Source organism: Bufo bufo, chromosome 8 (assembly GCF_905171765.1).
Source record: "Bufo bufo chromosome 8, aBufBuf1.1, whole genome shotgun sequence".
Taxonomy (NCBI): domain Eukaryota; kingdom Metazoa; phylum Chordata; class Amphibia; order Anura; family Bufonidae; genus Bufo; species Bufo bufo.
In genome coordinates this window covers 32,744,013-33,032,370 of record NC_053396.1, presented here as the reverse complement: position 1 = coordinate 33,032,370, position 288,358 = coordinate 32,744,013, and the positions used below count along the sequence as shown (strand labels likewise).

Below are 288,358 nucleotides of genomic sequence, written 5' to 3'. Positions count from 1 at the left end.
GGAGCCGATCCTGGTGAGAGACGTCTGAGGGGCGGGGCTTCTCAGGAGAGGGGCGGGGCTTCATGTGGCCCAGATCTGGCAGGCTGCTGATACAGACCATGCGTAAAAATATGCACGAGTATTTTTCCAGGGAGTAAAATGGCCTGAACAGGCGTCTATGACGCTTGTACAGGCGTTATTGCGACCTCTGTCGGAGCCCATACATTTTAATACTGTCCAGAGACGGATCTCCGTACAGTATTAAACCAAAGTTATGAACTAAGCGACTTTAGATGTAACATCCGAAGCTCGCTTCTAGAGACATACCCCAAAAGACTTGCAGCTGTAATTGCTGGGAAAGGTGGTCCTACAAAGTATTGACACGGGGGGCTGAATACAAATGCACGCTTTCCAGATTTTTATTTATTAAAATTTTTAAAAACCATGTATCATTTTCTTTTCCCTTCACACATACGTGCTTCTTTGTGTTGGTCTATCACATAAAATCCCCCAAAAATCCCAAAGTATTCCTGTAGATTAAAGTTATCCCCTATCCAAACTATCAGATCGGTGGGGATCCTATCACAAAAAGGAGGGCCCCCCGTGTCCCCTGAAATGACCAGAGCGGCCGGTCGCACTCCATTCATTTCTATGGGAGTTCCGGAGATAGATGAGTACAGCGCTCCCATAGAAATTAATTTCATTTCAGAGGAGCAGCAGAGGGTACAGGGCCCCCATAGTTATCCTACGTTTACCTACCGGAATACCCCTTTAAGTTTGTGGGTGTAACGTGCAAAAACGCGGAAAAGTTCAAGGGGTATGAATACTTTTTCAAAGCACTGTACATCTGCTACCCGGAAACGATGAGGTAAGGCTGCATTAGACCTGCAGATTAAGCAGGCGATTGTCGGGAGGGAAGCCGGAAGCAGATCCCAATTAGATGGCACAATCTGCCGCTGGCAAACGATGATTTTTAATCCAGTTGAAAGATTTGCATTGCATTTGCTCGTTCATTGGGTACTCGGCGGCAGTATTACACTGCCAGATCAATACTACGAACGCTCGTTAGCGATGATCTGGCAGTCTAATACACCTTTTAGGCTGCATTCACCTCTCCGCAAACTTTCAGTAGAGAACAGCCTGCCGGCATTGGCGGTTTCAACAGATCACCGCCGGATCCCTATTGAGTATAATGGGATCCAGCCTCAGGATAAATGCTGGGTTTCGGCCGGACAAATACCGCTGCTGGATGAGACTGTCTGATCATCTCTAAAAGAGATGTGAACGCAGCCTTAGGGTTCATGCACGCGAACACGATTTGGTTCCACATAGGATCGGATGCGGACCCATTCACTTCAATGGGGACGTAAAAGATGCGATAAGCACTCTGTGTGCTGTCCGCATCCGTTGTTCCGTTCAGTGGAGCCGCAAAAAAAGAAAATGAAACGTGTCCTATTTTTGTCTGGATAAGCAATTCTATTATGGGCGACCCGTTCCGTAAATTGTAGAACGCGCACGGGCTGCATCTGTGGTTTGAGGATCTGCAATTTGCAAAGTGCAAAACACGGCTGGGTCGTGTGCATGAGCCCTTAATGTGCCGCATGAACGAGTGATCGGCAGCACACTAATACGGGCAAATTATCAGGAATGAGTGTTCGTGGTGATGTTCATTCACGATAATCTACCCAACAAACAGAATAATATAACTGAGGAAGGAATATATACGGATCACCTGCAGGGACAACCCGCTGCCAGTGCTGATGGACCCCCGCAGGCAACTACAATCCTGACAGAAAAACAGATCTTTCTTTAGCTCCAGGCTCCTCAGGGAAAACAGCAGGACCAAGCACTGCTGATAAGGCGATTATTTCATTGAGCCTTTAGAAGTGGGAGATGGTTTATCAAGGCTCATTAGCATAATGAACCAAACTGAGAGACAACAGCTGCTTTCCCAGGGGAAATTGCAGCATTAAAGGGGTTTTCCGAGACTTTAATACTGATGACCTACCCTCTGGATCTGATCAGTGGGGTCCGACACCCAGGACCCCCGACGATCAGCAGGAACCCTCTCACCAAGCACAGTGCCGTCCATTGTATAGTGGCTGTGTTTGGTATCGCAGCTCAGACCCATTCACTTCTATGGGGCTGAGCTGCGCCTAGGCCATGTGACCGATGAACATGTCATCACACGGCCTAGGAAAAGCTACGAGAAGGCCACGGCACTACTGCGAGCCCCACTGCCTTCTCAAGTAGCTGATCGGCGGGGGTCCGTCACAGATCAGATACTGATGACCTATCCAGAGGACAGATGATCACTAATAAAGTCTCGGAAAAGCCCTTAAATTGTCCTGTAATCTAAAAACTGCAACATGTGTGGATAGGGCTGTGCAAGACCTCATTTACATACTGCCGTAATATTGGCACAGATTGGAGGGCATGGTTCCAATTCATCCAAATTTGTTGCAAATTTTCCCACATTGCCAAATCCTAAAAAAGGGCAATGAATGGAGAGCTCTCTGAATCCATGCGAGGTACAGGGTGGTTCAAAATGTTATCAGAGATTATCATGTACTATATACTCACAATGAATGTGCAGACTCCATGGGAATAGAAACCCACATGTCCTTTTCTGACTAAGCCCTGTTCCACATCGGTGTTAGGGCTCATTCACATGACCGTATGAATGGGTCTGCATCCGTTCCCCAATTTTGCGGAACGGGTGCGGACCCATTCATTTCAATAGGGCCGCAAAAGATGCAGTTAGCACACTGTGTGCTGTCCGCATCCGTAGTTCAGTTCCGCGGCCCCCCAAAAAAAGATAGAGCATGTCCTATTCTTGTCCGCAATTGTGGACAAGAATAGGAATTTTCTATGATAGCTGCGGCCACGTGCGGAACGCACACAGGCCGGTCTCTGTATGAGCCCAGCAGCTACACCTGGGTTTTCCACGCACTAGGGGAAAGTGTACTGGAGTGGGGAGGAAATGGCACGTCCCACTACCAACACTTACATGCCATTCTCAAGAAATCCAGGCCCCAAAATTTTTAAAGGGGTAATGCAAGATTCACCACAATCCTGTGCAGCCAACACTTCCAGGATCATATGCATTGGGCACGTGATCCGAGCCTGGGGTTACAACCTACAGCACAAGCATGAGTCTAATTCTCTAACCAAAGTGCTTTCAAGAGATTCCGACTCACACATGTGCTGTGGGTTCTAAACCAGGTTGGGATCACTTGCCCAATGTACGGCATGTGATACTGAAAGAGGTGGCTGCACGGGATCGCGGCTCATCTCGGATAACCCCTTCAAAGAAAAGTGCCTCAGCAGATTTCCTGCATTCTATTACCTCAACCATCTGTGCATTCTGGGTTAGATATACAACCGCTCTAGTACTTTACCAGCCACTATATTACACATCATTCACATTTTGATTTCTGGGATCACAAAGCTGAGAACGCTACCCTAATTTCAATTACCTTTATTAGTACAAACCCATAAAACCACCTTATGGGAAGTTAAACAAGTGCTCCGTCCACAGGTCTGATCACCCAAGCATCATACTGTAGTGTGGGTGTACCCACCAACATCTAACCAGCCCGATCCTTTGTTCTCAAAGGTAAAAAGTCACCACTGGAGGAATCTGGCAGGGGTTTACTCCCATCTAGAGAACACAAGGATGATCGGCCAAGCAGAATGTGTACGGGAAGGGGGTTTGGAAGCTATCGACTGAATGATCATCTACTTTATGGCCACCTCTGACCGGCCAAAAAACAATATTTATGTCAGAAATCCGCTGAATCCCATTATAGTTAACGGGGATGTGGCTAGGCCAGATACGGTAACTTTGTGTAGTCTGTTCCTCTGCTGGAACCGACTACCTGAGCTTGTGCTGGAAATGTGAACATAGCCCAAGAATATACGAATTCTGCAGATTATTATTTCAGTTATGTGCAGGTGTGAAACAGGCCCCACTTGGTAATTCTAAGTTATTAGACGGATCCTCGTCTCATGCACACACAAACCAACGGATCCGCACAATATGGATGGCTCCCGAGCGCAATCTGCATTTTTCTCACTTCCATCACAATAAACGACTATTCTTGTCTGCAGTACGGACCAGAATAAGACATGTTCTGTAATCTGCAGAATAGACATAAGGATGCGGACAGCACACAAATGATATCCATGTACTGTGCTTTTTATTTTTTTTTGCAGACCCATACAAATCGGACCGGACCTGCGCATGAGCCTTTAGTCAAAGCATCCTCATTGGGACAGCCCAAAGACTTTACTGATTTCGGTGGACAGTATGTGAGGAATACACAGGCCATCGTTTCCTGTTCCATACACTTTGTCTCTGACGAAGGGCAATCACCCCGAAACCGCGGTCTAGAGGGGGATATCTGGTTTGGCTATATTCTCTTGTCAAATCCAAAGGCTTGTTGAAAAGTTGGATTTTGGCTCCAAGATGTGGTGCTAGCGAGATGGTCCTCTTCCTTGGCAAACAGGGTGGATAAAAATCAATGATTTTAAAAAATAAAAATCGGATTTTTGGGATTTAAATAGGATCTTTTTTTATATAAAATGCTTTTTGAGGAAAATATATTACCATTCAAAGGTGATTTTATCATGAAATAAAGATTAGTTTTTTAATTATGTAGAATAAGGCTGTATATATTTAATTTTTTTTAATAAATTCCATGTATCCATTTACAATGTCATGCTCTTCCAGAGGTTTTTGTAAGATTATTGGGCAGTTTCTCTGCCTACAAGATATTATCACAGATGGTTTACTTTTGCAGTTCTCAAAACTGAATTGGACTCAGCAGAGATCACAGGCCTCTTCTTCACAGCAAAAATGTTATAACATGAACAGAGTTGAGAAAAAGACCTTAATCCTAACTTCTACAAACCTATGAATGCAGAATCAACCTAATCAAACTAATATGAAAAGTTGTTATTCTAAAAATCTTCATCTACTTGCATATTATAAGTTATACCAGCAAGAATTAGTCTTTATGTAGAAAACTATGATTTAAATCAAGCCTTACTGACTAGTGATTTAAATTAGTTTGATTTAAATCAAATCCACCCTGTTGGCAGATACATCTTTGCATATATCATTCCCATGGAGCACTGCCAATAAGTCTCCATACAGTACTGGTCTCTTTAAAGGATAACTGTCACATTTAGACCCTAATTTCAATTCTCATATATGTAGTTACTAATAACATGATATTCCAGAATCAGTTACTATTAGACTGACTTACCCCATATTTAATAAGATTCAGCCCTTAGCCACCAGTCTGCATAAAACTGCAATTTCACTATTCAGTTAAGATGGCCGCCACTGCCCTCACCCTGAGGCTAATCCCGCCTGCCCTCACTAGCCAGTAACAATAGCCCCCCAAAAGTGTCAGTAACCAGAGCCCTCCCCCTAAAGGGTTAATCTCCTGCAGCGCAAAGGGGTCCTCTTACCACATGTTGCTTTCATTTATACACTGAGCAGACGGCAGATCTCCCTTCCCTGCTCTGCGCTGCTCCAACTCTGCATTCTCCAGCTCTGCTGAGTGAGGGAGCGTCTGCCAAGTGCAGGGACAGGGAGAAGTGCACACAGCCCAGGCACTGTTATCAGCTGCTGGGGAGGACCTGGCCTTAATCACTTACTTACAGTCCCTGGCTGTCAGTAATCTGACCTTGCACGCAGCCTGCTCGTCTGTCAACAGATAGAGTGGAAGTTTGACTTTTGGAATTCCCTTTTTACTTTTTCTCAGCAGAGCCTGTTCTGGAATGAGATGCATTTGCTCCACAGCGCCACTTCCGAACTGCTGCCTTGCAGGATCTGCAACAAGCTGAAAGGCTTGATGTGCTTTATTCGTGATGTGGTTGTATTACTGTAATAAGGGGTTGTCATCAATATCTGATTGGTAGGGGTCCGACACCCAGCACCGCGCCGATCTGATATTGATGACCTATGCTGAGGATGGGTCGTCAATATAAATCGCTGCACAACCCCTTTAAGTTCTCTTTCTCCAATGCGGTCCTATTATAGTTGTGTTAGCCCACAGAAATTGTAATATTTCTAATAAAAATTCTAATTTTAGGGGGAAAAAGTATCAACACCAGTTTAAAAATATAAAATACCAGCGATACACTTGAAATCAGCGCTATATACAGAAACCTATTTATACTGCACTGCTACGTGGCATAGAACGCAGGCAGTATACGTCTTTGCGCATAGTCATAGACGACTAAGCGTCCGATTGAAGTGTTCCTTCCTGACAGTCGGCTGCTCGTTCAGTGAAGACCACACATTTACATGCAGCGATCACCTCCACAGTATGAGGATGAGGGATCGCTATTGCTATTCCTCATACAGAATCATTGTTTCTAGGCAGGAGATCCCTGTTTAGACAGCACGTCTGCTGCGCAGAAGCTATGGTCGGTGGTGTCTGCACAAGCGACAGGGGTACCTGATAAATAAGGGTTTTGCTCATTCATCAGGTGATCAGCGGCACATTTAGACGGCCAGATGATAGGGAATGGTGGTTCCCTATAATCTGGAGGATTACTGGTGCGTTTAAATCGATTTTAAAGGGGTACCCCCATCTTAGACAATGGGGGCATATCGCTAGGATATGTCCCCATTGTCTGATAGGTGCTGGAACCCACTGCTAGGAGCCGCACCTATATCGAGAACGGAGCGGGGAAACTGGTGGTTGGAGGACCCTGGGCCACCACCAAGCGCTCTCCCCATAGAAATGAATGGGAGCGCACCTCGCATGAGTGGCCACCGCTCCCAATCACTTCTATGGGCACGGCGGAAATAGCAGCACTCAGCTATTTCATTGACCTCACAGAAATGAATGGAGGGCAGCTGTGCATGCGCAGTGCACCCTTCTCCACTTTCAGGACTCCATTTGTGGTGTAGGAGGTGGGACCTGCACCTATCAGACAATGGGGTTATATCCTAGCGATATACCCCTTTTAAGGGAAAACCCCTTTAAGGGGGAGTTTATCAAACCCTGCTATCCAGAATTCTAGCTTCAAAAAACTGTAAAAGTAGCGCTTTGAGACTTTTTGGGGTGTATCAGCACAAAAAGATTTGCCCCATTTAGTATTTTTACACCACTCAAGTCTTGGAAAGTAGGTGGGAAAGTGGCTGTGTTTAGATTGTCGAGCTGATTTACGCCAGATTTATTAACTCTGACTTTTAAAAAGTCATAAAAATTGTCGCAATCTTAGGCTGCTTTCACACTAACGTTTTAGCTGGATCCTGCAGGGTTCAGCAAAAACGCTTCCGTTACTGATAAAAAAAAACGTCTGCATCCGTTATGAACAGATCCGTTTGTATTATCTTTAACATAGCCAAGACGGATCCGTCATAAACTCCATTGAAAGTCAATGGAGGACGGATCCGTTTTCTATTGTGTCAGAGAAAACCGTCCCCGTTGACTTGCATTGTGGGTCATGACGGATCCGTTTTGCTCGGCATTCCAGGACGGAAAGCAAACCGCAGCATGCTGCTCTCCGGTATGAGAACGGAACGGAATGCATTTTGGAGCATTCGATTCTGTTCAGTTACGTTTTATCCCCATTGACAATGATCCCCTATGACAGATCTCAATACCGGAAAATATTAACGCTAGTGTGAAAGTAGCCTGACTGACTCCAATAAAGGGGTGGTGTAGGAAATGGAGAAATAACTCAAAACAGAAGTGTTAGACTTAATAAAGAGAGTCCGAATTTAAAAAGCACTGTGTGACGTACGAGAAATAAGATGAAAATTGCAGCAACGCAAAGACTTTAAAAACTCCTCTCATGATAAATGTCACCCCTGTCAAAGTCAAGTAAAAATATTAAACCTAAAAAATAAACTGTATAAAACAAAGGCTGCTCTCCTGATTTATCTCTCGTCAGTGTACGGTCCCTTGTAATTCAGTCCCATTCAATTGCTTTAGCTAATTGCTCCCGAATCTCTCCAAGTTCAAAAGTTCACCTTTTACGACGCCCACAAAGCTTTGCACACATTACCAATAAAAACATCTCCTTTACAAACAACCAGGGGAAAGTAGCTCAAATGAACAAGAAAAAAAAAAATGAAAAAAATCTGAATGGGATATCCCCTTGTGACAGAGTCCAGCAGGGCAGAACCGGTGACCTCATTATAAAAGGGACAGTCCTTTAATACCGGCAGAGCTTCCTGTGCAATGCCAGGAACACATGAATCACCCCCAGCGAGGATCAAACTTATCCCAACGTCTGAGAACGGGACAGCAGAAAAATCCAGATTAAAAAAAAATAAAGATATAAATAAATAATTAATTATTTAGAGTGGTGAAGATTTTTTGGTTTGTTTTTTAATTTAAAAAAAATATATAAATATTTATACAAATTCATATTAGATGACTAGGTATACAAAGTATAAAATTGAAAAACCTATTAGAGGAGTCAATCAATTTTCAGGCACAGGAATATTTCTTGTAAATTATTGCACCGTCCTGCTGAAAACAACGTTGATGAATTTATCCCTAATCTAAATCCTAACCCGATATCAAACTCTGCAATGCATCAAAGGCTGAAAATGTGGGCAGAGATCGCCATCTACAATCAGGGAAAAGCGTCCCAAAAATTCACAATTTTGACCGAGCCAATGATCACTCATAAAATCTTGAACATTCTATATACTAAGAGGTAAAAATAAATAAATAAATAAATGTAAAAATATAAAATAAATAGTGTTGAGCGAACTTGTGTTTTCCGGTTCGGCGTACAAGGTTCGGGTTCGAATAAGAATTTCGTTATGGATTCCGCTACCACGGACCAGAAGTTATAAAGGATGAAATAAAAAAATAAGGTCAAATTTAAATGAGGGAGCCTAAAAGCTGAGTTGTACTTGGCATACAGATAACCGGTGTGGTCAGAATCCTAAACTCCTATACAAACACTATGGACACACTATGAAATAAAAATGTTCACGTGTGCTCACTGGGGCTATTTAATTTATTATTATATTTATTTCTTGTATTAATGCATTTTTTTTATTATTGTATTTATTGTAATAAATTACAGTAAAATATAAAATAATTTTATTACATATTTATTTTAGTTTTTTTCATATTTATTGTATTCATTTGTTATATTTATTTTATTCATTTTAGAAATTTATTAATTAGTAATTTCATAAGTTATTTTATATTTAAATTTTTATTTAAAAAAATAAAACGATACAATAGTGAAATCCATGTTCAAGCCGTCCTCCAAAAGCCAATTCTAAATATGCCCAAACATAACGCACTCTACGCGCCAAGTACCTCCACCGCCCAACGGACAAATATTACTCCAACCCTGTTCTAAAATAACCGTAATTTCATTCATTTTTAACGTACATTTTCTTTTTTTTAATCCAAACTTTTTTACTTAACACATAAAAACAGTGTATAAAAAATAAAATAAAAGTGTACAGATCTAGAAATACAGCCCGGCACCGCGCCATGGCATCAGTAGTAGTCCTCCATATGTGCAGCAATTTTTTTACTTCATTTTCAACTACATCAATTAAAATTTTTTTGGCCCATGGGCTATTTAAAGTGATAGCACGCAAATGGCTGGACCGTCAGAGCGACGCCGGACCAGGGTGTAACTACTGGTATGAAGGACGGTGGGGATACAACGCACTATAATCAGGAAAAATTTAAATTAAGATTAAAATGAGAAAAAAAAAATCTAGATTTAAAGTACAGATAATTTTATAATGAGCTCTTCAGCCTGGCTGCCCAAACTTCGCCAGCTGCTGGCACCACTGCCCATTACCTCTCAGCATCACCTTGCCACACAATTGTCTCACCTCCGTGCAGCATCCTCTCCACCTCCATAAATGCCCTGTGCTGCCCCCCTCTCCACACCCACTTGTGCCTCTCACCATTGGCAGGCTGCAGCTCGGCTCCACTATTGTCCACATCCATGTCCCGCGGTGTGGAGGCTCCCGGGAACCTCGCTCAGCAGCAGCAGCTCAGCTGCTCCATCCTCCGGGTGCAGCCAGGCATCCCTGGCAGCTGGGGGCGTGGCTGGGTGATGTGACATCACTACGTCGAGCGTGAGGCGCGCAAGGCCCCTCGGGAATTGTAGTTTTGCGTTCTGTGCGCTGCTGAGGAGCTAATAACGTGGTCCTGAGAGTTATTACAGTGTGAAACAAACGATAGCAATCCCAGCTCAACAGGAAGCACGTAGGAAAATGTACAATATGTGTATTTTATAAAATGTTAACTATGTACGTTATTTTATATAGATTGTTACACATATGGCTATAAAGTCCCATATCCTTTAAGGTCAACCTGTCCTGTATCATTTAAATACATAATTTTTTATATAAACATTGGTATTTTATGTACTTAATTTATATCCATCTATCTATCTTATATCCATCTATCTATCTCTGTATCTATCATATATATATATATATATATATATATATATATATATTTATATATATATAATCTTATATCTATCTCTCTATCCATCTATCTATCTTATATCTTATATCTATCTCTGTATCTATCTATCTATCTATCTATCTATCTATCTATCTATCTATCTATCTATCTATCTATCTATCTCTGTATCTATCTCTCCTATCTATCTCTCTATATATCTATCTATCTATCATCTATCTATCTATCTATCTATCTATCTATCTATCTATCTATCTATCTATCTTCTATCTATCTCTTATCTATCTATCATGCGGCCCTCGATATCATTCTGTTTGGCCCCCAACCATCTGGTGACAGACATGTGTGTCTATGTCTTGTGGCTGCTCACATGTATATTTCATGTATTCTCCCCTTAGGGTCCATTCACATGTCCGTATGTGTTTTGCAGGCTCGCAAATTGCAGATGCGCAAAACACGGAGACCAGCAATGTGCGTTCCGCATTTTGCGGACCGCACATCGCCGACACTCTCATAGAAAATGCCTTTTCTTGTCCGCAATTGCAGACAAGAATAGGACATGTGCTATTTTTTTGCGGAACGGATGTGCGGATCCGCAAATGCGGACAGCACATTCCAGCCCCATTGAAAATGAATGGGTCCACACCTGTTCCGCAAAATTGCGGAACGGATGCGGACCCATTTTGCGGACGTGTGAATGGACCCTTAGATGGGAATCCTGGAGGTGTAACTAGACATTTATAGTATATACTGCACAGTGGCGTATCTATCACGAGGCAAACAAGGCATTTGCCTAGGGCGGCACTTGCCAATGGGGCGGCAAAATGCCTTGTTTGCCTCTGTCCCATCCGTCTTATATGTTGCCGCCGGTATACTCAGAAGATCCGATGGTATATTCAAACCCCCAGGCGTTCCCATGGTGACAGGGACGCTTGCCTGGGGGTTAGAATATACAGGGCCACGCCGCTCACAGGAGAACATTTATAAACTAAACAGTAACTTTAACTTTAATCATCGATGATCTCTTTACTGGATATCTTACTCTGTCTTAGCTCCGGTAACAGCAGGCAGTGCGGGTGGGCGGCGCTCACTCACTGACATCACGCGCCTGCGCCGCCTAGTGGAAGGAGCAGGCGCTTGACGTCAGTGAGTGAGTGCCGCCCGCTGTTACCAGAGCTAAGACAGAGTAAGATATCCAGTAAAGAGATTAGCAATGATTAAAGTTAATGATTAGTTTATAAATGTTCTCCTGTGAGCGTCGGGGAGGGGGATCTGTTGATGGCACTATTTAGGGAAGGGGGATCTTTGGATGGCACTGTTTAGGGGAGGGGGATCTGTGGATGGCACTGTTTAGGGGGAGATCTGTGGATGGCACTGTTTAGGGGAGGGGGATCTGTGGATGGCACTGTTTAGGGGGGAGATCTGTGGATGGCACTGTTTAGGGGAGGGGGATCTGTGGATGGCACTGTTTAGGGGAGGGGGATCTGTGGATGGCACTGTTTAGGGGAGGGGGATCTGTGGATGGCACTGTTTAGGGGAGGGGGATCTGTGGATGGCACTGTTTAGGGGAGGAGGATCTGTGGATGGCAATATTTAGGGGAGGGGGATCTGTGGATGTCACTGTTTAGGGGGGAGATCTGTCTATGGCACTGTTTAGGGGGGAGATCTGTGGATGGCACTGTTTAGGGGAGGGGGATCTGTGGATGGTACTGTTTAGGGGGGGATCTGTGGATGTCACTGTTTAGGGGAGGAGGATCTGTGGATGGCAATATTTAGGGGAGGGGGATCTGTGGATGGCACTGTTTAGGGGAGGGGGATCTGTGGATGGCACTGTTTAGGGGAGGGGGATCTGTGGATGGCACTGTTTAGGGGAGGGGGATCTGTGGATGGCACTGTTTAGGGGAGGAGGATCTGTGGATGGCAATATTTAGGGGAGGGGGATCTGTGGATGGCACTGTTTAGGGGAGGGGGATCTGTGGATGGCACTGTTTAGGGGAGGAGGATCTGTGGATGGCAATATTTAGGGGAGGGGGATCTGTGGATGGCACTGTTTAGGGGGGAGATCTGTGGATGGCAATATTTAGGGGAGGGGGATCTGTGGATGTCACTGTTTAGGGGGGAGATCTGTCTATGGCACTGTTTAGGGGGGAGATCTGTGGATGGCACTGTTTAGGGGAGGGGGATCTGTGGATGGTACTGTTTAGGGGGGGATCTGTGGATGTCACTGTTTAGGGGAGGAGGATCTGTGGATGGCAATATTTAGGGGAGGGGGATCTGTGGATGGCACTGTTTAGGGGGGAGATCTGTGGATGGCACTGTTTAGGGGAGGGGGATCTGTGGATGGTACTGTTTAGGGGGGGATCTGTGGATGTCACTGTTTAGGGGAGGAGGATCTGTGGATGGCACTGTTTAGGGGGGAGATCTGTGGATGGCACTGTTTAGGGGAGGGGGATCTGTGGATGTCACTATTTAGGGGGGAGATCTGTCTATGGCACTGTTTAGGGGGGAGATCTGTGGATGGCACATAGGAAGGAGTGGGGTTTAGAGAGAAAGGGGTTTGGCCTTGACAGGAAGGGGTGGGGTTTAGAGAGAAAGGGGGTTTGCCTTGACAGGAAGGGGTGGGGTTTAGAGAGGAAGGGGTTTGGCCTTGACAGGAAGGGGTGGGTCAAATGTATATTAGGGGGTGCCCGAGTTTAGTCTCGCCTAGGGCAGCACAAAACCAAGATACACCACTGATACTGCATGTACAATACGCTATAAATACAGTATTTCAGTCGGTAATACCCCTTTAACTTTTATTTTCGGCCCTTGGGATTCCTTCAGTCTGACAATGTGGCCCCCAACCAGAGAAGGTTGTGCACCCCTGATCTAATCTATCAAGAGGAAAGTTAAAGTAGCCCTGGAAAAAAAATTAAAAGTGGCCCCATGTGGTAAGCAGGTCCAAACTGATAGAAGGTTGGGCAACAGAAGTGATCAATACCATAGTGCAAAATACGTCCCATCAGATTCAGAACCATATATCACAGTGCAGCACTATATATTGCCCCAAAATCTGCCCCTTTGTGGTGTCCTTCAACAGATGCCATCTTCTGTCCTACTCCTCCAGTTGTCTCTGATTAAGATATGGAGTAGGGGGCTTAGGAGGTGAGGTGCGGCCACAGCAGCTGAATTCAGGAGGGCATTAATTACTGCTGAGAACTCATTATGTACCCGGCCAGTGGCAGAGAGGAGGACTTGGGTGGCCCCCGGGCATCAGCCCACAGGGAAATTTCCCTGTAAGGGCTATGGCCGATCCTCCCCTGTATCTATCTATCTATCATCTCTGTATCTATCTGTTGTTTTTTGGATATCTATCTATTATCTATCTATCTATCTATCTATCTATCTATCTATCTATCTTGTATCTATGTATTTATCTATCTATCTATCTATCTATCTATTCATCTATTTATCTATCTATCATCTATCTATCTATCTATCTATCTATCTATCCTTCTATCTATCTATCTATCTATCTATCTATCTATCTATCTATCTATCTATCTATCTAGTATCTATCCTATTATATATCTAGAAAATAAAAAAGGCAGCACTCCAGATTAGGCTGCTTTCACACTAGCGTTCGGGTGTCCGCTCGTGCGCACCGTTTGAAGGAGCTCACGAGCGGCCCCGAACGCATCCGTCTGGCCCCAATGCATTCTCAGTGGAGGCGGATCCACTGAGAATGCATCCGCCTGCCAGCGCTCAGCCTCCGCTCCGCTCAGTGAGCGGACACCTGAACGCTGCTTGCAGCGTTCGGGTGTCCGCCTGGCCGTGCGGAGGCGAGCGGATCCGTCCACACTTACAATGTAAGTCAATGGGGACGGATCCGCTTGAAGATGACACCATATGGCTCAATCTTCAAGCGGATCCGTTCCCCATTGACTTTCAATGTAAAGTCTGAACGGATCCGCTCAGACAACTTTCACACTTAGAAAATTTTCTAAGTTTTAATGCAGACGCATCCGTTCTGAACGGATGCGAACGTCTGCATTATAGGAGCGGATCCGTCTGATGAAACATCAGACGGATCCGCTCCGAACGCTAGTGTGAAAGTAGCCTTAGTGATGAAATGGTGGACGGTTATTCACCCATCTAGCAGCAATGTTTCAGCTCTCTCATTGGAGCCTTTGTCCAGCTGAGTAACATGTGCATAGTGACATACATAAATAGTGCAAGCAATTTACTAAATCACAAATCCATAATTAAGTAATAAAGTGCAAATGCATCAAGATATAGCAGCATTAAAAACATAATTCATCTGTGGCCATGATCATTCCTAAATGAATTGTGAACATCATCCAAGAAAGTGCAGAACGGGATCAACACAGTAATAATATCAATGTGAATACAGAATTGTCAATAAATATATAAGAAGTGCACAGTGGGAATCAATATCAAATTGATTGGATCAGTCACGTTGGATCGTGGAGACACAGTGGAGTCTGCTTGGTGTCCGGAAGAGCGGTCTGCGCATGCGCCGCTACGCGTGCTCTCGCGAGACACGAGACACAGTAAAGATGGCCGCTGACTAACTTTCGTATAGGGCGCATGCTCATGCCCACACAGGCCGGCAAGTTCCTTATACAGAATCGTAAAGACACAGTAGATGTGTTCAAAGCTCCACAGTATAAGCAGACAAAAGCCGATCCGCAAACGGAGAACCAGCGTTAGGTAGAATCAAGCCCCTTGCTAGTAATGCCATCAGAAAGGGGCTAGGTAATACCACAGGCTCAAAGGCCCGGATTCCTTTTGTGTCAGAGTTTAGTACTAATAATAACAAATTATTGACGAGAAATTTTGAGAATGATGAAGAATTTAAATCCCTGCCTCTATGTTCATACCGGAGAAATCGTAATTTGGGTGACAGACTTGTCAAGTCTGATATAGGTTCATCTAAGGGAACCTGTGAGACATATTTTGGATCCACCCGTAAGGGTTGTTTTCCATGCTACAACTGCGTTAATTGTACCCTTATGGTACAGGGTGACTCGTTTATTCACCCCCTTTCGGGCAAAATGATCAAAATCAAACAATATCCAACATGCGATTCGTCCCATGTTATTTATTTATTGACTTGTCCTTGTCACCTCCGGTATATAGGTGAAACCACTTGGGACTTAAAAACCCGACTCAACCAACATAGATATTCCATCAGGAAGCAAAAAATGGATCTTCCAGTATCAAAACACTCCACTGAGGCCAAACATTCAGAAAGGGATTTACGGTTTAGAATTTTGGAACAGATACCTTCTCTAAGACGAGGTGGTGATTGGACCAAATTATTGAAGAGAAGAGAACTTTTTGGGATTTACACACTAGAAACTCTGAAGCCACAGGGTCTAAATGTAGAATTTAGGGTCACCTAGTCACCAGTCATGCATGTGTTTTTTACTTGTGCCTTTTCGTGTGGAAAACAACATCTGCTATATGTCTTATCGTGTTCCTTTTTTTGTAGGACATCAATCATTGATTCTATTGTCAGGAATGGTCACGTTTGGTGAAGACTGGAGGGACCATGCAGGCGATCCGCTATTACAGTAGAAAGCAGTATATTTGTATTGTTGGGATGCCACTTTTATGGGAATCATGATCATGGACACCCCTGTCTCCGACTCAGTGCCTCCCTTGCCCCCAATGGGGCTTGGGTGACACTGTCTCGCGACGGGTTGGTCTGTCCACAATTTTAATAGCATATTACGTATTGCTCCGATTCAGTTCATCCGTGACTTTCCCCTGCATGGAGAGGGATCCAGGGTCACATTATTGTGATACCCTGATGCCCATCCCTATGGCTGTGGGATTATGACATGGAGCAGATATGCTGACAGGTCTGGGCAGGGAGGTATGTGCGGTTTGACACTCCGTGATGCCCCCCTGGCACAGACATTCCGGCACGGAGACTGGTGGTCGCCCACTTGTTCTCCGTTTGCGGATCGGCTTTTGTCTGCTTATACTGTGGAGCTTTGAACACATCTACTGTGTCCTTACGATTCTGTATAAGGAACTTGCCGGCCTGTATGGGCATGAGCATGCGCCCTATACGAAAGTTAGTCAGCGGCCATCTTTACTGTGGTTCCCACATCTCCTTACATTGTCACGTGTCTCGCGAGAGCACGCGCAGACCGCTCTTCCGGACGCCAAGCAGACTCCACTGTGTCTCCACGATCCAACGTGACTGATCCAATGTTTTTAAGGTTTTATTCAATTTGATATTGATTCCCACTGTGCACTTCTTATATATTTATTGACAATTCTGTATTCACATTGATATTATTACTGTGTTGATCCCGTTCTGCACTTTCTTGGATGATGTTCACAATTCATTTAGGAATGATCATGGCCACAGATGAATTATGTTTTTAATGCTGCTATATCTTGATGCATTTGCACTTTATTACTTAATTATGGATTTGTGATTTTATAAATTGCTTGCACTGTTTATGTATGTCACTATGCACATGTTACTCAGCTGGACAAAGGCTCCAATGAGAGAGCTGAAACGTTGCTGCTAGATGGGTGAATAACCGTCCACCATTTCATCACTAATCTGGAGTGCTGCCTTTTTTCTTTTCTATGCATTTGGGACCTCGGTCACAGGCCCCCACAAGGAATTGCACCCGCGTTTAATGTGTGCTGCTTTTTTCTTTTCTTTTTCTACACTGCTCAAAAAAATAAAGGGAACACTTAAACAACACAATGTAACTCCAAGTCAATCGCACTTCTGTGAAATAAAACTGTCCACTTAGGAAGCAACACTGAGTGACAATCAATTTCACATGCTGTTGTGCAAATGGGATAGACAACAGGTGGAAATTATAGGCAATTTGCAAGACACCCCTAATAAAGGAGTGGTACTGCAGGTGGTAACCACAGACCAGTTCTCAGTTCCTATGCTTCCTGGCTAAAGTTTTGGTCACTTTTGAATGCTGGCGGTGCTTTCACTTTAGTGGTAGCATGAGACGGAGTCTACAACCCACACAAGTGGCTCAGGTAGTGCAGCTTATCCAGTATGGCACATTAATGCGAGCTGTGGCAAGAAGGTTTGCTGTGTCTGTCAGCGTAGTGTCCAGAGCATGGAGGCGCTACCAGTAGACAGGCCAGTACGTCAGGAGACGTGGAGGAGGCCGTAGGAGGGCAACAACCCAGCAGCAGGACCGTTACCTCCGCCTTTGTGCAAAGAGGAACAGGAGGAGCACTGCCAGAACCCTGCAAAATGACCTCCAGCAGGCCACAAATGTGCATGTGTCTGCTCAAACGGTCAGAAACAGACTCCATGAGGGTGATATGAGGGCCCGACGTCCACAGGTGGGGGTTGTGCTTACAGCCCAACACCGTGCAGGACGTTTGGCATTTGCCAGAGAACATCAAGATTGGCAAATTCGCCACTGGCGCCCTGTGCTCTTCACAGATGAAAGCAGGTTCACACTGAGCACATGTGACAGACGTGACAGAGTCTTGAGACGCAGTGGAGAACGTTCTGCTGCCTGCAAAATCCTCCAGCATGACCGGTTTGGCATTGGGTCAGTAATGGTGTGGGGTGCCATTTCTTTGGATGGCCGCACAGCCCTCCATGTGCTCGCCAGAGGTAGCCTGACTGCCATTAGGTACCGAGATGAGATCCTCAGACCCCTTGTGAGACCATATGCTGGTGCGGTTGGCCCTGGGTTCCTCCTAATGCAAGACAATGCTAGACCTCATGTGGCTGGAGTGTGTCAGCAGTTTCTGAAAGACGAAGGCATTGATGCTATGGACTGGCCCGCCCGTTCCCCAGACCTGAATCCAATTGAGCACATCTGGGACATCATGTCTCGCTCTATCCACCAACGTCAAGTTGCACCACAGACCTTCCAGGAGTTGGCAGATGCTTTAGTCCAGGTCTGGGAGGAGACCCCTCAGGAGACCGTCCGCCACCTCATCAGGAGCATGCACAGGCGTTGTAGGGAGGTCATACAGGCACGTGGAGGCCGCACACACTACTGAGCCTCATTTTGACTTGTTTTAAGGACATTACATCAAAGTTGGATCAGCCTGTAGTGTGTTTTTCCACTTTAATTTTGAGTGACTCCAAATCCAGACCTCCATGGGTTGAAAAATTTGATTTCCATTTTTTTATTTTTGTGTGATTTTGTTGTCAGCATATTCAACTATGTAAAGAACAAAGTATTTCAGAAGAATAGGATGTGTTATTTTTGTGTTCCCTTTATTTTTTTGAGCAGTGTATTATATATCTATCTATCTATCTATATATCTAGCTATCTATCAATCTACTATCTATTATCTATCCTATTATCTATCTATCTATCTACCGTATCTAGTATCTATCTATCAATCAATCAATAAAGCTTTATTGGCAGGTCTAAAATGATACATTAGTATTGCCAAAGCATGTGGGAAATAGGGGGTTGAGAAATGGGGACACACCCGGGGTTGGTGTATAGGAGTCCGTGGCGTATCTCGATGAGGGGGAAGGGGTGCGGACACACCCCGGGTCAGGGTATCGGAGTCCATGGCATTTCAGTCTGTGGCAGGCACTTCTGTATTGTGCTGCTATGTCCACAGTGTTCTCTTCCTCTCCCAGCAGGATGGGCAGCTTCTCTTCCTCCTCCATGGAGCTGAAGTCTGGGAGTAGATCAGAGAGTCTCCTAAAGTGGATGTCCCTCACTGCTGGGTATTTGGGACAGTATATCATGAAGTGGGCCTCATCCTCCACCGCCTCCAGGTGGCAGTGCTGGCACAGTCTGCTTTCTCTAGGCATGTAGCTATGTTGATGCCGTCCGGATTCTATGGCCAGGCTGTGGGCGCTCAGTCTGTAGCGGCTCAGGATTTTCCAGTCTCTGGGGTTCCCTAGTTTCTCGAGATATGGGGCCAGTTTGTAGTCTCTCTGCAGGCTCTGGTACACCGTCAGCTTCTGGGATACTCTCACCTCCTTCCTCCATTCACTGACGTATTCCTCTTGTCTCTTGTTTACTGTGTTTCTGATCCTGGCTTTTGTGAGGTGGTGTGGGGTGATTATCTGGTCGGGTTAGGTTTCAGTAAGTTCATTTTGGGACTTTGCCTTGCCTGGGATCCCTTGGTGTAGCAAGGCTTTATGGTGATGGGAGCCTTCACTACTACCATGTAGATGTCCCCAGAATGATAGCGCCCTCTTCTGGATTGTAAAGTGTAGAGGGAATCTGCCCAGCTCCCCTCAACAGGCACTGTTAGAGGTGCTCCGATAGACCTGGAGGAGATGCTTACAGAATTCCAGGTGGAATATTTCTGTTGGGCTGGAATTCCATCTTGACCAGTCGGGGTACGTGTGAGGGCCCCAGACTTCACTGCCATACTGGAGGATTGGTGCAATGATGGAGTCAAAGATTTTAAGCCAGACCCTCACTGGTGCTTTGAGGTGGTACAGTCATCTTCTGATGTTGTAGAAGGTCTTGCATGCTTTGTCTTTCAGCTCCTCAATGACTGATTTGAAGCTCCCAGTTTGGTCAATTATCAGGCCCAGGTAGGTGATGGAATAACCTGGTCATTCAGTATGTTCAGGTAGTCAGCTGACCTCATTCTTGGAGCACATACTGTTGCTGAACCTAGACCTGACCAACTGCAGCAACCCCAGATCATAGCCCTGGCCCCACAGGCTTGTACAGTAGGCACTGGGCATCACTTCATTTGCCTCTCTTCTTACCCTGATGCGCCCATCACTCTGGAACAGGGTAAATCTTGACTCATCAGACCACATGACCTTCTTCCATTGCTCCAGAGTCAAATCTTTATGCTCCCTAGCCTTTTTTTCTGGTTTGCCTCACTGATTAGTGGTTTTCTTAAGGCTACACAGCTGTTCAGTCCCAATCCCTCGAGTTCACTTCGCATTGTGCGTGTGGAAATGCTCTTACTTTCACTATTAAACATAGCCCTGAGTTCTACTGTTGTTTTTCTTCTATTTGATTTCACTAAACGTTTAAGTGATCGCCGATCACGATCATTCAGGATTTTTTTCCCCGACACATTTCTTCCTCGAATACGATGGGTCCCCACTATCCTTCCAGTTTTTAACAATGAGTTGGACAGTTCTTAACCCAATTTTAGTCGTTTCTGCAATCTCCTTAGATGTTTTCTCTGCTTGATGCTTGCCAATGATTTGACCCTTCTCAAACAGACTAACATCTTTTCCACGACCACGAGATGCGTCTTTCGACATGGTTGTTTAAGAAATGAGAAGCAACTCATTGCACCAGTTGGGGTTAAATAACTTATTGCCAGCTGAAAGATAATCGCCCATGCGGTAATTATCTAATAGGAGGCTCATAACTATTTGCTTAGTTACATCCAGGTGGCGACTTTTTTTTGGACAGGCAGTGTATATTCCCAAAATTACAGAGCTGATACGACATGATGTTACTTATCCTAAGAATGTCCACTTTTAAAGGTAACCTAGCTGTCTACTAGGGTGTTAAATCAATAAGAGCAATTTCTTTGGAAAATGGTTTTACCAACTGTACAAAACCTTTGTCAGAATCCGCGTTTTATTTTTCTTTAAGCACAAGTGATTACACGGTTATTTTTTGTTCTTTGTATTTTGTGTTTTTCGATCTTTTACTTTAAGTTTGATATAGCTAAGTGAGCTCATCGCAAGTTTCATAATCGTATGCCATGCAATGAAAGAAGCACAGAACCATGGACTAAAACGCTTTTCTTTATTGGACTCTTATAACATACAAGAGGACAGTGTCCGGTCATTAAAGTCTTATACATTAAGATTGTCTATCATAACTGTAATCTATTGTTACGTTTCCATGTACCTGTGGTGTTTGTCACATTACACACCAAATGTTGTTTTCTATTTTGAAAAACCTAATAAAAAACTATTAAAGAGAAAACGGATCCGTCTCCCATTGACTTTCAATAGAGTTCATGACGGATCCGTCTTGGCAATGTTAAAGATAATACAACCAGATCCGTTCATGCAGGCGGTTGTATTATCAGTAATGGAAGGGTTTTTGCTGCACCCTGCCGGATCCAGCAAAACGCTAGCGTGAAAGTAGCCTTACAATCATTTATCCTATCTATCCAGTAGTTTTGTAGTAAGCTAATGCTGCTCTGCATGATATATATTTTTTTATGCACTTATATAGCGCTACTATACTCCGCGGCGCTTTACAGACATTAGCATCACACTGTCCCCAATGGGGCTCACAATCTAAGCCCCCTATCAGTATGTCTTTGGAGTGTGGGAGGAAACCGACGCAAACATGGGGAGAACATACAAACTCCATGCAGATGTTTTCCTTTATAGGATTCGAACCCAGGACCCCAGCGCTGCAAGGCACCAGTGCTAACCACTGAGCCCCCGTGCTGCCCCATATGATATGTAGAATTAAATGAATATAGTATTGTAAAATAGTCACCTCAGTTGCACCTTCGGCGCCAACTTTGCCAGATTTGTGCATTCCTCAATTTTTCAATATACATTGAGAGAATCGATTTGCCTATGATTCCCCGACATTCATTAAAAGAGAACCTTGAACGTGATAAAACTGATTTGCCCCAATGCATCCTAATGGCTACTGAATCACAGACCCAATTTCTAAAACTGGCATCAGGCGATTCAATCTCATCTCTGATTTTAAGTTTTTAAGAGTTTTTTTTTTTTTTTTTTTTACATCAATTCATTTAGTGAAAATGAATCAATATAAATGATCGATCTTCTCAAAAGAAGAAAAAACTGAAATCATGGTACTAAAAGATCTTCTGAAACTTTCTCATGTACTCCGTGGTTCAATTCCTCGCCAAAACTTCTGCTTGCTTTCATTGAATAGAAATATTTTTAATTTCATTGAGATCATCATGGTCACAGTTCAGTAAAGATGAGTGGCAGAAGAAGGAAAAGTGTACATCAATGGACACTAGTATTTCATAATTTATTAAAAAGTATTAAAAGTACAGTAATGGGGTTTACACTTATCCACAGGATAAATGATAAGTATCTGATTTCTGGGGATATAACTGCTGGGACCCCCATACCTTCCAACTTTATAAAAACCCAGGGAAGAACAATATCAGCTGCACTACAGTAATTTATTTTACCCTATGCCACTCCTCTAACTCTGCTCATTGTCTGTCTATACACACAGAGTCCTGCCCGATCCTATTTTAAGCCCCCCAGTAGTTATTTCCCCTTAGTGCCCCCACCCTATAGATATGCTCCCATTAGTGTCCACACACAGTAGGTAACCCCGCTTCCTTCCCAACAATCGCCTGCTTATCAGCAAAGGAGACCACAGCTATTAGATCCAGCAATCTCCTCCACAGCATGGGGAGGAGTGATCACTATACCATCGCTCGTCCCCATGCTGTCCAATAATTTGCCGGCGGCAGATCATGATTAGACACCCTGATCTGCTGCCGGCAAACAATACTTTTTAAACCTGTCAAAAGATTTGGATTGCATTTGCTCGTTCATCGGGTAATCGCCAGCAATATTACCCTGCCAGATCATCGCAACGCTTGTTAGCGATGATTGGCCTGACGATCGCCTGGTGTAATACAGGCTATAGTGCCCCCTTCACAATAGAATGCTCTCTTAGTTCCCTCCACACAGTAGTAATGCCCCTTAGTACCCTCACATTGTAGTTATACCCCCGTAGTGCCTCTTCACAATAGAATACACCCTTAGTGCTCACCAAACAGGAGCAATGCCCCTTAGTGCCCTCGCACAATCGTTATGCCCCCTTAGTGCCCCCCAGAGTAGTTATGTCCCCTTAGTGCCCATTCACAATAAAATACTCCCGTAGTGACCCCCAGAGGTGGGACCTGCACCTATCAGACAATGGGGGCATATCCTAGCGATATGCCCCCATTGTCTAAGATGGGATAACCCCTTTATTTACCGTACATGCATTTACAAAAATATTCAGATCCAGTACTGGTTTGGAAAACTGTAGAATATTTTTAAACATTTTTTCAGGATGAGAATTTCACTGTAGAAGGTTGGCACATCACCGCTCTATATTTCTATTGTTTGAGGTACAGAATAATGGAAATAACAGAAGTGCCAGTTAGGGCACATAACTGACCCAAACGGAACTGAACAGACTCCATTGGCTACAATGGAGTCAGTTCAGTTTCCGTTTGGTATCATGTTTTTTTACCGGACAAAAAAGTCTTGCATGCAGAACTTTATTGTCCGGTCTTTTTGATGGAATCTGCAACGGAGACCCTGATTGGAGCCTCCAACGCATATGTGAACTGCTGCTTTTGCCTTGTATGTAAACTTTCCTAATACTTAGCTAATTCTCTCAATGTGATATTGGAATATTCCTCTGACATATTAGGTATGCAGCTGCAGAATTCCCCGTAATCTGTGCTTTTTGTTTTTTCCCCTTCCATTTCCGTAGCAGCGGTGTGGGGTTTTGAGATGTTTTGATGGCCAGCCGACTACACAGAGGTATGTTCTGCTGCGGCTAATAGTGAATTTCACTCGGTAAAGCAGCACATGGGTTATAAAGTTCATCAACAGGATCTCATCAGAAAGACTGCAGGGGGTGGAAAAGCAAGGTCTGGTTTACATTTATCCGGCCAATCTCCTGCTTACCCTATATTGTCCTGTCGCTGGTGTGAAGTGAGTGAATTATGGCTATGGACAAAAGGTGAAGCCTGCGGATGTGAGGGAACCGAAAAAAAAAAGCTTATTAAAGCCTTTTTAACTGTGATTACTTTATCAAAATGATATCAAATGTGACTTACTTAGGTTTCAAAGAGTTGTCTTTATTTTCATGACTATGAAGGCATCAAAACTATGAATTAACACATGTGGAATTATATACATAAAAAACAAGTGTGAAACAACTGAAGATATGTCATATTCTAGGTTCTTCAAAGTAGCCACCTTTTGCTTTGATTACTGCTTTGCACACTCTTTGGCGTTCTCTTGATGAGCTTCAAGAGGTAGTCCCCTGGAATGGTCTTCCAACAGTCTTGAAGGAGTTCCCAGAGATGCTTAGCACTTGTTGGCCCTTTTGCCTTCACTCTGCGGTCCAGCTCACCCCAAACCATCTCGATTGGGTTCAGGTCCGGTGACTGTGGAGGCCAGGTCATCTCACTCTCCTTCATGGTCAAATAGCCCTTACTTTCAAAGTTTTCCCAATTTTTCAGCTGACTGACTGACCTTCATTTCTTAAAGTAATGATGGCCACTCGTTTTTCTTTACTTAGCTGCTTTTTTCTTGCCATAATACAAATTCTAACAGTCTATTCAGTAGGACTATCAGCTGTCTATCCACCTGACTTCTCCTCAACGCCACTGATGGTCCCAAACCCATTTATAAGGCAATAAATCCCACTTATTAAACCTGACAGGGCACACCTGTGAAGTGAAGACCATTTCAGGTGACTACCTCTTGAAGCTCATCAAGAGAATGCCAAGAGTGTGTAAAGCAGTAATCAAAGCAAAAGGTGGCTACTTTGAAGAACCTAGAATATGACATATTTTCAGTTGTTTCACTCTTGTTTGTTATGTATATAATTCCACATGTGTTAATTCATAGTTTTGATGCCTTCAGTGTGAATCTACAATTTTCATAGTCATGAAAATAAAGAAAACTCTTTGAATGAAAAGGTGTGTCCAAACTTTTGGTCTGTACTGTATATAAAACAAAAATAAAATTTTACAAGTCAAATAATTCCCTAGTAAATTGGCCTGCAGGCCTTGTGGAGGTGGCCGTCCCTCTTCATGTTCACGTCGGTGTATCTGGCCAGTATAAGAGCTGCTGGCTGCTGGCCAATCATGGCTGTACAGTGGTGGGGAAGTAACAGGGCATATGGACAGAGATGGATGAGGCCCAGGGGTGCTTACTGGAACCCATGGTGTTCCAATTACTCTCCATTTGTATTGCTCTATTATATGTACCAATTCTGCGGGGTCTTGAGGCCATGAGAAGATATCAAGGATCGTGTTCATGGTAGACATGAACCCGGCCCGACGCACTTCTGGCACACGAGAGAGGAATGGAGCCAGAGATCGGAGCATTAATTCCTCAGGGCTCTCTGATTGATTTCTATTTAGATAGTCTAGTACTCGACTATCTATGACAGCACGATTATCTGTTGGTGCTTGCACAGGTGGATTCCGGCCCCGGCGTCTTGGTGCTGAACAGATCTCTGCTGGTGTTTCCTCTGGACCACTTGATGTCTGAATTTGCTGTGACATCTCTGGTGGGTTTGTTGTGGCGTCATCCGGTGATTTCTGAGTCTCTATTTGGGTCTCATCTGAATCCACCGACACAGTTTGCTCCTCCAGATTATCAACAGTGCTGTAATAAAAATGTTAAAAATTACTGTTTTTGTCTAAATTTTCTATACACCTTTTTTTTGTTTTACCGCCAATTGGTTTTTGCAGGGTCTCTTTACTGAAAGAGTAGAGTTTTTATTGCTACCTTTTTTGGGAGATATAATTTTTGGCGCATTCATTATTAGACATCATTGGGCAAGGTGAAAAAAGATTTTTTTGTTTGGCTCAGTTTTTATATATTAATGTTTTAACCCAAGGGGTAAGGTGATGTGATATTTTTTTAGATCAGGTTTTCATGGACGCGGCGATACCTAATAAGTCTACTTATATTACCACAATGTGTATATATATAAAATGTATTGCCCTTTTTTTCAACATTTATTTCTGTCCCACAATTTGAACTTTGAAACTTCAACTTTTGGGGGTCTGAACTCCTTTTCAATGCATTACTAGACTTCTGTATTGTAATGCATTGCCTAATCCACTAACACAGGGATGGTCAAACTGCGGCTCTACAGCAGTTGAAAAACTACAATTCCCTCCATGCCCTGCTGTAGGCTGTTAACTGTAGACAGACTTTGCATGCTGGGAGTTGTAACAGCTGGCGAGACGCATTTTGCCCATCCCTGCTAACAGGTTGCCTAGAAAACCCAGCAAGGGCCTCGATGATGAATGGCAGGGAAATTACAAGTCAAATTGGTACACCATAGACTTTTTCCTGTGTGCAGGTGCACACAGAGAGGGCTCCGGGTGTCGCCTTTGGCAACCGTGCCATAGGTTCGCCCCAGTGTAATAATAGTACGTCACTTGTCAGTAAAAATAAAAATGTAATAATATATATTTACTCACGGCCGCAACTCCATGATATCTCTTAAGAACCGAAGCTGCTTGGTGTAAATGTAGGGACGTTTCTTTGCACCCGCGTCACCGCTACGTGAAGTTTTTCAACAACTCCCTTCTAAACTGATCACGGGTTCTGTTCCACCTTGTCTTTGCTACTTTTACTGTAAATGTTTTAAAAAATATATTTAGATTCTATTTTTGCAGTGCATTAGGGGGTGTCACATACTTTGGGGTGCACTTGGTGTTGTAACATACTTTGGAGTGCACTTGATGTTGTCATATACTTTGGGGTGCACTTGATGTTGTCAATAACTTTGCGGTGCACTGGGGGGCGTCACATACTTTGCGGTACATTGGGGGCGTATCATACTTTGGGGGGCACGTACTTTGGGGTGCACTTGGTGTTGTAACATTGTAGTGTCCCACTAGATAGGCGTGGGCACTACACAAGGGTCAATTGGTGTGTGCGTTACTCCTCCTCACAAGGGACAGGAATGTTATATTCAATTGTGCACCTTATGTATTTTATAATGTATTTTTGTATGCAATGTTTCCCTGTAATATGCAATAGCAGGCCTAGTTGGATGCAGTTAGTCATCCCAGACGTTAGAGGGAGTTAGAGAACCCCTAGTATAAAGATCCAGGCCCAGACAGGGAGAGAGGGTTCAAGGTCAGGAGTCTGCAGAGACAAGTTAGAAGGCGCAAGCCAGAGCCTTCTCCTGACATGCAACTAGACAGCCCAGGCTTCTAGTTGCTACCAGGAGGCTAGTAGAGGGATCCTAGCCTACCTGCTGATCAAGAGAGCCATGGTCAGCTCAGAAGATTTACCCCAGGGGAAGAGTTTGCCTCCTGGGAGAAAACCTGCAGTTCCCACCAAGTCAAGCAGAGTCCGCATGTCCAGCTAATACAAGTAAGCTGAAGGGCAGAAAGGGTAGTAATGTAAAGCAAGGATGAGTACCTGAGGAAGATTGTTACCAAGGATAAAAGCCAGCCTTGAGGTATCCGGGCCTTGGGATAAAAACCAGACAGGAGTTCGAAGGAACAGTGTACACTATCTCCGAGGAGACGGTACAGCCTGATTCTGAGTGTGTTGTTGTTTACCCTCTGAGTATCTTGCAAGGAAACAGTATACCTGCCATAATTGTGAAAACCTGCTTGCGAAGTGTACCTGATATGTGGAACTGAGTTAACATCCAACTGTATAAAGTTGAACTGATTACAGTAAAGCAAAGTTTGGTTCACCATACCATCTGTGTACCTCACTTATTAAGACCATCCATCGGTGTGCCACCGTTACAGGCACTGGCGTCACGAACCTTAAAGGGACCTTGCCCCAGGCACATAAAACACCTGCAACATCCAGGGCACCTCATCCACCACCAGGCCTGGTCCCTAAATACAGAGTGTGCCCCAGAGGACTCCTGTGCCAACCTCTCCTTCACTGCTGTACGCCTGCCCAGGGTTTCCCTCCAGAACTGTGAGTAACCCTCGCTTGCCGTTAACCGTGACCTCACAATCGCAATACCCTGCAGGTCTGGCGTGCTGCATAAATTGGCGTCACGAACAGGATACAGAACATTCCTGCACCATTGCGGATATAAAACTGTGTGCTGAAGATTAACTTAAAGTGACAAGCCCTAATTGTTTTATTGAAAATTGCTGGGCCCAAAAGACTGTCCTAAGTAGCGGTGTGAAAATAGTGTTTTCTGGACTATTTGCTGCTTGTTTAAGCCACCGCTTGCTGTCAGTGAATAGACAGCGTTTCTACTAAAGATGGCCGCTGAGGTTACTGCTGCGTCATCTTCATCCTGAATTGGCGGTAAAAGTTGGCGCCTTTTTGCTGAGAAGAGCGGGAAAAGGCTCAATATTGGTGCCACTGCCCTGTCTGGACATTTGCATGTCTGCAGAGATGGACTCCGCCTTCCCCATACTGGAGTACCTGGGGGGCGGCCTCCCAGTGCAATGGGAGGATCTGTCTGAACTTATTGGCGCCACCCTGTCGCTCTCCAGAGAAGGATCGAGCATGTTGCAGAGTGAAGACTGCTTTGCTGGGATGTCTGCGCCTGATTTGCTGGAAATGGATGATATTGGTGTAGAGCCAGAGGACGCTCCACCGGCCTACTCTCCGGGACCGGAGAGACCCGCCTGCCCGCCACTGGGGACGCAACCGGAGAATTACTATGGCTCCTGGAGGGACTTCTTTCAGCCCTCGTTCAAGTGGTCAGCACTAATGGCAGAGATCCGGGAGGCCGCCATAAAGAAAAATACCAAGACTAAGATATACTACGAAGAACTGGCAAAGACCGTTCACGAGCGACACACTAACGCCCAACCCCGCCTGGAAAGGAGAAAGGGGTTGGTTGTGTCCTTCGATAAGAACCGTGGCTACGGGTTCATACAAGACTATACTACCGGCAGAGACTTATACGTAAACCGGAGATCCGTCAAGCGGGGTTACCTCCCCGAGCATCTGCATAACCTCCGCGAGGGAGAGGAAGTGGAATTCACCCCTGCCGAGAGCCTGCGAGGCCCATATGCTACTGCCGTGACCCGTCCCAAGAAAGAACCGGAGGACTGGGAGGCAGATGAGGACTACTCTGGCTGCGAGTGCAAACCAGTGCGCTCTCCAGAACCGGCCCATCACGCATTCCAAGAGCGGGGCTCTTTCATTGGCCCTAACGTATTTTGGCAGCCAACCGTGTTAGAGAAATGGGGGAGTCCCTATCCATCCCCTGAGCTGCCTTGCCGGGAGAAAACAATCCAAGAGATGGAGAAGCTGAAAGGACTCCGCGTTACCCTGGATAATATCCGTAAGGGTAAGAGACCTGATGCGCCACCTGAGCCTGCAGCGGCCGCGTCCGATGCATCATATACTGTACCTGTGCCGGCGGCGACAGCGGAGGACAGCGATCCTGAGACCGAGAGCCTCGACGACCAGATCGTCCGTCTGGAGGAAAAGTTGCGGGAGTTACGCAAGATTGCCACCGCCAGGATCCAGACGCCGCCTAAGAAGGAAGAGGTAAGGGTGCCTGTCCCTACCAGCCGGCCACCTTCTGCTACCACAGCTGCGTCAAGGCTCCCAAGAAGGCCCTCTCACCCTGTGACTTGCTGCGCAGAGCCCACCGGACAGCTTGCGGCGGCGGTACCTAGGCAAGCACAACCTGCAATTGTTATCCCTGCACCGGTGCGGTCAGCAACTGTCATCATCCCTAGGCCTATAGGGCCAATACCTATTAGGGGTCCCTTTATGCTGCAGCGCCCCCTAACACCGTGTTGTGGGCACATCCGCCTGTGGAGGATTATTACCGGCCTCATTTGCCAGCAGAGCCAGGTGATTATGATATGCCCCTGTGAATTAGCCTGCTAGGCCGTTGATTTGTTTGCTTTGCCAAGGGATTACTTTTGAAAATTTAACCCTTTCAGGACAGGAGTCCTTTGTTTTGGTCCTTTGTTGCTGCTGCCAGTTACCCACGGCTCAGTGGTAGTGGGCACCCACTGAAATAAAAATGTCAGCAAAACCATTTTGTTTCCAGGACCTCCTGCCTGCTTCTACTCTACTACACACCAAGTTGTGCCTGTTCCTATGTTGCACCTTTAACCCTTTAACCCCCTTTTCAGGTTGATTAAGGGTATTACAGCACTTGTTTTTTATATTATGCCATTTGAAAAATGTGGGCTATTTTATGTGCTGTCATTTTATTGTGCAACCTAATTCTAAGGAAACGTGCCCAGTGATATACTCAAAAGTACCTGAGCCTCTGAGATTTTTGCTCTTTTAAAGAAATGTGCCCAGAGATGGACTCCACTGTAAGCGAGCCTCTGTGATTTGCTACCTTGCCTTGCTGGTGACAGACACTCACACTAAATAAGAAAGGAACCTGGGTACGGACTCATATTTGTTCCTTGAGCCTCCAAGAACTTTTAAATTGTTTACATTTTTCTGCTGTTCTATTAAGGACAATTTGCACATATGGACTATCCTGGTAATAATGCTACGCTGTGCCAGGTCAGCGCCCCTGTTCCCTCACACTATCCTGAGAGAAGAGAACGACGCCCCTTTTCACCGTTACTTGTTCCTAAGCCAGTGGAACTGCCTGATTTATGCATATAATGTGCTTCTGCAAATGTAGATGAAAATTTTCCTGCTTTGCGTTATTTTCTCTTTTTCAGATGCAGTATCCAGCTGGGCAGGGCCCCTCCATGTTGCGCCGAGGTCGGGCAACGTTAAAGCGTGGTGGTATGTAGTGTCCCACTAGATAAGCGTGGGCACTACACAAGGGTCAATTGGTGTGTGCGTTACTCCTCCTCACAAGGGACAGGAATGTTATATTCAATTGTGCACCTTATGTATTTTATAATGTATTTTTGTATGCAATGTTTCCCTGTAATATGCAATAGCAGGCCTAGTTGGATGCAGTTAGTCATCCCAGACGTTAGAGGGAGTTAGAGAACCCCTAGTATAAAGATCCAGGCCCAGACAGGGAGAGAGGGTTCAAGGTCAGGAGTCTGCAGAGACAAGTTAGAAGGCGCAAGCCAGAGCCTTCTCCTGACATGCAACTAGACAGCCCAGGCTTCTAGTTGCTACCAGGAGGCTAGTAGAGGGATCCTAGCCTACCTGCTGATCAAGAGAGCCATGGTCAGCTCAGAAGATTTACCCCAGGGGAAGAGTTTGCCTCCTGGGAGAAAACCTGCAGTTCCCACCAAGTCAAGCAGAGTCCGCATGTCCAGCTAATACAAGTAAGCTGAAGGGCAGAAAGGGTAGTAATGTAAAGCAAGGATGAGTACCTGAGGAAGATTGTTACCAAGGATAAAAGCCAGCCTTGAGGTATCCGGGCCTTGGGATAAAAACCAGACAGGAGTTCGAAGGAACAGTGTAAACTATCTCCGAGGAGACGGTACAGCCTGATTCTGAGTGTGTTGTTGTTTACCCTCTGAGTATCTTGCAAGGAAACAGTATACCTGCCATAATTGTGAAAGCCTGCTTGCGAAGTGTACCTGATATGTGGAACTGAGTTAACATCCAACTGTATAAAGTTGAACTGATTACAGTAAAGCAAAGTTTGGTTCACCATACCATCTGTGTACCTCACTTATTAAGACCATCCATCGGTGTGCCACCGTTACAGGCACTGGCGTCACGAACCTTAAAGGGACCTTGCCCCAGGCACATAAAACACCTGCAACATCCAGGGCACCTCATCCACCACCAGGCCTGGTCCCTAAATACAGAGTGTGCCCCAGAGGACTCCTGTGCCAACCTCTCCTTCACTGCTGTACGCCTGCCCAGGGTTTCCCTCCAGAACTGTGAGTAACCCTCGCTTGCCGTTAACCGTGACCTCACAATCGCAATACCCTGCAGGTCTGGCGTGCTGCAACATACTTTGGGGTGCACTTGATGTTGTCATATACTTTGCGGGGCACTGGGGGGCGTCACATACTTTGCGGTACATTGGGGGGCGTATCATACTTTGGGGGGGCACGTACTTTGGGGTGCACTTGGTGTTGTAACATACTTTGGGGTGCACTTGGTGTTGTCACATACTTTGGGGTGCACATGGTAACATTACAGGTCTACACATACCCATGTTCTTTCACTGGACCTTGCTTGCTTTCTCCCACTCCTCAGGATGCAGCTCCTTTGTTAGTACCTCCCATGCTGCATCTTTTCGAACACGGTCATGGTATAGTTCTGACCTGGTGTCCCATTATAGGGGCCGTTCTTGTACAAGAATGATGAGCTTCTCAACATTGATGATGGCCATGATTCTCTTGCAGCCTCCTTTCTCTACTTCCTGGTCCTAGGTGCAGCCACATGTGACTGAAATGGGGTTTCCTAGAATGTTTTCAGTCCAGGGGTCTGCAAAAAACGGATGACATACGGATGCATTTCTGTGTGCTTTGCGTTTTTCACGGACCCAATGACTTTCTATGGGGCCATGGACCGCAATTTGCGGCCAAGTATAGGACATGTTCTAAAATAAAAGGAACGGACACACGAAACGGACAGCACACGGTGCCAAAACAGCTATTTCTTGCTACCTTGCCTCACAAAAAGTGTAATATAGAGCAACCAAAAATCATATGTACCCTAAACTAGCACCAACAAAACTTCCACCCTATCCCGTAGTTTCTAAAATGGGGGCACTTTTTTGGAGTTTCTACTCTAGGGGTGCATCAGGGGGGCTTCAAATGGGACATGGTGTCAAAAAACCAGTCTAGCAAAATCCGCCTTAAAAAAAAAACCGTATGGCATTCCTTTCCTTCTTTGCCCTGCCATGTACCCGTACAGCAGTTTATGACCACATATGGGGTGTTTCTGTAAACTACAGAATCAAGGCCATAAATATTGAGTTTTGTTTGGCTGTTAACCCTTGCTTTGTAACTGGAAGAAAAATATTAAAATGGAAAATCTGCCAAAAATGTGAAATTTTGAAATTGTATCTCTATTTTCCATTCATTCTTGTGGAACACCTAAAGGGTTAACGACGTTTGCAAAATCAGTTTTGAATACCTTGAGGGGTGTAGTTTCTTAGATGGGGTCACTTTTATAGAGTTTCTACTCTAGGGGTGCATCAGGGAGCCTTCAAATGGGACATGGTGTCAAATAAAACAGTCCAGCAAAATTTGCCTTCCAAAAACCATATGGCATTCCTTTTCCTTCTGCGCCCTGCCGTGTGCCCGTACAGCAGTTTACGACCACATATGGGGTGTTTCTGTAAACTACAGAATCAGGGCCATAAATATTAAGTTTTGTTTGGCTGTTAACCCTTGCTTTGTAAAATCAGTTTTGAATACCTTGAGGGGTGTAGTTTCTAGAGTGGGGTCATTTTTGGGTGGTTTCTATTATGTAAGCCTCACAAAGTGACTTCAGACCTGAACTGGTCCTTAAAAAGTTGGTTTTTGAAAATTTCATAGAAATTTCAATATTTACTTCTAAACTTCTAAGCCTTGTAACGTCCCCCAAAAATAAAATGTCATTCCCAAAATGATCCTAACATGAAGTAGACATATGGGAAATGTAAAGTAATAACATTGACTATGTATTATAGAAGTAGAGAAATTGAAACTTGGAAATTTGCTAATTTTTCAAAATTTTTGCCAAATTTGGTATTTTTTATAAATAAAAGTGATTTTTTTTTTACTCCATTTTACCAGTGTCATGAAGTACAATATGTGACGAAAAAACAATCTCAGAATGCCCTGGGTAAGTAAAAGCGTTTTAAAGTTATCACCACATAAAGTGACACTGGTCAGATTTGCAAAAATGGCCTGGTCCTTAAGGTGAAATAAGTCTGTGTCCTGAAGGGGTTAAGGTGGACCTGGGGGGGAAAAAAATGAAAGTGGCCCAATTTTGGAGTTGTGTCCAAATTGACAGAAGGTGGGGCAACATAAGTACTGTATTGTGGCACTGTATACCACCCCAGCAGAGCCAAATACCACAATGCAGCACAATATACTGCCCCAATAGCACAAAATACCTTCCCAAAAACTACCCTTCTGTGATCGCCACCTGGCATGTTTTGTCCTCCTACTCCAGTTGCCTCAGGACAGCAATACAGTTGAATTCAGAGTCAGGAGTGGAGTGTCAGATCATTACATTCCATGGCTGGTGGCCACGAGTAGAGCTCAGATGGGCTCCTGGGCATCAGCCCACCGGGAAGTTTCCCAGTAGGGTCTACGGCCAGTCTGCCCCTCGTGGAGATGACATGCTGACAATGGAGCTCAACTTTACAGTAGTCAGACTTCACAGAGGGCAACAGAGATTTAAACTACCTGCACACGGATGCAGGTTGTCTTGCAGAAATCACACTCCTTGCATTAAAAAGGGTGAAATCCGCACAAAGAATTCACATGCTGCGGGTCAATTTCCACATGGAACGAAAAAGCAAAGTGTGCATGAATTTTTTGAAATCTCATACACTTTGCTGGTACTGTATTATGCCACAGGTTTTAAGAATGAGAATCTGCATGGAAAAACTGTGAGTAATCCGCAACAAATGCAGGTAGTTTAAAAGGAATTATCCAGAAGTTCGATACTGATAACGAATCCAACAACAAACACCCCCAATGAGCAGCTGTTTGAAGAGGCCACAACGATTCAGTGAATGCTGCGACCTCCTTACAGCATACTAAGCGCAGCGCTGTACATTGTATAGCTTGGTAGTGCAGCCCAGGTCCATTCACTTGAATGGGACTAAGTTGCACATAGGCTATGAGAACAATGAATGTGACGTCACTGGCCTAGGAAGAGGCTGTGGTGCTCAATGGAGCACCACAGCCTCTTCAAACAGCTGATCAGTGAGGGTGCTCTTCCGTTCTGGACTCAATAAAGAGGTCTGGCTACCCAGGCTGTTTGCACACCCCCAACTAACACTAACCTGTCGGGAACAGGACTAGCTTATAAGCACTCCCTGCTCCCTCCCCAGGTGGGTCACTTAGCAGAGCACACACATGTCCATGCTGGCGAGCCAGGGGAGTGTCCCTCAATTCCCTTACCAATATAACATCTATGAACTGCCAAGCCCTACATTTAAGCTGCACCCACATGGAGAATGCAACACCTCTGTGATCTCGTGATCCTGCTTGGCATGGCCACCTGTACAGCTCCACATGATATCTGTGGCCAAATACTCCCCCAGCATTATGCCGGCCACTTCTCCGACAAATGACATGGACAGGCACATTGTTCTATCCCGGGTAGATCTTTCAACTAGAATTTCAGCGAGCTCCGGAGCAGCCGGTGTAGAGGATTAGGGTGGTAGTGGCCCTGATGAAGTGTTGTGTCATGGTTTACTCCCTCAGGCCATTGCTCCCTGGAGATTAGTGCAATGGAAAGGCATTGTTGAAGAATGGGGCCAGAAGTAAATGTAGAACTGTTTTTTTACTAAGTCAAAGTGTAATTCTCTGGCACCAGTAAGGTATATGGAGGCAGGTTGGATGACTGCAATTTAGCACTTGTATTGTACGGGCCTAGTAGTATTCTGGGTGATGGGTGTCTTAGCCATAGTCCCTCACCTCACAGCAATGATTTTGATGCAGGTTTTATCAGGTCACACTGCTCTTTGACTTTTCAAGGATTTACTTGAGGAAATTGTTGGTTTTTCTCTCTGGAGAATACTACACAGGAGCAGAAGCTCAGACCTGTGCTTCCTCTCCTCAATCAGGCTACATGGGAACCCCCTCTCCTGGCAGGAAGCAGCCCACTCCTACCAAGAGAGGATGAACAGGGTGGTTAACCCTGTTCCTTGCCCACCGTTGCCATCCAATTCTTACTGGAAGCTATTACCAAACACATAAAAAATACAGTGTATAACAATATAAAATACATAGCTATACAAACTATTTACAATGCAATTGCAGATACACGCACTGGGGTAATGCCAAATTCATTTTTGTATTGTGTGTTATAAACTATAGTTAGTGTACTTTGTCGCCATCTAGTGGATATTGTTATATTTAGTGTTAGGTCATTGGTCTGTGAGGGAACCTGGGTATTTAAGATGCCCTCTCCAGCAACAGGGTGTCTGAGCTTTAGGTTCCCTGGTGACATGTGTTGGAAGGTCTGTTGCTAATCCAGAACAGGGTACTTGCAAATTGTTCATGGTACATGATGATATTCAATGCTACTTAATATGTTCATACCTTGTAATGTACCCAGCATAGCCTTTGTAAGGATCGGTCGGGGTTAATGATCCTTACCCAGCTCTTTCAGCAAGTTAGGTGTGGACATTGGTCTGCTCCTAGCTCAGTCTACTCAGTTTAGAGTTAGCAAATTTAGAGGAAGACCTCATAGGACTGCACCAAAGAGAGAGCAAGAAAAGTCCAGAATTTGCATGGCCGAAGATTAGAGTCAGCCACTAAGGTATTTGCTAATCAAAGTTACTGACTTTACTGCGGTGAAGGGGACATTGCTAAAACACCCTTCACAATTAGACTCGGCCTGGCCAATCATATCTTAAAGGGCATCTGTCAGCAGTTTTGTACCTATAAAACTGGTTGATCTGTTGCTGGGGCACTTGACAGCTGAAGGCATCTGTGTTGGTCCCATGTTCATATGATATTTTAATATATGCAAATTTGCCTCTAGGAGCAAAGGGGACATTGCCATTGCATATATTAAAACTTCATTTTTTTCAGCAATGCGGGCACATATGAACATGGTACCAACACAGATGCCTTCAGCTGCCAAGCGCACATCTAACAGGTCAGCCAGTGTCATAGGTACAAATCTGCTGACAGATGCCCTTTAAACCCTGTTGCCCTCAGTTTAAAACTACAGCCACCATTGCAAGAGTAATATTGCAGATAGAGTCTCTGGGAAGATAGCGAGGAAAGGGTACTATAATTCCCTTCCTTACTCAAATCCATATGTTGCTATCAGGGAAGAATTTGCACTGTGAATTATTTGGAACTGTGTTTTCACACCGTTGCATGTACAGCTCCCGTTCTGCACTTTAACCCGTAAAGGGCCCTCACCTTACATGTACGGCGCTGGTGGACGTGACTTAAGGACCAGCGCCGTACATATACGGCGGGCTGATCGGGCAGGTGCAGGAGCTGCTCCCGCCCGATCAGCGGAGTGGACCCGGCAGTCACTGACAGCCGGGCCCCTACTGCATACGCCGGCATTGGTGGAATTAACCCGGTCAAAGCTGACTGCGGCATGCAGAGGATTTGCAGAGGGTACGGGTGCCCACCGCATCTCCATCGGGTCCCCGTGCTGCAGTGATGGGGAAACGATGACAGAGAAAGCAGCTCGGGGCTTAACTTCTACGGAAGCCTGTGACATCCAGCCCCTTAGGCTGGGTCTCACAGGCATGCTGTCAACATACAAGCTGACATGCAATGTATTACAATACAGCATGTATTGTAATGCATTGCAGAGGGAATCCGACCCCAGAAGTTGAAGTCCCAGAGTGGGACAAAATAAAAAGTAAAAAAAAAAAGTAAAGTAAAGTTTCAAGTAAAAAAAAAAATAATAATTTCAAAAAATTAAACAAATACAATTGTAAAAAAAATTGAAAAAGAAAAGAAAAACAGACTAACTACTGTAATCATTTTTTTGTCACCTTACATCACATAAAGTGCAACACCAAGCGATGAAAAAGGTGTATGCCCCCCAAAATAGTACCAATCAAACCGTCACCTCATCCCGCAAAAAATAAGCCCTTACATAAAACAATCCGGCAAAAAAAAAAAAAATATGGCTCTCAGAATATGGAGACACTAAAACATGATTTTTTTTTTTTTTAAAATGCTTTTGTAACATCCCGGAGTATGTCACTAAACTCTTTCTCCCCGCTACATCATGCTAGGTGTATATTTATTGTCATCCTGTGTAATCTAACATTGCATTTTCCTGTATATGTCTTTTCTAGGCCTGTTTTATGTATTTTGCTGTAGTTTCCATGTACACCAGCAGGTGGCAGCAATGTGTTCCGCAGACCTTAGCTAGTTTAGTATATCTAGACTGGAATAGTTCATTTCAGGCTAGCTCCCCACTCTTTGAGGAGGTGTGGAATGTTCCCACATCCTACCTCATGGGGAGGAGAGGAAGTTACTGTAGGTTAGTATACCAGCCCCCCTGCTAGGGGAAGGCTGTGTTGGTAGGAGTTCCCAGTTCTAGGGATCCCAACCTAGGATCCAGCCTCGGCTGAGGCGAAGGATCACCCTTCCCAGACTGAGCCTTCAGCCTCAGTGCTGGTGACAAGAAAGCAGCACCTCCAGAACTACAGTCCTCCAGGAAGAATCATTCCCTGCGAGCAGTCCTGAGAGTACAGATCCAGAGTCCAGGAGAAGCCAAATTCCTCCTCAGTTAGGCCCATGTCAAGCAGAAGATAGACAGAGCAGAAGATAGATACCTGCCAGATTCACTAGGCATATGACAAGAAGCAGAATACATATTGATTCCTGCTGGGACCCAAGACCTATGCTGTAACTCGTATGGATTATGCTGCCATTGAGTAAAGACAAGTTGGATTATATCACCAGTCTGGATCTCATTCCTTAGTACCAAGGTTCCTCAACTACTCCTACTAACAACACTAAATTTTATTGCAAGTGAGCCAGGATCCAGGAGTCCAGCCGTACCAAGGTAGGAGACACCGTTGACCCTGTACCTACTGCTATACAGAGACATTATCCCCACTCTGGCATTCCTCACCTGGTACGTGAGTTATAACATCTTAAAGGACCCTGTTACAGTACCTGCGCAAGCTGCAATTGGCATCACAAACTACTCATAAACTTTCATACAGATATACTGACCCACTGCAACATTGGCCACCGTACCATGGTCCTGCTCATTGCACTTTTATTGTGTTAAAAAAAAAAAAAATTAGACATATTGGGTATCGCTGTGTCCGTAACAAACAGGTCTATTAAAATATCACATGACCTAACCCCTCAGATGAACACCGTAAAAAAAAAAAAAAAAAACATTTTTGTCACCTTACATCACAAAAAGTATGATACCAAGCGATAAAAAAGTAATACGCACCCCAAAATCATATCAATCAAACTGTCATCTCATCCCGCAAAAATTGAGAACGTACCTAAGACAAACGTTCCGAAAAAACAAAAACTATGGCTTTCAGAATATGGAGACACTAAAAAATAATTTTTTTCAAAAATGCTTTATTGTAAAACTGAAACAAACAACCCAAAAAATATTTGGTATTGTCGCGTCCGTAACAACCTGTTCTATTAAAATAGCATGTGATCTAACCTGTCAGATGAACATTGTAAATAACAAAAAAAAACTGTGCCAAAACAGCTATTTTTTGTTGCCTTGCCTCACAAAAAGTGTAATAAAGAGCAACCAAAAATCATAAGTACCCTAAAATAGTACCAACAAAACTGCCACCTTATCCTGTAGTTTCCAAAATTAATCACTTTTTTGGAGTTTCTACTCTAGGGGTGCATCAGGGCGTCTTCAAATGTGACATGGCAACTTAAAATTGTCCCAGTGAAATCTGCCCTCCAAAAACCATATGGTGTTCCTTTCCTTCTGCGCCCTGCCGTGTGCCCGTACAGCACTTTACAACCACATATGGTGTGTTTCTGTAAACTACAGAATCAGGGTATTAAATATTGAGTTTTGTTTGGCTGTTAACCCTTTCTTTCTTACTGGAAAAAATGGCTTGCACAGTAAAATATAAATTTTTGCAGATGACACTAAACTGTAATTAACACTGAAGAGGACAGTATACTGCTACAGAGGGATCTGGATAGATTGGAGGCTTGGGCAGATAAGATAAAAAAAAAAAAAAAAGCCCTCACCCCCTCCATTTGCTCGTGCCGATGTGATTGCCCCCTGCTGACTGGAAGCTCAGGACAGGACCTGCACTCCAGCGTGATGACGTATCGCAGGTCCTATCCTCCAGTCAGCAGCGCAAGCAAATAGAGGAGGTGAGTGATTTTTTTTTTTCAATTAACACAAGTAGGGGGGTAAAGGCTGCACTAATGAGCGCTCCGCAATGAAAGCTTTATTAGTAACAGGCCTTGTAGGAAAATACCGCCAATTAATATTGCCGACAGGGACACTTAAATACAGGCCGGGTGGCAACCTTAATTTAGATTGATATACAAGTATGTGGTGACAGATCCCCTTTAAAGCACAATTTCTACCTCAAAAATTAGTCCTCACGCACACGACTGTATGGATGCTGTCTGTGTGCTGTCCAGATTTTTTTGCAGACCCATTGACTTCAATGTGTTTGTGGTTCGCATTTTGCAGACATATTCTATCTTCTTTGCGAAACAGACATACGAGGGATGCATTTTTTTTTTCCAATTCCACCTCATTTAGAATTTTTTCCAGCTTCTCGCTGCATCATAAGCAATATTGTATGGTGCCATTAGAAAGTGTAAATTGTCCCGCAAAAAAGAAGCCCCTCATAAAGCCTCATTTACAGGTCCGTGTCCGTGCTCAAATCCGTGAGCAGGTGGTCAGTGATGCATCCGCGAAGCTGTCCGTGTTGGGTCCGTGTTTCACTGAAACTGCACAGCTGAAAAATAATTTTCAAAGAATCTCTTCTTGATGATCCGTAAAACACGGATGGCATACGTGGTTTTCATGGACCCATAAACTATAAAGGCCGCGATGGCACGGACAAAATAGAGCATGCATCCGTGCTAAAAAAAACGGACCCACGGACCGTGCTAAAACACTAATGTGCGAATACACACATTAAAATAAATGGGGACGTGTGCTGTCCGTGGAGAACACGTACAACACACGTCCGTGAAACATGGACGTGTGAATGAGGCTTAGGCTTAGTGTTTTGCAGTCGGCAAATTGCGGATCCGCAAAAAAAACGGATGATGCCTGTATGGCATCCGTTTTTTTGGAGGATCCATTGCAACAATGCCTATCCTTGTCCGCAAAACGGACAAGAATAGGGCATGTTCTGTTTTTTTTTTTGCGGGGCTATGGAACGGACATAAGGATGCGGATAGCATTTTTTGCGGACCCATTGAAGTGAATGGGTCCACATCCTATCCGCAAAGAAAACGGAACGGACACGGAAACAAAATACATTCGTGTGAATGTATGTGAACGGGGGAAAAAAAAAAAGTTGTGGCTCTGGAAAGTAAAAAATAAAAACGCAAAAACAGAAAATCACCATGTCAGTAAGGAGTTAAAGGGGTTCTGCAGTTTTTTTAAACCATTCAAGTGATCAGAGCTTAGCCCCGCCCAGGCCATTGATACTAGTCGTGATGTCACTGGGCCGGCGGTAAACTACGAGAAGCCCGCGGCGCTGCTTCCAGCGCCGTTGCCTTTTTAAACAAGTGATTGGCAGGGGTCCTGGGTGTCGGACCCCCGCCGATCAGATGCTGATGATCTATCCAGAGAAAAAATGACTGTGAAATCGCTGTAGGCAATTGAGTAGCTGGCACTTTAAATTTAATCACAAGATGCCAGGATTTCGGAGCGATGTCCAAGTTCCTTTTTCTTTCTCTGTTGCCAATATAATAGCTGTATTGTCTCTAGATTAAATCGCTCCAGAAATACTCACTTGGCTGCAGTGATTTGGGAACGATTTCAAGCTACTTAATGCATTCCCTATGGACAGCAGTTTTTCCTAGTGCAATAAAAAAAAGTCTAGGTGCAACCATAGTATTCCCCCGTCCCATGCTGTGTGTATGCAGATGAAACATATGGCTCTAACAATTTACTATTGGCCACTCTACCTATGACACTTTAATAAATGAGACAGCTTTTCTGGATAAAAGAAGTCGACAAGCGTTATGCAATAATCCTCAACCTGGAGCCACTCTGTCATGACTGAAAATGACCTTATTATTTCTAATATTATTAATAGTATTAATAATTATTATTATTATTATCATATTTATTATTGCAGCAAAAGGTTGTTCTGAAAACTCAGAGTCTGAAGGGGTTGAATACTTATTCATGTTCTTTCTCTGTACACAAATTAATATATATACATAATGAACACTAGGTGGCGCCATGTATTATTATTTTTATGACTGCCAATTTATGTGTTTTAAGTGGTGCAAACTATAATCCGTGCGGTCCGCAATATTTGGGCACCGGCCGCGTGCTCACCGCATCACGGATGCGGACCCATTCACTTAAATGGGTCCGCAATCCGGAGCTGCAGTGTGGAATGGAGACACGGAGCCCCACGGAAACACTACGGAGTGCTTCCATGGTGTTTCTGTCCGTGCTTCCGCGGCGCAAAAAATAGAACATGTTCTATTTTTTTTGTGGTGCAGACGGATCAAAGACCCATTCAAGTTGAATGGGTCTCGATCTGTCCCGGCTACCGCACGGACGTTGCCCGTGCATTGGGGACCGCAATAGAACACCTCGGGATGCTCGGGAGCTTTACCGAGCACCCGAGCACAATGGAAGTCAATGGGAGAACCCAAGCATTAAACCAGGCACCCCCTGCTCTGAAGAGGGGAGGGTGTCTGGTTCATAGGAAAAGGTCACAAATTGATAGAAACACCACTGAAATGGTTCGGGAACAGCATGGGGAGGATGTCTGGATGCATCTTGGACTCCCAGGTCGCTGCTGGGAACGATGTTGTCCGAGTAGTACGCCACTTTTACAGACTGATAATAATTTGCACAAAACCGAAGATAAAATCGATTTTAGAGAAAAAATTGTTAGGAAACATTCTTTCCTGTATATTTACTTGTATATAAAGTGCAAGGGCTGCCAAAAATTACAAGGAAGAGGCACTCCGATACAACCTGTATATTACATAAAGGAGGGCCTCATTCACATTGTGGTACAATTGTTCAGGTAGTGGGACTCCTACACTCATAAAGCCTATGCACTAAGTGAAAGGGCTTCCAAAAATTACAAGGAACCGGCACTCCAATACACCCTTTATTACACATAAAGGAGGGCATCCTACATACCCTTGAAAAATTATGATTGATGGCCTGCTGGTGACTAGTGTTGAGCGCGAAATTTTGAATAGCGAATCTTAATCTTGAATATTGGCACTTCGAGAATTGGCGAATATTTTGAATATAGTGCTATATACCGTATTTTCCGCTTTATAAGACGCACTTTCTGGGGGGGAAATGGCAGTGCGTCTTATAAAGCGAACACTGCCATGTTTACTTTGGTGATGCTGATACATTGCGGCCTGCGATGTATCAGAGGGGTGGGAGGAGGGGACGGAGGCTGGCAACACTCGCGGCGGGGCCTGATGCAGTCACTGTACTGTAATACATCGGGCCCCGCTCACAGCAATTTTCATATGTAAAGTCTATAATCTTCAAGCAGTGTCTCTGCTTTAAACTAGGGCAATCCTCTGTAGTAGTACAACTCACTATGAAAGCGGCAGGCAGAGCGGCAGCGTAACCTCGCCATTCTTACTCATTCACGCTCCTCCCACTTCATTCATGAAGGAGGAGCAGGAGCGTGAATGAGTGAGAATCGCGATGTTACGCTGCCGCCCTGCCTGCCGCTTTCATAAAGTCAGCCATGTGTGCCAGAGTCCTAACAGACAAGACTTCGCTGTCCTCATCAGGAGGATGACTCTCAATCTCCTCATCCTCTTCCTCCTCTTCTGCCCATCCACACTGAACAGATGAAATAAACCTGCTATGGGTACTACCCTCTGTAGCGGAGGCAACCGTCTCCTGCTCCTCCTCATCATCATCCAATTCGCGCTGAGAAGACGAAATGAGGGTGGTCTGGCTATCACCCTGTGTACTGTCTTCCCCCATTTCCACCTCTTCCACATGCAAAGTGTCTGCCTTCATTGTGAGCAGCGAGCGTTTCAGTCGACACAGAAGTGGGATGGTTACGCTGATAATAGCTGCATCGCCGCTCACCATCTGTGTGGATTCCTCAAAGTTGCGTAAAACCTTACAGAGGTCAGACATTAAGACCTACTCGTCGCTTGTGAAGAGCGGAAGCTGACTGGAAAAGCGACGAGCATGTTGCAGCTGGTATTCCACTACTGCCCTCTGCTGCTCACAAAGCATGGCCAACATGTGGAACGTGGAGTTCCAGCATGTGCTCACGTCGCACAACAGTCGGTGAGCTGTCAATTGCAAGCGCTGCTGCAGCGTTGCCAGACCGGCGGCAGGTGTAGATGACTTTCTGAAATAGGCACACACGCAGCGCACCTTCACCAGTAGCTCTGGCATATTGGGATAGGTTTTGAGAAACCGCTGAACCACTAAGTTGAACACGAGGGCTAGGCATGGTATGTGTGTAAGCTTGCCGAGCTCCAAAGCCACCACCAAGTTACGGCCATTATCAGACACAACCATGCCTGTTAAGTGGCGAGAGCACAGCTCAGTCTGGTCCCTTATCCCCTGCCACAGCTCTGCGGCGGTGTGCTGTTTGTCACCTAAGAAAATTTGTTTCAGCACGGCCTGTTGCCACTTCCCCACTGCAGTGCTACACTGCTTCCAGCTACTGACTGGTGCTGCAAGATGACAATTCAGAGGTGGAAGTGGAGGAGGAGAAGTGGGGGTTGCAGCCACTAATATAGGTGGTGGCAGAAATCCTGATGGAAGTAGGGCCCGCAATCCTTGGCGTCGGTAGCACCTGTGCCATCCCAGGGTACGACTCTGCCCGGCCTCCACAACGTTCACCCAGTGGTGTGCCGTCAGGGAAATGTAGCGTCCCTGGCCACAAGCACTTGTCCATGTGTCAGTCATTAAGTGGACCTTCCCAATAACTACGTTGGTCATGGCACGGGTGATGTTACTGGACACATGCTGGTGTAAGGCGGGGACGACACACCGGGCAAAATAGTAGCGGCTGGGGACTAACGAGGGACGGCCACCGCCATCATGCTGCGGAAAGCCTCTGTCCACAAGCCTAAATGGCAACATTTCCAGGGCCAGCAATTTGGAAAAGTGCGCATTTAGTGCTATGGCATGTGTGTGGGTGGCTGGGTATTTGCCCTTTCATTCCAAGGCCTGGGGTATGGACATTTGTACGCTGCGCTGGGACACAGAAGTGGATGTGCTAGATGATGGTGCTTGCGAAGGTCAAGTTGCAGGGCAGGAGGCATCTGGGCATGCGTCTTAGACAGGGGATTGGCCAGCATGTAACACAGGGGGAAAGGAGGCAGTTGTCACTACCAGAGCTTTGGGACGTTCTCACAGCTCTGTTTCTCCACCCCTGTGATGATGTCACTACTAGAGCTGGGAGGAGTTCTCACTACTCTGTTTACTTTTGGTTTCTTTCACCACAGCTGTCCTTCATGTGTTTGATTTTCCTCTCTTTATATCACCCCTCCTCCTATGATAGGATGTGGATTATAGTTCTCACTTCAGTTGTAGCTCTGGCTTTAGTTTCTTCACTTGTAGCTATCAGTTCACTGGACCTGTGTTCTGCTGCAGCTAGCACTCCGGATATTGCCAGCCTGTCCTTGGATCCGTCTTCTCTGCGGCTGCAACACCGTCAGCTAAGTGTGCAGACATTGTTGTGTTCCTGTTTATTTTCTGACTGGATCTGAGGTGGCCACGGTTCCCTCCATATACTGAGTAGGGCACTGGTGGCCGTGCCCCTTCCACTATTGTAGGGGTTACAGTGGTCATTAGTCTTAGGCACGTGGGCATGCCTCTTTCCGCCATTTGGAACCGGGCATGTGCTTTAGCAGAATAGGGAGAGCGTTGAGGGTCGGACAGGGGTCACCCGTTATCCTCCCTAGTTCTGGGTCCAGTCAGTAGCTCTGTACTGTGTATTACTATTGTTGCCCACATACAGCCGAGACAGCAGTGGTGTGACCCACAGACACTAATTGTGGACCCAGGCGTTCTGCCCACCTATTAGGGTGCTCTGATGCCATGTGGCGGATCATGCTGGTGGTGGTGAGGTTGCTAGTGTTCACACCCCTGCTCATTTTGTTGCAAATGACAATTCTTTTATCGTCCGCACTTTCCTTAAAAAAGCGCTAGACTGCGGAACACCTACCCCTTGGCAAGGGAGATTGCCACAAGGGGGTGCTCCGGGGAACAGTTGCGGGCCTGTTTGTTGTGGCCCGCCTTCTCCCTTTTGCCACGCCACTTCCAGCCTGTTGCTGAAGATCCCTCCACTTCTGTACTGCTGTCCTCGCTCAACTTGCCACCTTCCCAGGTTGGGTCAGTGATTTCATCATCCACCACCTCCTCTTCCACTTCCTCACTCTGGTCATCCTCCTGACTTGTTGACCTAACAACAACCTCACTTATTGACAACTGTGTCTCATCCTCATCATCAACCTCTTGAGACACTAATTGCGGTTGACTTATTGGCAACTGTGTCTCATCATCATCATCATCATCCACCTCGTGAAACACTAATTGCCGTTCCCCACCATCATCTTTTTCTGAATGTGGATGCTCCAGAGTTTGAGAATCAGGGCACAAGATTTCCTCATGTCCCTCTTCAAGCGGCCTTGGCGAGAGGCCCAAATCAAGGAATGGCACTGAAAAGAGCTCCTTGGAATATCCGAGTGTGGGATCACTTGTTTGCCAAGAATCTCCATGGTGGGAGGAAGGAGGATCAGGGTGAAGATTCTGTTGACCAGACTCTTGGCTACTGAGACCGGACTTTGGGGAAGACAGGGTGGTGCTTAACCGACTGGAAGCATTATCTGCTGCAATCCAACCGACCACCTGGTCGCACTGGTGTGACGTCGAGAGTGGTGTCCGGCACCGCCCGGCAAACTGGGACATGAAGCTAGGTATCGTGGATGAGTCTGTTTCTTGGGCTCTTGCAGCAGGCACAGTTTCACCACGCACAGGACCATGGCCTCTGCGTGCACCATCAGCAGCACGGCCACTTTCCCGGCCCTTACTGCTTGCCTTCCGCATATTAAATGGTATATATGCTACGTACAGTAGTGCAGGTTTTGTAAGTGTATGCGCAAATAAATTAGACTGAATGTCACTGATATTTCGGATGCGCTAACGTTATACTGGAGATGTAGCACAGGTAATGTCTCTGCCACCAGCGGCGAAAAAATTACACTGAATGTCACTGATATTTTGGATGCGCTAACGTTATAATGGAGATGTAGCACAGGTAATGTCGCTGCCACCAGCGGCAAAAAAATTACACTGAATGTCACTGACATTTCGGATGCGCTAACGTTATACTGGAGATGTAGCGCAGGTAATGTTGCGGCCAAACAATTGCACGCAATTTAGCGCAGGTTGCGCTCAAAATATATATTGCTGCCAGACACAACAATAGTCCTTAAAAGGACTTTTGTGTCTCTAACACCAACCCTGCCTAACAAAAAAATATAATTCTATTGAATCAATTCCCTGCACTATCTGTCCCTTCTTCAGCACAGCCACGTGTCATCGGGTGCTTTATAGCATTCGATGAAGCGTTCTGGCCAGCCAATCACTGTAATGGTCAGTAACCAACATGGCTACGGCATTACAGTGAGTGGCAGCACTTACCTGCATGTTTGTTGGCTGACGCAGCCAATAAACGTGCGGGGAGGAGACTCGGGCATGGCGCTCGAGCACACGCGGTATTCGCCGAACACCGCGATGTGCCGAGCATCGCTAGGCTCGAGCCAAACTGGTGTTTGGCCGAGCATGCTCGATCAACACTAGTCCTGATGATGATGTATCACAATGTACAGGTGAAACTCGAAAAATTTGAATATCGTGTGAACTTCATTTATTTCAGTAATGCAGCCTAAAAGGTGAAACTAACACATGAGATAGACTCATTACATGCAAAGCGAGATATTTCAAGCCTTTATTTGTTATCATTTGGATGATTATGGCTTACAGCTTATGAAAACCCCAAAGTCACAATCTCAGGTCCCCTTTGCTCAGGGGTACCTCATCTTTTATATATATTAATATATATACGGGTTATCCTGTTGGTATACCGATCTCTCCTTAGCGGGAGGCTCCCACCATATTATCATTGATGCTCAGTCGTGGATACACACCTGTGAAAAGGAAGAAACAACAAACAAGTTAGAATGGAGTTATGTCCATTTCAAAACGGAGACGTAGCAGCTATTCAACCTACCATTACATACATTATTGGGGAATTTATCAGTAAAATGAAAAATCAATCAGAAGTTAAAACATAAGACACTTTTTTGCAAATATCGATAGTCTCAATGATAAAAAAAACACAAGTCCAGGGGGAAAATAAACCACATATGGAATACAAATAAATCATAAGGGATATACGGTTAACCCAAATGTGTACTTAGGTTATAAAAGTAGTGCCTACATACACTTTTGTACTACTTCGAATATGACATTTTTATTTCTTTTCAAATTTTTACTTTAATATATATATAGATAATTTAATATTTCTACTAGGTATATGACATATAAAAGAGCCTATTAGTAAAAAGAAAATTAGTAACCAAATAAACATTTCCTGACAATAATAAAAGTTTGTGAAAAATCTCATATAAACTGCAAGGGAACCGCAGGAAACATATGGACATCTTGGGCTATATAACGATCGGCGCACCAATTCCATATCAGCGATCGGGAGAGCCACCTTGATATCTGTCCAAGCGACCAAACAATTCCTTTTAAGTTGCATTAGTGAAATAAATGAACTTTTGCACGATATTCTAATTTTTCGAGTTTCACCTGTACTCCATCAGGCCGTCGCTCCCTGGGGGGAGGGCTCCAGTGCAGCCGTACTGGGGGGCGACAGCCTTTAGGGGAGGCTGCCATGATAGGTTTTGGGGAGCGAGGGGACGTGGGGTAGTGGAGTGAGGACTGGCGAGGTGAGGTAGGGGTTAAAATGGTGGGAGGTAGCGGCCGAGGTGGAGGGGCGGAGCAGAGGGTTTATAAGGGTGGCGCCAAGGGCTATCCGGCGCCATCTTTATTTGGATCAAGCTCCCACCCACCCTCCCTTTTTGGTTTCGGTATTGCTTGGTGGCGGGTGATTGAATCTGTTTGTCACGGCAGGGGTGGCGGTAGGAGGTCCTGGAAGCTGGGCTATGACTTGGTGTCTTGTGGATGGGAGGGCCTCAATTAGTGGGGCTGGACTCCCAGGTTTCGGTAATCGGGCGGTTAAAAGGGGATACAACACTCGGGGGTCTCCGAGCTGGTGTGGCGCGGCTGGAGGCAAGTTGTACTTACCCGGGTGTTTTTGGTGCACTTGTTTTAGAGTGTAACTAGGGCTTTCAGGACCTCCTTCGTCGGGTTCATGATGTACATGTGTTTAATGTTATGTTATGTTAATAAAAGGCTGCTGTGGCCATTTAATTCCAGTACCTGCCTCAGTGTCTTTATTGGGGAGTAAAGGGGGGTGGGGCTGGTTGAGTGTTTGGGGTAGGATGGGGTATGAGGGACCCGAGGGGACTTCCCCAATAACCCTATCATGTAAATTGTTTAGAACTGTGTTTTGATACAGCTGGATGTACAACTGGTCTCAACACCTACATCTCCTCCCTTGCACATTTACCAGATCCTCAATACCAAGGGCACCCCAACTACCATCAGAAAGGAGCCCCAACATAAGGGTGTGCCCCGAGGGGAGAAAGGGTGTGTTTTCCTATCACAGCCCAGTCCTAGGCCGCATCAGTGTGAGGATAGCCATGTGAATAATCATTGCAGCCAGAGCCACTACCACTCCCATCCTCTGCGGCTCCCGACACTAGTCACATTTTCTCTGGATGTCCAGAACCTGGCGCAACCTTGTGTTGTCGCTGATTATGCGACTCACTTCTTCTTTGTGTGGCTCCAAATCAGTTAGGATTATAAGTATGAGCTCACACAGCTTTCTCAATGAGACCAATACAGGCTGGCATCATGGAAAATATGCATAATTTTATTCCAGTCACATACACTTATATAGGCAATATGAGGTAGACAAAAAGGGCGGTCCTAAATGAAAGTTTATTGGCTCTGTGACAAAAAGGGAGTAGTTTACTAACTTTATCCCTGAGTTTCATTGGCACATTTGAAACTAGCAACTTAAGGCTGCGTTCACACGGGCGAGATTTCCGCGCGGGTGCAATGCGGTAGGTGAATGCATTGCACCCGCACTGAATCTGGACCCATTCATTTCAATGGGGCTGTTCAGATGAGCGATGATTTTCACGCATCACTTATGCATTGCGTGAAAATCGCAGCATGCTCTATATTCTGCGTTTTTCACGCAACGCAGGCCCCATAGAAGTGAATGGGGTTGCGTGAAAATCGCAAGCATCCGCAAGCAAGTGCGGATGCGGTGCGATTTTCACGCATGGTTGCTAGGTGACAGTCTATAAACTGTATTATTTTCCCTTATAACATGGTTATAAGGGAAATTAATAGCATTCTGAATACAGAATGCTTAGTAGGTGGTCAATTGAGGGTTAAAAAAAAATAAAAAAATTAACTCACCTTCTCCTCTTGTTCGCGTAGTTCTCCCGGTCTTTAGTTCTTTAAAAGATGAACTATGGGCTAAAGGACCTTTGGTGACGTCAGATCACATGCTCCAATCACATGGTACATCACCGCGGTGATGGAGCATGTGATCTGATGTCACCAAAGGTCCTTTAGCCCATAGTTCATCTTTTAAAGAACTAAAGACCGGGAGAACTACGCGAACAAGAGGAGAAGGTGAGTTAATTTTTATTTTATTTTTTACCCCTCAATTCATCACCTACTAAGCATTCTGTTTTCAGAATGCTATTATTTTCCCTTATAACCATGTTATAAGGGAAAATAATAACATCTACACAACACCGAACCCAAACCTGAACTTCTGTGAAGAAGTTCGGGTCTGGGTACCACAGTCGGTTTTTTATCACGCGCGTGCAAAACACATTGCACATTGGGTTTGCCGCAACACACCGGGACGCATCCGGAACTAATCCGGACACGCTCGTGTGAACCCAGCCTAACTTCTCCTTTCTTTCCCCAATAATCCTAAAACAAAGAAAATGCACACGAGGCTCTTAATTGATTTTGTGTGTACTACGTGTACTACATGTGTACTACAGTAGAGAGAGAGAAATAAAATCCTGTCTCTCACACTTGTAAAAAAGCATACTGATAGAAAGTGTATCACCAAGAGGTAATGAACCATACTAATAAACATGAAGACCTACGAGTCAAATCTGTACTTAGAAATTAGTATACTGAACATCAATATTAAACCAACAATTAAAGTAGGTGCAGATGGGCCCCCTTCATTATTGGGGCCCCATAGCAGCTGCTGTGCCTACTACTCTGGTAGTTACGCCCATGGCACCCATTACTGACTGGCTCCATATTTACGGAAAACAGAACTACTTATATGCATTTTTTCCACAGGATAGGTGATAACTGTGAAATGACTTGGAATCCCGGCTAATCACTAGTACGGGGGTCTTGAGTCCACCTATTCCTCGTCACCAGCCTATCTATGGTGTGGAGCATGAGTATGCAGGCTCGTCCCCCACCCATACAGATGCCATGCAGTGGAGGAGGAGCAGGAAATTCCGGACCCTCGTACTAGTGATGGGTGCCCTAGCGATCTAACATTTATCACCTATCCTATGAATAGTTACTGTAGCTAATAAACCTGTTAAAATCCTGTACTGGTAAAATGGCCAGTAGGTGTCAGCACAAATCCACGTATTACCTTGTAATCTTTTCAAGTACTACAAATGAGACGCGCTTCAAGCCTACAGATGGCCACGGTCATATAAACCATTATTCTAGCTGTAGCTATCACCCCCAGTAACATGCAGGTTGAGGTGGTCAGAAGAGATATAATTAGAGTTGAGCGAATCGAATCCAACAAAGTAGAATTCAATCCGAATTTCAGGATAAATTTAATTTGCCACAAAGCCGAATCTCCTCATGCTTCGTGGCAACGAATCGATTTAACCTGAAATAGTGTAAAAAAAATAAATAAATCATTCTTACCTCCTCCATTTTGCTGGCGACGAGCCGGCCACCGCCATCTTGATTGAAGATCTTGGACGAAATCCCGTGCGTGGTGACGTATGACGTCATCTCGGGCCGTGCAAGATTGCGCGCCAGATCTTCTAGTGCGTTGGCAGCGGCCGGCCTGTCGCGAGCAAATGGAGGCGGTAAGTATGATTTAAAAAAAAAAAAACGGTTAATTTTACATTGTATTTGTACTCTCAGATGCCGCAATCATGTATGAATGCGGCATCTAAGAGGTGCAATGACGGGGGACAGCGCTATTACAGCTCCCTGCACCCGCTACTTACAAAAGAATGTGCTTCGCGACTAAGTAATTCATCACAAAGCAATTTTTTTTTGTAAAATTCGACGAATCAGCCGAATCGAATTTTTCAAAAACTTTGCTCATCTCTATATATAATATTACAGTGGAGGAAGGGATGATGAATGGCACCATACACATTATACTAATGGAGTCCAGTCAGTAATGGGTCAGTAAGGGTGCGTTCACATCACATTTGATGTATACACTATGCAGCACACCACTTTCTTGTATCCTGCGCAGTCCTGTAAAAGACATATACGTTTTTTTTGTACAATGGTAAAAAAAAGTCAATTTTTTTCCCCTTACAGTGAAACTCTATGGTGAACGATGGCACTGTATGGCATCAGTCTGAGGCATCTGTATAACATATATGTTTTTTGTATACGTTCAACAGATGGGAAAAGCGTCATGTGAACCCACTCTAAGCATGAACAAGACAAGTTGACAACTGGTACAGAAGGAAGGAGAAGCCTGCCCATGAGGGCTTACAATCGGTGTTCAGCGAATCGAAGTATCCGAAGTGGACTTCGATACTAATTTCAGGGAAAATTTGATTCGTAGCTTCCTCGTAATTTCCCCGTGCTTTATAGTAACGAGTCAATTTTCACTGAAATGGCGGTAAAAAAAAACACATACTCATCTCATCCATTTGAGCGTGAAGATGCTGCAGCGGCCATCTTGATTGAAGATCCCTTGTGAAATTTCATGCGTGGTGAGATGTGACGTCCTCATGCACCGCGTGAGATTTCGCGCAATGGGTCTTCAATCAAGATGGCCGTGGCGGCCTCTTCGGGCTCAAATGGATGAGGTGAGTATATATATTTTTTAAACTGATTAACCCCTGAAAGCCCACATTTTTCATCTCATATGCCACGATCAGCGATGAACATGGCATCTGAGGGGTTCAATGATGGGGAGCGTCATTGCGCCCGCTACTTACAATGGAATGCACTTTGTAACTAAGTAATTCGTCACGAACCAAATTCCTTTGTGAAATTCAGCAAAGCAGCCCAATCTAAATTTTTGTAAAGTTCGCTTATCTCTACTTACAATCTACAAGGTTTAGGGGAAGGATACAGGAGGTGAGGGTAGAAGCTAGTCATACGGCGGTTTAGTGGCAGCAGGGTCACTGGTTGTAGGCTTGTCTGAAGAGATGGGTTTTCAGGTTTCTTATGAAGGTTTTTACTGTAGGTGAGAGTCTGATATGTTGGAGTAGAGAGTTCCAGAGTGTGGGGGATGCACGGGAGAAATCTTGGAGGTGATTGTAGGAAGAGGAGATAAGAAGAGAGAAGGAGGTCTTGTGAGGATCGGAGAGTGTGCGTGTGGGGATGCACGGGAGAAATCTTGGAGGCGATTGTGGGAAGAGGAGAGTAGAGAAGGAGGTCTTGTGAGGATCGGAGAGTGTGCGTGTGGGGATGCACGGGAGAAATCTTGGAGGCGATTGTGGGAAGAGGAGAGTAGAGAAGGAGGTCTTGTGAGGATCGGAGATTGCGTGTGGGGAGGTCAGGTTACAGATGTATGAAGGGGACAGTGGACGGCCTTGTATGTCATAGTATTTTGTACTGGATTCTCTGGGCAATGGGGAGCCAGTGAAGTGATTGGCAGAGAGAAGAGACAGAAGAGTAATAGGGGGAAAGGTGGATTAATCAGACATAAAAGTTGAGGATAGATTGGACGGGTGCGAGAGTGCTAGATGGAAGGCCACAGAGGAGGATGTTACAGTAGTCTAGGCGGGAGATGATGAGGGCATGAAAAAGCATTTTTGCACACTCTGGATTGAGGAGTGTGCAGATCTGAGAGATTGAGGCGGCAGGACTTGGATGTGCGGTTGAAGGACAGAGCAGAATTGAAGGTTACCCCAAGGCAGTGGACTTGGTTGACCAGGGAGAGTGTGCAGCCAGTGACTGTGGTAGAAAGGTCTGATGATGGGGCTGAGTGGGATGGGGGAGGGGGGGGGGGATGATAAATTCTGTTTTGTTATGTTTAGTTTAAGAAAGTGCTCAACCTGCAACCCTCCAGCTGTTGTAAAACTACAACTCCCACAATACCCTCCTGTAGGCTGATAGCTGTAAGCTGTTCAGGCATGCTGGGAGTTGTAATTTTGCAACAGCTGGAGGGCCGCAGGTTGAGCATGCCTGCTATAGAGGATAGGCAATGTGGGATTCTGGAAAGTAGGGTGGTGATATCTGGACCAGAGAGGTTAATCAGCAGGGTGCATGTCCTGTTGATGAATTTAGCATAGACTAAACTTTTCTAAGTAGACATTTTAGTAGTAAATAAGTAGTGCTGTGTACCACACTGAAGCCTCCTCTATGCTGCCTTCATAAATATGAAGTCTCAACACCCTGTTATTTTATGGCATGTACACCAGATAACTGGTATAAATATGCTAATAATATTCAATATAATTTTAATTCCATTTTACTTCACACTGTAGATGATAAAACTGTCCACCTACAGCTGCCACTAGGGGGAGCTCAGTACATAGTAATGTATACGGTTACACAGAGTTCTCTCTAGTGGTGTCCACAGGAAAATGCTCTATATTTGGTGGCAGGAATTCAGTGCCGGGCCACCTTTCCCCACAGGCTCCTTAGCAGTGGCACGGTGTGCTTTCATGCTGTGCTATCCTCGCCATTAATATGACATAACCCTGAGAGACCCTATAATAGGTCTGTGGGTGCCATCGGCGATCCTTTGGGTCCATAATTTGGCAGATCTGGCTCACCGGTATAGCTTTAGGTATAAACACAAGCCATAGTGCAGACTTAAAGCCAAAGTCTGCTTGAAAAATGCTTTGACGGGGACGATAAACGCTGATGGTTCCTTTTCCTGCTGAAAATATCTATATACATCTAATATATTCCTATATGTTAGGAACTAACCTAACAGTGCTTCCATCTACACTTTTAAACATTTTAATAGCTTTTAGTAATTACAAATTACTTTACGTACTTCTCTTAGAGGTAATAATTTTTTCACCACTAGATGGCGCTCAGTAACCAGAGGATCCCAGTACTTTCACTGGTTCTTTAACCACCTCAGCCCCCAGTGCTTAAAGGGTTTCTATCACTTCGTATGCCATAATTAGCTCTCAGACACTAGCGATCCGCTAGTGTCTGCTCTGGCCAACCATCCTAATATAAGAGCTTTTTGGGCAGCCGTTTTGCTAAAAAAATAACTTTTATAAATATGCTAATGAGCCTCTAGGTGCTATGTGGGCGTCATTAGCACCTAGAGGCTCCGTCTACCTTCATACACAGCCACCGCCCAGCGCGTCCCTCCAGCCCGCCCATCTCCTGATGAATGCGATCCTCCGTGTGACGCAACGGACGAATTCTCGCGCATGCGCCGTGCGCGGCTGTATTCGGCGCATGCGCAGAGAATGTCTGACACTTCCCTGCTCAGACATCTCCACTGCGCCTGTTCCTTGGAGCACTATGACGTCATCGGCACAGGCGCAGTGGAGATGTCTGAGCAGGGAAGCGGTCAGACATTCTCTGCGCATGCGCCGAATACAGCGGCGCATGCGCGAGAATTCGTCCGTTGCGTCACACGGAGGATCGCATTCATCAGGAGATGGGCGGGCTGGAGGGACGCGCTGGGCGGTGGCTGTGTATGAAGGTAGACGGAGCCTCTAGGTGCTAATGACGCCCACATAGCACCTAGAGGCTCATTAGCATATTTATAAAAGTTATTTTTTTAGCAAAACGGCTGCCCAAAAAGCTCTTATATTAGGATGGTTGACCAGAGCAGACACTAGCGGATCGCTAGTGTCTGAGAGCTAATTATGGCATTCGAAGTGATAGAAACCCTTTAAACACCCTGAAAGACCAGGCCACTTTTTACACTTCTGACCTACACTACTTTCACCGTTTATTGCTCGGTCATGCAACTTACCACCCAAATGAATTTTACCTCCTTTTCTTCTCACTAATAGAGCTTTCATTTGGTGGTATTTCATTGCTGCTGACATTTTTACTTTTTTTTGTTATTAATCGAAATTTAACGATTTTTTTGCAAAAAAATGACATTTTTCACTTTCAGTTGTAAAATTTTGCAAAAAAAACGACATCCATATATAAATTTTGCTCTAAATTTATTGTTCTACATGTCTTTGATAAAAAAAAAATGTTTGGGTAAAAAAAAAATGGTTTGGGTAAAAGTTATAGCGTTTACAAACTATGGTACAAAAATGTGAATTTCCGCTTTTTGAAGCAGCTCTGACTTTCTGAGCACCTGTCATGTTTCCTGAGGTTCTACAATGCCCAGACAGTACAAACACCCCACAAATGACCCCATTTCGGAAAGTACACACCCTAAGGTATTCGCTGATGGGCATAGTGAGTTCATAGAACTTTTTATTTTTTGTCACAAGTTAGCGGAAAATTATGATTTTTTTTTTTTTTCTTACAAAGTCTCATATTCCACTAACTTGTGACAAAAAATAAAAAGTTCTATGAACTCACTATGCCCATCAGCGAATACCTTGGGGTCTCTTCTTTCCAAAATGGGGTCACTTGTGCGGTAGTTATACTGCCCTGGCATTCTAGGGGCCCAAATGTGTGGTAAGGAGTTTGAAATCAAATTCTGTAAAAAATGACCTGTGAAATCCGAAAGGTGCTCTTTGGAATATGGGCCCCTTTGCCCACCTAGGCTGCAAAAAAGTGTCACACATCTGGTATCTCCGTACTCAGGAGAAGTTGAGGAATGTGTTTTGGGGTGTCTTTTTACATATACCCATGCTGGGTGAGATAAATATCTTGGTCAAATGCCAACTTTGTATAAAAAAATGGGAAAAGTTGTCTTTTGCCAAGATATTTCTCTCACCCAGCATGGGTATATGTAAAATGACACCCCAAAACACATTCCCCACCTTCTCCTGAGTACGGAGATACCAGATGTGTGACACTTTTTTGCAGCCTAGGTGGGCAAAGGGGCCCATATTACAAAGAGCACCTTTCGGATTTCACAGGTCATTTTTTACAGAATTTGATTTCAAACTCCTTACCACACATTTGGGCCCCTAGAATGCCAGGGCAGTATAACTACCCCACAAGTGACCCCATTTTGGAAAGAAGACACCCCAAGGTATTCCGTGAGGGGCATGGCGAGTTCCTAGAATTTTTTATTTTTTGTCACAAGTTAGTGGAAAATGATGATTTTTTTTTTTTTTTCATACAAAGTCTCATATTCCACTAACTTGTGACAAAAAATAAAAACTTCCATGAACTCACTATGCCCATCAGCGAATACCTTGGGGTCTCTTCTTTCCAAAATGGGGTCACTTGTGGGGTAGTTATACTGCCCTGGCATTCTAGGGGCCCAAATGTGTGGTAAGGAGTTTGAAATCAAATTCAGTAAAAAATGACCTGTGAAATCCGAAAGGTGCTCTTTGGAATGTGGGCCCCTTTGCCCACCTAGGCTGCAAAAAAGTGTCACACATCTGGTATCTCCGTACTCAGGAGAAGTTGAGGAATGTGTTTTGGGGTGTCTTTTTACATATACCCATGCTGTCTTTTGCCAAGATATTTCTCTCACCCAGCATGGGTATATGTAAAATGACACCCCAAAACACATTCCCCACCTTCTCCTGAGTACGGAGATACCAGATGTGTGACACTTTTTTGCAGCCTAGGTGGGCAAAGGGGCCCATATTACAAAGAGCACCTTTCGGATTTCACAGGTCATTTTTTACAGAATTTGATTTCAAACTCCTTACCACACATTTGGGCCCCTAGAATGCCAGGGCAGTATAACTACCCCACAAGTGACCCCATTTTGGAAAGAAGAGACCCCAAGGTATTCGCTGATGGGCATAGTGAGTTCATGGAAGTTTTTATTTTTTGTCACAAGTTAGTGGAATATGAGACTTTGTATGAAAAAAATAAAAATAAAAAATCATCATTTTCCACTAACTTGTGACAAAAAATAAAAAATTCTAGGAACTTGCCATGCCCCTCACGGAATACCTTGGGGTGTCTTCTTTCCAAAATGGGGTCACTTGTGGGGTAGTTATACTGCCCTGACATTTTCCAGGGGCCCTAATGTGTGGTAAGTAGGTAAATGACCTGTGAAATCCGAAAGGTGCTCTTTGGAATGTGGGCCCCTTTGCCCACCTAGGCTGCAAAAAAGTGTCACACATCTGGTATCTCCGTACTCAGGAGAAGGTGGGGAATGTGTTTTGTGGTGTCATTTTACATATACCCATGCTGGGTGAGAGAAATATCTTGGCAAAAGACAACTCTTCCCATTTATTTATACAAAGTTGGCATTTGACCAAGATATTTATCTCACCCAGCATGGGTATATGTAAAAAGACACCCCAAAACACATTCCTCAACTTCTCCTGAGTACGGAGATACCAGATGTGTGACACTTTTTTGCAGCCTAGGTGGGCAAAGGGGCCCAAATTCCTTTTAGGAGGGCATTTTTAGACATTTGGATACCAGACTTCTTCTCACGCTTTGGGGCCCCTAAAATGCCAGGGCAGTATAAATACCCCACATGTGACCCCATTTTGGAAAGAAGACACCCCAAGGTATTCAATGAGGGGCATGGCGAGTTCATTGAAAAAAACAATTTTGGCACAAGTTAGCGGAAATTGATTTTTTTGATTTTGTTCTCACAAAGTCTCCCTTTCCGCTAACTTGGGACAAAAATTTCAATCTTTCATGGACTCAATATGCCCCTCAGCGAATACCTTGGGGTGTCTTCTTTCCAAAATGGTGTTATTTGTGGGGTGTTTGTACTGCCCTGGCATTTGAGGGTCTCCGCAATCATTACATGTATGGCCAGCATTAGGAGTTTCTGCTATTCTCCTTATATTGAGCATACAGGTAATGAGATTTTTTTTTTTTCGTTCAGCCTCTGGGCTGAAAGAAAAAAATGAACGGCACAGATTTCTTCATTCGCATCGATCAATGTGGATGAAAAAATCTCTGCCAAAAAAAGAAAAAGGAGGGGAAAGGCGTCTGCCAGGACATAGGAGCTCCGCCCAACATCCATACCCACTTCAGCTCGTATGCCCTGGCAAACCAGATTTCTCCATTCACATCAATCGATGTGGATGAATAAATCATTGCCGGGATTTTTTTTTTTATATATACAAAGTGTTTGCCAAAGTATATAAACACCGCCACCTCCTCAGCTCATATGCCTCGGCAAACGTATCTTTTACTGCAGAGGAGAAATCTCATCTTGCAGCGCCACATACACCGACTTGCGTGTAATCTGACAGCAGCGCAATGCTTTTGTCCGAATGCACATCAGTGCTGCAGCTAGTCGATCGGTTGGTCCACCTGGAAGGTAAAAAAAACAAAACAAAAAAGAAAAAACCAGGCCGCAAAGCAATAACTTTATTAACTTTAGAACAGAACATATAAACTTTTTTTTAACTTTTTTAACTTTTTTACTTACCGGTAATTTTTTTTTTGTTTAGTTTTTTTTTACCTTTATAGAACAAACCTCTCCTTCCCCATGGGACAATGTGCAAAGCGCAAATCGCCCAAAGATGTGGCGAAGTACGTTATGCACTTTATCCCAGGTGAAAGGAGAGGTTTGCAGCAGCTGTGAGAGAAAGGGCCCTAATAGCCCTGTGTGCCTGTCCTGGTGAGATGTGATCCCTATGCTAGGTGTACCTGTGTGTGGTACTTCCGGAAACACTCTCCTAAGCATAGGGCAGGGTGGTCCGGACAGTCAGGACAGAAATAGCGGGTGTCACGCCTTATTCCACTCCTGCTACAGACACGACATTTTTTTCGGGGTGGCGGTTGGGTTGAGGTACCAGCAACGACACTGGGGAAATGTCGCTCGTGTAGACGGCTAACTACACTGGTGGATGGGGCCACGGAACCTCCTGGGTAAAGGAGGTTCTCGATGATCTCTTCCTGGAATTTGAGGAAGGATCGTGTTCTCCCAGCCTTACTGTAGAGAACAAAACTATTGTAGAGCGCCAATTGAATTAAATATACAGACACCTTCTTATACCAGCGTCTGGTTCTGCGGGAAACTAAATAGGGAGCCAACATCTGGTCATTGAAGTCCACCCCTCCCATGAGCAAATTATAGTCGTGGACTGAGAGGGGCTTTTCAATGACACGGGTTGCCCTTTGAATTTGTATTGTCGTGTCTGCGTGAATGGAGGAGAGCATGTAAACGTCACGCTTGTCTCTCCATTTCACCGCGAGCAGTTCTTCGTTACACAAGGCAGCCCTCTCCCCCCCTTGCAAGACGGGTGGTTACAAGCCGTTGGGGGAAGCCCACGCGACTAGTTCGCGCGGTGCCACAGGCGCAAATCCGTTCTAGAAACAAATGCCTAAAGAGGGCCACACTTGTGTAAAAATTGTCCACATAAAGATGGTACCCCTTGCCGAATAAGGGTGACACCAAGTCCCAGACTGTCTTCCCACTGCTCCCCAGGTAGTCAGGGCAACCGACCGGCTCCAGGGTCTGATCTTTTCCCTCATAGATCCGAAATTTGTGGGTATAGCCTGTGGCCCTTTCACAGAGCTTATACAATTTGACCCCATACCGGGCACGCTTGCTTGGGATGTATTGTTTGAAGCCAAGGCGCCCGGTAAAATGTATTAGGGACTCGTCTACGCAGATGTTTTGCTCAGGGGTATACAAATCTGCAAATTTCTGGTTGAAATGGTCTATGAGGGGCCGGATTTTGTGGAGCCGGTCAAAAGCTGGGTGGCCTCTGGGACGGGAGGTGGTGTTGTCGCTAAAGTGCAGGAAACGCAGGATGGTCTCAAATCGTGTCCTGGACATAGCATGGGCATGTGATGAATCGGGTTCGTGGACCAATATGACCGCAATTCATGCTTTTTGGTTAGACCCATGTTGAGGAGAAGGCCCAGAAAAATTTTAAGTTCGGAAACTTGGACTGGTTTCCACCGGAAAGGCTGGGCATAAAAGCTTCCCGGGTTTGCGGTTATAAATTGTGTGGCATATTGGTTGGTCTCTGCCACGACTAAGTCCAAGAGCTCCGCAGTCAAGAACAGCTCAAAAAATCCCAGGGCCGTACTGATCTGAGCCGTCTCAACCCGAACTCCAGACTGGGCGGTGAAAGGGGGAACTACTGGTGCGGCTGAAGTTGGTGACTGCCAATCAGGGTTTGCCAGCACCTCAGGGATTCTAGGGGCTCTACGGGCCTGTCTGTGCGGTGGCTGCGACGGGGTAACTATTGCACGTGCCACCGTACCAGCTTCAACTGCCCTTCTGGTGCTCGCCACGTCACCATGTTGTACGGCAGTGCTGGTACTAGGTCCAGGAAGGGCTGCGCTGCTGGTGTATGCCTCACCACGTGATCCGGCAGCGCCAGCCCCACTCTGCTGCTCTTGAAGCGGATCCTGCATAACCTGTGGTCTAGCGACACGGGGCCGGGTACGCCTGGTGCTGCCAGGGACCTCAACCTCCTCGTCCGAACTTTGGGTCAGAGAGCCACTGCTTTCTACAGGTTCATATTCTGACCCGCTAGATTCGTCAGATGAGGGTTCCCACTCCTCATCCGACTGGGTCAGAATCCTGTAGGCCTCTTCAGAAGAATACCCCCTGTTTGACATTTTGGACTACTAAATTTAGGGGTATTCCCTGAGACTACCCAAGAAAAAAAGCAAACCTGTCTTACAAAGGGGAGGCTAGCGAAGTACCGGAGGCCGCTGCGGTTGATAAAAAATATCAAAACTGATTTTTTTATCGCCGCAGAGCGTGTAAAGTGAATGTGCAGTGATCAAAAAAAAATAATTTTTTGTCACTGCGGCGGGGCGGGTGTGGGTGAACGCACGTGTGGGCGACCGATCAGGCCTGATCGGGCAAACACTGCGTTTTGGGTGGAGGGCGAGCTAAGGTGACACTAATACTATTATAGATCTGACCGTGATCAGTTTTGATCACTTACAGATACTATAAAAGTACAAATGCTGATTAGCGATACGCTAAACAGCGAATAAAAGTGACTGCGGTGCGGTGGGCTGGGCGCTAACTGACGCTAACTACCTAACCAAGGGGCCTAAACTATCCCTAAAACCTAACAGCCAATACCAGTGAAAAAAAAAAGTGTCAGTTTACACTGATCACTTTTTGTCTTTCACTAAGTGATTGACAGGGGGCGATCAAGGGGTTAATTTGGATGATGGGGGTGATGCATGGTGATCAGGGGCTAAGGGCAGTGTTTGGTGTGTACTCACAGTGATGTCTGCTCCTCTGCTGGATCCAACCGACGAAAAGGACCAGCACAGGAGCAGAGAAGCCATATAACACCTTATATTTACTAATATGATCTGTTATCTGGCTTGTGATTCGATTTTTTAAAAATCAGCAACCTGCCAGCGACGATCATTGGCTGGCAGGTTGCTGATGCAATAGTCCTTTAACTTTTGCCGGCCTGCGATGCGCATGCGCGGGCCGGCTGTGACCGAAATCTCGCGTCTCGCGAGAGGACGCACCGGCGCGTCCAGGCGGAATGAAACAACCACCTCCAGGACGCGTCTGTGCGTACAGCGGTCCGGAGGTGGTTAAATGTCGCTTGTAGTTTCTTGGAAGTTTTGCATTACATATAAAACATAATCGGGGAGATTTATCAATCTGGTGTAAAGTAGCACTGGCTTAGTTGCCCATAGCAATCAATCAGATTCCACCTTTCATTTTGGACAGTTCCTTTGGAAAATGAAAGGTGGAATCTGATTGGTTGCTATGGGCAACTAAGCCAGTTCTACTTTACACCAGTTTGATAAATGACCCCAATGATGTGTGTCTGTCCAGTGATGAGGCTAAACCAGTATATACTGTATTACTATTTTCACTTGTGTGAAATTAGGCCTTTTTCAGAAGAGGCATGAAAGCCAGCTTCTTTCTGAGAAAAATGATGTGCAGCAAAGCCTCACGTCATCCTATAACCACAGTGGGATTTACATAGGATGGACATTCTAAAAAAACTAAAAAGTCAATTAGGGTATGGCTACATGGCCGACACTGGTCAAGCAGATTTTTTTGCGATTCAGGTGTCGCAGATCCTGAAAGCGACCAGTGTCGCCGCACCCCAAAGTACAAACCTGTTCAGGACATAAAACCTCATTATCAGAATGGACAGAGGTTGGCACCATCTGTGCAGGTACGGTGGTGATACCAGTATATGCAGGATCTGACATATAATAGACATGGTGGTGGATCTGGCAGCCCAACTCACTAAGGCTAAGTTCACATGAACGTGTGTGATCCGTGGCCGTATTGCGGCCCGCAAATCGCGGGCCGCAATACACGGCTACAGTTCCGTGTGAATTCCGCATCACGGATGCGGACCCATTCACTTCAATGGGTCCGCTAATCCGGAATCGCGGAACGGCCGCACGGGACGGGACCCCTCGGAAGCACTCCGGAGTGCCTCCATGGGGTTACGTCCCGTACTTCCGTTCCGCAAAAAGATAGAACAAGTCCTATCTTTTAGCGGAACGGCCAGATCACGGACCCATTAAAGTGAATGGGTCCGCGATCCGATGCGGCTGACCTACGGCCGGCGATCGTGCATTGCATAGCGGGCCGCAGCACAGGCACGGGTCACACACGTTCGTGTGAACTCGGCCTAAGGGTCCATGCACACGTCCGCAAATGGGTCCGCATCCGTTCCGCAATATCGGGAAAGGGTGCGGACCCATTCATTCTCAATGAGGCAGGAATCTAGTAGGCAAAATCTGCCCTGTTTCACCCTGGGCGTTACTTCTCTCAATCGCAGCGCAGATCTCACAGCCTGGGAGGTTTTTTTTCTCCCAGGCTGTGAGCTCTGCGCTGAGATTGGGAGAAGGAACACCCAGGGTGAAACAGGGCAGACTCCGCCTAGTAGAACCAACTCAGTGAAGATACCGGAGGACACAGCGGGCGAACGGAGCGGAGCCCAGGGATAATGGTAAAGTGCAGTGAGATCCCCGGGCGCCGCTCTATGTAGCCTGATAATTATCTTACAATGTTTGGACCAATGAAAGGTCCTCTTTAACCCTTTGTGACAGAACGGATCAATATTTTTAATAAAGACCAATTGAAAAAAAAAAAAAAGATTTTTAGCCTAAAATGAGTAAAATGCAATCATAAAAGAAATGTTGCCTCCGAAGGTGTACATAGCCTTTAAATGTGCAATGTCTATTGTATAGATTCCATCATTATGATGAATTTATTACTGCAAATTTACAAGAGGTTTAGATAAGAATTACCATAGCTCTGTGGCACCACCTAGTGGCTCTGACACACAGTGCAGGTTAGTTAATTTTTTATTCATTTTTGTTACCTTTATTAGCAATTTAGGGCAATAATGATTGTATAATATTGTACATTATTATTATTATTACAGATGAGATTGAGCTGGGTCTGTCTGTACATCAGAATGCATTTTGTCATTTATTGACAAGACCCTAATTTCCATCTGCAAAACAGGAAGCATGTATTGTGAATAAGCCCTAGGGTTGATGTGCCATGACTTTTTATAGAACATAGGTTAAATCTATTAAATCAGTGAGTTATGGTTAGAGATGAGCTTCTTGAAATGCCTTAAAGAGGTTGTATGATATTAGTACCATGGGTTGTGCCTGGTATTGCAGCGTCTGTCCATTTACTTGAATTGGTCAGAACTGCAATACCACACACCGTCCATAAAGAAAGGTGGCACTGTTTCTAGAAGAAAGAAGCAAGGCAATGGTTCCTTAGCAGTCAGTGATACATTTGTGGATAGTCTATAGCCATTACAACTCATACCCGTTCTATCTGTGGCATCCTTACAGGGGTTGTTACATTAACTATATTAATTAAATATATTCATTTCACAGAAAATACAGTTTGAACGATGTCTGTCATTTACTTTCTGTTAACAAAGGATCCAGTGAAAAATATATTCATATAGGATATAGTAAAATTTATTTTTATAGTATGGCGCCACCTAGTGTTCAAAGTGTATAGTGATCTGCACATCCGTCTAGTGAGCTGCGTGCTGCTGGTCCGTCATGCTCAGTCACTCTCGCCACAGCCAGGTTTCAGCATAGTGACAGCTAATAGAAAGAACTGTGTCTTCTTGTCAGGAAAGGAGCAAGAAAGTAAAGGAATAAGAAAAGATTATAATGCCAGAGGGAAAAGGAGACTGATTCTGCCCAGAGGTAACCCCCAGCAGCACCAATAGAGACACATGGAAGCTAAATGCTTGAGTGTTATGTTTTATTATCCTAGCTATTAATACAATTTAAGGGGGAACCCCTTCAAATGGGTTTTCCGAGACTTTTATACTGATGGCTTATCCTTTGGATAGGCCATCAGTGGCTGATTGGTGAGGGTCCGACACGTGGCCGATCAGCGGTTTGAGAAGGCAGCGCGCTCACAATAGCGTCACGTTCATCGGTCACATGCTCAGCCCTATTGAAGTGAATGGGGCTGAGCTGCAATACCAAGCACAGCCACTATACAATGTACGGCGCTGTGCTTGGTGAGCACGGAGAAGGCCGCGGCGCTACTGCGAGTTCTGGTGCCTTCTCAAACAGCTGATCGGTGGGGGTCCTGGGTGTCGGATACTAATGACCTAGCCAGAGTATAAAAGCCTTGTAAAACCCCTTTAAGGCTATGTCCATGCAAAAGGAAGTTGCAAGGCCAGGGCTATTGCCCGTGTGGTACAGTATGAAGGGAGGTTAGGACTGAAATAGTCTTCATGAGTCATGAGCAGCCTATCCTCAGACATCTTGCCTTTCACACCATATCTGCGTGAGCATGGCGAATTTATCACTAATCCACTTAGCTGTGTGCAGTCTGAAGTATTCGGACCTGACCCCTGTGCAGAAAGCAAGCATGGCATGCACATGTACTGTAGTGTAGATAAGGCAGGGAGCAGCACCCGCGGCCACATACCATGCAGTCTGTACGCCCACCGCCTTAAAGGGGTATTCCCATCTTAGACCATGGGGGCGTTTTACTAGGATAGGCCCCCACTGTCTAATAGGTACAGAGCCCTGAAAGTGGTGGAGGGTGCACTGCGCATGCGCAGCCGCCCTCCATTCATTTCTATGGCGCCGACGAAAATAGCCGAATGCTGGCTCGGCTATTTCCGTCGGCCCCATAGAAATGAATGGGAGCAGTGGCTGCACAAGCGCACTGAGCTCCCATTCACTTCAATGGGGGGAACCCGAGGTCCTCCAGCCACCACCTTCCCCGCTGTGTTCTCGATATAGGTGGGACCCGTACCTATCAGACAATGGGGAGATATCTTAGCGATATACCCCCATTGTCTGAGATGGGAATATCCCTTTAAGCCTGTATTAGACAGGCAGATCAGCAAGCAGCAAAATCGCTTGCTAGCTAGCGGAGGAGACCGCTGCTATTCAATGCCGCGATCTCCTCCACAGCATGAGGAGGAGCGACCGCTATGCCATCGCTCGTCCCCATACTGTCTAGTGGTTTGCTAACTGCAGATCGCTAATAGACAGTACGATCTGCGCTGATTTTTAACGGCATTTGCTAGTTCATTGTGTAGTCGGTGGCAGTATTACACTGCAAGATGATCGCTAAGAAGCGTTCTTGCGACTGCTCATTAACAATTATCAGCAAAAATATCCAGGGTGGCCATACACATTTATGTCTCACGACTCCCTCCCGAATACTCCATACACATACATGTTCAGCTTCGACAAACATGTGTGTATTCAATGGGGTGAGTGGAGAAAGCCGCTGCAAGACACTTCTGGTGCTGCCATATCTCCCAGGAGAACCAAAGGATCAGGCGAAAATAATTATTTTGCCTGATCCTTGTCTCCCCCGGGAGAGAGTCGGGAGTTGTTCCACCAGGACAAGCCCCTGTTGTTTGGTAGCCCTCATCCGCTCTCCAAAGTTGCACTGATCACTAGGGGTCTGACTGCTGGAACCTTGGTTAGGTAATGAGGGGCTATGTATTTCCCCTGCACTGCCACAGGTATTATGGAATAATATACGGCGGCCTCTGAATTCAATGGGCCTCTATGTAGTATATGGTCATGTCAAGTTCTCCAGACTCATTCCTTGGTGTGTTTCCATGCCATTCAGTAGCTATTAGCGCAATACCTGTGCCATGTAAGATGCCCATACACATTAACGTCAGCTAAACCTGCAGATTTTGGTGGGACCTGCTATCTAATGTGTATGACTCTTCCTTGACCACAGATGGATTTTAGCATGTGATATTAGCTACTGCCAGAGGTGTCCAAGAGGGAATCGGGAGGCCACCTTTAGGCCCCTTGCAGACGAGCATGTCCGGATTAGGTCCGGATGCGTTGCGAATGCGTTCAGTGAAAAATGCGTGATTTCACAGGCAAAGTCATTCAGTTTTGCCTGCGATCGCGTTTAGTTGTTCAGTTTTTATCACGTTGGTGCAATGCGTTTTGATGTGTTTTGCACGCGCGTGATAAAAAACGAAATGTATACAAACATCTCTTAGCAACCATCCGTGAAAAACGCATCTCATCCGCACTTGCTTGCGGATGTGATGCGATTTTCACAAAGCTCCATTCACTTCTATGGGGTCAGCGTTGCGTGAAAATTGCAGAATATTGCGAATTTCATGCAACGCACAAGTGATGCGTGAAAAACAACGCACATGTACACAGCCCCTATTTAAATGAATGAGTCTGGATTACGTGCGGGAGTAATGCGTTTGCATCATGCATTGCACCAGCGCGGCATACTCGCTCGTGTGAAAGGGGCCTTACAGACCTGCAGGGACCACGCATTGCGTGTGCCCAGTATTAAAGGGGTTGTCTCATCTTAGACATTGGTGGCATTTCGCTAGTATATGTCACCAATGTCATATAGGTGCGGGTCCCACCTCCCATCCGCACCTATCTCCAGAATGCACCCCCGAAGTGAAAGGAGAGCAGCCGTGCATGCAGGGGTTCTCCAGGAACCTGAGGGGCCCCAAAGACCATTGTGCCATATAAGAAGACACCAGTATTATAGAAAGTGCATGATGTTCAAGTTACACCTCTGGCTGGAGGGAAAGGGGTTAGGTCGAGAATTTGAACAGGGGGGTGCCGTTATAATGTTTTCCTCAGGCAGCACGAAGGCTATGTACTTCCTTACCGCTGACCATAAAGCACTGAAGGAAGGGGGGCCCAAGCTGAACTCTTGCACCAGGGCCCATGAGCCTTTAGCTACACCCCTGCGTGCATGCGTATGGGGGCGGGGGTCTCACTCCTCTTCGACACCCAATCATTTGGGATATAAGCTACTGCCAGAGGTGTCCAAGAGGGAATCGGGAGGTATATGGCCTCCTTTACAGTCCTGCAGGGATCACGCATTGAGTGTGCCCAGTATTAAAGGGGTTGTCTCATCTTAGACACTGGTGGCATTTCGCTGGGTGTAGGGACCCGCACCTATCTCCAGAACCGAAGCCCTAAAGTGAGCAGAGAGCAGCCTCGCATGCGTGGATTCATTTCTATGGGACTGGCTCGCTATCTCCTCCGGCAGTCCGCAGTGCGCTCTCTCCGTTAATTTCTATGACAGTTCTGAGAATAGCTGAGCATGCTCGCTCGACTATTTTCGGAGCTACTCTAGAAATAAATGGACAGCACGTTGCGCGTGCGTGTTTGCGCGCTCTCTTTTACATTCAGGGTCCTAGCGATATGCCACCAATGTTCCAGAGGAGACAACCCTTTTAAGCGATCAGGCATTTCGCCTAAGAGCATCCTATTAGGGCATTGGTCTTCTAGCAATGATCCTATAGTGGTGGGGGATGTGTGTAGTCTAGGCTCTTGGCCGGGATTCTTAGAGGTGTTGCTCTATGCTCCTCCTTTCCAGCTGAAGAGGCCGTGAGACAGTGGAAGAGAATCATTTCCCTGTCAGAGCTGAGGGAGGCAGCGAGGGGAATCTGTCCAAACCATCGCCCCTCCAGCAGCCATCTGCTCGCACTGCCTGGTACATGTATATAGCGGGGTGGACTGTCTGCAGCAACCATGTGGGGATCTATAGAGTGCCTGCTCCTCTGCCTCGTCTTCTGCGCTGGAGCAGCAGCAAACAGCAAGGTAGGAGGCTTCTCACTTCAAGTATTCTTTATGGAGTTTGGCCAGCAATGGGTGGCATCAGGAAAAGGGAAAGTTTGGCTGGAAAACATCTGTGATGATGGAAGTCGCCTCCTGTCTATGGCGCTATCAGTGATTCCATGCTCCTGTCAGGATAGTCTATGCTGGAGAATACCCAGGAGCTCCAGGAGCCTGTCTGATCCCTTTGAAGTTTTTCGGAAAATCTTGGGTCTCTATTGACTTGCCTTTATGACATTTCCTCTTGTGCTGCATCTGCTCCCCAGGCTTTGTATGGCATCTGAGCCAAATATCTCACATTAAATCACTGCTTCTTGATTCCAGCAGCTGCCCTCCTGTGGGCTAAGATGGGTGGCAGGTGCCCAGTCATGTGACGGCTTGTAGAGGGGGGCACAAACTTTCTTCTTGATTGGGGGGACGCTGCGATTCCATTGAAAAAGGTGGCACGTGCATATAGTGTTTTAGGGTGACGGTTTCTAGCTTCGCAAGGGAAGATTTGTGTAATGCAGTGATTTATATAGAAATGTAGCAGAGCTGACTTTGTTATTTAAGTGTTTGGTCTCTCGTAAGTCTGGTAACGTGTTAGCCGGTAGAAAACAGGTCTATTGCTCTCACTATAAGGGCTCGTTCACACGACCGTATGGCTTTTTCAGTGTTTTGCAGTCCGTTTGTAACGGATCCATTTTTTCCGTTATTTGTTTCAGTAGTGTTTCCGTTTCCATTCCGTTTTTCCGTTCCGTTTTTCCGTATGGCATATACAGTATACAGTAATTACATAGAAAAAATTGGGCTGGGCATAACATTTTCAATAGAATGGTTCCGCAAAAACGGAACGGATACGGAAGACATACGGAGTACAGTTCGCAAAAAAAAGGAACACATACGGAAATGCATCTGTATGTCTTCCGTATCCGTTCCGTTTTTTCAGAACCATCTATTGAAAATGTCATGCCCAGCCCAATTTTTTCTATGTAATTACTGTATACTGTATATGCCATACGAAAAAACGGAACGGAAAAACGGAATGGAACCGGAAACACTACTGAACGGAATGGAAAAACGGACCAGAAACAGAAACGTAACGGAAACAAAAAACGGAACAAGGGATTTGTGAAAAACGGACCGCAAAACACTGAAAAAGCCATATGGTCGTGTGAAAAAGGCCTAAACGCGACGGAAAAAACGGAAATACGGAAACGGAATGCATACGGAGTACATTCCGTTTTTTTTGCGGAACCATTGAAATGAATGGTTTTGTATACAACTGTATACGGAACGCAAAAAACGGCCCGAAAAACGGGAAAAAAATTAAAAAACGGTGGTGTGAAAGAGGCCTTATGCAGTAATTTATATAGAAATGTAGCAGAGCTGACTTTGTTATTTAAGTGTTTGGTCTCTCTTATTTAAAAAAAAAAAGCCTGGTAACGTGTTAGCCGGTAGAAAACAGGTCTATTGCTCCAAGGCCTCTTTTTTCCATTTACGTTTCGTTTTTTGCGTTCCGTATACGGACCGTATACAGAACCATTCATTTCAATGGATCCGCAAAAAAAAAAAAAAACGGTACTCCGTATGCCTTCCGTATCTGTATTTCCATTTTTCAATTCCGTTCAAAGATAGAACATGTTTTATTATTGTCCGCATAACGGGGGCCAGCTGTTCCGTAAAAAAAACGGAATGCACACGGACGTCATCCGTAATTTTTGCGGACCGCAAAATACTGAAAAAGCCATACGGTCGTGTGCAAGAAGCCTAAGGGCTCATGCACATGGCCGAAAGTGTTTTTCAGCCCGCACATCGGGTATCCGCAAAAACACTGACCCCAGCCGAGTGCATGCCATAATACATAAGAATGTCCCATCCTTGTCCGCAAGTTCCGTTAGAATAGAACAGGTTGAGACGAATAGGTCCACATAACTAAAACCATGCCCGTGTGCATGAGCCCTCAGAGAGAGAGAGTCTTGCAGGTGGGACCTCAGTTCTATGTCAGCTATTAAAGGCATCCTACCTGTAAGAATCTTAAAGGGGTTTCCTATATTAATGACCTATCCTCATCAATATCAGATCAGTGGGGTCGGCTCCCAGCACGGCCACCAATCAGCTGTTTGAAGAGAATGCAGTACTCGCACGAGGGGGTGCTGGGTGTCGGACCCCCGCTGATCTGATATTGACGGCATATCCTATAGGAAAACAGACAACCCCTTTAACAAGGGCAGTAATCCTTTTCTTATTTTTTTCTCTTTGTTTCTGTATCTTGATGGCTTATTAGTTGTTATGTGCGTAGGACCCCCATTGATCGGTTTTCTTTGGGCATACGGGGGACGGTAGTTGTCCCAATGCTTACTCTTTCACTGTATGGCGTGGTAATGCCGACTGCACCTAATTCCACATAGAGGTACACATTGAGAACGGACTATATCCGTTTTTCCTATGGGCTCCCGTATGCCTATATACTGCCATATGTCGGAGCCTACTGTTCCAGATGTATACTGGGAAGTCCTCCCAACATGTGTCTCCGACGTAAGGCAATAACAAAGTGTGAACAGAGGTGCCATGAAGATTGCGACATCGCATCTAATGATTTCAAGAGGGCTGTGATGCAACGCTATTGGATTTTCGGTTGCAAAACAAATGTTTTTGGTAGCCCCAGCCTAATACTGTGCTATTATCATTGGAAGAATATGGAAAGGTTGAAGTAAATTTGTGTTGTTAGTATGCAGCGACTGTGGCTGCGCGTAATGTGGCACGTGCTGTACAACAAGCACAGAAAAACATGACTACCGCAACGTGAGCGTAGTGAGTTGTGCCAAATAGCAAACTCAGCAAAATCCGTTTTTTGCGTTCCGTATACGGACCGTATACAGAACCATTCATTTCAATGGATCCGCAAAAAAAAAAAAAACGGAAGGTACTCCGTATGCCTTCCGTTTCTGTATTTCCATTTTTCCATTCTGTTCTATATCAGACGATCTTAGCTGTTTTCCATTAACCACATGACTTGATCAGGCCTCATGCACACGACTGTATTTTTGGTCCGTGTCCCATCCACATTTTTTGCGAATCGCACACGGATCCTTTCATTTCTATGGGTGCGCAAAAAAAAATGGACAGCACACGGATGTTATCCTGTCCTATTCCTGGCCGTTTTGCAAGCAAGAATAGGCTTTTTACAGTGGGTCCCGAAAACATTGCGGGATGCACATGAATCACATCCGTAGTTTGCGGATCCGCGGTTTGTGGACCCGCGATTTGCGGCTCCAGAGACTGAACCGAAGAATCGTCAGACCCCTGGAACACCTGACAAAGGGTTGTGTCACATGAGAGATTCCCCTCCAGGACTGTCTAAGTGGAAACTGGTCTCCTGCTTGACACTGGAGTCAATGGGGCAGAAAATCCTACTAGCGGTTTCTTCAGGAGGCCAGTTAGTGAACAGGTGAACGGTCGTAGAAACCGTCTGTAGAGCTCATGCATCTCATGGAGCAGTCTGTCACTTGAAACTAGAGACGCTGGAACGTTGGTCTATGTTACATGAATGAGTGATGTGATGTCTGATCTTTCCAACCATCCACTCAGAGCCACACAATGCTGCAGGAAATCCCCAAAATCTAAAGCTGGCATACACATTAGACAATTGCTATAATCACAAGATAACGCCCATTTGGTTGTCGGGTGCCTTTCCTTATCCCCACATGCATGTGTTGTGAATGGGACAGGGGAGAGAGCTTCTGCCAGACACTTATGACTAGTTTCACATATGTGTTAAAGCTATCCGGTAGGCACCTGCAGAGGAATAGCCTGCCGACATTTACCGTATCCGGTATAGCCGGCGTCCTTTAACTTTCATGGGACCCAGCGGGGAATGTGGCCAGTTTCCGGCGTGGGTGGCGGGATTCGGTCCGGAAAAAAACTCCCAGCATTCATGGTGGAAACAGGCCAGGTCCCTACCGGGTCCTATTATAGTCAATGGGGCCAGGCGGTGCTCCGGTCCTCTCTCCGGCCATGCCAGGAAAAGCCTGCCGAATAGTAGCCTTGAAGACTATGTACACCTTCGTGGGCAATTTTTGTTTATGATTGCATTTTACTCATTTTTGGATAAAATTTTTATTTTCAATTGGCCTTTATTCAAAATATTGAGCCATTTTGTCACAAAGGGTTAACTGTTTTTCTAGCTGTGTGACTGGTACTTGTGCCGGTCATGTAATAAACCTTGTCTCTAAATCACTAAGAGGTCATAAACACTTATTTAAGCCACATTCTTATCAGTAAGAGAAGAACTGAGCTATAATCAGTGTGTATAAGGTCAGAGAGCAGAGATAAAGAGTCCATCAGCTCCCCAACTGATGGAAAAGAGAGAAAATCCAGAGGCTACTACTAGAGCATCTCAGCTCTGTACAGAAAAAAGGGCTTCATATTTTTTAATAAAGACCAATTAAAAAATGATTTTTAGCTCAAAATAAGTACAATGCAATAAAAAAAATTGTCCTCAAAGGTGTACATAGCCTTTAAAGTGTCACTGAGCTTTCAAAATACTTTTCATATGTCAAAAGTTTTGATTGGTGAGGGCACTCAGTGTTTGGTCTCAGACCCCCATCCATCAAAACCTCTAGCTCATAGTAGGAGACAGAATCAAGCCCTTCTCTCTCCTTGTTCTAGTGATCGCTGGGGGTCTCTGCATTCCGACCCCCACCATCAAAACTTTTGGTATGTCGCTAAGACATATCAAAAAGATTTTTTTTTACAGCTTAGTGGCCCTTTAATTCTCCAAGAACAGAAGGATGGGACATGTAGCTAACCAACTTGCTGAACCTCATACACAATAGATGCTTGGCTGATCAATATTGACCAGCTTTACTTGTACCTTATAGGGGTTTTCCCATTAAAGGGGTTGTGCCACGAAAAACATTCTGCATTTTTCAAACCAGCACTTGGATCTGAATGCTTTTGTAATTGCATGTCATTAAAAATGTTGCATAGCTACAGAATTATACAATAAAATATATCTGTATAGCGCCACCTGCTGTTTGTTTTTTTCCATATCTTTCTGTCCACCTCACTTAGGTGGTCGCACATGTTCAGTTCAAATCCTCAACTGCCACCAGCCATATCTTCTGATCGAAGCTGTGACAGTTAAAGGGAAAGAGCTGCAGCAGAATGGACACGCCCCCCTGAGAAAGAACACGCCCCCTGAGCTGCCAGCTTGATATAAATCTAGCAGAACAATTAATGTCCAGATCTTAGGATCCATGTGAGGTACAGGGCTGGTTTTAGCTTTTTTAGAAAGAGATTGGCATGCACTATATGATGGCTGATTTTCATTTTTTTACATCAATCATGACTTAACCCCTTTAACAGCATGTATAACCAATGTACGATGTCAGGGGGTCAGACTGCTGGGAGAAAATGGGGTCACCAAGTCCCTATGTGAATGGAGTGGTGGTTAATGGAACCCCTTTTAACTAGGAGAGATGTATATGCAGGTCTGGTTGGCTAGGTTAGGTTCTCTCCATGTCTGGTCTCTACATTTGGCTGTCCACAGGCTGTTATTAGACACATGTAGGCCAATAAAGCGACCTTCTGGCATATGCCATTGGCCAATAGAACAATATATAAAAAACCTATGCACTCCAGAAAACATGGTACCACGTGATGCAGGCATCTATAGTGCTCTCCTTGAGTGCTCCTTGGAAGCATTTGCCCTGTCATCTGTAGAAACAAATGATTGCCTCTATGAGCATCATAGGATCTAGCAAAGGCAGAAGACAGGGCAGACCATGGTGGTGCTGAAATGAGTCATCGGCATAGAGTAGACTAAATAAATTTGGAAAATGACCCCGTGATTTTGAAGAACGTTGCACCAGGACTGGTCACAATGAATGGAGAATGCCTAGTAGATGTGTCGGGGGCTGGACAGTTTGGTTTCTGTTTTGCCATGTTGCTTAGACTCCGAGTTGATGCAGGCCCCTTGCTGTATGATTTCACAGCTCAATGTCACGGCTACATGTCCATTGCTAAGTCTCCAGACAAGTGCTCATTCATGTCTGTTTCAGATGCTTTCCAGCAGAGGACTTCAACCTATAGCTCTCCGGCTGTTGTAGACAACGACTCCCAGCATTCCCTGACCGTGTGCGACTATCAGGGCATGCTGGGAGTTGTTGTTTGACAATATCTGGCTGAAGACCTGCTCTATAGAATGCGTTCTATGTTGGTTCTTATCACTCCCAGCCAAAGCATCATAGACTGCAGATTTTTTTTTTATTAGGTTAAATAAATTTTATTAAAAAACTGTAATAAAAAAAATCTCTCTCCGCCTCACCCACTTTATCTGACTTCCACGTTGGAAAAAAATAGAATAGGTGCTTTATAAATATGGAGGTCAGCCTGAACGCTATATTTCTCAATGTATTTACACCAGACAACTGGCATAATACATTGATAAATCTGCTTTCTTTCTATTAAAAAGCTGACTGCTTGCAGCCACCACTAGGGGGAGCTCAGTGCATAGGAATAGAAACTGAAATAAGCTCTTTTGCTTTGAGCTCCTCCTAGTGGCAGCTGCCTGGAAATGCAGTTTTTATTGTTGGTAAAAAAAACGTGCAGTGATGGGCCCCAATCGCAGTTGCATGGTCTCAGTTGAAAGGTACGCCACTGGTTCTGATAAATTATTGTGATGTCATGGTATTTTACTTAAAATCACATATGTACCCATAGCCGCATGCTTTGGCTTGATGTAAAACCGTAAGCGTTCTCATTATAGCAGTATAAGTACAGTAGATTCCCACCTATCAGACATTTAGGGCAGCTCTTTTGAGCATGTTATTAACAACTTCAGTTGGAATATTGTATTAGAGGGCATATGTCAGCATCATCAACCCTATTAAATCAGGCATTTCCCTGGTAGGGTTCATGCTGACTAAAATGATACATTTCTTTTGCCTCTAGGATTGATATTTGCACATTTATTGTTTTTTTTTTTACATTTATGCAAATAACCTATTTGGAGCACCAAGGGCCTGGCCATAGTGGTAGGAGCACCACTAGCACAGCACCCTTGTGCTCTCTGTACTTCCCCCTCCACTTTGATTGACAACTCTAGACCTCATTTAGCCTGTGTTCTTGTGCCAGCGCCAGTTCAGCCCAGTGACTGGGCACTTGTGCAGTAGATCAGATGCTGCTTCCCGAGCTTAGGAAGTAGAAAAAGGTCCATTGGGCAAGCATTGAGTTGGCTCAGTGACTCAGCACCTGCGCAGTGGATCTAATGAGCTTAGAAAGCAGCGCTAATAATATCCACTGCGCAGGCGCCAAGTCACTGAGCCGACTCGGAGCTGGCATGAGAACACAGAACTACATGAGATGTCTAGCCCTGTCAATCAAAAGGGAGAACACAGGGATGTTGCGATAGCGGTGCTCCAAGCGCTGCTGCCAGCACCTTGGTGCTCCAAATATGTAATCTATAACAATGACAATAAATCTGCAAATGTTAACCCTAGAGACAAAAGAAAGGTATTGTTTTAGTCAGCATGATCAACCCTACCGGGCCTGGTTTAATAGGGTTGATCATGCTGACAAATGCTCTTTAATCATTGTAGAATTAAAAGTTATGCACATTTCTAATATGCTTTTTGTGTCTATTACCATTTCATGATCTCAATTTGCTGTCAGTGAATGAAATCATTCATATTCACATCCAGAGACTGAAAATCTGAACAGACCATGTTCTGTTCACACCTGAGAGGTTTGATAGATATAATTGTATACAATCTAGTGTCACGGACATTCCCTTGACAGGTGGCAGGAGATCGGTAAGACTGGCAACACGTGGTTTTATCTGACATGTTTTCCGTTTGGATCAAATTACGTCTGTGTTGTTTCTGGTGCTCGCCACACCTTCTATCCCCAGGTCTGCTTATTATGGTCATTTAACCTTCTCTATTTATTGTTGCTTCTCCCACAATTCTGTGCGGTTTATAGCTTCTGTTTGGACCTTTAGATAGGTTGTGGTTGGATCTCGGCTGAGTTCATGGTGCCTTCCATTGCTCCTTTGAAGTTAAGTCTTTCCTTTCCCTTTTGTATTTTCTTTAAGGTTCTGTGTGTTGCATTTCTATATTGTTTGTATTAGGCCTGAAGGAGACTCCTGTTCGTCCCTGCCATTAGTACCAGGGTCCTATAGGGCTTGATAGGACTCTAGGTATTCCTGCGTATGAACTCACCTACCTTTGGGGTCTGTTCATACTGGTAGTCAGTCAGGATTTTGGTTAGGGTTTTCACTAGGAGGTGTCCATCTTCCTTCCCTAGTTCTCAGGCCTGATTCCCTGTTCCCTCCCTTCCCTCCTGTGCTCGGTGTGGTGTTTCCCTCCCACACCAAAGCGTGACATCTAGACAGTGCTCTCTGCAGGTTATTACCACTGGAAATAAACAAGAATGTTTTCATTCACTGACAACAAGCATATAAACATGGTGAGTTATTGTTTTATATATTTCTACTTATTCTGTAGTATAAAGGGGTTGTCCCACAAAAAACCTATTCTACATTTTACCAGCACCTGGATCTGAACATTTGTGTAATTGCATGTAATTAATCATTTAGTATAGCCTTTGAGTTATCCAATAATATCTGTCTGTCTGTATAGCGCCACCTTCTGTTTTCTCGTTTCCTTATTTCTTTGTCCACCTCGCTGAGCTGGTTGCACGTTTAGTTCCTAACTTCAACTGTCACCAGCCGGTTCTTCTCTTAGAAGCTGTGAGTTACAGGGAGAGAGCTGCTGCAAAAAGGACAAGCCCCCTGAGAAAGGACACAACTTTGAGCTGTGATAGGTAGAGAGCTGCAGCCAAAAGGACACACCCCCTGAAAAAAGACATTACCCCCTGAGGTGCCAGCTTGAAATAAACCTAGCAGAGCAATGTGAAGTCTATATATATGGCATCAAATAGCTGAGGGTTGGAAGATGCATTTATATAGGCTTTGGCCAAGACACATCTAAAAAGAACAAAGTAAGCTTTGTGTGTCCAGGTGCATAACTTGAAGTTCCTGGGCAATGCAAAATCTCTAACCAGCCCCCCCCCCCCCCCCCCCATCATGTGCCTACTATAATTCTGGTGTCTTATGTGGCAAATGGGCCTTTGGACTCTCTTAGGCAAAAGAGTTTGGGGGCAATTGCCATCTCTGTACCCCTGTAGCTTGTGCGTCCCTGGACATATCCTATTTTTCAATGTCCTCCTGCAGCTGTTGTGCGGAAGATGGCCATAGACATGTCCTTACATCCCATTCTTGGCCTTGAAATTGCCCAATACTTTCATCTCAGAGACCATAAAAAGAACTGAGGGCCAGCCATAGACATGTCCTTACATCCGATCCTTGGCCTTGTAATTGTCCAATTTTTTTCATCTAAGAGACCATAAAAAGAACTGAGGGCCGGCCATAGACATGTCCTTAAATCCGGACCTTGGCCTTGTAATTGTTCAATTCTTTCATCTCAGAAACCAAATACAAAAAAATACTGAGCTACAGATTTTCAACCACACTGAACTCTACTCTTATATTTTGTCCCAGGTAAACCCTTTGAAGTTTTTTCTTGCCTCAGTTACAGGGTTATCTACTGATTTGACCTCTGAGTCCAGAAGCCATCGTTCTCCGCCATCGCAACGTTCCTGGCTTCTGTTAAATCAGGAAACTATTCCCAGATGTTGGACAGTAGAAATCCATTCGATGTGGACAGCTGCTTCACACAATTCTTGTTTTCAGACAGCCCATTCAGTCCTGCGGCAGATTATGAGTGAGATTGACAGATTAAATGATACTAAGGCCGCGTTCTCATCTGTGCTTTGAATTCCAGTGGAGGAGGAGACTGCTGGAGTTCCCTGTATGCACCATAGCCGGATATACCACCATACACCATTGGATCCCCCTGAACTATAATGATATGCGGATGCATTCCGGCATATATACCGGTTTTCGGACACACAAAAAATGTTGAGTGTAGTAATTTCTGTCCGGCCGGAAAACTGGCATATATGCTGGATACAGTGACCAGAACAAGGCAGATGTGAACCCGGCCTAACAAGAGATTGAGAACAAAGTTTTATTTTTTTTTTCAAAAAATTTTCTTAATTTTTTAAGTGTTATTTAAAAAAAAAAAAACGACCGTCACTCTAACAATGGGAGTAATGTGGGACAACTAAAATATGTTTAACACTATTTAATAACATTTATATCATACAGTTCAATAAAATTGCAATACATAGATAAAAAGATACATATAAAATCTAGCAATAAGAATCTACTGGGTGGAATTGTGAGTCCAAGTATATACTATTGGTGTCCTCCTGAGGTAGCTTTCAGTATAATGTGGCTTTTATTCAATCATGGAGTGAATGAAAAAAGCGCATGATTTATATCGCATGGATGGTAATAAAAACGCCTGAGAATATATTGACGCGTATATGGTAGTATTACAGCGTATAGATAGTCTCTCTGTAGTGTTCCGACATATGATGCAATTTATTAGATAGTTACTCACTGTTTCGAGCTGGCTCTTGTTTCTGTGGCGTCCCACATGTAAGTGCTCTGAGCACCAAATCGTTTGTCGGATACGAAATTCTTTTGGAATTGTTTTCGGATACGAAAATTTCTTTCGATTTTTCGATAGTTTAAATTACGCAATGGAATTAATTCGGGCGTTGTCTCAGTCCGCAGCTGTTGTGCTGTATACTCCAAGTATCGTGAAGATAATCTCTACAGAGGGCATTGAATGTGAAAGTCCTTTTTTTAAAATTTTCATATAGATCGCATGGCCACGCCGCAAGGACTTTTGTGAGCGAATGTTTCTCAGCTTTCACAGACGCGTTTCGAAGTAATCACTACTTCTTCCCCAGTGGGTTCCTGAGGAACACCACCAATCACCATGAGTGAGGAGGTGGTGGTGCGTTTTTGAGTTTACATCCCCTTCATTGTTTGCCAACAATAAGGGCTCATGCGGGCACCGGCCGTGTGCACTCCGCATCACTTGAATGGGTCCACAATCCAGAAGGTCAGTGCTTCCATGGGGTTTCTCTCTGGGCCTCCGCACCGCAAAAAAATAGAACATGTCGAATGGGTCTGTTTGCGGAATCAGCACAGATGTTGCCCGTGCATTGGAGACTACAAATTGCGGTCCCCAATGCACGGAACGGCCGAACAACGGCCGTGTGCATGAGCCCTAAATCTGGACATTTTGTAACAACTGCACCTGGTATTAGCCACTACATTTTTATTTACTTGCTTGTAGTTTACTATGCCTTTGGTGGAATCAGCTCTGCCGACTTCTAGGTAGATACACAGAGGCCAACCTGAACATGCTGAGCTACAATGCATACCCCCAGTCTATGTTTAGTGTTAGGCTAGGATCACGCAGAGTATTTTCAGTGCCAAAATAAAAGTGATGCAGAATCCGCATCAGGTTTTTTTCCTGACGTGTTTTTTAATTCAGTTTTGGTCGTGGTTTCGGCAAGGATTTTCATTCCTGGCCATTTTCAATGGAATTCTGGACACATCAAAAATGGACAAGAATTTTTTTTTTTCAGGGCGTGGTTTCTAAAACCGCATGCAGAATAAAACAGCGCCGTATGGGTTAGCATGCAGGTTCGCTATTGAAATCAATGAGGAAGTTCTCCGTGCATTTTTGACATGGATTTTTGGTGCGAAATCCATGCCTAAAAAGCTCTGTGTGAATCTCGCCTTACTGCTCAGCCTCATTGCATTGAACAGGAACGAGCTACAATATCAGACACGTCCATGAACAAGAATGGCGCTGTTTTTATCCTTTTTTCTGATCTTGGACGACCCCTTCAATTTTGGAAGAAAAACGTGCCTAAAAATGTATCCAGTGCCACTTACATAATGGACTATAGGGAGTGTTTTCTTGACATTTTCACACGCCTTAATTTTATTTATATCAACTCAATTAAAGTTCCTGTCATTTTCTACAGTGGAAGGATAATTAGTGAAGAGGCCACAAACAAAGGCTGTAGATGTCACGCTTCAGACGTGCGGCCGACAGGAAATTCCTATCATAAACCGTAGTCACGTTACCCCCCTTATAATCCTGCTGAAACGGAATCTACATCAAAAGCTTTGACGTGCTGGAAGTGGTTTTACCAAGTGCTTTTACAACATATTAGAAGACGTATCATGTGAACGACCCTTTTCCCGACAGTGTACTAAATGACAAGAACATTATTATTACTGACTGTGCAATCACATGGAGAACATGGTAACTTGTGTCAGACATGCTCATTGCATGTACAGGAATCTGGACTTCGTTGCAGGGCAACCACCAGGCTGCTGCCTCTTCAAGTAGTCTCTGTTCAAGTGACTGCTGACCTACGGGGGTCATTAGACACCGGAGAGATCAGGCAAAGGAATACAGGCTAAGGTCAGGGCAGGCAGGATATATTCAGTCCGTTAAACAGTCTGAGGTCAGGGTGGACAACTAAGGGTCAGAACAGAGTTAGGTCAATTCCAGAAGTCAGGCAGTAGTCAATACATGGGACAGGCAAACAAACTGACACCTCTGCAGAAAACTGACATACTAGAACCTATTACTCAGGCACCTTTCCACAGGGGCAGTGAGAGGCATTGCCGGCAGGAAGCAGGCCTCAGCTTTGGTAGAAGGACATTTTTACTCGGGAGGCCGAGACTGCCAGGGAGGGAGTTAAGAACTCCAGCGGGACCTGGCTGCCAGGTAAGCAAAGCAGTGGCCGTGTCCACCAGCAGGAGAGGAGCGGTGGTTGGTATGGACTGCTGCAATAACAAAATTTGCATCCACAATGATCCACTCATTTCTGTGGGACCGTGCACACATCCGTATTTTTTGCAGGTTCGTTTAGCCGTTCCACAAATTGTAGAACAAGTCCTTTTCCGGTTTGTGTTGCACGCAAGAATAGCCCTTTCTATTGATCAGAGTGGGAAAAAAATGCAGAGTGCACATGGAAGGTATTCATCTTGTGTGGATCCTGGAATTGCGGACCTAAATATGGACATGGCTGCGTGCATGAAGCCTAAATGTACTTTATAGCAAACATACTTAAAGGGTCACTCCAGGCATAAACTAAAAATCAATCCAGTTTCACATTTTCCCCTCTGTGGGAGGGGCTTAGTTGTGCACACCTACCCACTGACTTGTATATACTGAGAGGTAATTGCCATATGGCTGACTCTGTTATTGGCCTTGGAGTCATGGAGTCATGAAGATGGCAGCCACTTCACAGAAATAAAAGGGAACAAAAAGCCTGAACAATGTCAAAGTAGGGAACACATCTAAAGAACAAGTGATGGCTGATTTTCCTGTTTTTGACCGACACACAGCCCTTTAATACAAGACAATGACACCAGTTCCATACAGTGTTGGACTAGGGTATCTAGTGCCCACCAGTAAAGTTGATTTGAGTTTGTTAAATAATCTGCCCAGTTTTAGATGGTGTATCCGGCCTATCAATATGTAGTGCAGTCAATCTACTGTGCCATGTGCCACTTGTGCAGGGCATGGGTGACTAAGGGCCCACTTTGCTCTGGACCCCACCAGTGAATTCACCTGTTCCCCTGTGGGCCAATCTGAGTTTGGTTCCATACCCTAAAATGCAGTTGCATCTACTGAATGGGCTGATCTGGGAGGCAGGACAAACCATGCCACCTAGACTAATGTACACCCTACAATAGGCTCTGGCTTAAAGTATAACTGTCATATTATATTTTTTGGGAGTATTGGATTGTGGTGATTAATATCACCTTGGTGGCCCTATTTCAACTTTTCACTGTGTATTCAATTACCCCTTAATTCCACAGTTTTGTTCCCTGTACTGCCTACTTTTACCTGTTCTTAAAATAGGGTTGCTAGGCATGGTCCGTCTATGTGTTGAAGGACGGAGCACCAGAAGCATGCTGACAGCCAGGGACTGTAAGTAAGTGATTAAAGCCAGGTCCTCCCCAGCAGCTGATAACAGTGCCTGGGCTGTGTGCACTTCTCCCTGTCCCTGCGCTTGGCAGACGCTCCCTCACTCAGCAGAGCTGGAGAATGCAGAGTTGGAGCAGTGCAGACCAGGGAAGGGAGATCTGCCATCTGCTCAGTGTATAAATGAAAGCAACATGTGGTAAGAGGACCCCTTTGTGCTGCAGGAGATTAACCCCTTTAGGGGGGGGGAGGGCTCTGGTTACTGACACTTTTGGCGGGCTATTGTTACTGGCTAGTGAGGGCAGGCGGGATTAGCCTCAGGGTGAGGGCAGTGGCGGCCATCTTAACTGAATAGTGACATTGCAGTTTTATGCAGACTGGTTGCTAAGGGCTGAATCTTATTAAATATGGGGTAAGTCAGTCTAATAGTAACTGATTCTGGAATATCATGTTATTAGTAACTACATATATGAAAATTGAAATTAGGGTCTAAGTGTGACAGTTATCCTTTAAGCTAGTCATACATAGGATAAATGTTGGCCAAATACACCAATTTGTGTATAAGTGGTCCCCTTAAATTTCTGTATATGTATTGTGGGGTTTCACTCTGGTAGACAGGATTAGTGGACGCAGTATAGAGGCAACAACAAGTTCTTTGGATCAAACAGTTCAGTGTTTTATTCACACTTGAGGCAAGTGACAAAACAAGCAGTCATATTCAAACAAAAAGTTACCTTGCTGTGTTGGTGGTAATTCACACCATGCAGCAATTCTGCCTCAAAGAATCCTTCCTGATAGCAGCACCAACCTGTTTTCACGCCAAACAGGTAGCAAGCCTTCATCCAGACAAGGCTTCCAGATCCCAACACAGAGACATGGCTTCTGAGCCCAGCTGCCTATTTAAGGACAGCCAGGTGCAGCCAAAACCCGGACCGGCACTTCAAATCTGGTCTGGTATTTGACCTCATCTGGCTGTAAATCAGCCCAACAGCACATGGGTGGAAAATACCTGTTTTCCCAGACAAAACCTCTCACTGTGTCACAGTATTTTTTATGTATTGTAATTCCTAAGTTCAGGCTGGCATTGTCATTACATCTATTCGCCCCTAGGTGTGTTGGCGCCACATACTATATATAGCTTGGGGTTTGCTGACTCAGTGTGTAGAAAGGAAACAGAGGGGAGAAGCAAGTGTATGGAGGAGCAGAGCAGGCTCAGTCCAAAATGTAGCTGCCTTTCTTTCCTCTGAGCCCTGATCAAGCCTGGAGAGGACAGACCAAGTAGTCACAGCAGCCCAGCACAGACAAGTGATTCTATGTACGAATATAGAGAAAGTCTAGTGAAGATTAGAGCCTAGCCAAGGGACTTCACAAGCATCAGTGACCGGGAGGAACTTAAAGGTACCTGGACACAACTGGATAATTATTGCGCAGAATTATCCTTTTTCACTAAATGCCTTCTGGGACATAGTGAACCTGAATATTTCAGGAGAGCATCCTGCATATAATAATGTAGCAGAGAGTTTGCCTGCCATGAGAGAGAACGCCTTTATTGGATTGCTCAGTATAAATTAAGGAAACCATTATATTCCGTACCTGAGTGCTAGAGATTGGACTTAAAGTAGAACTATCTAGGAAGAGAACTTTTGTCTTGCCTGTAAAGTAACAGCATTAGGAAAACATCTCAACTGACAATTGCCAGACCTGTTAGCTAAACTAATTATGCCAAATAACTGCACTGTACTGTTGAACTGTACCAACGGTTCTGAGACATTTGATTTAATTAAATGTTCAACTGTTTCTACTACAACTGACTCGCCATCCTTTCTACTACCCTCAACATTTGCACCTTACGGTGCTAGAGTCACGAACACAGGGGCCCAGCTGCCAAAGCACCTTAAACACCTATAACATCTAGGGCACCTCAACTTCCATCTGGCTGGTGTTCCCTGCAATAAAGAGTGCCCCGGAGGATTTAGTGCTGATCTCCCTTCAACTGCACACCGGCTCAGGGAGCTGCAGAAAAGTGAGTACGACTACTACCCCCCATTCGGCACACCACCGTAACGCTCACTGTCCCCTGTGGCCCGGACGTTGGTTGACCAGCTGAGGTGACTCTCCCCAAATGGCAGATGTTGGGGGAGACAAGCATTTGGCAGTGGGATCTCCCCTGTCGATCCTTTTGCTTTTGGGGAGGCACGTCTGGCCGCAGCTTTCTCCCAATTCAAGACATGTGCCGAGCCGAGCTTACATGTGTATGGAGGGTTGGAAGAGTCTAAGACAGCCTTAGGGCTCATGTACACGATCGTATGTATTTTGCAGTCCGCAAAAAATACGGATGACGTCGTGTGCATTCCGGAACAGCTGGCCCCTAATAGAATAGTCCTATCCTTGTCCGAAACGTGGACAATAATAGGACATGTTCTATGGTTTTGTGGAATGACATACGGAAAAAGAATGCACACGGAGTAACTTCTGTTTTTTTTTTTGACCCATTGAAATGAATGGTTCTGCATACGGTCCTCAAAAAAACGGAACAGACACGGAAAGAAAATATATTCGTGTGCATGAGCCCTTAGACAGCAATAGCAAGAGATCAACAGGATATTTTTGTGACACCCGCTTGCAGAACATCAAATGTTCAAATGACATACCACTGGTCTAGGATGAAGATGAAGCTTCCAGTCTGGTATGTGAATTAACCCCGTGCTGCCACCACCACCAGAGATCCTGAATATACTGTGTGGTCCTTTAATCCTTCCCTTATTAGTACTTGTGAAGGTCGTGTTATACCAATTAACTGAGTGGCATTTTGGCATTTTTCATTAACCTCTCCTGACACGTCTGTTTTAGTAAATACTTGTATTCCCCATGTAATACCATTTGTGCGTTGGGCAATTCCTTTGTTATTCCTCCTAGAAATATAATACATTTATAAATTGACAACGGGGTGATACTGGCAGCACTAATTGGATAATGTAAGACTATGTAGGGACACAGCCCCAACAGGTAACACGTAGCTGACAATTTATTCATACATCTCTAGTAGTACCATGCTGATCCCATTATAGTCAATGGACGACAATAGGGATGAGCGAATCAACTTCAGATGAAACATCTGAAGTCGATTCGCATAAAACTTCGTTTCAATACTGTGCTCATTACAGTATTAGAATGTTTTGGCTCAGATGATCCGAAGTTATTACTATGAAAAGTCTTTCGAGACTTTGCGTAATAACTTCATAAATTGATTTCTACTGTAAAAAAAACATTTTTTTTATAACTGTATTTTTATTACAGTATTTTCCCCCCCAAATACAATACAAAAGTATGATCTGATTCGTACAAAAAACAGAAAAACACACAATGACATTATCAGATGAGAAGCATGGGGTTTACTATTAGAGGTGTAAATACCCAGAAAGCATACATATAAGTAGGGCTGTTCCGGGTATCGAATTTTCGATACCCAATCAATACTTTTGCCTGGTATCGACCTCGATACCAGGAGTTTCCTTTTTTCGATACTAGGCTTCGCTATTGCGCAGTCTAGTATCAGAGAACAAGGATCGCGCTGATCTAGCGTGCCCCATGTTCTCCTCAGCAGCACGGGGAGAAGGAAGCAGTCTCTCCCTCCCCCCTGTGCAGCGCTGCTGCCGCTGCTACCAATGAGGAGAGAGGGGCGGGCGCACTGTGCCTCTAATGAAAGTAAATGTGGGTGCTAGCGGGGAGCTGCGATTAGCGGCAGTTAACCCCTCAGGTGCCGCACCCACTTCCTGTATTAAATGTTAATTATATTATCATTGGTGGCGCAATGCGCCCTCCTCCCTAACAGAAAAAATAAAAATAAAAACTGCGCGATTCGCCATTTTTTTGTCACCTTGTCCCCCCAAAAAATAGGATCGGACTGTTCTATTATGGGCCAGACGTTCGATAAAATGCGGAATGCACGCATCTTTTTTTGGTGTTTCATTTCTTTCGCGTGATATCGAATGGTATCGAGTATCGCAGTACTTGTTTATGGTATCGAAACCGAATCAAAATTTTGGTATCGAAACAACCCTACATTCAAGGTTATACATAGATCTGCAAAGTCACGTGAAAAAGTAAGGTTGCAATTAAATAAGACCTAAATCTTCCACTGCCACCAGCCATATATTCTGTTACCAGCTGTGGCAGTTACAGGGAAAGAGCTACATGAGAAAGGACACGCCTCCTGAGAAAGGACACGCCTCCTGAGAAAGGACACACCCCTGAGAAAGGACACACCCCTGAGAAAGGACACACCCCTGAGCTGCCAACCTGAAATAAATCAGGACAATTGGAGCAATGAATGTGGAGATCTCTGGATCCATGTGAGGTACAGGGCTGGTTCTAACTTTGTTAGAAAGAGATTGTCATGTACTGTATGATGTCTGATGTTGATTTTTATTGTTTACAACATGGCATAACCCCTATAAGCGAGTACCGATCGAGTTGTCATATTGTCAGTCGCCTCTCATTCTTTGTTGTAATTGGCCGGTGTAAAAGGGCCCACACATGTTTTTGGGAATGGCATGTTTGGCTGAAAGTCTAGTGTTTAAGGGGAACTCCCTTACTGTCCCCGGACAGATGATGTCGGGGAGAGAAGAATCGGGCGAGGTGAATGTTTTTGCCCTATCCCTTTGTTCTCCCAGGAGATATGCTAAACATGTACATGTATGGAGGAACTGGTAAGGAGTCAGGAGAGACAGATGTATTCCCTAATCTATGATTCATTTGCCAGAAGGATTAAAGCTATAAAACCAGGTATAATTCCTGCTGAGGGTTGATCCTGCTGATTAAAACGATACCCGAAAGGTGAAATCTGTTTCCTTGTTTATGTAAATTAGGGTTTCAGTGCACCTCAGTTCCTCAATTTTTATACCCCTCTAACCTAGCCGTGTATCAGCGTCTTCTTGCCTGGCTCTGTAGTACCGTGTCTGCACCATGCACCACAGTTTCGACACATGCACACTAAACAACTGATGTACTGTGCATGCGCCATAGAAGAAAACTCTGTGTTCACTGGAAAAGATTTTTGCCATTGTTTTAATTGGCAGGATCAACCTCAGCATTGAATAGGATTGACAGATCCTCTTTAAAGGACATTCATGTATACAATAACCCAAAATGCGTATATAAAGCAATAATAATATTTTCTGCATTAGGAATAGTAACATTGGGTTTTGAATTCATTCATACTTTTGCAAGAGGAATAACAGAGGATTAGCACGTTAGATGGTTGGTCAATCCTGCTGAAATGGGCAGGTTCAGTTGACATTTATCTGTCGTGCATGGCCATCTTTAGCCTTTATACTGTAAGTACTGTCGTATGATGAAGACTATGCTGCGTAAGCGCGGAGCAGGAACCAGAAGACACTGCAGAGTTTTTGGTACACTGGAGCAGTAATGCAGTCGCTCTGCTGGTGTCAGCGCTTCCTGGTATTTTACTGTCGGTCGCACTCCTTTCACCCACCCATAAAAGAGGTGGGAGAACGATTAAATGTTCCAGTTGAATTCTCCTGGGTGTAGGTGTTTCTCTGCTGCCTATGTAAGGGGGATTCCATTATTAGACATGGCTGCAGGGTCAGATCACATTAACCCTTCGTGTGCTGTGCACTAAAATGTACTGGAATGAGAAAATGTTGCCCTAAGGTAAAACCTAACGGGGCACATTTACTACAAGACCAGGGATCAGCAACCTCCGGCACTCCAGGCGTTCTGAAACTACAACTCCCAGAGTTCTCCATTCACTTTTATAGAAGGGCTGAGCATGTTTGCATGCTGGGAGTTGTAGCTTCACAGCAGCTGGAGTGACGAAGGTTGCTGATCCCTGTACTAGATCATGTGACAGTGTGATATTCTAGTACAGTGGTGTCTAACTTCCAGCATTTCAGTTGTGGTGAAACTACGACTCTCACCATTTATTTCTATGGTGTTCTGAAAATAGCCAAGCAAGTGCGCATCTTGGGAGTTGTAGTTTTACCACAGTTGGAATGCCGGAGGTTAGCCATCACAGGGCTAGTATAACCGTCTATTGAGGGCTTGATAAATATGGCATTTAGGGCTCATGCACAAGAACGTACTTTCTTTCCGTGTCCGTTCTGGTTTCTTTTGTGGACCGTAAGCGGAACCATTCTTTTCAATGGGTCCGCAAAACAAGCGGAAGTTACTCCGTGTCCATTCCGTCTCCGTATGTCCATTCCTCAAAAAAATAGAACATGTCCTATTATTGTCTGTTTCGGACAAGGATAGTGCTGTTCTATTAGGGGTCAGCTGTTCCGTTCCGCAAAATACAGAGTACACATGAACGTCATCCATGAAAATACATACAGTCGTGTTCATGGGCCCTTATTCTGAGGAAAATGGTGCAATAACCTTGGCAGGTGGCAGGGCTTAAAGGGGTTGTCCCACAAAAATTATTCTACAGTTTTCAAACCAGCACCTGGATCTGAATACTTTTGTAATTGCATGTAATTTTGTATAGCCACAGAATTATTCAATATAATGTATCTGTATAGCTCCACCTGCTGTTTTTTTTTCTTATTTCTTTGACCTGCTCACTGAGATGGCCGCACATGCTCAGTTTTATCCTTCAACTGAAACTTGAGCTGTGATAGGGAGAGCATGGATACGCCCCCTGAGCTGTGATAGGGAGAGCTGAGACACGCCCCCTGAGCTGCAGCAGAAAAGACACTCCCCCTGAGCTGTCGGCTTGATATAAATCTAGCAGAGCAATGAATGAGGAGATCTCTGGATCCATGTGAGGTTTGTTAGAAAGAGGTTGTCATGGACTGTATGATGTCTGATTTTTATTTTTTACATTATTCATGCGATAACCCCTTTAACCATCTTTTTGTTCTACAGCAGACAGGAAAGAGGGGGGAGGCTCCTGCTGCAGCAAATTGTCTTACAGCTAGACACAGGGCAATGAGGAGGAGGGAGGCCCAGAGTAGGATTATTTATATATTTTTCAATATTTCAATATTTCAAAAATTGTATCATACGAAAGGTGGAGATTGAAGGAAGAAGTGCGGGAAAATGTTTGTAAATCTTTTTGAGCATTTTCTGTGTTTAGTGTCCCTCTAGGCCTCATGCACATGACCGTTGTTGTGTTCCGTGTCCGTTGTTCCATTTTCCGTGATTTTCTGCGGACCCATTGACTTTCAATAGGTCCGTGGAAAACTCGGATAATGCACCGTTTGTCATCCGCGTCCGTGATCCGTGTTTCCAGTCCGTCAAAAAAATATGACCTGTCCTAGTCAATGGGTCCGTGAAAAAACACGGAGGCACACAAGATTGTCGTCCGCATCCGTTTTTTTCCTATCATTTGCTTGGCAAACTTGACTTAGATTTTTTTTCATTTTCCTTCATGTCTGGTGATCCTCTAAAAATCAAGGGAGACACACGGAAACAAAAACGGAAACGGATCACGGAACAACGGAACCCCTTTTTGCGGACCACGTGTGCATGAGGCCTTAATCAGATGCCTTCCCCTTCTCCCCAGCGAGGCGCCTGATCCACCTACAGCTTGTTCAAAGCCTGGTTCTGCAGGCTGCACTGTAAGTTCCTATTAAAGGGATTCTCCGGAAATTATTTAAAATGGCCGCCAGCAACTTGTTCTGGAATGTGAGTAGTCCTAGTGATTTTGTAGTAAAAAGATCACAGAGGCACGGAGCATTATCAATCATGTTAATGCTCTGTGTCTCTGCCTTCCGGAACGGGGCTTGGCACTCTTTCACGCAGCGGACATCCGCTCGTGTGAAAGAGCCCTAAGTAAGACAACCATTAATTGGTATAATGTAGACAAAAGTGTCCATCCCTGCACCAGATTTCTCATCCAGCCTGAGCTCCTGTGATAAATCAGGTGCAGGTCTAGACACCGGTCTAAGCTTCCGCCATCTACAGGCCACAGGTTACCACAGAACTTAGTAATCCCTCTGGCAAGTTCACATTTTGCTTTGCGTTCATGTCAGGGCGGTTCACATTTACTACGATGAAGATTTGCGTTGAACAAATGGAAGTACACGATTCAAATTTCAGGATAAATTCGACTAGTCGTGAAGCCGAATTTCCTCGTGCTTCGTGGTAGCGAATCGGTTTAACCTGAAATAGTGTAAAAAAAAAAAATCATACTTACCTGATCCATTTGCTCGTGAGGGCTGCCAGTCACCATCTTGCTTGAAGATCTCTCATGAAAACCTGTGCGCGGTGACGTATGACATCACCACGGGCCGCTCAAGATTTTGTGCCAGATCTTCAAGCCAGATGGCGGCGGCCGGCAAATGGATCAGGTAAGTATGACGTTTTTGTTTTTTAAATTGTGCACTCTGTTATTTATATCAGATACCGCCATCACGTATAAACGTGACATCTGAGGGGTACAATGACGGGGAGCGCCGCAATTAACGCTCCCTGTCATTGCACCCACTACTATTTGAGCGCGTGTCCGCGCTCAAATCTGTGAGAAGGTGGTCAGTGATGCATTCGTGAAGCTGTCCGCAAAGGATCCGTATGCGTTTTTTTTTTTGCTCTCCGTGTGTCATCCGTGTTTCACTGACCCTGCACAGCTGAAAAATAATGTTCAAAGCATCTCTTTCTAATGATCTGTGAAACATGGATGCAACACGCATGGCATCCGTGGCTTTCACTGATCCATAGACTATAATTGGCGTGATGGACAAAATAGAGCATGCATCCATGCTAAAATCACCCACGAACCGTCCTAAAACACATGTGTGAATACACACATTTCAATGAATGGGGACGTGTGCTGTCCGTGGAGAAAACATACAGCACACGTCCGTGGAACACTGATGTTCGTAAAATTCGGCGAAGCTGGCGTATTGAATTTTTGAATAATTCGCTAATGAAGATGTAAAACATATTATGATGACTATGAACATTAAGTCGTGTCTATAAATAAATAAAACAATAGATATATAGAGACCAAACAAAGGCTTAAGTGCTGACGGATGCTGAATTTCCTGTCTTTCACACGTTGGCGTTTGAAGACTACAATGGAAAACCTCAGACGTTAAGTAAACGTCTGTTCTTTTGAAAGGGTGTTTCCTTTTCCACCCACTTTTGAAATATCAGATGGACAAACAGATCTGAGATGGAATCTCCTGGGCCCCAGAACAAATCTGAACTGGGGCCCTCCACCTATTAATCACTCTCTAAGGCCTCTTGCACGCGACCGTATGGCTTTTTCAGTATTTTGCGGTCCACAAAAAAACGGATCGCAAAAAATACGGATGACGTCCGTGTGCATTCTGTTTTTTTGCGGAACAAAACAGCTGGCCCCTGATAGAACAGTACTATCCTTGTCCGTTAGGCTATATGCACACGACAGTGGTGTGTTTTGCGGTCCGCAAATTGCGGTTTCGCAAAACACGGACAATAAGATGCAGACAATAATAGGACATGTTCTATCTTTGAACAGAAAAACAGAAATACGGAAACGGAAGACATATGGAGTACCTTCAGTTTTTTTGCGGATCCATTGAAATGAATGGTTTCGTATACAGAACGTAAAAACGGAACGTAAACGGAAAATAAAAAACGCCCTGTATAGAGATTGTTGTCAATTACATCAGTCCCTCTCACATAAAAATTCTGAATTAAAGGGGTTGTCCAAGATTTTGATATTGATGACCTATCCTCAGGATAGGTCATCAATATCAGATGGGGGATCCAACCAAGCCACGCCACAGCCTCTTCTTAGGAGTGACTGGGACTAAGATGCAATACCAAGCACATCACTATACAATGGATCCAAATAGAAAGAAGAGACTCCTACGGCGCGAAGAACCATTCTTTGGTGACGACACAAATTTGATTTCATGGTTTAGCAGATGGTACAACGCGTTTCGGGGCAGGAAGCACCCCTTCATCAGGTACAGACTGCTCATACAATACAAACATCTTGTAGACACACTTAAATACATAAAAAAAACGCCAAAAAGGCACAGATGGGGGAGTGGAAGGGGACGTCCTGACCCCTCCACATGTTCCAGTAATGCGCATGCGACATGGCATGCAAATTAAAATAATATTTATATAAGGGTCACTAGTAGGTAAAACATTGGTGGTCCAAGTGGTTTGTGCAAAGAAATCCAAATCAGAGGAGCGGTGTCCGGCTGAGAGATAAAGCCGGAACACATCGTTCTGCTGGGTGCGGTCTCATGTGACCTGACTATGGCAGCCAGTGCTTCAGTAGCGTCCTGGCTGCCATGGTAACCGATCGGAGCCCCAGGATTACACTGCTGGGACTCCAATCAGAAGCTGCCACTGCCGCCAATGAGAGGAGGTGAGGAGACTCTGTGGCCACTGCCACCAATGATTTTAATACTGCGCCACCAATGATCTAATACTGGGGGGGAGGGGAGGGCGCACTGCGCCACCAATGATTTTATGTCACGCCTTGCCCTGTGAATGTGAGGAGATCTTCCAGGCTGGCTGCACATGTCTGATTCTTCTCTTTGCTTTGGTTGGGGTTTGAGCTGGATTCACCTTCCCTCAGGTGTACTGGGTTTGATTGTTAGTGAGGTTATTTATCCCTCCTTCCCCCAGTGGCCTGTGCGGATTATAGTTCTTTCCTGGTAGCTCTTGATGTGTGTTGGATCGTCTGCTCCAGCTCTGCTCAGATAAGTCCTCTCCTTTATTTCCCTTTGGCCTCATGCACACGACCTGTTGGGGTCCGTGTTCGTTGTTCTGCTTTCCGTGATTTTCTGCGGACCCATTGACTTTCAATGGGTCCGTGGAAAACTCGGAAAATGCATTGTTTGTCATCCGCGTCCGTGATCCGTGTTTCCAGTCCGTCAAAAAAATAGGACCTGTCCTATTTTTTTTGACGGACAGCGGTTCGCGGACCCATTCAAGTCAATGGGTCCGTGAAAAAACACGGAGGCACGCAAGATTGTCAATCGCGTCCATGATCCGTGTCCGTTTTTTTCCTATAATTTTCAAGGCAAACTTGACTTAGATTTTTTTTTTCACTTTTCTTGTCTGGTGGTCCTCCAAAAATCAAGGAAGACACACAGAAGAAAAAACGGACACGGATCACGGAACAACGGAAACCCGTTTTGCGGACCGTGAAAAAATACTGTCGTGTGCATGAGGCCTTTGTGTGTTCTCTAGGCCTCTCAAAGACGCTTGCTTCTTCCCGGTTTGAAGAAGCAGGTTGCCTCTTCCCTTTTCCCTGCTGTTTAGGGTTTGCCCAGGGCATTCAGGTTTAGGCACGAGGGCATGTGCATATCCACCCTAAGGGTATGCACATGGGCGCAGCAGTTTAGGGAAAGCTTTCCTAGCTTTTGGGCCTAGTCGTTTATTCTGTTTGTTTTCCCGTGTTTGGTAATTTCCCCGGTTACCTACCTTCCGTGACATTTTAATACTGGGGAAGGGGGAAGGGCACACTGCGCCACCAATGTTTTTAATACTGGTGAGGGGTTAATTGCCGCGGACGCAGCGACTTGTCTGAGGTCAGGTGCCGGCAATGTGTTTCTGCCGCCTGTATTTGTAATGTATTAAACGCTAGTTATCATTGGTGGCGCAGTGCGCTCCCCATCCAGTATTAAAAACATTGGTAGCGCAGTGCGCCCTCCCCCTTCCCCCTCCCCAGTATTAAAATCATTGGTGCGCCCTCCCCTCCTTGTCCCCATTGGTGGCAGCGGCAGCAGCACAGGGGGGAGGGAGAGACTTCTTCCTTCTCCCCGTGCTGCTGAGGGAACCTAGCCGCACTGAGTGCATGTTCCCTAATACTGGGCTGTGCAGTAGCACAGCCTAGTATCGATAAAAGGTAAAAGTATCGATTGGGTATTGAAAATTCGATACCCGAAACATCTCTAGTCCACGGACTGTGTGGTTTATATCAAGTGTCAGGGAATCTTGACCCTCTCTTGACAATATTCTCATGAGCAATTCTTGGCATTGGTCACCTTGATAATATAGTTTGTACTATTGACATTACAAATTTGGATGTGCCACATGGTTAAAAAGTTACTTGAAAGTCCTCTTGGGATTGTTTTGAGCAGGGCAGTGACTACCATCTGTTTTTCATTATGTCACTAGGCTCAGCCCCATCCCAGGAGAGCGGCCCATGTTCTTAAAGGGTCATACTGAAATAACATATATGGGATAACATCTGCCCGCAATGTAAATCACGTCTAATTACATCGCTCTGCTTTGACGGCCAGCAAACATTTACAAATTTTTGCATTTCTTTTTCCGTCCATCACATGTTTGGAACCAAACCCAAGTCATAAAATATACAATAATCACATACAATACTTTTACTCATGGTAAAGGAACCTTGACCCGGGTTTTTCAGCAAGTAACAGTAAGAAAGCATGAAACAATATTTTAGTAGGTCTGAAGAAACCAGCCATATGTATACAGACATATTCTTTGATGACAGCAAGGTTTACAGCTTAGACACAGAGGAGGACTGGTTCAAAAGAGGTGTGGAGAAACCAGGCTTGAAGAGAGGTGGAAAGGTTTCACATCTGCTGTCTGCCACTTGCAATGCTGTTCTAACACCTCCCCTGAGGCAGTTCAATTACAACAAATAGATTTAGTCATGATAATGTAATCAACATATTCCTTCCATTACTGGAGTCACCAATATTTATAGGGGTATTCTCATAGTAGCATAGTTTATAACATAGTTTATAAGGCTGAAAAAAGACCTCCATCCATCCAGTTCAGCCTGTTATTCCGCAAGTTGATCCAGAGGAAGGCAAAAAGACCCCTGTGAGGTAGAAGCCAATTTTCCCCACTTTAGGGGAAACAAAATTCCTTCCCGACTCCAATCAGGCATCAGAATAACTCCCTGGATCTCATCTCAGACAATGGGGTCATATCGCTAGGATATGCCCCCATTGTATGATAGGTGCGGGACCCACACCTACACTGAGAACGGAGACCTGAAAGTGGTGGAGGGTGCACTGCGCATGTGCAGCCACCCTCCTTTCATTTTTATGGGGCAGCAGATAGAAATCAGGTGCTCCCATTCACTTTTATGGGGAGACCACTTGGTGGTGGGCCAAACTAGGGAAACCCGGGGTCCTCTAGCCACCACCTTCCCCGGACAGTTCTCAATATGGGTGCATTTCCCAGCGGTGGGGCCCACACCTATCAGACAATGGGGACCTATCCTAGCGATATGCCCCCATTGTCTGAGACGGGAATACCCCTTTAATGCTGGAGATTTCTTGAACAAGCCATTCGAACTGAGAAAGCCAGTTGGATGACTAGTGAAACGTCTTCAATAGAAAAAAATATATAACTCCATTTGCTCTGACTTATTAATACCAATAACGGGACCTTGATGATTGATAACCTTCACAGGAAACGCACATCCATGTAGTACATGGTCAACTCAAGTCCACCAGAATTAACTCTTTCAGAGTGGCTGTCCGTTCTATCTCATTGAGGGGGTCCTGAGCTGGCGAACCCCTCTATGACACCTATATGCCCTAGCAGAACACATGAAAAGGGTCATCTTCATGACAATAGGTTTGATTATGGGTTGGATGTTGGCTTATAGAGTAACTACCTATAGGTGACACTATACAGGCAGTTTTTTCCTTCTTTTCCTAGGAAGCAATGTCTGAAAGACTTCCTATATCAGCTGGGTCTCCACAAGGAGAAACAGTACCACTTCAAAGATTTATGGTGTAAATTTCCACATGTAACTTTCTCCTCTGCAAAAATACTTTTTGGCATTGTGTAAACCTACCCATAGGGGTCAGACCTCCACTTACAGAGTTGCTTCCTGTAGGTGAGGCAAATTTCTTCCTTCTGGAGGAGAGCTAATTTGCAGTCCAGGGTGGAATATACCATACAACAAATATACATTCCTTCCAGCCCAAAATGCTGGCATTCCTGACCATCACGTGAGTGGACTAGGCACTTAAGGGCCGCTGTAGTCATGTGCTGACCATAGTGACATCACTGTACAATGTACCAGGTATAATGCACGGCTCCTCCAGCTGGTATCAGTAATAATCAGGCTAAACACCAGTCAGACTCCCTTATAGTATTCACAGGTACAAGAGACACTCAGATATTATAATCCAATAATCCCATCATTTACAGTCCACATATGGTTTACTTCAAGAATCCCAGACTTCTGTCTTCTCCCTACATTTTTAGCTTCTACCAGCAGGGTCTGCATATAATGAATTGGGAGCGGTTGTCAATGACGGCGTATTATGGACTTAGCAAAATATCCAGTACTGTAATAGATGCCTTCCTGTCATATAGTCTTGGTATGGATTAACAAGTGATACCTCCGAGTTCTTTAGAGCTGTAAAGCCACCCACAGTTTGTTATGAGCACCCTGCTGGGGTCCATCGATACCTTTTATATGCCTCAGATTGTATAGGCTTTATCAGGAGAGACTGTGGGGGTCATTTATTATACTGAAATACCCCTAAATTAGGCATATTTAAGGCGCAGATGGTGGCGCAACTAACTGTTCTGCAACTTTTCCCCGCACACACCAGGTCTAAATTTGTGGGTGTGGGGTGGTCGGGGAAGGAGAGGGGCCGGCAGGCCCGTCTGATTTACCATTTTCTACACCAAGTTTAGGAATAGAAAATGGTCTAAATGTAAGACACTTTGCAAGCGGTCTTACATTTAGAACTGGCGCTGGAGGACTGTGCCTCTTCATAACTTCGGCGGATCCACTGCCAGCTATGGGGCTTTATTAAGACCAGTGTCTAAATCTCCGCTCGTAATAAATGTGCCCCTATCTCCATAATACAGTGTCTTATAGTGGCACCACCTGTATTATAGGCCTCTATGCATATGCTATATATACAGTACATTTACAGGGAACCTGTCACATTTAACCTGACATCTGAGCTGAAGGTAGCATGTTATAAAGCAGGAGGAGCTGAGCAGATTAATCTATAGTTTTGTGGGAAAAGGCTCAGTATAACTTGTAATTTATACATATAAATCCCTGCTTATTCTGGGCTTTGAAGTCCAGGAGGCGGTCCTATCAGTGATTGACAGCCTTCCCTCTATGACTGTGTATACAGAGATAGCTGTCAATCACCGATAGGACCGCCTCCTGGACTTCAATCAGTGACTGACAGCCTTCCCTCTATGACTGTGTATACAGAGATATCTGTCAATCACCGATAGGACCGCCTCCTGGACTCCAAAGCCCAGAATGAACAGGAATTTAAATAACGTTTTACCAAACCTTTCCCCATAAAACCATATATCAATCTGCTCAGCTCCTCCTGCTCTATAACCTTCTGCCTGTAGATGAATCCACCTTTTCATGTTGACAGGTTGCCTTTAAAGGGGTTATCCCACCATAAGATCTGAGCCCACAAATCAGAAACTTATCCTCTATCCTCTGAACAGGGAACACGTTCTTATGGTGGGACAACCCCTTTAATATGCTATCTGCACAGACTGATTGAATAATATTGAACTTACACAACATAGTCTAAGAAGATAGCCTGTGTATTATTTATATTACCTCCCAAAGATGAAACTTTGCAAAGAAAATTGATTATAAATCTTCTACTGTTGTGAGTAGACAGCTCTGTAAACCTATATGTCTGCATGGTAACAGCCTGCAAACAAACCCTGTGTAGTCTGATCCTCCAGGCATTCTCATGTACAGTATTTCCTACTTAAAAAAAAACATGCATAGTGTAGGTTTTCATAAAGTTTACATCACATGGAGTATTCCTGCAGGATCAGACTACACAAGTTTTCTTTGTAGTCTGTAACCATGGAGACATATTGGTTTGCAAGAACAGTAGGCTTTATGTTAGATACATAAATAAAATAAATAAATAAATAACAAAAAATATGTTAGAACTGGAAGAATCCCTCTACCAGGAATGAATGCAGTTACCAGGCAGTTGTACACGTTGCAGTGAGGTAAATAATCTTATCTCACACGTTCGCGTGAAGTGTCTGAGGAATCTAACAACAACACCCCCTTTATAGAAGACTCAACATGTGTAGGAGAATCCGTGCTGCGTGCTGACCGCATGGCGGACATTCTACACCTGCCTGGGATTATTTCACTGCTCAGAAGGACAAGTTGAACTCCAAATCTTCAATGATGCGTCTGCCGACTGGATAGGAAAAGAGAATTCCCATTCAGCTGAGGGTAAATTCAGTAATACGTTAAAGGCTGTTGGCACCTTTTGGGGGCATTTTTTTAATTATCACATTTTACTCATTTTAGACTAAAAATCATTCTTTTCAGTTGGTCTTTGTTAAAGAAAACCTGTCATCAACGTTATGCTAACCTCACTGAGGGCAGCATAAAATAGTGACAGAAATGCTGATCTCAGCGGTGTGTCACTCATCATCTAAAAGTAAGTGGTTGCTGAGAACCAGCCTCATAATCATTACAGCTCAGGCCTCGAAAAAAAGAGTCAAATCTACCTGAGAAGAGTCCTAGTTATTTATAATCATCTGCTCTCTCCCCCATCCGCTGATGATTGACAGTTCTCTCCTAGAGAGAAAGGGAGAAAACTAGGTAGAAGACTGTCAGTCATCAGCAGGAGAGCAGGAAGTCATGAATAACCAGGACTCTTCTCAGGTGGCCGTGACTCTTCTCCAGGCCCAGTCTGCAATGATTGTGATGTTGGTTCTCGGCAACCACTTACTTTTAACTTTTAAACGACAGACCGCTGAAATCAACTCACCTGTCTCTACTATATACTGCCGTTAGTATGGGCAGCATAAAGTTGATGACAGGTTCCCTTTAAGCATTTTCCCCAGTTTTTCCTCTGCAGCTTTCACTTCCGGTGCGTTTGCAGACTACTGCATCCTGTTTTACACTGCGTCAGGGAGCTGCTCTGAGGGCTCAATCCGTATCCCTTATCATATCCTACCATGGAATAGAGATGACAGGCCTATGAGCTGCTAAATGTGTACCTTCCCCCTTACTTTTCAACAAGGAAGCGGTCAGCATTGGGTCAGTAAGGGACATAAGGCTAGCAAGCTTCGGGTTGGTGGCCATTTGTCCAGAAGGCAAACAAAAATGGACCAATTAATACCATGTTACACCATACATTGTTATTGCTTCACTATTACTGGCACTAAGATAAGTCCATAAATCTATAACTAGATGTTAACATTGATGTTTTCCAGTTAGCAGAATTGCCTTCTATGCTACTATAACAATAATAGATTTTTTTATTAATTAGATTGCTGTAGACTCTAGGATAGTCAAAGATGGTGCTTCAGCTATTAGTTATTTAGAATCCCTTAAAGGGCTTCTGTCACCCCCCAAAAGTCATTTTTCATTTTTGGGCTAATTAAAATCCTTATAGTGCGATTATTCAATATATAGTGATCTCAGCTTTTTCTGTTGTTTAGTTTCTTTAAAAACCGCACTTTTATAATATGTTAATTACCTCGCTACCAGCAAGTAGGGCGGTTACTTGCTGGTAGCCGCCGCATCCTCCTTTAACCACCTCAGCCCCCAGTGCTTAAACACCCTGAAAGACCAGGCCACTTTTTACACTTCTGACCTACACTACTTTCACCGTTTATTGCTCGGTCATGCAACTTACCACCCAAATGAATTTTACCTCCTTTTCTTCTCACTAATAGAGCTTTCATTTGGTGGTATTTCATTGCTGCTGACATTTTTACTTTTTTTGTTATTAATCGAAATTTAAAGATTTTTTTGCAAAAAAATGACATTTTTCACTTTCAGTTGTAAAATTTTGCAAAAAAAAACGAGATCCATATAGAAATTTTGCTCTAAATTTATAGTTCTACATGTCTTTGATAAAAAAAAAATGTTTGGGTAAAAAAAAAATGGTTTGGGTAAAAGTTATAGCGTTTACAAACTATGGTACAAAAATGTGAATTTCCGCTTTTTGAAGCCGCTCTGACTTTCTGAGCACCTGTCATGTTTCCTGAGGTTCTACAATGCCCAGACAGTACAAACACCCCACAAATGACCCCATTTCTGAAAGTACACACCCTAAGGTATTCGCTGATGGGCATAGTGAGTTCATAGAACTTTTTATTTTTTGTCACAAGTTAGCGGAAAATGATGATTTTTTTTTTTATTTTTTTTTTTCTTACAAAGTCTCATATTCCACTAACTTGTGACAAAAAATAAAAAGTTCTATGAACTCACTATGCCCATCAGCGAATACCTTGGGGTCTCTTCTTTCCAAAATGGGGTCACTTGTGGGGTAGTTATACTGCCCTGGCATTCTAGGGGCCCAAATGTGTGGTAAGGAGTTTGAAATCAAATTCAGTAAAAAATGACCTGTGAAATCCGAAAGGTGCTCTTTGGAATATGGGCCCCTTTGCCCACCTAGGCTGCAAAAAAGTGTCACACATCTGGTATCTCCGTACTCAGGAGAAGGTGGGGAATGTGTTTTGGGGTGTCATTTTATATATACCCATGCTGGGTGAGAGAAATATCTTGGCAAAAGACAACTTTTCCCATTTTTTTATACAAAGTTGTCATTTGACCAAGATATTTATCTCACCCAGCATGGGTATATGTAAAAAGACACCCCAAAACACATTCCTCAACTTCTCCTGAGTACGGGGATACCAGATGTGTGACGCTTTTTTGCAGCCTAGGTGGGCAAAGGGGCCCATATTCCAAAGAGCACCTTTCGGATTTCACTCCTCATTTTTTCCTGAATTTGATTTCAAACTCCTTACCACACATTTGGGCCCCTAGAATACCAGGGCAGTATAACTACCCCACAAGTGACCCCATTTTGGAAAGAAGACACCCTAAGGTATTCCGTGAGGGGCATGGCGAGTTCCTAGAATTTTTTATTTTTTGTCACAAGTTAGTGGAAAATGATGATTTTTTATTTATTTTTTTCTCATACAAAGTCTCATATTCCACTAACTTGTGACAAAAAATAAAAACTTCCATGAACTCACTATGCCCATCAGCGAATACCTTGGGGTCTCTTCTTTCCAAAATGGGGTCACTTGTGGGGTAGTTATACTGCCCTGGCATTCTAGGGGCCCAAATGTGTGGTAAGTAGGTAAATGACCTGTGAAATCCGAAAGGTGCTCTTTGGAATGTGGGCCCCTTTGCCCACCTAGGCTGCAAAAAAGTGTCACACATCTGGTATCTCCGTACTCAGGAGAAGTTGAGGAATGTGTTTTGGGGTGTCTTTTTACATATACCCATGCTGGGTGAGATAAATATCTTGGTCAAATGCCAACTTTGTATAAAAAAATGGGAAAAGTTGTCTTTTGCCAAGATATTTCTCTCACCCAGCATAGGTATATGTAAAATGACACCCCAAAACACATTCCCCAACTTCTCCCGATTACGGAGATACCAGATGTGTGACACTTTTTTGCAGCCTAGGTGGGCAAAGGGGCCCATATACAAAAGAGCACCTTTCGGATTTCACAGGTCATTTTTTACAGAATTTGATTTCAAACTCCTTACCACACATTTGGGCCCCTAGAATGCCAGGGCAGTATAACTACCCCACAAGTGACCCCATTTTGGAAAGAAGAGACCCCAAGGTATTCGCTGATGGGCATAGTGAGTTCATGGAAGTTTTTATTTTTTGTCACAAGTTAGTGGAATATGAGACTTTGTATGAAAAAAAAAAAAAAAAAAAAATCATCATTTTCCACTAACTTGTGACAAAAAATAAAAAATTCTAGGAACTCGCCATGCCCCTCACGGAATACCTTGGGGTGTCTTCTTTCCAAAATGGGGTCACTTGTGGGGTAGTTATACTGCCCTGGCATTTTCCAGGGGCCCTAATGTGTGGTAAGTAGGTAAATGACCTGTGAAATCCTAAAGGTGCTCTTTGGAATATGGGCCCCTTTGCCCACCTAGGCTGCAAAAAAGTGTCACACATGTGGTATCGCCGTATTCAGGAGACGTTGGGGAATGTGTTTTGGGGTGTCATTTTACATATACCCATGCTGGGTGAGAGAAATATCTTGGCAAAAGACAACTTTTCCCATTTTTTTATACAAAGTTGGCATTTGACCAAGATATTTCTCTCACCCAGCATGGGTATATGTAAAATGACACCCCAAAACACATTCCCCAACTTCTCCTGAGTACGGCGATACCAGATGTGTGACACTTTTTTGCAGCCTAGATGCGCAAAGGTGCCCAAATTCCTTTTAGGAGGGCATTTTTAGACATTTGGATACCAGACTTCTTCTCACGCTTTGGGGCCCCTAGAATGCCAGGGCAGTATAAATACCCCACATGTGACCCCATTTTGGAAAGAAGACACCCCAAGGTATTCAATGAGGGGCATGGCGAGTTCATAGAAATTTTTTTTTTTTGGCACAAGTTAGCGGAAATTGATATTTTTTATTTTTTTCTAACAAAGTCTCCCGTTCCGCTAACTTGGGACAAAAATTTCAATCTTTCATGGACTCAATATGCCCCTCACGGAATACCTGGGGGTGTCTTCTTTCCGAAATGGGGTCACATGTGGGGTATTTATACTGCCCTGGCATTCTAGGGGCCCTAAAGCGTGAGAAGAAGTCTGGAATATAAATGTCTAAAAAATTTTACGCATTTGGATTCCGTGAGGGGTATGGGGAGTTCATGTGAGATTTTATTTTTTGACACAAGTTAGTGGAATATGAGACTTTGTAAGAAAAAAAAAAAAAAATTCCGCTAACTTGGGCCAAAAAAATATCTGAATGGAGCCTTACAGAGGGGTGATCAATGACAGGGGGGGTGATCAATGACAGGGGGGTTGATCATCGACAGGGGGGTGATCAATGACAGGGGGGTGATCAGGGAGTCTATATGGGGTGATAACCACAGTCATTGATCACGCCCGTGTAAGGCTTCATTCAGACGTCCGGATGCGTTTTGCGGATCCGATCCATCTATCAGTGCATCCGTAAAAATCATGCGGACATCTGAATGGAGCTTTACAGGGGGGTAATCAATGACAGGGGGGTAATCAATGACAGGGGGGTGATCAGGGAGTCTATATGGGGTGATCACCACAGTCATTGATCATGCCCCTGTAAGGCTTCATTCAGACGTCCGGATGCGTTTTGCGGATCCGATCCATCTATCAGTGCATCCGTAAAAATCATGCGGACGTCTGAATGGAGCTTTACAGGGGGGTAATCAATGACAGGGGGGTAATCAATGACAGGGGGGTGATCAGGGAGTCTATATGGGGTGATCACCACAGTCATTGATCATGCCCCTGTAAGGCTTCATTCAGACGTCCGGATGCGTTTTGCGGATCCGATCCATCTATCAGTGCATCCGTAAAAATCATGCGGACATCTGAATGGAGCTTTACAGGGGGGTAATCAATGACAGGGGGGTGATCACCACAGTCATTGATCATGCCCCTGTAAGGCTTCATTCAGACGACCGGATGCGTTTTGCGGATCCGATCCATGTATCAGTGCATCCGTAAAAATCATGCGGACATCTGAATGGAGCTTTACAGGGGGGTGATCAGGGAGTCTATATTGGGTGATCACCACAGTCATTGATCACGCCCCTGTAAGGCTTCATTCAGACGTCCGGATGCGTTTTGCGGATCCGATCCATCTATCAGTGGATCCGTAAAAATCATGCGGACGTCTGAATGGAGCTTTACAGGGGGGTAATCAATGACAGGGGGGTAATCAATGACAGGGGGGTGATCAGGGAGTCTATATGGGGTGATCACCACAGTCATTGATCACGCCCCTGTAAGGCTTCATTCAGACGTCCGGATGCGTTTTGCGGATCCGATCCATCTATCAGTGGATCCGTAAAAATCATGCGGACGTCTGAATGGAGCTTTACAGGGGGTTGATCAATGACAGGGGGGTAATCAATGACAGGGGGGTGATCAGGGAGTCTATATGGGGTGATCAGGGGTGATCAGGGGCTAATAAGGGGTTAATAAGTGACGGGGGGGGGGGGGGTGTAGTGTAGTGTAGTGGTGCTTGGTGCTACTTTACTGAGCTACCTGTGTCCTCTGGTGGTCGATCCAAACAAAGGGGACCACCAGAGGACCAGGTAGCAGGTATATTAGACGCTGTTATCAAAACAGCGTCTAATATACCTGTTAGGGGTTAAAAAAAACACATCTCCAGCCTGCCAGCGAACGATCGCCGCTGGCAGGCTGGAGATCAACTCTCTTACCTTCCGTTCCTGTGAGCGCGCGCGCCTGTGTGCGCGCGTTCACAGGAAGTCTCGCGTCTCGCGAGATGACGCGTATATGCGTGACTGTGCGCAGGGCTGCCACCTCCGGAACGCGATCCTGCGTTAGGCGGTCCGGAGGTGGTTAAAAAAAAAAAAACGCCCCCTCCTCCAGTTGATTGACAGGACCAGCGAGCGCTCTCCTCCTCCGGCTGGCCCTGTCTGCAATTCAAATCCTGCGCCTGCGCCTTACGTGTCTTCATTCGGCGCAGGCGCTCTGAGAGAAGGACGCTCGCTTCCTCAGCACTCCCTCAGTGCGCCTGCGCCGATGTCGTCACCTCTAAACCCGAAAGAGAAGACGTCATCGGCGCAGGCGCACTGAGGGAGCGCTGAGGAAGCGAGCGTCCTTCTCTCAGAGCGCCTGTGCCGAATGAAGACGCGTAAGGCGCAGGCGCAGGATTTGAATTGCAGATAGGGCCAGTCGGAGGAGGAGAGCGCTCGCTGGTCCTGTCAATCAACTGGAGGAGGGGGCGTTTTTTTTTTAAAGGAGGATGCGGCGGCTACCAGCAAGTAACCGCCCTACTTGCTGGTAGCGAGGTAATTAACATATTAAAAAAGTGCGGTTTTTAAAGAAACTAAACAACAGAAAAAGCTGAGATCACTATATATTGAATAATCGCACTATAAGGATTTTAATTAGCCCAAAAATGAAAAATGACTTTTGGGGGGTGACAGAAGCCCTTTAATTCTACAGCCTGAGACTGCTACCTCTCTTCACCTCCTTAGCACACCCTGGAGAGTATGACATTTTTTATATAATTAGTATAATGGTTCAGGTAGAACATTTTGAGACATTTATGGGTATTTACACAGATCATCAGTTGACTAAAAATGAATCCATCATTAGATTGGTCAGCATTGCCACATATACCCTGCTTGTTGACAGTTTCCAGTTAGCAGCATTGTTTCGTATACCGCTATAACAATACTGGATTTCGCATTTGATGGCGGTAGAGTCAATAATAGTCAAAGATAATATGTCACATTACGCTTTATTTAGTAATGGACTCCTTTTACCCCCTGGAGCCTGAGACTTCTACCTCCTACTCCTCACCCTGGGGAATATGAAATATTTTTATAATTACTATGATGGCTCAATGAAATGATTGCTCTCATTTTTTATTTGCCGTGTTGCTGGATTCCAATGACGTGGAGATAAAAGTTTTTCATAGAGAGCTAACATGGTCTCTTGGTTTCGGAGCGAGTTGTATTATGTGACCTTGATTACACATTGCAGCACAATGCATACCACAGATTTCACAGGAAAGCCACCCTATTAAAAGCTAATATTTGTCCTTTCGCTGGACTTGTCAAAACCTGCAGTTGCAATGCCTTCCATGATATAGGAATCCCAAGAGCGGTTCTGCCGAGGCGTCCTGTGGGTAGGACAGCTGCCGCTAGGAAAAGTATATGATGGCATTACTAGTAACTGCCATAGCCTAATAGTTATGTCAAATATCCAGTAATGAGAAGTCATCTCCGGTGGCATCAGGGGTGAAGAGGTAGGAGTCACTTCTGGTCCCAGGAGCCTGAGAAGGCCCAAAGTCCCCTCTGCCATATAAGAAGACGCCAGTACTGTACATAGTACATGAGTCATGTGAATGTGCTATACCCCACATGTATAAATAGGGTTTCTGGGCCCATTTTTGGTTTTAATTTTCGGTCTTTCCTCCCTACGTCCCAATAGCCATAACTTTTTTTTATATTTCCGTTCACATAGCCATATTTTTTGCGGGACAAGAAGCATTTTTTAATGGTGCCATTTAATTTAACATGTACTTCATTGGAAAACGGGGAAAAAAAATTCTTTGTGGGGTTAAATTGAAAAAAAATATAATAACATAATTCCACCAAGGTTTTGGGGGTTTTGACATCACAGCATTCACTGTGCGCTAAAATGACATGATGTCCTTATTTTGTGGCTCAATACGAATCCAGCAATACCAAACTTTTATAGTTTTTTTTGTTTTGTTTTACTACTTAAAAAAAAAAAAAAAAAAACCTTTGCAAAAATCTAACTTTTCTTTGTATTTCCATTTTCTTTCAACCATAACCTTTTTTATCTTGGTGAAATCTTGTTTTTTGTGTAACGGACTTTAGCTATTATTGGTACCATTTTTGTGGACTTTTTGATTACCGTAATTCAATTTTTTTTTTGGGGGGGGGGGGGGGAGGTGATAAAAACATTACACCCCTTAGGGGGCTAGTACCCTTCTCATATTCACCCGAATAGAGATCTCGTGCATAGCTCAGCATGAATATTGTCATGACAGGCCTGGAGTGCTTCAGTAGTGTCCAGGCTGCGATGGCAACTGATCGGAGCCCCGCGATTTCACTGCTGGGGCTCCGATCAGAAGGCAGAGGAAACTGCATTCCTCTGCTTTCACACAGGTGCCGTGACCAGCGTTGATCATGGCACATGAGGGGTTAAAGGATGGGGGCGGCACAATCGCTGCTCCCCATTATTGCGGCTGGGTGCCCAATGCATGATACAGCCAGCATACATACATTCGCTCCATACATTCTCTGCACCACCGTGACGTATCGGTACGTCATGGTGGTTGAAGGGGTTAAGGTAAGAGTCAACAGTGCCATTTTGAACAAATTAAAGGGAGTCTGTCAGCAGTTTTGACCTTGACAGTGCTTGATAGGGGCAGCAGAAAACAGGACTAACATACCTTTTGTAAGTAGACCCTTTAAAGGGGTGTTCCCATTGATGACAGGTATGGGTCCCATCTCTGGAACCCGCTCCTAGCTCCAGACCAGGCCCGTGAAGTGAAGGAGAGAACACCGTGCAAGCGAAAGTGTGCTCAGCTATTTTCGGAAGTCCCGAAAAGTGAATGGAAAGCAAGTCGTTCAAGCTCAACCACCTCTGTATGGAAATTGCTGAGCCAGCGCTTGGCTATCTTAGGAACTCCATTAGCGGTGAGTGCAGGGAGGCCACGCATGCTCAGTGTGCTCTCTTCTGGAGATAACAGCAGGTCCCAGAGGTGGGACCCGCATCTATATGACTTTTTTGACATATCCTAGCAATATGCCATAAATGTTGAGATGTGACAACCCCTATCAGCCTCTTAAAAAAATCAACCAGACTCTTCAAAGCTGCATATTTAGTAACATAGTAACATAGTACATAAGGCCGAAAAAAGACATTTGTCCATCCAGTTCGGCCTGTCATCCTGCAAGTTGATCCAGAGGAAGGCAAAAAAAAAAACTGTGAGGTAGAAGCCAATTTTCCTCACTTTAGGGGAAATAAATTCCTTACCAACTCCAATCAGGCATCAGAATAACTCCCTGGATCAACGACCCCTCTCTAGTAGCCATAGCCTGTAATAATATTACACTCCAGAAATACATCCAGGCCCCTCTTGAATTCCTTTATTGTACTCACCATCACCACCTCCTTAGGCAGAGAGTTCCATAGTCTCACTGCTTTTACCGTAAAGAATCCTTTTCTATGTTTGTGTACAAACCTTCTTTCCTCCAGACGCAGAGGATGTCCCCTCGTCACAGTCACAGTCCTGGGGATAAATAGATGATGGGATAGATTTCTGTACTGACCCCTGATATATTTATACATAGTAATTCGATCTCCCCTGAGTCGTCTTTTTTCGAAAGTGAATAACCCTAATGTTGATAATCTTTCAGGGTACTGTAGTTGCCCCATTCCAGTTATTACTTTAGTTGCCCTCCTCTGGACCCTCTCCAGCTCTGCTATGTCTGCCTTGTTCACAGGAGCCCAGAACTGTACACAGTCCTCCATGTGTGGTCTGACTAGTGATTTGTAAAGTGGTAGGACTATGTTCTCATCACGGGCATCTATGCCCCTTTTGATGCAACACATTATCTTATTGGCCTTGGCAGCAGCTGCCTGACACTGTTTTTGCAGCTTAGTTTGCTGTTTATTAAAATTCCTAGGTCCTTTTCCATGTCAGTGTTACCGAGTGTTTTACCATTTAGTATGTACGGGTGACTTGCATTATTCCTTCCCATGTGCATAACTTTACATTTGTCAGTGTTAAACCTCATCTGCCACTTATCTGCCCAAGCCTCCAATCTATCCAGATCCATCTGTAGCTGTATAGTGTCCTCGTCAGTGTTATTTACTTTACACAGTTTAGTGTCATCTGCGAAAATTGATACTTTACTATGCAAGCCTTCTACAAGATCATTAATAAATATATTGAAGAGAATAGGGCCCAATACTGACCCCTGAGGTACCCCACTAGTGACAGTGACCCAATCTGAGTGTGTACCGTTAATAACACCCTCTGTTTTGAGCACTGAGCCAGTTACTTACCCACATACAGAAATTTTCTCTCAGTCCGAGCATTCTCATTTTATATACTAACCTTTTATGTGGTACAGTGTCAAATGATTTGGAGAAGTCCAGATATATGACATCTATTGATTCGCTGCTGTCAAGTCTAGAACTTACCTCCTCATAGAAACTGATTAAATTAGTTCGACATGACTGATCCCCCATGAAGCCATGCTGATATGATGTTATTTGCTTGTTTTCATTGAGATACTCCAAGATAGCATCTCTTAGAAAACACAAACAGTTTACCCACAACAGATGTTAAACTTACCGGCCTATATTTTCTGGGGTCTGTTTTGGACCCTTTTTGAATATTGGCACCACATTTTGCTATGCGCCAATTCTGTGGAACACTCCCTGTCAGCATTGAGTCTGCAAATATCAGAAATCAGGGTCTGGCTATGACATTACTTAATTCTCTTAGGATACGGGTGTGTATGCCATCTGGTCCTGGCGATTTGTCTATTTTAATCTTTTTAACACTGTTGTACTTCTTCCTGGGTCAGACAGGGCAATTTTAATGGGGAATTTACTTTTACATTCTGCATTTCATCTGACAGTTTATTTTCCTCAGTGAATACAGTGGATAAAAAAATATTTAATAGCTTTGCTTTCTCCTCGTCGCTCTCTGCAACTTCCCCCTCATTGCTCTGTAGAGGGCCGACACCTTCAGATTTATACTTTTTACCATTTATTTAATTGAACAACATTTTAGGGTTAGTTTTGCTCTCTTTGGCGATTAATCTCTCGGTCTCTAGTTTGGCGGCTTTTATTTGTTTTTTACATATTCAATTTTTTTCCTTATAGTTTTTCAGTGCTTCCTTACTACCATCCTGTTTTAGTGATTTAAATGATTTCTTTTTGTCATTTATTGCTTTCTTTACAGTTCTATTTATCCACATTGGTTTCTTCTTGTTCCTTAACCCTTTATTCCTATAAAGGTATGTACCTCTCACAATTAGACTTACGACTATGGCCTCTCTTAGGCTACTTTCACACTCAAGTTTTGTGCGGATCCATCTAGTTGAGTTCTGAACCAGTTGGGAAAGGTAATTGTCTTTGGTTATTGCCAAGAATCTGTTTCCTTTGAGATGTACACCTTTCAGTTTCCCAGTCTATATCTGGGTAGTTGAAGTCCCCCATAATAACCACCTCATTATGATTTGCTGCCTCGTCTATCTCGTTTAGTAGTAGATTTTCTGTGGACTCTGGTATATTAGGTGGTTTATAATATACTCCTATTAGTATTTTATTATTGTTTTTGCCTCCATGTATCTCTACCCACAGTGACTCCACATGTTCATGTCCCTCACTTATATCTTCTCGGACTGTGGGCTTTAGACAGGACTTTACATAAAGGCATTTATATTTTTGGGTGGATTGTGCACGCTCAGGGTCCAGAAGCTGCAAATATGCCTTTCCAGGTCCCTGCATTTTCTATGTGATATGTTTTCTCATCGCTTTTTTCTTAAAGGAGTTGTCTGGGTTCAGAGCTGAACCCGGACATATTCCCATCTTCACCCCTCTGGCCCCCTTGACATAAGTATGGGAGCATTTCATGTTCCAATGCTCTCCTTTGCCCTGCGCTGAATGGCGCACGGCAAAGGCATTTTTTGGAGATCCAGTGACGTATCGCGCTCTCCATGGGAGGCCTCCGCCCATCAGTGAGTCCAGTGATGCCACCGGCGCTAATGGGTGATCTTTAGCGCTGCCCTAGCCTGGAAAATGGCTAGGGCAGTGCTAAAGCCCTCCCATCAGAGCCGGTGAAGTCACGGGGAACACTGCTGGGTGGAAGCCTCCGCCTAGCAGTATAATAATATAAACAAAAAAGGCCTTGCCCTGCGTGATACAGCGCAGGCAAGGGAGAGCATTGGAGCATGAAATGCTCCCATGCTCATGTCAGGGGGGGCCGGAGGGGTGAAAATGGGGATATAACCGGGTTCAGCTCTGAACCTGGGCAATCTCTTTAATATCAAATTATACTTTTCTATGTAGATAAAGGGGATCAGTGGGGGTTATAAATTTGTGTTAACGAAGAGCAGAGAGATGACATTTCTTAGATAGTTGGCTACTATTCAGTTAAAGGGTTGACTCATCCTGACAACTATTTCCATATGCATTATTGGAGCATATGGATGTCTTAGAGATGTTCTCCTACTCAGAACCTCTCCCCCATTAACTAGAGTGAAGAGCCTCTAGCAAGCTGAAGCTCTTACTCTGGTGAACCTGCAAGATCCACGTATTGCATGGACAACCATTCAACTGATTGTCTGCATGTAGTACTACATCCAACCTGTAGTGGCTGCTGCAGCGGAAATGAGCAGCTGATGGAGCCTGACTTGGTTTGATCAGAAGATCATCATAGTGGCTATCATATTTACTGTGTTATATGTACTGAGAAAACTCCTTTATAAATGATTTCAGGTTGCATTATAAATAATTCTGTGGAAAGCCAATGAAATCAAGCCGTCTAACTCTATTAGGGCGCAAGCACATATACACAGATAGATAATTCAAATGATTTGAAAGGGCAAATATCCCTTTAAGTGGACAGATTATGATGTTTTTATTGTTTAAAGTAGTTACCCTAGTGGTTACTCACATATCAGGAGGACGTGCTGGCCTTTCTGTGGATGGGCAGCAGCTCATCAAGCACCTGCAGTTAGCTGTTGTTCATGCCTTCCTCCCTAGATAGAAAACAGTCCCTTACATATAGCCCCAGAGTTACCTATGGCGTGTCATGCCCCCACAATTTCCTTCTCCACTGTGTAGAGAGAGAGAGCTATAGGTTTCTATGGATTTAGAAGTAGGGATGAGTGAATGAAAGATGTCTGCACCATTTCATCTGCTTCACTATGAGATCACTATGTCAGCCCTGAGGGGACGGGAGCAAGGAAGCTACCGAGCATGTTAGTCTACCTTAGATTGCAGGAGAAGATGGACCAAAAAGATAAACAGCAGGGGGTGCATCCAGTCCCTGAGGAGCCGGGTGTCCCTGATGAGATGTTGTATCATGGTATACTCCCTCAGGCCGTTTCTCCCTGGGGATCAGTGCTGTGGACAGGTGGTTTGAAGAATCAGACCAGAAGTTAGTGTATAAAGGTGTCTCTTTACTTAGTGCAAAATATAACTTGTGGTACACCCAGAAGAATTAAGTACAAAGTGCAGTTTCTTTCACTAGATGAAGAGGTATGGTGGCTGCTTGTGTGGCAATTAAATAGCATTTGCAGGCATTTGTGGAAATACATGACTAATGTGTGATTCAGGTTTGAAGTTAATATGGCCTGGTGGTTATTCTAGGTGATGGGTGCCTGACCTGTTTTCCCTCACCTGCAGCAGGGTCTGTGAAGCTGTGAATTTTCTGATCACTCTGCTGGCTTTGCACACTGAAGTTCTTTGAAAACAGGCTTCTGCTTTCTGGTAATCTCACTGGAGTAATGGTCTCACAGGAGAATTGGATATGGTTCCTTGAGCGTATGAGCTCTGGCATGTGCTTCCTATCTCCTTGCTGTCTGGACTGGAACTCCCCCTCCTGGCAGGAAAGTAGGGGCAACTCATTCCTACCAAGATGGGAGCCAACCATCGTCAACCATACCTCCTCTGCTGGAATGCTGGCCATAATATAACATAACAATACAACACACAGAAAACAATTGCAGATTCCCCCAGTTCTGATGACAATTTAATGTAGATTAAAAAAATTGACACTATTTTTATTGTATGTATATTGCTATAATACTTCATTTCAAATGCCCTGTTGATTGCACAGTAATACTTTTTGTGGGATAATGCAGATTCATATTTTCTGAATGGGAAAATAAAATGTAGGGAAAAATTGATCTAAACAGAGCAAAAGTAAAGAAAATAGACGCTTAACAACGGAATGTTTTCTTCCTGCCAGATTATGAATAAGTGATTACCACCAAGGGTTTTTATGGAGTAAACATCTGCTAATAGTGACCGTCTTCCGGGTCCTGGCTCTGTAATTGTAGTATTACATAGCCAAGTGCTGTAGCCTCTTAAAGGGGACCAGTCAGCTGTCATGACTTGTCTGACCCCATGAAATCAGAATGCAGTTTTCTCATAACCATGCTGTTCCTCTGTACTTCCTCCTGCAAAAGTATAAATTAACTGACGACTGTGTATTACCATTACCCTTGTCAAAAGGGGTGCCTCCCTATACAGTCTTCCACTGTCGGACAGTGTCAGAATGTGCAGGGACACTCCCCAACTAGTAGCACCCACTTTTCAATGTATTCACAAATTTCAGGGAGAATTAAAGTGTTCTAAGAAAAGAAACGCCAGAAATGTTAATTTATAAGGAATACAATTCATTACTAAAATGGATATCCGGAAAGCTGTCAGGTCCTTTTTATGCAGTACCCCACAATAGGGTATATTGCTTCTTGTTGTATAATGTTCTGATGTATTGTATAACCCAGTATAGTCTGTATGGATCAGTCAGGGTTAACAATCCTATCTCTGCTCTTGTAGGAAGCTAAGACGTGGACTGAGGTCTGCCCCTCGTTCAGATTAGTGTAGTTTTAGCTGAGGAAGTGAGAGGAGCTACATGTGCTCACTCCTTGGAGTGCGTCAAGAAAGCCATCTCTACAGTACTCCAGAAAGAGAGAGAAAAGAAAGAACCAGAAGGTCCAGAATCTGCAAGGTCGAACATTATGGTCAGTCAGTAAGGTGTTCGCTGTTTAAGGATTATAAAGACTTTACTGCAGTGAGAGGCACATTGTTAAAACACCGTCCCACACTTTGACACGATCCTGGCCAGTCGTATCTTAATTCTGGGAATTACAAGTTTAGCATCAGCCTTATTGTCAGCCTTAGATTCTGCAGAGAGAGAAAGACTTTGGAGAGATACAGAGAAGGTGTACTACAACTCCCATCTTAGCAATATATGGATATAGGCAATCAGGGAAGATTTGCACAGTGAATTGTTTGGAACTGGGTTTGATACCATTTGATGTACTACAACTCCCATTCTGCACCTTAGCTAAGAGAAACTTGTCAATTTTCTACAACTAGCCTGGTTACTGACTCCAACACCCACCTACACCAGCTGCCTTGTACCCACACCAAACTCATAACACCAAGGGTACCCCAACTACCATCAGACAGGAGCCCCAAGGGAAGCAAAGGTGCGCCCTCCTGTCCCATCCCCAGCGAGCATTGGTGTGAGGATTGCCACTGTGAATAACTATTGCAGCCAGATCCACTACTACCTTCATCCTCTGCTGGCTTGCAGCATTTGTACTACCAGGGCCTAGAAATAGGTATTTTTCACATTCTTCCCATTGTAAGGCCTCATGCACATGGCCGCGTTCCGCGGCCGACAGCGGTCCTTGGTAACATGGCCTGGATTCCTGTTGAGAGCAGGAGCGCACGGCGTCATTGGTTGCTATGACGCCGTGCGCGTCATGCCGCTGCTGCACTACAGTAATACTCGTATAGCCAGCCGAACTGTCGTGCATAAGCGCTGTCAATCACAGGGAAGGGGGCGTGGTTACCGTGACTGGAAGCAAGGAGGCCGCTGCCTCCGTGACTTCAAGCATGTGTGGAGAAGCGCGCCGGCAGGGGATAAAACAACGTTTTTACAGCTTTTGCTTCATCTTCCTGCAGGAAGAAAATGATCGTTACAAACACGCTGCTGGCTACTCTCAGGTACTGCAGGCTTGGGATGTTTTTTGGAGGTGACAGGTTCCCTTTAACGCAAGTGTGAAAGTACCCTTATTCTCAATAAGAATAATACTGGCACCCAGACAAACAAAAAATTTTTTGAAATATAATCAAATAAAATAGCATATATGATAAATAATGTCAAAGATAGATAAATACCCATACAATAAAATGGAGAGGTTAAAGGGGTTATCCAACAATTCCTGGGCCCCTTGTATATACAGGTGAAACTCAAAAAATTTGAATATCGTGCAAAGTTCATTTATTTCAGTAATGTAACTTAAAAGGTGAAACTAACACATGAGATAGACTCCTTACATGCAAAGCAAGATATTTCAAGCCTTTATTTGTTATAATTTGGATGATTATGGCTTACAGCTTATGAAACCCCAAAGTCACAATCTCAGGTCCCCTTTGCTCAGGGGGTATGGATTAATTAGCTGACTAGAGTGTGACACTTTGAGCCTAGAATATTAAAGCTTTTCACAAAATTCTAATTTTAAGTTACATTAATGCAATTCCTTTTAAGTTGCATTACTGAAATAAATGTACTTTTGCACGATATTCGAATTTTTCGAGTTTCACCTGTATTATACTTACCTGCTCCCTGGCACCCGTGTCCCTCCAGATCCCTGCATGACCGCCGCTCCATCTCCCCATCATGCGCATCAAAACATCCGGCAACAGGGGGGGAGCAGCCAAGGGCAGGCTGGCACGGTCACCAGCCTCCCCAGCGTCACCCGCGATGCTAGGGATGCTTGTCAGTGTGAACCTGCTTTCATCTGTGCATGCTATTGACTTCTCCCCCCGTCGCCAGATGTTTTGATGCAGTGGCGGCCATGTAGGGATCCGGAGTGATGCGGGTGCCGGGCTGCAGGTAAGTATAATGTATACGAGGGGCCCCAGCATGGGGGGGGGGGGTTATTATAGGGGTTGGATAACCCCTTTAAGTAGTGCACATTTATCGGGTAAGTATAGATCTCTCTACAGGGGGTAAAGTTAAAAAACTAATCCTGGACAATCCCTTTAATTTTTTAAGGTTCCCATTGAATGGCAGGAAGCAGAGATCCTGAAAACCATGAGAAATTCAAACAGAAAGTATACTGGAAAATTTTATAACGTTTCATTTTTATTATACGGGTTTATGATGAATGATGAGCCCCTGAAAAAAAATAATTTCTAAGATCACGAGCAATCAGAGCGGAAAAATCCTGACAACCCGACGGTCACTTTGATGAAGCATTGATAATTGATTTTGCATAAAGGATGAACAAGTTGAGAATTGTGCAGCAAGTTGGCACAATACAAATAATGCCATTGTCCAGCTTAGACGGCCTCTGAGACGCTCATTACGTGCCTGTTCTTCAGCATGAGTGCAGCTGCCAGTCGGCTTCATGCTACATACTAATTGGTAGTAAACTCGGAGTAAATGACAGTAATGACATAATTCATGCACAGTCGCTTTTGGCAAAGGGTTCTCTATAAGCTGTGGGGATTTGCTCTGGTAGGCAGGGTCAGCGGACGCAGTACAGAGGCAAAAACAAGGTTGTAAAGCAAAGTTCAGTGTTTTATTCATACAATAGGAAAGACAAACCAAAAGTAACGGTGTTCAGTTTTGGTGCCTGTTCACACCACACAAAGTCCACAGTGCAAAAAACCTTCACCTGGTCAGTAGTTTTCCACCCGCAGCCCACAGCAGGCTTTAGAGGCCTGTTTCCCCAGCATGCGGCTCTCAAGACACAGACTCCACAGCTTCTTTGTCATGGAGGATAATCCACACAGCTGAACGTGCTGGCTGGGTTTTTATATCCCAGCCAAAACCCGGCCTGGAACCGTGGGGAACAGCCAACCAACCTGCTCTTTGGCTGCTCCCAATAAGAACCGGCCCGGATCGGCTTTACAGCCATACTAACAGCGGAAGTGTCAGACTGCAACTGCAAAACAGACACTTCAGGGAAAAACCCAGTTCTTACCTCACCAAGGCCAGGAACCTCGGTGACACGTATCTTCCGTCAATGACGGCCCCTTGTTCCTTCTTACAAAGCTTAATGACTTGTTAACCATGGAGCACTCTTACTATAAATTTGTATTGTACTTTCTAGTAGTTTTGTACATTTTCGAGCTAATGCTTCCATTGAATGGGTTCTATGGAAAAATACTGTATAATTGTGGCTAAGGGAACATAGCCAGTAATCCCAGAGACTGGTTGTGGGTTTTATAGCTGTGGAAATAAGGGAGGTAAATTGGGATTTATGCATGCATGTATGCATCCCATCAAGGTAGACAAGTGAGCGCCTCTAGTACAGCCATGGTCTTCAATATCGCCAATCAGGTGCGTAGCTATAGGGGGTGCAGAGGTAGCAGTCGCTACCAGGCCCAGGAGCCTGAGGAGGCCCAAAGACTCTTGTGCCGCATAAGAAGACACCAATATTATAGAAAGTGCATGCTGGTCAAGTTACACCTCTGGCTGGAGGGACGGGGTTAGGTAAAAAATAAAATTTTTAGCCTCAGGCAGCACAAAGGCTATGTGCTTCCCTGCCCCTGGCCACAAAGCACTGAGGGAAGGGGGGCCTTTAGCTGTGCCCCTGTCACCAATATGTTCTTCAGCACTGCTTAGAGAGTCCCATCAGCCCCTGGCTTGCACACTGGGACCAAATCTTCCTGTAATCTATCTGGCCAATTAGATAGCTGCCGGCCAAACACTAGTTCAGCCGACAGCTATCTCTCCTAGCCCCCCTTCCCCTAAACACGCATGGTGGGCTCAGCCAAGCTGCATAATGTTGTGCTTGGTTGGAGTTGACCCAAGGTCTTCCAAGCCATCCACTGAGCCACCATGCTCCCCTACTATATAATGATATGACGACTACTCTTATTATCAAGTGTTCTCATAAAGATGATTCATGTGTATAATGTTTTTGTTTTGTAGGTTTTTGGGGATACAGACCACGTGCGCATGATTTCAGAAGGCTCGGATTGTCGTTGCAAATGTATCATGAGACCCCTAAGTAAAGAGGCCTGCGCCCGTATTAAAAATGGCAATATGCGTGTGGAGGATTATTATACCGTGGAAACAGTCAGCTCTGGTTCAGATTGCAAGTGTTCCTGTACCGCTCCACCGTCATCTCTCAATCCCTGTGAAAATGAATGGAAAATGGAGAAAATGAAGAAACAAGCTCCTGAGCTGTTTAAGGTATCATATAATGTCATTGTATCTGTGTGCACAAGGACTAACATAACATAGAGACAACCTATGTGACTATTACTGGGAGATGGGAACCCAACTATGGTGTCTGATCCCTTTCCTAAATTACAGGGTGAACCTCCTATCTCACTAGGCAGTGTAGTGCTTACAGCAAACCATGGTTAGTCTTCCATTCTGTTCAACCAGATGGGTTAGGGATGAAGATGCAGCTGTCCCATGGTGGGGGTCTGGTGAATCTGGGCCAATGTGTTCTCTGCTATTCTTTCTTATGTACCAATTATTCTACATTAGTATGTATCCTTGTCAATGAATGACCAACCAACAGCCATCCCCTAAATTGGCTCTTCGGTATTGTAGTGTATTTTCTACAGCTGGCCTTGTTACCAAACACCAGGAAGAAGTCCCCATTTTCCGGCCCATTTTTTTGGCCTTAGAAAAGAAAAAATAATCAATAGATCGTTTAATAACATTTATACTAGGGCTTTTTCAATTTTTTATATTTTGTTAGTCTTCCTAAGTAACTATAATAGAGATGCAGGATCTATCATACGGTACCAAGAAAGATGTATATTCACAGAATGCCTTAGGAACCTCTTGGTACCTCCTTGCTGGGGAATGAGGGGTCACAATCCTCCATGTTTTCATTCACGGTCTGGGAGAGATGGCTTCATTATGATCCTGTTTGTGATGTCTATGTAAACTGTACAGAACTGTCGTCACAGACAGGACCCTAATGACCTTCTTTTCTCAACAACTTGTCTGTGGCAGAAAGAATGGTTGTCAAACCTGAGTTGAGAGTCTTGGATGTAATAAAGTCATTGCCAAGCAACCATAGAATAGCATCTAGTGAAAGTTTTAATGAACTCTGGCTTTCTGACTATACATAGTATATTGAAATCACCCTTGAAACAATACAAGGCAGACTTTTTACTGTTGACCATGTGAATGAGGATGCACAATCTAATTTCATATGTATTGGTGAAGGATATACAGTGAGGAACAGAAGTATTGGAACACCCTGCGATTTTGCAAGTTCTCCCACTTAGAAATCATGGAGGGGTCAGAAATTCACATTGTAGGTGCATTCTCACTCTGAGAGACAGAATAAATAAAAAAAAAATCAGGAAATCACATTGTATGATTTTTTAAGAATTTATTTGTCTTGCACTGCTGAACATAAGTATTTGAACACCTGAAAAACAGCAAGAATTCTGGCTCTCAAAGACCTGTTACTGTGCCTTCAAATAGTCCACCTCTACTCCACTCATTAATCTAACTTAGTAGCACCTGTCTGAGCTTTTTAAAGACACCTTTCCACCCCACAGTCAGTCAGACGCCAACTACTAAAATGGGCAAGACCAAAGAGCTGTCAAAATACACCAGAGACAAAATTGTGGACCTTCACAAGGCTGGGAAGAGCTACGGGGCAATTGCCAAGCAGCTTGGTGAAAATAAATCAACAGTTGGAGCAACTGTTAGAAAATGGAAGAGGCTAAAGACAACTGTCAGTCTCCCTCGGACTGGGGCTCCATGCAAGATCTCACCTTGTAGGGTATCACTGAGGATAAGAAAGGTGAGGAATCAGACCATAACTACAACGGAGGAGCTGGTCAATGACATGAAGAGAGCTGGGACCACAGTTTCAAAGGTCACTGTCGGTAGAACACTACGCTGTCATGGTTTCAAATCGTGCATTGCACTGAAGGTTCCCCTGCTCAAGTCATTACATGTCCAGGCCCGTCTGAAGTTTGCCAATGACCATCTGGATGATTTAGAGGAGGCATGGGAGAAAGTCATGTGGTCAGATGAGACCAAAGTAGAACTTTTTGGTCTAAACTTCACTCGTCGTGTTTGGAGGAAAAAGAAGGATGAGTTGCATCCTAAGAACACGATCCCTACTGTGAAGCATAGGGGTAATAACATCATGCTTTGGGAATGCTTTTCTGCGAAGGGGACAGGACGACTGCACTGTATTAAGGAGAGGATGAATGGGGCCATTTATTGTGAGATTTTGAGCAACAACCTCCTTCCCTCAGTCAGAGCATTGAAGATGGGTCGTGGCTGGGTCTTCCAACATGACAACGACCCGAAGCACACAGCCAGGATAACCAAGTAATGGCTCCGTAAAAAGCATATCAAGGTTCTGGAGTGGCCTAGCCAGTCTCCAGACCTAAATCCAATAGAACATCTTTGGAGGGAACTGAAACTCCATGTTGACAGCCCCGAAACCTGACAGATCTAGAGGAGATCTGTGTGGAGGAGTTGGCCAAAATCCCTGTTGCAGTGTGTGCAAACTGGTCAAGAACTACAGGAAACATTTGACCTCTGTAATTGCAAACAAAGGCTTTTGTACTAAATATTAACACTGATTTTCTCAGGTGTTCAAATAGTTATGTTCAGCAGTGCAAGATAAATACATTCTTTAAAAATCATACAATGTGATTTCCTGAATTTTTAAAAAAAATTCTGTCTCTCAGCGTGGGAATGCACCTACAATGTGAATTTCAGACCCATCCATGATTTCTAAGTGGGAGAACTTGCAAAATCGCAGGGTGTTCAAATACTTCTGGGTGACGGGACCCAGTGGCCACACAGCACCCTCACTGTGCAGCAAAGCCACCTTGGCCCTGGGTCCCACCGCTCCACCAGCACAGCACAAAAGCAGCAATGGCCACTGCTCAGCACCACATAATGTGAACAGGTGCAAAAGGCTAACCTGTTCACAAACTCTTTTTCCCCAATTCTGGATCAGCACTCCTCCCCATTTGGCCCAGGTGTTTTTAATCGGCAGGAGTCTGCTAAGGGTCTATAAATTCCTACCATCTCTCAGTTGGAGTTCCTGAGAGTTTGTGAACAGGTTAGCCTTTTGCACCTGTTCACATTATGCGGTGCTGAGCGGTGGCCATTGCTGCTTTTGTGCTGTGCTGGTGGAGCGATGGGACCCAGGGCCAAGGTGGCATTGCCGCACAGTGAGGGTGCTGTGTGGCCACTGGGTCCCGTCGCCTACTGGCGCAGTGTGGAGGTGCCGGTGGTCGCTGCCCAGTGCCGCGCTAAAGTTAGAGTAGGTCCCCACTTGAAGAGGCAACCTTGTAGCGGTAAATGGGCCTATGCTCTTTGATCAAACTGTATACCAATACCTCCTTTTAGTGCATAGCATAGGTTATATTTATTAATATTGTGCTGAAAAGCCATGTTTTATTATGCTGAAAAACATATATCAAAAGCATAGTATTGAGGATGTGCGGTCCAGATTCACTCTCACTCGTTATATGTACAAGGTGTAATTGCCAACTGTGGGAAAAAAAGGGAGATCTCCAAGATCCTTGGAAAAGTTGGCAAATTTACCAAGTACTGAAGAAGCCTCCCAGCACCTGCTTGAAAGCTGGCCTGGGGTCGGTAATTCTTCTGGGCAGGCCTGTGCTTTATCTGTGTGTGGCACCAGGAAGCTTCCAGGTCCAACATCCAAATACACATTCATGGGGTGGTGCCATGCCATAGAATGAGCGCAAAGTCCACAGAAGGGGGCATGGTTTAAGAACATTGGGTGTGCTTATGCCCTGAAAAAATTCAGGAACACTCGTAGACCTCCCAGATGGGCATTTATAAAAGTTAGCAAGTATGACATAAGGAGGCATCAAGACATCTCTACTGCATAAGAAGACACCAGTATTATAAATGTTGTATGGTAGGTGAGGAACCCTGTTCTAGATTTTGAATTGAGGCCCAGGAGCCCAAGTTACACATCTGCCCCCACTGCAACAATACATGAGATAAAGTATGATTGCCCATAGAGGAGCCTAATACTGGGTTACAACCAATAATGGTCATTGTTATACTAATGCTCATAGTACCTTAGAGTCATAAGTCATTCACGGTCTAGTAATAGGGTGCATAAAAACCCAGAGCACACAAATAGTTTCCAAAAGTGATACGCATAAGATACGAGATGAAAATATAGTTATTAAAAGACCCCACATAAGAACACAACTCCTAAGGCCTTTTTCACACGGGCGAGTTTTCCGCGCGGGTGCAATGCGTGAGGTGAACGCATTGCACCCGCACTGAATCCGGACCCATTCATTTCTATGGAGCTGTGCACATGAGCGGTGGTTTTCACACTTCACTTGTGCGTTGCATGAGAATCGCAGCATGCTCTATATTGTGCGTTTTTCACGCAACGCAGGCCCCATAGAAGTGAATGGGGCTGCGTGAAAATCTCGGATGCAGTGCAATTTTCACGCATGGTTACTAAGGAGACGATCGGGATGGGGACCCCATCTTTATTATTTTCCCTTATAACATGGTTATAAGGGAAAATAATAGCATTCTTAATACAGAATGCTAAGTAAATTAGGGATGGAGGGGTTAAAAAATAATAAACAAATGTAACCCACCCCATTCACTTGGTCGCCTAGCGGATCTCCTCTTCTTTCTTCTTTTTCAGGACCTGGGTAAAGGACCTTTGATGATGTCACTGCGCTCATCACATGGTTCATCACATGGTCCATCACCATGGTGATGGACCATGTGATGAGCGCAGTGACGTCATCAAAAGGCCTTTACCCAGGTCCTGAAGAAGAAGAAAGAAGAGGAAATCCGCTAGGCGACCAAGTGGATGGGGTGAGTTAAATTTGTTTATTATTTTTTAACCCCTCAATGGACATTTTACTAAGCATTCTGTATTAAGCATGCTATTATTTTCCCTTATAACCATGTTATAATGGAAAATAATAAAATCTACAGAACACCTAACCCAAACCTGAACTTCTGTGAAGAAGTCCGGGTTCGGGTCTGGGTACCAAACATGCCGATTTTTTTCATGCGCGTGCAAAACGCATTAAAACGCTTTGCACTCGCGCGAAAAAATCGTGCATTTTCCCACGACGCACCCGCATCCTATCCGGCCCTCACACGCGACGCCCGTGTAAAAGAGGCCTAAGTGTGTTAGAGCCGAGGGAAATGTTCATAGACTTTGCTTTTAGGTAGACTCGTTGCTATACAAAATGGAAAATCCTTATCAATAGCAGCTCCAGGCGTTGTCTGTGGAAAATGAGCTATGGATATTCCTACCAGTTAAGAAAGTCATGGGAAAATGTCTAAGCTGTGGGATAGTTGGTTTATCCCATGCAACATTTCTATTTTCTATGAAAACTCCCTAAGGCTTCCCTCATTTTGTCTATTAGAACATTGAGCCAAGACACTGAACACTACCGTCACTTGTTTAGATGAAACTGGGCCTAATGTTTGGTCAAGCGAAGACACAGAATGACATTTCCCATCATGTCTTTCCTTCTAGAAATAGAAGTATATTACAGTAATCTTCCATAGAGGATGGTCACTTAATGGTGGCACTTTTTTCTGTACATTTGGGAAAGTTAGTGTGACAAACATGACATTTTTGTGTTTCTTATAGTTTAGTAGAGCACTAACATTAAGAGAAACAAAATAAGAGTATTGCAGGTTTGATACCTTTTAATGGGTAACAAAAATAGAAGTAATGATGTTACATATCGAGCTTTCGAGTCATCACCAGTCCCTTCATCAGGCGTACTACAAGAATATATGAAGAAACAGCAATATATATACAATAAGGAAAAGTATAGACCGGCACTCAAATATAAGGATTAAGCAGGAATTTATTGATGCTAAAAACAATGCTAAAAACTGTGGTAAATAACCAACAAGAACCAATGCAGCGTGCTTGATGAGCATAAAAAATCAATAGAATTGAGGTAGAGGTGTTTTGGTATAAATATAAAAAATAGAAAATAAAAATAATAAATAATACATTAAAAATTTAAATATAAAAAATTAAAAATGATAAAAATAGATAATAAATTGATAGTAGATTCCTGTGGGTGCTGGGTGGGAGGTAGTATCTACCTGTGATAAGTAGCACTGGGCTGTTTTGTCTTGTTACACTATGCTACCATATACACTCACCTAAAGAATTATTAGGAACACCTGTTCTATTTCTCATTAATGCAATTATCTAGTCAACCAATCACATGGCAGTTGCTTCAATGCATTTAGGGGGGTGCTCCTGGTCCAGACAATCTCCTGATCTCCAAACTGAATGTCAGAATGGGAAAGAAAGGTGATTTAAGCAATTTTGAGCGTGGCATGGTTGTTGGTGCCAGACGGGCCGGTCTGAGTATTTCACAATCTGCTCAGTTACTGGGATTTTCACGCACAACCATTTCTAGGGTTTTTCAAAGAATGGTGTGAAAAGGGAAAAACATCCAGTATGCAGCAGTCCTGTGGGCAAAAATGCCTTGTGGATGCTAGAGGTCAGAGGAGAATGGGCCGACTGATTCAAGCTGATAGAAGAGCAACGTTGACTGAAATAACCACTCGTTACAACCGAGGTCTGCAGCAAAGCATTTGTGAAGCCACAACACGCACAACCTTGAGGCGGATGGGCTACAACAGCAGAAGACCCCACCGGGTACCACTCATCTCCACTACAAATAGGAAAAAGAGGCTACAATTTTCACGAGCTCACCAAAATTGGACTGTTGAAGACTGGAAAAATGTTGCCTGGTCTGATGAGTCTCGATTTCTGTTGAGACATTCAAATGGTAGAGTCCGAATTTGGCGTAAACAGAATGAGAACATGTATCCATCCTCTGATGGCTACTTCCAGCAGGATAATGCACCATGTCACAAAGCTCGAATCATTTCAAATTTGTTTCTTGAACATGACAATGAGTTCACTGTACTAAAATGGCCCCCACAGTCACCAGATCTCAGCCCAATAGAGCATCTTTGGGATGTGGTGGAACGGGAGCTTTGTGCCCTGGATGTGCATCCCTCAAATCTCCATCAACTGCAAGATGCTATCCTATCAATATGGGCCAACATTTCTAAAGAATGCTATCAGCACCTTGTGGAATCAACGCCACGTAGAATTAAGGCAGTTCTGAAGGCAAAAGGGGGTCCAACACCGTATTAGTATGGTGTTCCTAATAATTCTTTAGGTGAGTGTATGTAGCAATAAAGTGTGATTGGATACACTGTGGATGAGGTGAATATAATGAGAAACTGGTGTGTAGTGAGCAAGGAGGATTGAGAAATACAATATGTAAATCCTTGTGATATCATAGGGTATGTGGATACATTGGTTGGCCACTTCTGGCTACTTGGTTGCTATGTCCTGTATTAGCCAGAGGCTAGTCCCGGTGAGTTCACTCTACAAGTGATACGCAATTTGGTCACAGGTACTTCAGTCTATGGAGAGGTTCTAGCTGATGGCGAATATAATGGAAAGGACAGACCACATGCGGTATGATGAATAGTAATAGTATTAGCAGGCCAGTGTCGGGTGGCGTCCCACCCGATATGTGTAAACTGGCCTCGGTTACCTTATTCTTTATCCGCTCTATGTCTTGTGGATACTGGTCTGCTTTCTCCTTGCTGATCTGTGGCCGATGCTGAAGAAAGTAATCCTGTACTTGCTGCTGAGTCGGGCGGGTGTTCCTCTGGTCGGCGTCCCACATGTGTAGCGCTGGATGCGCACCAGTATTGCGTGGGCTTCTGGTGTTCTGGATCGATGGAGTGGTCTGAATAGATCTATTGTTGCTGGAAGCGCTTCCAAGACAGAAGTCTTCCAATCCTTTCCAGACCTAGAGCACCTCTCATATTGCTTCACCAGGTGAGCCACCTCTTCCCCTCAATATGTACAATAAGAACAGAGACATGGGGGAATGAATGGACATTTGGGGAAAAAAAAAACAGAACATCATATTAAAGGGCTTCTGTCACCCCCAAAACTCATTTTTCATTTTTGGGCATATTAAAATCCTTATTGTACGACTATTCCCTATATAGGGCTCTTACCCCCCTTCTGTGGCATCGTTTCCTTAAAAATCGAGCTTTTAAAATATGCAAATGACTTCACTACTAGCAAGTAGGGCGTCTACTTGCTGGTAGCCGCCGCATCCTCCTTTTAAAAAAACGCCCCCTCCTCCTGTTGATTGACAGGGCCAGCGAGCGCTCTTCTCCTCCGGCTGGCACTGTCAGCTTTTAAATCCTGCGCCTTACGTGTCTTCATTCGGCGCAGGCGCTCTGAGAGAAGGACGCGCACTTCCTCAGCACTCCCTCAGTGCGCCTGCGCCGATGATGTCTTCTCTTTCGGGTTTAGAGGTGACGTCATCGGCGCAGGCGCACTGAGGGAGTGCTGAGGAAGTGAGCGTCCTTCTCTCAGAGCGCCTGCGCCGAATGAACACACGTAAGGCGCAGGCGCGGGATTTAAAAGCTGACAGGGCCAGCCGGAGGAGGAGAGCGCTCGCTGGCCCTGTCAATCAACAGGAGGAGGGGGCGTTTTTTAAAAAGGAGGAAGCGGCGGCTACCAGCAAGTAGACGCCCTACTTGCTGGTAGTGAAGTCATTTGCATATTTTAAAAGCTTGATTTTTTTTTTTTTTTTTTTAAGGAAACGAAGCCACAGAACAAGGTAAGAGCCCAATAGTCGTCCAATAAGGATTTTAATATGCCCAAAAATGAAAAATGAGTTTTGGGGGTGACAGAAGCCCTTTAAAGATGTTGAGAATGAGTCCTTAATTATCTTACAGATAAGGGGTGTGAAAGTTTTATGGTCTCTAAATTGATGTCATCTCAGAGACCTAGGTCTATAGACATAGTCGGGGCACCAGGTCTCTGAGATAACATCAATTTAGAGACCATGAAACTTTCACACCCCTTATCTGTAAGATAATTAAGGACTCATTCTCAAGATCTTTAATATGATGTTCAGTTTTTTTTCCAAATGTCCATTCATTCCCCCATGTCTCTGTTCTTATTGTATATATATTGCTGTTTCTTCATATATTCTTGTAGTACGCCTGATGAAGGGACTGGTGATGTCTCGAAAGCTCGATATGTAACATCATTACTTCTATTTTTGTTAGCCATTAAAAGGTATCAAACCTGCAATACTCTTATTTTGTTTCTCTTAATGAGAGCTCTAAACTAGTTTTCTATTGGCTAACACGGTACCAGACTTTTTCCTTTGTGTTTCTTATATTCATGCTCAGTGTAGTCTGCTGGCCAGTGGATGACCTCCTGCTGGGTTATGGCCTCACATTCCTTCTCTGGGACTGAGAAATAAGAGTAGAGGATTGTGGGATTGTTATGCTCCATAACAATCAAGAAAATGATCCTGAAAGCCCTAGCTCCGGTCACCAAATGGATAGGCAAGAGGGCAAGACTGATAACACTATCTGTTAACCATCTGATTGGGCAAAGGAAATATAGGATGTATTTGCCCAGGGAAAGATGTAAAAAACCCAACTGAGTATTTTTGGGGAAGAGTCTGCGAGCGCGGAGCTATGCTATAACATAGAACCACAGGTCCCCGGATAAAGGACTACAAGAACTGAATGCCATACTTCACTGTCAGGAATACTCAAACCACATCTTATATGGACATGAGTTTAGTTGTTATGTAATCCCCTTTCTTTTACTTCCCTTTGTATTGTTCCTCTGTAACCGTAACTTGGATGCATTGTTGTTAAATCATATTTAACCATTAAGTTTAATAGCTGCTGTGTTGTCCTGTTGATGGAACCTGGTTAGTATCACATTTTGCAGTGTGTATAGCAGTGTATTGGCTTGGCAGCAGTTGCATCGCAACAATTATTTAGACGTGTGAGCCTCTTGAAACTGTGGCGCATCTGTGCAGGTCTGTGCACCAAAGCGGAGATCTGCAGGGAGCCCCTGTGAGAGCTGGTGCAGAGGATGGGAGTGGTAGTGTCACGGTGTGCTCCCTGGGGTTCGGTCCAGTGAAAGGGTGATGCGAACAAACTAGGCAGAGATTGCAGAACAAGTAACGTTTTCCTTTACTTACATTCAGCAGTAGGTAGTACACTCAGAGTTTCCATAACAAACGACACAGGCCGCCTCGTAGAATCCATATATATACTGTACTTAAATTAATTGCATATAAGCTATTCCTTAAAAGCAATCTTCCATAGAAAGTGCATAAGGAAAAAAGCGCCGTTCTATTGCAGTACACTTACCAATTCATACAATCCATCACAAGAAGAAAGTCCACATTGGAGGTAGCATGTCAGGACGCTGGGCAGTGACGTTTCGGGGTACTTGCCCTCTTTCTCAAGCCTACACAGTCTCAGTCCTGTGTGGACAGGGCCGGGACTGTGCAGGCTTCAGAATGGGGATGTGTACCCCGAAACATCTCTCTGCCAAGCATCCTGGCGCGCTGACTTTCTACCGGTGGCAGGTGCAATGCTATGATTTATGTACACTCAGAAGTCCCAGCATCTGAGCTCAGTGGAAAGTTAAAGCAATAGCCATAGCCCTCAATTCACTCTCTTTCTCTTGATAGAGTCTCTAATTCTAGTTTCACTGGCTAGCAACTGTCACATAAAATTGTGCTGTTCTAACAGTACAAGTGGTCAAGTCATACCTGTAGCGTGCAGGGTGTCTTTACCTGTTTTCTTCCACTGCAGCAGGGCCTAAGAATGATTGACGCTGGTTGCTTTGCTGGCTAGAATACTGTGGCTTAGTGTCCGTTAATCTGGGGGTGCATCAGGTGTCTTGGCTTTCTTATCCAATTGCAGCAACAGGGCCTGTAATGCTTGACATTGAGCGCTCTGCTGTCTCTCACTCTGTAGCTTTTACAGTTTGCAATCTCTCTGGAGTAGGGGTCCTCACTGCAGCTATGGAAAAAACTCTTGGGTTAGGAGATCTGCTTTGTGCTTCCTTACTCCACTCTGTCTAGACTCTCACTACTGGAATCTTCTGGAACTAGGAGGTGGGGTGGAACTCCTGGCCACATGCAGCTCATGTTGGAACTCTCTGAGTATGTAGTGCATTATATGACATACAGTGCAAAACATCTGCAAACACGGATACCGGCAATCTGCGGACCGCACATGGCCGCAACCATAATAGAAAATGCCTAGGACATGCTCTATCCTTTCCACAGAGCTGCGGAATGGAACCACAAATGCGGACAGCACGCGGCGTGCTGTCCGCATCTTTTACAGAACCATTGAAATGAATCGGCCTGCACCCGTTCATACAGCCGTCTTAATGGGCCCTAACACACATTACCAAAAGTTTACAGATACCTCTAGTTGCACTGCGGTCCTGCAGATCTAAACCAGCAAGGGAGCTGGTGTAGATTTCCGCTATAATCCATGCCAGCTTCCTGACATAGATTATAGCTGCTCATGCATCGACCTTCCTTGCCCACTTTTTGGAAAAGTTACATACAGTCCTGATCAAAAGTTTAAGACCACTTAAGAAATGGCAAAAAAACATATTTAGCATGGCTGGATCTTAACAAGGTTCCAAGTAGAGCTTCAACATGCAACAAGAAGAAATGGGAGTGAGACAAAACATTCTTTGAGCATTCAATTTAATGAAAACAACAAATAACCTGAAACAGGCTGTTTTTCAGCTGATCAAAAGTTTAGGACCACACCTCCAAAAAAAAACGAAACCCCCCCAAAACAGAAATCCAACTTCCAAACATGAACTTAGTAATGAGTAGCTCCGCCATTATTGTTGATCACTTCAAAAATTTGTTTCGGCATGCTTGATGCAAGCGTTTCCATGAGGTGAGTGGGAACATTTCTCCAAGTGGTGAAGACGGCCGCACGAAGGCCATCTACTGTCTGGAACTGTTGTCCATTTTTGTAAACTTCCCTTGCCATCCATCCCCAAAGGTTCTCAATTGGATCAGGGGAACACGCAGGATGGGCCAAAAGAGTGATGTTATTCTCCTGGAAGAAGTCCCTTATCCTGCGGGCATTGTGTACTGTAGCGTTGTCCTGTTGAAAAACCCAGTCGTTACTGCACAGACGAGGGCCCTCAGTCATGAGGAATGCTCTCTGAAACATCTGGACATAGCCAGCGGCCGTTTGACGCCCCTGCACTTCCTGAAGCTCCATTGTTCCACTGAAGGAAAAAGCACCCCAGACCATTATGGCGCCCCCTCCACTGTGGCGCGTAGAAAACATCTCAGGTGGGATCTGATTGTCATGCCAGTAACATTGGAAACCATCAGGACCATCAAGGTTAAATTTTTTCTCATCAGAGAATAAAACTTTCTTCCACCTTTAAATGTCCCATATTTGGTGCTCTCTTGCAAAAACGAGCAGTTCTGTGGAGTTCAAGGAGACGAGGTCTTTGAAGACGTTTTTTGTTATTGAAGCCCTTCAGTTTCAGATGCCGTCTGATGATTATGGGGCTGCAGTCAGCACCAGAAAGGGCCTTAATTTGGGTCGAGAATCGTCCAGTGTCTTGACGGACAGCCAATTGGATCCTCCGGCTCAGTGCTGGTAAAAAAAATTTGAGTCTTCCACTTGACTTTTTTGTTCCATAACCCTCAGGATCATTTAAGAAATTACAAATGACTGTCTTACTGCGTCCCACCTCAGCAGCGATGGCGCGCTGTGAGAGACCCTGCTTATGCAGTTCAACAACCCGACCACGTTCAAAAAGGGAGAGTTTTTTTGCCTTTGCCATCACAACGTGTGACTACCTGACAGAAAATGACAACGAATCCACATCTTTGCACAGATTTGGCCTTTTAAAGGCATGTGGTCCTAAAATTTTGATCAGCTGAAAAACAGCCTGCTTCAGTTTAATCGTTATTTTCAATTAATTGAATGCTCAAAAAATGTTTTGTCTCACTCTTATTTCTTCTTGTTGCATGTTGAAGCTCTACTTGGAACCTTGTTAAGATCCAACAATGTAAAATAAGATTTTTTGCCATTTTTCAAGTGGTCTTAAACTTTTGATCAGGACTGTAGTTACATAGTTGATACAGTTGAAAAAAGTCCACCAACCAAGGGAGAGGTGGGGACGCGAATCCCAGAAGGAAGTGAGACACGTTTTCATTAGCATTTATGTTGTTTACTTTTAAGAATTCATCTAAACCCTTTTTAAAACTCTCCACTGTTCCTGCTGTGGCAATGTCCGGAGGTAGACTATTCCACAGATTTACAGTTCTTACAGTAAAGAAGCTTTGACACTTCTGGAGACTGAACTTTTTCTTCTCCAGTCGGAGGCAGTGCCCCCTTGTCTTTTGAGGGCATTTGACATGGAACAGTTTTTCACCGTATTTTTTGTATGGCCCATTTATATATTTGTATAGGTTCATCATGTTCCCCCTAAGACGTCTCTTCTCAAGACTAACTGGTCTATAATTAATTACATGTGAAGTACCAAGATCCTTTTTTGAATATGGGCACCACATTTGCCTTGCTGTACCAGTACCTAGAGAATCTTTAAAAATTATAAACAGGGGCACAGCAATGACTGAACTGAGCTCTTTAAGAACTCTTGGGTGTAATCCATCTGGACCCAGAGCCTTGTTCACATTTACCTTATTTAACTCATCTTGGACCATAGAGCTGGAACGCCCTAGTAAATATGCCTGCTTGGCTGATATTAGGTATGAAAGCCCAGGGCCAGCAACACTGCAGCAGGGCGTTTGAGTATATTACTGGATGTACTAACAGCTCCAGCACCACAGATATCAGCTCCTTTATCTTCTTTTGTATATACAGAGCTAAAAAAAAACATTTAGTAACTCTGCCTTTTCCTTATCTTCAGTGACTACCCCCCTTTACCATTATTTAGGGGACCGACCTGCTCGGACCTTGGTTTTTTAGCATTTATATATTTAAAAAATGTTTGGGAATTTGTTTTGCTCTCTTTTGCCACCTGCTGTTCATTTTCTATTTGTGCCAGCTTCTGAGCCACTTATTTAACTCCCTAAGCTCCCATTGTCTCTCTGGTGACGCTCGTAGCACTGGTAGTATTTCTGAAAACACTACCTTGGAGGTCCTGGACTTGAGCTTCTCTCCTAGTTCCCTATAAATCATTTTTAAGGACCTTCCATCTCCCCCTGACTTTGTCATTGGTGCCAATGTGTACCATGACCGCCGGGTCTTCCCCAGCCCAACCCAGCAATCTGTCAATCCGATCCTCAATATGCCGAACCCGAGCCCCGGAAGACAACACACTGTTCAGCATTCACGGTTTCGGCGACAGATGACCCCGTCTGTCCTCCTAATAATAGAGTCCCCTACCACCAGTATCTGTCTGACCTTTGCTGCACTCCTTTTCCCATCCTTCCTGCAGAGGTCATCCTCCTGGTTGCTAGGAGAAACGCCCTGCTGCAGTGTTGCTGGCCCTGGGCTTTCATCTCTAATATCAGCCAAACAGGCATATTTACTAGGGCGTTCCAGCTCAGGACTAGCCTCCCTGGCACTTTTCCCTCTACCCCCTACATTAACCCAACTGCTGACCTGATAGTCCGGATCTTGCCCTCCTCCTCCCACCTCCATTTCACTGACCCCAGCCAGTGCCTGCACAGTGAGGTCTACGCCTCTCTCCAGGTCTGCAATGCCCCTAAGGCCTCTTTCACACGAGCGTGTCCGGATAAGGTCCGGATGCGTTGCGGCAAACCCGCGCGAGTAGGTACCTAATTGCAGTCAGTTTTGACTGCGATTGCATTCCGTTGTTCAGTTTTTATCGCGCGGGTGCAATGTGTTTTGCACGCGCGTGATAAAAAACTAACTGTGGTACCCAGACCCGAACTTCTTCACAGAAGTTCAGGTTTGGGTTCAAGGTTGTGTAGATTGTATGATTTCCCCTTATAACATGGTTATAGGGGAAATAATAGCATTCTGAATACAGAATGCTAAGTAAAATAGGGCTGGAGGGGTTAAAAAAAAATAAAAAAAAATTTAACTCACTTAATCCACTTGTTCGCGCAGCCGGCATCTCTTCTGTCTTCATCTGTGAGGAAAAGGACCTGTGGTGACGTCACTACGCTCATCACATGGTCATTCACATGATCCATCACCATGGTGATGGATCATGTGATAAGCATAGTGACGGTCCATCAAAGGTCCTTTTCCTCACAGATGAAGACAGAAGAGATGTCAGCTGCGCGAACAAGTGGATTAAGGTGAGTTAAATATTTATAATTTTTTTTAACCCCTCCAGCCCTATTTTACTTGGCATTCTGTATTCAGAATGCTATTATTTTCCCTTATAACCATGTTATAAGGGAAAATAATAATGATCGGGTCCCCATCCCGATCGTCACCTAGCAACCGTGCGTGAAAATCACACCGCATCCGCACTTGCTTGCGGATGATTGCGATTTTTACGCACCCTATTCATTTCTATGGGGCCTGCATTACGTGAAAAACACACAATGAGGACCATGCTGCGATTTTCACGCAACGCACAAGTGATGCGCGAAAATCACCGCTCATCTGCACAGCTCCATAGAAATGAATAGGTCCGGATTCAGTGCGGGTGCTATGCGTTCACTTCACACATTGCACCCGCGCGGAAATCTCGCCCGTGTGAAAGGGGCCTAAGTGTTTCAAGCTGCTTATTTAGATCCAAGATCTGGGCTTCCAAATATGCAACATGATTGCATCTAGTGCAATTGTATTCACCCTCGAATGGCTCTTCAAGGCACGCATACATTAGGACACACACTAAGGGTCCATTCACACGTCCGTTGTTTCTTTCCTGATCTGTTCCGTTTTTTGCGGAACAGATCTGGACCAGATCTGTACCCATTCATTTTCAATGGGTCCTGAAAAAAATCGGACAGCTCAATGTCTGATTTTTTTTCAGGACCCATTGAAAATTAATGGGTACAGAACTGGTCCAGATCTGTTCCGCAAAATACGGAACAGATCAGGAAAGAAACAACGGACGTGTGAAAGTAGCATTGTCCATGGAGCAGATGTTTAAATGGGGATGAACAGTAAAGAAGGAAAACAGTAAATGGGAGTTAGAATTAGACCCTGTCTGCTGTAGTTGGAGGACTAGCTAGAATCAAGCCAACAACACACAAGGAAAATCTGTCAAACCTTATTTTCTTGCTCCTTGTCTTACACTCCGGTTCTTTAAACTCCACTTATTCACAAGCCCACTTAGTACAGCAAGCTTCAGGTAGAGCAAAATTTTGTGCAAACATGGCGTGCGCCAAGCTTAGCGACTTTTTGATGCCAGTTTTTTGGCATGCAGGGAATGATAAATGTCCCCTATAGAGTGTAAATATAGCCTTTGTATACTATAAAAATTGCACACATGCATATAGTACATACCGTACATATTCTTATCCATCTATATACAGGCAACTCACAACTTTTGGAGATGTGAAAGTTATAGAAGTGCCCTCATAATAAAGAGACCGGTGACTGTGGTTCTGTTCTTCATGATTGGACAGAGCATTTGGGGTACAGGAGAACTTCTTCATGACCATTAAGCCGGAGTAAGCAATTAAGTAATTTGGAGAGGGGCATGTACAGCAGGTACATGAGGGCTGCCAGTCGATTGTCTCATGGGATAAACTGATCATCCCACAACACAAGCATTTTCCCATGACCTCCTTGGATAGAGATATCATTAGCTGATTTTTCTAGATCTGCTTATCTGTCTGTATAAGCTCTACCTGTGAATTACATTTTTATTTTTTCTTCATATCAGACTAATAGTTCATTTTATGTTGGACTAAAGCAAATGGAATATTTCAGGATCCCTCCTACAAGAAATGGGTTACTGCATTGAGCACAGTAGCTTACCTGGAAAGATGTCTAGGCAGAGTTTTGTTTCAAGCCTGAAAGCAGAGCCCAGGATGGGCAAAAAATCTACATTTGATGAACTACACAAATAAAGATACAAAAAATAATCCTAAACTAGGATTGCAACGCATGCACTAAACCCCTAAGGCGTGCCATGTAAGGCCAATGAGTAGATGTGGCAGATAATTATCCTTTAGTGAGCTCTCTTGGCAACTCATGCTGGATTTAATAGCTCAGATTGTAGCATTTGTTGGATTGGTCGTCTACTGGACAATTATTTGGCTATACAAGAAAACAATTAAATTATACAAGAGACCATTCAACATGTCACTGGGATCTATACTTGTCATCAGCCTAGCAAGCTTATACAGTGTATTCATATGCAGCATGTAAAAATTAATCGTATTTATTAGAAAACTCTATGGTTACTCAAGAGGACCACCAACCTATGGTGCACAAAAACATTTCTAAGGAAGGACATACATAACATGCATACATACAACACACTGGTACCTCCAGCATGTCCAGTACTGGCCTGGTGCTGTAAATGCAGCAGTATCCTTCACTGAGCGAGCAGCTGACTGTCGGTAAGGAACGCTTCTTTCCCGACAATTGGCTGTTCCATCCGCTCATGTTAACTCGTCTGGGAATGCTATCAATCACTGATAACACCTTCCCTGTGTACAGCTATCAATGACTGACAGCTATCTCTGTATACACACTTACACAGAGAATGCTATCCATCACTGATAACACCTCCCCTTATACAGCTATCAGTGATTGACAGCTATTTATGTATTCACACTTACACGGAGAATGCTATGAATCACTGATACAACCACCCCCATGTATAACTATTAGTGATTGACAGCTATCTCTGTATACACACTTACACAGAGAATGCTATCAATTACTGATAACACCTCCCTCGTGTACAGCTATCAGTGACTGACAGCTATCTCAGTATACACACTTACACAGAGAATGCTATCAATCATTGATAAGTCCACCCCCATGTACAACTATTAGTGATTGACAGCTATCTCAGTATACACACTTACACAGAGAATGCTATCAGTCACTGATAACACCCCCTCCTTGTCTACAATTATCAGTGACTCTCTGTATACACATTTACAAAGTGAATGCTATCAATCACTGCTAACACTTCCCCTGTGTACAGCTATAGTCAGAATGAGCAGAAATATGAATGTATAAATGACAAATTTTACTGAATCTTTTCCCATAAAACTATATATATTTGTACTCAGCTTCTCCTGTTCTATAACACGATGCCTGCACTGCATTTTGTGGTTCTCTTTAAATTACTGTCAACCACATCTGATGTGAGTTTGTTCCAAGTGTCAACTAATGTTTTGATGTAATAATATTTCCTGACATGGTTTCTGATCTTCCCTCCAAGTTATTTTAGATTGTATCCTCCCTGTACTTATCCTTAGTTTGTCTATTAAGAACACTTACCTCCTGAACCTTATTTATACCTTACTATATTAAAAAATTTCGATCATGTCACCCCTTTCCCTTCTTTCCTCAAGGCTATACAAGTTAAAAGGGTTGTCCGGGCTTTTTCGTATTGATGACCTATCTTCAGGATAGCTCATCAAAATCAGATCGGCGGGAGTCCGACACCCGGCACCCCCCCCACCCGATCAGCTGTTTGAGGAGACAGTCTCGCCTTGTCTCTTCCTCTCCTCTGCTGCTGTCCCATAGACATATAGTAGCAGAGCAGGAAGACAGACTGCACGTGTGCACATGGCGTGCGGTCTCCTCATACAGCTGATCGATGAGGGTGCCGGGTGTCGGACTCCCGCCGGTCTGATATTGATGAGCTGTCCTGAGGATAGGTCATCAATATGAAAAAGCCCAGAGAACCTCTTTAAGTCTGTCATGATATGCTTTAATCTTCAGACCCCCATTTTTGTAGCCTGCCTTTGCACCTGTTCCGTTTTATCTATCTCTTATTCTAGGTAGGGTCTCCAGAAATGGATACAATATTCCAGATGTGTTCTCACTAGAGCTCTATACAGCCGGAGTCAAACTGGGCCTAGGCTCTAATACCATAGTGGGCCTCAAAGATTCAGAGAAAAAACTTATTTGGCTGCCTTTGGAGCCAATCACTTGCCACTAAGGTCTATTTCTTTGATTGAAAACCTTTTAGACCTTATTGATGATGTAACGGTTGGACTTCAAGAATGAATTCCCCTGAAGGACGCAAGGTGCCCCAGTCTGACATCATAATCTCTCTCTTCCTACTGTTTATATCTTTAGCTATAAAGCCAAGCATCCTACTTGCTTTCCCAGCCTCCTGCACACACTGTGCATCCATTTTGAAGTTGTTAAGATATGAGGTGACTTCTGTTCCAGTTTGGGGTACTCAGCCTGGAATCTGGGGGACAGGAGGTTGGCCACCATGGCCCTCCTCCCCTTTATCCAAATGACCTCATAAGTTAAAAGCTGCTTAATGTCTTTGTCAATAAACTAAACAGTACTAAAGTTAACAATTAAGATAATGGAAAGGCCATAAAGGTCATTGTATAAGTGATGAAACTTCCAGTATTTTATTGGGCTACTATTCAATTCACTGCGCTCTGTTTCCATTAATGGATCAATATTTCTCTGAGTTATTACACTGTCTGACGGATACTCAATATTATTTACTGACAATTACAAATGTATGTCTGCCTCATCCCCTGCAGTATCCATTGATGTAGTGATGCTCAGGCAAGAAAAGCGTATATCCAGCAAATTGCTAATTTCTGTACATTCATATTTTTGGGAACTGATTGCCCTAGATGACTACTACTTATATCTAATGGATTCATTGAGGTTGAATGAAAAGGCTAATGCATATGTAAGCAAAATATGGATGAAGTAATAATTTATATATAGGGGTTGTCTAGAGAAAAGAGTCTGTTTTTTCACATAAACAGCACCAACCACAGTCTAGAGCTTGCCTACGGAGATCCAGTCTTCTTGGTAGTGCAGTCTATCATAAAACTCATTTGTTCCACCAATAAGTAGGTCCAACTGGGTCCAATCAGGCCTGGGTTGGTTACCAATCAGAGCACTTGACACTCTATTTGAGGTTGTCATGCCCTGCACCCTATGTCAGTGTGTCCTACAACCTTGTGTGCTTTAGATGTACTATCTTAGATTTCGGGGCCGGCTCCTCTAGACTGTGGATTAAAGGGGTTCTTTAGGCTTTGCATTAAAAATTGGAGTGCCCTGACCCTGTGGAGGAAAGATACAGTAGTTTTGCCAGTACTTACCCCTCCATTAAGCTTTGATGCCATCTCAACTGCGCTCTTCTACTCAGGTCCCAACCAGATATGTTCCTTAGTCTTCCTGTTCAGCAGCGTGTACTGTATATGCAACAGAACAGGAAGACCTGGGAACACATCTGGACAGGACACGAGTGGAAGAGCCTACAGCCTGACTGAGCGCAGTAAAGACAGCGGCATCAGTGGCCAGATGGAGGGGTAAATACTGACATAACTACTCTATCTTTCCTCCACAGGGTCAGAACACAGGTTTTTCTGCAATGCCCGGAGAACCCCTTAAACCCTTCCTAAAACTTTCTGGTAGCAACTTGGACTGCCTGCCTTCTCTTTTGCCATCTTGTCTGTCACTGATTCTGGCTATGGCCCTGTATCTGGACTTTGCCTGGTTTGGCCTTCTCTTTTTTGGTACCTGGTGTTAACCTTTTGGTAATGCTCTTCTCTGTTCGCTCCACCAGTTGGTGACTACTTTGCAGATACCACCTGGGGATTCACAGAAGTGTAGTCCATATCCCAGTACATAGGTTAAAGGGAGAGAGAGCCTATGGTTCCTTAGATTCTGCAAACTAGAGTGTCCAGCGCAAAGTCAGAGTGGTAACGCATGTCATCCTCATTCAAGTGATGGGGCAAATCTGTAATACCAGTCCCAGCCATTAGCTGCATGGGGAAAGCATGAACAGTTTTTTTCTAATGGTGTACAACCTCTTTGATATTACCATCCCAAAGTGCATCCCCACGTACTCTGCCAAAATGCAAAGACAGTGACAATATTGTCTGTGATATCCCTTAGCACGCTGGTGAATTCCTCCGCATAGTAAAAACCATCTAATGTTTGGACTTTTACAAAGGCAGCTTTGACATCGAAGCGTGGCAAATGTCACAGGCTCTCACTAAATGTTGTGAGCTGGAAATTACATGATAAAGGTTCCTCTTTACTCTTCCTACATTTTTGACATTAGATAAGTGGCAGAACTGCAACTTGTGAGTAATGGGACTGGAAGGATAAGATATACTGGGACAACTCCATGGAGGCCAAAAGAAAATTATTGATTAGAACTAAGAAGCCAAGATTTTTATATATTGCCGGGGGCATTGGATGTTTTCAAGGATACTTTAATCAATTAACTATCTGCACATGATTAATACTGCTGGGTGCATAAAACATGGCTCCTTTTATATATATATATATATATATATATATATATGAGGCTGGGGAGGAGTAATGCTGAAAGAAGGCACACAGCCTGGGCTCCAACACACTGAACGCCGCCCCTGAGGACTTGTGAGTGCTCATTTACATATGAATTAAACATAGTTTTTCCTGCTTCTGCAAGTCTAAAGAAAATAACAAAGGTACCATTACATTCATGTATAGGTGTGCTACAGCACAATGTAAGCGCTGGATATGGTCATATAGTGGTGACAGACTCCCTTTAAGTTGGATGATTGGTCACTATGATTAAGACTGTCTTGGACTTTGTCTTCCATTCTCAGCTGCAGTCTATGGTAGACCTTCTGGAAGGAACCCTGTACAGCATGGACCTGATGAAAGTGCATTCCTACATCAATAAAGTGGTGGCCCAGATGAGCACTCTGGAAGAGGTATGATTGCTAGCTGCTGTATGACTTCTTGGTGACTAGATGTGTAACATATGGACACCCATGATGTATAGGTTGTATATCACGAATACTGTAGTTTCTGGGGAAAAAAATGTAATAGCAGTCAATGTGGCAGCGTGCAGCTCCTTGGTGTGTGTCTTTTACAGTTTACTAAGACATAGTGTTTTTTATCTTGCTCCTAGGTACTTAGAGGGGGTAGTCACCATGTGCTAGAATTTTTGTAACCCTTTCTCTACCTTTTCTAAACAAAGCTTCAAGACAGTATAAGCACACGTGGTGAACATTTTTCAGTCCCTACGGTCAAGCTTTACGTCCCAAAAAGTGAATTCCCTTTAAATTAAATCAGTTTTTTTAATGAACAATACAAGGGTGCATCCAAATGGGCTGTATATGCTCTGAATTTCTGCCACAGGTGGAAAAACTGCAGCGTTCTACAGTACATGTACTCCTAAAAACTGGATTTTCATGTGAATTTATCATAGATTTTTCCACCGAAAATGATACCCTGATCATTGAAAAAAAAAAGATCATTGAATTGAAGGCCTATAGTAATTGTCCAAAGGGGAAAACCAAAAGTCAGCAAGCACACTATGGTTCGTTCCAAATTTGGGGTCGTATATGTTTTCAAAAACCAAATAAAAGTATGCTGTCCAAAAGGATGCAAACACATACAATGTGTGCCTATATCTGCCTTTGACTAGTGTCATTGTGAAAAATAGACCTTAGGCTTGTTTCACATTTGCGCAGGAGCAGCCTGCCGGATGTGTCTGGATCTGGCACTGCCGGATGCTAACTGCCATCACCTGGCCCCATTCACTATAATGGAGACCGGCGGAGATCCGTCAGCATCCCAGCAGACATGCCGAGATGCGACCGGATGAAAGCTGCTTGTGCACGTTTGTCTGGATGCTTCTCGCCATATTTGCCGTGTTGCGGCCAGATCGCCACCAGTCCCCATTATAGTGAATGCGTTTGCGTCCGGCAATGCTGGAATGCAGAGAGATCCGGCAAGCTGTTTCTTTAAAGCAAATGTGAAATAGGCCTAAAAGGGATTTTCCGGTTTGCATCAACATACTTTAAAATAATCATCTATTAAAGTAGCTGTAATTTTGTAATGTATTTATTTTCCCTTTATTGCCCCTATCTTCTGGGCTGTGGTCACATGACCATGTCCATGCAGCTCTTTCTTATTTCCTGCAATGTTATGTCCATGGGCGGGGCAGTGGAGTATGGGAAAGATATATGAACATATTTGTTATAACTACAGTAATCGAAGAAAAACCCCTTTAAAGAGTTTCCCCACAATGGATATGTATCACTTCCACAGATTAGGCAATAGATGTCTGGTCACTGGGGACTCCAACTCTTGGACCCTCACCATTACTAGAATGGGGTTCTTAAGCCCCCAGTTGCAACACTGAGAGCAGTGGTTGAGCATGCAGTGTCTAGAGAACTATCAAAAGAAGTCCACTGTAGGAAAACCATCCCCTTTAGGGTATGGTCACACAGTCAGGTTTCTGCATTCAGTTTTGGAAGCTAATGACAGGAGAAGTCGTATCTATTATTATTGACTCCTGATTTTGGCTTCCAAAACTGAGTGCTGAAACCTGACCGAGTGGCTGTACCCTTAAAGTTTACTGTGCATTGTGGTTCTGAAGAGCGTAGTAGCCTAGTACTGCCACAGTACTCTAAAAAAAAAGTGTTGACAAGTATGCCAAAAAAGCAATGTTTATGGAATATTTATGTCACCGTGCTGGGTATTGCATTAAATGGTCTTCTGTTGCCTCTGCTGATCAGTGGAGCTGGTTTATTATGATGTCCTCTCCTCTATTTTCTGCACATCAGCACCCCCGAGGGGCGGGCTGCAGTTACCTTCACATCTGGGTGCCCAGTAGTGCTGTTGTGCAGGGAAAATTTAGAAGAGGACGGATCACTAAATCAGCACTGCGTCCCTTCATTCTCGGGATCAGTGGAGGTCCCAGAAGTTGGACCCCCACCTATTATAAAGTGATGCAATATTATAAAACTGGAAGAACCCTTTAAAGGCATTGCTATAGAAAGCATCACAATGATTGAAAGATCAATCTTTTCTCTACTGAACATGGGCACTGGATTGGTAAAATATACAGTGGTCCTCGATTTTCAGTTATTGTGTTGAACACACCCAATAATTAGTTCTACAAAAAGGTTGAAAAGCAAAGTCTTCTAGTCTTTGCCTAAAACATTCCTTTGCACACATGGAGCCCATGTGGTGAATGCAAACCGTGTGGTGGATCGCCAGAGAGACTAGAAAAATAGCTACATAAACAGTGTCCATATCCCACTAGTGTGGCGTTCACACTGCAGTGAGAATACTAGGAGATACAGCATAAGATGAATGACTCAAAATAAGTATCACTTCTATATGAAACCGTTCTTTTCATGATTCTAGACCATCAAAACGAACTTAACCCGAGAAAATGACTTCATGAAGGAAAGTGTCATAAACCTCTCTAATCAGATGAAGAAGTATGACAACTATTCTGACATTATGATGAGTATCAAGAAGGAGATTTCCAACCTGGGATATCAACTGCTTCAGAAAGATGCCCCAGAAAATAAAGTGCAGGTAAGTAAAAAGAGTGTCTCAGTGGTTAGTACTGTCCCCTGGCAACACTGGGGTCTTTGGATCGAATCCAAGGCCAACACTTGTGTGGACTCAGTATATTCTTCCCAGATTCTAAGAAAACTATATCTGAGATCTTTGTACAGTTTTTCAGAACATGTTGGCACTATATCATATATAATCATTAGAGGGAAGACCCTGATGGTTGTAGGTGTTTTCTGTGATTTTAATATGGATGACTTATACTTAGGCTCGGTCATCATCAGATTGGTAGGGTTCATCTCCCAACACCTCTTTTGATCAGCGCCTTGAAGGCCAGGCACAGTTCTATACACTTTCCAACAGCTGTGCCTGATTGCAGCAGCCCAGTCCTATTCAAGTGAATTGAAGTGACTTGCATGAACCAGGCATGACCACTGCACAATGTAGAGAGATGTTCCTGGTTCTGGTGCAGTGTGTGCTCTACAATCTGATCGGCAGGGGTGTTGGGAGTCAGACCCCACCTATGTCGTTATGATCTTAAGTATAGGTCATACAAATAAAAGTCCTGGAAAACCATTTTAATGGGGATAATGAGAATAAGACCAAGGGGAGCCTACAGAATCAGTACAGTTACAAACTACAGAGCTGTGGGTACTCTGTTTGCCACTGTATGGTGCCTGTATACAGCACTGTGGTATTGTCCCCTAGAAGCAATATATTTAGTAGAGAATATATAAAAAACGGTGTTCAATAGAACATCACAATGTTTTTCTCTACGATTCTGTATGAATCCAATAGAGGCACAGTATATGCACAGTATAGATCAGTTGAACTCATAATATGTATGGAGCTGTAATATAGCTTTATAAGGTCTAAGGAGAAGTGTTAATTAGACGAGGTAATCATTTGTGCACCAATGGGCCATAGAACAGGACCCATCAGCCAATCACTACAGCCTTCAGTTGTGAGGTCTAGGAGGCCAGCCTATTATGGTGGCTGGTACGTTAAATATAAAAAAAAAAATTATTCATCCTTGAACCTATAAATCTGGGCACACTAGATGCTTTTTCTGAAATTAAATGTGAAAATACATTTATTACAGTCAAGCTTTTCTGCTGCAGGACACAGCAGGAGCCAGAGTCAAAGAAGATAAATTGACAGATTCCAAGAAGAACTCTGGGGAAAAGTCTTTATCTAAGGTCACAAAGGAGAAACCACAAAAATCAGAGAAACCTAAGAAAGAGAACAGCAAATCCAAACCGGCTTTGTCTCAGCCTACACCGAGACCTAGATCTCCTGTACATCAACAGCCGGTTGTCATACGAGGAGTCACCTACTACAAATCTACAAGGCATGATGAGACAGATACAAGCAACCGAGGTATGTGGCATCAAGGTCAAACAAATTATCTTGTGGAAATTCAGAATTAAATTTCAACACTAAGTTTAAGCGCTCAGCATGGCCTTCAAAACTTAGACTTCTATGACAGCAGCTGTTAGTTGTAAGTGCTTGAAAGCAGAACAGCTGATGTAGTAGAAATATCAAGCTTCTAGGCTGCGAGTAAAAAATCAATAAAAAAAACTTGAATTTGAATATTTATCCATCAATAAATTCTACTTGAGGCTCTGAGATTAGTTTCTCTGTGCAGCTTCTGGGAGTGCTCTAAAGTCATGGAGTTGAGTTACCGGTTACCATAAGGCTAGGGAATGGATAATATGTACGTACGTAGACAATGGGTGGAGATGGTGTGGTGCCAGGAAATTAGACCTAGAGCTATACTCATTTTATACTAATTTATTTCTTAGGCAAAAACAAAAAGTGCACACAGTAAAATATAGAGCATCAAACCAAACATATACAGGCAAAAAGGCACCAAAATCATATGGCACCAATCTTGTACTTCACCAAAGATGAACAATACTGCAATACATGGTACTTCTATCTAGACAATAAGGTCAATGGGTCCCTTATCTGGATCTCACTCTTCATCGTAGAGTGCATAGTCAACCATTTAGTATGTCCTTTTGGTGTTCTGTTGAATTGATTGCCGTCATATGGCCAGTGTCATGTTGTCGGATGTTACAAAATCCCATAGACTAAAATAACAGTTTATGGAAAATCAAAATCGCTACTTCATAATTTCATCTCCAGGTTTTCTTCGCCTTCATGGGCGGATTTATTTACTGGCAATGGATGGGTCCTTACATTTCAGGCTTGATCTCTGAAAAGGAAGGAATAACTGTGGAGTCAGAGACAAGTACAGTACTCGGCTGGTTGATGGATTACACAGAGTTGTACAAGTTAGTTCCAAGCCATTGGCAGTCACTTTGAGTTACAGGCTAAATATTAGAAATGTCATGTGTAAAACAGAAGGAGTTATGTGCACAACTCATTAATGATAACCTCCATTGTGATTATTCAGGGGGTGGTAGTTCTTCAAATTCCCAGATGTTTTTTCCAGATCTCTGGTCAGCTGTTTCAAGCATTTTTACTATATACCGTCCATTGTCTGTCAGGGGCCTATCTCGTGTGAGATCTTAATGGAAATTTGAGTCTGCCGCCTCCACTGTATGCTGACACTGGGTGGGTGGTTGCACGGAGATACATAATGAGAACAGAGAAGGTTGAGTAGGATGCGCAGGAATATTTAACCTGTTAAGGACTTGGGCTACAATTTATGCAATACATTCTAAAGATCGGTACATATGTAGTAGCCTGTAGTAATTGGCATCACCACTGCCCCAATAGCTCTGTCTGTCCATCACCCCGAACTTTGAAAACATGATCTGCAAACCAAAACATTCTACAGCTTATCGTCAAGAAGAACCAGACATATCTCCCACTAAAATCTGCAGTAGATTAGATTAGATTCAGCCTGTTCCTGAGATCCAGAGATCCCCATTCATTGCTCTGCTACATTTATATCAAGCTGACAGCTCAGGGGGAGTGCCTTTTCTGCTGCAGCTCAGGGGGCGTGTCCATGCTCTCCCTATCACAGCTCAGGGGGCGTGTCTGTGCTCTCCCTATCACAGCTCAGGGGGCAGTTGAAGGATGAAACTGAGCATGTGCGGCCATCTCAGTGAGCACGTCAAAGAAATAAGAAAAAAACAAACAGCAGGTGGCGCTATACAGATACATTTTATTGAATAACTCAGTGACTATGCTAAATTTTAAGTACATGTAGTTACAAAAGAATTCACATCCAGTTGCTTGTTTTTAAAACTGCAAAATATTTTTTGTGGGACAAACCCTTCAAAGGTTATGGACACCTTCGGGGGCATTTTTTATGACTGCATTTTACTCATTTTGGGCTAAAAATATTGTTTTCAATTGGTCTTTATTTAAGCATTAAAAATCTGTCTGTTTGCAAGCTGTGTCTTTCTGTTTTCTTTGAATCCAGTCATATGACGGATAATGTAGAGCAGGGGTGCACAAGCTGCGGCCCCCACGGCCATGGTTTGCAGCCCCCATTCTGCTGGGCATAAGCGATCAGCTGTGTTTCTGCCTGGAGCCGCACAATTGAAGGATTACAGCTCCTGCTCCTGCACTGTAGCGGGAGCAGGAGAGGCCCCCGGCTGTCAGAGACAGCGGGGAAGCCAAGGAGAAGGCAGAAGCAGTGTATCAGCGCTTCTGCCTTCTCCTCACACAGGTGAGCAGCGCACTTTGCAGTTTAAACCCGGTGATCATGTGATCGCCGGTTGTCAGGGGCAGAGGAGTGCAGAGCCTCACCAGCTCTGCCTTGTACAAAGCCTCGCCAGGAGGTTGGTTTTCCCTGTAACTGGGGCTCCTTTGGATGCTCCAGTTACAGTGAAAATAGTGCAAAAAAAAAAAGTCTTTTATAGACCTTTTGGTGACAAATTATGTGGCAAATATATATATTAAATGTTTTAAAAAAAAATTGAAAACACAATAAAAAAAATACAAATAAAAAGGGAAAAAAGTGCAAAATGAAGAAAAAAAACAAAAACTAGTCAGTGTCCCATAGAGGTCTTTTAAAGACCTCTTGGGGGACATACAGTGCTGCAAAAATAATTAAAAAAAGAAAAGACAATTTTAGCAAAAAGATGTTAAATAAATAAATAAAAAATAAAATACAAGTAAAAGAAAACTATAAAAAGGAAAAAGTGCAAAATAAAATTGTTCACTGTCATATTATGTGGCAAAACTATATTTTAAAAATATATAATAGTGATGTTAAAAAAATTAAAAAATACTAAATCAATAAAATACAAATAAAAGGAAAAAAAGGAAAATGTGCAAAATTAAAAAGTCAGTGTCTCCCAAAGGTCTTTTTGGAGCAGAAATATATAAAAAAAATAAGTAAAAAAATAAATAAATAGTAAAATACATAAAAGAAAAAACTGTCCACACCAACCAAAACCATTATAATTATCACCCCATTCATGTGAAATTATACATATTGTATAATAAAATGCTAAAACATATAGGGAACTAATTATAATAATTTGCATATTTAAATAATGAAGTATAGTTTGAATAAAAATGACTTTTGAAAAAAAAAAAATTGTACAGTTTTCCCCTAATAAAACTAAAAATATTTATTAAAAAGTCCCGTGTTATGTAATAAAAAGCTGCAAAAGTTATTTTGGTAGTCCAAAAAATAAAAAAGTTAAAAGTGTTTGAACCATGTGTGTTAAATCACAAAAAAGTGACTGGTCATTAAAGGGGTATTCCCATCTCAGACAATGGGGGCATATCGCTAGGATATGCCCCCATTGTCTGATAGGTGCAGGTCCCACCGCTTGGACCCGCACCTACAACAAGAACGAAGCGGAGAGCACTGTGGCTGGAGGACCCCAGATTTCCCGGGGTCCGTCCACCACCAAGCGCTGCCCCAATATGCACGCGCGGCCCATGCTCCCATTAATTTCTATGGGGCAGACGGAAGTAGCCGATCCAGCGTTCGGCTATTTTTGGCAGCCTCATAGAAATGAATGGAGGGCAGCTGCGCATGCGCAGTGAGCCCTCCGTTCATTTTCCCCGCTACGTTCTCATTGTAGGTGCAGGTCCCACTGCTGGGAAATCTGGAAATCAGACAATGGGGGCATTTATTCCCAGTCACTTTGCATTAGCCTGTGTAATAGGCTGATGCAAACAAGCGCTGATTAACTTTTTTTTTGCCTCCCCTTGAAAAAGTGTGATGTGACAATGCTGCCCCCAAACCAAAAAAGGTTGTGCACCCCTGATGTAGAGCTCTTATCTCTGATTTCCTGAACTAATAAACACTCATTACAGCTCAGTTCTTATGAAACTGATAAGAATATGGCTTATATAAGTGTTTATGAGGTCAGGAGACATAAGCTGTGAACTGACGGGATTCAAAGAAAAAAGAAAGACACAGCTTGCAAACATACAGATTTTTTAACCATGCATCTCGGAAATGGCTGGATATCTAATATATAAAGCTGAGTGTATGTGCGTCTGTGTGTATGTCCGCTAAAGGAATCCGCACCATCGTATTTACAATCACGAAATTTGGCACACAGGTACATCAGGTGTCCCGGAAGTTTTTGAGACTCCTCTCTCTAGGACGTACCGTTCCTGAGATATTCCCAAAAAATGCATTAGCCAATAGAAGCTTGGTCACATGGCCCTTATCAGCCAATAGAAGCTTGCAGGTCCTCCAGTCTCCACATCCACAGTTTTACTCGAGGTTTCCATAACAACCCAGCCATTTATCTTCACTGCTGTAGGAGAGCTTTAAAGGAAATCTGTCACAAGGATAATTGCTATTGAAGTAAAGCCATGGCCAAATAGCACTTAGTACCTTATTTCCAGATGTGCCTTTGTTCCAGCAATAGATGTTTTTATCCTCTGAAAATGCAGTTTATTTGGTATGCAAATGAGCCAGTAAGGTGCCCAGAGGGGTGTCACTCTTGCAGGAAGGAGCCCAGACACGCCCCCTGCCACAAGGTGCCCACCCTCAAAAGACTTAACCCCCCCCCCCAGGTCCTGCTAAGCCACGCCCCTGATCTGGTTAGGCCACACCCCCTCCCACACCTGAGCCAACATGGATTGAAAAAATGAAGTTAAAAATCAACTTCTGTCAGCTGCAGGGGTGGGAGGGAGGGTGACTTTCTCCCTGCAGCCCACACTCAGACATCACAGTGCTGCTGTCTTAGAGCAAGCTGTTCAAAAATACATGCCCCCGATCTGGTTAGGCCACACCCCTCCCACTCTTTAGCCGACTGAGATTGAAAAAATTAAGTTAAAAATTGACTTCTAGGTCCCGCTAAGCCACGCCCCGATCTGGTAAGGCCACGCCCCCTCCACTCAGCCAACAGGGATTGAAAAAATAAAGGTAAAAATCTACTTCTGTCAGCTGCAGGGGTGGGAGGGAGGGTGACTTTCTCCCTGCACAGTCAGACAGTACAGTGCTGCTGTCTTAGAGTGAGCTGTTCAAAAGGACACGCCCCCGATCCAGTAAAGCCCACTGTTAATGGGACGGGCCTCTGTGGAGGTCACTGTCAAGGGAGTGGTATGCTGTGAAAGTCACTGTTAAAGGGGCAGGCTGCTGTAAAGGTCAAAGTTAAAGGTGTGGGCTGCTGTGGAGGTCAAATTTTAAGGGACAGGGCACTGTGGGGGGGGGGGGGGTCCGTGTTAAGGGGTGGGGGGCTGTGGAGGTCACTGTTTTGGGGGCAGGGTGCTGTAGATGTCACTGTTATAGTGAATAGTGTTGATATCTTTTAACGACACACACAAACATTAAATTAAATAGATTAAATATATCCTTCAGCTACTGTTTTAATAAAGACCAATTGAAAAAATGAGTAAAATGCAATTATAAAAAATGCCTCCGACGGTCTACATAGCCTTTAAAGGACCCCCTGGCAATACACTGATTAAGTCACCCATGTATGAATGCCAATCTGTGTAATACAAATACAGCTTAAAGCATTTTCCAGGATTTTGATATTGATGGTCTAACCTTAGGATAAGGCCATGAAATATCAGATCAGTGGGGGTCCGACACCTTGCACCCCCACTGATCCGCTGTTTAGTTGTAGGTCCTGAACTACACAGCACCGTCCATTGTGCTGTGAACGGTTCTGGTAACTGCAGCTTGGCTTTTATTCACTTCAATTGGAGCATCAATGCAGTTATCATCTCCATTCACTACACAATGGATGTAACTATGTAGTTTTCGGTCTGACTTTCAGAACCAGACCTTCAACCAAACAGTTGACTGTGGGTATGTGGGGTGTCAGACCACTTGCAGATCTGATATAGATGGCCTATCCTTAACATAGGCCATCCCTATCAAAATCCTGAGCAACCCTTTTTAGTCTACAAGAGGGACTCTCCACCCTGGCTCATTGAAGTGGTTCCTGAACAATGAACCCTGTGATGTCCATATGTCCTGATAGCACTTATGGACTGGGGTTTTCTTCATTTAATTTGATAGTTCAAACTCAGAAGGGGTCCCTTGTGTGGACGCTTAAAATGTGGTGTAATTTACTGTCAATTTCCCTCAAGTTTTGAATGAATACCAATAATAACATTTATCTTCTTCTTTATTGATTTATTCTTGGAATTTGGATGACCTTGTCTAATTCTCACACACTTGGGCTCTTGACCTTAAGCAGTGTAGATGCCTCAGTCTTTTTGGGTGTTTAGCCTCTCCATGGTCAGCTTGTGAGGCTCAGCCAAGTAAAACAACTTTTTAAAAACAAAATGGTGGGTCTTTAGGACTGTACATTTTTGAATAATTTAACACAAATATCTATATAAATTGCCAAAATAAATACAAGCATGCAGTTTTCCCAGCAGGTTTAACCTGGAGTCCCTGCAGTGCTTTTGAGTCCTACATAAGATGGAGTGAAAAAGAAAATATCTTCAATCCTTTGTTGAAAATGTAGCAAACACAACTAAGCCTTGCTTTTGTCTCCTAGCAATACATATTTAACGGCGTCTCACATGGGCCCTTTTACTTGCTGGGCCCTATGGAGATGCTATGCCTCCTGTCCTGGTACTTATACCCATGATACACATTATTCAGTTGCGGTTCTTCTGACTTCTGGGACCCTGCAGATTCCAAGATTGGACCAGGGAAGAACTTAGATGAGAGAATTAGTTTGGGTGATGAATTGTAATAATGGGAAAACTACAATTGTGTATTTTTTTCAAAACTACAATTGTGTCTCATTGAAGTTTTGGATGAAAAATAATGCACATGTATGATGGTTTCTAGAGCTGTCAATTGTTTGGTCTTGTTTTCAAGGTGTGACTTCTAAATGAGAGTAATGAAAGCAACCCTGCAAAACTGTATTGTGATAGTCCATACATAGTACTAGAGACCATTATGGCCATTGACTCTCCAACCAAGTCCTCTAAGGTTGGGATGTAACAAGTATCCATAGGGTCCTATGACAAAAGGGGGACGTGAGTTGAGGAAATCATCCTGACTTTATGATTTTTATGGCCTTTGTTCACACTCCCTTGCACCTAACTAGCCCTATTGTTCCCAAGGTTACCTTAATAGTTGAGGTGCCCCCCCCCCCAGGCTTCTGTACCCCAAAGCAGCTGCTGTCTCTGTTTGTACCCTTGGTAATTACTTTCTTATCTTGTTTTTATATACAAAGTGAAATTCCCAGAAATACATTTTCCACCTACTTGGTCCTAGTAGTGCATCACAAAAGGGGCATCTAAAAATAAGTCATCCTTTACATTTCCCATTCATCTTATAAGCAGTTTTAGGTTTTTACACGTCTTTCCATATTCTTGACATCAATCCAGAATAAAACATCACGGCACATTGCTGACTGATGCTATCTGTAGAGTTTCTCTATGCATTTACAGTATGTATTTATAGTGTTTGTAGACCTGATGATACCCCAGATGATCCGGTTCCTTTACGCACCAAGGAATGCATTTGAGGATGTTAAATGGAGAAGCAACACATTTCCAACCTTACTTCTGATTGTTTATTTGATAACATTCCAGCTAAATTCCAGCTGTTTCCCATCAAATTGTCTCCAACACTGCATAAGATCAAACGTGAGGCTTGCTTCCTAATAGGAAGTTCCTATACAGGATGTGAACCCTTTATTCATTATGTAATTAAGTCCATACATTCTAGTGGGGCTTATGGTGCAGAATACTCCTCTGCGGAGATTATACAGCTGGCATGGTTCCAGTATGGATGCACAGCGCTCGGACCAGCCAGTATAACCCTTTATTGAAAAAACATTCAGAAGTGAATACATTCTGTGGAGAAGAAGCACTTTTCCAAATGATCCTCTGTTGTTTTTATCATAGGTTATGGTACAGCAGCTCTAATGTGTGATGGTTCGGAGTCTGCTGAACCCACCTGCAGCTGGTACTATCATCAGTAAAAACTCAACCCCATATCATATGCTTGGAAACAGACAAGAGAGATTATACGCCTCCTTTATAATACCTGTAGAACCAGCACGTAACTGGAGCATAATACACCCACATTAAAGAGCTTCCAAAAAAATTGAACTTGGTATAAATGTGATGGCCTGGGAGGAGCCCAGCGAAGGATGGGAGTGGTAGTGGCTCTGGCTGAAAAAGTCATTAACATAAATCACAGAGGCAGGCTTCACATCGATGGTCTCTAGAGCCGGGCAGTAATAGGAGGGCACACTCTTTCTTCCCTAAGGGCACACCCTGATGTCAGGGCTTCTTCCTGATGGTAGTTGGGGTGAATGAGTGCAAGGCAGGAGATGCAGGGGCTGTGATTGGCGAATGGTGCTGGAGTCAGTAACCAGGCCAGTTGTAGCAAATAGACAAGTCTCTCTTTACTAAACTGCACAATGAGACTTGTATTACATCCAACGGTATCAGAATACAGTTCCAAATAATTCACAATGCACATCTTCCCCGATAGCAATGTATGGATATGCCAGTATGGGGAAACAAAGAACTTTGCATGAAGAATATGTAGATGTATTTCGATGTAAGAATAACACGTTTCGGGGCCGAACTGGCCCCTTCATCAGTATTCACATCAATTGATGACGCTGTATTCTTACATCAAAATAAAGAAGTCCTAACTGGTATACATCTACCATATTCTTCCTCACCGTGACAAGCAGTGTGCAAAGTCTTTTCTTTCCCTCTACTGCCTTGTGATTGTTGGTCCACTCTGGTGACCGATCGGAACGCACAGCAGTCCATGGTGATTTTTGAATGTCATTTGAAGTGTTGTGCCTCTAGCACAATACCGTCAGGTAAGCGTCCTATCTGTTAGCCCCGCACCTCCTATTAAGACGATCCTACCTATGTGCTCTTCTCTCTCCTTTGTCTGAATGTAGGGATATGAGCAATGATGGGGTGTACTACTCCTTCTCTCTGTCTTTCCAAAGTCTCTCTCTCTCTTTCTGCAGAATCCAAGGCTGGCAATAAGACTCTTGCAAACTTGTCTGTAATTCCCAGGTTGAGGGGTACAGGATTAAAATACGGTTGGCCAGGACCATGTCAAAGTGTGGAAGGTGTATTAGCAATGTCCCTTTCACTGCAGTAAAGTCTCTATCAGCCTTGCGTGAGCACAATACCTTACTGAATGACTCCAATACTTGGCCTTGCAGATTCTGGACCTTCTAGTTCTTCCTTTCCACTCTTTGGAGTATTTTAATGTACCAATGGCTTTCTTGATGTAAATGTCTCAGAAACAATGAATCTCTTGGACTCAGGACTAATCTTCTGAGGAGTGAGCACATGTAGCTTCTCTCTCTTCCCCAGCTAACAATAGACTTAAACTAGGGGTGGACCTAAGTCCATCATATAGCCTCCTACAAGGGCAGAGACAGGGCTGGTAATCATGACTTATGCATAGAACTATACAGGTGCAACCCAATACATAAAATAACATTACATAATGAGAATCAATTCTGGGATACTGCATAAACAACATGGGAGAAATATGCCTTAGTCTTAAAGGGGTCTCTGGGACTTACATATTGGTGGCATATTCCCAGTATAGGCCATTAATATCAGATCGGGGGGTCTGTAACATGGCAACCTCATGAATAGCTCCATCCACTGTGTAGTTTACTGGAATGGGAGCTGAGTTGCAGTACCCTGGCACAGCTACTGCACAGTGGATGGAGTCTTGTGCTTTCTGCTTCTGTCCATTGTATATTTTCTGACACCGGTGGCTGATTGGTCGAGGTGCCAGATGTTGGACCATTTGATATTGATGACCTATCCTGAAGATAGATCATCAATGTTATCACGTATGTCTATCTTCAGAAATAATATTCAAAAAGTAATACGCAGTTACCATCTAATATATTTTTTTCATTTTTTTCCCAGTTATTTTGTAGTTTTTCATTGGCCAGGATAAAAACTAGACAGTGTAACATGAAGCTCATAGGGTACAATACAACATCTGTAATGGAGCCCCTTATAGTACTGATGTCCCCTCATGTGCCATAGAGACCCAGTAGCACAATGTGAAACCCCTGGGCCCCTGTGCACGATCTGTAATAGAGCCCTCCACCTATCTTGTGCTATTTATAAGACTGGTATCTTGTTATGTGGCATAGGGGCCTTTAGCCTTCTCAGGAACCAAGGCCTAGGTGCCACTGCTACCTCTGCATACCCTATAGCAGTGGTCAGCAACCTCCGGTACTCCAAGTGTTGTGAAACTAAATCTCTCATCATGCACACTTGCTTGACTGTTCTCTAAACTCCCACAGAAGTGAAAGGAGCATGCTGGGAGTTGTAGTTTCACAGCAGCTGGAGTGCCGAAGGTTGCTGATCCATGCCCTATAGCTATGCTCATGGTGGACCTTTGAGGTATTTGCAGAATCACTTTTAGGGAGTGGCATGCTGGGCATACCCTATAGCTATCCCTGAGGGACCTTTCAAGGTACCTGCAGAGTCGGTTTTAGAGTGGCAGACTAGACAGTTTCCCAGAGCCCCAGTTTCCTAAGTAGCCTCTCCGCAGATGGACCTTGAAGAGCCACCCGAAAGTAGAGTTGAAAAACATTTGGCATTGCACTGGAAAGAAGGGCAGGAAAGGAACTAAAAGCTGGACATGGTTTGCCCAGGTCCTCAGTTTTACCTCTGCACCTTTATAGCAAATCACCTACTAATATATCTTGATCTATTGCTTTAGTGAATTCATGTCCAATGTGTATGTTTGTTAATATGACATGTGCAATTAATAGTGAGTCTGCACCAGAGATACAGTAGCGGATCTAGCTTCCTCCTCCCAGAGCCAAATTTGCAATGTCTACAAGACTTCTAGGAAGGATATGAATATCTTTTCATCAGGGCCAACTCTTCGGAGACATGTTGCATTGTTAGGGCTTTCAATAACAATCAGTGACAGGAGCTGTGAAACCTCCGCAGTTGTTTAGTGGATATGTTTGCCTTTGGCTTACAATGTGAACTGTCAGTGATGTGCAGTATGTAGAATTAGCAGAGTTTTACTAGTTCATGAAAGTCAACATTTTTACAAGTGATGCAAATGGCTGTTTAAAATTCCTGAAATATGTTGGTTCGCCACCATGCTCTTTGACAGGCAAACATTATACAGACAAATCCGACCACAGCTTAAACATTTGTCTTGTTTGTACAGACTCACTCAAAAGCAAATAATTCCTCTCAGTCTCGGTATATAATAAGGTTTTACTGATCAACCTCTGTTGCTAGGTCTATCTATACAGGCACCAACACACTAGTTCCTCTGACCGCAAAGAATCCAGGTTACCTTGTGGCCTCCATCCACCAAAGATGGATGCGTGTTCTTGACAAGCATGGACGGCCATAGTGTTGTACAACTTTTAGAGCCACACAGATCACATCACCTGGCCCTCATAGCCTGGGTACCTAGAGCTTACACCCCTACTGTGTGAGTGTAAAAAGGCCAGGGAGGGACAATATCAGCTGCGTGTTTAGCACACTGAGTTATGACTCTAACTCCGTCCAATACAGTTGTTATGCCCCCTTAGGGCCCTCACACAGTAGTAATCCCCCATTAGTGTCCCTACTCAGTAGTTATGTTCCCTTAGTTCCCCCACACAGTAGATATTCCTGCTTAGTTCCCCTACACAGTAGGTATGTCCCCTTAGTTCCCCCACACAGTAGATATGCCCCCTTAGTTTCCCCACACAGTAGATATTCCTCCTTAGTTCCCCCACACAGTAGGTATGCCCCCTTAGTGCTCCCACATAATAGTACGGTGAGGATGCAAGTTCTGGGTGCCCAGGCCATCAGGGCCAGTGGCGCCCTCTTCAGTAGCCACAGGTGACGTGCCCTAGTCTCCCAGGCTGTACACGCCCAAGTAGTACCTTATTCTATTTATGTAAGTCTGGGGCTACATGGTAATCTTGGGTCAAAGATCGCCGTATTGGGATGCTACATCGCAACATAATGTAGTCAAGTTGTAAACCACAAGTTGCCATGACTGAGAGGTGCAAGAGGCCAAAAATTAAGCAGGGTTTCATTTCTGGAGACTTGTGTGTCATGGTCGTGGAAACTTGCAATGCAATCACAGTCAGTATTTTGAATCAGTATTTTGTCAGTATTTTTAAGCCAAAACCAGAAGTGGAACCTACAGAGAAAAGGTATAATATAATTATTTGTGCTTCTTCTGTGTTTTGGACCCACTCCGGATTTTGTCTTACAAATACTGATGCAAAAATACTGACCGTGTGAAAGAGGCCATACTTTAATTGTGTTGTAAAGTAGCACCCCAATACTGCAATCTCTGGCCATGCAACTTGTTGCACAGCAGAAGTCAGTGTAGCCTAAAGGACATAATAATAGCTGTTATCCTCTACTATGCAGTTGCCCTGCCTATAAAACAGACAGGAAGTAATAAGATGGTACCTGAATATGGAATAAACTGAGAAGACTGGTGTAAAAGATTGGGAGAAGAATGGTCCATGGTTTAGTGCTTTTGCTAAAAACTACCACTCAGCCACATGTCTGGATTTTGTTCCAGCTACCTGGTGATTTCACTGGAAATACCCTACCGAGTCACCATGGACTCGTAACTACACCACAGAGTCAAGAGACATGTGTGATGTAACAAAGTAGTATACCTCATGGCAAACAACAATATATATCAATTCTTCTTCTGTCTATTCACTCATTTCTAAGTTACATCAGTTTTTGGAAAAGCCAGGTGACCACTAGTATGGTCATGGTTACAGCTTCCATTGTGGTAGACCCCTCCTAGACATAGTTTTTGAGCCGAGAATCTGCCTACTTGTGCATCAATATCTACAAATTATCTACTGGTGATGTTTTTCCGATGTAGGAAAAGAAGTGTTCTTTGAACCACAATTTACAATGTTCTGAACTTATAATTATTTATATCCTTATGCCATGTATCGTAACTTGTAACCCTTTAACAGTAAAGATGCAATTCACATCTAATGTTCATTGCTGGGTGTGATCCCATGACATATGTGTTTTCCTTTAATAAAATTTTACAAAAACTGTCTCCACTTGACATCATTGCCATGACTAGCGTCTGGCATATACACAAGTAGGCTAAAGATCAACATAAATTTGTGTCTAGGACATGGACATGTAGTTAACTTCTAGATGACCAGGGCTCATTTTGTGTCTAGATATTTAACCTTTAGGAATCATACATTCTAAAAGCAAATATTTTCTAATTCTTAGTTTTCTTCAATTTTTGCAAAAAAAACAAACAAAAAACGGGCACGTGCTGCACATAATTTTGTGAATTTTTGTGAGCTGCACCTTGCCATGTCACTTTCAGAAGTTGGTCAAGATTTCAGAGTAGATCAATTTTATGTCAATTTATGAAGTATGACTTTTTAAAAAGTCACAAAAAAGTCGTAACTCCATACCAGATATCCCACAGGTGTACAAATTTATTAAAACTGTGCGCCACTTCCATAAATTTGCTGCAGTTGTGCATAGCAACTCCAATCTAAAAACTAAAACTTCAGATACACCTGTAATGATAAATTCTCCCCACAGTTCTGAAGACAAACCCCTTCACTGCAATCACTAGGGGAAGCATGTCCAATGCAGTATAGGTTCCATATTATAGCTTTATGTATACCTGATGGCAATAATGATTTGGATGAAGGTCTATGAGATCAGAAATTCATTTCCAAAAGTTTTCTTTGGAAATGTCTTTCCTAATTCCGCCAGTGAGTTTACTATAGTGCTGCTTCATGTATCTGTGTGGTATAATGACTCCATTACTTAATAATTTATTTCCATTTGTAGAGAACACAGGGAGGTTGTCTCTACGAGGAGAAAGACAAGATGTCAAAGCATCAGCAAACATCTCAGAATCTCACATCATCCAAGAGGAGAGACCTGTAGAGCTTGAGAAACCACCTCCAATGACTACAACTACTACTACTACTGCCACCACAACTCCCACCACTACCACCACCACAACAAAGAGCACCACTACTACAGAATTATCTACAACCACCACTAGCCCAGAGTACTCTGTGATCACATTTTCTTCACTTGGTTCTGATGCAGAAAACAATATTAAAGGTATGGGTTGTGGATATGGTATGTTGCTTTAGCTAAATTTCAAATGCAAATTTAGAAAGTAGACAGCTATGAATTTTTTTTTAACCTATCAGAAAATTTCAACGTCACCTAGACATTCAATAAAGCAAACCCTGATTTGCTTGTACCATGTAGTATGTCGCTTATGGGATTTTTCCTATTGACTATGCACTGTGTATTCTAAAAGGCTGGATATAAGTAGGAAATAGTTAACTGGCAGTCCTTAGTTAATAGTTGCTGGGTAGTGGACTAGATCGATTTCCCCTGGTTTGTGAGTGTTCTGGTAAGCAGGCCAGAGAGAAAAGACCTGTTTGGTGTGTACCGCTGCCAAGTAGGCCAAGACAGAACCTGTCTCCAGGAAGTCACCATTTGTATGAGTGAAAGTTGCTACAAAAGCAACTTTGCTGGGAACTAACCTCTGAGGAAAGAAGCGTTGAATTATTGCAGATCATTAAGGACATTTAATGGCCACTCTTGAACTAAGACAGTAATGGTAACACACACAAAATGCTTTAGACTTTACTGCATGTGGTTTGGGTTCTCTTGCTTCTAGTGCCCGCCACACTTCTGAGACAGGCTGGCCATCCTTTCTAGGGTAGCACTCCGTCGCTAAGCTCCACGCCTAGGCCAGAGATACTAGTCGTGATGTCATTGGCCCTGAGGAAAACAGAAAAAAGGCTGCGGCAATCCTGGAGCGCCACTGCCTTCTCAAACAGCTGATCAGCTGGAGTCCTGGGTGTCAGACCCCCGCCGATCAGATGCTGATGATAAAACCAGAGGATAGATCAACAGTTTAAAAGAACTGCAGAACCCCTTTAATTACAAGTGGGACCTTGCAGTTGTGCTGAACCAACCTTTGAGGACCAATAACACCTGCATAGCACTAACGAGTGGAGGTGTTGCGACCATGACACAAAGGACCTCCGCCGATTAGCTGTTTGGGAAGGCACTAGCGCTCACAGTAGCCTGCTGCCTGCTCATCAAGCACAGCGCCGTACATTGTATAGTGGCTGTGCTTGGTATCACAGCTCAGCCCCATTCACTTCAATGGGGCTGATCTGCGCCTAGATCATGTGATTACGGTCCATTCACACGTCCGCAGTGTTTTAGAAATGCCTATTCTTGTCCGTAGCTGTGGACAAGAATAGGACATGTTCTATTTTTTTTTTTGCGGAGCCGCAGACCGGAAGTTCTGGGCCGCGGACCGGAAATGCGGATGCGGACAGCACACTGTGTGCTGTCCGCATCTTTTCCGTCCCCATTGAAAGTGAATGGGTCCACACGCGGAACGGATCCGGACCCAAAGTGCGGACTTCTGAATGGAGCCTTAACGTGATGTCACATGTCCTAGCGCTGGTGCCCTCTCAAACAGCTGATCAGCGGGGGTTCCGGGTGTCAGATACTGATGACCTATCCAGAGGATGGGTCATCAAATAAAAAAAAATCTCCACATATTTCCAGCATTTTGTGTTGCTGTTATACTTTTTTTTTTGGAAAATGTAATCTTTTTTTTTCTTCGAAACTAATGGTTAAAATGCAAATGGGAAGCTCTGGGATAATGCTAGACAATATGTCTTCTGATGATTTAATCCCAAAATCTTCAAGATGATTCATTCTATTCTGGAGAAACGTGCCAGCTGTAAAAGACAATTTCTAAGTGAGTTGTGTTATTGATTAGGAGAAAGTGACATTTCCTTTCTAGAAGTCGCTTTCGGGGATTTTGTGGTCCGTAGCGCAGCACTTTTCTACATGTCAACTTTCAACATTTCTGAACAGAACATGGGGGCAGATTTATGGAGCAGTCTTTGTTGCCCATAGCAACCAATCACAGAGCACAGAGCAGAATATAGAAATGAAAGGTGCGCTGTGATTGGTTGCTACGAGCGACAAATAAAGCTTTTGGTTTTAAGCAGCATCATAAATCTCCCCCATTATCTGTAATGGATTCAGAACAATTTGTTCAGTCTGTTATATAGGCAATATATTGTATGTATCACAAATCACATCGTATACAGTTACACTATATGAGGTTTATTTCATGTTAAAAAGGGTTTCTGGGACCTAAAAGGAGTATTCCCATGTAAGACATTGCTAGACCCGCTCCTATCTTCAGAATGGGTCCCCTGAAGTGAAGGAGAGTGCACTACGCAAGCGTGACCACCCTCCATTCATTACCATGGGAATTCCGGTGAATGGAATGGTGGCCGTGCATGTGCGGTGCGCTCTTCATTCACTGCTATGGGACTCTCTGTGAAAAAACTGATGGCAGCTCTCTGAGGCCGTACTACTGTGCTGGCGCAAGTGCGGCCACCCTCCATTCCCCGCTATGGAAGTTCTGGCGGTCATGCATGTGCTGTGGGCTCTCCATTCACTGCTACGGGACTAACATTTTTCAGAAACCCATAGCAATGAATGGAGACCATGCCCCAATATGCGCAGTGCACTCTCCTTCACTTTGGAGGCTCCCTTTTGGAGATAGGAGCGGGTCGCAGAGATTGGACCTGCACCCATCTGACATTGATGGCATATCTTAGTGATTATTGATTATCGATTGAATATTTGATTGGTGAACGTCCAAATTCCAGCACCGTCTCTTATCAGCTGTACAGAGCAGTGTTGGTGTACCTGGCACTAAAGCTTAGTCTCATTCATTTGAATGGGACTGAGATGAAGTGGGCTACAGTTCCAGGCACAGCCACAACCTTGGGTAAGGCGCTATTGCTTAGTAAACAATGAATGAGTTGAGATTACTGGAGAGTTGTGGCCCCTCCATTCAGTTAATCAGCAGGGGTGTTGGTAGTCAGATACCCACCGACCAAGTATTGGTGGTCTATTCTAGGCATAGAAAATCAACGTGAATAACCACTTTAATATCGATAAAATTGGAAAACAATAAAAGTGGCAATATATTTCCACTGGTACCCAGTCCTTCTTGTTTACCACCCAGTTTACCTAATACAGTGTTAGGCCCTGGTCAGAGCTTTAGGTTGGAGGTACTCTGATAGGCTCCTCCGATGTATGTCATTGTATAGCTATACATTGATGTCCATGCATTCCAGGTGATGGAGGCAAAAAGAACACTCTTTTGGCCTCTGTCCAGTGAATAAGAACTTTCCTTGGCGCATACGCCAAACGTTCACAAGACTTGAAGTCAACCTAGCCTTGAGGTGGTCTAAGTCAATGATGGAAATGTTGTCATGAATGAGCTCCATCAGTAATGTTAGGCAATTTCCCTCAGTCAAAGAAGGAGAGTGTGAAGGCACCATTGCATCGGTTGAGGCACCCAAGAAACATCAAAGTTATGGTCGCAATGAAGGAGCGTGGATGAAGGACCCTGCAGCAAAGGATGATAGAATCTATGTCACTAATTATTACTATGGAAATAATCTTGTGGAGTTCAGGAATCTGGATAATTTCAAACAAGGTATGAATTCAGTCATTTTATAACGTGTACAATATTTTAGATAATTTTTTTATTTTTTTATATACATTGGCTTTATTTCTATGATTAATAGAGGTTGCTACCTGAATATTTTTTTAAGGGGAACCTTTCAGCAAATTCTGCTGCTCACATATAATACTGACAGCCATGGCGATTTTGCCGATTTCAGTGCTGTGCCATTCATGAGCTAAAAGTAAGTGGTTGGCGCCAACCAGCTTTATAATCATCACATCCCAGGCCTGGAAAAGAGTCATGGCTCCTTGAGAAGAGTCATGGTTATTTATAAGCTTCTGCTCTCACTGTCCACCTGCTGATGATTGCCAGTTCTCTCCTTAGTCTCTCTAGGAGACAACTACCAATCGTCAGCAGGTGGGCAGGGAGAAGCTTATAAATAACCAGGACTCTTCTTAAGCAAGCGTGACTCTTTTCCTGGCCCTACTGGTTTTGTGCACTTCATGAGCTACTGCCAGTCTCTGCTTCCTGCTCCCCCTGGATCCATAAAAAGTGCCTACACAGTCAATCATTTGCCTTAGTGGTGACCGGCTTCAGCAAGTGATTGGTTGAGTGAGCATTTCCAGCATATTGAAAGCAAATAGTGGCAATAAGGAGAGAAAGGCGCTCATAGGGTGAGTATGTCAAGTGAACATTAAATTCACATATAGTAAGAAATGGTTTGCTCACCTATTTGGGTTCCACCAAATTGGGCACCACCACAATGAAGGCCGAATAGAAATAGTTAACAGTTGGTGCAGCCTAGACTTGTCCAATCGCCTTGGGCGGGAGCCACACCGCTCCTCGAGTAGACAGTAGAAGTAGGATAACGCCGGACCATAGGAGCCAAGCGTGTGGACAACAAGGGGCGCACTTTCACAACCAGTTGATAAACAAAGTTCAATTTATTGTATGACAACGCGTTTCGGGGTACCACTGACCCCCTTTATCAAGTCTGGAATGAAGTCAGCTCAAGAGCTGTCATGGCCACTGATCGCCCGGCACGTGGAGGACGCTGACTATAGTCAGCGTCCTCCACGTGCCGGGCGATCAGCGGGCGTGACAGCTCTTAAGCTGACTTCATTCCAGACTCGATAAAGGGGTCAATGGTACCCAGAAATGCATAGTCATACAATAAATTGAACTTTGTTTATCAACTGGTTGTGAAAGTGCGCCCCTTATTGTCCACACGCTTGGCTCCTATGGTCCGGCATTATCCTACTTCTACTAGCATATTTAAAGGGGAGGAGGCAGAGACTGGATGGGGTACCGTGAAGTGTCAAGCAGAAACAGTGGGGGATTGGTAAGGTGAGTATAGGGCTAGATAACACCTTTTAAAATACAGATCTGTCTCTATCATATACCATTTTAAGCCAAATGTTACCCAAGATAAAGCACAATTTCTCATGTTGATATGGTTATTATCCAAGTCAATAGAACGAGTGGCATTGCTCCTGTACCCTATATTGCATTTTTTGTAATCACGTTCTTGCTAGTTTCACACTAGCGCTAAAATAATCCAAGAGGAACAGCCTGCTGGAGTTCATCCTATGAGGCATTGCTGGATACTACCAGAGCCCGTTGACTATACTGGGACCAAGCGGGGATCCAGCCTGTTTCCGGCATTAGTGGCAGGATTTGGCCAAACAAAAAACAGTATTTGAGCGAATTTTGGCACTAATGCTGGAAACAGATTGGTTCCTCACTAGGTCCCGTTAGAGTCAGTGGAGCCTGGCGGTGCTCTGGCTCCTTCTGGCTATGCCCGATGTGATGAACTCTGGCCGGAACAGCCTGCTGGATCATTTTAGCACTAGTGTGAAACTAGCCGTAGTCAACATACATAGTATCTTTGTCACTGATTTCACTACTATGGTTGTGATGCTTTATTTTACAATCTATCTACCTTCTACAGGTCGTTGGAGCAATCTGTATAAGGTTCCTTACAACTGGATCGGGACAGGGCATGTTGTATTCCAAGGAGCCTTCTATTACAACCGAGCCTTTACTAAAAACATCATTAAGTATGACTTGAAGCAGCGCTTTGTAGCAGCCTGGACTCTTCTGCATGACGTAGTTTATGAAGATACCACTCCGTGGAAATGGAGAGGCCATTCAGATATCGACTTTGCCGTAGATGAAAGCGGCCTATGGGTCATCTACCCCTCCGTTGACTATGAATACTCCCATCAAGAAGTCATAGTTATCAGCAAACTAGACCCTAACGACTTATCTGTGAAGAAGGAGACGACGTGGAAAACCGGCCTCAAGCGTAATTCCTATGGAAACTGTTTTATAATCTGCGGCATTCTGTATGCGGTGGATGTCTACAACCAAAAGGAAGGACAGATCTCTTATGCCTATGACACTCACACAGATACTGATGCAGATCCAAAGTTGCCTTTCGTTAACGAGTATGCCTTTACCACGCAGATCGACTATAACCCGAAAGAAAAAGTACTATACGCCTGGGACAATGGGCACCAGTTGACGTACAAAGTGAATTTTGTTGGCTGAAGGAATTGATAGCTTGTTAGGACGTAGATCGGTCCTCCACAAAGAAAGCACTTTTACACATCAGTTATAACGTGTTGCTTGGGGAGCAACTAAAGTATTATCCTCTGTCTGTTAGGAGGTGAAAATACTCTGGCCAAGACAAGTGTAATGGCCCAGAAATGTGGTATGTGACTAATCCATTGTCAAGAAGCTGAACAAAATTGTAAAAGTGTGAATGGACCTGAGATGAATGGCTCAACGTATAAAAGACCACCACTTTCTTTTTTTAGCCCTTTGACATCCTATTTTTTTAAGTTTAACCCCGATGAAGGAGAATGAACAAACTGAACACAGAACAGCTGGGAGCAAAATTTCATTTGATCGACCACCAAAGAAAGTACTGACACCCCACACCTAATAATATGATTATTCCTAAACAGCAAACATCTACATTTAGATCATATATTATCATAGAATGTTATTTAAAAGGGGATAATTTTGTTTAAAAAAATTAACTATTCATTTTTTGGTTCATTATCATGACCATTTTCCACTAACTTTCTTTATTAAAGGGGCATCCAGGATTAAACTTTCTTATATTGCCCTCTCATTCTCTAAAGGGCAGCTATTAGCAGGATCAGTCCTATTAAACCAGGCATACTGCCTCGTAGGGTTGATCCTACTGATTAAAATAATACCTACCGTATGTTGTGAAAATTGGTTGTGGCGTTCCTGAGAAAAGAACACTTTTATTCTTTATGAAAATTAGGGCTTTACCACCAGAGGGGTTGTGACAAACACTAGACACGTAGGCCCCACCCCTCAGTGCTCTGAAGCCATTGATTGCATAGAGAATAAAAATCTTGCCTCTTGGGAACGCTGCAACCGATTTTCACAGTCCAGGTATCATTTTAATCTGCGGGATCAACCCTACCAGGTAGTATGCCCGGTTTGATAGGATTGATAATGCTTACAGGTGCCCTTTAAGTATTAAATGGATTTACAATATAATAAGTAAAAAAAATTCTACCTCTCACTCTGTCACCCACGAAACTGAGCGCTGCTGCATGTAGACATGCCAGTGGCGCTCAAGTCATGGGCGCGCCTTCATTTTCTGTGGATTCTATGAGACAACCATACATAGCACAGAGAGTGTCAGGAATATACTGCAGATAGCTGTCATATGTGATCTCCGTAAACAAATTGACTTGTAACGCATTACATAGATACATAGATGTCAATGTAACATTTGCTACATCTGTACATTTCCTGCGAAGCTTGTTAGCTTGAGATACTTTAGTGCATCTGCTGTTTTGCTGAACAAAGGGCATTCACAAAGGATGAATAGTGTTGGAGAGAAGATGCTGATCTGGATGGTCTGGTCTTCAAAATGTGGAGATACACAGTAAAAGATCTCTACAACAGAGCTGCTTGAACTGAAGAACATATCTGGTTGCATCTCAGATGTGTCCTCAAGCAGCACCAGTTGTAGAGATCCTACATAAATTAGACACAATTGCTTTTTTCTTTCATTTTTAATTTCAAAATAACCCTTTTTACACACGGCTTTCAGTATGTGCTGTCTTAAATCAAGATACCCTTGCTTCAACATTCTCCCCCTCCTAATGATACAGAGCACATCTTTAACATTTACAACAGCAAACCAATCTCTTTGGGATTATGTCTGACAGTTTTATTCTGCTTCGAAAATGTAAGAGACGGAAATGACTCTTTTTCACCTGTGCATTTTCACTCAATAAATGGGTGTTAACAAGCAAACACAGCCAAGCCTGAAGGAATAAGTCCAGTGTGCCAGCTCCCTGGTGCCAGCTGTATTTTCCCACAGTTTAGAAGCATTCTGTGTTGGTTCTCCAGTTCTCTGATAAAGATGTTTCCTTTTAGTTTATGTGCTCGTAATCCACATCATTCAGATTTCTAGTACAGTTGACAGCTGTGCATGTGTTTTTCCATTACTGTAGGATGTATATTGATTTTTTTCCTTACTAATATACCCGAAATGACTAGAAAAAAACATGGGTTCTAACTTTGAGGTCCATGCAGTTAGACATATTAGAGAAGATACCCCCCACGGCCACCATCTAGTTGAGTCTGTCACTACAGTATGTGGAGTAGATTCATCCTTCAAATTTTTGTCGTTGTTAAAGAAGTTTGCATTTTAGCATTGACTGTACATGGAACCCAATAATTAAGTGACTTGAAGGGGCTGTGCCATCATTAAATTTTACGTTAATTCAACATGGAAAAAATAACTTTTGTACATTTTTCTCTGTTACAAATCCTGTAGTTCTGAGATTTTCAGTTTACTTGATTATTATGGCTCCCTCTGGTGTTTAATCTGTTTAGTAATGTGTACGTCCATCTCCTGAGGTGGTCATACATGCTCAGTTCCATCCTTCAACTGCCAAAAGCCATATCTACTGTTAGTAGCTGGGACAGATACATGGCGAGAGCTGCGAAAGAAAGGACAGGCCCAGGTGACTCTTAACAGGGAGAGAGCTACACCAAAAAGAACATGCCCCCTGAGAAAGCCAGCCCAAAGAGAATCTAGCAGGCACCTGGAGCCATTAATGGAGCTCTTGGTCCATATGAGGTATAGAACTGGTTGTAGCTTTGTTAGAAAGAGATTGTCATGTACGATATCAATCATGCCATAAACATCTGGTAAGTACGGGTTCAACCTTCCATGAAAGTGAATAAAAATTATGCAGTGTAGTCCTTTCACAACGGCCACTTCAACAGTTAGGGACCTCAGTTTTTCAGATAGATTCAGGTGCAAGAGGTGAGACCTGCTTCTTCAGACATTTATGGCATATCTTGATTGCTTCAGATACAGCCAGACTCATCCAGTCCAGACTACAGGCTACTGTTATAGTAGAGGTACAGACTAAACATGGAGGCTGTTCTTTATAGATGGCGCTTCAGATGGCACTGCCAGATTGCTGTTATTAGGAGAGCTTCAGACCACAGAGCCAGACTATATACCCAGACTGGCCTATATATGGCCTTTTGCCCACTCAACACTGTCGTGAAGCAATCATCATGTAGAAGGCCCTGGAAATTACATTTGTCTAGAAAAGAATTGACTGTAAGTTGCATATTGCAGCTGCATGGAAGTTGTTGAGTAGCCTGGGCTTAATGTTTGCAAAATCACTAATAAATTATATATTTCTGTATGACTTTAACTTGAAATTGATTCATTATGACAGCAACTTCTGGGCTCATATACACTGTTGTTGTTCACAGAGCAATGGACTGCACCATGGATCTGTACTATGTACTGATACCAACTCTACGTGTCGCCGTGTGATACCTCATTAGATATGTGAGAAAGGAACACCTAGCGCACATGAAGGATCACCATGAACCTATAGATTTCTAAAGATGCTGAATTCAGGATCTGTGCTCATGGTTCCTAACTTTGGGATTATATAACATTACAATGAATTTTGCACAGTACTAAATAATATGACCGTATAAAGCCTTGAACTAGATAATTAAAGAGTAAAATCCTTCCATAAAGACATGTCTGAAGATAATTTGTACAATTCTCAAAACTGATGCCATAAAAGAAGGGGACTCAGTGATTGATAGTGGCCTGAACATTTTGGAACAGTGCCCATTGTTCTCTGTAACAGCAACTGATTCGATTCCACAGGCTAGAATCCAAGAAGAGCATAAGAGAAGACATTTTCCAAGTGTTAGCAGGAGGTCCCAGCTCCCGAACCCCATCAATGTAATTTTCTGAAATGTCTAAGTGACGTATGATAAAACTCCAACCATTAAGCCCTTTAAATCATAAAAACAACATTAGTATGTGACACTGTAGAATTGCTGAAGTAAAACTGCATATATTATAGCTTTAACAAAGCCAAGTCCAAAAGCCTGTTCGCTGTTTCTACATCTCAGATGTTACATTTCAGTGTAAGACACCATCTGTAACCACTTTAGACTTCTTCAGATGCATCTTAAGAACAGTGAAAGTACAGGAGTAAGACAAATATGATTTGAAAAATAGATAAACGTTCCAAAAAATTATTGTAAAACAGTAGTAGGCAGGAGCAGACTGGAAACTTAAAGTGGCCCTGGAGAAAAAAAAAAAAAAAAGTGGCCCCATGTTGTAGGTGGGTCCAAATTGTCAGAAGCCAGTGCCAATAAAAGGGGGTTTGGGGACAACACAAGTAGGAGTAGAGCCAGCAATACCAATTTGCGAGCTCCAGCAGAACAAAATTACCACTACAAAATGTATGTAGTGCACTACAAAATAATGTTCTAGCTCCAGCACAAAATACCTCCCAGAAGATGCCCCACTGTGGTGGCCAACACCACGTTCTGTCTTCTTACTGCAGTTGCTTCAGGATGGCAATACAGTTGATTTCGGTAGTCAGGAGGCCACCTGTAGCCACCAACAAGTACATAGGTACTTGGCGCTCCCAGCTTTAGTAGTGTCAGATCATTACTTGCTTGGCTGGCGGACAGGGCTCAGGTGGCTCCCTGCGCTTCGGCCCACCATGAAGTTTTCATGGAAGATCTAAGGCAGTCCACCACTGGTAGTTGGACATAACACTTGGACCCCAGTGGTTCCAGAGAACTGAACTCAGATTACCAAACAGTTCTGTATAATAAGTTTCATCCAGAAGAACTGCACTGTGCCTGGATTTTGCTTCTATAATATGAAGATTAAAATTTTACCTTTTTACAGGTCTGTAAAATTGTTATAAAACTTTTTATCTGTAGTGGAGCCCTTAAAAGTCTATATGCAAATCCACACGTGTCAAAATATGGGTTATCATGTAGATTTTAAAGTGGATTTCACACATTATGATGAACAAAATATATAGCAATTTTTTAGCAAGTCCTAAAATCCACAGAGATCTAGAAAACCCAACTCCACTGAATTCAGAGCATTCGTGAGTTATTAGAAAAGTTTAATATCTATACAGCCACACACTTAGCCTTTCAATTGACTCCTTTGTGCTATGAGAGATCTTAAAGGGGTTGTCCAGGGAGGGGGGATTTTTTAGAAATGGCTTAGTATAAAATAGAAAAGAAGGGATGCCCCTCCCATTCTAATGCTTACCGAGTTTGCAGGGTCTCCACTTTCTGGTCCTGATTTGACACACAGGAAATGTCTGGAGACTCCTGCTCAGCCAATTACTGCTGGCCACAGCGGTGAACCACATAAGCATCTCTAGGCATTTCCTTTCTTTCTGCGTATTCTTTCTTTTTTTTTTTTTTTCTGAGATTTTGATTTGTTTTCTTTGGGGGTACCAGCTGTTTAAGGGGGATGTGGAGCTCCTGTGAGTGCCGCAACCTGCTCACAGCTTAGCAAGCACAGCGCCATTCATTGCCTAGCGGTCCTGCTTGGTATTGCAGCACTTGAATGGGACTAAGATGCGCCAAGGCCATGTGAGCGATGAACGTGATGTCACATGACCTAGAAAGAGGCCGCAGCACGATGACCTCTTCAAACAGCTGATCGGCGGGAGTCATGGGAATCGGACTCCCGTTTATCTGGCAGCACAGTGGCTCAGTGGTTAGCATAGGTTTCAGTCTGAACAAGGTCATCATATGCATGAAGTTTGTATGTTCTCCTCATGTTTGCGTTGGTTTCCTTCGAGTATTCCAGTTTGCTCCCACACTCCAAAGACATACTGATAGGCAACTTAGATTGTGAGACCCGATAGGAACAGCGTGATTGGGGTGTCTGTAAAGCACTGCAGAACATGCCAGCGCTATATAAGTGAGTCTGATATTGACCTATCAGACCTACCTAAGATAGGACAAGCCCTTTAATATCAATCTAAAGAAACACCCAACCGGACAACCCATTTAACTGACGAGGTTGGACACACAAGTTGGTTAAAATCTGGTCAGTTAACTAAATTGCCGACTTAAATAAAAAATAAATAAATGTTAGTTCACCCATCCATAAATTCCATTCTCAATGTTTTGTGTTTCTTATATGTGTAGGGGCTCGTTCACGTCTACGTTGAGCTTTCCGTTCTTCCAATATGTCAGAAGAACAGAAGAATTGAAAAAGAAGTCAGTCTTATGCATTTGATTGACAGGTTGCTTTAGTTCAGCGTCCACTCTGTCATGTATCAGCGATCTTTGGCGGAAGAAAAAGTCCTGTCTACACCTCTTTTCTCTCCGCCAAACGTAACAGATACATGACAAAAAGAGCTTTCAGTTTTTTGGGTTTTTATTTTGCAAGTCAAAGGATGATGGATGCAAACATATTCTGTTGACATCCATCACTCGATCCTCTTAAAAAAATCTATTTTTTTCCTGCTTTTTCTGTTCTAAAGGAACAGAAAGCTCAATGCAGATGGGAACAAGCCCTAAATGTAAAAGAAGTATTTACATTCTTTATATCGTGCAAAGCTGTATTAAATATGTTGAATATATTCTTTATCTGTTGTAAATAGGAAATACATGTTTTTGGTTTTTTACGTATGTAAATTAGGATATTGCTTTACCATTTGTATATAACATGTGCATTCATCCGACGAATAATTTAATGCCAGTCATTTACGTTTTCATTGCTGCCACTTAGATATGGTTTGAGCTAATCTTGTACGAGTGAGGTTTGTGCTCAGTATAAAATGGTTACCACGAATATGGCGTATTTCATTTTTATTCTTTTTAAAGTAACTTATGCGTTAGAATGAAGTTAACATCTATATGTTCTGCTGAACAATGAAAGTAAATAATAAACTACAATGATATCAGTCGAAGGCTTGAATTACTTTGTGAGCTGCATTTTGTTATATATATTTTAATACTCCCTATCACAGGAGAATTGGACACATCCAGGTTTAGACAACATGGGGGAGATAAGTGGTGTAAAACAAAATGGCTAAGGGTACTTTCACACTAGCGTTTTTCTTTTCCGGCATAGAGTTCCGTCCTAGGGGCTCAATACCGGAAAAGAACTGATCAGTTTTATCCCCATGCATTCTGAATGGAGAGCAATCCGTTCAGGATGCATCAGGATGTCTTCAGTTCAGTCTTTTTGACTGATCAGGCAAAAGATAAAACCGTAGCATGCTACAGTTTTATCTCCGGCGAAAAAAAACTGAAGACTTGCCGAAATGCCATAGGATTGTATTAGTGCATTCAAAATGCCGGAATGCCGGAATGTGAAAAAAGATACAAGACGGATCCGCCTGTCTGCATGCGGAGAGACGGATCCGTTCTTGCAATGCATTTGTGAGACAGATCCGCATCCGGATGCGTCTCACAAATGCTTTGTCACATCCAGATCGGCGGATCCGGCAGGCAGTTCAGACGACGGAACTGCTTGCCGGATCACATTGCCGCAAGTGTGAAAATATCCTTAGTTGCCCATAGCAACCAATCAGATTCCACCTTTCATTTTTCAGAACAGTAAAATGAAAGGTGCAATCTGATTGGTTGCTATGCGTAACTAAGCAGGTTTTCCTTTACACCAGTTTCAAAACGATATCTGGTGGTCCAGGATATACAGTATAAGGCCCCATTCACACGTCCGCAATTCTGTTCCGCACTTCTGGGTCCGCATTTCCGTTCCCGAAAAAAATAGAACATGTCCTATTCTTGTCAGCAATTGCAGACAAGAATAGGCATATTCTATTAGTGCCGGCGATGTGCAGTCCGCAAAATGCGGAACGCACATTGCCGGTGTCCATGTTTTTGTGGGTGAATGGACCCACAGGAGGGTATATATTTTATTTCCTGGTGGTCTAAGGAAAATAAGGAGATAATACCTGGAGATCTGGTGGTTTAGATATCTCCCCAGACTCCAGCCATGTGTCTTGTTTGGATGTTCAGTCTGAAGGGACGCCTCATGTTCAGCTTCCCTTTATACCCTGTATTGATCATACAGATCAGATCAATACCAGACAGGTAGCTGAACAGTTCTCTCAGTGTTCTGGCAGAGTTCTGTATGATCACGCTGCTCGATCATTTAAGTGGCTGTCTCAAAAGATTGGTGGCATATCGCTTGTATATGCCACCAATGTCAGATGGGTGTGGGTCCAACCTCTAGGACCCACAACTGCCTCCAGAACAGAGCTCCCAAAGTTGCACCATGCTTTGGGGCCGCCCTCCATTCATTGCTATGGAACTGTATTTCCGGAAGATCCATAGAAGTGAATGGAGTGGTGGCCACACCTCCGCTATGTGCTCTCTATTCTTTTTTATAGGACTTCTGAAAATAACCAAGCGCACCGCTCGGTTATTTTCGGCACTCCCATTGAAATGAATGGAGAGCGGCCGCACTAGCGCGGTGCATTGCTTTTAACTTTGGGAGCTCCATTCTAGAGATAGGAGTGGAACCTGCACCTACCTGACATTGGTGGTGTATCCTAGCGATATGTGATCAATGTCTGATGTGAGACAACTATTTTAAAGAAAGCTATTAAGGGTTTTGGCTCTTCTGGCCTTTCCCCTTGACACACATATTAAAATATGGAATATATATTAAAATATGCAGCAGCAAAAAATAAGATGTACAGGTGAAATTAGAATATCGTGCAAAAGTCCATTTATTTTAGTAATGCAAATTAAAAGGAATCGCATTAAAATTAGAATATTGTGCAAAGGTTCAGTATTCTAGGCTCAAAGTCTCACACTCTAGTCAGCTAATTAGTCCATACCCCCTGAGCAAAGGGGACCTGAGATTGTGACTTTGAGGATTTTATAAGCTGTAAGCCATAATCATCGAAATTATAACAAATAAAGGCCTGAAATATCTCCCTTTGCATGTAATGAGTCTATCTCATGTGTTAGTTTCACCTTTTAAGTTGCATTACTGAAATAAATGAACTTTGCACGATATTCTAATTTTTCGAGTTTCACCTGTATATAAAAAGAAACCTGCCAATTCACCGTAACACTGCCCCTCTAGAAACCCTTGTAAGATCAAATCATGAACATGGGATAAGAGAACTTGAGGGGGTTCTAGGGTGGGCTAGATGATAACATGAGATGAGAGGACTTGTGTAATGAGATTCTAGAAGAATCGAGTATGTATAAATATATGTGTGGTCGATACAAAAGTTGGCCCATTATTTATTCTTTTCCAAGAACTGTACATTGTGAGACGTATATACTGTATATAGTCCTACTGTAGTATGCCCTACACTTAGGATTCTAAATAATTTAGCATTGGAGGATCTAGAATTGATCTAAGAAAGGTTGAACATTATGGACCTGTGACTTTTTTTTCAACCTAGGGAACTATCAAGGTATGCTAAAAAGTTTTTTTTAAAGAGATTCTCCTTGGATAGGTCATCAATATTAAAATGGCGGGGATTTGACACCATGTATCCCTACATTCAGCTGAGTAGCTCCATGGCCCGAAAAAGGAATCTGAACTACACAGATACAACTACACAACTTGATTAGCGATCAAGTGGTTGAAGTCCCTCTACACAATGGTCAGAACTGTGTAGGTCTGTTGCCTATTTTCAGAGCCAGAGGGAGTTAGACCTCCACAGATCTGATATTGATGACCTATCCTAGCGATAGGTCAAGTGGTAAATATTGGAGAACCCCTTTAATGTCCATATGTGCCCTCTATTTGGCCGACATTTGAGTTTTATTAGCCAGTCCACGTGTGACAGGACTGAAATAAGCTGGACATTCCCAGACAGAGATTACCGTAAATTCTTAATTGAGATCTAAATTAAACTTCTCGCTTTGATTCTAAACATAGATGAGCGTTTTGAGGATTACATTATTACAGCAGTCTAAGGCTACTTTCACACTAGCGTTCAGAGCGGGTCCGTCTGATGTCTGCACAGACGGATCCGCTCCTATAATGCAGACGTTTGGATCCGTTCAGAACGGATCCGTCTGCATTATAGTTTAAAAAAAATTCTAAGTGTGAAAGTAGTTCAGATGGATCCGTCCAGACTTTACATTGAAAGTCAATGGGGACGGATCCGTTTGAAAATTGAGCCATATTGTGTCAACTTCAAACGGATCCGTCCCCATTGACTTACATTGTAAGTCTGGACGAATCCGTTTGCCTCCGCACGGCCAGGCGGACACCCGAACGCTGCAAGCAGCGTTCAGGGGTCCGCCTGCTGAGCGGAGCGGAGGCTGAACGCCGCCAGACTGATGCATTCTGAGCGGATCCGCATCCACTCAGAATGCATTGGGGCAGTACGGATCCGTTCGGGGCCGCTTGTGAGCCCCTTTAAACGGAGCTCACAAGCGGAGCCCCGAATGCTAGTGTGAAAGTAGCCTTATGAAGAGTAATATTAACATAATCTTTTTTAATTTGTGCTGCATTGATTTAGTAGTTGCATAGTTAGTTCCATAGTAATGGTTATTACTGGAATATTGCCATCAATACATGATCAGCATGTCCAACCACTGGGATCAACATCTTTGTCTATACGCAGTGTATGGTATTGCAGTTTAAAGGCTATTGACACCTTCAGAGGCAGTTTTTTTTTTTTTATAATTGTACGTCACTCATTTTTGGCTAAAAATCCTTTTTTTCAATTGGCCTTTATTAAAAATATTAAGCCATTCTGTCACAAAGGGTTAACTGTTTTTCTAACTGTGTGACTGGTACTTTCACTTTGTGCAAGTCATCTAATAAACCTTATCTTTAAACTACTAAGAGGTCATAAACACTTATTTAAGCCACATTCTTATCAGTAAGATAAGAACTGAGCTATAATGAGTGTTTATAGGGTCAGAGAGCAGAGATAAGGAGTCCGTCGAAAAGAGAGAAAATACACAGGCTGCCACTGCAGCATCTCAGCTCTGTACAGAAAAAAAGCCATATTTTTAATAAAGACCAATTCAAAAAAATTTTTTTGTTCAAAATGAGTACAATGCAATAATAAAAAAAAAAATTGTCCCCAAAGGTGTACATAGCCTTTAAAGGGGTTGTGTCATGACACATATTCTACATTTTTCAAACCAGCACCTGGAACTAAATACTTTTTTAATAGCATTTAATTAAAAATGTAGTAAAACCAGAGAGCTATTTAATAATAGGTATCTGTATAGCGCCACCTGCTGTTTGTTTTTAATCCTTATTTTTTGTTCTTCTCACTGAGCTAGTTGAACATACTTAGTTTAAATCTTCAACTGCCTCCAGCCATATGTTCTGTTAGAAGCTGCGGTAGTTACAGTGAGAGAGCTGCAGCAGAAAGGACACCCCCCATAATAAAGGACACACTCTTGAGCTGCCAGATTGAAGATAATCTAGCAGAGCAATTGGAGGAGTGAATGTAGAGATCACTGCACCAATGTGGGGTACAGGGCTGGTTCTACCTTTGTTAGAGAGAGACTCAATTATTAGGGTAACAGATAGGGCGATCTGTCTCAAAGACCGGGATCGTCTAACACTGTGTTGTCTTCCTGGCACTCGAGTTCGACACATCACGGATCGGGATGACAGATTACTGGGAGGGGCTGGAGAAGATCCAGAAGTCATGGTCCATATTGGGGGAAGCATGATTACATTATAGGAGGGGAAAATAGTGCAGATAGAGACCGTGGGGCAAGGTAATGGGACTGGGGGAGGAATGGAAGAAGGGACTAGAACAGTTCAGAAGGAAAGGTGTAGGGTAAAAAATATACATAAACCTCTCAAATGTATGTATACTAATGCCAGAAGCCTGACTAATAAAACTGGGGAGCTGGAATTAGTGATGTGTGAGGAGGACTATGACATAGTGGGAATAACTGAGACATGGCTGGATGATAGCTATGACTGGGCAGTTAATGTACAGGGTTACGGTCTGCTTAGAAAGGATCGTCAAAACCGGAGAGGGGGAGGGGTCTGTCTTTATGTAAAGTCCTGTCTAAAGCCCACAGTCCGTGAAGATATAAGTGAGGGACATGAACATGTGGAGTCACTGTGGGTAGAGATACATGGAGCTAAAAACAACAATAAATTACTAATAGGAGTTTATTATAAACCACCTAATATACCAGAGTCCACAGAAAATCTACTACTAAACGAGATAGACGAGGCGGAAAATCATAATGAGGTGGTTATTATGGGGGACTTCAACTACCCAGATATAGACTGGGAAACTGAAACCGGTATATCTCATAAAGGAAACAGGTTCTTGGCAATAACCAAAGACAATTAACTTTACCAACTGGTTCAGGACCCGACTAGAGGGACGGCCATACTGGACTTAGTATTAAGGCTACTTTCACACAAGCGGCAAGGAACTCCGGCAGGCTGTTCCAGCGGGTGAACAACCTGGTCACGGGTTACCAAAGCGTGACGTTACGTCCTCCAGAGGAGCAGGTTAGGTCAACTTGGTACAGTTTACACAGACACCTTCTGTCCACGCGGGCACAGAGAGGCAACAAGCTGAGAGAGCCTTTTCACTGCCGCAGTGAAAACAGTGCTGTCTCAGGCCGGGTATCTGCCACCAGCTTCTCGTTTGATATAGGCCCAGTCCGCTAACGGGATTATATAGGGCGAGAAACTAACCCGGGGTAGCTGTTAACTAGGCCGAATCACGGACGTGGGGATTCGTGATCGAGATACAAGATAACACAAGATTAAATTATATATTTAATCGCCTTAAGGGCACACTAGATATAACACAATATACGCAGAGAATATATACAGTGGTCTGAGGTTACAGATACAGGTTATGTAGGTACAACAGGGTTAAGCAGAGCAAAAGTCAGTTACTGGGTAAGATAAAAGTTCCTTTCGGTTGTGGTGTGTTCTTAGCTGTAGTCACATGAAGGGCAGTGATGTCAGCTAGTTCCTGGGCCCTCCTAAACACATTACACGATGTGACCCTTCTTCAGAGAAAGACCCGCCCACTTGTTGGCAAAAGCCTCTTAACCTGTAGCCGGCCCCTCCCCTCCCGGCCTTTGGGAGGGGTCCACCCCCCCTCTGCTGGACTGGCTGCAAATGACCCGCAAAACCCTTTAGGGTTCATAGCTTCAGGCCAGAAGGTCACAGGGAGATGGTTCTGGGACCAACAGATCTGCCTGGGTTCTGGCTACAAGTAGAGTCCAAATATGGTACCGTTAGTTGGTTTCTGTGGGGAGATATGTATACAATTGCAAGACAAAGTATGTGAACCCTTTGGAATGATATGGATTTCTGCACAAATTGTATCTGATCTTCATCTAAGTCACAACAATAGACAATCACAGTCTGCTTGAACTAATAACACACAAAGAATTAAATGTTACCATGTTTTTATTGAACACACCATGTAAACATTCACAGTGCAGGTGGAAAAAGTATGTGAACCCATAGACTAATGACATCTCCAAGAGATAATTGGAGTGAGGTGTCAGCCAACTGGAGTCCAATCAATGAGATGAGATTGGAGGTGTCGGTTACAGCTGCCCTGCCCTATAAAAAAAACACACACACCAGTTCTGGGTTTGCTTTTCACAAGAAGCATTGCCTGATGTGAATGATGCCTCGCACAAAAGAGCTCTCAGCAGACCTACGATTAAGAATTGTTGACTTGCATAAAGCTGGAAAGGGTTATAAAAGTATCTCCAAAAGCCTTGCTGTTCATCAGTTAACGGTAAGACAAATTGTCTATAAATGGAGAAAGTTCAGCACTGCTGCTACTCTCCCTAGGAGTGGCCGTCATGTAAAGATGACTGCAAGAGCACAGCGCTGCTCAATGAGGTAAAGAAGAATCCTAGAGTGTCAGCTAAAGGTTTACAAAAGTCTCTGGCATATGCTAACATCCCTGTTATCGAATCTACGATACGTAAAACACTAAGCAAGAATGGATTTCATGGGTGGATACCACAGAGGAAGCCACTGCTGTCCAAAAAAAACATTGCTGCACGTTTAAAGTTTGGACAAGAGCATCTGGATGTTCCACAGCAGTACTGGCAGTACTGGCAAAATAGATGAAAACAGATGAAACCAAAGTTGAGTTGTTTGGAAGAAACACACAATACTGTGTGGAGAAAAAGATGCACAGCACACCAACATCAAAACCTCATCCCAAGTATGGTGGTGGGGGCATCATGATTTGGGTCTGCTTTGCTGTGTCAAGGCCTGGACAGATTGCTATCATCGAAGGAAAAATGAATTCCCAAGTTTATCAAGACATTTTGCAGGAGAATTTAAGGCCATCTGTCCACCAGCTGAAGCTCAACAGAAGATGGGTGTTGCAACAGGACAACGACCCAAAGCATAGAAGTAAATCAACAACAGAATGGCTTAAACAGAAGAAAATGCGCCTTCTGTAGTGGCCCAGTCAGAGTTCTGACCTCAACCCGATTGAGATGCTGTGGCATGACCTCAAGAAAGCGATTCACACCAGACATCCCAAGAATATTGCTGAACTAAAACAGTTCTGTAAAGAGGAATGGTCAACAATTACTTTGATCTGCAACTACAGGAAGCGTTTGGTTGAAGTTATTGCTGCCAAAGGAGGTTCAACTAGTTATTAAATCCAAGGGTTCACATACTTTTTCCACCTGCACTGTGAATGTTTACATGGTGTGTTCAATAAAAACATGGCAACATTTAATTCTTTGTGTGTTATTAGTTTAAGCAGACTGTGATTGTCTATTGTTTTTATGACCAATTTGTGCAGAAATCCATATCATTCCAAAGGGTTCACATACTTTTACTTGCAACTGTATCTCCCTTCCCTGGCATCCCACCATCAAACCAAGAACATGGGCACATTCCTCGTGGCCATCGGGACACAAATATGTATCCGGTTTGCGCCTGCGATGGCCGGGCGATTCATAATTCCTAATGAAATGTAGGTGCCAACATGTCTGGGAGGTATTATTGATCCTGGTAAGGGCTGATACCTCCTGCTTGGGGGTTTTCCTGCAGGATCCGTGCTGTCTGACTGGAGGTGTGAAATGTAACAAAATGTGGCCTGCTAGGAGTTTTCTGCTATCTGGCTGTGGCTTTGAAGAAGGGCCCCCCTGTGGAGCTTGATTTCCTCTGCCATCTTTCAGCAAATGGTGGGTGTGAGGACATGGCTCACAGTAAATATTAATCCATATTCCTCACAGTGTCTGATTTAGATTTTTTACATTAGTCATGGCATAACACCTTTTATGTCCATTCAAGTTAATGTGACTGAGCTGCACCTAAGCTGTCTAGTAAAAGCCAATTGTATCGATGCCTCAATAATTGAGAATATTGCAATTTGTGACCCAAGTCCTTTATTAAAAGAGAACAAAATATGTAGTAGAGAACGTAAGGCAGAAAGAGTGTGCAAAAGTTATGTATAGATGTTGATTGGGGGATAAGGGTTTAGAAAAACTATTTTCATACACCATATTAGGGAATTTAATGTCATTAATAGTAGGGATCCTTTGTCCAGGACCCTTACCTCTTGGCCAGTGTTGGTAGCACTGGTATAGAAGAACAACTCTCCCTCTTGAGGACCTGTCCTGTTCTGCTTTGCATTGTTTTGAATAGACAACATTTAATGCCTAATTTGACCACTGGTGTCACTATAATGAAGTTGAACACTTTCTCCACACAATACGGCTGATTGCTGGAGGTCAAAGCAGGTCGGCATTTTGTGCCTATTTAATTTCCAGGAAGATAATTTAATGTGTCCAGGTAAACAACACTATGGGGGCTTTAAGTTACTGGATGTATTATAATTACTGGGGGAACTATATAGGAGAGATATAACTACTGAGAGCACTATAAAGGAACCTTATTACTTTTTGGGAGCACTAGGGGAGTCTTTATCAATACTGGGGACACTTTGAGGGAAATTTTACTTCTGGGTCACGATGGGAGGGTTATCACTGTTGCTATGGGAGGCTTTATTACTACTGGAGGCACTATGAGGAACATTATTTCTATTGTGGGGCATTATTACTACTACCGGGGGTAATATTGGTGGGTGTTATTATTGTTTGGTACAATATGGAGAGCTCGACTGCTAACAGGGGTACTTTCAGGGAGCATTATCTCTATTGGGGCACTATTAATAATGAGGTCACTTTGGGAGAGAATTATTAGTATTAGTGGGATTATGGGGAGCACTATTAGTATGGAGGGACTATCTGTATGGTACTGTATTGTTGCAGTATAGTATTTGAGGGCACAGTGGACACAGTTTCGGGGGTAGCAGTAGGATAACAATGTTGGGGCACCAGGAGGAGGATGATAGAAAAGTGACATCACTGGATGTAAGAAGTATGTGGTGCTGCTGTGTTCTCCTGTGTGGTAGTGGTGAATGTAATGTCCATCTAAATACAGTTGTGTTTAAAATTATTCAACCCCCAATGCTGTAAAGGGTTTTAGGGAATTTAGTGTACATTTGTAATTGTGTTCAGAATGAAATCTTACAAGGACTTTTTAAAGAACCAAATGCAACTAAAATGACATCAATTGTTTTTGTAATACAGTATTAAATGTTTTTTTTGTGATTTCTTCATTGACACAATTATTCAACCCCTTAAAGACTACCACTCTTAAGAACAGAGGTTCATTCAAGTGTTTTCGATCAGGTATTGAAAACACCTGTGGATGTCAAGGAGCAGCAATCAAGCATAATAAGCACCAATTAGGCAGATGTAAAAGGACTGTGATACTCAGCTCCTTCTAGACATTTACTGGTGTGTTTACAAACATGGTGAAGTCAAAAGAATGGTCCAGGAAGACAAGAGAAGAGGTGATTTCTCTTCACAGGAAGGGCAATGGCTATAAGAAGATTGCAAAGATGTTAAACATACCAAGAGACACCATAGGAAGCATCATTCGCAAATTCAAGGCAAAGGGCACTGTTGAAACGCTACCTGGTCGTGGCAGAAAGAAGATGCTGACTTCGACTGCTGTGCGCTACCTGAAGTGCAAAGTGGAGAAAAGTCCCCGTGAGACTGCTGAGGAACTGAAAAAAGATTTGTCAGATGTGGGTACTGAAGTTTCAGCTCAGACAATAAGGCGCACACTGCGTAATGAAGGCCTCCATGCCAGAACTCCCAGGCGCACCCCCTTGCTGTCTCCAAAGAATAAGAAGAGTCGACTGCAGTATGCCAAAAGTCATGTGGACAAACCACAAAAGTGTTCTGTGGACTAATGAAACAAAATTAGAACTGTTTGGGCCCATGGATCAACTGTAACGGTCGCGTACACACACACACAGGGGGAAGAGAAGTGACCACTGCGCTCCACCCTTACCCCTGGCCCTGCCTACTTTCCTCGCGAGTCCTAATGACTTAGGACAACTGGACGGCAATCCCTAACTTGGAATAAGTGCAGGGATGACAGACAGACAAACAACAGGACGTGAACGGACCGAGTCAATACCAGGAAAGCTACAAAGTACAAAGGGAGCAAGCAGAGAATTGTCAGGAGAAGCCGGGGTCATAAATACCAGGAGAGCAGCAAAGTACACAAGGAGCAGGCAGAGGATCGTCAGGAATTCAGCAGGAGGTAAGTACGCCAGGAAAGACCAAATCACAGGTGGAACCTAAATTAACAGGCAACCTGTGGCCAGCAGGCTGCCTGTATTTATAGTGAGGAGTGAGGGTCATGTGACGTGGCCGGCGTCACATGACCGACAGACCAACCAGTCGAGCACCGAGTGATCAGCTCGGTGCTCAAGGCAGACTTAGGAGCAGGGAGCCACCCAGCTAGTAACACCACCCTGGGAATGAGGTCAAACACAGATCCTCATTCCCAAAGCTAAGCAACAGGTCTGCGGGCAATGGGGGGCCGAGTGCACCTTCGGAACCCCGTTACATCAACGCTATGTTTGGAGGAGGAAGAACAAGGCCTATGAAGAAAAGAACACCTTGCCTACTGTGAAGCATGGCGGGGGGTCAATCATGCTTTGGGGCTGTTTTGCTTCTACAGGTACATGGAAGCTTCAGCGTGTGCAAGGTACCATGAATTCTCTTCAGTACCAGGAGATATTGGATGAAAATGTGATGCAGTCTGTCACAAACCTGAGGCTTGGGAGACGTTGGACCTTTCAACAGGACAATGATCCCAAGCATACCTCCAAGTCCACTAGAGCATGGTTGCAGATTAAAGGCTGGAACATTTTGAAGTGGCCATCGCAGTCACCAGACTTAAATCTGATTGAGAACCTCTGGTGGGACTTCAAGAAAGCAGTTGCAGCGCGCAAGCCTAAGAATGTGACTGAACTGGAGGCTTTTGCCCATGAAGAATGGGCGAAGATACCCGTAGATCGCTGCAAGACACTTGTGTCAAGCTATGCTTCACGTTAAAAAGCTGTTATAACTGGAAAAGGATGTTGTACTAAGTACTAAGATGAATGTCAATTGGGGTTTGAATAAAACTGATAATGATGTGAGCACAGAAAAGACATTTGTGGTTATTTCATTATAAATGTTATGTTATATTTGTCTGACTTACAAGTGCCTCTTTGATTTAATTGTAAACAAGATGACTGAAATGATCAAAATCAATGTCAAACTGGCCAAAACACTCAATTTCAGTGGGGGTTGAATAATTTTGAATACAACTGTATGTCTTTAATGCTTTGGGGGGGAAGATGATTGGATTAGCAATTATTGTGCACATCACTGACACTGTACTTGCCAGTTATATCCCTGTCAGCACGTCACATGCATCATCACTGCAGCAATAGAAACAAAGCACCCATGCTAGAGTAGTAGGGATGTAACAAGTAACAGCTGAGAATTGTGGATTTTTTTCCACATGCTGCTGCCATATTTTATTTTTAACTACTGGGCAACCCCTTTAACTCTGGGGTGTTTGTGATTCAAGGGCATTCTATTTAAGACATTTTGGGGACGTGGTCTCTAAAAAGGGGCAGGGTCTGGCTGTGATTTTTGGTTAAGTTGTCCAGAAAAATTTAATAGAAAGGTTGGCAACCCTGGCCTAGACTCCTTACAAATATCTCATGAACAGAGGACTTCAGGCCTGGAGATACACTTAGGCCTCTTTCACACTTGCGTTGTTGGGATCCGGCATGCACTTCCGTTGCCGGAGGTGCCTGCCGGATCCGTAACAACGCAAGTGTACTGAAAGCATTTGAAGACGGAACCGTCTTCCAAATGCTTTCAGTGTTACTATGGCACCCAGGACGCTATTAAAGTCCTGGTTGCCATAGTAGGAGCGGGGAGCGGGGGAGCGGTATACTTACAGTCCGTGCGGCTCCCCGGGCGCTCCAGAATGACGTCAGAGCGCCCCATGCGCATGGATGACGTGATCCATGTGATCACGTGATCCATGCGCTTGGGGCGCCCTGACGTCACTCTGGAGCGCCCGGGGAGCCGCACGGACGGTAAGTATGCTGCTCCCCTGCTCCCCGCTACACTTACCATGGCTGTCAGGACTTTAGCGTCCCGGCAGCCATGGTAACCACTCTGAAAAAGCTAAATGTCGAGTCCGGCAATGCGCCGAAACGACGTTTAGCTTAAGGCCGGATCCGGATCAATGCCTTTCAATGGGCATTGATCCCGGATCCGGCCTTGCGGCAAGTCTTCAGGATTTTTGGCCGGAGCAAAAAGCGCAGCATGCTGCGGTATTTTCTCCGGCCAAAAAACGTTCCGTACCGGAACTGAAGACATCCTGATGCATCCTGAACGGATTACTCTCCATTCAGAATGCATTAGGATAATCCTGATCAGTATTCTTCCGGCATAGAGTCCCGACGACGGAACTCTATGCCGGAAGACAATAACGCAAGTGTGAAAGAGCCCTTAGATTGTAGGTGGGGTTTTCTGATCTTCTCCCAGTCTAATTGGTATACAATTAATTTTTTCCCTGTTTATTTCAGTACTGTTTGCTTATATGTCCTTTTTTGTCATCTTTTTGTAGCATTTCAAGCACTATACCATTTGTATATTAAATCTTAAATTTAATAAGTCACTTCCATGCTGCTCTAAATGTACCTTCACCCTCTAAGTACTGCTTTCCTGTGTTACCATTGAAGGCCAGTGTGCTAGAGGTTTTGCCTGTCGTATGCTAGAATGCAGTGTGTGCCTATAAGTTCTTGTGCGCTTGTAAGGGCGCGTTCACATCAGTGTTACGGATTCCATTATTGTTTTCCGTTATACCATGGTTATAACGGAAAATAGCAGCATTTGTAAGACGGAATTCAAGGAGGCATTCCGTTTTAAACCGTTATTCTAGAAGTCTATGGGCAAGCATAACGGATCCGTCTGGTTTCCGTTATCCAGGATGTGCGCCCCATCGACTGTACTGACAGATAGTGGCAGTGTTGTATGTGGATTTGTGGATACAGTATGTTTGGTGGGCGATTAAATTCTTTGTAGCCTAAAGTGCTACAGTAGATTACTGTGGAAGAGGTGTACCCCTTTACAGTCACATCCAAGTTCACGGGTGCAGTCAATGATAGAGTGCCCCCTTGGGCACTCTGTAGTATGTATCATGACATTGATGATAGATTTTATATTATACTTTCTGATCACTGTGGATTAGGCTGCCAACACCCCATGCCTCCCGTACCGCCACTGATGCTAAGAATGAAGGGGCTCAAGCACTGGTTTAGCAGTTTGGTCCAATCAAAGTTTATCCCTGCATAGGCAGGGGCGGATTGGCCATAGACCTTACAGGGAAATTTCCCGGTGGGCCAATGCCCAGGGCGCTACCTTGGCCCTTATCACGGCCAGCCAGTGGAAGTTTTCGGGGATGTATTTTGTGCTGCTGGCAGTATTTTATGATGGGCTGTGGTATATGGTTCTGTTGGGGTGGTATAATGTGCCACAATATGGTATTGCAGGCTCTGCCTTCCATCAATTTGGACCCGACTACAAAACGGGGCTACTTTTAGTATTTTTTTCCAAGGCCACTTCAAGTTCCCAGTCCGTCCCTGTGCATAGGGCATGACTGGGGGCACCGTTGTGGAAGGGGCATCATACTAAACCAATATCCTTGCCTCCTAGCAGTCTCAGCATTCTAGCAAAATGCCACCACTTTCCATAATGTGAAATCCCAAGTAAATTACAAAATTAAATGATGGCTTCACTTGGTGATGGCTGTGGCCAACTAGGGATGTCATAATAGTCAGTTTAAATAGGACCAAACATGCATGCTAAAAATGTAAAAAAGGTTGTCCAGTATTTTGATATTGATGTCCTATCCTCGGCCATCAATATCAGATCAATGAGGATCCGACACCCTGAAGTTCTAGAGCTGTTCACTGCAGCACTGCTGCCACCTACTAAACAATGGATGGATCCCAGTAGTTTTAGCGCTGGACATACTCAAGAACTAATGATATATCCTCAATATAAAAATACTGGACAACCCATTTAACCAAATATTTTTTAAGGTGCATGGAAATGCTGTTTATAATTGTCTTCCGGTGGTAGGACTTTAAAAAAGTTGAATTGCATTTTCATTTCTCCGTGGGTCTCAATAATGTTACAGTCATGGGATTAAGAATCAGTTGAATGGCCTCATAACTGGAAAAAAAAAACAGCAGCTTCCATAAACTAATTTCCATAAGCGATCTACTACAGAAAAGTGTCCGAACCCTTACGATCATTTTTGCAAACATAAAGGCTGCACAAAGGTTGTTACCTTCTGTCCTAGAAGGTCCTACATTGTGTTATGCAAGCGGGTGTGGACCCACTGCGCCACTGACTGGCTATAGTCTGGAGGGGAGTGACTAAGCAACTACCTGGTCTTCACTATAGCCTCTGATGGTGAGTATAGGCTTGGGCCATTGGGGTAGCTGCCAGGTGCCACTGCAGAGCAGTCCCCGAGTCAGTGGCAGCTGATCAGGGGGTCAGAGATACCGGTGCAAGCACCGAGGGGAAGTGCGTGGTCAGGGAATCCGGGGTCAGGGCTGGCAGTGATCCAGCAAGGTCCGTAAGCAAAGTCCGAGGTCAGAGGCAGGAGGCAAACAAGCAAGGTCCATAAACGAAGTCCTAGGTCAGAGGCAGGTGGCAAACAAGCAAAATCCGATAAATCCAAAAGCAGGGTCCGGTACACAGCAAAGCAGAACTTTCAAAAACACCTTCACACAGGGAACTAGACAAGCTAGTGACCATGAGTTGCTCAGGCATCTTCCTGGGGTAGGAAGCATCTTTAAATATTTCCTGCAATCCAGCCATAGGCTGGTGAGACAGAGGGCATGTACGTGCTGCCTCACAAGTGAGGAGAGACACATCCATACAAGTCCTAACGAACAGTACAGGTCTCCAGCAGGAAGTAAACTCTGGCATGGAGCACGGATGCAACAGTTAAGCTACCTGCTGCCCACGCTTGTCAGCACGGCGCATGGCAGCAGGAGGGAAAGAGGGAGCCCGGCGCCCTCGCGTCTGTGGGTAGGGGCAGCAGCACTGGCACAGACCGCTGGGCTAACACGTCCTACATTGCCACTTTTACCCATATGATTGTGATTTCCATCTCTTTCTCCACAAATTGCAAAACATATGTTGGCTTTAGATCAAGCAAGTCCTTTTGCATAGTTAAAAAATGACACTGAGGAATATTTATGCCTGGAAGTATTCATATGAGCAAATCCACACATGTAGAAAATGACTGATTGGTCTCAGGCTTGGGATAGTCTTCGAAACTAGAAGCTGTACAGAGGCGTCCTTGCCTTGTGTAGGGCAATATATAGGCATTGTATGATGATATTGTGTTCCACTGTGAAAAAATGTTTTATATTGGAGCCACATGTTCACAAATGGTTCATACTGATGCCACAATTCTATGGCTACGTTGCCTTCACCATCAGTTTGTCATAAGACCATACATGTGGACCACATGTATTTTGTAATGATTGTTTGTATGGAGGGTACCCTTGATTCTCTTACTGATAAAGAACATTTGCCTTCCCCGAGAAAAAGACTCACAACAAAGTCTTCTTTGCATGTAGTCATTTCCTTCATCCTTCCTCTGCATGTGCAGACTTTTATCAAGGCTTTTTTTCAGCATAGATTTGCCTGCTATGACCCCAGCATTGTTCTTGTTACTGCTTGCCTGCTGTGTTGACTGCTAAGGCCTCTTGCCCATGAACGTAAGGGCTCCGAGACCGTTCTGCGGACCGCAAATTACAGTCCGCAATGCATGGGCACCGACCGTGGGGAAGCCGCATGCGGATAGCAGACCTATTCACTTGTATGGGGTCTGCGATACGTCCGTTCCGCAAAAAGATATCTTCTTGCGGAACGGAAGCACGGAACCGGAACACCACAGAAGCACTCCGTAGTGCTTCTGTGGGGTTCCGTGCTTCCGTTCTGTTCTGCACCGCATCTCCAGATTTGCGGATCCATTCAACTGTGCTGCCCCAGGAGTTCCTTAATATAACGTCTACTGTGCATTCTGTGCTCCTTGTCCTATGCATTCTGTGCTCTCTTGGATGGTGCCTTACTTGCCACCTTCTATCATTTCTGATGTACCCATCTTCTGTGCACGCCATGTATTTTTTCTTCTGCCCACCTTGTACTGTGCAAGGTACTTGTATCTCTTCAACTGCAGTACCAACATGTACTGTGTCAGAGGATGGGAGTGGTAGTGGCACTGATGAGATGTTGCGTCACAGTGTACTCCATCTGACCATTGCTCCCTAGGGATCGTGTAAATGAGGGTTAGGTTTAAAAAAAAATACACCAAGCTCTGAACATCTCACGGAGCACTGTTCAATCCATCATCTGAAAATTGACAGAGTATTGAACGACCACAAACCAAATAAGACATGAGCATCCACCTAAACTGACAGTCCAAGCAAGGAGAGCATTAATTAGAGAAGCAGCCAAGAAGCCCATGGTGATTCTGGAGGAACTGCAGAGATCCACAGCTCAGGTGGGAAAATCTGTGCACAGGACAACTATTAGTCATGTACTCCAAAATCTGTGCTTTATGGAATAGTGGCAAGAAGAAAGCCATTTTTGAAAGCAACCCCTAAAAAGTCTAATTTGCAGTTTGCCACAAGCCATGTAGGGGACACAGCAAACATATGGAAGAAGGTGCTCTGGTCAGATGAGTCCAAAGTTGAACTTCTTGGCCTAAAAGCAAAACACTATGTGTGGCAGAAAACTAACACTGCACATCACCCTGAACACACCATCCCCACAATCAAACATGGTGGCAGCATCATGCTGTGGGGATGCTTTTCTTCAGCAAGGATAGCGAAGCTAGTCAGATTTGATGGGAAAATGGATGGAGCTAAACACAGGGCAATCCTGGAGGAAAACCTGTTTGAGGCTGCAAAAGACTTGAGATTGGGGTGGAGGTTCACCATCCAGTAGGACAACAACCCTAAACATACAGCCAGAGCTACAATGGAATGGTATAGATCAAAGGATATTCATGTGTTAGAATGGCCCAGTCAAAGTCCAGAACTAAATTCCATAGAGAATCTATACGCCACTGTATGTACAACTTGGCATGTTCCCTTTAAATTCTAATTGCCCCACAATTAAAAATCTAACAAAACCCATCATCTGTCTTGGCATTCAGACAGGTGACTTTGTACCAGTCTTTGATGAGATCACCTAACTGCCGGATGGTCACCAACTATGCTCATCTGACTCAAACAATGGCATCCTGAATCATCTTATTGACAAAAAACATTGCTACTGCCACCACTAGAGGGAGCCTAAGAGCTGACTGCATACTAGGTTCTCTACTTTTAAGTCAATAATAAATGCAGACTATGCCTTTGTTTTTATGAATGACGCAACCCACAACATCTGCTGACACTAATAGTTGCTTGTCCACTGTGATATATTGCTCAGTACCTTCATAATATGTGAGTCACAGAAAAACACTAGAAAGCAGAGTCTGGCACATTGAGTCATTACTTTATAATGAGATAGGTCTTCAAGCATTGTGTACGGATATTGGTTTTGGAATTTTTCAACATATTTCTTTGAGTAAAAAAATAATTAAATATGGAGTCTATCGAGACTGCCCAGGTCCGATCAACTTACAAATGGCATGTGTTCCTTCTCCAATGCTTAGAGGTCCCTCCAACCTAGCATTTAATGGCCCAACTTATACCTTCCCCTTGAGGTAACAACTTTCCCAAAGGTATTCACCAGGTTACGGCTGTAATGTTAGCTGAGCTAATCCAGAGACACATTCAGGTATATAGACCAGGCCTGTGGTTATATAAAAGTAGACAATAAACACACTTCAAAACAAAAACAGACCAAAGTAACCCTAGGGTCTCTTTTTATCTGCCATAAAAATTAGGCTGTTGAAATTTTGCTTGCTGCAGGCACAACCAACTTTAGATGAATAGAACTGGTATATGGTCGTAGAAACATTTACAAATTAGCGGCTGCTTGTGAGGTCACCCTTTAGGCTAGAGCTATGCGGTGGCTTTGGCCGCATGACAATGAAGGGAGTTATTTAAGATTTTTTAAAAAGCTGCTTTCTTCCAGATACAGCACAACACCTTGTCATGGGTTACGTCTGGTATTCCTGCTCAGCTTTGCTAAAGTGAATGATACAGAAATGCAATACCACAACCAACCTGTGCAGCCGAGGACAACACTGGAGCCCGAGTAGCCACTGGACTCCGGGTATGCAGCATGAACCCTTTCACTGCTTGCCACCAGGGATGCTTACATTAACCCTCTAACTGCTGTAGACCAACAGATATACTGACTGTAACCCCTCTACTGCCCTACACGCCCTGCTGTGTAGCCATACATCTATAGGCAGGGTAACACTGAAGCCTGGAGAGCTGAGTAGCCACTGGACTCCGGGTATGCAGCATTAACCGTTTCACTGCTTGCCACCAGGGATGCTTACATTAACCCCTTAACTTCTGTAAACCACCAGAGATACTGACTGAAACCCCTCCACTGCCCTACACCCCCTGCTGTGCAGCCATACAGCTATAGTGTCACGGCTGTGTCATGGTCTGGTGTAGTGGACCATGACACTTTTGCCATGCATGCTTGTTGCTGGTGGCAACATGTTGTTTTGCATGTTTTGACACTTCCCCTGTAAGTTGTGGGTCCCTTCCCATCCTGGTTTGTTCGGGGTTAAGATGTGTGCTTGGTGCCTTCGAAAGAGGGCTCAGCAAGTGTCGCCTGCCATTTTCTGGCACACATGCTTATCCTCCGGAGGGAGGGTGAATGGGGAGTTACTGTTAACGGCGCGGTTCTGGGTAACAGGTGTTGCCATTGTTGTTGAACCGTTGCTTGTGTTGGTGTGTCCCCTCGTTCCGTTCTCAGTTGTTCCTTGCTCTTGGGCTGGCTGCTGGCAGCATTCCTTTGGTGTACTGGCTGTGTGCTGGTTGGAAATGCTTGCTGATAGCCGCCCAGAGTGTGAACTGTGTCTGAGATGGACGCTGTGTTCGGTATGGTTTCTCCTTACTGCTTGTTGGCTGGCTGCCAGGGGCCTAGTTGGTGGTCCAGGCGTGCTGGCGGCAGTTTTGAGAGATGTGCTGACACAGAATCTGCACTTTTTTTTTATTCCCCGTTATTTTTTGGGGAGGGCTTTGAGGGGAGGGAGTGTCACGGCTGTGTCATGGTCTGGTGTAGTGGACCATGACACTTTTGCCGTGCATGCTTGTTGCTGGTGGCAACATGTTGTTTTGCATGTTTTGACACTTCCCCTTTAAGTTGTGGGTCCCTTGCCATCCTGGTTTGTTCAGGGTTGAGATGTGTGCTTGGTGGAGCTGGGTGTGGCCTCTGGCTCTTCTTATACAGTGTTGTGAGCCTGAAGGTCAGATGGTTGTTTGCCTGTATATGTGTAGGAGCTCTGCTCCTTTCTGGATGTGTCATCTTACCTGTGTGAGGGCATCCGAGTTGGACATCGTTTGTCTCCCTTTGTCTCCTTTCCCCTTCTCACCTGTTATGTTGTTTGGTGTGGTTTATGTCATGTCTGGTGTTCCATGTCAGGTCGGTTTGGTGTTGTGGTCTGCATGGATGATTGATATTTTCCCCAGTCTGTTGTTGAACCTAAAAGATATTTGCAGCCTTGCCCGGAGTCATCTTGCATCGGTGTCCGCATGGGGGTCCAGGTTGTTTTGGTGTTTTTCCATCTTTGCTGCGGCAGGTAAGTGTTTGAAGTTCTGGTGTGCTGTTGTTTCTCCAGGTGCTTACCTGCCGTTCAGTTGATGCTGACTCTATCTTTTCCCTTCTGTTACTAGGCCGCTGGAGACTCCGGTTTGTCTGTTTCCTTGAGGAACCAGTTGTCTCCTATCCCTGACCCCTATGCAAGGGACCGTTAGGGTAAGTAGGATCCAGGTTCGAGTGTATGAGCCCTCCCAACTTTAGGGGGCGCTCATACAGTCAGGAGATCAGGGTCAGGATTAGGGTGGCTATAGGAGGTGACCTGCTCCCTATCCCTGTTTTCGGGCTTAGTAACAGCTCTAATTATACTCTCCACTGTGACATATAGGCAGGATAGCACTGAAGCCTTGAGAAATGAGTAGCTACTGGACTCCAGGTATGCAGCAATAACCCTTCCACTACCCTCCATCCTTACATTAACCCCTTAACTGCCCTAACCTCCAGAGATACTGACATTAAGCTTGTCACTGCCCTACAACACATGGTGTACTGACATTAACCCCCTTCACTGTTCTCTGACTCCTTCCAAAAGGAAAATGGACAATAATGCTGTCTTTGCAGTATACCACCTCAGATGCTGAAATTCTTTGCCATAGACTCAGAGGAATATTGACATTAAACCCTTTACTGGCCTAGATCACCAGGGATGTTGACACTAACACCTTTGGTGCCATAGACCACCAGGTACACACATATTGACCCGTTCTTTGCCCTAGACCCTGAGGAATATTAACATTAAACCCTTCACTGACCTAGATCACCATGGATGTAGACACTAATAGCTTTGGTGCCATAGACCACCAGGTATACACATATTGAACCCTTCACAGCCCTAGACCACCAGGAATACAGCCATTAACCCTTTCACTGCCCCATACTATTATAGAAACAAACAATGACTTTTATTGCGCTTGTCCTGGATGCTGTCTAATACTGTTTGCATGGAAACTATGTGGCCCTGTCAGGCAGCTTTATAGCTAATTATTGGGCCACTGTATGTAATACTATTTGGAGCATGCAGCTGAAAGTTATGAGCAGGTCTGAGCCAGAGGTTAAAAAGAGAGGATGTCCAGATGGAGGCCTAAGCTAAATTTTTGCACCAGGGCCCATGAGCCTTTAGCTACGCTCCTGCTTAATGCTGAGGTACAAGTCAGCAATCTTCCATTGGCGCAAAATAAACCAGATCCCAAAGGAATGGCCCATCTTTGAAGTTTCAAAGTGTAGCTCCATCTCTTCTGACCTCCTTACATACATCTACAGGATTTCCCCCATGGTCTGCAGATTACATACTGAAATAGTTAAGGAAATTCTATGGTTGTTTTATTTTCTTTGCAGCTGGGGGCCACATGAGTTTGGCGCATGCAATGATTTAATATTGATGCAGATGTTTTTGTGTTTCTTTAATTCTTATCAGGTTATGAGAATATCATTGGGAATATAACAAAAGAAATATAATGTATTCAGTTGTTATTTTAGATCGTAATCTCGCAATCAGATCGGTTTTGTAATTTTCTGCTCAGTTTGAATAGCTCATGAAGCAATGACAAATCCATCAAATGTGTCCCTTGCGGTCAGAAACATCTAAGAGTGGTTGGTTCTATCTACAAAAAGTCTTATTTATCACATTTTGTATATTATAAACATTTCTTTAAAGGCGCTAAATGAAGTAGGAAAATCATGGCTGGCCTCTTTCAGAAACAGCGCCACATTTGTCCATAGGCTGCTTCTAGTATTACAACTCTGATCCATTTACTTACGGATTAATGGGGCTGAGGTGCAATCTGAGGTAGAACCTGTAAAATCTGTAACAGGACTCCGCAACCACCATGTACCATTTCTATTGCTGGTGTCTTCTTATGTTGTAGAATTGCCTTTGGATTCTCCAAAGCACCATCGTTTGACAAAAATCAGCCATTGGAAAGAATCCAAATGTTGCTGATATTTTTCTGTATGCTGTTATGGGCTAAATAAAGATGGACAGGGGCTTAGCCGAAGGCTCATGGGCACTGGTGCATCCCATAAGTTAAGTGACCCATCAATGCAGAAATAACGGCTGGTTTCACCTCATCCTTTTGATCACGGAGAGGCTGTCGCGAACATCTTGAAGAAAACGCATCAATTGGGGTCCTTACTGATGTGATGACAATGGGCGCGGTGATGTCATAACTGATGCACAATGTGATGTAACCATGCGTAAGAATTAGCACGTTTTCTTCAATCAAGATTGGCGTGACGGCCTCTTCGCACTCAAATGGATGAGGTATGGTTTTCTTTTACCGCCATTTCAGGAAAAATTGATTAGTTACCACGAAGCGCCAGGAAATTTAGGCTTCACAGCAAATAAAGTTTTCCTGAAATTCGGATCGAATTCCACTTTGTCAACTTCGATTCGCTCAACACTATTGACCATTATTTGGTTGTTCTATTATTTTAAAAATTTTTTGTGAGGGAACATATGTCATGGGCTTTTTGACCTTGATCATTTTAGACCCTCAAACTACTTTTTAACGAATCGCATACCATTGTATGTAGCAGGGTCAATGCCCCCCCGGTCATTTAACCCCTCAGGTGTCAGATTTAGCCTATCAGGGGGTTAATCAGGGCTTAAAACAAAAAATATATACAAAAGATGCAAATAGGCAGGCACACCACCTTTTGTCGCTTGTGTTAGATAAAAGATTATTTATTGGTGAACAATCAAAAATAAAATTGGATCAACATAGACATGATAGCAATAAAATATTAAATTTTAAAATACTATACTGAAGACCTTAAAATAAAAATAAAATACACATCCTGCAATGTAACAGCATACATAGTGCACTATACATTCGCTGGTGAGGTAAGCATATCAGTAGCTCATGCAGATATATCATGTAAACATACTCCTAGGTATATAAAAATCACACCATGTTCGACAATATATCACAAGACGTAATCCGTATCTACCGGTATATAGTCACTTGACTGTCACTTCCTTAAGGCTGGGTTCACACGGGCGTTGCGGGAAAATGTGCGGGTGCGTTGCGGGAACACCCGCGATTTTTCCGCGCCAGTGCAAAACATTGTAATGCGTTTTGCACTCGCGTGAGAAAAATCGCACATGTTTGGTACCCAAACCCGAACTTCTTCACAGAAGTTCGGGCTTGGGTTAGGTGTTCTGTAGATTGTATTATTTCCCCTTATAACATGGTTATAAGGGAAAATAATAGCATTCTGAATACAGAATGCATAGTAAACTAGCGCTGGAGGGGTTAAAATTTTTTTTTTTTTTTTTTTTTTTAACCTAGTCCACTTGATCACGTAGCCCGGCATCTCCTTCTGTCTCCTTTGCTGAACAGGACCTGTGGTGAGCATTAATTACAGGTAAAGGACCTTTGGTGACGTCACTCCGGTCATCACATGATCCATCACCATGGTAAAAGATCATGTGATGGATCATGTGATGACCGGAGTGACGTCACCAAAGGTCCTTTACCTGTAATTAATGCTCACCACAGGTCCTGTTCAGCAAAGGAGACAGAAGGAGATGCCGGGCTACGCGATCAAGTGGACTAAGGAGAGTTAAATTTTTTATTTATTTTTTTAACCCCTCCAGCGCTAGTTTACTATGCATTCTGTATTCAGAATGCTATTATTTTCCCTTATAACCATGTTATAAGGGAAAATAATAATGATCAGGTCTCCATTCCGATCGTCTCCTAGCAACCATGCGTGAAAATCGCACCGCATCCGCACTTGCTTGCGGATGCTTGCGATTTGCACGCAACCCCATTCACTTCTATGGGGCCTGCATTGCGTGAAAAACGCAGAATATAGAGCATGCTGCGATTTTCACGCAACACACAAGTGAAGCGTGAAAATCACCGCTCATCTGAACAGCCCCATTGAAATGAATGGGTCGGGATTCAGTGCGGGTGCAATACGTTCACCTACCGCATTGCACCCGCGCGGAAATCTCGCCCGTGTGAACGCAGCCTAAGGAAGATGGTTTATCAAATATATATCAGGTGATTGCGCCAAAAGTTTCCAGTAATATAGATAAATACAGATCAAAAGTGTTTGGTAATAGTTCAATGTATAAGACTCGCTGTTACATTCACAGTTTGTTGGTGTCAGTTCACCATTTCTTTCAATAGATGTTCACTGTATTATTTAATAAATTGTTGCCTCTTTGAGGCCCTTACCACTATGGTTGTTCTGTGGTATATCAGGTCTTTGATAGGGCATCACACTCGCATAGTTTTTCAGGATGCTAATTCCATTTGGCGATGACGCTGTGCTACGATATCACTCTAGTTCCGCAATGTCTTGTTCTCACACAGCAGTCAGGTGGTTCGGTCAGCTGACCCGGTCATGTGATGAATTTTGGGTCATGTGATTTGGTCGGTTGACCCAGTCATGTGATGAATTCAGGGTCAGGTGATCTTTTCTGAGGGTCCTGCTCACAGGTCCTTGTAGGTTGGTCTCACCCTTATTGAAGAGTAAGGATTAATCTTTACCGGCAAAAATGTGAAACATAAAGAACAGCTGTATTCTTATTCCTTTTGGTTCGGACCAGTAGAAGAAATATGACAATGGAGCACAAACTGCCAGACACGTTTCGAGGCTACTTGCCTCTACCTCAGTGGCTACAGAACTGTGCTCCTTTTTGTATTCTTTTATAGGCCTCCTAATTAAGACACCCATAAGACCTGGGATGGATCCATACAAAATTCATGGAAAATGTGGGGCCCTCGCTGATGTGATGACGTCATCATGTCATCACGCTGGGCGGGCGCAGTGACGTTTAAGCCAAATTGAATTTTTGTGAATTTCGCTCATATCTAATGGTCAATACCAGTTCTACACAGTGGAAAGTGAATACAGGGCAGTTACTTCCAGGGATTCATAGGTTAAATCTTCTCTGATTGTAGTCATTCCCTTTCCATTTTCTTCTCTATCTAGGCGTAGACCACCATGCAGTCTTCTTCCATTCACCAGTTACCTCAGAACACAAACTCACCATCCTGCTGCTACCACAGTACCTCCCTCCCTGGCTCCTTTTGTGCTCGAACAGTTATAACTGTGCCCACCACGGAATTATAATACCTCCTTTGTGTCTCGCACTAATAGTGCCCTCCTTTGTGCCCCCACGCAGTAATAATACCCCTTTATGGCACTCCATAGTATTAATCCCCCATTATGCCCCCCACAAGGTAATAGTGTAGTACCCCAGACCTGGGAGTATCTGAAATAATTGTAAATAATGTTTATTATTATATATTGTTATGTTATTTTATATTGTATGTTTGGCCGTTTGTTCCAGTTAAGGTTGGCGATGGCAAAGGTTGGCAAAGAACATGGCTAACCACCATGTTCCTCCCCTCTTGTTAGCAGTGGGCTGCTCCTGCTTCCTGCTAGAAGGGCGAGCTCCTGTCCAGAGAAAGAGAGAAGAGGAAGCACACTGCAGAGCTCCTGCTCCTGTAAGAAGTTCTCCAGAGAGATCAACATGATTGTGCCTCCAGTGAATCCTTGAGAAGACAGACAGCACAGTGAACTTCTACTACCAGCATAAGGGCTCTTTCACAAGAGCGGATGCCGTGCGGGTAATCTGCTGTGTGAAAGAGAGCCAAGCCCCATTCCAGACAGCAGAGACATGGAGCATTAACATGATGATTTATTTTTACTACAAAATCACAGTGTGATAAAGTTGTCACTGTGATTTTATAGTAAAAAGGTCACAGAGAGGCACGGAGCATTATCAGTCATGGGGGCTTGGCACTCTTTCACACAGTGGATTCCACGCACAGGATCTGCTCGTGTGAAAGAGCCCTTATAGACACTACTGTGAGATGAGGGACTACGGCTAAGACACCTATCACCCAGAATACTACTAGGCCAGAACTACACTATTGTCAAAATGCAACCATTCAACCTGCCTCCCTAATCCTTTTTTTTTATTAATCTTTATTAATGTTTCAAAAATTCATTACAATCATCAACAATATTAATAATTAATAGTTTTTACATTATAAAACCAGTATAAATACAGTTTATAACTTTTTCGCCCAATTACCCCAATGCTTGTTGCTCCCCAAGGGGGAGAAAAAGTAAAAATAAATAAATAAAATAAATAAAAAATCCTTATAGGTGCCAGAGAATTGCACTTAAAAATTACTGCTAATGAATGTATCTGAAGTTAAATTTTTCACTTAGTAAAAACACTGTTCTATGTTTATTTCTGGCATCTGGCATCTGGCAAAACTACCTTTCCACTGCACCGATCTTCAGAGAGCAACGGCCTCAGGAAGTACACCATGACACAACACCTCATCAGGGCCACTCCAATGATCTGCACCGGCATCTCAGGGGCTTGCTGCAATAGTACCCACTTTGTGCTTCTGAAAAGTAATAATACCCCATTTGTAACCAAAAAAAAGTCATAGAGTACCCTCTCTGATCACAAAAGTTATAACCCCTGCAGTCTGCAGAGACAGGCTGAGGGGTCTGGAGCTGCCCATCCCGTTTTCCAAAGAAATGTCTGCTATAGCTATGCTATGATTTTTGGGTGCAAATGCTGCATAATCATAGTTTCAATCATGGTACTGATTTTAGGTAATTACCGGTATATGACCTCTCCACTACCTGGACCTCATTGCTCCACTATCCCCAGGGAAGGACAGCAGAGTAGCTTCCAATAGGTAGCAACTGCACAAGCAAATACTGTATATCAGTAGGAAATTAAAACTCAAGGTGTAAATCAGACCAGAATCCCAGAACAGAAGGAGAACCAGAATCAGAAGCCAAGAACAAATGCCAGGTACTGAAATACAACAATCAAAGGAACAGTCATGCTTCGGAAGCTTGAAGCTGTCTTCAGGACCATAGACACTGAAAATCAATAATTGAGAGGCTCTAAATAATGGGCCCTGATGACGTCATCATGAGAAGACCAAGAAAAAAGCTAGATCTTGGGAAGGTATGTGCCATCTACCATGGATTATTTATAATACTAGTCCCTTCTTATGTGGCAGGGGTACCCTCAGACACCAAAATTGATTTATCTACACCTCTTATATCTACATTCCAGAATGTATTTCCTTTAATAAGCAGTTCCTAAATATAACATGGGTGGCAATAACATACATTATTATCTAGGTTATAAGATTATTGCTGTATTTTTTGATTTTTAAGATGCTCCTGATGATAAGACGCACCTAGTTTTCAGAGGAGGAAAATGGGGAAAAAAATTTTTTTAACTAAAAGGTGGGCTAAAACATTTTAATAAAATAACATGTAATGTGTAGACATTACCAAACAGCCAACAGCAGCATTAGGAAACATTATTACTGTAATTAACAGTAACAGATGAGGAAAGATTTATAACAATACACCTCTAGTCATCTGAAAATCCCAAAAAGTCCTCACTACTGTCCGAACTCAAGCTCACCATCAATGGTATCACTGTCACTAGTGTCTTCATACAGGACACCATCCTTAGAACCGTCCAGGGCATTACTGATGCCACATTTTTTGAAGGATTTTAGAACAGTTTTATCCTTCACTGACTGCCATGAAGACTTCACCCACTCACAGACTTGGGTGATAGTGGGCCTTTTCATCCGTCCACTGGGTGTAAGATCGTAATTCCCAGCAGCCATCCAGCAGCACTATTCTACTCTTCTTGCATAAAAACCTTAAATGGTTTGTTGATTGACAAATCCAAAGGCTGGTAAGCCCCAGAGGAATAACCGCTAGATGAGTGTTCACGTCCTTGAATCTCTTTTTTGTGGGTTCACTGATATGTGCCCTAAACTGGTCAAGCACAAGTAGGGCCGGTTTCTTCAGAAGCCCTCCACCCTTTGTCGTGTACATGCACAATTACACCTGTTGGAATTGCCTCTTTTGGCATGTTCTTCCTCTTGAAAATGAGCATTGGTGGCGGTTTGGTCCCGTCTGTGCAGTAGGACAACAAAACCGTGTAATGGGTTTTCTTGTGTCCTGAGGTCTTCACCGTTTACATCAACGGTCCTGTTCGATGGAACATCAAAGGTTAATGGGACTTCATCCATATTCCCAATCTGGCCTATTTCATAGCCATTTTTCTTTCTTGCATCCAGCACATATTTAGGAAAAGAGAGAATCTTGGACTCATATTCTTTTGCCATTTTCTGAGCAATTCTAGTTTTGGTGCGAATAGCAAGGCCACATCTTCTCATGAATCTGTAGCACCATGATGGGGATCCAGTGAACTCATGAATGCCTTTCTCTGCAGCTAGACGCTTGGCTTCATATATGATCATTTTTGTAGATGCTGAGAAGGCATTGTTTCTGTGATGTGTGATCTACTCTTTCATTTCCACGTCTATCTGTAGCCATGCAGCGCACGTACATGCGTCTGGGGTTGTTTTGTAAGTAAATTTGTCACAATGCCAGTTGCAACGTCCCCCCAAGTAGATGGGGATGGTGGGACCCAGGTGTAGGAATTACAGAATGGTGTAATGGCTGCCTACAGTGTCCCTTTAGGTGTGGCTGTGCATGTGTCACGGTGCTCCTACCTGGATATCCTGGAATCCCAGGCGTTGTCGGGCAAAGCAGTGCAAATAGGGTGAAGAGTTGAGGGATTGGTAGAATAAATTGAGTCCAGAATTGTATTGAAGTTGATAACAGCTTTACTTGGATAAACTTTCATCAGGGAACAATCTTCCAACTTTATCTTGGTCACCAGCAGGCGTTGGCATAATTTCTGGCAGGCAAACACATTCGGCACTGCTACATATGTCTCTCTTTTGCTCTGCTGTGCTATCAGGATTAATTAAAAACTTTTCCTTTCTGCTGAACTTAACTTTCTGTAATCTGACTCTGTCTTTATCTTTGTCTTTCTTAGGTTTCTCCCTGGCTGTGACGCTCTCTGTTGTGATTGGATCGCGGCACAACCAGGAAAAAGGAGACGTCCATTGAGAAACCCTGGCGTCTCCTCCTCCCTGTACCGATGCTCACTATTAACATAATGAGCGGGAAAAATACAGGGGGACACAGCGGGGCATAGGAGCGATATTTTAAAAAAACATTCAGGTTGGCAGCATCAGTAAAGGTATTTATCTAGAATTTAAAAAAAAAAACGTTAAAGGTCCTCTTTAAATAATGTTTGCTCTGGTCATCTCGAGAGACGGGAATTAATCATAATGACTCCTCATGGAATTCAGAAGTCTGAACTTTGAGAGTAAAATGTCAAGTCAAGCTTGTTCTGGAAATTGCCCTTAGGTAATGGTATTTAATGAGAGTCTACATCCCAGAAACCTATGAAAAACAGAAAGAAATGTCTACTTTGTTACACTAAATTGGGTGTATTTATTTCCAAAATACTAAATATTCTCCTACAGCACCACCAGAGGGGTAATTAAGCATTACACATTTCCTATTGAAATCAATGGGCTGTCCATGTGATACAAAAATGTGTTGGGTTCTCCATAGCAAGTGGTGCCATTTGTAGTCGACTTTGACTACTAGATGAAGGTCCTGAACATGTGACTTCCCCCCCATATTATGCAGTTTACCTAAGGCAGTCTATTCATTGCAGCTGGAGATGGGTAGAATCTCGCAGTTTTCATGGATATCGTTGTTGCCTATTTTGAATTGGAAACTTCATGTATTATAGCTATGCAAAGGTTTAAAGTTTTATACTATAGCTCTAGATTTAAATGGGTTTACAACACCATCACCTATTAAAGGGATTTTCCAGGTTTTTTATATTGATGGCCAATCCTCAGTGTAGGTTATCAACATAAGATAGGTGGGGGTGCCATTGGAGCATGGTCCTGTAATAGGACTCAGTTTCTGAAATGTCTTCCCTCCTAGATCTTCTACCATCAATTGTGAATGGTGTGTCACGAGGGTGTCAAGAGCCACGCCTGACTCCGTTGTACCCGGGGTCAGGAGGTCGCAGCGGTTGGCTGCGCGCTCTATGTAAGATAGGGCTGTTTTCTTATGGTAGCTTTCTTGGTTTGCTTTGCAAACCCTTTTGGCTCACTCAGGGATCCGTAGCTCCTTCTCCTCAGCTGTTCCTTGTCCAGCACTCCCAAACCTCCTTATATTCCCCTCTCACACTTCTCTGGTTGCCAGATATAGAGCTTCCTGCCTGGACATCTATTCTGACCCTCTGGAGCCGTGTTGCTGCGTTCTCTGGTTGTTGATCCAGAACGCTACCCTCCGGATCCGTGTTTGGACCTTTGTGGACTGCTGTGGTCGCCCACCTGGGTGTATGTGTTTGTTTGTATTTGTCTGTCCTCTCCCTGGTGTTTCCCTCTTAGTTCAGTGGTGCGGACTAGCGATCCCACCGGCCCGTTCACTATCTAGGGCTCATTTCAGGGAAAGCCAGGGTTTAGGCACGTGATCGCCGCACGGGTGAGGAACCCGTCTAGGGACGTCAGGGCAGTCAGGTGCCAGCTGCAAGGTGAGCCAGGGGTCACTACCTTACCCTCTCCCTTGGACAGGGCTTTCCCTTTTCCCTCCCTGTGCGTGACGCCGGTCATTACATGGTGTTAGTGCTTCAGAACCATAATATCTCAGCCATGAAGTGGAGACCACATAAAGTTACAGAACAGAGTCGCCAGGTGCGCAGTGCAAAATGCATAAAATTTGCCAGTGCTCTGATGACTCAATAACTGAATACTCCAAACCTCCTCTGGGATCAACATCAGCACCAAAACTGTGCTCCAGAAACTTTATGGCATGGGTTTCCATGGATGAGCAGTGGCATGCAAGCCTTTCATCACTAAACATAATGTCAAGCTTTCAATAGAGTGGTATAAAGCAGACCACCACTGGACTGGAGAACTTTGCCTGCCTGACTGTGTAAGCCGTGTACCAGGGTGGGCTCCCCAGGATACAGCAAAGTCACAAACGAGGAAAGCAACTCTGACACCAGCTTTTGTAAAACAGGCTTTTTACTGTAGCAGGGTATTAAACACCAAAAAAACATAAAATGAGGGTACATACACCCAGCCCGGAGGCAGAGACCCTTGTGCTGCACCGCACGGCGCCCTAAGATGGATGACAAAAAAACAATTACGATAATTTACCTATTGCGGGCACAACTACCACTGCCTCGATTACGTATTATTACCATGAAGGCAGGAACGATTGCTTGGGGTGCGAGGTACGGGCTTTCTGCGGTACAGCATAAGAGCTTACAATCTTATTGGTCTATACAGTATTTCCCCCACCCCTTCCCATAAATGATTCTGTGGCATGCAATGCAAACATCCAATGATGTTTTTAACATGGACAGCAGCAAGTCTCTTCAGCACATATGCGGCCCTGCAGAAAAGATAGCGCTTTGTTCCAGAGGTCCTAACAGCCTTCCTGGAAATGATCCTTTTCCTCTGTACGGGCACTGGGACTTGGACTGCGATAGGCCTCACTCAGCTGCAGCTCCAGCCACTGTAGGAAGCCCAGACACTTGGATGCCAGAGGATTCAATTTGCACAACTTCCTGTTCTGTCTGTCTCCTTCTAAGATGTCTGCTGCTCCCCTGCTTCCTGCTTCTTCTCCTGCTTCTCAACCCCACCTCTCATGAATATTAAAATCCAGCAGTATATTAGCTGTGTGGGGAAACAGCGGCCTCTTGTGGCAAAACAGCATAATAACTTAGTCCACACAAACAGTATTCAAGCGTTAAGGACAGTTTCTCAATCTCACAACTGCATTGTGCCAGCAGTAAAGTTTGGTGGAGGAGGGATGATGCTATGGGGTTCTTTTTCAGGGGTCAGCCTAGGTCTTTAGTTCCAGTGACAGAAAACTTAATGTTTCAGCACAACAAGACATTTTTGGACAATTATATGCTTCCAACTTTGTGGGAACAGTTTGGGGTAAGCATTTTTCTGCACCAGCATTGCTGTGTCCCAGTGCATAAAGCCAGGTCCATAAAGACATAGTTGGGAGAGTTTGGGTTAAAAAAAAAAAACAGTCTGGAAGGACTGATGGGAGTATTTTTATCACTTTTGGAGAGCTATAGGTTGGAGACCACTGGTGTCTTTTATAAAAATCTTAGACTTGCTAGGATGTGTTTGGATGGGAGAAGGACAGTAAAGTCTATGTCTTACAGCTGTACATCATAGCAAAAATCCTAAAGTTAAAAAAATTCACATTCCTTGCTGAGTATGAACGACGTAACCAATCTTGCGCAGTGCGAGAGATCCCTCCTTGTCATCATGTTAAGACCATCTGGATGATCTTGGGGAGGGAATATATGATGTATGCATAGAGGCAGCCGTGCTAAAAAGACCCCAGGGAACACTGTTTAAGCTGGTTATTTGGCGTGTGGTTGTGTAATGGCTGAAGGTTCATGACCCAATTATCCAGGTAATTGAAGAAAACAATATCAGTTTTCAATGGGTAATTCTGTAATGTGGATCATACTCAGCCTCCTTTACATGTCCAAAGCTTTTTATTATTCTTGTGCCAGTTGGATGTGATGGTTCCTACAGTATGATCATGATGGACATTTTATAACAGATTAACATCTGTTTTCTAGATTTTCTTACGTTACAGTTCAGCTGAGCAGGACCAGGAATTTCGCCATTCATTACACATATGGCTAATAGTCTATCAGCATTCTGAATTTACCCACTAGGGTTAAGGGATTTCCTGGTACTTAGATATTGATGACCTATTCTCAGGAAATGAGGCTCATGTACACTAGACTTCACCATGCATGGTTGAAAAAATATTTGGCTGATAGATACGGTATCTTTCTTATTGCAATGGGGATTCTTGGGTTCACCCTCCATCTTTACAGAAAATGTACATAAACCTACTATCAACATTAGGTATAGAAACACAAGGTTGTATAGATGCTCACCCGTCTGTTGTCATGCAAGGTGCTCAAAGTCTAACTGACTCACCCAGTCAGAAAAAGGGTATATATACGAATAGAGTTTGTAAATAGACTGGCACACTGTATCTGGTAACAAGTAGAGGACAGACAAATAATGTACAATAGATAATAATTTATTCTCCCTATTACGGTTAAAAATAGATGCAAAAAATAGAAAATGTAAAAGTAGAAAATGAAAAAAATAAATTTAATAACATAAGATATAAAATATGATATAAAAAATGATAGAACTTGTCACCACAAAGGAAAATATTAGCCACAAAGGAAAATTGATTACAAAGAGAAATGATTTGACCCAAAAGTAATAGCAGTAAATGTTCTTGTTGTACTCTTTATATTAGGTTGTGCAGCTATCAATTTAATAACGATCAGATTACCGATTACTAGAGACATTTTGATTATTGCTTCACTGTGGATATATAGCAACTATATTACCATCGATTAATTGATATTCTCAACAAGAACATTTACTGCTATTACTTTTGGGTCAAATAATTTCCCTTTGTAATCAATTTTCCTTTGTGGCGACAAGTTCCATCATTTTTTATATCCTATTTTATATCCCATTTTATTAGATTTCTTTTTTTCATTTTCTATTTTTTGTATATATTTTTAACAGTATTAGGGAGAATAAATTATTATCTATTGTACATTATTTGTCTGTCCTCTACTTGTTACCAGATACAGTGTGCCAGTCTATTAACAAAATCTATTCATATATATTATCAACATGGACTTAGGTCGCTATCACACAGTCAGTGTTTGATAAGGGATGTGAGCCAAAGCCATGAGTGGAGGCTACACAGACATCAGGTATAATTGAAAAATTTGCACCTGTTCTGTCTTTTTGATCCGCACTTGGTTTTGGCTCACAATTACTGATGGAAATCACTGATTAAACATTGACCATGGTGACTAATAGCTTATTTGTGAATTAACTTATAATTGAAAGACCCTAGTGGGAAGCGACTGGATCTTCTGTTCGGCCTTTAGGCCCACCAAGCAATTCTCTGGTAAATTGGTGGGCTAGTCCGACCTCGGTAATCCTATGTATATGGCCAGATTTTGGGTGCTACTTCACCATCTAAAGAGGTCAAAGGGAAAAGTGTCACATCTAGAGTCTTTAAAAAAAAGGATGACCCTGGTTTCAGGCACTGACAACACATTTTGGCTACACTTCCACCCCTTATGGTAATGGCAGCTTTTTTTGTATTCTGTTTTTAAAAAACCCCTTCTCTCTTCCCCAAGAAAAGTATATATGCAGGGAGCCCATGAGGGGACAGCGAGTGGAGGCTAAGAGGTGGTTGTGGTGGTGGCAATGATGGGGATGGTAGCTTTTACTGTTGCAGTCCTTACGATCGCACTCCATGGGTTGTTCAGTGATGAAAAGGACACAATCCTTCTTCCCCCAAGGGATTTTTTGGGGTCTCCTGCTTGGTGGTGGCTGGGGTGCCCTTGATGTTGGGTGGATGTGTAGTAGTGTGCAAGGCAGGAGAGTATGGATAGATAATGGAGGTTGTAGTACAGATATAAGAGGTACGTAGAGTACTGAGGTATATCACAGAGTAGGCTTTTCCTAAGGGCTGTATATAGGAGGTGGCAATGATAGTAATAGTAGTAGTCCTCCCTCAGCCTACCTCTAGTTACACTATATGATCTTCCTAAATCCACCAAGACGTGCAAACACTTTCAATATACTTCTTAGAATTCCCAGTTGAGGGGTGCAGAACTTCACCGAATGGCCAATCTGTCAGAAGCATAGTGGGTACCAGAGGCAGTTAACCCTTTCCACATGCAGTAAAGTCTATTACCATAAACATGCATTACAGTGTCAATTCAGCTAGGCCTTTTTGGTCCTAAAGCTTCTGTGAACATTCAATGATTTCTTTCTCTGCTTTCTGGCAGTTCTCCACTCTCAGGAATGTGTTTTCCTGGATATGGCTTCTCTTTAGGGCCTACTTGGCCCACCAAAGCAGGTCTTGTTTCTAGCTCTGCTTGCTCAGATCTTCCTATTCTACAAGGACCAGCCTGTCTCCTGCACCCAACTTTAGACTGAGTGATTAACTAGTTCCCTCCCATATATAAACTTTTGGTCTACACAGTGCACAGATCATCATCACAGTACACATTTTGAAGTGGCAAACCTAAGTATTAACCCTTTAACAGCGAATCACATTATTAACCCTTTAGCAGTGAACCGCTGGGTCACTGCATATACAGTGAGGCAAAAAGAATAATTTGGATTTTTCTTTGTACTTTTTTTTGTTGTTAAGACAAATTACCCAACAAAGACACTTCATATGGATTTTATTAGATGCTGAGGACAAAGAGGCTTCAGAATAGGCCAGCATCTTTAAATTATTACGTTTACACACTAGCATTGTCAGACATGATTTCAAAATTCCTATAATTATCTAGCATCAATGATCCTTCAACTTGTCAGCGAGAGAACAATTTTTTAAAGGAATTCACTCAACCTAGGACCTTAGCTGGCATCTTAAATGTTTATGATATTCATGAATTCAATGTTGCGCACATATGCCATATGTTCACGTTTTTATAAGATAGATTTCTCCAGCTTTGTTCGCATTTGCATTAGGCCTCATGCACACGACCGCTGTGTGTTTTGCGGTCCGCAAATCGCGGATCCTCAAAACACGGACAGCCTTTAATATAACTGCCTATTCTTGTCCGCAAAGCGCGGACAAGAATAGGACAGGTTATATTTTTTGGGCGGACCACGGAACGGAGCAACGGATGCGGACAGCACACGGAGTGCTGACCGCATCTTTTGCGACCCCATTGAAGTGAATGGGTCCGCATCTGAGCCGCCAAAATTGCGGCTCAGATGCGGACCAAAACAACGGCCGTGTGCATGAGGGCTTATGCTGTCTGTGTTAAGAAATCTGGTAGTTTTCACAACAGGAATAACAAAGTCTTCAGCACTATTCTTGCAGTAAAAAATTCCACACCTCATTATAAGTTAATGGGACCATCTGGAGATCCATTTCAAGTGGATCGGTTGTTGTTGGTATGGTTCCATTTACGAAAGCCATGATACTGGTAAGAACAGAGCCTGAGATTTGCAGCTTGAGAAATGAAATGTGAACTGTAATGGGTTGCTATGGAGAACAAGTCAGCTTTCTAGCCTAGTCAGGATCACATCATGTTTGAATTCAATCCTGATCATACAATTACTCAATGTACTGTCAAGCTTTCGGGCACGGTCACACAGGGTGGCTCTGGCGTGGCCATGATACCACCAAAATATCTCCTGGCATGATTTTGCTATGCTGTTTTACCTGCCAAACTCACAACCATTACAATCAGCTGAACAATAAATTGGAAAGCAGAGCCGCCGCGGTTTCTGGCTGCGTCGCGGCTGTGTCAGTATTGCCCCTTTGGCCGTACTCTTATATAATCTGAGATTAAATCATACTCACTCATCAGTCTTCATTCATGGACCTATTTAGGAGATATGTTTTCCCTTCAGTGTTTGTCCACCAGACATAAGACAGTATTTACCATAATTCTTCTTATTTGATATGATATTTAACCCTTCCATGACCGGGCCCAAAAAAGGCCTGAATGTCCAGGCAACTTTTTGTGATTTTGTGCACGTTGTGGTTTATTGACCCTAGTTTTATTATTTGTTTGACTACCAAAAAAAAATATATTTTTTAATTTATTTATTTTACTTAACACTTAAGACTTTTTATCAGAAGGCGGTTTTTTTTAAGATTTTTTTCCTTTTCTTTAGGTTTAATTTGGAGGAATAAAGTAATATTTTTTTAATTATGGTGTTTTATTTCTTAAATATTAAAACTGACACAAAAATGTATTATTGCAATGGGTTCCCTATTTTGTGATGATCGTTTTCATATATAACATGTATAGGTTTGATCGAATGCGGAGACTATGGTGACGGTTTCTGCTGCTCTCCAAGAAGTGAATGGGAGAGCACCGCGCATACGTAGCCCCTTCTCTCATTCATTTCTATGGGGCAGACGGAAATAGCTGAGCCATCGCTCTGCTATTTTCGCCGACCCCATAGAAATTAATGGAGGGCGGCTGCGCATGTGCAGTGCGCCCTCCGTTCATTTCCCCGCTCTGTTCTCATTGTAGGTGCGGGTCCCAGAGGTGGGACCCGCACCTATCAAACAATAGGGGCATATCCTAGCGATATGCCCCCATTGTATGAGATGGTAAAACCCCTTTAATTACACAGCTGCAATACCAAGTACATCCACTATTCAATGTATGGCGCAGTGTTTGGTATACAATGAAGAGGTCACAGGACTCATCCAAAGGAAACAGCCCCTTCAAACATCTTAACCTTCCGGGGTTCCAGGAGTTGGACCCCAATGATCAGATACTGATGACCTATCCTGAGGATAGGTCTTGAATATCGAAGTCCTTTCCAACCTCTTTAAGAAAAATAGTCCTAGACCACGCTTGAATAAATCCTAACCTTCCAAATTCTTACTACATACACAGGTTGCTTGTTGTACATGAAAGCATGTGTTATTGTGTTATATAACAAATGCCTAAAATGGCCCTCAGAATATGAGTATTGAAGCCAATTGCTGCCATACTGTACATTTTTGATGTACCGTATATCATGTGACGACTGACAGATTCCACTTATACACATCAAGGAGCTTGACAGATGAAATGATAATGGCTTCAAATTGGCCTCAGCATGTAAACTACAGGTAATACTATGGCGTGGTGGTATGTGTATATCCAGCAATGAAATTACTACCAGGTGCCAGTATTGTCTTCATCGCATGCTGACTCAATATGTTGCGTTATTAGTTTAATGTGCTAATATTTTAAGGGTAATCCATGTTGATATTTTATTCCTAAATGACAATAAAATGTACAGCAGGTTATTGTACAAATTGTATAATAGAGGCTATAACTTTCTAATATATCAAATTACTAATTTACCTCTTTGAGCCTCCATACCGCTGATCTGCAAACCCAACAATCAGCGTACAAAGGCAGAATTAGAACAGGGTGTATAATAGCATTCTACAAAATTATTCATAGATGTCCTCTGTGGGTGGCTTAAAGATGGTAGAGGCCCCCTCTACAATATTCATACGCCTTAGTTTAGGGATACAAGTTGAAATTAAGGATGAGCGAATCGATTCTACCGATTCAGTATATATGCAAAATTAGCAGATCTTTCATCCGCTGACATCAGATAGGTTTAGGAAAGCTAACTTGAATATCTTTCCCAGAAATCCAGAGGAGCATTGCATGGCCAACAAGACTCCACACACGTACTACATGTACTAGGCGCTCACCCCCAGACACTGTATATACTGTATATGGATGAGAAACCCACAGTAGCATACTTATCTCTCTCTCTCTATCTCTCTGTAATATTGTAATATTTGTAACTGCGTTACTATATGCAACATGATGCGAACACATATGTAAAAGATTCACATTTCTTGGATTTTTGCTTTAATATTGCAAATGACTTTTATATAGCTTCCCCAGTAGCAATTTGTATAAAAGTTGGAGAGATAGAACGTACTGCAAGGCAAGCAATAGAGTTTAGTTCATTTAGTTATTATTGGTCTGAGGAAAGATCTGATATGGGGGTCTGATCTGAGGTCTGATATAGGATCTGATCTGAGATCTGATATGAGGGTCTGATCTGAGATCTGATATGAGGGTCTGATCTGAGATCTGATATGAGGGTCTGATCTGAGATCCAGTATGGGGGTCTGATCTGAGGTCTGATATGGGGTCTGATCTGAGGTCTGATATAGGATCTGATCTGAGATCTGATATAGGATCTGATCTGAGATCTGATATAGGATCTGATCTGAGATCTGATATGGGGGTCTGATCTGAGATCTGATATGGGGGTCTGATCTGAGGTCTGATATGGGGTCTGATCTGAGGTCTGATATGAGGGGTCTGATCTGAGATTTCAAGAAAAATATTTTTTTTAGATTTTCCTCCTCTAAAACCTAGGTTCATTTTATAATCCAGTGCGTCTTATAAAGCAAAAAAATAAGGTAGTTGGTATTTTAGTGTCCATAATATTTATAAAATTAAAAATAACGCCAACATTATTTTTTATTTCCTTCCAAAAAGACTATAAAAGTGATCAAAAAGCTGCATGTGAATGAAGCGAGTACTTGTAATCAAACTACACTTCCAAGACAATGGGCAGTGTAATGAAGAGGAAGTAGCACTCGCATGGAACGCTGCCTCCTTGTCAAACAGCTGATCGGTGGACCCCGCCGATCAGATATCGATGACCTATCCTGAGGGTAAGACATTAATATAAACAGGCTGCACAACCCCTTTGAGTGGTCATTTAGACCACACAATGAATGAATGCAAAAAAATTGCAGTTACAGTTTTTTTCCATCCCCAAAAAAGTAATAAACGTTTTTCATTGCACTATATTTACCCCAGAATGGTTTTATTCTAAAATAATTGTCCCTTAAAAAACAAGCCCTTTTGCGACTATGCCAATGGAGAAACCACTGTGTCCTGAAGGCTGCATCCTTAAAGAGGTTGACCAGGTTTTTATTTATGGCCTATTCTCAAGATAGGCCATCAGTATTAGATCAGCAATATCAGATTGGCGGGGGTCCAACACCCCTCACCCTTGCTGATCAGCTGTTTCCTTGTAGCTCTGGCACGGGAACTACACTTCTCCATTCATTTCTTTGGCGGCCTTGGCTTCTAAACTTCTTTCTACCTAGAGGTAAAATATTTATTGGACAATGGCCGTTTGTACAAAAATGAGAGGTCATCTATGCAGACAAGATTCAACCAATTACTCACTTTCATAAGTTATAAAGAAAAAAGTGAATTATGCCTGAGTGTACAAAGCGTCCACTATTTGGACGGCCATCAGAGGGGCACGTAGAGCATCCGAGTGGGTTCCAGCAGCAGACAACAGAAAACAATGCGTTAATAAAATAAAACAAGCAGCTCTCTGTAATGAGCAGACTGAAGAGGAGGGGATTTATAAAAACAAATGCATTCTTCACTAAATATACAAAAGGGAGATTTAGGAAAGAGCCAAGCTACACAAATATCACCCTGTATGCAGTGGCGTACATAGAGAAGCAAGGGCCACATAGCAAGGATCAAACCAGGTCCCCCACACAGGACACAAGGGTTTCTGCCCAAACCATTTTCAATGACCCTTGGCCTATTTTTCCACTGCCTCTTTTACTAAAAGTTGTTCCTTTGGAGGGTAGACTCCTAACCAAGTTTTTACCTCCAGTGAAAGCGGAGATAATCCCAACTAAGACTGGGCCCCTTCTTTCCCTGGGTCCCATAGCAGTCGCATGGTAGTTACGCCCCTGTCTGTACAGTGGGTATAAAAAGTCTACACACCCCTGTTAAAATGTCAGGTTTCTGTGATGTAAAAAAATGAGACAAAGATAAATCATTTGAGAACTTTTTCCACCTTTAATGTGACCTATAAACTGTACGACTCAATTGACAAACAAACTGAAATCTTTTAGGTGGAGGGAAGAAAAAAAACAAAACTAAAATAATGTAACTGGGGATGTAGCTGTGTTCAGAATTAAGAAATCACATTCAAAATCCTGTTAAATAGGAGTCAGCATACACCTGCCATCATTTAAAGTGCCTCTGATTAACCCCAAATAAAGTTCAGCTGCTCTAGTTGGTCTTTCCTGAAATTTTCTTATTTGTATCTCACAGCAAAAGCCATGGTCCACAGAGAGCTTCCAAAGCACCAGAGGGATCTCATTGTTATAAAAAAAAGAGCCAGTGGAAATAATATATCCAAAATATATCAACTTTATTGTATATTAAAATATGAAGAAAAAAGGGCAAGATGGAAAAGGTATACAGAGAAGCGAAGGGCATTCACTCTACTGGACTATCATGTGTCCCAACAAAGCTAGTGAGCACTTAACGGGTACCAGGCCATACGCTGTGTTTCACAGCAACCCAAGTTGTGTACCACAAAAGATGATACAAAATGTACAACACCCCTGTAGGAGATTATACCACGTGATACGGTTATATCTGAGAGTGATCCCTGGATATTAGTGAGATCCACAGCCTGCGTCCTTGGTAACCATAGACGGCATGTATATAAATAACATAATAATCATGTATTCCCAGCCAAGTCTATGAGCACAACACAATGATGGTATATACACAGCCTAATCAATAGCATAGACCTAATATGGGTATTGTATGTGACAGTGTCTTAATAGACACACCTAACCCAGGACGTACCTGAAGACATGTTCAAGTCCAGGAGAATTGTGAAGAGCCTAAGCGCAAGACCTCAACGCGCGTTTCACCTCAGCGGCTTCGTCCTTAACCATAGTTACAGCTTCACACGTCAGCGCTGTCATGAACGGAACTAATCACCGACAGGCTCAAGGACTGGCCTACCTTCTGCTCAACATACGTGTGAAGGGCTGGTGCAGCTTTTTTAGAGAAGTAATGATGGCTTTGGACTTTCCACCTTGGGTGGGCACAAGCCATCAGTTCTCTGAAATGTTCAGAGTCCATGATGTTGAAAGCGAGGGACTGTAGTACCAGCAACTGGGCCAAGTGCACGTTCAGCTTCTGGACCATTGGATGAGTGCACGCATACTGTTGTCTCTTTGCAGTCACCTCAGTGATTGATTGCTGGAGTAGGTGGAGGAGGAGCATCAGGAGCAATAGAAATAGGTGAAGGAACGACGGCTTTCTTCTGTTGATTTTATGAATCACTGACTGCTGGAGAAGGCTTGCGGGCAGCTGATAGATGCAGCGGTTGCATCACTACATTATTGCCATGGTTTTCCCAGGCCACTTTATGGTGATGCTCCATGTGTTGATGCAGGGTTGTGGTGCCAACATTAGCATCCTGACCGCGCTTCACCTTCTGCCACATATCCTGAATACCACCACGCTAACGTCCTCCAGCGACTTGATAAAAAATTCCCACACTGCTGAGTATGGCATTTTACGCCCACCACTCTGTGCAGACTGCCTGCTGCTGCCTTTATGAACCCGTGCACCGCAAGTTGTTTCCTGACAGGTAGGCTCCTGAGTAGCAGACGGTCTACCCTGGGCGCATTTGGCTCCAGATCTCCCACAGCTTCCACCTTGCTGGCCCATTGGCACATTGCCACCCTGCTCCTGTCTCCTCGGCCTGCTGCCACCCTCACTCCTGATGATGATTCCCTCTGTTCACCCAGCTTCCACATGCGATCGGCTACATCATCATCCACTATTGTCTGTTCGTCACTTATGTCACCCTCACCAGTTTCACGGCCACGTCCCTGACTGCTCGCAACACGTGCTCCCACCCGGCTGTCATCATGTTGCACAGCTAAGGGAGGATGCAGCGGCTCTCTCTTCCAAGTCTGTGATAGCCTGTAGCTGCTGACTGTCCATACTAAGCTCGTCCTTGCTGAAAAGCGCAGCAGAGCCGGCAGCATACATTACTTCCTGAGCAGAAGAAGCAGCAAAAGAAAGAGGCAGTTGCAGGACAGGTGGGGCACAGAGGTTGTGCCATACTTCTTCCATTTTCGGATGATGGATTGAGCAGTGCTCCGTGAGATGTTCAAAGCTTGGGATATTTTTTACAACCTAACCCTACTTCTCCACAACTCTATCCCTGACCTGTTTGGTGTGGTCCTTGGTTTTCATGATGCTGTTTGATCACAAATTTTCACTACTAAACCTCTGAGGCCTTTACAGAACAACTGTAGTTAAGCCTCATTCACACGTCCGTGTCCGTGCTCAAATCCGTGAGCAGGTGGTCAGTGATGCATCCATGAAGCTGTCCGTGAAGGATCCGTGTTGGGTCCGTGTGTCCGTTTTTTGCTGTCCATGTTGCATCTGTGTTTCACTGACACTAAACAGCTGAAAAATTATTTTCAAAGAATCTCTTCTTAATGATCTGTGAAACACGGATGGCATCCGTGGTTTTCACGGACCCATAGACTATAATGGGCGTGATGGATCCATGAACACGGACAAAATAGAGCATGCATCCATGCTAAAAACACGAATCCATGGACCGTGCTAAAACACTGATGTGTGAATACACACATTAAAATGAATGGGGACGTGTGCTGTCCGGGCAGAACACGTACAGCACGTGATCAGGAAACATGGACGTGTGAATGAGGCTTTATACTGAGAATAAATTACACACAGATGTACTCTACTAATTAGAGGACTTATATATGGGTGAGACAACAAAACAAAGACACTGTGACAAATACAATGTCCTTTATATGGAAACAATTAGGTGTAACAACACCAGAGTTAGATTGCGTTTTTGTGACTTCTGGCGGATCATTCCACTATAGCTTTGAAATAAAATAATCAGATGTTTTACTGTAATTAAAACAAACTGATTTGAAACAGATTATTAATTAGACTGGCCTCGTTTTAATTAATTTTTCGAGATGTCTTAGAAGAATACTTGGTTCATCTCATTTTGACATAATGGCTGGGTTCAGGCATTCTCTGAAATGGTTGTTGCATACATTGACTCCTGATTGTATTCTATTGCTTATAGTAGTACTGAAAAGCATACTCGGTTACACTTTTTAACCCATACATGACACAGACAAAAAACATTTTGTAATCAAGACCCCTTAAGGAATCTATCTAGGAATATAGTGATTATTATGACCCTGTAAGCCATGTACCGGGTTGGGCTCCCCAGGATACAGCGAAATCACGAACAAGGAAAGCAACTCTGACAGCAGCTTTTGCAAAAACAGAATTTTACTAACACGTGATAATAAACACAACCACAAATGCTGAGAACATAAAATAAGTTTACATACACCCAGCCCAAAGGCTGAGACCCCTGTGTTGCACAGCACGGCACCCCCTGGTGAATGCCAGCGGAAATTTCGCTGTAATTTAACTACTGCCTCGCCGTACCTATTATTACCCTGAAAAAAACACGAAGAATTAGTTGGGTGCTTAGTACGGGCTGGCCTGCGGTGCAACACAGTCGTTCACAATCTTACCGTGCTCTATATTATTCCCCCTTCCATAACTAGTCCGGTAGCGCGTGCCTGATTATTTCTCCTGAGGAAAACACTGAACTGAATAGAGTTCGTGAGGATGTTTATCAGCTCCCGAATGTGCAATGTCCTTTTAGTAATGGAGTCCTTGTAGTACAGTAGCAACACTTTAGGCTGACACAAAGCAGAGACCCTAACTATCTAGCTACAGGCCTGGTCTAACTTAAGTCTCTAGGTGATGTGTGCACGATCTTACCAACCCGGGTCTGCTCTTTATCCACTGATGTCTCTGAACCGAACAACCAGTCTCTCCAGCAAACATGAGGTCCCACAGGGTATGCAGCTTGTTCCTTAGCTCTTGTCAGCCTTCCTGGAAACAATCCTTCTTTCCCCGGACAGGATCTGAGTCTTGGACAATGATCAACTTCACTCAGCTGCAGCTGTGATCATAGAGGAGGTCCTCTCACTCCTGGATCCCTTAGCTTTTCTGCTCACACACAGCTCCTCAGCTCTCAGTTCGATTCTAAGATGGCTGCTCCTTCTCCATGCTCTGAGAAAACCACACCTCTTATGAATATGTAAATGTATATGTGGTCAGTCAGGTGTGCCTAGGAAACAGCAGCATCTTGTGGCCAAACAGCAGAACGTCAGTCCAGAACATTTATTTAATCCACACACAGTGTTCAAACAATGGGAGCTGTTTCTCAATCTCACAACCCCAGACCAGCGTTGGTTTACACAATTTATTACAATCAGCAGGGGCGTACATAGAAATCATGGGGCCCCATAGCAAAACTCAGAATTCGCCCCACTCCCACCTTGCAATAAAAAATAGAATTATTGTAGCTGATCCGTTGGGGTGTGGGGTTTAATATGATATTTATGAGAAAAAAAGCTTGTGAAGTGTTTTTGTCTTTTTTTTATTTTTAATAAAATTGTATGTGTATTATCTTTGGCAACCCCCCACCTCCCAATACTTTAAAAACATTGTACCCCCTCACAGTATTATTGCCCTCATTGTACAACCTTCACAGTAGTTTTGTACAGATGTGTGCCCTCTCAAAGTAGTTATGCCCACATTGTGCCTTCTCTGTGCCCTCTTCACAGTAATAATCCCCATTGTGCCCCTTCACAGTAATAATCCCCATTGTGCCCCTTCACAGTAATAATCCCCATTGTGCCCCTTCATAGTAATAATCCCCATTGTGCCCCCTTTATAGTAATAATGCCCACTGTGCCCCTTTCATAGTAATAATGCCCATTGTTCCCCCTTCACAGTAATAATGCCCATTGTGCCCCCTTAATAGCATCTTTTGTGGCCCCATTAAAGTGAATGGGTCCGCACCCGAGCCTCAAAAAATGCGGCTCGGATGCGGAACCAAACCACGGTCGTGTGAATGACCCCTTATTGTGAGGCAAAACTAGTAGTGAAGCCTACTCAGAGATAAGGTACATTGGAAAGATTGGCAGCTGATCTGTGTTTTTGACCCTCACTTGGTTTGTTTCCTTTACACCAGTTTTTATAAATCTACCCGTATGTTTTTACCAATAATCTGCATTTACCGGTAATTATTTTTCATTTTCATCAGAGCTAATCTGAGAAAAAGCATAGCCACAAATTGTTATGCAATTTCTTCTGAGTCTGTCACATAAACAGCTGTTTCGGGACACAGCAGGACTCAGAAGGGATGCAGCAACACTTGGATTTTGGAGAATGAATTTTTCTGAAATGTGAACACTATTTTTTTTCTGAGCTGTTTAAAAGCTTTTTTATATGGGACAAGCTACTAAAGCTATTATTTTTGTGGCGTACTGCTTTTTTATCACTTTTAGTTCATTGTGCGGTATAAATAGCATGTTAATTGTATTCTTTGGTTTGATGTGATTGTGGCATTACCAAATGTATGTAGAAGGGCTTTCGTTTTTATTGCTGCCATCTCTGGGTACATATTTTTTTTAAATCACTTTTTATAAAAAATAATTGTGAGGCGATGTGGACAAATTTTGTGTTTTTAAATTTTTTATGGCTTTCACCATGAAGGTTAAGGCCTTATGCACATGACTGTTATTCGGGTCTGCATCCGAGCAGCAGTTTTTGCAGCTCGGATGCGGACCCATTCACTTCAATGGGGCCGCAAAAGATGCGGACAGCACTCCGCAAAAGATGCTGTCCGCATCCTTTGCTCAGTTCCGTGGCCCCGCTAAAAAAATATAGCATGTCCTATTCTTGTCTGTTTTGCGAACACGAATAGGCATTTCTACAATGGGCCGCCAGTTCCGTTCCGCAAATTGCGGAAAGCACACGGGTGGCTTCTGTTTTTTGTGCATCCGCGGTTTGTGGACCGCAAAAAAACGGCACGGTCGTGTGCATGAGGCCTAACCCTTAGGATACCGGAGGTTTTTTTATTTTTGCATTTTCATTTTACTTCCTTATCTTCCTTGAGCTATAACTTTTTTATTTTTCCGTTCACATAGCTGTATGAGGGCTTATTTTTTGCAGGGCAAGTTGTACTTTCTAATACCACTATTAATTATGGCATACAATGTAGTGGAAAGCGGGAAAAAAATTCTAAATGGGGTGAAATTGGAAAAAAAAATGCAATTCCTCCACCGTTATACGAGTTTTGTTTCCACGGCGTTCCGTTTGCGGCTAAACTGACCTGTGCCCTTCATTCTCTGGGTCAGTATGATTACAACGATACAACATATGTATAGGTTTTTTATGTCTAAGGCTACATGGATGAGGGCCCATTCATTTCAATGGGTCTGCAAAAAATGCGGATAGCCCACCGTGCGTTGTCCACATCCGCATGTCCGTTCTGGAGCCCCGCAAAAAATATAGAGCGTGTCCTAATCATGTCCGTTGTGCGGACAAGGATAGGCATTGTTACAATGGATCCACAAAAAAAAAACTAATGCAATACAGATGCCAAAAGGACGTCATCCGTATTTGTATGGATAAGTGTTTTGCGGACCACAAAACACACACGGTCTTTTTTTGCCGGACAATCTGTACTTTCATAGATACCATTTTGGAGCGTGTGTGACTTTTTGATCACATTTTATTAAAAAAAGAGAAGTGATGAAAAAATGGCAAATTGGCCATTTGTAGCCTTTTTTCCATTACTCCATTTTAACTCTTTCTACCCCTGAGGTTTTTTTTACTTTGCGTTTTTGTTTTTCTCTCTCCGCCTTCCCAGAGCCATAACTTTTGGATTTTTCCGTTCACATAGTCGTATAAGGACTTATTTTTTGCGGGACAATTTAATATTGCATAGAATGTAGTGGGAGAAAAATTCCAAAGGTGGTGGAATTGAAAAAAAATGCAATTTTGCCACAGTTTCACAGTGGCAAAACTGACTTGTGATCTTTATTTTTCAGGTCAGTACGAATCCGGCGATACCACATATGTATACTTTTCCTTGCGTTTTGATGTTGAAAAAATATAAAAAAACTTCAGAATTTTATTTTGCTGTTATATCCTGTAACTTTTTAATTATGTGCGCGGAGCTGTATGAGGGCTCATTTTTTGCGGAGTGATCTGTACTTTTCATTGATTGACCATTATGGGGCATGTATGACTTTTTGGTCAGGTTTTAATTTTTTGTGGGAGGAGAAGCAACCAAAAAAAGGAAAATCGGCCCTTTTGACCCATTTTTTAGTTTCACCTTTTTCCGTATGGAATTAATACCTTTATATATATATTTTTATTTTTTTATTTTTTTGCTGGACTGTTTTTTTTTAGTCAAATGTGTTTTTATTAACAAGTAACAGTCAAGTTGTACACAGTGGAAGAACGGAACATCAATCAGTGCATATATATTATTGCATACAAACGACCTTTCCAGTTCACAATAATAGTCTGAAAAATCTGTACTCCTAGGCCATAAGCCTGACAACACAAGTAGGTGAACAGGTACAGTCAACACAAGCAGTTCCTTTCATTCCTCTATGTATGCATACATATGCTGAGGGTACAAAGAAATATTACAACAAAACAAATAAAGCAAAAATAATCATTGAAAGAAAAACTAATAAGTAAGTCCTGCCAACTTGACTCTCTCCTGTATAGACAAGATGTCATCGACTCCTAGATCCAAGGTTAGGCTAAAGCTAAAGAATTCACTCCAGCTTTCAGTTAAATTGTGTTATATTTAGAGCCAAACTAATGGCTCTATTGCTATTTTGAGTGACCCTTCACAACGTGTTGAGACACGATTAAATTGTTATTTTCAAATGGTCATTAGGACCAATAGTTGTCTCTTGGTTGACACGTGTGATAGTTAAAATAAAACGTAACATTTATTATTCATTGTAAATAAAAAATTACACAGTGTAATGTTTTATTTACAATGAATAATAAATGTTACGTTTTAGTTTAACTATCACACGTGTCAACCAAGAGACAACTATTGGTCCTAGTGACCATTTGAAAATAACAAACTAATGGCTCAACTCCCTCTACAGTAACTCATTAAGACTATTTAAAGTGTGTTTCCCACTTTTGTAGCTAACATTGTCTAGTCCCCTTCAAGCCTCTTATCTTTGGTATATTTAATCCATGGTCCCCAGATTTGCAAGTATTTGTCTCTGCTATGACATGCCCATCCCACTAACTCCTCCATCCTACATATGTCGTCCATTTTATCATGCCACATTTTAATTGACGGCGGGTCCTTATCCTTTCATTTTGTAGGAATCAATAGTTTAGCAGCCGCTATCATATGTGTGGGTAGGTTCATTCTGCTCGGTCTGAAGACGGTCGAGGGTAACCATATTAGAACTAACTCCGGTGTAAGCCTCAAATTCGTTAAGCAAATCTGGTTAATCAGCTTTTCAATATCCTCCCAAAACCTCTTCAGACTCGGACAGAACCACCAGATATGAGAAAGAGATCCCTTATGTTCTCCGCATCTCCAGCAGAGGTCATCTATCCCTAACCCCTTTTGGAATAGCCATTCAGGAGTTCTGTACCATCTGGTGAGTATCTTCAGGGAATTTTCTTGGGTCAGAATGCATTTTGAGAATCCGTGTGAATGAGTTAAAACAAATCTTCTGTCATTGTCATCCAACACACAGTTCAGTTCTTTCTCCCAGGCTCCAACATATGATGGTGGGCAACTATTCTTGTCTCTCAACAATTGCGTATATATGAGTGATATACATTTCGGGGGTGTTTTGGGAAGCAATATATATGTTTCTAACCACGTAGGATCAGCTAGTGTAACAAGTCTGGATTTTTTTAACTTAGTGCACGTGATTTCAAAATCTCTTTCCTGCAGAAAATCCCATTTTGTATTCTTTTCTTTACTAAGGGGGGCATAAAATTTTGACTGGCTGTCCAATTTCGCAAGGTCTCCTACTAATACTCCTGGTAAGGACTTCCAAATGGGACTGGCTTCAACACGAGCTGTGTTTAGTATTTGGGGCAACATTCTGAGTGGCATCAACGGTGACAGCTTCCCCCCTCCCATATTGAGCGCCCCTGTCTTGTTGCAAGCGAGGATAGTACTCTTTGTGATAACACTAAGCAGAGTATCCTTATCTGGTTTTTTGAAAGGGAACCACAACATATAATCTGCCGTTTTTCCCAATAGGGCAAGTTCCAACTCTACATGGCCTAGTCAGAGCAATCCATCTCTCTAGGTGAATGGCTTGTGTGTATTGTTCTACATCAGGGAGTGAGATCCCACCCTGTTTTCGTCTCCTAGTAAGCAGCCCAAAGGGGAGTCTAGCCTTTTTGTTTGCCCAAATATATCTCCCAATCAGCAGTCTAATTTTGGATATATAATTCGCCGGCAGGTGTAATGGAAGAGAACGAAGGGTATATAACAGTTGAGGGAGAATATAGGCCGTGATCACATTTTTCCTCCCTAGCCAGGAAAGGAATGGTAAAGAGCTTTTTGTTAAGAAGTTATCAATCTTTTTCAGCAGAGGAGGGAAGTTTAGACTGAACAACAATCTAGGGTCGTTAGGTATATTTATACCTAGGTACTTAATAGAGGTTGAGGGCCATTTAAAGGGAGTCAAATCCCTAAGTTTAGATTGCTGTATCTGTGAAAGGGAGATCCCTAATGCTTCTGATTTGTCCATATTGATCTTGAAGTTGGACAATTCCCCAAACTTTTGGAAGGTAACCATAACTTCTGCCATAGCTTCAACTGGGTCCGTTAGCATAAGAAGCAAATCATCGGCAAACGCCGCCATTTTATGGGTGAATGTACCTAGATGTAACCCTTTAATCACCTGGTTTTGTCTAAATTTTAACAACAAGGTCTCTAAGGTAAGTATAAAGAGAGTAGGGGAAAGCGGGCATCCCTGGCGTGTACCATTACGTATTGGGAAGGCGTCCGACAGAGTTCCATTTACCATGATACGTGCTGATGGCGAGGAATACAGAGAAAATATGGCACCAATAAACTGTTCAGGAAAACCAAATGCTTCTAAAGCGCTGCGCATGTATAGCCAACTGACTCTGTCGAACGCCTTCTCCGCGTCGGTACCCAGTAGCACCAATGGAGTCTTGTTCTTTTTAGCATAAGATACAGCATGGACTACCCTACTAACATTATGCCTTCCCTCTCTGCCTGGGACAAATCCCACTTGCTCCTCCCCCACAAGCCCAGACAGAAGCTTGGAGATTCTAACACTCAGCAATTTAGCCCACCACTTTAAATCAGTGTTAAGCAAGGAGATAGGCCTTTAACTACCACAGGCCTCCTGATCCTTCCCTTCTTTATGAATCACTGTAATGTGCGCTGCCTGAGCCTGTGGGGGTAGGGTCCCACCTCCTAACAGAGAGTTGCATAAACAAACAAATTGGGGAATAAGTATGTCCCTAAACTTTTTATAATACGCGATAGGAAACCCATCTGGGCCAGGACTCTTCCCCGATGGTATCGTGTCTAGAACTTTCGTCACCTCCTCTGCTGTAAATGGTCTAAGTAACTCCATACTATTCGCTTCTGAGATGGAAGGGATTTTAATTGAGCTCAGAAATTCCTTAATTTGTAAAGCCATACCTTGACCTGAGTTTTTATCCTTTAAGTTATATAAGGCCTCATAAAACTTACAAAACTCTCTGGCAATAGCGGGCGTGTTTGTGAGTCTATTCCCCCCTGGGGCTTTTATCGCTTGTATAAAGGACCTATCCCTTTGCTGTTTAAGGAGAGCGGACATCAGCTTGGTGCTTTTATTACCGTGAAGGTAATGTTTAAAACGCAGGTTCTGGAGTATTTTGGCAGTTCTAACATTAAGGATATCTTTCACCTGTTTACGTAAGGAAGCAAGGGAAGTATACACCTCCTCGATCTGCGACTTCTTATGCAAGCTTTCAAGCGTTGATATCTGCAGTAACAGAGAGTTCAGCTCTTTTAACCTACTCCTCTTCAACCTGGTGCCCAAACTAATAAGCTCACCTCTAATTACCTCTTTATGAGCCTCCCACAAGATGGAGTTTGACACCTGATCTGAACTATTATTCAGAAAGTAATCGTTCAGCTTCTGCGATATAACCTGTGCATGTAGTGCATCATCTATCAGTGTGGTATTTAATCGCCAAGTCCAGGTTCTATGTGGCAAGTCCGTAAGCTTCATCCCCACACTAATTGGAGCATGATCAGAAATGACCGTGCTCTCTATCTTAGCTTCTGTGACTAATGGAAACGCTTGGTTAGAAAGGAAAATATAGTCCAATCTCTGGTACGAATCATGTACTCTGGAGTGGAATGTATAGTCCTTATCTTCTGGATGCAAAATCCTCCAGACATCTGACACTCCTAAATCTGATAATGTAAGGTGAAGCCTGCGGAGCTGCTTAGCTGACAAGTTCCTGGACTTAGTCGTGGTATCTTTCATAGGGTCAAAAATCATGTTCAGATCCCCTCCTATAATCAACAGACCTTCCACAAAGGGCTTCAGGATCTCAAGCGTCCGCAGAATCCATCTAATCTGATTACAGTTAGGGGCATATAAGTTTGCCATAGTTACGGTTGAGTTGAGGATTTTGCCTTTAACCATGAGGTATCTACCCTCTGGATCAGCAATTTTTGCTGACATTTGAAACGGGATATTTTTCCCTATACCAATTGAAACGCCTCTCGAGGCTGATGAATGGGACGCGTGAAGCCATACGGGGAATATTCTGCTGATCATATTAGGAATATGCATATGCCTAAAATGAGTCTCCTGTATAAAGGCAATGTCAACATGCTCCTTCCTCAAAGTGTGATATAACTGACTCCTCTTTTGAGGTATATTGGCGCCATTAACATTAAGGGAGTAGATTTTCATTTCAGCCATATTCAAACATACTTTTCTCTAGGTTGTCTGTAATATGTAATATGTATGTCAAGCAAGTCAGGACATGAATAACAACAATCATATAAAACTATGAACATAACAGGTGGGCTATAGGGCCCAGTGGCGTCCGAGACGCTGTAACTCACACGCTGGACCAAGAATCAAGGCCAGCGGGGAGGGGGGGGTAATGTGTGAGTAGACCACCCTACTCATCACCATCTTCCCGGTCTCTCATGGTTACAAATAATACCCCCTAATTACAATATTAAACGGTAGGAGAACAGAAGGGTTAAAACGTACATAATCATGTTAGTGATAAGCCCCTAACTGAGAAAGGTAGCCCTACCACTACAACAGTGAACACAGTCCTGTAAAATGGCTCACTATGTAAATCAACATATACAAGAGTAAGAACTAAAGAGGAGTAATAGAGGAATAGACTTCTCTTATATTGTGAAAGTCCTGGATTTCAGGTGATCCTCTTCTTTGGCGAGCGGCTTTTACCAGACGATTGCCAATTCAGATTCGGCGGGAGTTGAGGAAGATCTGGCGGGAAAGCTGTCGGCAGCCATGATGGGATTTCCAACGGCTCCATCTGTAATGCCTCCCATATCTTAGGTAAGTCCTCTGGCGCTCGCATCGTAAGTTGACGGCCATTGATATTGGTTGTTAATCCAAAAGGGAAAAGCCATTTCACCGGGAACTTCTTCTCTCGCAAAGCATTGGTCAGTGGACGAAAGGCTCTCCTTTTAGCCAGCGTACTAGCCGCTAAGTCCTGGAACAGTAGGATCTTGTGTTCTTCCAGAAGAAGGTCTCCCGCTTCCCTCGCAGCCTAAGCAAAGCTGTCGTGTCTAAATAATCCAAAAGAGCACATCTTTATATTTTAATAGTACGGGCGTTTCCACACGCGACAGTACCCATGATGTGTATTTTTTTTTACCTTTTTTTATTCTCATTTTGGGGAAAGCGGGGTGATTTTAACTTTTATACTTCTTAATTTTTTTTATTTGTAAAAACTTTATTCATTTTTTTTACACTTTTTTATAGTTCCCTTAGGGAATTATAACAATCAGTAATTTGATTGCTATTATCATAGACTCCAGTGCACTAGCATTGTAGTCTATGATGATTTTACTACTTTGCTATGGAGCCCTATTACAGGCAAGGGCTCCATAGGAAAGAATGTGCAGCAGCCTTGTCATAGACTATGACAGGGGCTGCCGCACACAAGCTCCTCCTTCGGTTTTTAGCACACCCAGATGCCTTGGTTTGACCACGGCATCTGAGAGGTTAAATGTCCGCAATTGGCATTACCACCCGTCGCGGACATTAGCCGCAGGTGTCTGCTGTAGGAAACAGCAGGCACCTAGTCGCTATCACTTTTTATACTGTTTATTGATTAGGCAAGGATACCAAAAACAGCTATTTCAGCATTTTATTTTATTTTTTGTAGATCAGGTCACTATGGATGTGGCAATTCCAATTACATATAGTATATTTTATTTTGTTCTAATTATATAGGACCTGAGAAAAGGAAAATAAACTGACAGTTTACCTATCTAAAGGTAGGTTCACATCTGCGGCAGGTAAATTCGGTAGTCTGTTTTGGCAGAGGAGCAGACTACCGGGGTTACTGTATCCAGCTTAGCCTCAGAGACCTCTGCACACTGACGGATCTCACGGCTGATTCAGCAGGTTTCCAATATAAATGCTGGCTTTCTACCGGACAAATAGTGTTGTATGCAGTGGTACTTGTCCGGAGAAAATCCAGCATTTATGCCTGAAACCAACCGGATCCCTATCGCATACCATTATAGTGAATTGGGACCCGGAGGTGCCCGGCAATGTGCTGTGGTGTCCAGCTATGCTGGACACGGTAATTCTGGTAGTTCTGCTCCTCTTCTGGAACATACTACCAGATTTACCTACTGCAGATGTGAACTTAACCTAACCGGCTTCCAAACATGGCAACCCTGGACGCCATTGTTAGGCCTCTAGATGCCATGGCCACTATAGGGATCCTGTGATTACATTGCAGGGGGCCCAATGGAGTACGGAGGGAGCCCCCTCCCTCTGTAAATCTTTTGGATTTTGTGGTCATCATTGACCATGGCATACAGTATACCCGAGCTTAAATGGCTAACTAGCTCAGATCTCAGCCATTGCTTTAGAAGTCCTAAGCCCATGCAGTTCCACCACTGTACATTGGTACAGTATTTTGCAGGAAGGAGTTAATACAGTGGAGGCAATGATATTCTGATATATATTGGCCAAACCAATGTCACTCCTTTAGCACATGTCTTATTAGATATTTCTGTGTTGTTATTAGATGTCTACATCTGGGCATATGTGTCAAACCTTCAAGTTCTGGTGGATCTAACCTAAAGTGTACCATTTGCCTAGAAAGAGTTAAGGATAAAAATCTTGAAAATGTAAAACCAAAAATAGAGCCCCACATAGCATGCATAGATTTTACTTGCATGGTCTGTATAATTATCCCCCCTCGAGGCATAACTACGAAAATGATTCATTCTGTCAATGTAGATGTAGATCTTCCAGACCTTTATGTAACGCGTCTGTATCAATCTTAGGAGATCCCCATTATGGGTGTGTTACATCCTGTGTCCCTGACATCTTTCACTACATGCCTATAACATCATATGGCTGGGGAATGACTGACGTATTAGCTGTCAATTTAAGGTTCTAGTATACTCTCAAGGGTATAGTCAAAATGAAAGCTCCTAATTTGTTACATATTGAAGTTACTTGAGTTGTAGGTTCTTAACCTCTTGCCAAAAAGTCACATGTAGAAGATCAGGTACCTCGGATACAGGGTATACTTTAGGTATAGTATGTCATACCAGAGGGTTATACTATATGTACATTCAATAATGTAATGTCCAATAGCTGCACAGACATGAAATTGAGAAAGTTATGACTGAAGTAATATGGGGAAGCAAAAATGTATTTGTCCATAGAATAATAATCCATGAATATCAGATCGATGGGAGACTGATCCTTGGGACCATTGCCAATCACTGATTGCCATGACTCCTTCATTGTATACCCATCCAACTTAAAGGGGTTCTCCAAGACCAGGAACACCTTTTGATATTGCCAGACAGGGTGCAGGAATTTAAAGAAAACAGTTGCCTGTCACCAGCACAAAACTATCTTCTCCTTCGCTTCTGGTCCCTGCTGGATGGGAAGTTAACTGTGCCATCTACAACCACATCAGTCTCAGTGGTGACAGCAATCACATAGCAAGTGTGTACACATCACAGCTGAGGCTATTGATTGGTGGTCACGCATTACACTTCTGCCCCAAGAGGGGCCAGAAGCTTAGTAGAAGGGAACTCAATGGGGCGTTCCGCGTCTTGGAGAATCCCTTCAAGGATGGTTTCACACGTAGAGTTTCGGGAAAAAATGGCATATTTTTGTGATATTTTTACATTATTTTTTCGTGGCCAAAAAAAAGCTGTCACATTATTTGCTCTTTTCATGTGTCTTTTGGATTTTTTTTTTAAAACACGGCTTGCTCTGGCAATTATAGGCTTAGGCTTCTCAATAGGACTTGAAAACCACCTAAAAAAATCATGCTTCTAATGTGCTGCTTAAAAAAAGTACTACAAAAATTTCTTGTAAAAAACAAAATACATTTTTTAAAGACAAATACTGTGGAGAAAGTGTGCATGAATGTGGCTCTAAAGGGGATGTCCAGCTTTAACCCCAATTTTCAATTTGGCCAGGCTCAGGACTCAGTGGGTACATGTCCCCATGCAGACCCAGCATCTCCTCCATTCCGTTTGTCTTATTTTGTCTCACATTGCAATTACAATACAGAAGTATATATAAACGTATTCTACATGTGTCTCATGGGCAGCCATGTCCCCTTCTTCCTCACTGTCCTTTGTCTGGCTGTAAGACAACTGGCTGAATCCAGAGCCTCAGTTTTTTGGCTTGTTGGCAGAAGGACATACAAATTGTTAAGCCCTGTCCCTTTCCTTTGCCCCAACACTCAGCCTTCACAAACGAAGATGGAAGATATCAGCAGGAGATTAACCCTTGTGTTCAATGCATGATTTCTACATGACAGTTGTTTGTGTCAGGAGAGATCATGCAGAAAATGCTGTAGACTCACAAACAGTGAGGGCAACTATACTTCTTATCGACTTTAGCCTTCATTTCTAGATTGAGTGTTCCATTAAGGGGTTAAAGCAGATATAACTACCAGAAATAGGATCAAATGCTCTAGATACAGTCATCATCAGTTGTTTCTGACACAATGAATCATAGATGGTAGCAGCCATTGTGATGTTAGCAGGTATTGTAAAGAGCCGCCTCAAAGCCACAGTGACCCCTCTCCAAATCTAGTGATTGGAGATTAACCCTTGTTCCTGGAAAGGTGAAATTCCTGTCATGATGTCATGTCAACGTTGTTTAGTACCAAATCCTAATAGCGTTTTAAAATTCCGTAAATCTACTTGAATTTTGTGCCCCTCACTAGCCTTACATCCTGGGATACATAAAGCCAGTGGTTTTCCTAGGAAAAATTCAATTTCCTTGCACTTATGCTATTTCTTGGCTTGTGAGATGGTATATCTGTATTCCTTAAGAAATGAGGCATTGCAAAAAATATAACAGGGAGAAGATGGGGCCATCGTGATAACATTAACACTGATGACAGATGAGTAATTCTTCCTAATTGCTGATGAATCCTTAATAGCAGAATTAATAGACAGAAATTGTTGTGTGATCACTTATGTAATGATGCACTCAACATTAGAAGCGAATGAAGTCACGTCTCTTGGTTCACCAGCTGCTTCTTACAGAAGAGTATGCAACTGAAAAGCAGCCCCTGCATATAGTATGAGGCTGTGGAGCATACGATTTGGCTAGGGAGAAAGAGGTTTGTCCCCGAATTGACTTTTTCTTCACACCCATGTCTTTACTCTACACATGGATCCACCTTAAAAAGAACTTCAATGTAGAGAAGAGAGGATAATGGCATGCCCCTCTCTTACAAGTGACAGGAAGGAGTAAACATGAAGAAGATCCTGATTCTCCTGCCCTGGATTGAAGCGGAGTGTACTGGAAAGAGCCATCCTTAAAGTGAAACTGTCATTTTTTTTTTTGTAATTTATAGGGGCAGTGATATGGACCATTTTTGTAATATACTTTAATTACTGAAATCATATATTTCTATTAGAAAATAGCTCTAAAATGGCCCATTTTGAGCCTTAGCAACGCTCCTCTGTCTTCTGTTTACATAACACAGTCAGTGTTGAGCGCGTCTCCACAGTTATGTAAACAGAAGACGGAGGAGCGTTGCAAGGGCTGAAAATGGGCCATATTAGAGCTATTTTTCTAACAGAAATGTATGATTTCAGTAATTAAAGTATAATACAAAAATGGCCAGTATCACTGCCCCGATACATTACAAAAATAAAAAAAAGAATGAAAAATACACTTTAAGGAGGGCAGTCCAAATTTGATTTTTGTTATGGATACCCCTAATATCAAGTAAACAAAAAAGACAATAATAATGTTGATGTAACTACAGATTATAGAACTATAAGCAATAACTTATCATCTACCGGTGAAGCAAAGCTCCATTTTCATTAGACATTCATACCAAGGCCTACATAGATGGGCCCCAGATAAAAGATCAAAATGGGTCTTCCATTATGGTGCCTGTGTTTTACCACTAAAGACAAAAGGGCCTGGTGTTTCTTCCTGTTTCACACCCTGTTGTGCTAGTTTCTTACCCCACTGCTCACAATGCAGTTCCATGGTAGTCCCATTTTTCTGGGCACACAAGAGACAGCATCAATGACAATACTTGCCCATATGTTGGGCGACTGCAGGGACTGATTACTGCCGACAAGGAACATTTGTAATAAATCAGCTCACCCCTTTTTCCAGAGTACCATGTCTGGTGCACAAGAGAACGTAGAGCAAGTCTGTAATCCAAACAAGGACAAAACATCCAGCACTCAATAATAAACCATAAAAACTCCAGACTTTGATAAAAATATAAAAAATGGTATAACATACCTCCCAACTTTTGAAAAGAAGGAAGAAGGACACTGTGTGGTGTGCGAAGCACGCCACGGCAAATTTATTTCACACTAGGCCACGCCGCTAACTCCGCTCAAAACATAACTAAACACCTAATCCCACCCAGTCCTCTTAATGCCTCCACATAGTAATTGTTCCCCCTTTATGCCACCACATAGTAGCTATGCCAGCATTGTGCCCCCTTCACATTAGTTATGCCCAGATATGTGCCCCCTCACAGTAGCAATGCCCAGATATGTCTCTCCTTCACAGTACTTATGGCCAGATATGTGCCCCTTCACAGTACTTATGCCCACATATGTGCCCCTCATAGTAGCGATGCCCACATATGTGCCCCTCACAGTAGCGATGCCCACATATGTGCCCCTCACAGTAGCGATGCCCAGATATGTGTCCCTTCACAGTAGCAATGACCACATATGTGCCCCTCACAGTAACGATGCCCAGATAGGTGTCCCCTCACAGTAGATATGACAAATATGTGCTCCCTCACAGTAGCTATGCCCAGATATGTACCCCTCACCATAGTTATGCCCAGATATGTGCCCCCTCACAGTACTTATGCCCACATATGTGCCCCCTCACAGTAGCAATGCCCAGATATGTGCCTCCTCACAGTAGTTATGCCCAGATACAGTGCCTTGCAAGTATTCACCCCACTTGACTTTTCGTATTTTAGAGCCTCACAACCTGGAATTAACATGGATTGTTTGAGGATTTGCATAATTTCATTTACAGAACATGCCCACAACTTTGAAGATGTTATATTTTTTTTATTGTGAAGCAAACAACAAATACGACAGAAAAAAGTCAATACTTTGTAGAGCCACCCTTTGTGGCAATCACAGCTCCAAGTCACTTTGAATAAGTCTCTATGAGCTTGCCACATCCTACCACTGGGATTTTTGCCCATTCCTCCTTGCAGAACTGCTCCAGCTCCTTCAGGTTGGATGGTTTGTGCTTGTGAACAGCAACCTTTAGGTCTGACCACAGATTTTCTATTGGATTGAGATTTGGGCTTTGACTAGGCCATTCCAACAAATGTACATGTTTCCCCTTAAACCACTCAAGTGTTGCTTTAGCCGTGTGTTTGGGGTCATTGACCTACTGGAAGGTCAACCTCCGCCCTAGCCTCAAATCACGCACAGAGTGGTACAGGTTTTGCTCAAGAATATCCCTGTATTTAGCACCATCTATCTTTCCCTCAACTCTGACCAATTTCCCAGTCCCATCCCCACAGCATGATGCTGCCACCACCATGTCTCACTGTGGGGATGGTGTTCTTTGGGTGATGTGATGTGTTGTATTTGCGCCAGACATAGCGTTTTCTTTGATGGCTAAAAAGTTCAATTTTAGTCTCATCAGACCAAAGCACCTTCCTCCATACATTTTGGGAGTCTCCCACATGGCTTTTCGCAAACTCACAACGTGCCTTTTTGTTTTTAGCTGAAAGTAATGGCTTTCTTCTGGCCACTCTGCCATAAAGCCCAACTCTATGGAGCGTATGGCTTATTGTCCTCCTATGTACCGATACTCCAGTCTCTGCTGTGGAACTCTGCAGCTCCTCCAGGGTTACCTTAGGTCTCTGTGCTTCCTCTCGGATTAATGCCCTCCTTGCCCGGTCCATGAGTTTTGGTGGGCGGCTGTGTCTTGGCAGGTTTGCTGTTGTGCCATGTTCTTTCCATTTGGTTATGATAGATTTGATGGTGCTCCTGGGGATCATCAAAGATTTGGATATTTTTTTATAACCTAACCCTGAATTGTACTTCTCAACAACATTGTCCCTTACCTGTTTGGAGAGTTCCTTGGTCTTCATGGCAGTGTTTGGTTAGTGATGCCTCTTCCTTAGGTGTTGCAGTCTTTGGGGCCTTTCAAAAAAGGTGTGTATATGTAATGACAGATCATGAGACACTTAGATTGCACACAGGTGGACATCATTTCACTAATTATATAACTTCTGAAGGTAATTGGTTACACCAGAGCTTTTTATGGGCTTCCTAACAAAGGGGGTGAATACATACTCATATGCCAATTTTCTGTTTTCTATTTCTAAACAACAGTTTTATTTATATATTTTTCTCATTTCACTTCACCGACTTAGACTATTGTGTTCTGATCCATCACATACAATTCAGATTAACAAAACATTGAACTTAAGGCTGTAATGTAACAGAATATAAAAAAAAGTCAAGGGGGGGGGGGGTGAATACTTTTTCAAGGCACTGTATGTGCCCCCTCACAGTAGTTATGCCCAGATATATGTAAGATATGAGTAAGTATAAAGCTGTAGCCTGCTCTCATATTTATTGAAAGCCATTTAGTACCAGGAGAGGTAAAGAGTGGACCCATCTGAATTTTATGGTAGCCATTATGGCACATAACAGGTAGGATTTAGTGTTAGGTTCCCGTCTTATAGAGATCGCCTTGACGTTTGGCAGACGGGCCCAAATAATTTTGTACAAAATGTATTTGCCAAGAGTCTAAAATTTGCAAAATAAGAGTAGCATTAGCACCAGAATATTTTCTATAATTGTGGCATTATTGTACTTTATTTGTAATGTCTTATTTTCAGATATGTGCCCCCTGCACAGTAGCAATGCCCAGATATGTGCCACCTCACAGTAGTTATGCCCAGATATGTGCAACCCCTAACAATAGCGATGCCCAGATGTGTCCTCTCACAGTAATATGCCCAGATATGTGTCCCCTCGCAGTAATATGCCCAGGATTATGCCCCCTCAGAGTAATATGCCAAGGATTGCGACCCTTCACAGTAATATGCCCAGGATTGTGCCCTCTCACAGTAATATGTCCAGTTATGTGCCCCCTCACACTAATATGCCCAGCTGTGCCCCCTCACAGCAATATGCCCAGTTACAGTCAGGTACATAAATATTGGGACATCGACACAATTCTAAAGTTTTTGGCTCTATACACCACCACAATGGATTTGAGATGAAACAAACAAGATGTGCTTTAACTGCAGACTGTCAGCTTTAATTTGAGGGTATTTACATCCAAATCAGGTGAACGGTGTAGGAATTGCAACAGTTTACAGATGTGCCTCCCATAAATCAAACTTTCACTTTTTAATACTTGGTTGCAAATCCTTTGCAGTCAATTACAGCCTGAAGTCTGGAACGCATAGACATCACCAGACGCTGGGTTTCATCCCTGGTGATGCTCTGCCAGGCCTCTACTGCAACTGTCTTCAGTTCCTGCTTGTTCTTGGGGCATTTTCCCTTCAGTTTTGTCTTCAGCAAGTGAAATGCATGCTCAATCGGATTCAGGTCAGGTGATTGACTTGGCCATTGCCTAACATTTCACTTATTTCCCTTAAAAAACTGTTTGGTTGCTTTTGCAGTATGCTTTGGGTCAGTGTCCATCTGCACTGTGAAGCGCCTTCCAATGAGTTCTGAAGCATTTGGCTGAATATGAGCAGATAATATTGCCCGAAACACTTCAGAATTTATCCTGCTGCTTTTGTCAGCAGTCACATCATCAATAAATACAAGAGAACCAGTTCCATTGGCAGCCATACATGCCCACGCCAGGACACTACCACCACCATGCTTCACTGATGAGGTGGCATGCTTAGGATCATGAGCAGTTGCTTTCCTTCTCCATACTCTTCTCTTCCCATCACTCTGGTACAAGTTGATCTTGGTCTCATCTGTCCATAGGATGCTATTCCAGAACTGTGAAGGTTTTTTTTAGATGTCGTTTGGAAAACTCTTTTCTGGCCTTCCTGTTTCTGAGGCTCACCAATGGTTTACATCTTGTGGTGAACCCTCTGTATTCACTCTGGTAAAGTCTTCTCTTGATTGTTGACTTTGACACACATACACCTACCTCCTGGAGAGTGTTCTTGATCTAGCCAACTGTTGTGAATGGTGTTTTCTTCATCAGGGAAAGAATTCTTCGGTCATCCACCTCAGTGGTTTTCCGTGGTCTTCCGGGTCTTTTGGTGTTGCTGAGCTCACCGATGCATTTCTTCTTTTTAAGAATGTTCCAAACAGTTGTTTTGGCCATGCCTAATGTTTTTGCTATCTCTCTGATGGGTTTGTTGTGTTTTTTCAGCCTAATGATGGCTTGCTTCACTGATAGTGACAGCTCTTTAGATCTCATCTTGAGAGTTGACAGCAACAGATTCCAAATGCAAATAGCACACTTGAAATGAACTCTGGACCTTTTATCTGCTAATTGTAATTGGGATAATGAGGGAATAACACACACCTGGCCAGGGAACAGCTGAGAAGCTGATTGTCCCATTACTTTTGGTTCCTTAACAATTCGGAGGCACATATGCAAACTGTTGTAATTCCTACACCGTTCACCTGATTTGGATGTAAATGCCCTCAAATTAAAGATGACAGTCTGCAGTTAAAGCACATCTTGTTCGTTTCTTTTCAAATCCATTGTGGTGGTGTATAGAGCCAAAATTTTTTGAATTGTGTCGATGTCCCAATATTTATGGACCTGACTGTATGTGCCCCCTCACAGTAATATGCCAAGAATTGTCACCCCTTAACAGGCAGTAAAAAAAAAAAAAAAAAATACACATACTCACCTCGTTCCCAAGCAGCAGGAGTGTAGAGGGAGGGATAATGGAGCAGGGAGCCGACAGACGGCTCTCTGCTTCATCATTACAGGCAACTGTCTCTGCTTCCTATGGAAGCAGGGACAACTGCCAGAGAGTGGGACATAGTTCCCCTGTACCGGGACCGTGGGACAGCCACTGAAATCCAGGACTGTCCAGCCGGATCCGGGAACGGTTGGGAGGTATGGTAATGCATTCTGAATGGATAAGGATCCGCTCAGAATGCATCAGTTTGGCTCCTTTCCACCTCCATTCCGCTTTGGAGCATTTTGGTGTCCGTCTGATGAAACTGAGCCAAACGGATCCGTCCTGACACACTGACACAATCTGACACAATAGAAAATGGATCCGTCTCCTATTGACTTTCAATGGTGTTCAAGACAGATCCGTTTTGGCTATGTTAAAGATAATACAAACTGATCCGTTCTGAATGGATGCATGCGGTTGTATTATCTGATAACGGATCCGCACCAAACGCGAGTGTGAAAGTAACATAGTATATAAGGCCGAAAGTAGACATTTGTCCATCCAGTTCGGCCTGTCATCCTGCAAGTTGATCCAGAGGAAGGCAAAAAAAAAACCTGTGAGGTAGAAGCCAATTTTCCCCACTTTAGGGGAATAAAAAATTCCTTCCCGACTCCAATCAGGCAATCAAAATAACTCCCTGGATCAACGACCCCTCTCTAGTAACTATAGCCTGTAATAGCCAAATAAAGCAGAAAAAGTATAAAGGATAGAAGATATTTATCCTCTTTTTTTTTAATTCACTTCTGGTTTTGGCTTCCAAAAATGCATGCAGAAACCTGACTGTGTGGCGGTACCCCAAGAGAAATCTGTTCATGTCTGACAACCCAAGTAGCCAGCCTACATGTTTGGACTTGCATCCTTTCTCATGGTCTACAGCTACTAAAAAATCACATACCTTAAAAACTAATGTGACGTCACAATAGAAAGTTACGTGACGCATTTCACTTTCTGTGGGACATGACTTTTTTTGCTTGTACTAATTTTTATATTTGAATTAAAGTTTAGAGATCTTATGGTTTCCCACTGATTGCTGGACTTCCTGCCCTTTAGACACCAGGAGTCACTAGGGCCTTTACTCCATAAACAGGATATCATCAAGTAAGAATTATAATTACAAGGTGGAGTAATTCCATCTTCTCATTCTGGAGATACCTACTAAATGAAAATAGTAATTAAACTTCAGGACATACTGTGGTTGTCCCATTGACTGGCAATAGCTTTAGTGATTGTTCCAACTCACGGACAATATAATGGTATATCCGCCATTTCGAAATGGTTGTGATTGCAGGAAGTGTGTGATAAACTTTAAAACCAAATGCAAAACAAACATTAGTGGTGGCTGCCAAAGAAGTTTACGACCAAGGCAAACAGAGCGCAACAGAAGGAAATTAAAATAAAAGCCACAACAAGACCCAAGATCATCTCAGCTATTTCCAGACGCTTCCATCTCTCTAGGTTTGCTCAGAGATTATTGTCATGATTTACTATCAAAACAGGCTTCTAAGATCAACTCATGCGTGCATGGGACAAAACAATAGGTTTCATGAGTCAGACAGCTGAACTAATGAATCCTGGTGCCTAAAGGATCATTCCTGCATGACTCAGGTTTCCATTACTTGTTCAGGTCTTTGACATTGAGGAAGCCCCTAAAAGTTCTTACCAACAAAACTGAACTGTCTATCAATGCCCCCTGTGCTCCTGCTGAAGCAGCAGGGTTCGTTAGTTTAGACAACATCCGCACTATGCCGCTATGTCTACACGTTTTCCGCATAGCGGGCTAGAGATTTACTGTTTAGATTGTAAGCTGTTAGGGGAAGGTAAAGTTTCAATAGATGCACGAGTTAGGCAAATTCATTCCAAGATAAAAGTGGAAATATAAATCTCAGTGTTTTCTCTGTCAGCAAATTAGGAAGAATTTCTCATCTGTCATCAGGAATTTCTTTATTAAACCAAACATAATGCCTGAGAGAACTTACAGAGTGTAAGAAAACACTGCCTTTCTTTTTTCCATCTGTTAGTGTGTTCCTGAGAACAAGCACTCTTGATTTAATATGTAAACGGGCTCTTAAAAGGGTTATTACCAGCTCAAGATTTGTGGCATATCACTAGGATATGCCATCAATGTCAGATAGGTGCAGGTCCCACCTCTGGGAACCTCTCCTATCTCCAGAACTGGGCAACCCAAGTGAAGGAGGGCACAGCACACATGCCTCTTGATATTCAGCTGTTGAATGCTACGGCAGGACACGGGAGCAATGCCTCCCTGCTATGCCACTCACTCTCATAGGCTACAGGCATCAGGCCTAAAGCCTATCAGAGGCCCATGCAGTTGGTGCAATAATGTCAGTGCCAAGCAGATCAGGACACTGTCCCGAAGAGGCCTGTGTCTAACACCACATTTACCACATTTATGAGGGTATCATAATGCTGTATATATTGTACTGGCACAAATAACCGGGCACTTAGTACTCCTGGAGGCACTATAAGAGGCATATTTTGTACTGGCAACTGTAAGAGGGCATATAGTACTACTGGAAACACTATAATGGGACATTTTTTCTACTGGATCACATAAGGGGGTATTACTATTACTGGGGGCACTATAAGGGGCAATGTTTTTCTAATCGAAACACTGTAAGTGGGCATTAGTATTGTTGGACCACTATAAGGGGGTATTTTGTTTCTACTGACAACACTATAAGGGGAGATTAGTACTACTGGTGCGCTATAAGGGATGTTTTTGTCTACTGGCACACTTTATGAGGGCTTTATTACACTTGGGGCACTATAGGCAAGCATTATTATTCTGGGACATACTATGGTGGGCATCATTACTACTAGGGGCGTTAGTACTACTGGAGGCACAAAAATGGGGCATACAGTTGCAAGAAAAAGTATGTGAACCCTTTGGAATGATATGGATTTCTGCACAAATTGGTCATAAAATGTTATCTGATCTTCATCTAAGTCACAACAATAGACAATCACAGTCTGCCTAAACTAATAACACACGAAGAATTAAATGTTACCATGTTTTTATTTAACAGACCATGTAAACATTCACAGTGCAGGTGGAAAAAGTATGTGAACCCTTGGATTTAATAACTGGTTGAACCTCCTTTGGCAGCAATAACTTCAACCAAGCGGTTCCTGTAGTTGCAGATCAGACGTGCACAATGGTCAGGAGCAATTCTTGACCATTCCTCTTTACAGAACTGTTTCAGTTCAGCAATATTCTTGGGATGTCTGGTGTGAATCGCTTTCTTGAGGTCATGCCACAGCATCTCAATCGGGTTGAGATCAGGACTCTGAATGGGCCACTCCAGAAGGTGTATTTTCTTCTGTTTAAGCCATTCTGTTGTTGATTTGCTTCTATGCTTTGGGTCGTTGTCCTGTTGCAACACCCATCTTCTGTTCAGCTTCAGATGGTGGACAGATGGCCTTAAGTTATTCTGCAAAATGTCTTGATAAACTTGGGAATTCATTTTTCTTTCGATGATAGCAATCCGTCCAGGCCCTGACGCAGCAAAGCAGCCCCAAACCATGATGCCCCCACCACCATACTTCACAGTTGGGATGAGGTTTTGATGTTGGTGTTCTGTGCCTCTTTTTCTCAACACATAGTGTTGTGTGTTTCTTCCATACAACTCAACTTTGCTTTCATCTGTCCACAGAATATTTTGCCGGTACTGCTGTGGAACATTCAGGTGCTCTTGTGCAAACTGTAAACGTGCAGCAATGTTTTTTTTGGACAGCAGTGGCTTCCTCTGTGGTATCCTCCCATGAAATCCATTCTTGTTTAATGTTTTACGTATTGTAGCTTCGCTAACAGGGATGTTAGCATATGCCAGAGACTTTTGTAAGTCTTTAGCTGACACTCTAGGATTCTTCTTCACCTCATTGAGTAGTCTGCGCTGTGCTCTTGCGGTCATCTTTACAGGACGGCCACTCCTAGGAGAGTAGCAGCAGTGCTGAACTTTCTCCATTTATAGACAATTTGTCTGACCATGGACTGATGAACAGCAAGGCTTTTGAAGATACTTTTATAACCCTTTCCAGCTTTATGCAAGTCAACAATTCTTAATTGTAGGTCTTCTGAGAGCTCTTTTGTGCGAGGCATCATTCACATCAGGCAATGCTTCTTGTGAAAAGCAAACCCATAACTGGTGTGTGTTTTTTATAGGGCAGGGCAGCTGTAACCAACACCTCCAATCTCATCTCATTGATTGGACTTCAGTTGGCTGACACCTCACTCCAATTAAGTCTTGGAGATGTCATTAGTCTAGGGATTCACAAACTTTTTCCACCTGCACTGTGAATGTTTACATGGTGTGTTCAATAAAACATGGTAACATTTAATTCTTTGTGTGTTATTAGTTTAAACAGACTGTGATTGTCTATTGTTGTGACTTAGATGAAGATCAGATCACATTTTATGACCAATTTGTGCAGAAATCCATATCATTCCAAAGGGGTCACATACTTTTTCTTGCAACTGTATTTACTACTAGGGCACACTGGGGCTTTAATACTACTGGGGGCATTATAACTACTGAAGGGCACTGTGGTGGGCTATAATACTACTGCGGGCATTATTACTACAGAGGGACTATTAGGAACATTTGTAGCAATAAAGTATATAGTAAAGGACCGGCACTCTACATCTATCAGTAAGCTAAGTAAGCAATGTACACAGATGATGTTCAAAATATGTATTTATTTTTATTTTTATAAAAATACGTTTGAGATTGGAGCGAAAAATAGAAGTTCTAAAAGTCTAAAAATCTATATGGATGTTCTGAAGGATGGGGTTCCAAAAATTTTTTTTAATATAAGGTAAAAAACGTAGGATAAAAGAATATTGGTTTGCAATATGCAGCAGTGGGGGTGCACAGTAAGGTGTGCAAGGAAGAGTATGACAATGCGGTGATTGTCTGGTGGTGACAATGCAGTGATTGTCTGGCGGTGGCTTTCACCTACAGCGGGTCCAGTATATGGCTGTGTTCATTTGTATACAGTTCAACACTGGTATTATTCACATAAAAGTTGTGGAAGTAAATATATATAAAAATATATAAAAATAGACCGGAAAAAGATGAAAAAATGTCTATAAGCGAAAATATAAAAATATATAAAATTTGTAACAGTCGGGTGCTGAGCTTAGTGTGGCGTCCCACACATTGGAAAAAAGCTGCACCCTGACTGTGTACCTTCCTTGTGAAGTATAGATGTCCCAGCTGTTGGAGCGGTCTCGGTGCGCTCTGCTGTATCTATTTCCCGGTCTTCTCGGCGTGCCGCGTGGGTATGACGTCACTTCTCTGGCGTCTCGCTTGACTTTGCCGGATTAGTTGTGAAGATTTTCGCTGGTGGTCTTTCTCGATCCGGAGGATTTGTCGGTTGACAGGAAGCGCTTCCAGGATAAAGTTCTTTAGCAGATATTAGAGGGAGGTCACCAGACGCGTTTCGAAGGACTTAGCTGCCTTCTTCATCAGTGGTAGCCCTCTGACTGCCGTGTATTGTCTTTTATGCTGCTGGAGGATCTTACAAAGACCTGGACTGGATCTTGTTTGGTATGGTCCAGACTTTTTTGTATGCTGGTGCCATCGAAAATCTGGGTAAGTACTAGTTGGATAGTTTCTTTTGTTTACTTTTTTGTATACATATATATTTGCTTGTTATGCTGCTAATGACAGTGTGGTGTCCTTGCTAGTTGTTGCTTTTGGTTCTCTATTAGTTAATATTTTCTGGTTTAGTCTTAGTTCTATGGGTATTTCAATATTTATGTTTGCTGCGGTACCGTTGCGTTTTCTGCTAGTTGTTCATTTTTGTATGTTTGTGCCTGTTTGTGGACCCTGGTTTGAGTTCTATGCTCTGTATTTTCGGTGGTTTGTTCTTTATCAGTTTGTGGTCTCTAATTTGTACTAAGTTTTGTGCTTTTGATTTTTCGTTTTTTTCTGCGGTATTGGGATTTTTTCTGCAGCATTGGGGCTTTTTTGTGATATTTTGTCCGTGCGGTATGTTGTCCGTGCGTCTTTAGTGTGGGGAGCCTTCGTGTGGTTTTAGTTTTTTCTTCATTGGTGCGTTTTTTGGTTGCGGTAGTTGTAGCTTTTTTTGGGTTGTATGTGAGCATAAATAAGTACATATTTTGAACATCATCTGTGTACATTGCTTACTTAGCTTACTGATAGATGTAGAGTGCCGGTCCTTTACTATATACTTTATTGCTACAAATCGCCTTCCTGACCGGGTAAGTCAGTTTAGAACCAGAGCACCTACCCATTGTATTGATCAGGTGAGCCACCAATAACCCACCTCTCTTTTTCACTATTAGGAACATGATTACTAGTATTATCACTTTAGGAACATTATTACTTCTGGGGCACAATGGGAAGCATTTACTATTGGGGCACTATTTCTAGTAAGTGCACTCTGCCAGATAATTATTGCTATTGGTAGGACTTTTGAGAGCACTATTATTATGGGGGGCACCATGGCACAGTATCAGCACAATTGTTTACGGCACTATTACTGTCAGGGGCACTACTTCTGGGTGCAATTATTTTTGAGGGCACTGTGTGGAATGTGGCAATATTTGTTTGGTACTAGTGTTTTCAGGGGAACTTTTTTCTGCAGTATAGTATTGGGGAGCACAGTGGGCAAAGTGTTGGTAGTGGCAGGGTGGGGAATTAAGAAGGTGGAGAGAATGATAGAAAAGTAGGCATCTAAGATGTCTGTGTGATAAACTCGGCAGAGACGAGACATGACTGAAAAGTCATCATGGCGGTCTGGTCTGAATGGAGAAGATGAGAAAAGAGAATGTCTATATCAGAGGAGAAATCACTGGACATAAGATGTATGTAGTGCTATATTCTCCTGTATATTTGGTAGGGAGGAATGTAATTTAAAATGTAATAGTCATCCAAAATGGGTCCTAAAGTGGTGTCTGTCACTTCAACAGGAAGATTAGTGCTGCATGCTGTACTATTCTTTCTGTCAAATCTGAAGGAACTGCTGTCAGAAGCTTAGAGCAGAACCTATGACCGAGGTGGGAAAAATAGCCTTATTTTATTAACATTCATCACTGTTGCTTCCTTGGGGTTACTTGACTCTAACTTGTCCCTAGGAGGTACTTGGCATGAAAAAGATGAAACCATTGGTATAGATAACATAGAATCCAACATTCATAATAGGTGATATCACAGCTTATATACCTCCTCCCTTTACAGTAACCACAGAGCATATCTCGAAAAATGTCCTACAGAAGTCAATAAAAATGTCCTGTCCATTAGGCCTATGGCTCATGTGGCTGCTGTAAAGCAGATCTCTAAATGTTGCTGACAGCAGCTCATGCTCCCCCCCCCCCCCCCTCCCCCCGTAATAATGTACAGACAACAGACTTGAAAAAATAGATAAATAATATGTATCCCTATCTGGTTAAAATTAGTTAAAATATATTGATGTAATGTTCGCTTTATATGTGTTCCTCAAAATGCCACTGAGGAACAAAATAGAGTCAAATGATAGAGATGCATTTTACATTATCAAGAAAATTTTTAAAAATGACTTATCATATTCCTATGGGTGGTAGGAAAGTCCATTAGAACAGCTGAAATACTGCGAGGGAACAAACAAAGCTTTAGTTACATAAATCATTTGCTCATTATTTCAGAATATGTTCTCCATGACAATCAAGACTTCCCGGATAGCCTGAGCTTCAACAGAAAAATGATTCCACTGTGGATAGAGGAACGATCACTGTGTTCTTATTAGATGAGAAACATCCCTCTCGTTATGTGCAAACATTATTTGTGGTCAGCATCGTCTTGTGAAATGAAACCATAATGATGGGATCATAGGCTGTGTTTTTGCAACATTTATTCAGAAGATGTTGGATAGCGTCCTTTAGTAAAGCAGTCAAGGGTAGGGGAACATAGATCTCTGTATACACATATAGTTGTACAAAGAAGTTGTATCTTCAGTTTAGACCATAAACAAATACTCCTTTAATAGGAGCATCAAGCGTTTAACCCCTTAAGTACCAGGATTATTTTTGGTTTTGCATTTTCGTTTTTTCCTCCCCACATTCCAATAGCGATAACTTTTTTATTTTTTCATTCACATAGCCATATGAGGGCCTATTTTTGGTGTGACGAGATGCATTTTTTAACAGCACCATTTAATTTACCATTTCTGTTATTGTAAAACAGGGAAAAAAAAATCTTTGTGAGAAAAACACAATTCCACCAAGGTTTTTCGGCTTCTGACATCACGGCATTCATGGTACGTTAAAAATGACATGACATTCTTATTCTGAAGATCAATACGAATCCAGCGATACCAAACTTGTGTAGGTTTTTTTTTTTAAATCTACTTAAAAAAAAAAACAACTTTGAAAAAAATCAAGCTTTTCTTTGCATCACTATTTTCTGACAGCCATAACTCTTTTATACTTTGGTTTACAGAGCTGTATGAGGGCTTGTTTTTGGCGCAATGAACTGTAGTTTTTATTGGTACCATTTTTGGGGTACATACGACTTTTTGATCACCATTATAAAATTATTTTGGGAGGAAAGGTGACGTTTACCGGACAGGAATTTTTAACTGTGCAAAACATATAGCAAGCATTTCTTCAAAATGTTTCATTTTATGAAAAATGTAAAAGTTTATATATTTTTGGTAGATGAAGCTGAGGTTAAAAGGACAGCCTCTAGTTGTTTTCCACGATTTAATTCTTAACAAGAATGAAAGTGTAGAACTCTAATACTGTGTGTCCCCATGCCAGTGGCACGTGTCTCATTTGTTAACAAAAGAGGATAAAGTGACTTACCATAGGGTCAACCCTCTTGGAAGAGCAAAGAGCACACAGTAAAACTGTAAATCTACACTTATGCTAATCCCTAACAAAACGAGGTTGGAAACACTGGCTCTGGAGAGAAATTCTCACTAACATCCTTTCCCTTGTGAGATGCTCTGCACTCCCAATGTCTCTCAAGCACTGGAAAATCAACATGTCATCACACTTGTAGGAAATATCTTTATTAGCTTATGTTTATATAGTACTGACATATTAGGCAGTTATCATAAGTGGTTCACAGTTTTCACAACATATGCACATACTTAAGTGAGGTCAACACGAGCACTCATGTACAGTAAACCCAAGAAAAATATACAAATATTACAAATAAGTCTACAGTTCTGGGCTGACTAATTTCTTCTTGTATTTTAACCTGCATAGGTACAACAGATAAAATACTTTCTATCGTCAGCAACCACTAGTGGAAACTTAGAAGACTGCTGCATACAGTTCATACAGTGAATAATAAAACAGTATGCTGTGTAAGCTCCTTAGCTCCACCTAGTGGTGGCAGTGGGTAGACTGAATTTTATAGTTTAACTCTGCAGCTTATAGTGGAGATTTGGAGTTCTGTATCAAAAATTGGATCGTTGACTTCTATAATAAACCAGAACTAAATCTTGGAACTAAAATTGAAATGATTTTAAAAGGGTTTCCATAACTTATTTTTTAGGTAAAACAATTCTTGATCCACTGTTTTCAAAGTTTATATTTTATTCCAGTTAAAATAAACGCACAGATCCATTGATTTGGATCCCAGTCACATCACCACATTTCTTCATTTTTGCCACCACTGGAGATCAGGACATTCAGCATATGATCAGAAGACCTCTAGAGTTATTACTCAGAGCAGAAGTTGAGGGGCTGGGAAGCGTTCAGTGCAGAGAACCCAGGGTACTGAACATCAAGGGACTGCTTCCTAGGAACTTGCGAAGACACTTTATGAACTTGTGAAGAAAGGTATTTCAGAGAGCAGCTTGGTTTCTGCCTAGACTTTGAATCTGGACTGTATACTGATTTTGTGTCAGTAGCCAGATCTCTGACTGAAACCCTTTGTGCCTTCAGACTTTAAAAAAGGGGCCCAGAGCGGATAAATCTGAAGCCTGACTTTGTGTTTGTACCATGAAACCATAACCTGAATTCCATATCCTAAAGCCAGCCCAGAGCCTATATCCTAAACCTCAAAGCCTGAACCTGGAAACTGGGTCTGTATTCTGAACCCTGAAATGAGAGTCTGTATCCTCCGAACTGTACCCTAAAACCTGAACCCTGGATTAATTATAGCTATTTGTTACACCGTGAGAGGTCTGCTCCCTTCTGCTAAACCCTGCCCACTTTTTCAAAATTAGAGGCCTGAATTTGAAAAAAGTTGCAAATTTTTGAACAAAATGCCACTTTCACAAAAATGTGCAACTTTTGTACTCCAGGAAAATGGCATATATCCAGTAATAAATTCCCCCCATGTCACTGCTTGGTCTTGATTGCCTGGCTGCTCTGGACTCAGCCCTGCTACATATGTTTCTCCTAACGTGTATGTATCTTACCTGGTTTTGCCAGTACTGTATCTGTATTTGGCTGTATCTGTATTTGGTTAGTTGCAAATTCATCTTTTTGTGCCTGAATAACATATTCAGCTCTACTGTATCTACCTTCTGCTCTCTGAATCTTTGAGAGAACTTGGATCTTTTGTTTTGGACTTCTGATTTTGTATGTTCCTTGTACTAACTCTTAGCAACTGCAGCTATCACTCCAATTTTTCTCTTGTGGTCTGACTATGAATGAGCCAGACCGTGATACTAGTGATCTTCTAACACAGCTGTATCTCATCCTTCGCAGCACCGTCCATGGCTACTGTGAATAGGGTAAAATCTGCCAAGTTCTTAAATAGTATAACACTTTCCAATACAACTACTGTTTGGGACTGTAACGGGCCAAATAAGATTCTCATCTGCAGTCACATATTAGATAATGTGATATTTTATCCCACTCTGTCTGACCAGGCCAGATGGAATATACAAATATGTCACAGGAGTAGCTTGAAAGCCTCTAGGGTAAAATTGTATTTTATATTGTCTTTGCATGTGATGGCCATAGATGATTTTAATATGTAAAGGAAGGAAGCTCTACGGTTTTCCTGAAGATCCATACATTAAAACAGTGCATATAAAGACCTAATAATATAATACACATACTATACATTATATAAATGCAAATGTTTATGGGAACAAGGTAGCAATCATGCAGCTGTTTACTGTATTATATTAATCCCACTGAAGAACACTACAGTCTTGTTTAAAGGGGTAGTACATTGCTAGGATATGCCATAACATCATGACTTTAGGAGGTCCAGTCTCTGGATACCTGCAGATCCCAAGAGCAAAAATATCCACCCATCAGAAAGCGATGGCATATTCTATTTCTTGCGAATATTTCACATTCCTTTGAATAATCTACTATAGAAGTCAGATGGGGTGGATTTTCGCCATTTCCGAAACTACGGGAAAATCTGCAAATGTTACATGCAGATTTGTCACGTTTGTTGCCTCATTACAAAGAGTGAGCATCCCGGAGCATAGATAGGGCCACAGAGCAGCTGAGCATCCCAGGGCATTGATAGGGCCACAGAGCAGTTGAATATCCCGCCCCGGGCCCTATCAATGCCCTATTGATAGGGCCACAGAGAAGTTGAACATCCCAGGGAATACATAGGGCTACAGAGAAGTCGAGCATCACAGGTAATAGATAGGACCACAGAGCAGTTGAGCATCCCAGTCCAAACACTCCAAATACGGCCACAGAACAGTTGAGCATCCCAGGACATAGATTGGGCCACAGAGTAGATGAGCATTCCAGGGCATAGATAAAACCACAGAGCAGTTCAGCATCCCAAGGCATAGATAAAACCACAGAGCAGTTCAGCATCCCAAGGCATAGATAAAACCACAGAGCAGTTCAGCATCCCAAGGCATAGATAAAACCATAGAGCAGTTCAGCATCCCAAGGCATAGATAAAACCACAGAGCAGTTGAGCATCCCAGAGAATAGATTGGCCCACAGAGCAGTTCAGCATCCCAAGGCATAGATAAGACCACAGAGCAGTTGAGCATCACAGTGGAGAGAGCCTGGAATTGGGGATAACTGCCTTCTGACCTCCCTCACCCTGAATCAGCTACAGACCTGTGGAGAAGACAGGTCAGAAGCACAAGAACGAGACACAGTATTAGCTGCAATAGTGTGTGTTGCGAGGAGAAATACAGGGACCTGAAGAGACACATGGAGAGATAGTAGTGGTAATAACTGCAGATATAACCATCTCTGAGGAGATCCGAGTGCAGACGCCCAGGGAAATGGCTGCAACCACCAAGATTGTTGCCTTATGTGAGATTAACAAAAACGCTTTTTTCAAAATAAGTGGGGAGCCACACATACCAAAAAGATTCTGTTTGCAAGGTCTGAACACGTAGCAGCCAGAATGGGTTAAAAATATAAAAAGTAACCAACCCATACAATAGACATCCAATGCTGCTGTCTACTTCCCGATCCTGGCTTGACACAGAGGAAATGGCTAGAAATGTCCACTTAGCCAATCATTTTCTGTGGTGAATCACCACTGCAGTCAGGCTTTTTTAAAAATATTTCTCCGCTTTAATGATATTCAATGATTGGTCCTAACAGTCCAAATCCCCCAACATGGCCTCTGTATATATCTCTTGTGCTAGTGTCTATTACTGACCAGAAGGCTAGACAATGATGTCTAGGCCGGGTTTGCTAAACAAAAGTGATGCATCTTTATGTATATTTTCTACATATCGAGGCAGAAATACTGTCTCCTTCCTGTCACCAAGCTCAACACTGATGACAATCCTTACAGCAACCGCTACAAACGTCAATGACTTAAACAGACATAGGAAAAATGGACCGAAAACCAGACAATGTGTCATACATGGCACAATCCGCCTCTATCTAGTGTCTTCATTGATGAAGATATGAAGGAAGCTCTTTATATTGTGGGCCTACAGCTTATTAACCTTTAGCACTAAAGGTCATGGTTTAGCGGTCTAACAGATGGCATGTCTGTATGGTGAAACAAGGACAAACTCAGACCAAGTGAGGACTCCATCTAGACTTGTGTTTGTGTCATATTTAAAGATGTAACCACCCCCCGGGGCGCACAAATCCTCTTATGCTAGGAAAATGAATTATACTTTTAATTGCACTATAAAACATAATTGCAAAATCCATAATTAAATTAAAGCCTTCTATACAATTACATTAGCTATGTATAGGGAAATTCTATAGGGTATTTTTCATGATGTGGACATATAGATATTATGTATGATTATATTTCATCCCTCTAAATTTTATTACGGATCTATGTGAGAGAGCGTAAATCTTTTTACTCATTAAACTAGGGTAAGTGACCCGCAGAACGCTCTGTGGTTGACCTGCTGACTGCAAGAATTTTTACAGTCAATTTGTGGAAAGAGGAACAATTAAGGCTGTGGATAATTATACCCATATTATTTTAAAGGAGGTGAAGAAAACAATTGTCTAACCACAGTAGGCATCGTAGGTGGGCACGTCTGTACGAAGCATGTTTATTTTTATATATACTGACTATTATTAAGCCTTAACATTTTTCTGCCACCGTCATATTTGAGACAAATTATTCTGAAAGTTAAATGGGTATGCTGTTGGAAGGTGCCTGAGCAATAGGTTCTATTGCACTAGGTTCCTGCAAAGGTGTTCTGGACATGTACTGACTTCTGCCTGTCTCCTGTATTTGACCCTTCAATGTCTTACTTCTGCCTAATCTCCGTTCTGACCCTGTGCTGTCTGCCCTGACCTTGGACTGTTTATTGAATTGCATGTACTCTGCCTGCCCTGACCTCAGCCCATCCCTGGCCATGGGTTTGCCTGATCCCTTGGTACTCCACACCATTGTCTCTTGGCTCCTTGGGTCAACAGTCACTTGAACAAAGAATACTCCAAGAGGTAACACACTAGTGGTTCCTCTGCAGCGGAGTCCAGATAATTCCCTTAGGAGCTTCAAGATAAGTCCACTTTGTGACACAGGGTCCTGTGTCTTCCCATATGGTTGGTGTAGCAGTTGAATATGCATGCTGCCCTTGCATCCCCTCTCTATGTGGCTGCCAAACATAGCTGAGTACAGTACTGGTCTACCTCCAACAGTCCCATAGAGATGAATGAAGCAGCAATCAACCACTACATTCATACAGTAGGACACAGGACCCATGTTCTCATGATTGGTATTTGTCCCAGCAATCAAATCCTCACCAATTAGACGTTTATTCCCTATCCTGTACATGAGGATAAATCTTGGCACAACCCTTTTACGTTGTATAATCGTGGAATGGGGTCTATACAGAACACTCTAATATAGTTATAATAGTGGCCTATGCATTAATATCTATGGCTAGGTTTACTTCCTGAGGAAAACCTTTGCACAGTGCTTTAATGGTCCACCATACATACATAAATGCACATGATCCAGGAACTTCAGAAATGTCTTAATGACAGCTGAATCTGGATGAAAGGAAAGGTACTAACTCTAATAACCACAAAGAGTAAAACTAGATACTTGACTATTTGGTATACAGGAGACAAATGTTTCATTTAGCATCTGCACACTGAGACCTAGCTCTAAAGCTAGACTGTTGATCTTGTAGTTTTACGACGTATGTATCTTTGCCCAGTTCTCTATCAGGTCCGACCTCCACTCCTCGAGTGACGTCACCTGTGACGGGCCATTCTCTGCACTACGGGAAGTTCAGAAAATAAATTGCTGTCTAGAAATATAGCAGACAAATGGTGTAAATTAGGGTAATAACATATATTGAAGAAATGGTGTTTATAGGATGATTGCTTACATGGGCCATATTATCCCAGAAAACCCTTATATTATCATTTTGACTCATCTTTAAAGTAGCTGCCAACTTTTTACAATTCCTCTTTCTTAGGTTCAGATCTACACGAATCCTGCTTCACTCAACGGTAGTTACGACGACCCTGCAATCCATCAGCGGTGGCCGTGCTTGCACACTATAAGAAAATACCGGCCTCTCTGGTGGCCAGGACGGTGGGAGCTGACATAGGCTGGTGTTTTTTTCTCTATAGTCTGCTGGATTGCAGGGTAGTCGTAACCATGGAAACGAGTACTGTACAATTTGATAGGAAAATGAATCCAGCCAGCAAAGGAAACAATATGGACAATCACAATACATTAGTAAGTGCCTTGTATTAACTTTCTCTACATGATAAATGCAAGTTGCTAAAATTACACAGGATCAGAGCTGAACCCGGACAAATCCCCATTTTCACCCAGGCAGCCCCCCTGACTTGAGCATTGGAGCAGTTCATGCTTCGATGCTCTCCTTTGCCCTGAGCTGAATCGCGCAGGGAAAGGGCATTTTCTGGAGTTCCGGTGACAAACCAGCACTGATGGGCGGGCTTTAGCGCTGCCCTAGGCTGTAAAACGGCTAGGGCAGCGCTAAAGCCCGCCCATCTGAGCCGGTGACGTCACCGAACACACTGCTGGGTGGAGGCCTCCGCCCAACAGTGTGTTATTGTAAATAAAAGAGCCCTTTCCCTGCGCGATCCAGCGCAGGGCAAGGGAGAGCATTGGAGCATGAAATGCCTTTGCTAAATCACGCAGGGCAAAGACATTTTTAGGAGTTCCGGTGACGAACCGGGCTCTCCATGGGGCTGCCAGGAAGCCCGGTGATGTCACTAGCACTGATGGGCGGGCTTTAGCACTGTCATAGCCAGTAAAACGGCTAGGGCAGCGCTAAAGCCCGCCCATCAAAGCCGGCGACGTCACCGAACACACTGCCGGGCGGAAGCCTCCGCCTGGCAGTGTGTTATGATAAACAAAAGAGCCCGTGCCCTGTGCGATTTAGCGCAGGGCAAGGGAGCGCATCGGAGAATGAGATGCTCCGATGCTAGCCTCAAGGGTGCTGCCTGGGTGAAAATAAGGGTATGTCCGAGTTCAGCTCTGAACCCGGACAACCCCTTTAAGTGTTCAATGTCCCAGGCAGTACCACCAGAGAAACAAAGCATTACAAAGTGATCATAGTATTAAGTGGACTATCTAAGTAATGCTTGGAATCTGTGTGAGGTTCTCCGGAAAGAGAAATGTTCTTTTTGTAGTTCCCACCTATGCTGATTGATAATGGTCCTGGACAAGTGACCCTCTCCAATAGAGTATTTGACTTGAAAAACAAAACAAAACTGATAAACCCGTTAAGCAGCAAAAGATAAGCAGTAACGTTACATAATTTATTAATAAAGGTACTCGGAATGTGGAACTTGTTTTTCTGTACATTTGTGGATAAGACTAATGCATAGGATGATAGCTTTTCCGCCCTATATTTGCTGAACAGCTGTGCCTTCTTCACTCCACACTTTTCTTTTACTGTATATTCTGTGATGTGCTCTTCACAAACTCTAGGACCCCTGGGAATATTCACAACCGTCAACCTCCTTATAAACCCTTGTGTCTGTATTTGAAGAATTAGCTAGTAAAATATTCTCTAGTTTCTGGGAAAAGTAGATGTGGTGTGACCCTTATGCTGCTGAGAGTGCGTGAGGCGAAAGCATAGCTCATCCTATATAAACCACTGCACTGACGTTTCCCACAGGGTCCTTTGTTTAAATCTAGTTATTAGGGTACGTGCCTGTATGAATATTCACATTTTCTCAAACCATCTACAGTTCGATGTTCGGGGATTCAATACTTTAGATGAGAATTCCTCAACTCCACTCCTCAGGGGCCACAGAAAGAATACCTGTGGTAAGTCCTAATGCACTAACAGTCATTATATCACCTGGTCAATACTAAGGATATCCTGAAAAAATGACTGGCAGGTGGGCCCTGAGGGATGGAGTTGAGGAACACTGCTTTAGATGATAGCAATAGCAATTTACTAAATGAAATCTGATGGTATTTATGGATTATATATCTATATACTGTTTACAATACATATATAAGTCTGAGATGAGGTAGTCTTCCAACTGTCCAACCCGCATTTAGCTGCTCCACTTGTAAACACTAAGGACAGCACAGCATTGGCTAATAAGTAACATGTACTTGATTGCACGTACAAAAATGTCCACCTTTACATTTTTTTGTAGTATTGGAAAACCATTTACGTGTTAGTTCTTCAAGAGGACTTATCACCGATAGAACAAGGAACCTGCCCATACAGCTTCAACAGCCATCAGCTATCTTTACAAATTCTTCCATATATATATACATACTTAGCTTGGCCAAGGAGAGAAGAGGAAGCTCTGACGCCACTAGTGGCGGCTTATGTCCCGAGAGAAGAAGAAAACCAGGCATTGAAATTTAACAGAACATGTCAGAAGAGAGTCAGCAGCTCCTTATAGACATTAGATTTTGGTAACAATTGCTTGTTGATGTGTATGGGGGCTGCAGAATTGTAATCAATGAGTAGAGATGGCCCGAACTATCCGACGGCGAACAGTTCCCGGCGAACATAGCTTGTTCGCGTTCGCCTCTGCCGGGCGAACACATGCGATGTTCGGTCCGCCCCCTATACATCATCATTGAGCAAACTTTGACCCTGTACCTCACAGTCAGCAGACACATTCCAGCCAATCAGCAGCATACCCTCCCTCCCAGACCCTCCCACCTCCTGCACAGCATCCATTTTAGATTCATTCTGAAGCTGCAGTCTTAGTGAGAGGAGGGAGACTGTAACTGCTGCTGATTTAATTGGGAAATCGATAGCTAGGCTAGTGAATTCAGTGTCCACTCCAGTCCTGAAAGACTCATCTGATCTCTGCTGTAAGGACAGCGTCCTGACAGCACCCCAAAAAGCCCTTTTTAGGGCTGCAACATTAGTCTGCTTTTTTTTTTTCCTTTATATACATATTGCAGTTGCCTGGCCTGCCTGTGTGTGAGGAGCTGCAGGCCCACAGACTGTAGTGTGCCCACTGCCAGTGCTCACCCCTGTCATTCCGTGTGGCACAGGACTTTGCTTAAAAAAAGGCACTTAATTTTTACACTTTAATCTAAGGTTAGTTGCCTGCCAGTGTGTGTCAGGCTGACTTCCACTGACTGTAGTGTGCCCACTGCCAGTGCCCACCACTCATACCGGCTGGCACAGGACTTTGCATAAAAAAGGCATTTAATTTTTACACTTTAGTGTAATTTCAGCTGCTTGCCTGCTGCTAGTGTGTGTCAGGCCGACTTCAACTGACTGTAGTGTGCCCACTGCCAGTGCCCACCCCTGTCATCCCGTGTGGCACAGGACTTTGCTTAAAAAAAAGGCACTTCATTTTTACACTTTAATCTAAGGTTAGTTGCCTGCCAGTGTGTGTCAGGCTGACTTCCACTGACTGTAGTGTGCCCACTGCCAGTGCCCACCACTCATACCGGCTGGCACAGGACTTTGCTTAAAAAAGGCATTTAATTTTTACACTTTAATGTAATTTCAGCTGCTTGCCTGCTGCTAGTGTGTGTCAGGCCGACTTCAACTGACTGTAGTGTGCCCACTGCCAGTGCCCACCCCTGTCATACCGAGTGGCACAGGACTTTGCTTAAAAAATAGGCACTTAATTTTTACACTTTAATCTAAGGTTAGTTGCCTGCCAGTGTGTGTCAGGCTGACTTCCACTGACTGTAGTGTGCCCACTGCCAGTGCCCACCACTCATACCGGCTGGCACAGGACTTTGCTTAAAAAAGGCATTTAATTTTTACACTTTAATGTAATTTCAGCTGCTTGCCTGCTGCTAGTGTGTGTCAGGCCGACTTCAACTGACTGTAGTGTGCCCACTGCCAGTGCCCACCCCTGTCATACCGAGTGGCACAGGACTTTGCTTAAAAAATAGGCACTTAATTTTTACACTTTAATCTAAGGTTAGTTGCCTGCCAGTGTGTGTCAGGCTGACTTCCACTGACTGTAGTGTGCCCACTGCCAGTGCCCACCACTCATACCGGCTGGCACAGGACTTTGCATAAAAAAGGCATTTAATTTTTACACTTTAGTGTAATTTCAGCTGCTTGCCTGCTGCTAGTGTGTGTCAGGCCGACTTCAACTGACTGTAGTGTGCCCACTGCCAGTGCCCACCCCTGTCATACCGAGTGGCACAGGACTTTGCTTAAAAAATAGGCACTTAATTTTTACACTTTAATCTAAGGTTAGTTGCCTGCCAGTGTGTGTCAGGCTGACTTCCACTGACTGTAGTGTGCCCACTGCCAGTGCCCACCACTCATACCGGCTGGCACAGGACTTTGCTTAAAAAAGGCATTTAATTTTTACACTTTAATGTAATTTCAGCTGCTTGCCTGCTGCTAGTGTGTGTCAGGCCGACTTCAACTGACTGTAGTGTGCCCACTGCCAGTGCCCACCCCTGTCATACCGAGTGGCACAGGACTTTGCTTAAAAAATAGGCACTTAATTTTTACACTTTAATCTAAGGTTAGTTGCCTGCCAGTGTGTGTCAGGCTGACTTCCACTGACTGTAGTGTGCCCACTGCCAGTGCCCACCACTCATACCGGCTGGCACAGGACTTTGCATAAAAAAGGCATTTAATTTTTACACTTTAGTGTAATTTCAGCTGCTTGCCTGCTGCTAGTGTGTGTCAGGCCGACTTCAACTGACTGTAGTGTGCCCACTGCCAGTGCCCACCCCTGTCATACCGAGTGGCACAGGACTTTGCTTAAAAAATAGGCACTTAATTTTTACACTTTAATCTAAGGTTAGTTGCCTGCCAGTGTGTGTCAGGCTGACTTCCACTGACTGTAGTGTGCCCACTGCCAGTGCCCACCACTCATACCGGCTGGCACAGGACTTTGCTTAAAAAAGGCATTTAATTTTTACACTTTAATGTAATTTCAGCTGCTTGCCTGCTGCTAGTGTGTGTCAGGCCGACTTCAACTGACTGTAGTGTGCCCACTGCCAGTGCCAACCACTGATACCGGGTGGCACAGTAGCTTGCCGATAAATAAGGCATTTAATTTTTAGACAGTAGTCTAAATTCAGTTGCTTGCCTGCTGCCAGTGTGTGTCAGGCCCGCTTCCACTGACTGTAGTGTGCCCACTGCCAGTGCCAACCACTGATACCGGGTGGCACAGTAGCTTGCCGATAAATAAGGCATTTAATTTTTAGACAGTAGTCTAAATTCAGTTGCTTGCCTGCTGCCAGTGTGTGTCAGGCCCTCTTCCACTGACTGTAGTGTGCCCACTGCCAGTGCCAATCACTCATACCGGGTGGCACAGTAGCTTGCCGATAAATAAGGCATTTAATTTTTACACTTTAGTGTAATTTCAGTTGCTTGCCTGCTGCCAGTGTGTGTCAGGCCCGCTTCTACTGACTGTAGTGTGCCCACTGCCAGTGCCAACCACTGATACCGGGTGGCACAGTAGCTTGCCGATAAATAAGGCATTTAATTTTTACACTTTAGTGTAATTTCAGTTGCTTGCCTGCTGCCAGTGTGTGTCAGGCCCGCTTCCACTGACTGTAGTGTGCCCACTGCCAGTGCCAACCACTGATACCGGGTGGCACAGTAGCTTGCCGATAAATAAGGCATTTAATTTTTAGACAGTAGTCTAAATTCAGTTGCTTGCCTGCTGCCAGTCAGTGTGTCAGGCCCTCTTCCACTGACTGTAGTGTGCCCACTGCCAGTGCCAACCACTCATACCGGGTGGCACAGTAGCTTGCCGATAAATAAGGCATTTAATTTTTACACTTTAGTGTAATTTCAGTTGCTTGCCTGCTGCCAGTGTGTGTCAGGCCCGCTTCTACTGACTGTAGTGTGCCCACTGCCAGTGCCAACCACTGATACCGGGTGGCACAGTAGCTTGCCGATAAATAAGGCATTTAATTTTTAGACAGTAGTCTAAATTCAGTTGCTTGCCTGCTGCCAGTGTGTGTCAGGCCCGCTTCCACTGACTGTAGTGTGCCCACTGCCAGTGCCAACCACTGATACCGGGTGGCACAGTAGCTTGTCGATAAATAAGACATTTAATTTTTACACTTTAGTGTAATTTCAGTTGCTTGCCTGCTGCCAGTGTGTGTCAGGCCCGCTTCCACTGACTGTAGTGTGCCCACTGCCAGTGCCAACCACTGATACCGGGTGGCACAGTAGCTTGCCGATAAATAAGGCATTTAATTTTTAGACAGTAGTCTAAATTCAGTTGCTTGCCTGCTGCCAGTGTGTGTCAGGCCCTCTTCCACTGACTGTAGTGTGCCCACTGCCAGTGCCAACCACTCATACCGGGTGGCACAGTAGCTTGCCGATAAATAAGGCATTTAATTTTTACACTTTAGTGTAATTTCAGTTGCTTGCCTGCTGCCAGTGTGTGTCAGGCCCGCTTCTACTGACTGTAGTGTGCCCACTGCCAGTGCCAACCACTGATACCGGGTGGCACAGTAGCTTGCCGATAAATAAGGCATTTAATTTTTAGACAGTAGTCTAAATTCAGTTGCTTGCCTGCTGCCAGTGTGTGTCAGGCCCGCTTCCACTGACTGTAGTGTGCCCACTGCCAGTGCCAACCACTGATACCGGGTGGCACAGTAGCTTGTCGATAAATAAGGCATTTAATTTTTACACTTTAGTGTAATTTCAGTTGCTTGCCTGCTGCCAGTGTGTGTCAGGCCCGCTTCCACTGACTGTAGTGTGCCCACTGCCAGTGCCAACCACTGATACCGGGTGGCACAGTAGCTTGCCGATAAATAAGGCATTTAATTTTTAGACAGTAGTCTAAATTCAGTTGCTTGCCTGCTGCCAGTGTGTGTCAGGCCCTCTTCCACTGACTGTAGTGTGCCCACTGCCAGTGCCAACCATTCATACCGGGTGGCACAGTAGCTTGCCGATAAATAAGGCATTTAATTTTTACACTTTAGTGTAATTTCAGTTGCTTGCCTGCTGCCAGTGTGTGTCAGGCCCTCTTCCACTGACTGTAGTGTGCCCACTGCCAGTGCCAACCACTGATACCGGGTGGCACAGTAGCTTGCCGATAAATAAGGCATTTAATTTTTAGACAGTAGTCTAAATTCAGTTGCTTGCCTGCTGCCAGTGTGTGTCAGGCCCACTTCCACAGACTGTAGTGTGCCCACTGCCAGTGCCAACCACTCATACCGGGTGGCACAGTACCTAGCACGCGTAGTACCACTTATCTAAAAAAAAAATGACAGGCAGAGGCAGGCCACCCCGCAGGGGCCGTCGTGGTCGTGGTGCTGTGATTTCCACTGTCCCTGGAATAATGCCCAGTTTTCAGAGGCCACGTACCCTGAACCCGAAAAATTCAGAGGACGTAGTTGACTGGCTTAGACAGGACACCCAATCTTCAACAGCTTCCGCTAAGAACCTTGACGCACCATCCTCCTCCAACTCAGCTTCGGTCACCTGCTCTCAAGTTACCACGCACCCGCCCGTCGCCACTACCACCACAGCCACCACAGCCGCTTCACTTGATCCGTCAGAGGAGTTATTTACACATCAGTTGGATGCAATTAGTGATGCGCAACCATTATTGCCAGATGATGTAGATTACGGGGATATGTCTCAGTCAGGCAGGATTACACACATGGACGTACAGTGTGATGATGATGATGTTGTACCCGCTGCTGCTTCCTTTGCTGAGGTGTCAGATACAAGTGAAGCGGTTGATGATGACGATGTGTCCACGGATGCCACGTGGGTGCCTGCTCGAAGAGAAGAAGAGGGGGAAAGTTCTGAAGGGGAGACAGAGAGAATGAGGAGACGAGTTGGAAGCAGGGGGAGGTCGTCGCAAGGAGTTAGTGGCACAGTCAGACAGCATGTATCGGCACCTGGGGTCAGCCAGACAGCACGCCAGTCAACGCATGCTGTTGCCACCACTAGAATGCCGTCATTGCAAAGCTCAGCAGTGTGGCATTTTTTTTGTGTGTCTGCCTCTGATAAAAGCAATGCCATTTGCAACCTGTGCCAAAAGAAACTGAGTCGTGGGAAGTCCAACACCCACCTTGGTACAACTGCTTTGCGAAGGCACATGATCTCACATCACAAACGCCTATGGGATCAACACATGAGTACAAGCAGCACACAAACTCAAAGCCACCATGCTCCTCCTGGTCCTGCATCTTCAGCCACGTCAACCACTGCTGTCCTCCCTGCCCCCTCTCAACCACCCGCCACTCCATCTCTCACCTTCAGCAGTTCCTGCTCATCTGCCCACAGTCAGGTGTCTGTCAAGGACATGTTTGAGCATAAGAAGCCAATGTCACAAAGTCACCCCCTTGCCCGGCGACTGACAGCTGGCTTGACGGAACTCTTAGCCCGCCAGCTTTTACCATACCAGCTGGTAGAGTCTGAGGCCTTCAAAAAATTTGTCGCTATTGGGACACCACAGTGGAAGGTACCCGGACGAAATTTTTTTTCAAAAAAGGCAATCCCAAACCTCTACCATGTCATTGAAAAGGAAGTCATGGCATCTCTGGCATACAGTGTTGGGGCAAGGGTCCATCTGACCACTGATACCTGGTCTGCAAAGCACGGTCAGGGCAGGTATATCACGTATACTGCGCATTGGGTCAACCTGCTGACGGCTGACAAGCATGGAATGCGTGGCTCTGCAGCGGAGTTGGTGACACCACCACGACTTGCAGGCAGACCTACTGCCACCTCCTCTACTCCTACTCCATCCTCTTTAATTTCCTCCTCGGCTGAGTCCTCTTCTGCTGCGGCGTCTGGCTGCACATCAACTGATTCCCCCCAGCTCCCCAGGGGCTATTCCACATCCCGGATACGACAGTGTAACGCTATCTTGGGGTTGACTTGCCTGAAAGCAGAGAGCCACACAGGACCAGCACTCCTGTCCGCCCTGAACGCACAGGTGGATCAGTGGCTGACCCCGCACCAACTGGAGATCGGCAAAGTGGTGTGTGACAATGGAAGCAATCTGTTGGCGGCATTAAATTTGGGCAAGTTGTCACATGTGCCGTGCATGGCACATGTGTTGAATCTCATCGTACAACGTTTTGTGTCTAAGTACCCAGGCTTACAGGACGTCCTCAAGCAGGCCAGGAAGGTGTGTGGCCATTTCAGGCGTTCCTACACGGCCATGGCGCACTTTTCCGATATTCAGCGGCGAAACAACATGCCAGTGAGGCGCTTGATATGCGACAGCCCGACACGTTGGAATTCAACACTCCTAATGTTCGACCGCCTGCTCCAACAAGAAAAAGCCGTCAACGAGTATTTGTATGACCGGGGTGCTAGGACAGCCTCTGCGGAGCTGGGAATCTTTTTGCCACGTTACTGGACACTCATGCGCAATGCCTGTAGGCTTATGCGTCCTTTTGAGGAGGTGACAAACCTAGTCAGTCGCACCGAAGGCACCATCAGCGACCTCATCCCATTTGTTTTCTTCCTGGAGCGTGCCCTGCGAAGAGTTCTGGATCAGGCTGTAGATGAGCGTGAAGAGGAAGAGGAAGAGTTGTGGTCACCATCACCACCAGAAACAGCCTTGTCATCATCGCTTGCCGGACCTGCAGCAACGCTGGAAGAGGAGTATGAGGAAGAGGAGTCAGAGGAGGAATGTGGCGGCTTTGAGGAGGAGGAAGACCAACCACAGCAGGCACCCCAGGGTGCTCGTTGTTGTCACCTATCTGGGACCCATGGTGTTGTACGTGGCTGGGGGGAAGAACAGACCGTCAATGACATCAGTGAGGACGAGGAACGGGAAATGAGAAGCTCTGCATCCAACCTTGTTCAAATGGGGTCTTTCATGCTGTCATGTCTGTTGAGGGACCCACGTATAAAAAGGATAAAGGAGAACGATCTGTACTGGGTGACCACGCTACTAGACCCCCGGTATAAGCAGAAAGTGGCAGAAATGTTACCAAATTACCGAAAGTCGGAAAGGATGCAGCAGTTCAAAACCAAACTAAAAAATATGCTTTACACAGCTTATAAGGGAGATGTCACAGCACAACGGGAATCTAACAGGGGAAGAGGTGAGTGTAATCCTCCTCCTACCACGGCGGCAAGGACTGGACGATTTACAGATGTGTTGTTGATGGAGGACATGCGGAGCTTTTTCAGTCCTACTCATCGCCACAGCCCTTCGGGATCCAGCCTTAGAGAACGACTCGACCGACAGGTAGCAGACTACCTCGCCTTAACAGCAGATATCGACACTCTGAGGAGCAATGAACCCCTTCACTACTGGGTGTGCAGGCTTGACCTGTGGCCTGAGCTATCCCAGTTTGCGATAGAACTTCTGGCCTGCCCTGCTTCAAGTGTCCTGTCAGAAAGGAGCTTCAGTGCAGCAGGAGGCATTGTCACTGACAAGAGAAGTCGCCTCGGTCAAAAAAGTGTTGATTACCTCACCTTCATAAAGATGAATGAGGCATGGATCCCGAAGGGACTGACAGTGGGGGATACGTTTGACTAACAAAAGGCCTGATTACATGCCTTGGCCTCAAAATGGTCCCCACGCTGCTGTATTTAATGTCTGCATACCGGATGACTTTCGTGAATTCTCCACCACCAACTAGGGTTCAAGCCGTAATGTTTTAGTCACTTTTCTGCCTGGAAAACATAAATTTTTCCGGCCGCTGCTACAATAGCGTCTGCAACAGTGCCATTATTTTTCAGGCATGTGTACATGCCTAATTTTTCTGTCCTATGGTGCAGCACTGTGGCTGCAAAAACAAACCAAAAAAAAAAGGCACATACAAGTGTCAATTCCCCTTCGTGATCGTTACCTTGTTGTGGTGAAGGGGCTTGCGTATCACAATGAAGCAATCATCATCACCTCTATAAAAGTGTGTTGGCAATGTTGCCACACCCCAGATGATAAGGCCGTTGCTTCATTATGGTCAGACCAAAAGCGATCGGGTGGCCACGCTACTAGACCCCCGGTATAAGCAGAAAGTGGCAGAAATGTTATCAAATTACCAAAAGTCGGAAAGGATGCAGCAGTTCAAAACCAAACTAAAAAATATGCTTTACACAGCTTATAAGGGGGATGTCAATGGGGGATTCGACAATGGTTAATCAATTCGACCGGATAGGGTCCGTAACAGGGATTAAACTGATAGCAATAGTACTAGTTAAGACACCACTCATATAGGGTGTCACAGCACATTGCTCTGTGCACGCGCAGTGCCCCAATTTGGGAGTAAGAGGACCGACCAAGCTGCTTTTTCCATCTCCCGGTTCCTGAAATCAATTCAGTTTAGTGTATGAGAGTTTGGTCTGTCACTGTGAAGGCAGTCGAAGGTACCCGGCCTAAATTTTTTTTCATAAAAGGCAATTCCTGATATGGGACGTAACAGGGATTAAACTGATGAGAATAATACTACAGAAAATACCACTCATATCGGTGGAGGGAGCCAGCGTTTTTTTAACCATCTCCCCGTTCAAAAAATCTATTTAATAAATGGCCCCCAGATTGGGGATGTTAGAGGGATTAAACTGATGAGAATAGTACTACAGAAAATACCACTCATATCGGGTGTGACAGTAAATTGCACGGCGCAGATGCAGTCACCGTGGTTTAAAACAGAGTGGAGGGAGCCAGCGTTTTTTTAACCATCTCCCCGTTCGAAAAATCTATTCAATAAATGGCACCCAGATTGGGGACGTTAGAGGGATTAAACTGATGAGAATAGTACTACAGAAAATACCACTCATATCGGGTGTGACAGTAAATTGCACGGCGCAGACGCAGTCACCGTGGTTTAAAACAGAGTGGAGGGAGCCAGGTTTTTTTTAACCATCTCCCCGTTCGAAAAATCTATTCAATAAATGGCACCCAGATTGGGGACGTTAGAGGGATTAAACTGATGAGAATAGTACTACAGAAAATACCACTCATATCGGGTGTGACAGTAAATTGCACGGCGCAGACGCAGTCACCGTGGATTAAAACAGAGTGGAGGGAGCCAGCGTTTTTTTAACCATCTCCCCGTCCGAAAAATCTGTTTAATAAATGGCCCCCAGATTGGGGAGTCGGGGACGTTAGAGGGATTAAACTGATGAGAATAGTACTACAGAAAATACCACTCATATCGGGTGTGACAGTAAATTGCACGGCGCAGACGCAGTCACCGTGGATAAAAACAAAGGGGAGGGAGCCAGCGTTTTTTTAACCATCTCCCCGTTCGAAAAATCAATTCAATTGACCTTTCGGGGACCCTTGGTGTTGTACGTGGCTGGGTGGAGGAAGAAACCTTCAATGACATCACCGGGACGTGGCTAGCTTGGTATCCAACCTTGTGCAAATGGGGAGTTTGCGGTTGTGCAAATGAACTGTTTGCGGTGCATTAAAAGGGGAGTTTGGTCTGTCAATGTCTGTGATGCGGGCGTAACCCTTACACTACCTGATCGATACAACATCATACCTGATCGTATACACACACTGGATGTTTTAAAGCACGTTATTCCAAACAATTTAGGAATGTTAGTTGATTTATGCCCTTTATGGATTAAAACCCGACTCTGCGTCCACTACGTAATTTTCCATGGGAGTTTTGCCATAGATCCCCCTCCGGCATGCCACAGTCCAGGTGTTAGACCCCTTGAAACAACTTTCTCATCACTATTGTGGCCAGAAAGAGTCCCTGTGGGTTTTAAAATTCGCCTGTCTATTGAAGTCTATGGCGGTTCGCCCGGTTCGCCAGTTCGCGAACATTTGCGGAAGTTCGCGTTCGCTGTTCGCGAACTGAAAATTTTATGTTCGCGACATCACTATCAATGAGGCATTTTCTGGCCAATATTTGGGGAGTTCAGACTTGGCAGTGATGGGATTTAAAAAAAACTTCTACGTTCCTTCTAGTCACCTATTCAAAGATATAAGACAACGGCAATTAGATTGGTGGTTGTCTACTAGTCAATGATCTCCTAATTTGGCCCCAAGGCTAAAATAGATCACCCCTGTAACATCAAGTAACCTAACAGACATTATGTGAAGGGAGTAAGTGCTATTTACACTATGTTCACAATGCATTCTGTGTTTTCATTTAGTGCGCCCTTTGGGCAGACATTTCTTGTCAGTAGCTCACCCTAGAATTATACAGCCTGAACTCTGTTGAACTCTATTGACCATGGTCCCAAATTGATTCAGACTCCTGAAACTTACATGACCATAATCTAGTGCTGTCTGTCTATCCACCCAGCAGCTGCTGCTCCAGTCTGTGTACTGCGACCCGGGAGTGCCTAGGGAAGAGAATGGGAATGGTAGTAGCTGTTCAGGTGGTAGTGCTATTCACAGTTCATGGTGGCAATCTTCCCACTAGTGCTCCATAGGGCCTTGCAGTGACAGGAGAATGCACTCTTTCTAACCTCTGGGCACTCCCTGGAACTGGGGCTCCTGCCCAGTGGTAGTTGGGGTGCCTTTGGTGTTAAATATTAGCCTGGCTGCAACACAGGAGGGCAGGTGAGATGGATGGCGAATTGTGGAGTCAGCAACCAAGCCAGTTGGTGTCAATAAATAATCCTGCAATAACCAGGCACAGTTCCAAACCATATCACAGTGCAATCCTTTGCCAATAGCAGCATATGGACAGCAACAATGATAGGGGTTGTAGTACTCCCTCTCTCTTTATCTCTCTCTCTCTCTAAAGTCTCTCAGTAGAACCATAGGCATGCAAAGAGATTCTTGCTGAATGTTTCTGAAATTCCTGGGCGAGGGGGGCGCAGATCTAAAATATGGTTGGCCAGATAATCCCAAAATGTGGAAGAGTACATTTTCCATAATCCCTCTCACCACAGCAAAGTCCTACTGCCATAAATGTGCAAAATACTTTGCTGTCTGACTCCAATACACAGCCTTGTATGTTCTGGACCTTCTTATTTCCTTCTCTCTGGAGTATTCTAAAAGCAAAGTGTCTTCCTCAACTCTCAGAGATGGAGGTTCTCATAACTTGGGCCTAGCTCTGAGGAGCTTGCACACGTAGGTCTTCACCATTCCTCAGCAGTCTGACTAACTAATCAGAGTATGGGCCCAAGTCCATCACCCTGACAACCTAACACAGTGAGCCAAAAAGTTCACCATTAGTTGTCCATACAGTGCCATTAAGTACACGAATATAAGAAATAATAACATTTAACTCAATAATATGACATTACAGCAATAAACCCTTTGCAGTAGTCCCTGTGGGGTACTGCAAGTAGATACTTGTTCAGAACAAGCCACTGATTCTTCCAATGCTACTGTGCGGGTACATAATCACTGACGGGCATACTTTTGGACAGCTTGTTCAGAACAAGCCACTGTTTTTCCCGATACCAATGTGTATGTTTAAACCTGGGTAGGCATTTCCCCCCAATGACGGATGGTGCTTTGCGTTTTTAACACTGTCAACCATAGCTATATATGTCAGTCTCACTCTGAATATTATTACTATTGCTGTTTTTGCATTAAAAAAAACTAGAAGGAAGGGGGGGACAGATAAATATTCAGAAACAAAAGGCAAAGACAAAAAGTCCTAGGAGGCCTCAGAGTGTCATACATCACTTTTCACGGCAATTAGAGCACATTTGATTTGAGTAGAAGCGATTCGAACTCGAATGGAACTTTTTGACCGATACTTTAGAATTTGGCCAGAAACGAATTTCAAGAAATTTTCTCATCTCTAATACCAATATTGGACAATGAAAGATAGAGTTCAGTATAGATTGTGTATTTATAGTCCTTAGAGAGTCAGATGAAACAACATAGATGACATTTTTTCAGCATATGTTTTGGATCATAACAATAATAGCTTAAAATCTAAGTTCAACCATTGAAATGCTCTTGACCTCTGGGAATGTGGTAATCTAATAAATCTGTTTTGCTTTGTTCCAGTATAACACTAAACAACACAAACAGAATGATTTAAAAACATTCCCTGTATTGAAGACATATACTTCGAAATTCTGTTACTCTTGGCTATAACTTTCAATAGACCTTAATGCCTAAAGCATGATGGAGGTTCATTGCAAGTTTGGGACTGCATTTCAACAAATTTGGTCAGTATTAATGGTGTCGTCAACGCTAAAAAACACAGGCAGATACTTATCCATCATGCAATACCATTAGGGAGGCACGTGATTGGTTCTAAACTTATTCTATGGCAGGACAACGACCCCAAACATGCAACCAATTTCATTAAGAGCATAAAGAAGAACAAAAACTCCTGGAAGTGATCATATTGTCACGGCTGGGGATGGGGGAAATCCTCAGCCGTGTGCAACCCGGTGATGTTTCGGCTGCTTGGCCATGTAGACAGGATTAGGGAGCAGGTCACCTCCTAAGGCATCCCTAACCTGACCCTAGCTCCTAGTTACATGGGCCAACCTTGATGGTAGGAGGGCCCATGCTCCGGAACCTAAAAGTCCCTGCTGGCCCTCAAGATGACCCTCACCTAAGAGCTGAGTAAGACAAGCCCACTCCTCCTAGACACGGAGGAGCAGGAGTCTCAACGGCCAAGCTGCAGGAAAAGGGGAAACATAAACAGCTCTATGGATATGGCAGGTGAACTAGAGTTCCACCTACCTGCCACAGCCTTGCTGACTGGATCCCTGTGTTAGCAGGGTGCAGATCATAAGCGCATCCCTACACAGGGACCCAGATCCATAGCTGCACAAAATCACATATAAAACATCACACGGACATCACACATAACTGGAAATAACTAAAGCACAATATGGTTATGACATTAAGGTTTATGACCACAGGGGTGGCTCTTACTGGCAGGTAATAAATACATGAGGCTGCTCTCAGCTAAGCATGGCTGAAGCAACCTGAAGGCCTGCAAAAGCAGTGAGGCTTTATAGGCCAAGAAGCCACACCCCACAGTCGGACACACCCAGTGATCACACACACTAGGAAGGGGATTAACCCTTCCAACACCAGGGAAGGGAAAACACCACTTAAAGGGAACGTGCACACAATAACATAAAACACAGTGCACACATCCACACATCACACACAAAACCGCATGCGCAGCGTAGCGAGCTGCATGGCACAGCTCAGCATGCTACGCTGCCACATACATACTGTTGCCAGCGGCAACCACAGGTGAGGCCAATACCACAGCCCTCACCTGTGATTGAACACCAATGAAAACCGCTGACAACCGCATGCGGTTCAGGAGTCACGGTCATAGCCATGGCCGTGACACTCCCACCCCTCAAAGCCCCCCCACCAAAAAAAGACACGTGAGGGACTCAGACAAGGGGATAGGAGAAGGGGACGTCCACTCTCAGTGCCGGTTCTAAAAAGGGGTCGCTGTCAGCTGCATCCTCTCCCGGCTCACACTAGCCAGTCCGACGAGGACTGCAGCCCGCACCAGCAACAAAGAGAAAAGAACCACTGAGAGATGGACGAGGGGACTCTCCACTCACGTCCCCACTCCAGTCGCTGCCAGCAGACACTCCTAACCAGCAAGCAGCCGGACCACCTACGGAGTGCTGCCAGCAAACGACCAGAGATGGGAACATGGAGAGGGACGAGGGATCCCCAACACGGACACGGAAGGAAAGGTGGCGGGGAATACGCCACCAACCGTGCCGTTAACGGAGAACCCCCAGGAACGCTCTCCCTCCGGAGAACGCGCATGCAGGCCACATGGATATGGCACTGCATGCTGCACCCTCTTTCGAAGGTATGCATACCGCATACCAGACACACACCACGTGTAGTAAAATCAGGGGGACGCCACACAAGGCAACGGTGAAGGGATGGCGGGGAAACGCCACTCACCGCGCCGTCAGAGGCGAAACCCCCAGAACGCTCTCCCTCCGAAGAGCGCGCATGTACCCCTTCCGCAGAGGGCGGTACATGCTTCACCCTCTTTCGAGGGATGCATACTCCCACCCCTCAAAGCCCCTCCCATCAACAAAAGGGGAAAGTTGGTGAGGCATAAGAAACAATGGGAGGGGGGGGGAGGGGAAAGACAAACAAAAAGGGGACACCAACACGGACAACGGTGAGCTGGGAATGGCGGGGAATGCCACTCACCGCGCCGTAAATGGTGAGCCCCATAACGCTCTCCCTCCGGAGAACGCGCATGCACCCCATCCGCAGATAGCGGTGCATGCTTTACCCTCTTTCGAGGGAGCGCCACGTAAGAAGCGACTGTGGTCATACTGTCACGGCTGGGGATGGGGGAAATCCTCAGCCGTGTGCAACCCGGTGATGTTTCGGCTGCTTGGCCATGTAGACAGGATTAGGGAGCAGGTCACCTCCTAAGGCATCCCTAACCTGACCCTAGCTCCTAGTTACATGGGCCAACCTTGATGGTAGGAGGGCCCATGCTCCGGAACCTAAAAGTCCCTGCTGGCCCTCAAGATGACCCTCACCTAAGAGCTGAGTAAGACAAGCCCACTCCTCCTAGACACGGAGGAGCAGGAGTCTCAACGGCCAAGCTGCAGGAAAAGGGGAAACATAAACAGCTCTATGGATATGGCAGGTGAACTAGAGTTCCACCTACCTGCCACAGCCTTGCTGACTGGATCCCTGTGTTAGCAGGGTGCAGATCATAAGCGCATCCCTACACAGGGACCCAGATCCATAGCTGCACAAAATCACATATAAAACATCACACGGACATCACACATAACTGGAAATAACTAAAGCACAATATGGTTATGACATTAAGGTTTATGACCACAGGGGTGGCTCTTACTGGCAGGTAATAAATACATGAGGCTGCTCTCAGCTAAGCATGGCTGAAGCAACCTGAAGGCCTGCAAAAGCAGTGAGGCTTTATAGGCCAAGAAGCCACACCCCACAGTCGGACACACCCAGTGATCACACACACTAGGAAGGGGATTAACCCTTCCAACACCAGGGAAGGGAAAACACCACTTAAAGGGAACGTGCACACAATAACATAAAACACAGTGCACACATCCACACATCACACACAAAACCGCATGCGCAGCGTAGCGAGCTGCATGGCACAGCTCAGCATGCTACGCTGCCACATACATACTGTTGCCAGCGGCAACCACAGGTGAGGCCAATACCACAGCCCTCACCTGTGATTGAACACCAATGAAAACCGCTGACAACCGCATGCGGTTCAGGAGTCACGGTCATAGCCATGGCCGTGACACATATGGCCACCACAGAGCACTGATTTCAACATCATCAAGTCTGTCTGGGATTAAATGAAGAGGCAGAATGATTTAAGCATGCCTACCGCCAAGGAAGATCTGTGGTTAGTTCTCCAAGGTGTTTGGAACCACCACCCTGCCACTCAAAAACTATGAACAAGTGTATCTAGAACTGATGCTGATTTGAAAGCAAAGGGTGGTCACACCAAATATTGATTGGATTTAGATTTCTCTTGTTCATTCACTTTGCATTTAGTTAATTGATAAAAATAAACTATTAACACATCAATTTTTGAAAGCATTTTTACTTTCACAGCTTTCGCAGAGTACTGTTTGTCAGATAATGTGGTCACTATGACCATTTGTGATCATCACTAGGATCCTACGTTCTCAGGCTGTCCTGTAATTGCTACACGTAACCAGATATGGTGTTTGACTATTTTGATTTCAGTAGTATGACTTTTGCACCCAGCATGATCATTGTGACAGCTGTGTGATGTCCCCCACATGGCTGGTTCTTTTGCTTTTACTGGGCGTTTACGAATATCTTGCACATTTCAAAACGCGGTCTCCATTGCATTGTTCCAGGGAATTTAAAATATTTTAATTGCATTGCCTATTTTATGGTACATTTTTCATGACAATTTGTTCCTGTAAAATGATACCACATGCCAGCCCTTTTCTATATCTCAGCTGACTCTTGGAACGACTCTCATTATACTTAGTCTCAATCTTCCTTGATGAACCAATAATTACACTTCTAGTGAGAAAGTCCAGGGTGTCGAGGGAGTATAGCAAAATCAGCCTGCAAATTACCAACGTATGGATTTAGGCCTCATACCAGTGAAATCACCAGAGACCATGACTTAGAGCTTAGAAAGTATAGAAGTAAAATAAAATACAGACTCCCTGATGTCAATATGGATCACATAGTACATGACAGAGGTTAGTCGTATCCAGCCGTTCCCATGAAATAATTCTTCTATGGCGGTTATATGTTATATTTCAAGGTTATAGCACAGCAGGGTAAAAAAACAGATTTAGAAGAGACAGACATGGGAAATTGTAATAAAATGGACTCACATTGGCAGTAAAAGAATATATACAGAATTTGACATGTGAATGGGTTACAACAATAAATGATGAATTCAAGGGGGTGTGCCAAGTTTAGAAATGATCTACTACCCACAGGATAGGGGATAACTAACTGATCTCTGGGAGTCCAACTGCAGGGCTCCCTACTGATCCCGAGAAAGGGGGGGTCCCGTTCTCCCGATCTAATGAAGCGGCAGGTCAGACATGCGCTCATTCATTTACTTTGGGACTGTTGCATCTCTTTGCACCCGGAGCTCCAGTCAGTGGATGTGCTGGCTGTGCCCCCTCCGCTGTGAATGACAGGGCCATGCAGTGTAAAGGTCATCTCATCTGGCCCTGAAATCTCACGACAGTGTGTGTGCCTCACGCTGTACAGTAACGAAGCTCGCTGGGAGGATGGATGCATGCACAGTACAGGGAGTGCAGAATTATTAGGCAAGTTGTATTTTTGAGGATTAATTTTATTATTGAACAACAACCATGTTCTCAATGAACCCAAAAAACTCATTAATATCAAAGCTGAATATTTTTGGAAGTAGTTTTTAGTTTGTTTTTAGTTTTAGCTATTTTAGGGGGATATCTGTGTGTGCAGGTGACTATTACTGTGCATAATTATTAGGCAACTTAACAAAAAACAAATATATACCCATTTCAATTATTTATTTTTACCAGTGAAACCAATATAACATCTCAACATTCACAAATATACATTTCTAAAATTCAAAAACAAAACAAAAACAAATCAGTGACCAATATAGCCACCTTTCTTTGCAAGGACACTCAAAAGCCTGCCATCCATGGATTCTGTCAGTGTTTTGATCTGTTCACCATCAACATTGCGTGCAGCAGCAACCACAGCCTCCCAGACACTGTTCAGAGAGGTGTACTGTTTTCCCTCCTTGTAAATCTCACATTTGATGATGGACCACAGGTTCTCAATGGGGTTCAGATCAGGTGAACAAGGAGGCCATGTCATTAGATTTTCTTCTTTTATACCCTTTCTTGCCAGCCACGCTGTGGAGTACTTGGACGCGTGTGATGGAGCATTGTCCTGCATGAAAATCATGTTTTTCTTGAAGGATGCAGACTTCTTCCTGTACCACTGCTTGAAGAAGGTGTCTTCCAGAAACTGGCAGTAGGACTAGGAGTTGAGCTTGACTCCATCCTCAACCCGAAAAGGCCCCACAAGCTCATCTTTGATGATACCAGCCCAAACCAGTACTCCACCTCCACCTTGCTGGCGTCTGAGTCGGACTGGAGCTCTCTGCCCTTTACCAATCCAGCCACGGGCCCATCCATCTGGCCCATCAAGACTCACTCTCATTTCATCAGTCCATAAAACCTTAGAAAAATCAGTCTTGAGATATTTCTTGGTCCAGTCTTGACGTTTCAGCTTGTGTGTCTTGTTCAGTGGTGGTCGTCTTTCAGCCTTTCTTACCTTGGCCATGTCTCTGAGTATTGCACACCTTGTGCTTTTGGGCACTCCAGTGATGTTGCAGCTCTGAAATATGGCCAAACTGGTGGCAATTGGCATCTTGGCGGCTGCACGCTTGACTTTTCTCAGTTCATGGGCAGTTATTTTGCGCCTTGGTTTTTCCACACACTTCTTGCGACCCTGTTGACTATTTTGAATGAAACGCTTGATTGTTCGATGATCACGCTTCAGAAGCTTTGCAATTTTAAGAGTGCTGCATCCCTCTGCAAGATATCTCACTATTTTTGACTTTTCTGAGCCTGTCAAGTCCTTTTTTTGACCCATTTTGCCAAAGGAAAGGAAGTTGCCTAATAATTATGCACACCTAATATAGGGTGTTGATGTCATTAGACCACACCCCTTCTCATTACAGAGATGCACATCACCTAATATGCTTAATTGGTAGTAGGCTTTCGAGCCTATACAGCTTGGAGTAAGACAACATGCATAAAGAGGATGATGTGGTCAAAATACTCATTTGCCTAATAATTCTGCACGCAGTGTATGTCACGGTGCAATATTCTCTCAATAGCAGTGTACGGACAATGCTTAGCAATGATGGTGGTTATAGCACTTCATCTCTCTAAAGACACTTTGCAGTCTCGCAGCGGAACACACAGGCATTCAATAAGGTTTTTGTTAAAGGGGTTGTCTCACTTCAGCAAATGGCATTTATCATTTAGTTAAAGGGGTTGGCCAGTTTCCTATATTGATGACCAATCCTCAGGATAGGTCATCAATATCAGATCATCGGGGGTCCAACTCCTAGCACCTTTTGCAGGCACTGCCTTCGCTTCATTGTTTACCTGCTTGCCGGCGACACCGCTGGGGCAAACAGGTGTAATTGCATCTCCTCTGTCCCCATTCACCTCAATGGAAAGGAGCAGTTACACTACGTCTGCTCCTTCCCACTGAAATGAATAAGGTTGGAGGAGCTGCAATTGTCTTCAAACAGCTGATCGGCGGGGGTGCCAGGAGTCAGAGGATAAGTCATCAATGTAAGAGACTGGACAACCTCTTTAATACAAGTTAATACAAGGCCCTTACTAATGTATTGTGATTGTCAATATTACCTCCTTTGCTGGATGGATTCATTTTTCCATTGCATTATACACTTCTTGTTTCCAGGGGTTATGACTAGTGTTGAGTGAACTTCAAAGTGGACTTCAATCCGAATTTTAGGGAAAATTTGATTTGTAGCGAAGCTGAATTTCCTCTTGCTTCGTGGTAACCAATCGATTTTCCCTGAATAGCGGTAAAAAAATTATACCTACCTCATCCGTTTGAGCGAGAAGAGCCGGCCACTGCCATCTTGGCTGAAGGTCCCACGCGAAATCCGTGCAGTGATGTATGACTTTATCACGGGCCATGCGAGATTTCACACTAGATCTTGAATCAAGATGGTGGCTGCTGGGTCTTCGCGATCAAATGGATGAGGGTAAGTATGATTTTATTTTTTTATTTTTTATTTTACACTGTAATATTGATGTCAGATACCACAATCAGCTATGAATGGGGCATCTGAGGGGTACAATAACGGGGAGCAGTGCAATCGCCGCTCCCTGTGATTTCACCCACTACTACTACAAAGTAATTAGTCACAAAGCAAAATAAAAAATGTATTCGTAAAAGCAGCCGAATCAAATTTTTTTTCAATACGTCGCTCATCACTAGTTATGACCACCCTGAAATCCAGCAGCAGTGGCTGTGCTAGCACACTGCCTCTCTGGTGGCCGGGACTGTTGGTGCGCACATGGGCTGGTGCTTTTTCCTATAGTGTGCAAGCACGGCCACCGCTGCTGGATTGCAGGGTGCTCAGAACCATGGAAACGAGCAGTGTATAATGCGATGGAAAAATGAATCAAACCAGCAAAGGAGACAATATGGACAATCACAATACATTAGTAAGTGCCTTGTAATAACTTTCTCTACATGATAACTGCCATTTGCTGAAGTGAGACAACCCCTTTAACAAACACCATATTGCATGCCTGTGTTTCTGCTGAGAGACTGCTAAGTGTCTTTAGAGAAAGGGGGTACTATAACCACCATCATGGTTGACCAGGCTGCTATCGAGAGAATAATGAACTGTGACATACTGTGGAACTGTGTCTTTTGCTGATATTTGTACTACAATCCCTATCATCAACTTAGTAAAGAAAGACTTTATTAATTATAAACTGCGGGCCTGATCATTGTCTCCATCGTTCACCGGCCCTGCCTTGTAGCCAGCAAGGAAATGATATAAAATGGAGGCGCTATACTCAGATAACCATTCCCAATAAGCACTGCAAATGCAGCAAGCCGCAGGGGAGGAGAGCAGAGGAGAGGTTAGGAGTTAATATTTTCCCACAAATATCCTCTGTGGCTTGTAGATATTTACACAGGTGATCAATATGCTCCTCTGGTGTGTCCAGGCATCTTAAGACTTTAAACTCTGTGACACAGGGCTATGGAGGCTAGAGGTCCTAGTTAGACAGCAGTTCTCCACAGACTTCACCATGCACCTCTTTGGCATCTGGCATGCTCTTTTGCAATAGGACTGGAACTCTCCGCCACTTTGCTATCTGATGACTTTGGCTGTTTCAATCCAGAGCAGGAGTCAGCTAAGTGAACTCCACTTGCCAGACTAGGCAGAGCTAGACTTGATCAGATTAGGTCCGCCCTAAATCCTCTTCCTCCTTACCTGAGTTAGATAATAGGGTTCTCTTCCGTATGTCCTCTAAGTGTTAACTATTAACAGAAACTATACTTTCCAAAAAATGCAGCTAATCAACTTGCTAATGGTTTTCATATTATAACAAGAGTTCTCCACAGACTTCATCATGCACCTCTTTGGCATCTGGCATACTCTTTTGCGATAGAACTGAAACGCTCCACCACTTTGCTATCTGATGACTTTGGCTGGTTAAATTCTGAGCAGGATTCAGTTAAGTGAGCTCCTCTCGACAGTCTAGGCAGAGTTAGACTTGATCAGATTTGGTTAGACCAGGGATCAGCAACCTTCGGCACTCCAGCTGTTCTAAAACTAGTGATGAGCGGCATTGGCAATATTAGTTTTCGCGATATTTAGCGAATTTTTGCGCATAATATTCGCAATAAATTCGCTAATGCTAGAATTCGTGATCTCCAGTCATTATTTTCGTGATTGCGCAAATTGGCACTAATGATGCGCATATTTTTTGTGCAATACATGCAACTTCACATTTTATCAGGTCTGAGTAGATATTACTGATTGGTGCACTAAGAATTGTTGTGACATCACAGCACTATGTCTGTAGTATGTACCGTATTTTTCGCCCTATAAGACGCACCGGGCCAAAAGACGCACCTAGGTTTTTGAGGAGGAAAATAAGAAAAAAAAAATTTTGAACCAAAAGGTGTGCTTTTGGTGGGTTTTGAACTAATGGTGGTCTGTGCATGACACTACTATGGGGGATCTGTGGATGGCACGGTTATGGGGGGATCTGTGGATGGCACTGTTATGGGGGGATCTGTGGATGGCACTGTTATGGGGGGGATCTGAAGGGGACACTGTTATGGGGGGATCTGAGGGGGGCACTGTTATGGGGGGATCTGTGGATGGCACTGTTATGGGGGGTGATCTGTGGATGGCACTGTTATGGGGGGGTGATCTGTGGATGGAACTGTTATAGGGGGGTGATCTGTGGATGGCACTGTTATGGAGGGGGATCTGTGGATGGCACTGTTATGGGGGGTGGATCTGTGGATGGCACTGCTATATATGTGTCACCCACAGATCCCCCACCCCATAACAGTGCCATCCACATATCCCCCACCCCATAATAGTGGCATCCACAGATCACCCGCCCCCCATAACAGTGCTATACACAGATCACCCCCCCATAACAGTGCCATCCACAGATCCCCCCCCATAACAGTGCCATCCACATATCCCCCACCCCATAATAGTGGCATCCACAGATGTGGGAGGGGCCGGTGTCATGCAAATGCGGCGGGGCCGGTGCGGTCACTGTACTCCGGCCCCACCGCTCACTCACTGCTTTATTGCCTAAACATTTTATAATAATAGCTTTCATTGAAGTTCCGATCCCCAGCCCCATCTGTACTACTTACCAAATACCCTGTAGCAGGCAGAGCAGCCGGCCGTAACTCACTGACATCACGTGCCTGCGCCGCCTACTTTATGAATGAAGTAGGCGGCGCAGGCACGTGACGTCAGTGAGTTACAGCCGGCCACCCTCCCTGCTCTGCCTGCTACAGGACATTTAGTAAGTAGTACAGATGGGGCTGGGGATCAGAACTTCAATGAAAGCTATTATTATAAAATGTTTAGGCAATAAAGCAGTGAGTGAGCGGTGGGGCCGGAGTACAGTGACCGCACCGGCCCCGCCGCATTTGCATGACACCGGCCCCTCCTCCCTCCCCGTCCAGCTGATACATTGCAGTCTGCGATGTAAAATGGTAGCATTCGCCCTATAAGACGCAGGGGCATTTTCCCCCCACTTTTGGGGGGGGGGAGTGCGTCTTATGGGGCAAAAAATACGGTATGTATGGACAGCAGAGAAACAGTAATTCCTAACACCCTGCACTGGAACTATATCACTATCTAACCTACACTGACTATCTCCCACTAACTATCTGTATTATATATATGAGCTAACTAACTAACTATCTAATGTAATTGGATAAGGAATAGGATTCAGATGAAAGCAAGAGAGCACAGCAATGTCGCTGCTCTCTCTCTCAGAACTGCAGAAAATGGCTGCTTGGGGAGGTTCTTATATAGTAAGGGGTTCGGCAACTTTCCTATTGGTTGCTAGGGATGTTGCTAAGCTCTGACAAAGATATTGCAGCCTTCTCATTGGCCACAAGCAAGAAGGGAGGTTACTGATGGAAAAAAATCTAGAATATTCACGATTACGAATATATAGCACTATATTCTACATCTTCGCGAATTCTCGAAGTGCCGATATTCGCTTTAAAAATTAGCGATCAACACTATCTGAAACTACGACTCCCAGAATCCTCCTTTCACTTCTATGGGAGTTACAAGAACACCTGAGTAAGTGTACATGCTGGGAGTTGTAGTTTCACAGCAGCTGGAGTGCCTAAGGTTGCTGATCCCTGGGTTAGACATAACTCATCTTCCTCCTTACCTGCGTTAGATATTAGGGTTCTCATTCTTATGTTCTCTAAGTGCTAAATATTAACAGAAACGGTGCCTTCCAAAAAATGCCACTAATCAACTTGATGATGGTTTTCATGTTGCAACATTCTTTTTCATATTCTGAGTTAAATACAAATAAAAATAAGCAGAACTCACAAAAAAAGATGATGAACATGTATTAAGATGCTGCAATTATAGCCAAAAAGGATAAAAAGCTTACCTTATCCCTCTATCTGACATTGCAGAGGGGCAAAATTGCACAGAATTGTAGATTCACAGCAACTTACTAGTCTATTTAATAGTCTATTAAGAGTAATGGCTGCCTGACATTTTAAGATGTATCCCCTTAATGTCCGTTACTTTAGGAATGTGCAGAGAATGAGCGGTGAATGATATAGCCTTCCCATTAGTATTGTAGCGTATTTGTATGGTAACTGTGGAAATATGCATACAATTCTGATTACTACTGTGTTACTGGAGCCAGCCTGTCCTGCAGCTGTTACCGCTCCGGTTCTTCACATTATAAGTGATAATGTAAATTTACACGCAGTGTTAATGGTGGAACGGAAGATACCATTACCACAGGCAGACACATAGACAGGATACAAAATGCTCATAAAGTAAGATAGTTATAACCCTCTTGGACGTGTTATATCCAGACTGGCCTCATGTGTAAGGAGATGTTTGGACCTTCATGTTCTTGCCGTGTTACCCATATTTTACCTATGATACCAGCTGGTAGACTTTTAGCAGAGACATACCTACGGAGGTCAGGGGTTGGGGAGTACATACATCAGTGGGCCTGAATTAAGAGGAGAGTGGCTTTCCTTAAAGGGATTTTCCAGGATTTCTATGGTTATTAATAGAGTTTTCAAATGTAGTTGCATATTTCATGTACATTTTCCCCATGCCTTATTTGGACTCTAATGAACCGTTTATACCATGTAAACAGAACACCCTGTTTTTTTCCATCCTATATGTAGCACTTCCTGTTGCTGTATCCAACCAAACCCATGATGCACTTCTCCTTTCTCTGCCACAGCTTCAGCACCGCCCCTAACAACAACCAGATAGTTTATAGCTCCTCCCACCCAGCTGGTTACATAGACACTACCCTATCACTGCCTCTGTTGCTGCTTTGACACGCCCATGGACATGACAGCGCAGGAAATAAAAAAGACTTGCACGTACAATGACGCACTGGACCACTGCTAATGATTAAACATGGTGTATTACCATATGTAGTACTAGCTGAAGGATCCGGCTTCGCTCGGGTATATTTAATCTATTTCATTTAATGTTTGTGTGTGTCGTTAAAAGATATTATCACTATCCACTATAACAGTGACATCTACAGCACCCCGCCCCCAAAACAGTGACCTCCACAGCCCCCCACCCCTTAACACTGACACCCCCCCCCCACAGTGCACCGTCCCTTAAAATGGGACCTCCGCAGCAGCCCACCCCCTTAACTTTGAGCTTTACAGCAGCCTTCCCATTTAACAGTGACTTTCACAGCATACCACTCCCTTGACAGTGACCTCCACAGGGGCCGCCCCCTTAGCAGTGGCCTTTGCTGGATCAGGGGTGTGTCCTTTTGAACAGCTCACTCTAAGATAGCAGCACTATACTGTCTGAGTGTGAGCTGCAGGGAGAAAGTCTCCCTCCAACCTCTGCAGCTGACAGAAGTTGATTTTTACCTTTATTTTTTCAATCCCTGTCGGATGAGGAGTGGAGGGGGCGTGGCCTAACCAGATCAGGGTGTGGCTTAGCGGGACCTAGAAGTTGATTTTTAACTTAATTTTTTTTTATCTCAGTCGGCTGAGTGGGAGGGGTTGTGGCCTAACCGGATCAGGGGCGTGTCCTTTTGAACAGCTCACTCTAAGACAGTAGCATTGTGCTGTCTGAGTGTGAGCTGCAGGGAGAAAGTCACCCTCCCTCCCACCCCTGCAGCTGACAGAAGTAGATTTTTACCTTCATTTTTTCAATCCCTGTCGGCTCAGGAGTGGGCGTGGCCTACCCAGATCAGGGGCGTGGCTTAGCAGGACCTGTGGGCGGGGTTTTAAGTCTTTTAAGGGTGGACACATTGTGGCACAGGGCGTGTCTAGGCTCCTTCCTGCAAGAGCGACGCCCCTCTGGGCACCTTACTGGCTCATTTGCATACCAAATAAACTGGATTTTCAGAGGATAAAAACATCTATTGCTGGAACAAAGGCACATCTGGAAATAAGGTACTAACTGCTATTAGGCCATGGCTTTACTTCAACAGCAATTTTACTTGCGACAGATTTCCTTTAAAGCTCTCCTACAGCAGTGAAGATAAATGGCTGGGTTAATATGGAAACCTGGAGTAAAACTGCATATGTGGAGACTGGAGGACCTGCGAGCTTCTATTGGCTGATAAGGGTCATGTGACCAAGCTTCTATTGGCTAATGCATTTTTTGGGGAATATCTCATGAACGGTACGTCCTAGAGAGCTGAGACCCGGTCTAAAACCTTCCTGGACACCTGATGTACCTGTGTGCCAAATTTTGTGATTGTAAATTGTAAATTCCTTTAGCGGACATACACATACACTCAGCTTTATATGTTAGATGACATGTTCCTTGTGTTTACTCCATTCTATACTGTTTTCTACTATTTGTGTTCACTGTAAGGCTGAATCGAAGGGTTAAGTCCAGTGTTCCCTTAGCTACTGTCTACAGGAAGGGGCGTGCCCTAATCCCTGGCCTTGGCTCTGTGAAGTAAGTGAGTCTGCTAGTTGGAGTGTTAGCAGAAAACCGCATCATGCTGTCCTGTAGCAGCAGGACTCATGGAAAAAGCCAGGAAGCATCTCAGAGAGTGATTGTAGACCAGTATGTTTAACCCCTTCCTGACCTCCATACAGCTATATACGACGGCGGTTGGGACTTTAAAGATGGCGCTCGCTCCAGAGCGGAGCAGGCACCATACCCGCAGGGTACCTGCAAAAAATGGGTCTTCACACAGCTCCGCCTACATAAATACAAAAAAGTTATAGGGGTCAGAATATGGAGACTAAAAGAAAAAAAATATTATTTTTAAGGTTTTTATTCATTTTATTCTTTTCAGTATAAATACGCAATAAAAACATACATAATGGAATCAACACCTTTGACCCCATGCTGGGTATATTGACCTCTGACCCCATGCTGGGTATAATTACCAGATGTTGATTCAGTTACATATTTATTTCCAGAGAATTCTTGTACAGTCACTCAGAATTGAGAAAGCTCGTTGGAAGAACGAGTGAAAAGTTTTCAAGAAATCTACAATAAGTCCAGTTGCCTTAAATTTATTTGTTACAGATATACATATGTGGTATTGCTGGATTCGTACTGACCTGGAGAATGAAAATAACTGGTCAGTTTTAGGGTATAGGGAACGCCCTAAAAAACAAAACCCAAAAAACTGTTCTGGATTTGCGTTTTTTTCCAATTTCATCCCATTTATGATTTTTTCCCCGCTTCCCACCACACTGTATGCAACGTAAACAGTGCCATTAGAAAGGGCATCTTGTCCCACCAAAAAACAAGCCATCATACAGCTATGTGAACAGAAAAATAAAAAAGTTATAGCTTTGGGAGAGCGGGGAAGAAAAAAACTGAAAATTGCCCGGTCATTAAAGGGTTTAAGAGGTTATGCAGCCATAGAACAGGGTGTGCTCCACAGCTTTGTCCAGGTGTAAAGGTCTCAGCCCCTGGTCATACATATTTTGCAGTACTTGTTCAGGTATAAAGGCTTCTGGCCCCTGTTCATATTCTTTTTGCTTGCAAATGAGTTGCGCAGCTGAAGGAAACGCAGACAGTGTCTGGGATTTGTGATGCACCCCCCAGCTAAATTGGGACTATAAGCATTGTTATATATGAAAGTGCATCTCTGGAGGGATCTCCTAGGGTTAACCCATTAACTCAGCCACAAGAACTGTACCTCCATTTACATGTGGAATTGATTTCCACTAATTACCAGTGAGTTAAATTATCTTCACCTTTTGTATGAGTCTCCTGTCCTTGCGCCTCACTAGAAGCAACACCAAGGGCATCCCACCTTCCAACAGGCGCGAGACTCTGATCAGGGTGTGCCTAGAGGAATAGAAACCCCCAGGTACGACCACTCTTTACTGCTCAGCCCTGGGAGTGAGGGAGCAGAATAGCCACCACTGTGAGTACTACCACCACCCGGCACTGCTACCTCTCCTGTCCTCCCCTCATCCTGCCCATTCGGACATAGTCATGTGACCATAGCCCAGAACAGAAGATAGGCGCAAGAAAGGTAAAAGGCATACATTACAAAATTACAGCTATCTTTATAAATGATTACTTTAACTCCTTAAGTACCGGGCTCATTTTCAACTTAAGGACCAGGCCATTTTTTTGCAAATCTGACATGTGTCACTTTATGTGGTGATAACTATAAAACGCTTTGACTTATGCAGGCCATTCTGAGATAGTTTTTTCGTCACATATTGTACTTCATGACACTGGTAAAATGGAGTAAAAAAAAAAAATCATTTTTATTTATAAATAAATACCATATTTACCCAAAATTTCTCTACTTTTAAAATACATAGTAATACCTCCAAAAATAGTTATTATTTTACATTCCCCATATGTCTACTTCATGTTTGGATCATTTTGGGAATTACATTTTATTTTTTGGGGATGTTACAAGGCTTAGAAGTTTAGAATCAAATCTTTAAATTTTTCATAAATTTTCAAAAACCCACTTTTTCAGGACCAGTTCAGGTCTGAAGTCACTTTGTGAGGCTTACATAATAGAAACCACCCAAAAATGACCCCATTCTAGAAACTACATCCCTCAAGGTATTCAAAACTTATTTTACAAACGTCATTCATCCTTTAGGTGTTCCACAAGAGTTATTGGCAAATTGAGATGAAATTTAAGAATTTCAATTTTTTGGCAAATTTTCCATTTTAATCCATTTTTTTCCAGTAACAAAGCAAGGGTTAACAGCCAAACACAACGCTATAATTATTGCCCTAATTCTGTAGTTTGCAGAAACACCCCATATGTGGCCATAAACTACTGTACGGGCACACGGTATCGCGTAGAGGAAAAGGTGCACCATGTGGTTTTTGGAAGGCAGATTTTGCTGGACTAGTTTATTTACACCATGTCCCATTTGAAGCCCCCCTGATGCACCCCTAGAGGAGAAACTCCATAAAAATGACCCAATCTAAGAAACTACACCCCTTAAGGTATTCAAAACTAATTTTACAAACTTCGTTAACCCTTTAGGTGTTCCTCAAGAGTTATTGGCAAATGGAGATGAAATTTAAGAATTAAAATTTTTGGGCAAATTTTCCATTTTAATCCATTTTTTCCAGTAACAATGCAAGGGTAGCAGCCAAACAAAATGCTATATTTATTGCCCCGATTCTGTTTGCAGAAAACCCCCATATGTGGCCGTAAACTACTGTACGGGCACACGGTAGGGCGTAGAAGGAAAGGTGCGCCGTATGGTTTTTGGAAGGCAGATTTTGCTGGACTGTTTATTTACACCATGTCCCATTTGAAGCCCCCCTGATGCACCCCTAGAGTAGAAACTCCATAAAAGTTACCCCATCTAAGAAACTACATCAATCAAGGTATTCAAAATTGATTTTATAAACGTTGTTAACCCTTTAGCTGTTCCACAAGAGTTATTAGCAATTGGAGATGAAATTTAAGAATTTCAATTCTTTGGCAAATATTCCATTTTATTCAATTTTTTCCAGTAACAAAGCAAGGGTCAACAGCCAAATAAAACACTATATTTATTGCCCCGATTCATAGTTTGCAGAAACACTCCATACGGGCACACAGTAGGCCATAGAGGGAAAGGTGCGCCGTGTGGTTTTTGGAAGGCAGATTTTGCTGGACTGGTTTATTTACACCATTGCCCATTTGAAGCCCCCCTGATGCATCCCTAGAGTAGAAACTCCATAAAAGTAACCCCATTTTGGAAACTACGGGATGAGGTGGCAGTTCTGTTGGGACTATTTTTAGGGTACATATGATTTTTGGTTGCTCTATTACATTTTTGTGAGTGAAGGTTACCAAAAATAGAAATTCTGAAATTTCATCTCCATTTGCCATAAACTGTTAAGGAGCACCTAAAGGGTTAATAAAGTTTGTAAAATCAGTTTTGAATACCTTGAGGGGTTTAGTTTCTAAGATGGGGTCACTATTATGGAGTTTCTACTCTAGGGGTGCAGAAGGGATTCTTCAAATGGGACATGGGGCCAAAAAAAAGTCCATCAGAATCTGCCTTCCAGAAACCATACGGCGTTCCTTTCCTTATGCGCCCTACCGTTTGGTCATACAGCAGTTTCTGGCCACATATGGGGTGTTTCTGTAAACTGTAGAATCAGGGTAATAAATATTAAGTTTTGTTTGGCTGTTAACCCTTGCTTTGTTACTTGAAAAAACGGTTTAAAATTGAAAATTTGCCAAAAAATAGCTGTTTTGGCACAGTTTTTTTATTTTATTTTTACCGTGTTCATCTGAGGGGTTAGGTCATTGGGTATTTTTATAGAGAAGATTCTTACAGATGCGGCGATACCTAATATGTCTACTTTTTTAAAATTTATTTAGGTTTTACACTATATTATCCTTTTATAAACAAACAAAAAAAAACATTTTAGCATCTCCATAGTCTAAGATTCATTTTTATTTTATTTTTAGCTGATTATCTTAGGTAGGGGCTCATTTTTTGTGGGATGAGAGGTTGGTTTTAATGGCACTATTTTGGGGGGCATATGACTTTTGGATCGCTTGCTATTACACTATTTGTGATGTAAGGAGACAAAAAAATACCTTTTTTTTTTACCATGTTCATCTGAGGGGTTAGGTCATGGGGTATTTTTATAGAGCAAATTCTTACGGACGCAGCGATACCTAATATGTCGACTTTTTTTTATTTATTTAAGTTTAAACAAAATAATATTTTGGGGAAAAAAATTGTTTTTGTTTTAGTGTCTCAAGTCTGAGAACCATATATTTTTTTTCCGATTGTCAGTGGCTAAATTGGGGAAGGGGAATATAAATGTAGTATTCCATGGAAGTGTGGTACTCCCTGAAGCAACCAATAATGCAGAGGCCCAGGTGATCGGGGCCCGTTTTACACTGAGTAGTGGTGTCCTTCCGTATCCCCCTCCTGTGACACACTCTGCACCTTTTTTGGGTCCATCCCTTCTTTCCAGTATGGGGGACCACAACTGGAAAGTGTTGGCCAGGGACGATCCGGGCTCCTCCAGTTCCCGAGGTACTCTGGCCTGCTCTTTCCCGGTCAAAAAAGATCAGGGCCTTGAGGACTGCCTCATAGAACTGGAGGAATTTCCCTGTGTTGCCAGCGCTCCGGGACAGCACAAAAGAGTTGTATAAGGCAACCTGTACCAAGTAGACCGCAACTTTTTTGTACTATGCCCGGGTTTTGCGCATGCCGTTATATGGCTTGAGGACTTGATCAGAGAGATCAACTTCTCCCATATACCCATTGTAGTCGATGATACAATCGTGCTTGAGGACCGTTGCCGCGGTACCTCGCACAGGGACAGGGGTGATGCCGTTACCGTGAATTGTGGACAGTACAAGGACATCCCTCTTGTCCTTATATCTGACCAGCAAGAGGTTTCCACTGGTAAGGGCATTGGTCTCACCCCTGGGGATAGGTACCTGGAGGGGGTGGGTAGGGAGGCCGCGTAGATTTTTCCGCACAGTCCCACAAGCGGACGTGGATCTGGCGGCGAAGGACTGGAACAAGGGGATACTAGTATAAAAGTTATCCACGTACAGGTGGTAACCCTTATCTAGCAGTGGGTGCATAAGGTCCCACACAAGTTTCCCGCTAACACCCAGAGTGGGGGGACATTTGGGGGTTGAATACGGGAATCTCGCCCCTCGTACACATGAAACTTGTAAGTGTACCCTGAGGTACTCTCACAAAGTTTGTACAGCTTCACGCCATACCTCGCCCGATTAGAGGGAACATACTGTCGGAAAAGGAGTCTCCCCTTGAAAGCAATGAGAGACTTATCAACCGCGACCTCCCTTCCAGGTACATAGGCCTGCAAAAATTTGGCCCCAAAGTGATCGATGACCGGCCTGATTTTGTAGGGGGGGGGACATGCTGCATTATCTTCCTAATGCAGGCATTTCCGGATGGCCTCAAACCGGGAGCATGTCATGGCCGTACTATAAAGTGGGGTCTGGTAAAGGACGTCCCCACTCCAGTAATGCCTGACACTAGGTTTCTTGACTAGGCCCATATGCAGCATGAGGCCCCAAAACGTCCTCATCTCGGCTGCACTGACCTGAGTCCAGCCACCGGCCCCAGACAAAAAGGAGCCCGGGTGTTGAGCAATGAACTGTTGGGCGTACAGGTTTGTTTGCTCCATCAGATTTACAAAGTGGTCACTGAAAAAAAGACTAAAGTAGTCGTATTCAGTGAAGCCCACTGTGGAAATATGGATTCCTGGTTGGCCAACAAAATCAGGAATCGCGGGCTCAAAATGCTCTGGGGTACACCATGCAAGTTCACCGGTAGGGGGCTCCGGTGGACTTAACTGGTGGGCCGGAAAACTAGTACGAGCCCCAGAGCTGCTCGTACTAGTGTGGGCCACAGGGTCCCTAGCATGGCGGTCCCCTCCTGGTGGCGTCTCCGTCGCTTTGGGGGCTCATCATCATCGCTAGATGATGAGGAGGACGCAGATGACAAAAGGAAATTGGGGTCATCCTCGTCCTCACTGGGGCTCTCGGACTCGGAGGCAACTGGGCGTATGCCTCCTCGGCCGAGAACATCCGGCCATAGGGGAGTGTGTGTGTGTGCGTGTGTGTGTGTGTGCGTGTTAAACTTTATTTTCCGAATAACCCGGAAACGCAGCAAACCTGCGATCGCCGACACGGGGGGGGGGGGGGGGGGGGGGGTCATAGGACACCCCGGTGCATTGTCCCAGGGTGCCTGCTCAATGATTTGAGTAGGCACCCAGTTCCGATCACCGCCCGCCGCGCGGCGGTGATCGGAACTACGCATGATGTCATTTGTCCTTAAGTACCAGGACATCATGCCGTACCGGTACGTCATGTGTCCGTTTAGAGGTTAAAGGATGATGATGCAAACCAATAAAACCCTTTAATGGGGTTGTGCAAGAATGGGGGGTTTTGACACACACACACACACGTGGCCAAATCTGTAAAGGAAAGTTTATTTACCTGCTTCCATGTGCTGGCTTCACGCTTTATTTCTTTCTATATATAATGTGAACATTTTGTAGTATACATTTTTGTCCACTAGATGGCCGCAAACCAGATGTATGAGCCGCGTGTGTATTCCTTTGTCTTAAGGTCACTAGGGGAGGGGGAAGGGGGAGTTAGGTTGCCATTTTCAAATCTACCTATGAACTCAGAGTTGAAGTTGCTGAAACCACTCTTATCAAGTTAAGGAGTCAATAGTCTCTTCTTAAGGAACACCCCTTTTGTGATGTCATGTCTGCTATTTAAGTGAATGTAACTTGAATAAAGCTCTCTTGTTCTGGCTCAGGAGGATGAGGAAGTGCTTTTCCATTAAACTAACTTTGTGTATCTGGTCTCATTATGAAAGCAGTATAGCACGTGCATACTTCTAATTGATTTGGCACCACACAAAGAAGATGAGAATCGCATGAATTGCGATAAGAACACACCTTCTCGTGCAAGCCTGCGATGCTCCGCTGGGCTAGTTCAATGTCAACATCTAAACAGCCAATCACTGGCCGTGACGGTGACTGCCTCCGCTTACCGCTTACGTCATGACAAATGGTCACATGATGCAAGGATATCCGATCTCTGCCTCGGCTAGTGATTGGCTGCGGTGAAGTGAGCCCAGTGGAAACTCACAAGGCTGGAGGAGAAGGAGCAGGAAGCCAGCGTCGGGAAGCAGGTAAGTAATCTTCCCTTTACAGGTCCAGCCAAATGGGGGGAGGGGTTTGCAACCCCCCCTCCCATTCTTGCAAAACCGATTTAAAATGTTGTCCAGCTATTACATTTTTTTTAAAGGCTCTGCATAACCCGTCAATCCTATTCTGATGCTTCTAGGTCCTTTCAGTTTTTTACTTCATGGTCTCTCTGAAAAGAAGCGGATATGACTGCTCAGCCAATATATTACCGTAGTTTTGTATGGTGTTTCTTGAAGTCTGGAAACATGTTTCAGATTTACTGTAAATTATTGTCACCATCAGGATATTTTTTTTTATTATTAATCAGTATTTTGTGTTTTATAAAATTTTCATTAATTTGGTTTTAATTTTTAAAACAAATTGCCTTGCTTGATATATACATTCCACAACCAGCTGCCCAGAGTCATTCACTAGCAAATCATAATGGCTGCCTGATGGCTTGTGTCTCCAGTCTGTTCTCTCTTGAACGGATCTTCAAAGAGCTGATTTATGACCAAATGAAAGTTGAACGTTGAGACCTGGCCATAAATCAGCTTAAAAGATTGATGCAAAGTTAACCATAGGTATTGTAGAAACAAGCGTCACCTATTCACTGGATGGATAGTGAACGCTAGCTTGGTCGTAATGTTTACTGCGTTTTATGATTTTCTCACAATTGCCTGATTATCCCTTGCCTTTCCCATTCTGCTTTCTTCAAACATGCTGTAAATCTTTGTCAGGGTGAAGACTGTCAGACTATAGACTGTTATGTTTGAGGTTACATGCATAGTAGATTGGTGTTCCGATTCTTGTTTCTATCATTTTGCTATTCTATGAAAATCGAAATAAAAACATTGGAAAAAAATGTCAGCTCGGTTGGAGTCTAAATAGAATGACATCACATAGGCTTCACTCCTGTCCCACTCATACTCTTGCTGTTTTTGTATTGATGGAAAGATGGGAGACTGGTGTTATCCATTGTAGCAAAAGTTGAAGGTCTTCACATTTGGACCCTTGCAGAGCCAACATTTATGACTTGTGGCTGGAGTACGCTTTGAATTTGAATTGTTGTTGTTTTTTTTTTACTTTACTGTTAATGGTATTCAATAACATCTTCAAAAAAATTAAGCATGCACAATTTTGGTCTTTGTATTTATAGACTCCTCAGTACATGAGAAGATCTCCTCTAGGTCTTTCATACCTAGCTGGATATGTGCCTTTTAAAGACATTTAATATGTATGTGAATAACCTTTGTCTTGATTACTTTAGATCTCTTTCCAAACATTTTTGGTAAATGTACTGAAAAAAATCACTGCACTGCAATTGCAGTTTGAACCTTCAAATTGTTTTCAAGACTTGCCCTTCTCCTCCCCAGTCTTGCCAGCTCCATGTTGAACAAACAGTAGGATTAGTAGCACCTATCCGTGCACTGTTTATTGTTATGGCAGCTGTGCGGCCTGGTATTGCTTGTCTATGTGTTTCTGGTATTTAGGTTTTCAGAAAATTTGCTGATATCTGGAAAATGAAGATAAGAGCAGCTGTTACCACCCGTTATTCATGAAAACAATATCAAATGAAAAAAAAAAAATCCCTGCCATTTGTTCTTAATTTATATTGGACCTGATAAATCATTAAACACTTGGAAATTTTAATTTGTAAAAAAAAATACACGACGTCCAGCGGGTTTAATTGCGTTTGAAGTGAAAGGTTAAGTGTTTCCACACATGCTCACAGATCTTTCTCTTCCTTGTCCAGAAGAGGAGATGGACACTCACAAGGATCTTACGTGCATTAGGTCTTTCAAAGACATAGATGCAAGACTATAAGTCAAGCAAATTTAATGATTCCCACCAATTCACAATTAAATAAGTCCAGCTTCTAATCTCCGTTTACATTGTAGGAATCACTATCTTCAAGAAGTAGCTCTGGTTACTTAATATCCCATTATGCTTTGGCCAAGCATCACATACTGTAGGTATGTTTCTCTAGAAGACATGGTGGATCTTTATGGTTGCAAACAGTTTTCACTGGCTAGGCTGGGGTGCGGAGTCTAATTTATCCCCTAGTTTTCATCCTTAATCCTCACAAGGCGCTATGGACTTTGCTGCAGGAGGATCCCCAAATCATGGTCCCCAGAATAAATCACAAGATATCAGCCGGGACAGGATCAAGACCATGTTTGGAACATGGAGCAGAATTGTGTACACTGGACTAGAGCCTGGTCATAGGAGAAAGACTGCTACATGTTCAGAGGGGCAGGAAGCTGTACATAGCTCAGGAATGTGGTTACTGTATGTGGTGCAAGAATATAATCATAGCCTAGGGATATGGTCTAGAATGGATTGTTGTGGTAAATATTAAAGAAGTAGCAAAGTTGAAGGACACGGCGGCCATTCTTCAGGTTATGCAGGGATCTACTGATCCATGGCTGCAGGCTCAGAATTGTGTAGCAAACCTGATCGGTACCAAAAAATGGAGCAAAAGGAAAGGCAAGTATGCTCTGATTTTTGCTGCTGGGTGGATAGCGGATAAATATCAGGAGTCTTGTAGGCTGAAGCTGAGTTTGGAAGGAGAAGTGGAAGATTTAAAAGTGGAAATTGTTAAATTGAGAACTCTTGTCCAGCAGGCAGCTGAAGCTAGCGCTAATTATCAATGTACTGTGAGGTGTAATACTGAGCTGCGCAAGGAAAATGAATGTTTATCTGAAAGCCTGACGCACGCACAGGATGCTGTAAGGGAATTGTCGGAGTCATTGAAACAACCGTTGGAGAGTAATGTGTCTGGGATTGTTGGAGGCAATGTATGCACTGTAAGCATGGGCATAAGGTAATATCCTTTTTCCTTACTCTCATTGTTGAGAAAGTTTTGCTCTTTGTGAATTTAAATCTGTGTACTCCAATCTGCTGATATTGGGAAAGAAATCTACTTAAAAGAACCTTTTGGTGTATATGGTTGTTATCTGCTGCATCAAGGGGTGTGAGGATAAGGTAAGTGTTTTTCTCTCTCTGACTGGGGCTGAGGGAGGGGATTCACCTTTTTCCTTACACAAACTTTGATGCCAGCGGATTACAACTATTAATATTTACCACAACAGTTGGCAACCACGCATTAGAAAGCTAATTTTTTCCCCCATTATCAGCAGAACTTAAAGGAGACACAGCTTAATTTTCAAAAAGCAAAAAAGGCCGGCATAAGGTAATATCCTTTTCCTTACTCTCATTTTTGAGAAAGTTTTGCTCTTTGTGAATTTAAATCTGTGAAAGAAATCTACTTAAAAGAACCTTTTGGTGTATATGGTTGTTGTCTGCTGCGTCAGGGGGTGTGAGGATAAGGTAGGTTGATTGTACAGAGGTTGTATGATGAGATTGTATGATGAGTAGTACAGGGTATTGTGTTTTTTTGTAACTTCTTAACTTTTATGTTACTTTAATTTTGTAAGAGGCAATTTTATAGAGGCAGCAATTGGTTTTAGTGTTTGTACATTAGAGACAGCATTTAGAGAGTATTTTTATATTGTTAACCTGTAAATCACCCACAGAGTGGAGGTTTTGCTCTGGTTTCAAGGGGAAGGGAACAGGAAATATAGAGACTGTTTTTATTGCTGGATATTGTAGACACTATCTTGATTTCCTCTGTGTGATGACCATGTGCTTGTCGGCCATCTTAGTCAGTTTACTATGGAAAGCGATTGATTGTTTTTGCCTGAAATGTTAGTTTTGTCCAGAATAGTTATCTTGT

At 43.7% G+C, this 288,358-nt stretch overlaps 1 protein-coding gene across 1 annotated transcript; it reads left to right on the top strand.

Moving 5' to 3' along the window:
* The first annotated feature begins 69,097 nt into the window (after positions 1–69,097).
* OLFML2A (olfactomedin like 2A) lies at positions 69,098–168,316 on the top strand. The gene is made up of 8 exons (XM_040442381.1): positions 69,098–69,273; positions 118,350–118,613; positions 140,006–140,113; positions 142,563–142,739; positions 143,840–144,098; positions 157,929–158,210; positions 161,467–161,652; positions 163,574–168,316. The coding sequence occupies exons 1-8, from the start codon at positions 69,205–69,207 to the stop codon at positions 164,173–164,175; spliced, it is 1,947 nt and encodes a 648-aa protein (XP_040298315.1). The 5' UTR covers positions 69,098–69,204; the 3' UTR covers positions 164,176–168,316.
* The last annotated feature ends 120,042 nt before the right edge of the window (positions 168,317–288,358 follow it).

Bases quoted from the DNA above. Each gene is read 5' to 3' on its own strand.
- OLFML2A (XM_040442381.1), top strand. From the start codon at position 69,205: ATGTGGGGATCTATAGAGTGCCTGCTCCTCTGCCTCGTCTTCTGCGCT. The intron at 140,114-142,562 runs GTATGATTGCTA...TCATGATTCTAG, and splicing joins AGATGAGCACTCTGGAAGAG to ACCATCAAAACGAACTTAAC. The intron at 161,653-163,573 runs GTATGAATTCAG...TACCTTCTACAG, and splicing joins TCTGGATAATTTCAAACAAG to GTCGTTGGAGCAATCTGTAT.